The sequence below is a fragment of the Canis lupus genome, chromosome 29 (assembly GCF_048164855.1).
Source record: "Canis lupus baileyi chromosome 29, mCanLup2.hap1, whole genome shotgun sequence".
NCBI classification, from domain to species: domain Eukaryota; kingdom Metazoa; phylum Chordata; class Mammalia; order Carnivora; family Canidae; genus Canis; species Canis lupus.
Genome location: NC_132866.1, coordinates 14,330,306 through 14,591,733, shown reverse-complemented (window position 1 = coordinate 14,591,733; position 261,428 = coordinate 14,330,306). Strand labels below are relative to the sequence as shown.

At 43.6% G+C, this 261,428-nt stretch overlaps 1 protein-coding gene across 4 annotated transcripts; it reads right to left on the bottom strand.

Moving 5' to 3' along the window:
• Window positions 1–35,064: 35,064 nt before the first annotated feature.
• GFRA1 (GDNF family receptor alpha 1) lies at window positions 35,065–238,346 on the bottom strand. Of its 4 annotated transcripts, none has more exons than XM_072805183.1 (11): window positions 238,178–238,346; window positions 236,999–237,309; window positions 235,865–236,158; window positions 234,572–234,655; window positions 175,854–175,868; window positions 97,250–97,586; window positions 69,366–69,475; window positions 66,528–66,662; window positions 62,587–62,768; window positions 38,402–38,455; window positions 35,065–37,262 (listed from the first exon to the last, which is right to left on the bottom strand). In XM_072805183.1, the coding sequence occupies exons 2-11, from the start codon at window positions 237,036–237,038 to the stop codon at window positions 37,107–37,109; spliced, it is 1,407 nt and encodes a 468-aa protein (XP_072661284.1). In that variant the 5' UTR covers window positions 237,039–237,309; window positions 238,178–238,346; the 3' UTR covers window positions 35,065–37,106. The 4 variants fall into 4 exon arrangements, with proteins under 4 accessions (XP_072661284.1, XP_072661283.1, XP_072661285.1 ...); XM_072805182.1 differs by lacking the exon at window positions 238,178–238,346 and adding an exon at window positions 237,620–237,785; XM_072805184.1 differs by lacking the exons at window positions 175,854–175,868; window positions 238,178–238,346 and adding an exon at window positions 237,620–237,785.
• Between the last annotated feature and the right edge of the window lie 23,082 nt (window positions 238,347–261,428).

The window sequence follows — 261,428 nt, the reverse complement described above, 5'->3', positions numbered from 1 at the left end:
TCCTGCCGGCTGGGCAGCAGGATCCACGGCCCCATACCCTCCTTGGTCAGTACGTCTGGCCTGGGGGCCATTTGAGCAGTCCTGGAAAATGCCCTTGAGCTTCTTAATTTGTGCTCCTGCTTCAGAGACCAGAGTATTAGAAAGAATTATAAACATTCCTTTCTGTGGATTCTGGGTTATTTTGCCTATTTGGGGTAATCATTCTCATTATGCTTTGTGGTCCTTTTTAATAAAAATGACATTCCCCTTATCTTTAAAGGTTGGAATCTCAGCCTAATGTATGACCTGCACTATCCTTGGAGAGTTATAAAAATTAGATTATATAACCTCACATTTCCCACTAATGAACATGGTGATGCTTTGGCCCAATGAGAGGGAGACAAGAGATGGGGATTTATGTTTTAATAATCCTGCTTAGATTGGTGTGTATGGCTGTGGGCAGCAGGCCGCCAATGGGCGCAGCAGGCATTGCGGCTTTCCTGGCCAGCAGGGCAATATTTTTAAGGCAGTAAATCTCTCTTGGGTGAGGGCTTCTTACACTGTACCAGGAGATGGCTGTGGCTGTGGCTTAGTGTATGAAATTTCTGTGAAAATAAGACTATTCCTATCACCTAGAAAAATTCTACTTGATGCTACTATTCTTTGGGTACATGTGGCACTGAGCAACATGATGCTGGTTGTCATACGTGCCATTTTGTCACTTATTCCTCATGGTCTTCATATGAGGTATGCACTGTGAGTATCCCTGCTTTATACTGTGGCCTTCCTGTGAACAGAAACCATGTTTTCATTTCAGTATCCCCAGGGCCTGGGGCAGTTGGTAGTAGGTCAGTATTGCAGAATAAGAAAGGACATGGCCAATGGGATGTGTCAACTTGGCTAGGACATATTACTCGGATATTTGATCAAACATGATTCTAGATGTTTCCATGAAGGTGTTTTTTAATGAGATTAACATTTATATTGGTAGACTTTGAGTAGAGCAGATTACCCTCCATAATATTGGTGGGCCCCATCTAATCAGTTGAGGGTCTTAACAGAAAAAGACTGGTCTTCCTTAAAAGTGAATTCTGTCCAAAGACTGCCTTTGGACTAGATCTGCAACTCTTCCCTTCCTGACTTATCCTCTCCAATGGTGTGAACTGATTCTTTAAAATCATCTTTTTCTCTTTCTCTATGTCTATGTGTCTACCTATCATCTAACTATATATCCATCTATCCATTCAGAGAGAGAGAGCTAGCTAAGTATATTTATATCTCTACCTCAATAGGTCTTATTGGTATATTTCTCTGAAAAACCCTAACTAATCCAAGACCTAATATATTTTCAAATATGAGCCACCCGAGAACACCTAGGTAGCTGAATATATATTGATTCCCTGGGGCCCATACCATATATTTTGATGTAATTGGTCAGGGTACAGATAATAAATCAGTATTTTTTAAAAGCTCCCTAGGTAGCCATCAGGGAAATGTAAATAAAAAACACAATGAGATACCTCATACCCAATAGGGTGGCTATACTCAAAAAAACACATAATAATAAGTTTTGCTGAAGATGTAGAGAAATTGGAATCCTCAATTGTTGCTGGTGGGAATATAAAACATATGCAGTCACCTTGAAAAATAGCCTGAAAGTTCTTAAAATGTTAAACGCAGAATTATTATGACCTAGTAATTCTAGTCCTAGGTATAAATTTTTTTAAAAAAGAAAAAGAAAACATACATTCACATAAAAACTTGTACATGAGCGTTCACAACAGCATTATACACAATCACCAAAAAATAAAAACAAATGTCCATCAACTGCTGAATGGATCAGTAGAATGGGGTGTATCCATTCAACAGACTATTCTTTGGCAGAAAAAAGAATGAAGTTGATTCATGCTACAAGATAGATGACTTCTGAAAACATGTTAAGTGCAAGAAGGCAGACACAAAGGATTCACATCAAATGAATCCTTTTATGTAAAATGCCCAGAAGAGGAAAATCTATAGAGACAGGAGAGAGACTGCTAAAGGATATGGGATTTCTTTGTGGAGTTATGAAAATGGTATAAAATTAATTTTGGTGATGGTTATGCAACTCTGTGAATATACTGAAAACCATTGAATTGTACACTCTATATGGGTGAATTATACAGAATGTGAATTATATCTCAATAAAGCCATTAAAAAAAAAAAGAAAAGCTCCCTTGGCAATTCTTCTGTGGCCTAGATTTGAAAAGCCCTTACCCTCGTGTGGTCCACGGAGTGGCAGCACTGGCCTCCCCTGGAGCTTGTGAAAAATGCAGGTTCTCAGGCCCCACCCCAGGCTCTGATCAGAGTCCGCATTTGAACAAGAGTGCCAGGTGCTTCCCATGCAAGTTGGACTTTAGCAGCAGCTCCTCTAACAGACCTTCCCAGGCCTCCAGAGACACCCGTTGCTTCTGTCCACCCTGAGAGCCTCTCATCCTGGATTTTCCTGGATGTTTTGGGAAACTTCTCCAAAAGAAGTCACCAGACCAGCTCCCCCGGAGTGTAATTTGCTGGAAACGTCTATGTTGTATTGGGGCCATTTTCATCTTTATTTTTTTATTTTTAAATTTTTTAAAAATTTTTTTAAAGATTTTTTATTTATTCATTCATGAGAGACACAGAGAGGGAGAGAGAGGCAGAGACACAGGCAGAGGGAGAAGCAGGCTCCATGCAGGGAGCCGGATGTGGGACTCGATCCCGGGACTCCAGGATCATGCCCTGGGCCAAAGGCAGGCGCTAAACTGCTGAGCCACACAGGGATTCCTCATTTTCATTTTTAAAAGCTGATGACCCAGTGCCAAATTTCACATCTTGAGAGGATGAACAGAGAGGGCACATATGGGGAAGACAGAGGAGGCCCCTGAGAGCGCCCTAGGAGGTGGAGGGTGTGCCGCCTTCAGACCCTCGTGGCAGTGGAGGCAGCCAGAAGCTCAGAAGTAACTTGTCCAATATCACTCAGCTGGATGGGCAGGGCCAGGATCCAAATGCAGTCTGTGACTCCAGTGGATGAGTGGATTTCCGACTAATTTGGTGAATTTGGGTTTCTGGGTGTTCAAGGCTGGGGGTGGTGGTGGTGTGATGATGGGGTGAAGCCCCCTGGGGCTAGCTGTCCACAGGAGGATTCTGGAGGGCTGGAGGGATGCTGAGGCTCGTTTCCAGGAGTGGTTGGCCAACCCCACCTTCCTTACTCTGCTCCCCAGCAACTGTTTGCTGGGGACAAATGAAGAACCTGATTGATCTTTCCACCTGCTCATCAGGGCCATACGTGTTCGCTACCTCTTCCTATCACCCCTGACCAACCCGGCCCACTGCTTGCATTGGATCCAAAATATGTTGTCAGTTCTATTCTGTTCCAATTCTTTTTTGTAATCCTTTTTGTTGGAACACTGAGCCCCTGACATGAGAGACCAGCGGCAACAGATGGCACTTCAGAAGAGCACCTGCAAAGTGCAAACCTCCTTCTTGATCCTCTGATTGTGAGTAGCACTTTCTCATTCCACTAATTGCAGGAAAAGCACCCACAATGAGTGAGTGGTGGTGCCCCTGGCTCTCTGCAGCCTGCACTTAGCAAAGACGCTCCACAGGCCCTCTGCCCAGGGTTTTGATCTGATCTGAGTCTACGGCCAGGGGATTGAGTCTGAGCCAGCTGTACCGGCACATCTGGGAAGCCTGTCCACCTCCCCTCTGGGCATCCTGTCCACATCCTGCTCCATTTCCAGCCCTAAGTGCTCTATTTCATGAAGACTACTGGACCAGCACAAGAGCTGGTTTGCTGCACCTCAGAGAGGCTCTCAGGTCCCTGAAGTCCATCCAGTTGGAAGAAAAGTGGCCTTCAGATCCTGAGGTTTTCCTCCCATTGCTCCTCCTTGTGCCTCCGCAGCACCCACACCAGCGGGGCCTGGGTTCCCAGTCTCCTCTGAAGCCGCAGCCTATGCCCGGCCCCTGCCTGCTGCCACGCTGCTCCATGTATCTACTTTGCTGCTTTGCTTCTCACCAACCATATCAAAGAGCTGTTGATGCCTTAAAAACCACTCCACGCTTGGTGGCTGAAAGCAGCCACCATTTATATGGGCCCAATTCCATGGGTGGGTAATGTGTGCCGGTCTCAACTGGATGGTTCTTCTGGTCTTGGCTGTGCTCATGCATGCAGTGAGCTGCTAGGCCGGCTGAGGCCTTGCTGTCCGAATGTCCTCAGGAGACACAAGGGGGCCCGGCTCACATGACTTCTCCTCTGCCAGCAGGCCAGGTGAGCTTCTTCACACAGCCGTGGCAGGGTCCAGAGAGAGTGGGGAAGTCCTTGAGGCCTTTTAAAACCTGGACTCACAACCGGCTGCTCTGACAAATCACTCCCACTGTGCTCTGTTGGGCAAAGCCTGTCCCCAGGCCAGTCCTGCTTTGGGGGTGGAGAGATATGTGGCATTTCATGAGGGAGTTGCTTCCAAGTCTCCTTCCAAAGGGAATATGTATACGGAGGTGTGGAAAACTGGGGCCATTTCTGTGACCAACCTACCCCATCAAACCCCCTCCCTCTGCTGCGCCTGTCCTTAGCCTTCAAAGCTCAGAACTGATACAACTGTTAAAACCTCTGCCTGCCCGCCAGAGGCAGCATCTTACACTCACCCTCAGGCTAAGTCCACCTCGAGATGCCATGGGGCCCCTAGCTGGTACCCTCAGCCTGGGCCTCCTGGATTGACATGGCCCAGGATGGAGTGAGAAAAAGCAACACACCTGAATGGTACTGATTTAATATGTTAGTCTTTAAGAATATTTCTATGTTTAAAACAAAACAAATACAAAATATGCAAAGGAGAGGAATCTCAAAACACAAAATTGAATAGTAAAACATCAGGGTGTCTGGGTTAGAATGTCATATTCACCACTGCTTAGCTGTGGACAAGCTGTTTCACTCCTCCAAGCCTCAGTATGAGGATAGGAATAGTGTTTAGCTCTGGGGGTTGTTTTGAGGATTACATGAGTTTATACCATAAATGGCTTAGGACAGTTCTGGGTGCACAGCACATGCTCCAGTGGGAGCTGTGGTCAGGTGTCAGGAGGGCAGTTGCTAAGGAAGGGCCGAACAGAGGCAGTTTCCCCAGATATCCCCAAATCTGACCTTGTGGTCATTATACCACTGACCATGGTAACGGGTTCACCAACGAAGGCACAAACCTGCCCAACAGGACATCCTCCTCACGGAGGATCACAGACTTCCTGAAATGTACCCTGTGCGACCAGTCCCTCTGCTCCATCCCTCTAGCTGGCATGCTGAGATCAGGAGAGGGAGACCTCTGGGCTCTCTGGCTAGTCCTATGCTGCTGGCTCATCCCTGTGCGTTGTGGGGTTCTACTGTGGCTCTGCTACCATCTCCTTCAGTGCCCCAGGCAAGCACAAAGGCTCTCAGATGGAGGTTATGCAGGGTCTTTCCTTAAGTCTTTGAATGTGGTGTAGATTCTGAAGGTCAGGGATTGGGGGTTGAGACTTTGTTTATGCAGCCCAGCACCCGTCACTCTGCTCCAGCTGCCCTGGCCATCCTTCCTTTTCTTCAACACACCGCGGCCAAGCTTTGGACCTTGGCACAAGTTGTTCTACTTGCCGGGAGTGTTCTTCCTTCAGATCTTCTGGTCACTCTGGTATTGACTTAAACCTCACCTCCTCAGGGAAGTCATACAAGCTAAAGTAGCTCCCTAGTTTCTCTATCACCATATTCTATTTTAAGATTCCACATAGTACTTATCACAGTCTTATTTCTTTTTTTGGTTTATTCATGCATCTGATTGTGTTTCCTACCCATTCTTTCCCCTACTGGACTGTTAGTTCCAAGATGTTAAAAACCTTGTCTTGTTCAAGGGTTTTGTAATCCCAATGCTTAAAACTTAATTGGTACACTACGTGTGCTCAGTAGTGGTTGGGTAGATAGATGGATGGATGAGTGGATGGATTGGGAGATGGATGGATAGATGTGTGGGTGGATGGATAAATGGGTAATGCAGAATGATTTTTAGTAGGGCAGTGATAGGCTCTTGATTTTTGAAAGCAGGTACAGGATTGGGGGGGGAGGATTGTAGCTTTTCTTACTTAAAAGATCACGCTGACTGCAATGCTGTGATTGGTTTTATTCCCACGTAACATAACTTGTCTCTAGGAATTTGTTTGGTTTCAAAGTTTCCATGGCCTGTTCCACAAGAGTGATGTATAAATCCTCTTATTTCTAAAATGTGCAAAAAACCATAACCATAGCTTCATTTGCTAGCATCACTATTGCCACCTTCCTCACTGGGTTTTCATTTTCATAGGAATGCACATGGACAGGGAAAGACTTTTCTAGAGCTATTATCTAAATTCCTCCCCAACAACAGGGAGAGGATTAGAGGTTCAGCTCGTTTTGTCTTGGAGTATCTGAAATGCAAGGGGGAGGTAGGTTATTGTATTACCGATATTGCTGAGCTTCCTATGAAAGGAGTATCTTTTTTTAAAAAAAAAGGTGTTATGAGTTTTGTTGTGGATACCTATGGGTTCATTTTGTTTGGGTCCTATGACAGAAATTTCTTAGAACTATAGTAGGACAATTTCTAGGGGAAAGCTCTCCACATTACTGTTAACCAGTCCCTTTACCATCTACCATTTTAGAATTTAAAGGATGGATTGGAAATGCTTGTTTTCCTCTCATTTTAATCATTGATGTAGCTGGGCCGAGCTTAATAGGAGGTTAAGAGTCAGAGACAGAATTGACCAAGCACTTTCACCCTGTTCCTAGTACAGAACCATCGAGGACTATCTCTGACATTTGAAAGTTGCTTCTGTCATCACTTAGAAATGGCTGCAGATGACCTAAAACCAATTCCCAGAAACACTGCATCCCCTCATTTTGTATCTGCTTTCGCAAGGACTTTCCAGTGGCCCAGAAAACAAAAACAAGCAAACAAACAAAAGGCAACAAGTGTGCCAAGTTTCTATCATAACAAGTGAAATAAAAATCAGAAGCTGCTGTCAGGATCTCATTAAAATGTAAAGCTTATCAAATATTTCTCATTCTCTCAAAGAACTTAGGTAAAATTAACTCCCATGGGAAGGCTGAATTTGGCAGTCAGATCTGGTCATGAGAGAGCTTTCTGGGGCATAGTTAACTGATGTGAACCCGTTGCCAGAGTTCTTTTGACCCAGATCCTGAATGATACCTGGGAGGCTTGTTCGTAGCTTTATAAACCAAAGTCCAATTATTGCTTTACAATTGATGAGAACCAAGCAATAGTGCCTTCTATTGTGCAAAGTGGTTAAAAACCTTAAGTTCTATGAATGCCCAGGTAAGATTTCTAGAGCTCAGCAAGATCTGTAGCCTCCAGTTCTTTCTAGCTTACTTTTAGCAACCTCACAGGTATGGTCCACCTTACAGTTTCTCTCATTATTCCTTAACAGAAGGCAATTTTTGAGGGGCGCCTGGGTGGTTCAATGGGTCAAGCGTCTGCCTTCAGCTCAGGTCATGATCCCAGGGTTCTGGGATAGAGCTCCCCATCAGGCTCCTGCTCAGCCGCGAGTCTGCTTCTTCCCTTCCCTCTGCCCTTCCGTGTCCCCCTCTCCCTCCTCCTGCTTGTGCTCTCTCTCTCTCTCTCAAATAAATAAATAAAATCTTTTTTAAAAAAGAAGGGCATTTTTTTCATCTTTTACTATTTATTATGAAATATTTTATCCTTTCATGAGAGAATGTGAATATATATACATAGTTTAAAGGATAATAATGAATACCACCCGAGTGCTACCATCACTTAGGTTAGGAAAATCCCCTGTGCCTCAGTGTGTCTGTTTGTATCCCTCTTTATTTTTATCACCTATTTATTTTGAACATTTATGCCAATGAAATCATTATATATGATATGATATGATATGATATGATATGATATGATATGATATAAATTATTCTAGGACTTGCTTCTTTCAGTTAAAATGGATTTTGAGATTCACACATATAGTTGTAGCTCTTCTATTGCCACGCCTGTATAGTCTTCCACTGTTTAAATATACTACAACTTACTTATTCATTCCACTGTCAAAGGGCCTTTTGTAGTTTTGTTTTTATAGAAGGAATAATGCCACTCTGAATATTCTTTTACGTGTCTCTTGACAGACATGTACAAGAGTTTCTCTAAGGGTGGCACCTGAATCAGCCAGGTGCCCCCTTTAGAGTCACAAGAACATGTGACTCTTGATCTTGGGATCTTGAATTCAAGCCCACATTGGGAGTAGAGATTACTTAAAAAAAAATACTTTTTTTTTTTTAAAGAGTTTCTCTAAGGGCAGCCATATCCAACTGATATATAAGACCATGAATGAAAGCCCCATATGTAATTTGAAACTTTCTAGCAGCTATATTAAAAAAAGCAAAAAGATGACATTAATCTTAATTAACCTAATATATCCAAAATGTTATCATTTTGATATGTAGCTAATTTAAAATTCCTAATGAGATATTTCACATTATTTTTCCCCCATACTTTGTCTTTGAAATCTGGTGAGTTATTCGTAATTATAGCACATCTTAATTCAGACTAATCACTGTCACGGCTCAACTTTCACATGAGTGGCTAGTGGCTACTGGCTACTGACTTGGACAGCATTGCCTTACAACATACACATAAAAGTAAATCCAACTATTTCCTATCTACAGGAGACATATTTTAGATTTAAAGGTATAAAAAGATTGAAAGTAAATGGAAAAAGATCTCATGCAAATAACAGTGAAAATACTCGGGTTGCTATCAAACAAAGGTGACTTTAAAACATACAAAAAATGTTACTAGTCATAAAGAAGCACATTTCATATATAGAAAAGTCAATCCAACCAGATGATTGATTGATTTTATTAGACCACATCAAAATATTTTCTAAAATATTTATATCCTTTCTACCAATATGTGTTGCCCAGATGGACTCCATCCTTGGAAAGGCTTAATGTTGTCAAACTTTCACATATTTGGCTATCTGGTGGGATGTTGTGGTATTTCCCCGGAGTTTTAATGTGAAGTTCCCTGATTACTAATGAACTTAATCATCCTCTCATATGGTTATGAGCTATTGCTGTGAAAGTTTTTTCCCCATATTTTTCTATTGGATTTGTCTTTTTATTATCTATTTGTAGGAATCCTTTTTATATTCCGTGTACCATTTCTTTTGACAGTTATATTTGATGTAAATAACTTCCATTCTGTGACTTTTTTTAATTACTCTCTGAATGGGATCTCTCAGTGTTTTTTAAGAAAGGGGGAGAGGAAATGGGAGGGGCAGAGAAAGAAGGAGAGAGAGAGAGAATCTTAAGCAAGGCTCCACTCCCAGCATGGAGCCTGACATGGGACTTGATTTCTCAAGCCTGAGATCATGACCTAAACTGAAATCAAGAGTCAGACGCTTAACTGACTGAGCCACGCATGTGCTCCAAGGGATCTTTTAGCATTTTTTAAATTCACTTTTAATTGGAATAGTTTGTAACTGTTGTACAATTAAAATTGTACAACAGTTAATTGTAACAGATAGAACTCACATACCATACAATTCACCCATTTATAGTGTACAGTTCAATGATTTTTAGCACATTGACAAAGCTGGACAAATATCACAATCACTTATAAAACATTTTTATCACCCCAAAAAGAAATGCCATACCCATTGGTAATTATTCCCCATTTCTCCAAAGATCATTCTTAACCATTAAACTTAGGACATACATCATCTGGAAATGGCTTATCAATCTCTGGGTCTCAGGATGCGTCCTAGGATCACTCAAAGTGATGAGAGATGATGTTGGTGAGGTCAGCAAAAGTCAGATTATGAAGAGGGTTGAATGACCTGGCAATTCGATTTTGAATCTAGATCAAAAGATCTAGAAGATCTGAAGAGCCACTGAAATATTTAAAACAGAGAAATAATTCCATAACATTTCATCAATTTTCACTCTAATCTGAATTATTTTTTCCTTCTGTTCGCTATAGGCTTATTTGGCTCTTCTTTATCCAGTGCTTTACATAGATTATTGATTTGAGGCCTTTCTCCTTTTTAAAATATAGGCATTTATAGCTGTAAAATGTCCTCTAAGCACTGCTTTAACTGTATCCCATAGCTTTTGGTATGCTGTGTTTTCATTTTCATTTGTCTTAGAGTGTTTTCTAATTTCTCTTGTGATCTCTTCCATTTAAAAAATATTATGGAGAGAACATGCTTTGTATGGTAACTGTTATTTGAATTTTTTAACACCTGCCTTATAGCTAATTCTAGCCATATACATTGAATCATATGCTTCAATGTACAAACAGGGATGATTTTGCTTGGGATAAATGCAAAACTGGAGAGATGTTAGGCAGCATATATGGGTACTGTCCTAGAAACCAGAATGACTGGTTTGTGGTGATGTTTTCAAATGTTTGCTGTGTATTTGGAAAGAATAAGTATTATGCATTTGTCTGGTGCAGTATGGCCGTTAGACCAGATTTAATGATCATAGTCAACTATTCTTTATCCTTGCTGAATTCTTGCCTGTTTAATCTCTCTTTGCTGAAAGATACATCAAAATATTCAAAATAGTTAGAAATATGTCTATCTGCCCTTGTAATTTGTCAATATTTGTATCATATTGTGAGGATATGACACAAATTTAAAACCTGTATCACTTTTGTGTGTTTTACTTTTATCATTTTAAATATCTTAGTCACAAATAATGTTTTTGTCTCAGAATCTATTTTATTGGTTACTAATACAGCTGTATCAGATTTCCTCTAGTAGAAAGTTGGTTGGAATTTAACTCTCTAGGCATCATCATCACCATAATTATCATATCATAACATCATCACTATCATCATCATCGTCATTATCATCACCATCATCATATCCTCACATCATCACCATTGTCATCATCATCATCAGTATCATATCATCATCATCATCATCATCATCACATCATCATCAATGCCATTTTGGAGAATAAATGTTTCAGTTTAAACCAATTCTTTCCTTTATTCCTCCTTTAATCTCAAATGTTCCATGTGGAGCCCCTTTTGTTCTGCCTCAAGTACATCCTGAAGAATTTCCTTTATTGAGTATCTGTATTTAGAAAACTCAATTTTTATTCATCTGAAGGTGACTTTTCCTTGTTCTTGAAAACTGTAGTGACTAAGTATAGAATTCTAGGTTGACAGTAATTTTTCTCTCAGCATTATAGATGACATATTATTGCCTTCTTGTTTATATCTTTTGCAATTGAGAAAGTAATTATCAATTTTTTGAAGGTGATTTGTCTCTTTTCTGGCTTACCTTTAAAAAAAATAACTTTTTAATGTGCCATGATCTGAATGGTTGCATCCTCTCGAAATTCATCTATTGAAATCCCAATGCCCAGGGTAAGGGTATTAGGAAGTGGGCCTTTGGGAGGTACTTAGGTTATAAGTGGAGCCCTCATGAATGGGATTAGTACCTTTATAAAAGAGGTTCCAGACAGCTTGCTTGCCCCTTCTGCCATGTGAGGATACAAGGAAAAATCTGCAACCTAGAAGAAAACCCTTGCCCAACCATGTTGGCACCCTGATCTCAGATTTCCAGCCTTCAGAACTGTGAGAAATAAATTTCTGTTGTTGCAAGCCCCCTAGTTTGTGATATTTTGTTATAGCAAGCCAAATTAATTAAGACAATATGGAAAATTTCTAAGAATACAAAATAGTATAATGAACCCTAATGCACTCTGGCTTTTTAAATATTTACTCTTTCTCTTTGGTGTATTAAAGTACAAAATATACAATACAAAGTACAAAATATAAAATATATTCTTTTTATATATTTTTGGGGGAAGATTCATTGGAATTGGTTTCTTTTATCTTTTCAATTATTACTTTTGCCTCATTCCCTCTTTATTCTAATTCTAGAACTTCATGTTGATCCAGATTTCTCATACGCAGTACTCTTGCCACAATTCTCCATTGTGCAAGGCTGTCCAAAACATTGTAGGGTGTTCAGCAGCATCCCTGGCCTCTATCTACTAGATGACAGTAGCACATACACCCTATCCTTTGCCAGCTGTGACAACAGAAAAAATCTCTAGACATAGCCAGATGTCCCCTGGAAGGCAAAATTGCCTCTGGCTGAGACTGCTGGTTTAAACATATATTGAACCTTTTTATCTATCTTGTTTCTTAATGTCTTGTTCATATTGGTTATTTCTGGACTGTAATTTGAATAATTTCTTCACTACCCCTCTCTTCAGCTGTATCATCTTAGTCACTTTTATAGTTTCCATGTCTCTGCTTACATTCAAACTTATTTTTAATTTCTATAAACATAATAATTTTATGTTCTGTCTCTGATAATTTCAGTATCTGAAGTCATTCTTACCGATGTTTTGTCCTTGCCAATTCTTACTTTTGTTTTCTCATTTCCTTGTGTGCTCAGCAAATGAGTTGCTCATTTTCCTTGGAACTTACTATGTGGAAATTCTATGTGGAAATAAAGAATTATCTGTGGGATGAAAGTGAGTTTCTCCAGGGAGGATTCATTTAGCTTCTGCTACATGCCTGTGATGGCTGCTAATCTAGGACCACTTAAATTGTTGGTTTGAAGGTTTTCAGACTCTAGGCCGTAATGATTCTGGCTGAAATCCTGAGTGAGGGCCAGCTTGTCAGTATAGATTCTCAGGGGCTCTTTCCCTCCTTCCCTCTGTTCCAAGGTTCCAAAGAGGTAACATTTCTAGTAGTCCCGTTGGTGGTAAGGAGTTAGTGTAGTTATTTTAATACACCTTTACACTTAAAGTTAACTCATGGGATCTGGTTTGATTAATTAGGGTCTTCTAGTCAATGCCCTCCCAGGTGGACCCTGCCCTTTGTCTTTGGTATCTGTGAAGTGGTAAAAATCTAAGCTCAATATATCTGGTTTTGCAAATGTCCCCAGGGTGATAGCTATTTAATTTGCTCCTTAACTCCTAGGTATATACTTTGTTTTTGTTTTTTACTTTCATGCTTCTTTTCTTGCCAGTTCATCAATGCACTTTAGAAGATGTTTACTTTTTTTTTCTTTTTGCCAGCATTTTTAGCTATTTTCAGTGGAAAAATTGGTAAAGGTACCTAGGTTGTTATTTTGCTGGCAGTAATTATTGAGTTACCCTTTTTTTTTCTTTCCCTAGTTACAGATCAATTAGTTTATTGGGCATGCCATCTAAAATTATGCCTGTTCTATCCACAATATGCAACTAGCCTAAAATTTTTAGGTCAGTGTTTTACAGGAGTTGCAGATGGAGAAATAAACTAGGAGCACTGTTAGATTGCTGTTTACAGACCTTTGCTTTGCCTTTGACTCTCTGGCTGGAACCAATTATAGAGCGACATGTGTGAACTTAATGTAGTGCCGGGTTATTGAGGCTTGCCCAGAACATGCACCGGGATACCACTGAGCAAATCACTGTCTCAGCACAAATGGTTACTGGGATGATCAGTTAATAATTTCCAGCATCAAGGAAACCATTTTTGGCATCCACATCTTTTTTTACTTGTTCCTCAGTGATTGGATGCCACTTTTGAATAACTTGAAGTATGCCCACCTGCAATGAAAAATAGAAAATTATTCCAGGGAGAGAGTTTGCTCTTACAGTCTGGGAATGGCCAGTAGCAACAATAATAATGATCAAGCATGAGGATGACGACAAGTAGTGCTTACTCTGTGCCATTCACCATATCTGGGACCTACCTAGAATAACCAATCCAGATAATCTCACCTAATTAATTTCATGATCAATTGGCCCTGCTATTTAATTATTGCTAGAATCAAAACTGATTAAGGACTCTTGTATAGTTAATAAACCAGCTCAGCAGCTCCCCTTGTTCACTCATCTTGGCATTAATTTTGGTAACTAGCTTATATAGGTGGAAACATCCACACTGCATTCCTTGGATCTTTCAATGGGGCATTTTTATGGATGAGGCAGGTGTTTTGTTTTCCTACTGCAAAAACATTCAAAGATAAAACTATTACAGAAATGCCCTATGTTGTAAAATTTGGAGGCATCAATCCCTATTTGTCTGTACTAGATGTTTCAGCATATGCTCCACAGAAAATCTTGGTTCTGTCTGCAGGTACAACTTTGATCACCTCTGAGTGGGAGTGGAGTGTGGTCTCTTCTTCTGTGTCCAGAACCTTGATGTCTAGTACCTCTATTCTATCAGTGATTCTCAAAACTTTTTGTGAAACACTCTCAAACCAACCAAAACATTTGACAAGTACATTACAAATAACATTCTGTCCTCAAGGACTTGAGAGTGAGCTGCAGATGGATACCTCATTGCCCCCAGATATTTTTTGGTGTATTTCCTACATATAAGGACATTATTCCACATGATTATGTTGACATAGAATAAAACACAACCAAAAAACCCCCAAGAACTTAGCATTGCTGTATCACTACCATCTAATCCTCATACTTGATTCAAATTTCATGAGTCATCTTTTATAGAAAAAGATACAGTTCAGGATCACATGTTACATTTCTATTGTTCTATCTTTTGATGTCTTTTTCCTTAGTCTTTCCTAAAATCTTATGACTATGACATTTTTAAAGTTATAAGTCAGATATTTTGTAGAATGTGTCTTCATTGGGGTTTATCTGATGTTTCCTAATGATTTGTAGTTATGCATCTTTGGCAGGAATGTCACAGAAGTGCCATAGGTTCTTCCTATCCCTCCTATCAGATGACAACCCAATGTGGACTCATCCCATTTCTTTTTTTTTTTAATCTTTTTTTATTTTATTTTATTTATTTATGATAGTCACATAGAGAGAGAGAGAGAGAGAGAGAGAGAGAGGCAGAGACATAGGCAGAGGGAGAAGCAGGCTCCATGCACCAGGAGCCTGACGTGGGATTTGATCCCGGGTCTCCAGGATCGCGCCCTGGGCCAAAGGCAGGCGCCAAACCGCTGCGCCACCCAGGGATCCCTCATCCCATTTCTGATGATGTTAACTTTAATTGTTAGATTAAAGAAGTATCTATGAAACTTCTTCACTATAATGTTACTTTCTCAACCACTTAAATTAATAAGTATTTTATGGGAGGTTCTTGAGACCATGTAAATAACCCATTCCTCATCAAACTTTCAATTCATTCATTTAGCTATATCAATATTGACCATGGCTTCCTATTTTATTCCAATTTATGTATTTTGATATCCAAAATTTCTGAGGGGTGACCAATAATTTCCCCTTCATCTGATATATCTCCATCATTCTTTGAGTATTTCCTTGCTTTCTGACACAAGATAGTCCAGGCTTATCTCATCCATAGTCCTAGAATCAGCTCTTCATCTAAGAAGCCCTGCTTTGTTTTAGTGGGGAATGGTGCTTAAAATCAAGATCTGGCTAGGGTGTATGTTCACTGCTATTGGGACATCCCTGTTCCCAGGCCTGCTAATGGACAGAGAAAGGGATTGTATGTATGCACAGATACACACCTCTTACATCTGTTTATTTCAGTATCTATATGTTGAAAACCATGAGCTTACACAATGCTTCCAGTTCTAATTCAATACCACAAAACTCATTCTAATGTTCTTCCTTTCCCCGTTTGTAATTCTAACAGTAAGAAACATGACTCTTATTATTCTTAATATAGCGATTAATTTGACCAGTAACTTATAGGTAAACAGTCTCCTGTCCCTACCACCCACTGCACCTCCCAGCATGGCCTCCTTCTTTTTCTGCCAATACATCAGTACCCTTGCTGTGGTGCCCTGGCATATGAAAGTCCTCCAGTGAGGTTGCCCTACTCATCCTGCTTAGGCTCTGAACCCCCAGTGCAGACTGATCTTCTGTGCAGAAGCCCTCCACATGGGTTCTGCTTCCCCATGTCAGACTGCACCCCCCAACCACCTATATTAGGGTTTATTCCTGTACCTTCCTCACTTCTCTTGAGCACTGGCTTCCATCTTGGGCCACGTTTGCACATGATTCAGGTGCTAAAGCCTGTGCTGGGTGTCCTTTCTTCTTCCTTGGGCATCCAATACCATGCACAAAGCCACATTCCAGTATGGATGGCCTCCTTACTCCTATTCCTATTGGTCTCTGGCACCTGGCCCATGTCCTGCATCACTGTGGCTCTCCCCACCTCACTGGTGTGGTCACCTACCTAGCTCTGTCCCATCTAATATCTTTTACACCAAACTGTTGGGGAAGAGGATTGAGAATTTAAAAACTTTTATAGCCACAGATTCCTTTCTTCAAATGCAATCTTCCATGGACCATCACCATCAATCCATAAAACAGACTCACATGAAATTTTTTATATCTATATAATTATTTTAACTTAAATGTTCAGCATGCTTTTTATAAAGTTTATACATAAAAACAATGAGATTATTTTAAAAAGTTAAACTCTTCATTTTGAAATCATTTTAGATTTGTAGAAGAATCACAAAGATAGTATGTAGAGAAGTACACCTATCACCCAGTTCTTCTGTTAACATCTTATATAATGATGGTAAATTCTTCAAAGCTATGAAGTTAATATTCTTACAATACAATTAATTAAACTGCAAACTTGATTTAGATTTCTCCAGATTTTCTACTCCAGGATTCAGAGTACCACATTGTATTTGGTCATCATATCTTCCTAGTCTGTAAGGTTGTTTTCATGAATCCAAAACTAAAATTACCAGTTCTGGGGGAGAATTGAAGAAATACCTATCTCCCTACCTAATCTGTACCTATATTAATTTGTGTTCATGTGGGTTTAAAAATGTCTTGAATCGCATGGATAAGTGGATACAATTGGCCTTCTCAGGACATTTCTCAATCAAACCAGTATAGCAAGATTTCATTTTCAGGACTACAGTAGAACACATCAACTCAGCAGCACAACTCATCAATTCAGTACTTTCCAAAATGTTAAAATTTGTTACACAATACATTTGTTTATAGGTGGTTTGATTACATATTTATGATATTTAAAATACATTAAGAGTAAAATTTTAAATAAACATTCACAGAACCCTGGAGGCAACCTTCAGGACCTTAGGGTCTGGCCACCACAGTTTATGATACCCAAAAATTTGGATTGACTCAGACATCAGTGCGGAAGGGTCCTGCACCTAACTGTGGCCTCCTGGAATTGCCTTTTCTAAGCCGTGTGTTAGGGTGGTGCCTTTGGGCTATGTCTCTCTGTGTCAGTCATGATTGACCGATTATGGTCAAATTGATGAGGACATTGATCCTTGTTGCATCACAGAGAATCATCTTTTTGAGGCACTCCAGGGCAAATGCTTTTGTTGGTGGTTTCAGGGATGGTGGTGCTCCTATGTTTCTTTTGATCTCATGAGTGCTGTCAGCCGGTGCCACTGTAATTAGTGCTCCTTTCTCTACTATTGTCAACTTTAGGACCCAGTTGGGAGAGTGACACAGACTTGAATGGCATGCGTGCTGCATCCCCGCTTTGTTTCCTGTTGCCTCTTCTTTTCTCACTGACTTCACATTTTTATCCGACTAAATTGTGTGTAAGCTGCCAAGGTTCCTTGTAGAACCAAGCAAGCATGAAGTGAATGAATAAGGAAGGAAGGAAGACAGTAGGTTGTTAAGTAGGAGAGGAAAGTAGCCAAAAGAGAATTCAGCAACTTCTGAATGCATGTGCTGGGCTGGAGCAATCTATTTAGGGCCTTTCTTTCAAACGTTGTTCAGCGATTCTTTTTTTTTTTTTTTTAAGTTTTATTTATTTATAAGAGAAAGTGAGCACAAGAGTGAGTGAGGGCAGAGGGCAAAGCTGATTCCCTGCTGAGCAGGGAGCCGGACTTGGGGCTCGATCCCAGGACCCTGAGATCATGACCTAAATGGAATGCAGAGGTTTGACTGACTGAACTCCCTAGGGCGCCCCTAAGCGCCCCTTGTTCAGTGACTCATGTTGGTGGCAATAACCTCCTAGGGTGTCTTTATCATAGCTGGTAAGTTAATAGGTTAATGTACATTTTTAAGGTAGAGTTTGCTGTTCTTTTCATTGTATGAATGAACTGCTCCATGTTGAAGATTTAAAATTGATATTAAAGGAGAGAGAAATTGCCCAAAGTCCTGACCACCCTCCCCCCTCCAAAAAGAATTGTTAATATTGTGCCACTCATAGAGACTTCTGGAGTGATCAACCCCACAGAGGCTATGCAGTTGGGAGTCACACAGAGTCTCGTTGTGAGAAAGGAGGATCTCCCTGGGCCTCACTGGTACGTCCAAGCTCCAAACACTAAAGATACCGATCTGTGACCATGTGTCCTGGGTGTGCACAGGGCCCCTGTCTCCACCTCAGCCCCGCCTTCGCCTGCCTGCTGCTTCCCCCTGCTTCCCCACCTTCAGATGTTTCCAGGTCAGGATGCTGATTTCTGAAAAGGTTATTCCCTTCGAAGCAGCCCTGTGGTGATGGGGTAGGAGAGGGGATCCCAGCTCTGCCACCTGCTGTTTGTGTGACCACAGAATAACATGACCTTTCGAGGCCAGTCTGTAAAGTGAGGCTCCTTGCACCAATCTTGGTTTCCTCTTATTTAGAGGAAATTTCTCTAGAAGCACTTAGCTGCATTCTTGGTTCATAGTTAATGCTCAGCAAAAAATTAGCTTTTCACTCTCATTTTTATCATTTAAAGTGATGCCAGTGGCCATTCTAGCAGAGTCCACAGGTGGTGACTTCTTACGCACTCGAACTAAAGTTTTCTGTGACCTGAGCCAGAGAGGAGTAACCGTCACATCACTGTCTTCCCTGGAATCTAGGCAGTGGGCCATGTCGGCCCCCCTCTCCTTGCAAATATGTTTCCTTGGAGCTATTTGCAGATTACAACCTCATTATTTTTGTTTCCATGTTGGCACTGTTTTGTCTGCAAGTCACTTCTCAGTTTTGCCTCCTGTGTGGGTAAAGATTGAAGAAAACTTAATGAAGTAAAGACCAGATGACACAGTCTTGCCAAGAATAAAGGAAATGACCCCATTTGTAAGGGAACACAGGCGGCAGCATTTGCCAGCTGGGGTTTGGTTCTCACACTGTTCTTGGCAAACCCAGATGGGCTTTCAGATGGGCATCTGAGGGGCCGGGATCCTGTGGCCCTGGTTGTGAGGTCTGAGACTTGTCAGTGAAGAACTCCCCAGAAAATTCTTGGGACTCCCGGCTTCATGATGACATATGAAATGGTTAAGGGGAAAGAAGTGTTTCCTAGACAAGTGATCCAGCATGATAAGATATTTGGAAGAAATTAGAGAGAGAGAGAGACAAACCATGAGAGACTCCTAACTCTGGGAAACAAAAGGTTGCAGAAGGGGAGGTGGGTGAGGGGATGGAGTAACTGGGTAATGGGCACCAAGGAGGGCACTTGATGGGATGAGCACTGGGTGTTATACTCTATGTTGGCAAATTGAATTTAAATTTTAAAAATGTAAAAAAAAAAAAAGGTATTTGGTGTTCATAGGAAATGCCTTGTGCCTTTTCGATCAGATTTTGTATCCCTTCCCTGGACTTCGGTTTTCTGGGTACTCTTCATCATTCTTGCGTTTAGACAGCCTGCCTGTCCTTGCAGGAGGGGTGACTCCAAGCAGGGCAGGCTTTGAGGAGTGCCTGAGTGGTCCAGCTGTGCTGTAAATTAGCATAACTGGCAGGTCCCATCTGTCCAGTTTACACTGTGGAACTGATGCTGCCCTATCTTTTGTTGTTCAATTCTTAAGATGGTTTCAGTCTTAACCATGTCATCATAGGTAGACAGGAAAGAACATGAGCTTTGGAGTCCCACTTCCCAAAATGTTCACTTAGAAGATGCTTTAATGGGCTTCAATCCTGCCTTCCTCATGAGCTGTCCTGAGGCGTGGATACCTGAAGCGCTGGGCTGGTGTCTGGTGGATGCTGCATGAGGGTAGCTGAGATCCTTAGGGAGGTACTTGAACTCAGTGAGCTTTTCTATCCAGTGTGCCGTGCAGCAGTAAGCACGTTCCAGAGCTGGAGACAAGTGTTCACCATCCTGCAAACTCAACTGGTTGGCTGAGTTGCCTTTTAGAGGAACCACTGGCCACTTCCACCTCCAGATGTACTTTTCTACCATGGCTCTTTGGCAGCAGGTTAAATACCTGGTCCCATTGCTGGAAGCGTCTCTGAGCCTACACTTCTATTCCCTGCCCCTCTCTCTACTTGGTTTCCCCAAGCCAGGGATTTTCTTTTTTCTTTCTTTTTCTTTTTAAAGATTTTTATTTTTATTTATTTATTTATTTATTTATTTATTTATTTATTTATTTATTTATTTATGAGAGACCCAGAGAGAGAGGCAGAGACATAGGCAGAGGGAGAAGCAGGCTCCCTGCGGGGAGCCCGATGCAGGACTCCATCCCTGGACCCTGGGATCATGACCTGAGGCAAACGCAGCCACTCAACCACTGAGCCACCCAAGTGCCCAAGCTGGAGATTTTCTAACATTTTGTTGTATGACAGCATTCCCCAGTAGCCAATATGGAAAAGAGACTAGGGAGTGTAGAGTGAGAAGGTCACAGGATGAGGAACCCAGCCTACCCCCTCACCTCAGCATTGACCCTGGGACTCACACCAAAATCTCCAGCACTCCAGGGAGCAGTTTGAAAGCCACTGCCCCAGATACCTGAAACAACCTTCTGTGGGGCTCTGCTGGCCTTGCCCTGAACCCCCACTGCGCGCTGCTGTCACTGGGAGAGATCTTGCTCTTCCCCGGCCACAGTGTGTTCAGTCACTGCCCGCTGCCTGCCTTGGAGCCCACATCTCAGCCCCGCATTGCTGGCCCTGTGACTGTGGGCGAGTCACTTGCTCTCTGCGTCCTAGTCTCTGTATTGTTGGTTCACAGCCTGGCCACATACAGAGAGGGCAAGAAGTTCCCAAAGAAGATGCAGGCTATTCCAGACAGGTAGGTGGTGCACATACAAGCCTTGCCTTGGGCAGCCACAAGGCAAGTGTTTCTCCACACCTGCCTGCCAGGTCTTTGAAGTTTATGTAGAGGTTTTAACTGGCTTCAGACCATGCTCTGTCCAGCTGGTCTCAATACTACATCACTATCTCAAGGCTGTCTCCTCGGGGCAGCTTCTGGGAATGAGGAAGGCAGCTGGAGTGCACATTCCAACGACAGGGCAGGAAGTGCGACCCTCCTCTTGCCCGGGTCCAGCTCATGAGTCAACCAGCGGTCATGCCTTCTCCATGACTTGTCCCAACACACATCTGTAAAATGGGGTTGTGGCGAGGTCAGGTCCCATTGTGCCTGTAAAATCTTCAGCTCAGTGCCTGGCACATTATAAGTCAATGTTCAGGGAATCCTATTTCAGAACTACTGAACCAACATCTCTGGGGGAAGGACCCAGGAATCTGCATTTTGATAGAATCTTCAGTGCATGCCCTGCAGAGAACCCCAGATGTGGTTGTTAAATCCTTGCCTCTGGTTCTATCCTAGGCTCACAGGACTTCTCTCAGCCTTGAGACAGTAATCCTCTTGTTTCATTTCTATCAATCTATCTGCATCAATATTTAATTTCGAAAGCCTCCTCTGCCCCATGCTGTCATACAATCAGCCCCATGCCAGAGATATTGACTTCAACCCAAAAAATTCTTGCAAAGTTATTTGTCCTCTGATTTCAGTTGAGTTGTTATTTTGGGGACATCGGGTCTTTTTGAGCGGCCCGGTCCCACTGTGCAACAGTTCACTAATAACAACAAAGGCTCTGCATTTTTCATCCATTTATCTTCATGGTGAAGGCTTATTTTGGTTCCATGGAGGCAACTAATTAATTACTTAATGTTCTTTTGTATTTTTACCAACATTAGGCCAAATTTACGTCGTAGAACAAGCCATCCATACAGTATGTGTCATAATTACTGTTTTGCAATTTCACACCAGCAAAAATTTATTAAAACTTCACGACTCATTAATAGTAAGTGATCATAATCGCTTAATAGAAAAGGAAACTGTGCTAATGATGGCAGCCTTGATTAACGTATTTGACCTTAAGTCATGAAGTCAAGTGAAATTAATATCACTGAATGTTGAACATAAGGTTTTTTACAGTGCACATCATTTCAATCATCATAAAAGGCAAATAAACTAGTTTTGAGTTTGACTAGATTTGAAAGCCTTTTAACGCTTCACAACAAATTAAGGGAACGTTAATGAACTCCTATACAATGACAATTAAGTGACAAAATGTGAGTAGATGCAGAAACGGCTCTTCTGTAGCAAGTGCTGGAGGAATGCCGTCCAACCGGCTGGGTAAATGTGCAGACACCTCACTGGGGGAGCAGCCTGTCTCCGAACAATTTAGTGTGTGGTAGGAAGGGACTCAGCTGTCCGTTGAAGGCCTTACTCTTCCCTAACCAGACAAATGGGTGGGGGGGTCTATGAGACATTATAACCCTGAAGAATTTTAAGCTTATTTGTAAGGACTAGCTGTCCCTTTGGATGCCATTGACTCTTCTATGGGTCCCACTTGCAGATCTGATGAAACAGCCTCCCTAGAGGGAATGAGGTCTCTCCTGCCCCCTCCCTGTGAAGTCTGCATTCTTCAGGGCTTGGGTAGAGGGAGGAAAGAAAAGTATAAATTTCCATGGGGGCAGGTTTCTTTGTTTCCCAAAGATTGTGTCCCTCACATGGCAGGCCTGCGGGGAATTTGCAGAGGGAGGAGGGACAGAGCCTGGGGGAATCTCAGTTCACCCAATCTTTCAGAAGCAAGTGGTGTGTGCTCACATCCCCACCATGCGCCAGGTCTGGGTCCCACTTTTGATGGCCATTCTTTACATGGCAGCGGCTGTTGCCAACACAGGAACCGAGAGCAGCCTCCTGAGCTGGGTTCTATTACTTACACCCTTTGACAGTTGGGGAATTGGAGGTCTGGAGAGGTCACGAGACTTCATCCCCTTCATCCCTAGAGTATCTACTCTGCCATCCACTGGGGATACCAAGGGAGTCTGTCCTCCCTTTTTGGGGGGTGGAGGTGTAAAGCCTTGCTGGGTGGGGGAGGCTCATGCACAGGGAGCTAAGGGACAGGGCAAGGTCACACATGAGCAGAGGAGCGAGTGAGGTGAGCTGGAGAGCCATGGGCGCCCCGAAGAGGAGGACCGGCCGTAAGCTGGGCTGACTTGGAAAGGCTTCCAGCGGGTGCGCGGTGGCAGGTGCGCGGAGGGGGTGGAGAAGGCAGCGTAGGTCTGCTTGCTTGTGCAGGGAGGAAGTAGGACCGAAGGTCGGGGAGCAGCCTGGAGTCAGAGCCTGGTGACAGCGGAGTGCAGGGGACTCTTTTGGAGGGGGGAGGCCTGAGGCAGGTGACAGCTGGCGGCGGGCGGGCAGCGGGACCAGAGGGGAAGGGAGGTTGCCGGGAAGGTGGCCCCCCTGGCTCAGGGGACGCAGGCAGGGGAAGTGGGGGCTGCTGGCGGGCTCGCAGGCTCCCACGCGGGACGAGAGAACGCTGGGTCCTTCCTACTCCACCCTCTTGGAACCTCGGCTCCCTCCTGGGCGCCCCGCCGCACAGCACAGGGGCCCGGCTCACCTGCCTGCCTGCGCCCGGCCTGGGCCCTCTGCTTGGTCACCTTCCACTTCCAGGCACCGACCTGCCCGGTCAGTTGTGCCCCCCAAGGCTTCCGCTGGTGTCCGCACAGTCTAAGCACCCGGAGCCTGTCCCCCACCCCCCTTGCATGGGCCGTGTCCTCGCCCTAAGCCTTCCTTGGGCCTCTTTGCCCTCCATGTGCTAGAGGGTTCCCCCTGCCTACGACATCTACAGGGTCCCCACCGCCCTCCAGCCTCCCGGCTCTCTCCCCGGTGGCCCCTCCACCCTCACCCGCTGGACCGATTTTTCTCTTTCCAATGCACCATCCCCTCCTTCCCCACCTCGGGCCTCCACACCCCGGTTCCCACCTCTCTCCCCACTGCTGGTGCTTTCTCAAGGCTTAGGCTTTTTTTTTTTTTTTTAAGATTTTATTTATTTATTCATGAGAGACACACACACATAGAGAGAGAGAGAGAGAGGCAGAGACACAGACAAGGGGAGAAGCAGGCTCCATGCAGGAAGCCCGATATGGGACTGGATCCCTCCCCAGGACCAGGCCCTGAGCCAAAGACAGGCGCTCAACCACTGAGCCACCCAGGTTTCCCAAGGCTTAGGCTTTATACCCGAGGATGCCTCCTGGGAGACACTTCCTCTGCTCTCCCTGATTAAAGCTGCTCCCTGCTCCCTTTCTTCGCAGCACCCCATTTATTCCACAATAATAGCACCCTGCCTTTCTTTAGTCCTTAGCTGTATGCCCACACGGCAAGCCCCTCACCTGAACCAGCTCACCTAATCCTCAGAATCACCCGGTGAGGTTGGTGTCCTTATCATCTTTATTTTACAGACAAGGAAACTGAGAGCACTTGTCGCCCGAGAGCACTTGTCACTGTCGCATCGTATTTGTTTACCTTCACAAATGCTCCCGGCTTACTGTGGGAGCTCAGCGAGCCTCCCCGGGCAGGGGATCTGTGTGCCACATTCGCAGGCAAAGTCGGCCGTCAGAACTCATTAAAATGTCGCCAACGATGATCGCCTAAGGGACAATTCTGTTTCACTGTCACTAAATCCCGAATTAAGAAAAAAAATCCATCACATACTTTAGTTCTTCACACTACAAGAGGATTACCTATTTAAAATCTCAGGTTTCCTTAAAGATCTAATCCCTCTGTGCCTTTGAAAAGGGTGCGATTGGCAGGAAGCCTCTTCGGGAGGCATGGGGTTGCAGGCCAGCACTCAAGTGACATGACACAGACCTTCCAGTCAGGCTGCCCAGGTTCGGGGTTTGGATCCTGAGGTTCCCCTCTGATCTGTGGGGCTTTGCCAAGCCAAGTCTCTTTCCTCATCGGCAAAACTGGAAGAACAGCACCTGCCTGGAGGCTGCGGTGAAGATTCAGTGATGCTCAGTGTTACACAGAGGAAGGAATGAGGGGCCCTGGGGAGGCACGCATTTGCTCCTGGAAATGAGAAAAGGCAAGAAGCAAGCAAAGACCACATGAGAAATGGACTTGATGACAGGGGCTGTGGGAAGATCTGGAGGCCCCAGGTGTCACCTGGGTGAGTTGCGTTTTGGGGGCTCTGTGCAAATTCCACGGGTGAGGCAAAGCTGAATGCGGTGGCTCCCCGCAGGGCAGGCAAGGTCAGCTTACCCAGCACCCAGAGGTCACTGGGTCTGCCAGAGGGCGGCCGGCACCTCCCTCGGTGCCCCTGTCCCCATACCTTGGTTTGCTACCTGGAAGCATTTTCCTGTCCAGGGAGAAAGCCAGCATCCCATGCCTGCGCTCCATTTGTTTGCCCTCCACGGCTGAGGCTTATGGGCAAGGGAACAGCACGTAGCCAGGTCACTTGGCAGCCTGGTGCTGAGTCCCTGAGGTTGGCTATCCCCTAAACACAGAAGGGGTTATCCAAAGAACACTTAATACCCTGTAAAAAAAAATGCCTTGAAAAACTTGGTGGAATAGAAAAGAGTCTCAGTATTCAACATTCAACTCCACATCTCACATTAGATGTGCTCAGCAAAAGCTGATGGTCACTTAAAATAGTTTGCAATTCCTGGGTGAGTGGAAAGGAAGCTGAAGGAGAAAATCGCATCATGGGGGGGGGGGCGGCAAGGGGGTTGGGGGTGAGGACTACAGGGGCTCCCCTACTGCTTACCGGATGAAAGCCTTTCCGGGTCTGCCCTTCTGCATCCATAAAATGGGGAGAATCAACTCCTCCACTGGAGGGTCTGTGAAGGTGCTCTGCAAACTGAGAAGGCTTCTAAGTTAAGGAGATGGTATCTGAGTACCTAGTGGAACCTTTAGGGATGGAAACATTCCAGAAAAACAAAAACAAACAAGCTTTGTGTCAGAGTGTGGTCGCTTTCCTGTGCTGACATTGGGTCCTCGTGGACGGCAGGTGGTGTCCGGGATTCATTTTCCAATGCACTGAGAAGGGAAGCAAACATGAATGAGAGACGTGTCTGGTAGGAATGACCCTTTTCTTATTGTCCGTTGCACATTTTCTGTTCCATCGATTTTCTGAAGACCCCTTCCTGAAGCTGGAATGCAATCCTTGCAAATTAAGGGACAGAGCCCACGTTCCATCATCAGTAGATGCCCCAGTCTGCAGTTAAGACCACAACACCTGCTTTCAGGCATTTATAGAAGCCCCGAGACAGGGCCTGCCTCCGCCATACATTCTCCCTCCCCGTGTTCATGTTTTCTCGGTGTGGGAAGAGTGGGAGAGGGCAAGGCAGGGCCCAGGGCCTAAGTGATTTTGCCGAGCCAGCCACCCTGCCAGGGAGATCCAGCTCCTTCTCCAGCACCTCCCCACCCAGTGGCAATGGGTGGGGAGCTCCAGCTCCAGCCTTCTCCAGCTCCCATCGTCTGCTGTCATGGTTCTAAAGACAGTAGCAGCCCAGGGAGTGATGGTGGGGGATCTGAATAGGGTGACTTGGCACCCCCGAAGCTGGAGCTGGGCCAAGCACTTCCAAAGTTGTACAAGAACAGGCCAGCTATGTTTTTCTGGGCACAGTCTGTGGGTAAATTAGATCTTTAAAACACTTAGGCAGGCTTTTGTCACTTGGTGTTAACTGTGTACCTTGCAACTACTTTAATTGGTTTCGTGTCTAGAATGAGGGACTGAAATGGAAGTGTGACTCTCTGGGGAGCAGTCCTGGCACTCAGATGGCTTGTCATATTTCTTTTTAAATCTGCTGTTCTTTTCCTTAAGGTGAGGGAGGTACTCTAATTATCTTTTGAAGACAAGCTCATGCCGCAGTCTGTCAGTTTGGGCTGCTCTCATAACATGCCCCAAGTGTGGGTGGCAGGAAATGAAATCGGGATGTGGGGTGCACCTGTGAGTTTTTCTGCTCAAAAGCCAGGAGACATTCCCACCCACAAGGCGTGAGGGCAGACAATAGTTTAAATGGGCACTGGCATTGGAAAACTAAATCCCAGTCCCACTCTACCTCCAACGGCTGTGTGACTTTGCACTAGTCACTTGCTATCTCTGAGCCTCCATCTCTTCAGTTGCAAAATTAGATTTATTCCATCTTGGAGCAGTTGTGAGGCCTGAATGAGATCACATGCCCAGAGCCCATCCATCCTGGTGCTGGGGGGAGGGATGCATGATGAGTGCTCAATAACCAACAGCATTTATTACTGGGCCATGATTATCCTGAGCCTTCTGTGGGCACAAGCCAATCCTGGACAGTCCTGTCACCACAAGAGCTGACCCAGCCTCCCTTTGCCCTGGATGAGCCCTGTCTACATAGGTAACTCACCCTGTGTCACTGACCACAAAGTGAGGAATTAGTAAAAACCCTCCAGGACACACCATAGGCACAGTGCCAGGAAGGTGCTTCTTCCCCAAATTGCAGCAATTTATCCTGAAAGAGGTTCTGTGGGGCAGACACTCACTGCCTCTCTGACTGTGTCAGGCTTTGCTGGATGAAAGAGGAAATCTGGTCCTGGGAGTGCTCTGAGCCAGAGCTGCACCTGCCTCCTTCCTCCAAAGAGCAAGGGCCAAACCTTGGCTGGATTCCAGCAGCTACAGAGTTCAACCTTCCCTTCCCTTTTATTCTTTAAAAAACAATGGGGAAAAAATGACACAAAAACATGGTAAAAACTATAGGTAGAATCCAACCATCCATCCATCCATCCATCCATCCATCCATCCATCCATCCATCCCTTATCATCTATCATCTATCTATCTATCTATCTATCTATCTATCTATCTATCTATCATCTATCTATATCAACTATCATCTACTTAATCTGTTTCTAATATGGATACAAGTAGGACCATATTTTTCTTTGTTCTTACTTTGCCTTTTCACTTAATATACCATAGGCCACTTCCAGTCTCAGCGGATATGCATCTACTTTGTATAAACGGTGGCACAGCATTCCCTTGTCTAGATGCACTAGGAGTTCTTCAGCCAGCTCGTTGCTGATGGACATTCAGATTGTTGCAAGGCCTTGGCTATTATGAATTATTCTGCAGTGGAAATTCTTTTGCATAGACCTTGGCACATTGTGTTAAGAATGCAGGGTGAATTCCTTGCAGTGGAGTTGTTGGCTCAAAGGGGATACGGATTTTAAATTATGATACACATTGTCAAATGGCTTTCTAAAAAAGATCATCCCTATTTAAATAGCCACCCAAGGTATTCTTCCCTTTATCTTTTAAACATGGTGAATTCTTTGCCTAGCAGCCTGGATGGGACTCTTCACGAGGATAAAAGCAGTCGGTGTGGCCAGCAATGCCAGTTTATGTGACTTTTATGGATACTCTGCTCATATCTTTCACATCACTGTGTTTCTGTTTATGCTTTATTTATATCACCAAACACAAGCAGCCTTGTATCTTGTTTCTGTCACAGTTTTTATTCACTTTCTTGGCATTTCTCTCAGGGTTTTATTAGTCATCTCTTGTTCCAGCTCCTAAAATTTCTATCACCTGCATCCTGGGGATGTGGTTGTATTCAGAAGGTGATTAGAATCCTTAGGGACTGGGATTGGAAAAGGGAAAGGAAACTGATGTCCCCAGGGGACTGTTCCCTCCCCATTTCTGCTATGATCCAGGGAACTCAGAGTCCTGCCCTTCTCAGGGGCCTGCCCCATGTGCTGACATGACGAGGTTCATTTCTCTGTGAATGAACTCGTGGATTTCTGCTCAGGCAGCCTGAGGATCCCAAAGCCAGGGGAGATGTTGGGATCTGGGTTTTTGTCACATCTCTAAAACACCAGACTCAAATCCAAATGCTCATAAACTTTTAATCCAAACTGTGAAGCCTGCTAGAAACCATTCTAAACTTGGTCATTGGAAAGCAGGCCCAGGAGACAAAGGAATAGGAAAACCCAATTGAATGAAAAGATCACAAAATTGGGTCCTGCAGGACCTCCACTGAAACACAGGCTTCTGTCCTGTAAGAGGCAAGGTCTTCTTGCTACGTAGTGGACTGCAAGTTGTAGATGGAAGCAGATGACATTGATGAGGTTAATTACTGTGTTTTGTGCTTTAGTATTTTGTCTTAAAAAGTCCTGGTGGCAATAAAGGTGCCAGAGATTAGAACCTCCCCAGGGAAGCTGAGGAGTCATATTTTGAGCAACTACAATCATGATGTTAATGCCCAGGGATAAAATCCAGGTTCATGCAGTGTAAAGTAACTTTTCCTTGCCAGGCACTGAGCTAGGTCCTGGAAATACAAAAAATGACCTACTCTGTCTCTACTTTTTATCAAAATACTTACTATTTATAAGCTTACACAAATAACTCAACACATGAGTGTTGAACACTGTGTCAACAGCTCACATACGCATCCCAAAAGGAACCAGGGTCTGTATAGGGCCACGGTGTCTTGGGGGTGGTTTCTACTGGCATCTAGTAGCTCAGGGCCAGGGATGCTGCTAAATATTCCACAATGGACAGGACCAGACACCATCCCCCACAACAAAGAATTATCCTAGAAGGATCTGTGTCAATGACATCCAGTCCTCAGGAGTCTTATCTCCTCCACTGTCAGAAACCCTCCCATATCTTGATACTGGGGATCTCCATGCCTTTGCAGATTTCAAGATCATTTTCCAAAGACTTAAGATAAAAGGAAAAGACACCACAATTGTAGTTTTGTTTTTTTTTTTTTTTTTAAAGAAAACAATGTTTATTAGGGTATTCCGGGGTGGAGGATGGCCGAACAGACTACGTACGTACATTCTGTAGTGCTTGAGCAGTATGTTAACAGAAAATTCGAACATCACAAAACCACTTCCAAAGTCCAAAGAGCAAAACTTGTACTTCTATATGTAGGTGTTCTTCCGTGGGTGGTGGTGGTAAAGCAGGCTGCACACAGCGGAGTGAGGGACGGTGTGGGGATGGCCCAGGAGAATGCACAGGTTCTCCCGCCCATCTGCAGGAAAGCAGATTCACAAGGTGATGAGATACGTGTATTTCTTACGAGGGGAGACTCAGGAAACACACAGTATAATATGGAGACCAGGAGGGAAGTCGCTCACCTGTATCCTCTCCTGACTGGAGGCTTCAATGAAGCTCGCTACACCCCTCACCTCAGCTCTGACGAGGTTGGGTGTCTGACCCCCTCACCTGGGACAGAAGTCTAAAACCCTCCTAAAAACCAGAATTCTTATTCTATTCAACCTGGATTGTTAATCTACATGAAACAGAAGGAACAGAAATTGAGACATACCCTCAGGTTAAGAGTAAAAATGCAATACCATCTAAAAGAATACAACCCAAAAGCCCACATCCTGAATCTCACACTGCTTCTCAGCAGGAGGCGGATTAAACAAGAGAAAATAATTTCAATATCTAAGGGATAATAATGCACAAGAGAGGAGAAAACTCTTTAAAGGAAACTCTGTGGTGGAAAGCCTTCCCTCTCCTCCCTTGGGGGACAAAAAGAGAGAGAGGAAAAAAATAGATAATTAGAAGAAATAGAAGGCCCTGGATTTTGGGTTTCTGAAACCATTTCTTCAACCCTCTGAGGACAATCAGCTATTTCTGAATCCAGAAGTCTCATTACTAGAAGACTGCAGCCAAATAAGGCAGGGCAGTGTGTAAGCTGGTTCTCCAGTTCCCATTCTCTCTTTTTCCCACATTTCAGAAATGCTTTCGGCTGAAGCTAAAAACTAAAAAGCCAGATTCCAGATCAAGCACGCTTCACACACCAGGAAGATAAAGCCAGATCACACAACCCTGGAGAAGCTGTGACACGGAGAGAGGAGGGGAGCTTTTGTGATGGAGCCACGGGGGCCAGTGTGCTGAGAAGGCCTACAACACCTTCCCCTGCACCTGTGACAGATGTCCTGCCTGGCCCCAATGACAGGTGACAGACCTCTGCCCACTCCTAAGAGCGTTGTGCTTCTCCCACCCAGGGCATCACCTGAGTTTTCCAATTCTTCATCCTACTTTTCTTTAGTCTTATTATCTGGGTTGTATTCGCTGGCAGAAGGGGTCACTGTGTACTTTGAAAGTTTTGCTGTTTTGAATGAACACTTCCGGTGATCTGCTTTCTCCTGCTAAAGCAGTCTGATGTCTCCTTTCCCACCTGCGCTGTGGCTGGTACCCAACAGCTGGGACAGTTGCACTGGCATGGCCACCTGGCCACGCTCACAGCCCTCTGAGGCCTCAAAGGGTGGACCCACTTGGTTCTCCGGGGCAGCCTGTCAGGCTTCAGCTGAGGGTGGCTATGTCTGCCTTCCCCATAGTGCTTGAGCTGGGCGTCCTGCTGTATGTCTGCCTATTGACTGGGACTTAACTGCCTCGTAGAGACTGAGTCGGGAAAGTGGCTTCTTGGACTACTTGTAAAGAGAACTTAGATTCTCTGAAGGATGTTAAAGTGAAGGATTTTGTCATCCCGAAAAGATGGGGTCGGAAGGCCTCGTATTCTCAAGTTACCCGTGGAGGAGCTTCAGTCCTAAATGATGGTTCACTCAACTAGAGTAGATGTTCAATAAATGTGCTGATTTGAAGACGACCTAGGTTGCTTCTCAGGGTGCTGGCAAAGGCCTGGGCTTGGTCCAGGAGTGGTGGAGTGGTCCACCTTTCTGGCCAGCATCCTGCACTTAAGCAGTTTAAAATATCAACTCACTCCATGGCTAATTTCCCCTGAAATCAGTTTACCCCATTTGGAGTCCTGTCCTGTCTGGGACTGGCTGGTTGTGCTCAGCCTGTCCTGGGGCCCAATGCTAAATTTCCATCTCTCAGAGGAAATACAGTTGGCAGATTTAAAGCTGCTTTAATTCTAATGCTTTGTTTGACAATCCCTTCTGGGTCACTCTCCATAACCTCAGGACACCTCTACTGTTGTGTACAAGAGCTCAGTGCCGGCAAGACAATGCAGGTAGACCAGTTCTTGCTACCGTATTACAAAATAGAGTCTTTCAGTGCCCCAGAGTTTTTCATTCACCCAACATTGTCTAAATATCTACCATGGAGCATGCTTTCCCTTAGGGGAGGCTGGGGGAGCGGGAAGAGATGTCCAAATGAAAGAAGGGACTGATGGTCTCTGGTCATTTTATTTTCTATAAAGTGCCAAGTGGGGAGTGGTAAGAAAACCCGACGTGGGACAAAGAAAAGAAAATCAGAGAAAACCTTTTACTGATGCTGGTGCTGGGCTTGGCAGCTGCCCTGGAGCAAAAATAAACTCCTCATGGCAGTGGGACAAGACGCTGATATTGGCACCTGCCAGAGGCAGACAGCCCAAGTCGCAGCTGTGCTGGTCAAATGAGCCTGGAGACCTTAGGGGGCGAGGACCTCAATGACTGGTAGCAGGCTGCGGTTCTCTGCAGGCAGTTTATTGAAACGGGGTTTGTATGCCTCCCCACCCCTTTGGGCTGGATCTCAGAACAATCAGAAGTGCAGGTGGCGCATCCCGCTGAACAACCCCAGGCTATCTCCAGGAGGGGGGTGAGGAGAAGCTCATCAGAGAGCCCCGGAGCAACAAAAGGATGCCTGGTGAGGATGAGCAGACAAGATGATCCCAAGGCTAAGAAGAGGGAGCTCAGAGGAGGGAGGATTGGATGGGGAACTTCCTACTTGGGGGATTAACATCACCTTCAGATTGCCTGACTCTGGAGAGAGGCTTCTCTGTCTTCAAAAAGCCAGGGTTCCTGGCAGAACAAGAATTAATCTGAGTAGAACTAAATTTAGAATGATTAGAATGAAAAATCGGCGGGAAGGGACCCTGTTAAACACTTGAGTGATAAAGAACACGAATGGGGACTCGGGCACCGATAATCTAATGAAAGAGAACGGAGTGAACCCATGTCTTAAGACAACTCTCCCTGTGAAATGAAATGTCCCACTAAACTCACCCCAGGATGCAGGCAGTGCCCAAACCCCCAGATTTAAAGCCTCTGCCATGAGCATGTGTTCAGATGTATAGTCCTCTAGAATCCTAGACAACAGACTTAGAACAAATGGCCACTTGAGAAGAAAAGCTGTTGTCAAAGTCAAGAAGTGTCAGATATATACATGAGATGCTTATCTTAGGGATAAGAGCAAAACATAGCTTCTAAGGGTTTCCAACTGAATTCTCAGCTGTTTTACAATTTTAGAATTTCTAAAAAAAAAAAAAAATTATTCCTCTGTTGTCCAGATATTAGCTCTGGCTTACTTTCCATAAAGGCACTGCTGTCTCATTCAAGGGACTCTGGCTATTTTGTGAGGTCAAGGCTCCTACGTGGATCAGGAAGGAATGCCAGCAGACCATGTGACCCATTTACCCATGGCACCTGGCCTCGTATTGCTCCTGGGTTTTGCTTTATCTCTCCAGACTCCTAGAGTCCAGTGCAGACCAGTCTTTCGGTCATGCCAAGACCCAGGCCCTTGGTCATTCATGCCCATCTGCTGCCACTGCTTTGTAGTCTTTCTTGAAAAGATAGGTCTCACGTGGTCTCCTCTGCTTTATCGAAGAGCAGAAGCAACAGAGATCACAGGGAGTATGCATCCAGGAGAACAAGACCAGCGTCCAAAGGGTATTAGAAAATGGAAGCTCATTTAAGCAGCCCCTCTCTGGTCTACCGTTTATTGACTCAAGTAAGTCATGAGTTGTCTGACTACATGAATAAAAACTTATTTTCCAAACGATGGCTCCTCCAAGGCCACTATTCTGTCAATAGTAAGAACAGAAATACACTTTTGCCAGATTTGAAGGAAAGAATTTGCTAATTATACAAACTCCCACTGCTCTTACATCTCTTTTCCCAACAAGCACTTTACAGGGACTGAAAAATGCTTCTGCTCGCCTCCCTTCCTAGTTCGGCAGATGGAGTCTCAGGAGTGTCTAGTTTAGAGTTCAAAGGGACAGGTGGGCGAGAGGATGCAGTTGGAGAGGACCCATCCCTGGAACATATGCATGTCAGAACAGTCTTCATATAGACCCAATCAAAGGCCACAGCAGCTCTGGAGAAAACTTGTCCCAGGTTTGGTTAACTCAAAGGTGGCTTCTAAGACATTTTTTACGACAGAATAAGGAATTGTTCAATAATTTATTTTTTTTTAAATGAAAACCACACTCTTATTGTACTCTGGATACAGATCGCTATACCTAATAAAAAATAATCTGTGTAATTCTCAACTTATACTCTAGGGTCTTGAAGAAATCAGATACAGAAAAATAAACATGGAAATGGCATTATGAATCCTTTTCTTTATTGTGCGCTTCTTCCTCCATGTGCTCTATTAAAAAGATACTCCAACATATTATTGGTCAAAGATATTTAACATCAAAGTGGAATCAATGTGCTTCCAATCAGTTTGGCAATACTGTCCCTTTTCTTCATTCTCTCAAATAAGCAGGGCACAGCTAGACTTGATGTGGGAGTCATGGTCTACCTGGATACAAGTTACTGTTTTTGTTTGGTCAAAATCAGCTACAATGAGATAACTTCTGCAAGAGGCCCAAACACCAGCAGAAGGCCCTTGCATCTGGTACCCCAAATGCAGGAACTGAGAGATAGGAAGCAATCATTTTTGCTATCAGCCCTACTGCACAAGTAAGTTAAAGGTTTAAGTCACTTGCCTGCTTTAGTGTCCTGGGGCAAATGATGGTGTTTTGGGTTCACTGTGTTAAACTGAGAATCACACTGAATGGCAGAAACACTTGGCTTGGCATGAATCTGTAAGAGTCTCTCTAACGTGTTGTCATTGAACATCCTTCCCCCTGTTTATTTAATCAGTAATTTATTTTCAAATTTAGAATTTGGTAACTCTAATATGCTTCTATCTGTAAAGAAAAATGAGATCTTTGTTGCTGATAGATGAGGCTTTCCAAAATTTAATTTATGTGTTGCACATCCCCGAGTTCTTCACCAAAGGCTACCTTGTTAGCTCTGATAACTCCTATTTCCTCTTTGGTCATCTGAAGCTAATTACAGCCGCTGTTTACTGCAGAAGGAATCAATAGCTTTCTACAGTAGATCACGTAGAATCAGACCCATATGCAATTAGTTCAGTGTAGATACACAGAGATACCTTAATCAAAACAAAATATGCTCTGTAAGAGATATGCTTTCATAGATGACTGGAATTCCAAATATTTCGACACATTTAATGTGTTTATTCAAAGTAAGAGTCTTTAGGAAACCTTTCACTAATCAAATTTGTTTGATGAATTTTCCTTGAAAACATTTTGAACTGAAAAAACTCGGTACGTAGTATTATACATTTATGTTTATTAACATTTGGATATAAATGTACTTCAAACACCAATAGAGCTAAAAGACTATGCCTTTATCTTGGGTTGAATAGATTTCCCACCCCAGTGGTTTGATTAATTCTTACAAGGCAAACATCAGCGGGCAAAGGGGGTCAGTATGAACTGTGCACCTTGGATTTCTCCTCCAGCCCCTCTACTGATGTGGGGAGATTAATGCTCCCAGCACTCTATTCAGGTGGATTCTCCTCTTCTCTACTCAGTGTTGGAGAAGCATGGCTCCTAGCACTCGATCATTGTAGATTCTGAATGTCACCATCAACCAGACTTCAAAAGTGCACTTCAGGACGAGAATGATGGGAGATGATGAGCAGTGAACAAGCCAGATGCCTTGTTTCCAAAGTCCTGTTCTGTTCTGTGTATCTCTGCCAGCCAACTCATCTCTATAGACCTATGGTTGGTCCTCTTGATCCAGTAGCCTTTCTTTCCACAGTCAGTCACAGTCTGTCATGGAGGACACATAACAAGATGCAAGTAGATTCCTGATGACCTTCAAACCAAATCACTCTCAACAGTGACCAGGTCATCATCGTTGAGAGTCAAGACAACCCTTAGGAAAAGAACTGTACCCTGGCACAGATCTGCTTCAGAATAGAGGGCAGCATGTTCCTGTCCTCCAGCCCAGTCAAACCTGCCTTTATCAAGCAACATGAAAACCAAGGTACTAGATTGTGTCAATTGGCACAGGTGCCATCAGATGTTGCAGGGCATTTACAAGTGGCCATCAGTTTCCTCACGGGTATGCACTCTTGCATTTCAAGAAATGATAAAAGACAACACTTGGCTGCTCTGTTTCCTCTTGCCTGTCCACAGTAACGTGATGCAGAGCTTTCTGCTAAAGCATGAGGCTCCTCGGAGTCTGCTTTTGAAAAGCTGTCTTCGTGAAGTTAATATTGGAGCTAACACTACTTACGAGAGGAAAACGAGCTCCATGTATTTTGTATTAAATCATCAGTAAAAAAATGAAGACAATATCATTACTTTCAAAATATAGAAAGCCAATAGTTGAAATCATTTAGTAGTAAAATTTTTTTTTCTACATATAACCTCATACGTGTAAAGAGTATTAGAATGACATGTCAGCTATATTTGACTCTTGTTAGTTAAAGGGCTTCTCACTCAGGTAAGGCTTAGGAGAGTGTCATTCAGTAATCAAGGTACTGCGAAGTTTCATGCACACTCGTCCCCTCTATTCTGATTCAAAGACAGACACTAACATTTTGATGTGACAGGTGTCTTTTGTTTGGTACGAGAGTGTAGAACTGTTTACAGTACACAAACAGTGTGGAAAATGCTAGTGCATATAGAAAGGTGAGCACTGGTGCAAGCTTGTCTGCACAAAGTCCACCAAGATCCTCTTGATGAGAATCTTTGCTTTGTGACAAAATAAGCTTGCACCCATGTTAGGCTAAAGTGATGTCATCAGAAACCAAGGCCATTACATGAGATACGGGAGATTCTTTAGAAATACAAAGTCCTTCTTTAGCTAATAAAGGCCAGAGTTAAAGTGTTAAAATCATCAACATCATCATCATGTCAAACATAGGCCCAGTTTGTTTTACAGCCGAATTTACAAACTTCCCCTTTGCAATACAGCATGCCCCAAAGCCTTTTCAATATGGAATGTAGCACTGCATAAGGTATCCCATAGAAGCCCTAAGGATCACAAGAAGATCTCTTAAAAAAAAAAAAAAAGAAAAAAAAAGAAAAAAGAAAAAGAAGAAACAAAAAGTTCCAGTTGGATCAAACTTTTTGCAGTGTCTCAAATGAGCTCCTAAAACTGGAATTTCAGATATACAAGAGGACAGGAAACAGATAGCTTGGTTTTTGTCTTTTTACATGTCCATATTGTTTTTTCAATGCAGCTACAATGTTTCTGCCAAAGATAAAGATAATAAGGTGGACAGGGCGGTTACCACCAGAACCAGCAGTGGGCTCAGACCGCAGCTTGGAGGAGCAGCCATTGATTTTGTGGTTATGTGGCTGGAAGGACCAGAGAGACCGTTCTTTTCATAATCACGCTGTAAGAGAGAATATTTTCATTGTCACCCACATGTATTCCTCCTATCCCAGTGTATTTTAACCTTACTCTTTCTCTCTCCCACCCTTACCTCCAACTAGCTGTACCACTCACCAAAGCTGACCCTTCAAGATATTACCATGGAGATTTTCATTCACTGACTTGTAGTTTTATGGAAAGGAATCATGAATCTGGGTGAGAACCGGATATAATACACTTATATACTTTATGATAAACTGGCCAACACCTGCTTCGCACTCCTCCACTATGGATTATTGAAATCCACTTTGCGTCTTCCTTCATGCCTACCTTCCAGATCTCCCCACAGCTAGGGCAACATGGAATGCCTCTCCTTCTGATACTGACTTAGGAGGAAGCCCACTGTCCCTCACCATCACTGAAGAAGGGCAGGAAGATTCATCTCAGGAAATTGGTCCAGGCAAGTATCAGTTCATGCAGAGATGAGCCACAAATCGCATTGAGACCAGCAGGGCAGTCAGCAACTTTTATCTCCATTTGCCCCTTCAACTCTAGATTTTCTAGACAAAGAAGCCTGCCCCACTTATCAGCTGGAGATTCCACACCAGAACTCTGACTTTCAGACTTCCAGTTGGCACAGCTATCCTTCCCTAGATGGGTGACTCTATCCCCACCACAGCACTCCCTCAGCCTCATAATGCCAAACCCACCACAATGATTGGCACAGGACAGAATCATTCATCTCACCCATAAAATGGGGAGAGTAATGTGTCCCGCTCTAGCTACCAGTACCTCTTGGTGCTGCAGAGGTCAAAGGATCTGTAGACAGAGGACATCTGGTAAGCAGTGAGAACTATTGTATGTCCTCTGTGCTGGTTGATTTTACATGACTATGGTCACATAGTCTCCTGGCACTGGAACAATAGTATCTGTGCTGGATCTAGCTCTGAGATGAGGATCTTGGGTCCCACATTAGGTCTAACTTTGTGCCCTGGGACCTGAAGAATTCACTTGGCTCAAAGGACAGAAACATGGAGGGTGCCTTAGATTGTCTTCCTAGACCTGAAACCTCATTGTCTTTGAGCCTTTATGTCATCACCAGGGGTGCAAAGGATTCTGTCTCTAGAAATGCAGGGAGACCCAAGGAGAAACACAACTTACATCAGAAAGACAGAGGTGTGTACTGCCCGACATATTGGATTTCAGCTTCTGTGCCTGCAGAAAGACAAACACATGCACACACACATAAAATCACTCATAAACAGTACAGAATAATAATTACTGATGATTCACTCATCACTTAGTTGTATAGGGCAGGGCCATTGATAGAAATATGTGAGTCACAACTATAAGCCCATACATAATCTTACACTTTCTAGCAACCACATAAGAGATAAAGGTGAAGATAATTGTAATAACATATTTTATTTAACACAATATATTATCATTTCAACATGCAGTCAATATAAAAAGTCATTAATGAGATACTTTACACTTTCTTTTTCATACTAATTCTTCAAAACCTGGCGTTTTGACATTGTACATCTCATATCAGACCCGCCCCTTTTCAAAGGCTCAGTAGCTACCTGTGGCTGATGGCTAGCGAGGGCAGCCCAAGACTAGGTTAGGTTACTAAAGACAAAGTTTTATTTTTGTTTTTGTTTTTTGAGAGATAGGAGGGGAGGGGGAAGAAAGTAGGAGAGGGAGGGCCAGAGTGGGGAGAGAACATAGGAGGGGAGAGCAGAGGTAGACGGAGAGAGAGAGGATCTTGCGCAGGCTCCATGCCTAGTGTAGAGCCCAATATGGAACTCGAGCTCATGATCCTGAGATCATGACTTAAGCCCAAATCAAGAGTCAGATGCTTAACCTACTGAGACACCCAGGCACCCCAAGTTTTGAGGTCATCCATATTTGGAACTCATGTATATCTCTGAATGTTCATTTTGGGGATGTGCCTTTGAGGTAAAAACGTGGCAATAAAAATCCCCCTTCATTAGTAATATAGAGATAGGTCTTCCTGAAGCTTGTTTGTTCATTTGTTTTATTCATTGCTTCAGTCGACAAGCTATTTTCCAAAGCTGGGTATCAGGTGATAGGAACCAAAGGATATAGTCTCTGGGCTCACGGGACTGTCCTCTAGTTGAGTAACCCATTCATGGCTTAGGAGTTCTGGCACAGGGCAGGGACTCTTACAGATGGATCCCCTGGAGGAACTGTGCAGGGTGCTATGGATCCAGATCCAGTAATCACACAATTGCTTCCAGGGCAGTGGCAGTGAAAGCATTGAGCTCCCCATCTCCTCACGTGGGAACTAGTCCCCATTGAGCTTCTACCGGACAGTTGAGTTGAAGGGAAGTTTCCATCGCTTAAACAGTGACAATGGGAACTGCTGACCCAGTACAGCCCTTTTGTTTTGTAAAGGAAGACAGAGTGCAGTGAAGTTAAGTGACTTCTCCAAGGTCACATAGCCATTTACTGGTAGTCAGGATACAGACCAGGTCTCTAAAACTCTTGAAAGAAAATGTGCTCTTTCCTCCATTACAGTGCTTTTTCCCAGAAATCCTGGCATGCTTGACTCTTCATGCTCTACCTGCCCCCAAATCCACATGAAGAACTCCCCTCCAATGACCTCCTTCCCCCAAAACAAGAATCTGTTGACACCAAAGACAGAGAGAGAGCTCATGTCCCAACAGGATGACCCTGGTTAAGCATCACACTTGAATCAAGGAGTGTCTGGGCACCCAGCTCCTAGTGAATGGCAACTGGCAGGCTGCCTGTTGCAGGAAGACTTCTGTAACTCATTGAAGACATGCTAGGCTGATGATGATGGCCTGTTCACCCAAGGAGTAATTTACTGACCATAATGCTACTTGGGAGGCATCATAATCTTTACCTATATTTGCATATGCCAGCTGCGAATATGAAATAGAAACCTTTAAATAGCCATGAAGAAATAAGACACTGTGAGGCATCCCCAGGCTGTTCAAAGGTCACTAAATGTTATGTATAAGAGGATCAGAGGAGAAATTAGAAGAGGAATTGAACCTTACCCAAAAGCCTACTTTTAATCTATAGTAATAGCAAATCTGGTCCATTGCATTGTTACCTGCAGAGAATAATGTACAGAACTTTACATGTTTTATTTCTGTTCAAGATTGGAATTGTGCCCAGATACCAAAATGGCCTTAAAATATCTCATTCTCTTTTTTCTTTGCTAGGCCATAATCTACAAAAGACATAAACCCTTGCTAATGGCCTTTGCATAACTAAGAAGTTCACTAAAATGTGCAGAGAAAGCAGTCTGACTTCTAGTCTGGGACACATTGTGCCTTCAAGTTATTTCTGTGCTTGTGGTCATAGCTAAACTATGCCTCTGTGTCCTAAACCATAGGCCTAGAAGTTCGAAGGGTTGAGGGGCCCTCCTTCCTATTCTGGTCTGTATGATTAGCACTGATATGTAGGGTTTTACTCACTGTATACACAATCTGACATACTCATTAGCCATACGGAGTCACTTCAGGAATCTGCTGAAATACTAGTAACAATGCCCGTCATTATTAAATCATTATAAAGGGGCTCCTATCAATGGATAAGAAAAGTTTTCTGTCTTAACAGACTGTTTTAGGGGACTCTAGATCTGCAGAGGTAGATTGTCTGACCCGCATTGGTCACTGAGGGTTTCACACTGCATGTAGGTTTACAGGCATGCAGGCTCTTGCCTTCTATCTGGAAACAGTGGGGATTATTGCTCCATCACACATGAGAAAACATTTAGACCAGCTTCAGGTCTTTGAAATCTCTGAGCTTTTTCCCCCAAAGCAGGCATCCCGTTGGCATCTACCTAAAGGAAATGGTCAATGTGAGGCCTGTCTCCCTGTAGCCCCATTGGCTTCACAATAACTGGAGGAAGCATCTCCAAGTTCTTCTTGCCTTGAGGACCATTCTCATTGGCATAAGTAGATAACCTGCAGAGTAAAGATAATAGTGTGTATCCAGGCCCCTGCAAATGCTCTTGAGAAAATGCCTTCTCCCGTTAAATGCCTTCCCAACCCAAAGAAGCACTTAGCACTCCAGAAGCTTAGCAGTGCATACACACCGGCCTTTAAATACTCTGCTTACATGGCATATTAACACAGCTTCCCAATTAGAGTGGAAACTCCCAACTGCAGAGGCAGAGCGGATCCTGGAGTTCTACCTGAACCTCACATGGATCACAGGAAGGTCTGGGAATCTGATTAGAAAGAGAAGGGCATGGGCACTGAGGTGGGCACTTGACGGGATGAGCACTGGGTGTTATTCTGTATGTTGGCAAATTGAACACCAATAAAAAATAAATTTATAATAAAAAAAAGAAAGCGAAGGGCAGATGTTACCAGTTATTGGAGTATTTTATATTGTTTTATATTGTCATTTTAACAATACCAGTTATTGTTATTCTGGGTAACAGAATCAAAAGATCATGCATACTCATGAGGTTTTTTTTTTTTTCCCTAATCCTACATCAAACCTGAAGTGCCCATTACGAGAGCCAGTGGGTCTGCTGCCTAGACTGACTAGCATCAAGTACAGGTGGTGCCCCCCATCACCCTGGGGGGCTGGTGCCTGTGAGGGTTCATAAGCTGCAGATGGAGGGACAGAGCCTGGGAATTAAGACCAGTGTATTGTCTAGCTGGCTGCAAGCTTAGGAGTCCTGTGTGCAGTCTGAATCCCTCCAGTGACACTGAGGGTCAGAAATCTGCTATGCAAATCCAGAGACCACTTATGAAAATCTGGCTTTTAGAGCCCATTTTAGAATCCTAAGCAACCTGTTATTTTTACATTTTAAGGGCTTTTATCCTGAGCATTTTTGGAAACATCATCAAGCTATCACTTGTCTTGCTAGTCAGGAGTGATAAACGTAAACACAGAATTACAGGGTAGCCTACATCTTCAACTACTGCAAAGAGTACTTACACACTTTCAGTATTGTCTCTCAGGTGATAAAAACTGGGATGGTCCCAGGAAAATTAAAACAAACAAAATTTCTGAGATCTTGTAAGGTAGAAGGTAAGTTAGAAACCAGAAGAGGACTTCTTACTGCTGAGTAAAGGGTAAAACTAAGGGTGGAATAATGAAAGTGCCGGCTCAAGGTCCTGTCTGCGGACCCAGCACCCTGCTCATTAATGGCATACTCAGGGACCCAGCACAGAGCATGGCCAGCCCGGACCTATCTAGACCCCAAACCTGACAGTATGGCTTTAAAATATGACATCTCCTGAAAAAAAAAAAGAAAAGAAAAGAAAAGAAAGAAAAAAGAAAGAAAAGAAAAGAAAAGAAAAAAGAAAAGAAAAGAAAAGAAAAGAAAAGAAAAGAAAAGAGAAAGAAGGATAAAGAAGGGAAGAAGAGAGTGGATTTCATTTTTCTAAAAGTCCATTTTAACCACCAGTACAGCATGTTGAAAAATGAATTCTTTAATCTCTTTTATGAAAGAATGTTTCCTAGCAGCTAATTCAGACTTCTGTGGTTAGGGGGGAAGCCACCTGACTCTGAGTGGAGGGGAAACAGCACCAGCAAACCACAGTACCACGGGGTTTTCATTTTGAGGATGGAGGGATGAAAGGGACAGGGGAGGACCATCTCCAGCCCAGCAGCCTTGTTGTCATTCTGGAAAACCGGAGAACTTGTATTCAGGCACTTCCTAAACATTGTCCTTCCAGCGGGGTTAAAAAATTGTCACCGGTAGTAATCTGCTAGTCCAGGCACGTTGGGTAATAGGATTTCCACGGCACTGTAATTGTAGGGCCAGACCTCCCCAGTCTCTGGCACCAGAGGGTTAATAAATGCATTAGATGCTGTTAACCTCTGTTACCTGGAGTCAGAATGAGGACGCTCCTGCTTTTGATCCCAGTGATTAGCAATTGGAAAGCCTGCCCCGATGCCAATAGGCTTCCTGTTCAGAAGGCACAGACACACACGTCTCTGGGAGCCCTCGGTCCAGCACCCACCCCCATCCCTCGAGCCGCAGCCCCCACATGGGAGCTCTGCCCACAGTAGGCTCCCCTGGAGCCTCGGGGATGAAGCAGGCTTTGGAGCAGCACACTTCCTCTGTTTAGGGAATCGGAGACTTAGAAGCACATTGACGCAGAGCCTGGCCTTGGCTGCTCCAGGACTCCGTTTCAGTAGAGAAGTCAGTGCCTCATCTCGGGGTTTTAGGCAGCTGTCAGCCAGCAGGGCAGGGAACGTAAGGAGAGCCAGTTTCTGCTCTACCTCCAGAAAATAAAACCAGAGGAAGTCGCCCAATCCAATAGCAACAGACTGTCCAGGCTGCAGCCAAATGGTCATAATTAATGATGCTTCTGGTTCTTCTCTCCCTTGCTTTGCTGATTAGAGAGATTTGCTATATTAGGGACCTGTTTGCTTAATGACAAAATACAGGCAATAAACAGAGAAATACACAGACTGTAAAACGCAATCAACTTTGCTCCCCAGCACTAAGTACCTGGCTGCATCCATCACACTTGTCAATACCAGTTTATTAGCATATGGGTCTCTTCTGCAGCAGAAATCGGGCCTTGGGAGGGGAAACCGTGGCTTGGGTTCTTCCTGCAACAGCCACTCCCCCACTTAAATCTACATGTCTTACATTTTTGGGTAGGACCAGACATAGGAAGAAGGATGTGCACCTAATTTTGAAGGGTAACTGAGCAGAAGCTGCTTCAGAGTCTGCATTTTCACATTGTGTTAAAAAAAAATAGACTCCCCCGACCAGAGACATTTATGGGCAGTACTCACCATACAGCAATCCTATCGTGTAGTTGATACGTACCCCTCCAAATTAATTTCAACACAAAACAGACTGAAAAACAAGAAGCTGCCTATGAGTGAATCCAAGCTAAGTAATGGTGGTCTGGCCAGAGCTCTCCTAGTATTATGCTCATTTCAGCTCTTTGGATCTTGCTTGTTGGATTTGGGAGAGCCTGGGGAGGTGTGAGTGCTGTTGGGGAGGTCACAAGCTGTGGGCTAGCCTTTCCAAAATCCCTGCCACTGTCTGTTTCGAAACTCACCTTCCTACTGATTTGTTTGTCCTACAAACTTGGTAACAACCACTTGGAACCACTGGTCTGAATAATGTGCAGTAAAGTCAGCTGCGTAAAACAAGTGGACACATAAATAAGACCTGCTCTAAGCCCCTGGGCTGGGATGTTTGTCTTCTGGTTCCTGTGCTCCACAAGGAAGGGATCCATGTCCTCCAAGCTGATTTCTGCCAGCCCCGTGGACCCTGGTCAAGGTTGGGGAGGGGCTAAGGGTCTACATGGAGGGCAAGGATGAGATGGGGCAAGTGTCCTTTTGAGAAGGGGGCAGCGGCTTTTCTACACACTCCTGGCAAGACACTGTCTGAACTGAACCTCAGCCAGAAGACATTCATTATGTTAAGCTCTAAGAAAGCCTTATAAAGATATTTCACTCAGCACAGGTTTAGGAAGGCCCACAGGGTGCCAAGTTTCATTAGTCTGGTATGCTCTGGGCAGGTTGAACCTGGTCAGAAGATGGGAGTGGGGAAAAGGGCTTGGGAGGCTTGAAGTCATGCTTCCTTACCCAGAAGAAGTCCAGGCTCAGATCCTAGTTGGACTGTTTAGACAGGCCTCCAAAGTCAGTGCAGTGAACTGAAATGAGGCCAGAGTGAGGGGTGGGGAGAGGGGAGGGGCTGCACTGTAGCCTTGAAAGAAATGTGGCTTCAAGTTCCAGAGTCTAACAGGTCTTGGATTCCTGGCACCCATGGGGTATTCCAAATTGAACTGCAATTTATGTTGAGCTTAGGGTTAAGCCTAGAGTAGTAATCCTCTTACCTGACAGGTTTGGAGCCCATAGATTATTTGTCAATTGAGAAATTAAGTTAAAAGGCAAGATCACCGAATCACTCAAAAATTACACATTTGTATCAAACTTTTTATTGCAAAGCTGCTTTAAAAAAGTGTGATAAGGGTACTGAACATGAGATCCGCTCTCTTATCACAATTTGAAGTGCACACAAGAGTATCCCTAAACTATAGGCACAATGTTGCACAGCGGACCTCTAGTACCTACTCCTCTTGCATAAGAGAAACTGTGCACCCACTGAGTAACAAGTTTCTGCTCTCCTCCAGCCTCTGGCAACCACAATGCCGTTGTGGTTGCCAGAGAATGCCAACCTGCCATTCTTCGCTTCCAGGAGTCTGAGTATTTTAGATGTTTTAGGCAAGTGGAATCATGCAGTATTTGTCCTTCTGTGACTGGCTTATTTTACTTAGTGTGATGTCCTTCATATTCATCCACGTTGTTGCATATCGTAGGATGTCCTTGTTTTTTTTAAGGCTGAATAATAAGATTTCATTGTAGGTGTTGTATCAAATGTTCTACCTTCAAATCTGAATGTCAGTCACTTATTGATTTGGGGGTACATTACCAAGGCCATCTTCCATTAAAAAAATTGGGGGGGGGCACCTGGGTGGCACAGTTGGTTAAGGGTCCAGCTCTTGGCTTCAGCTCAGGTCATGATCTCAGGGTCCTGAGACTGAGTCCTGTTTCAGGCTCCGAGCTCAGCAGTGAATCTGCTTTAGATTCTCTCTCCCTCTCTCTCCGCCCCTCCTGCTCATGTGCGATATCTCTCTCTCTCAAATAAATAATTAATCTTAAAAAAAAAGTTTCTTAAAGAAAGAGTTTGCTGATTGGAGTTCCCTGGCTTATGGTCTGCAGAAGCTACACCTATAATTAATTCATGATCAACAATTTCCAGTTTTAGTTTCTTTAAACCAGGAGTGATGTTTGTTTGATATCCTCAGAGGAATCTCAGTGCAGAATTTTTTTTTACATTTTTATAATTTTTCTCACTCTTTTATAATTTTGTCGCACCCACACCTAATGCGAAGGTATCTTTTAAAGGAATTTGGCGTTTTCACTGTATTTGGCTTAGTTTTTATCAAAACAACTATGCTTTCTTTTGTGCGCCTATTTCAATCCTTCATGTATACTGATTTAAATCTGTAAGGAAAACACCAGCTCTAAGAGCATAAAAAAGGCTTGAGAACAAATGGGCCTGACTCTTCGAAGCCTGCCTCTCAAATGGAGAGAGCAAGGACAGAGGTGAGCAGGAGGTGACCAGCTTGGGGCACATGGTCAGCCCTGGGCACTAGCTATTTACAAGAGAATGGAGAGGTTGGCTTCCGGGATGAGTTGGTTACATGAGGGTCAGTTAAGAGAGCTTCTACTATAGTTTAGAACTTACTCCTGCTATCAGCTTGATTGATAAAGTATGATAAAATGAATACAGGCTAGGAAGGTCCTATTCTTGGCTTTTCAGCCTCCAGCTTTAATTATAATAAACCCAGCCCTCCTGCTTACCTCACAGAGTGGTTCTGAGAATCAAATGTGAAAGGTGGATGTTCTTTAAAAACCTCAGGGTGCTGTTGATGATTGCTCAGGATCCCTGTGGTCTCTAGGCTAGTATTCTTGGATTGGGGCAGGGGCTGGAGAAATGCAAAAGCTCAAGCTAATTTGGCTTGTGAACATGATATTGAATAGAACTGGCTCTTGATCTCCTGTGAGCCGTTGGATTTAAAAATGAATGCAATGAAAGAGATACAGTCCAGTACGATATATCAACAGCCCTCCATTAGCTAAGCGGTCCCCGGGCTTGCCCGTCAGTCTCCAGCACGCCATAAAAAGGATGCCTGCAGCCCTGCACTTGTAATTTAACACTAATGGCAAGATAGCCAGTAGCGCTGGGTGCAGACACTGTCTACAGCAGGAAGCCCAACATGGCACTTGGGCTGGCCTATCTCCCTTCCGTACCTCCCCGGATCATCTTGCATCTATTTTGCTTTTCCTTAAGTTGGGGCAAATACAGGTTGCAAAATACATCAAAGAACAGTGTTTTCCTTCATGGTTAACTTGTTTGATTTGTAAAATATTCAGACAAGAAGCAATTACGACCTGTATTTTAGACAATTATGCCCAATTAACAGTAAGATTATGCCAAACAATGTGTGAAAGACATTTTGGTTTGGGGTAAGGGAGGCGTTTTCTAGAGCAAACATTCAGTGAGAATGGTATAAAGGCAACTCGGGGGACGGCCCTAAAATGAAACATTTGTTTTCTCAAATGTGCGGTCAGAAATGCAAATGTGCAAGAGCAACAGAAAAGATTCATTGTGGTCTCTGATGAGAAGTGCATGAAGCCTGTCTCATCAGACACGCATTCTCATCGCCATCAGATCATATTTATTAAGCCTCTCATTCTCCTGTGCATTTATGTGCAGCTGAGTGCGGCCCCATAATGGCTCTGTGACTTATGGTGCTAACTAAAGGTTCATATAAAACGCCGTGGTCTGCAGATATAACTGACCCTGGGCTTTTGTTCACCCTCTGTTCAAAAGATGGAGCACCCTTGGTACTCTGAAAAACCAGGTGAAAGCAAACATTTAAAAACTTAAAAGAAAAGCATACTTTGAGTAGACAAAGACAGATAATTGAGGAAAACCAAGTAGATTCACAGTGAGAACTGTGACCAGTTGCCATTCATGACTGCTCCCGCCTATAACTGAGCCCACCTAAGACTCATGGAACACTCCCAACTGCTCACACGACTTTCTGAGTGGGGCTCTCTCCTTTGCACAGATCAGGAAACAAGGGCTCAGAGAGGCTGGGACTTGCCAAGTTTCTGCAGCTGGAGTGCCTGCACTGAGAGAGCATCTATCCAATCTCCATCCCCTTGACTCCAAAATCCATGCACATGAACTCCATGCTAGACATGGCACACATTATCTCCCATAACCCTCAGATCAACCGGTGGAAGTAGTTCTGGTTATCCTGCTGACAGCTACAGAGGTGTCCGTGGAGGCAGTAGTAAGCCAGGGGTCATGCAGGCTGCCTGTGAGTAGACAGCAATAGCCACTCTGGGGAAACTCCTACAATGTCTACTCAGTAGACACCATCCTCAGCTTCCTGTCCCGACAGCCCTGTCCATGGTATGACTCCTCTTGGGCTTCAAAAAGGAAGGGTCCAGTGAAGGAGAACCTTCTGTTGAACCTCACAAGAGAACCGGAGCCATTTTCTTCCCACACATGAGCTCCAAGGCTCAAACACAAGGCAGAGACTGTTATTCAGGGAGACATGGTTGGCTGGAAGTCCTAAGGATAAAAGGCCAGTAGGGGATACAAGAAATTGGATTTATTTATAGTAGGTGATCTAAGTGTGCTCAGAGGTATTCTTGTAGATTACCCAGAACAAGAGAGCATATTTATGGCCAAGATGGTGCAGATGTCCTATTCCTTTTTATTAAGCATGTTTATTACCCGGCAATCGGGTTAAGCAATTGTCCAACTGCTGAATTACTGTCCCTCTGATGGACCAGCCTCACTGCCCTCTTAAACCACAGGTGCATTTATTTGGCCTAATGGCTCTTCCTAGAATGCACTGAGGGGGTCTAGTCTTCCCATCCCCATCCTTAAGTCATTATTCCCATTTTTTGACAAAAGCGGTAAAGAAATGATGTTTGGGAGAACACATCACAAGCAGGTGATCATAAAAAATAGGTTTTTGCAGGGCACATGCCCCGTATGATGCCCAAGTTCATGACCCCAATGAATTTTGGGGTAAAGGTCACCAAATCCCCCTTTAGCAGAGGCTCCTTCTGTCTCCTGCGCAAGCACAGACCAACTGGGAAGATAAAATAACAATAAAAACAGTTGCTGTGCTGAACTGGAGGCTCAGTAACTATGCTGGAGAATTTTAATTTGTTTAATTATGACAACCCTCCTGGGCAGCAGTGCTCATTATTCCCATATTACAGATGATGAAACCCAGGGTTAAGGAGATGAAGTTACTCTCCACTAAAGTGCACAGGAAAGTTTGATTCTCTTGTAGCAAGAAACCTGATCCTTCAGTGTTTTCTATTCTTAAGCACAATCTCTTTTTCTTAAAAACTAAAGCTTCTGAGAACTAATCACACTTCTGTTGGCCTACTGTCTGCACAATCCCTTGTCAAGCATCAGCACACTCAGTGTTTGGAATCTATTATCTCAAAGTGAGCTTGGTTTGGGCATAAATTGAATGATGGTGTTGCCTATGCTCTTCATAGGACTTCACAGTCACTAAGTGCCACCCTTTACCTTGTTATAACGTAGGGGGTGCCATGTGCTGGGGCATGTGTGGAATAGGTACAGATGTCAGGAGACACCTGCGCCCAATACCTGTCCCACGACAGCAAGAATGCCTGCCAACTGTGGGCATCATTGCTGATGTGACTGTGACCTGGCAAAGGCTACCCAGATGTGCTGAGACAGACAGCCCTCAATTTCTGCCCAAGAAGCACCAAATATCAGCTAGAAGTTTTCTGGAGCTGACAAAGAAGGGGGAATTGAGTGGGAAGAAGAGAAAAGGAGGCCCCTATCATTTCAGGGTGATGTGAGAGAGTTTACCACTGCAGGTGCCCTGTCTCCTATTCACTGCTCAGGTGGGCAGGTCAGAGTCAGCCTCCCCACACCCTGCCATTACATCACAGTCACTGTTTATAACATAGTGGAAAAGTGCTGGGAGCCCCACTTGGACTATACCCCTGCTAGAAGGAGCCCAGCCACATGGGTTCTTCCTCTGATTGCTGCCATTTCTCTGCAACAGGGCTCTGATCCAGAGCTGGTCCACCCAAGGATCACTGCACCCAACGGTCCTGGGACCATATTCCTGACATGTGCTCCATGGTAGCTGTGTTTTTGTAAATGGTCCAGAGCCTCCTCTTTTCTTGATTTCAGTTGTGTGACAAAATAATGCTGGAAAACCCCAGGAATATAACAACACAAACTATAATTTCAACAATGGGAGATAGTGCCTTTTCCCTAATGCTATATGGTAATACCTTTACTACACATAACAATAATATACAATTCTAGTATAATGTAGGGCTCCCCATGTTGCCACTCACTCTCAGAATGGTGAAGTATGAGCTATCTGGAGGCAAGAATAAGGGACTTTATTAGAGTTAGGAGCTGGGGTTGAAGCGGTGTGATCAAACGGTCATCTGTCAAACAAAGAACCTTCTCAAGAGAACGAATTTACTCCCTGTTTCCACTGAAGCTCTTCTGGCTTCGTTGATGTCCACCTTGCACTTGGCAATAGGCTTATTCTGGCTGTAGGAGATTAGGGATAAAAGATTTTTAAAGAAGGAGAAAAAATGTAACTCAGAGATACCGCACTCTATGTGCTTAATTGGGAGGGCTTTGTGGTTGAGAAAAATAGATGCCACGATCTGCCTTTGTTGAAAAGGTGACATCTGGGTTCATTAAAGGTATATGTTAGATTTTGATAAAGGCTATTTTTCTAAGTCATGAAATTGGTTTTTAGGAACTTTATACTCTCCTTCATTTGAACAATTATTAAACTATAAAATAGAATTGCACAATTGCTAAAACCGTAATCTGAAATTTTACAGCCAGCTATAAAATGCTATATTATTAAACTATACTGAAGATGCTCGAGCCCATTACAACTTTTTAAATGAATTATAAAACTCTCTACTGCTGATAAAATAATCTTAAATTACAGTATTGTGTATTCTAACAATATGTTCAACCAAAGTTTGCTACCATGCAGACATGCCAATCACAAAAAAAATCGTTACTTGAATTAAGTTTGTGGAAAGCGCGCATGTGACAGCATGTGCTTCAAGCAAGGCAGACAGCAGACGTTTGCAGGCTGGGCAAGATGGCCCTTCTGCCCCACGGAGGAGTCTTTCCTCATGTACCTTCCATCACAGGACTAGCCAAGGGTGAGACTCTCGTGTTCAAAAGCTCACAAGAGGGACTTAGCGGAACCCTGTGCACAGAGGGAAGGCCCATGGCAATAGTAATTTTTTCCCACTTAAATTCATGCCATAAATGAGATTTTTTGAACGTCAAATATTTATTTAGTACCTGCCCCTTACACATATGTATGGACTGAATGGTGTCCCCCCCCCCCAAATTCATATCGTAAAACCTGATATTCCTCAGGTCCTCTGGATGTGACTATACTTGAAGATAGGCCTTCAAAGAGGTGACCCTTTGTTAAAATGAAGCTATTAGGATGGGCCCCAGTCCAGTCTGACTTTCTTTTTACAAGAAAAGGAGGCGTGGACACACACAGGGACACCAGGGATGCAGAGGCACAGGGAAAGGCCATGTGAGGATGTACTGAGGAAGCAGCCCTGTGCAAGCCATGGAGAGAAGGCTGGGAAGCCAGTCACCCTGTCTACACCTTGGTCTTGGATTTCTGGCCTCCAGAACCATGAAAAATAAATGTCTACTGCTGAAGCCCCCCCCTCCCCACCCTGGTCTGTGGTGCCTCGCTGCAGCAGCCTGAGCACACCGTGGCAATGTATGACGCTGCCCTCTGGGATGGGTGACACGCTTACCTACCTACAATGACGCCTGACTCCCAAGATGAAATGTCTGTGTTTTGGTGCCAGTGACGTGCCGCAAGCTTCCATGTCTAATAGGGTTTGAATACACAATTGAAGGCGCATTTCAGCATGCTGTAAGGCAGCCTTGACGGGGTAATACCCAATTTTTGAGCTCTGAATTCAAGCACTCTCCTGGATGAAGGGCTTTGAAAATGCTCTATAAGCAGTTATTTCGAAAACTGTTTTTACAACAGCCTCTTTCCTCCCAGGGCTAACGTGGGTGGATTCTGGGAGGCAGCTTCCCTCTGAGCTCATCTGCTGGCACCTGGAGCCGGGAAGATTAAGTCCCAGGAGGCCGCTGGCAGCCTTTCCACGCTGGGAGCACTCGGGCCCATCACACCGGGCCCCTAGGCCACTTGGCAGCCCAGTCCAGAGCTCTGCAGTGAGGCTTCCAGGGGAGCCCAGAAGCAGCCTGGGTGGGGGCCCCTGAGGCTTACAGCCTCTGCTAAGGGAAGACACCCCCCACAGCTCATTTCTCCGAGAGTGGGGGAAATAAACACACTCAATCTGAGCAGGAGAGTATTATGCAAAGGAAATGTTAGGTGTAGCCAACATTTGGATTTCTTTTTTTATGAGACCAAAACAACAGTGGTGCTAGAAAACACTCTGTAATACATAGAAATGATAGAGACCTCACAAAGACCATAAACCAAACACCACAAATAACAGGCAGCACCAAGGTCATTTTCTTAAAAGGCTCAGGAAATGGCATCTGTGTTGCCAGAGTCACTGAGATTCAGCACATGTGCTGAGGGTTCAGCAGTAATGTGTCTGGCACTGGCCATGTGATCCTGCTCAACTCCCAGCTCTCCTGAGACTCCTCTGCTCCAAGTCCATGCGTGAGACCTGAGGGTGGTGGGGTACAAAGACTTCCACCCACTCTGGTCATCTGGCAAGTGTCTCCTTTGAAATGTCACCTGTGGGTTACCCATTCAGGGTGCCAGGTGGGTGAACAAACATTCCTCAGAAGCAGGCGAGGGTGTGTGGGGCTCTGAATGTTGTGGAGTCCAGCAGGGCCTTGGATGGTGAGAACTGGATCAAGAGCCTCAGTCAGAACCACCTGTGACACCATCCACAGGTCCCACTCCAAGGGGAGTGTTGCCCTGGGAAAACGTAATGTCCAAACTTAACTTAAATGTCTAAACTTGGGCATTCGGTGGCAACTGCAGTCTCTTTTCCTTATTCTTACTTGCACCACCTGGGAAAGATCTGGTCCCTTGTGGTCGGTCACTCTTCCATCTCCATATGCCCCTTACCATGTAGGGAAACCCAAAAAGACTCTCAAAAACTTCCACTTCCCTTGTTGTAAAACAGAAAAGTTTATGAGCAAATGAGGTCTATGAGGCAGCCCTCATTTGCTGGACCAGTGATCCTCAGTCAGGGATGATTTTGCCCTCCAGGGGACACTGGGCTATGTCTGGTGATGTTTCTGATTGTCACAAGTGGGTAATGGTGCTCCTGGCATCCAGAAGGTAGAGGCCAGGGGTGCTGTCCAACACCCTAGAAGGCCCAGGACAGCCCCCACAAGAGAGACTTTCCAGGCCAAAAAGCTAAGAGGGCCAAGCCTGAGTTAAGTCTGACCTAGAGGAACTCTTGCATTCATGGCCAAGAAATCACTCTCTCAGACCTCAGCCTAAGGAACTGAAGTTCCCAAGATTGGCATAGAGGCGCCCAGCCCATCTTCTGCTAAGAATTCCAAGGAAGCAAGGGACTTCCCACAAAGAAGCATCTCACTAAATTACATTTTAAAACCACCACCCTGAGAAGGCCTCACCTTTTCTTATCCTTAACAAGCCTGTTCTACAAACTTGCAAAGTCCCCACAGGGCTCCACCAAGACCAGAAAAGCCCCTGGAAAATAGGACCCATAAAGCAATGTGTAACCCAGCCTGTCCCCTCTCAGGGCACTTCTCTATTGCCAAAGATGGGGCAAACAGGACTAGTGATATCCAAGTGCCAGAAGCATCACAAAACTTGCAGATAATAAAGACTTATTTATTTGAGTCTGAGCCAGGCTCTACAACAAAACATACTTTACAGGCAGGCTCAGAGCTAATCCTCATAACATTCCAGGAGGCTCTATGACTGTCATCCCCATTTCAGGAGTGAGGAAGATGAGGCTAAGTGGTTTGCTCAAGGATTCATGGCTGGTAAGTGGCGAAATGAGCCTGTGCTCAAAATTTCAACTCCAGCTTTCTTATGAGAAGTTTCACTGTTTGCCCTTAAAATTAAAATCAGAATTTTACTACGCTTTGTGCCTGGTTTGAGAGATAACCTCTACATCATTGGAAGTTCTTGAGTGATAGGAGTATCTTTGATATTTCATGAGCCCTTTAGATCATACCTGAGTTCATGGTAATGAGATGACTCAGAATGGGCCCTGGTCATCAGGAGACCACCTACGGGCCAAGGGCTTGTGGCTCTGAATCGTGTGAGGTCAGCCCAAGCGCCTGACCTCTAAGGAGCAGAGAGGGGTAGAAGATTACATTCAATCACAGGCCTAATGGCTCAATCAATCATGCCTATGCAATGAAACCCCAATTAAAACTCTGGTCACAGAAGCTCAGTGGAGCTTCCTGGATGGTGAATGTGTCAATGTGCCAGGAGGGTGATATGTCCTGCTTCCACAGGGAGAGGGAATGAAAGCTTTCTTTTGGAGACTCTCTCATACCTCAGCCTAAGGATCTCTCCATTTGGCTCATCCTGATTTGTATCCCTTAAAATAAAATCATAATCATAAGTATAGTGCTTTCCTCAGTTCTGAGTCATTCTAGTGAGTTGAATCTGAGGGGTCATGGGAAGCCTGGAATTTGTAGCTGGTTGGTCAGAAGTGCAGGTGGCCTGGGGATCCCTGAAGTGTGGTCATCATCTGAAGTAAGGGCAGGCTTGTTGGGGACCGTGGCCTTAACCTTTGGTGTCTATGCTGCCTCCGAGAGCTGATGTCAGAACTGAGTTCTAGGGACACCAGTTGGTGTCAGAATAGGCACCATTTCCTTTCTTTATGCCAGTTTATGAACCAGTCTGGCACCTCCATCTGCCAGATGTTCCACAAGAATGTAAGGACTGATTTTAATCTATATTGAGTGAATAATGTTACCCAGAAACAAAAAGGTAAAGTGCTCTGATTTAGGTAATACAATGTAGTCATTTAAAACACATACAAGGGAAAGATGTTCCTTTTCCTATTTCTCCTCTCCTGATCAAGCTTTTCTGTGTCTCAGGCCTATTGTCTGAGAAAATAGGAATAATAATAGTATTGACCTCATAAGGTTACTGTGGGGATTAAATGAGTCAATGTATATATATAAAGTGCTTAGAACAGTACCTGACTCATGGGAAAAGCTTATGCATATTTGCTTTATTAATACCCAACCATAAAAACCAGAGGTGATGCACGTTATCAAAACAAATAGTTCTGGATTCTATCATATTGGATGGTTTAATGTTTCTCAAAGTAGTGTTTGGAGACTACTGGTACATATGACACTATGTAGGTGGCATTACTAACATTTTTAATTTTAATATTTATATATTGATTTTAATGTATAGAGAACTAGTACATTGATTCACATATGTTTCACATATGTTTTTAACAGCTTTGGATGAGTCTAAAAATGATAGTGTTTATATAAATAAGTATACCTAGTAATTGAGTTTAAAGATAAATATGAAGCAGACAACAGTACCAGCAGAATGCAGATATGGGAAAGAATCAAAGTCCTGGTGTCAGAGGCTGAGAGGTGGGGCTGGTTCTCAGACACGACCTTTTCTGCAACTAAGACTGTGTCTTGTTCACAGCTATGCCACCTCTTCCCAATGTCAGCACTGGTTAAAGAGATGTGGCAATGGCACCTGGTAGACAGTCTTGCTCCAGTACCCAGGCTGGACCAAGATCTGACTACTGTCATGGCTCTAGTCATAACACCAAGAAGCTGGTTGTTAGGATGACACTCCCAACAGACTCCTGGGCATGGGGAGATGGTGTTTGGAAAAGTCAGAACCCCTCAAGACCTGGTCCTTTCTTTATTGACATTTGGTTTCCCTTTCTCCTTGTCCTGGTGTTCAAAGTACACCTGTACTTCCTTCCCTCCTTCCTTCGGACTTTCTATAATGACCAATTCTTCGAATCAGCAGGATACCACTCAGTTCCAATGGTTCTTACAAATTAAGGAAGCACAATCTAAAGAGTTCTGTCTTTCTTCTTTCATGGACTCCCAGATGCTGAGCACAGTTCTTCCTTTATTGTCCCAGGGTCCAGAATTAAAGCTTTCACACTTCTCAATCACACTAAGAGTGGTGACTACTTACCAAGTGGAGAGGGTTGGACAGTAATGCTGGGCCCTCTGCATACGGGCACCAGGTTTTTAATCCTCACAACAGACCTGAGAGGCAGGTGATTATTTTACAGCAGAAATTTAGAGAAGGAAGGAAACATGCCCAGGTCACAGAGCAATAGGAACTGAGGCAAGGTTCTCACTCAGGTCCGTCTGACCCCAGAGCTCATGTTCTTCCCAGCAGAGCAACTCCTAGGCTTAAGGAAAGTGCCACAGGAGGTGGCCGCAGGGTGGCTCTGCCCATTGGAATGGGTGTACTGAATCCTGGGACAACCATCCTCATGCCAGGGGCCTGGTGTGGAAGTAAGCACCTCACCCTCTCCCCTTCCAGCTTCCCACCCTCCCACCAATCATCCTGTGCAAAATCCCACCACCCTGGCCTAGCTCTCAAGCGCCTCTTCTCCAGTGGAAGATTAACAGGACGCCAAAGCACCCCATTGCTCTGCTAGCATAAATTGCAAGAAAAACATTTAGAATATTGATTAAGTGCTTCATGCTTGAAGATTTAAATTTACCTCCTGTATTTCCAGGATTAGCTGACATAATGGGGTCAGTCTGCTGGCACAAATGATTTACAGAACACCCATTGGCAGCTTTCCTTTTAAAACTCAACACTTCAAATTTTCACTTGGTCACAGCTAGAGGAGTCCTGGGTATTTAGCAGGTTTGGATAATTGCCTTCCTGCCGCCACATCTAGAATTTTGGGGTCTGGCCCTGGGAAGAGTTTTAAAATCATTTCTGGTCTGGTCTGGCCCTGTCAGGTACAAAGGGACTTTGTTTAGGTGACGGGGTACTGAAACAGCAGAGGCATATGCTGTTCTTCTGGGATGGAAGGTCTTGCTTCAGATCTAGATTATTTTTAATTTTCTAATATTCAATATTCTAATTAAATATTTGAATACTCTAATATGCAGGAGTTAAATGGATAGGCAAATCTTGCCTGCCCTCTGTCCCTCTTACCTACATCCTACAAGCCTACAACCTACAAGCACCCAGCCCATTTCTGTGAGCTTCAAACCATACTCTGAAGAGAGGGAACTATAGCAAATAAGGGAGGCCAGGGAGATGTAGACCTGGATTCAAATCCAGTGGATACTGCAGGTTCGCTCCTCAAGGAGAGATGCCCACCTCAGGGCCTTTGCTTCCACAGCCCACTAAGGGCCAGCAGTGTCCCTGTGGTGGACCCTCAGGGCTAGCTAGCATGGCCTGACCACCAAAGCAGATGATGGGTGGTTGGGAAAGAAGGGAACAGCTGCCCTCTACACTGGTGATTTTTAGCAGCAAACATTCTCACAAAGACTATCCATGGGACTGTGCTCACATCGCTTCCTTGACTGAGAACACCACATTGCTGGTTCCTTTCCAGAATGCAGCCTTAAAACCTAAGGAGAGGGGAGGAGCCCTACCTGAGATCTATCTACAACCTCTGGCCCTTCATATCTCCCCAGAGATAGATATGTTTTCTTTGGCTCATAAGAAACACTGACCCTGGTTGTGGCTCTCACTGTTCACTAGAGCTCTCCGACTGCTCACAGCTCTTCCACAGCCAGCCCGCTAGCCCTGGATCTGAGGGTGTACTCCCCAAGCTACCAGACTTCCTCCTGTCAATCACAGCTCTTTTGGGGTGGGAGGAGAGGGACACGAGTACAAAGAGGCAGAAGTAGCAGAACTTTCTCCATGAAGTCCAAGACCTACAAACGCCACTATAAGGGGTCCATATTTTAAGCTTCCAGAATTAAGTGGTGTACAATGATGCAAAGTCGGGATTTTTTCCAACACCTACTTACATCTCCCAAAGATATTTACTTTAAATAGGCGACAAGTACAGTCCATTTGGTTTAAATATCCTGAGCTTTTTCCAGCTAGCAGACCACTCAAGTGCACAGAAGATGAAATAATCGGTAGAACTTTTAATCTTCCTTTGTTTTTCATGTGACCACTTTGTACAAGTCAAAGGGATATGCCAACAATAGCACAGCCTGCGTCATGCTTGTTACTAATATGACTGCCAATTAATCCTGACATGGGAGCTTGGCGGGTTACCCAAAACCTGGTATTTTATCACCTCAGGGGGTTAGCACTTGGACATTTCTATGACATTTTATACTAATCAATCAACTTTCCTTTTTTAAAGGCAAGCCTTGCATAGGAACTGCAGATGAGTCTCTACGTCCCACACCCAAGGCCACCCATTTCCCCAAAAGAATTGGGTTTGGTTTGTTGATAATTATACTTTGGAGCCGACTTTTGAAAATGTTTATTCTTATTTCTTCCCTTCCAAAGGGGAAATCTATCTCAAATGTTAAGACAGAAACTCAAGTCCCCAAGAGTTTTCTCATATTATTGTATATTTTAAAATATTACAAGAGGGTGCCTCTCAAGGGAAGTGAACTTTAGAGCTGCCAAAGATAGCTGACTTTCTCCAAATCTGTTACCAATGGATCCCAAGCTGGTTTAAGTCAGTTCTATTCTGAGTAATGACACACATGGCTGGGACAAACGCCACTCTAAGATATTTCTAGGACCCCCTGGCAAATGGTAATTTATCTGGAGACAGCTAGGCAGGCAAAAGAAGGACAGATGGGGAGAATGAGTCTCCTGGGAGCCCTACTCCAAAGCGTGAGTCCTAAATCAGTGCCAGGTACCATGTTCTCGGGGCGAAGGCCCATCTCTTATCACTCACTCATCTCCCCCCATCCTCTGGCCTCCAATGATTCTTTCAACTGTTGTTAGTATAGGTCATTCTAAAGACATCACCAAGCTGCAAAAAAAAGTTTTGCTGGCAAACTTTTAATCTTTCCCTTATTCCTTATATCCTGGAATTGCATGAAGAATCCCAACCTAAAGCATGAACTTTGTGTTTTCCCAATTATTTGAATAGCTGCCTTCAGGAAGCAGTAGGTCATATGGCTCTCTTGAAACTAGCTTCTCACTGCTGCCTTTTCTATTCACCCCTCGCCCCCAACAAGCTCTCCTGAGGTGTAAATTAAAAATAAAAATTCTGTATTTGGAAATAAGTTGTATTTAAGGAATACAAATGATGTTTTGATACATGCATACATGATGAAAAGTTTACCATAATCAAGCTAATTAGCCTACCACCTCTGGTAGTTACCATGTTTGGGGAGGATGGGAGCAGTTAAGATGGGCTAGTATACAATACAGCACTGCTAGCCGTAGTCATCATATTGTATCCTAGAGCTCTAGATCCCATCCATCCAGGTAACTGACACCTGTGCCCTCTGACCAGTTCCTTTCCATCTCCCCCACTGCCCCGATTCTGGTACCCACCATTCTCCTTGCCTTAAAATTTCGACATTTTTAGATTCTACATATACGTGAGATCAGGAACCTAGAGGACGTGACACTAAGTGAAATGAGACAGATGCAGAAAGACAAAGCCTGGATAACCTGCTTTTCTATTTTTCATTTGTCCTTTCTGTCCATTTCTAATTCAAAGAAAGAGCCCAGATGGGTTCCTCGAAGTCATGGATTATGGCAGAAGTACACTGGCCTTGGAGCAGAAAGCCCAGCCTCTCCAAAGAATTACTGCGTGATTCTGGTTAAGTCACTCACCTTTCCCTGCCTCGGCTGCCTTATTTGTAAAAGGGAAGGATGTCTGCAAGCAAGGCACAACACCACCATCCATCTGCTGTAAAGGGACCCAGCAGCCAACTAACTCGGGATCAAGCATCACATGTGCCATTTTTAAAGTACCGTTCTGGAGGGTTCACTCTGCCCCAGCACTGAAGCATGACCCCCATCTAGTCCCCTCAACTCTGGCAGCTTGGCCATCCTCGAGTTTTGTGGAAGCGGAGGCTTGTGGAAGCCATGGTGCTGGTGAGCAGAAGGGCCGGGTGGGAACACAGGCTTGGCTGCAGAGCTCACTCCCTCACTCCCTGCCTCGTGTGCAAAACAAGGCTCAAGCAGGTCTTCTCCATAGGGGGAGAGGTGAGGGCTGATAGGACTGTGAAGGGCTCTCCGGAAGTGAAATGCTGTTTGGCTCCAAGTATATGGATTCTGTGTGTGTGTGTCACAGGGAAGAGAATTATGGCTGGGCCCTCCTTCCTCGGTCCCACACTTCCGTTTCCCCCTCCGCTGAGAAGTTAAATAGCAGTCTTGACACAAACATCATGCTTTAATTTTACTTTGCCCCTCTATTTATGAGGCAGACTTCCTATCACTAACACAGGGGAAGGAAAGGCGCCGTTTCTTGGGAACAGAGCTCATGTGTCCCCTGACGTTGCCAGGGCAACCTTGCAGCAGCACAGAGCCCTCCTCACAGGAAGGGGTGGCTGGGCAGAGCTGGGTTGGAGGCACGATGCTGTGTGGCCAAGACATGCCTGCGCCACAGGAAGCAGAAGTCCCACTCTGTGATCTGGGGGTGGGGGGGTGGGGAAGCAGGGCCTGGAGAGGTGGGGGGAATGCCTTCTTAGGGCTGACACAGTCCTCTCTCATGGAGGAAATTGTATGGAATTTCCAATGATGGCTCTTCTCCTGAAATGTCATCTCTTAATTTGGTCTGACCTTCCAAAAATGTTGACAAGCTGTGTCTTGCCCATTATTTGTAAGTTCACTGAGGAGAGAATTTTTTTTTTTTTGAGTGCCCATCTGATGAAGTTTCTGAAACACAGAAGAAGCTCAATAAACAGGCTAAAGCACCGCTTCTGCAGTCATGCTCTGTGCCCTCAGACACGTGCAGAAACGAACCTCATTTTGCTGCAGCCAGAGCTTTGCCTCTCCTATAGGTCAGGAACCCTATCTAGCTCACTCTTATCAGTGAATGACAACAGGGTCCTATCCTTCCTCTGGCCACTTGTCTTTACTGATGCTAGAATCTGAGTGGACCCAGTAAGAAGAGAAGGCTGACTGTAGGAGGAACCAGGATGCCGAGCATCAGCCAGAGATGAAGAACAGATCCCGTTTCTGTGGTGCGATGTCTGGCTCCAGATTGCCTCTTGCTGACTGGGGGCCTTTGTGAAAGTCACCCTTCCTCCCAGAGCCTGAGGGCTCTGCTGCAAGATGGAGCAGTTAGATGCTGTAATAGTCCCCAAGCCTCCTCCTACTTCTGGCAGTTTTTGCACCGTGCTTTGGATATTGGACATGCTCAGGAAATGCTTCAGAAGCATGAAGAACATCTGGTTGACCTTAGGCTGTGTGGCTTCCCCGCCTTCTCCTCAGTGCTGTGTTGTCTGTGTGTGTGTGTGTGTGTGTGTGTGTGTGTGTGTGTATGAGTGTGTCTGAAGGTTTGTATTTGGGAAGAAGACATAGGGAGATGGGACAGAGACCAGTAGCCAGCTGAATGGCACGTAGGATATCCAAAAAGAAGGGAGACCTTGGGGGAGAAAAGACAGCAATGAAATCAGAAGCAGAAGAACTACCCTATGGTTTGTAAGGAACAAAGAGGATTGTGAGTTAAAGAAGGTATTGGCAAAAGAGGTTTCTGGTGAACCTTGGTGGCAGCAGGGTGGGGAGAGAGAAAGGAGAATATACTCCAGTGACAAGTGTGAAGTGACAGCACAGTGTGTGGCACATGTCCCCTTCCCCAGCATGGCATGAAGAAGAAACCATCATGTGGTCACCACTACCCCCCAAACACAGGAAGAACTATGAAAGCAACAGGAGTCTCCTGGATTCCCAGTTCTGTGACTCATAAGCTCCGTAGGCTCCGGCAAAAGTGTTACTTCACCAAGCCCCAGTGTCCTCAAACGCAAGGAGGAGGCTAACAATAAAACTATCGCTCTCTCATAGCCGTCAGGAGGATAGCAGCCAAAGAGGTACAAACATATAAATATGTAATGTCTTGCTAAGTAGTTGAACACTCGTTACTATGAAAAAAAAATCAATAAAAAGGCCGAATAAACACTGCTTTGACTAAAGGCAGGAAACCACTGTTAGCCTGCCATTGTGGTTCTGCCCTTGCAGATCTGGATTAGCCCCAAGGAAGTCTCTTGGCCATTCACACTTGCCTCTATACACACAAGAGGCTTTGGGAGGTAGCTCCGCATGGCTCCTCCTTCTCCAGAAAAGCATTTTCTTCTGCTTCAGGAAGAATGAAGCCATATGGGACTCTACATTGGAGTTAACATCTCAATAGCAACACTGTCTCTGGTTTATCTTCAGACAGAGTTAAATACCCCACGTTAAGTGTAAATGACAGTGATGGTGACCAACCCAAGAGTGCTTTCTAGTTCAATAGGCTGCTGCTTTGTAGAGAATGCAGAATAAGGATGATAGACAAATTAAAAACCAACTCAACTTGGCCACTCCACAAACAGAAGGCTTAAAGATTCATCTGCCCTGCCCCCTCATTTTACAGGTGAAGACGCCAAGGCCAGCCCCAGGTACCCTGACCAATGTCCTACTCCCAGCAAATGGGAGTCAGTTCCAGAGTTCATCCTTCTCTGTGGCACTTCACAATCTCCATTCATCATGGTTAAAATGCACTTTTAAGATTCAAACCCAACTCATCATTAGCCATTTATCTTTAAGTGCACTGAAGGAAACTGGTCTGTGTTGCCCTCATAAGTGAGCTCCAACAGGGAGTTCAGCTGCCGCTCTTACCTGCAAATTTGCACAAGGTGGTAAAACATGAGTGGGGATTTCGTTCTCAGACCCTGCTGGCCCCAGGGGCTTGTTCTTAGCCCGGAAGGCTGTGGTGGTGGTAGCAGTGGTGGTCTGAACTGGAAGGGCTGGCTGCCACACTGTCACATCAGAGCCATTGCCAAAGGCTTGAATTGCATTTTCTGCAGTAAAACAGGAGGAAATCCAATTTCAAAGTCAAGCAGCAAATGTAACAGACAGGATACATGAAGCCAGAGAGGCACACTAGAAATTCTGATTACAGTATTGGACTTCCCTGAACAAAACCCATCCATCCATCCACCCTACACATGCTAAGAGCCAGCCATTGGGTCAGGTGCTCAAAAATCAATTCATTCATTAAGCACCGAGATGGACACTTAGGTATGCTCAGAGCGCAACAAATATTGTTCCTATTTATGTACTAGGTGCTGAGCAAGATCCTTGCCCTGAGATATTCATCAGTCAAGCACCTCGAAACCCAGCCTCAAACCTATTTTGGGGGGATAGCAATCACTGTTCCATCTTCCAAGAATACCCTTGTTAAAATTCTATACTAAAAGTAAACTAGTTAGTGCTTTTTTTTTTTTAAAGTAACATATCCTTAGTTATGATGCAACTTGGTGGCATACAAACTAGTTTGGCAGGCAGTAAAATCAAACAGCAAAAAAATCTGACTCACCACCACAGAGCACCTTGCAACATGCTTTGAGCAGCCAGTATGAGCCAGGCACTGCTCAAAGTACAGATGCAACTGGTTTCTTTAAAAGAAAAAAAATTACCCAAATCTCATCAATATATAGTGAAAATTTAAGTAAGATTATTTTTTCCCTTTCTGCTCCCAGTCTTCCAAACAAAATCTGCATAATTAGGTAGGAACAGCCCTGCTTAAATGAAAAGTTTAAAATGTAAAACTTTAAAAGCTTATTACAATTTCATGGGATTAGATTGTTTTTATGGCAAGAGTAAATTGGTTGTGTGTTGTTCCCCTCCCCAAAATGAATTAAAAACAGTTTTTAATCAGGTCCTCAGGGAGTTGGCCTGGCTTTAGGAATTTTTTATTTCATATTCATTGTGTAAGAAATCAAACTCCTCCATTTGAGACCTGAATGTGCAAATTGTTAATATATGATTCTTAGCTGGCATTTTTCGATATACAAGACAGAATAATTTAAGCCTAATCTTCCTCTTAGAAGTGACATTTTGTTCTAAAATTATTATCCTTTAGGTTCAGCAAATTGGAAGCTTGTTTTCTAAAACTTTACATTTTTTAGGCTGTAAGAAACAGCTTCGAATTAATATAAATGCTTTTTATGCTCCTAGCCATGTTACATGGCTTAGCAGGTTGGGGGGATGCAGAGAAAGAGGTACACGGGGGCCTGGTTTCCTTGAATGACCCAGAACGACCACCACCACTAACCAAAGAACACTCCTTTCTCTTTCTTGTGAAGATAGGTAGATTCAGGAGATTCCTGCCATTTATGGGTCCTACCTTTGTTTTCAGGCGTGTTTGCCTTGCTACTTGGTCATTCGTTCACTCAGTGAGTACTCACTCATTTACTCAAATATCAATGGAACAGGTACTAGATGCCAGACACTGCTCTGTGCTGGACATGCAGCAGTGAACACTGATGACAGAAATGACAGTCAAAAGCCCCTGCCCTCATGGAGACCCCATGCCAACTGGGGAGGCAAGTAAAGTGAAATACAGAATACATTCGGTGATGAGAAATGCTTGAAGAAAATGAAGCAAGGGTGAGAGTAGAATGGGCAACTGGAGTTCAAATACAGTGGTCCAGGGAGGCGAAGGTGGCAGTAACTGGGACCTTACCTCTGTCTCCAGTTCATTCTTCTCTTTCTTCCCCTCCCCTTGGCTTAAAAAGAACTGTGTTTCCTCCAATAACCAGAAATAAGCAATCAGTTAAAGCTGTGTTTGTGATAGAGGAATCCGAGAGAGATCTGGCAGGAGAATTGACGGGCTACTGCATTTGGGTTGCAATCTACAAGTTTCAATTCCTTCTACTCTATAGAGCCTTCTACAAGAGAGTGAATCTACAGCACTGTGTCTTTGGTGTGCTGTGCCCCTTCTCATCAAAGTGTAAATGGAATGACTATGAATAATTCCGGCTGGCTTTGGTCCCTGCTGAAGACCAAATGTATTTATTTTTTACTGAAAAGTCATTAGCAAAAAAAGATGCCAGACTAGTCTCCCCTTCACCAAAATATTATTAAGCAGGGACACCTTGAATTTCTCCACAAGGGAGCAGTTTTCCAGCCAGTGTGACTATAATTTTTTCTCACACTGACCTATACTCTCACTGCTTTATCTTCATTAAAACTTTCATTCTGTCAGAAGACTATGCAGGATGATGTAGAAAAGAAGGATATATACACACTTTCCAGGTTTTTTTTTGTTTTTTTTTTTTTTTTTTTTTTAAGGAAAGACCAAACGAGATCTGAGGTATAGTTCGGTGGGATGCCCAATGTCTTAACAAATGTCTCCATACTTCTGACTAGTTTTGTGGTGGTTCTCAATATCACTTAGGTGTTCAGAAGCTTGTGTTACTTTTAAGATGATTACAACATTTGGTTACAGCCATACTACTGAAGGACCGAGTAAGCAAATCATTTAGATTTGTCTTTTCAACAAAGGCAGCAATAAAGAGGTTTCAGAATACGTAACACCGAAAAGCTTTTCCATGTACACACAGTAAGTTATTAGCTAATTCTCTGGTAATCAGTCATTGTGTAGAGCAGAGCACCATGGAGAGTTGTCATGGCTCTTAGGGGGGTGGCTGAACCTTCATTCCTAGAAGCTTGCTCCAACATCTCTCACCAGGAAGTCCCACCTGGCCCCAGCGTTTGGCCATATGTTCTCCTCCAATGGGCCCTTTAATATCAGGCATGACACAAAGGCCCCTGCCTGCAAAAGAAGGCACTGGGGCTTCAGATCCATCTCTGGCATGGAGGGTCCAGGAGAATAACAACTGTTTACTCAACTGTGAAATGGAGATGCTCATACCTATATCTCCTAGGACCCTTGTGCCAATTACAGTAAATGAGATAATGTATATATTGCACTCCCTATAGAGTGAGTTGAAGGCACCCAATAAATTCATGATGCCTGCCACAAAATGAGAGTGAGGTACTCAAGCATCTCGGCTGGATCATCACCTCAAGCGTGCACATCTCAGTGGATAGAAGGGAGACCTGGCACAGGTCTGACGAATGCCCATTGTTCACACCTGTACATTCCTCTCTATCCCTCTCCCTTTGGGAAACATGTTTCCAAATTGCCTGAAGGCAACTGTAATAAAAACCAATACTATTTTCAAGCAGGAGCTCCCCCGCCGCCCTCCCGCCCCACCGGGTGCTCATCTCTCTCTCCCGAGATAACTGACATCCTGAGGCTCCTGGCTGCATCACCAGCTTATCCTACTCAAGAATTGTGGCTTCTCCTCTGAGCCAGCCCTGAACATCCAGGGGGCTATTGATGTTAATGTTCTAATTTTTCTCAGAGAGCCCTTGGAGGCTTACCCCTGTCTAATTTGTCTGAGCTTCTCACGCTGTATATTGCGCCCAGGTTTTAAGAACCTTTGGAACAGACTTTGCACTGGTTGCCAAGATCAAAATTTGATCTGTGGGTAGTAGTGTTCTATCCGACATAATGTACCCTCCGTTGTTTGAATCTCTTGCTCTCTTAGGCCTTTGGATTCCCGGACTTGGCAGCACCCACTTGCTCTGTTCCCTGCTGCATTGCATAGTATGGCCAAGAGATGCTGGATTCACCACCAGCGAGCAGGAAAAAAGCAACAGAGAGAGAAAGAGAGAAGAGGCAGACACAAGAAACATGGAGGTACAGCTTGAACACAGAGAGGAGAGCATGTCTGTGTGTTTGCTTCCTTTTTCTTTTTAAAACTCACTAAGACAAGTATTGTCCTTGAAGAAATTCAAAAATTTCAAGCACTCTTCTAGATCGTTCCCACTGTTGCTGCAGTCACACCACGGGGCCACGCTGAGGCTACTGGAGTCTATGTAGTTGGGGGTCATGACTGTACCTAAAAAAGTAAAAACAAGGCATCTTGTTCTTATGTGACAGTACAGACTTTTCTATAGCCTAAAAAGAAACAAACGCTCCTCTGATGGTGGATGCGCCACAGATAATTACAAACACTGTGTTTGCTGAGTGGGAAATTATGTTAAACAGTTCATTTTCTTGGCAATTTATCTTGAGCACAAAAAATAATTTACACATTTACTTTAAAAATTATAACAGAACTCCTTGAGCTGCACTTAGGGTATTTTTTTTTCCTGCACAAATGGTATGGATGTTACGGAGTAGGAGAGAATTAACTTAGAATGCATGAGTTGCCAAATCCCTTGCATTTTCTTGAAAATGTCATTAATCTTCATAAATAGATAGAACTGGTTTTACATATCTTAAAAATCCTTTTAGGACTTTGTATGCACTTCCCTCAGAAGCAAATGGCTCCTTCAAAGTAACACAGGGAAGCTTAGAAGCTATCCTTTGGGTTACCCCACATCCGGAACATATATAACGAGGCCTCTGCTCACCAGGCTCTCAACTGATTTAAATAAAGTCTTCCAAGTTGCGAAGGAATTGGAAATAAACAGTGGAAATTCTCTATGCTGATGGCTTTTAGAGTATTGTCTCAATAGTCCTCAAAAGTCCTCAAAGAATTACTGGGTGGTCTTTCTTGCCTACATCTTCCTATATTCATGGTTTTTCTGATGAGCTCTGTGCTGGTGTAAATAAACAATGCATTTATACTTAATACAACTCAAATGTCTTCTCCTGGGTGGCTCACACCAGGCGATGCCTATTCATGCCAAGAAGCCTTCTGTTTTTCTGTATTTTATGGACCTAAGAAGTAATAGGCGGTCAGTGAGCCATAGGATATATTTGGTTCATAAACAGAAAGAAAAATTCTTTGTAAGCTCTTCTGGGTCAAGGACATATCTTTTTTGCCCTACATTCCTTACCAGTTTGAGTACATTATCTCCCATTATACCTCGGGATGGGAACTTTGACCCACAGCAGACAGTGAGCACCTAACTTTGGAGGAGAAAGGAAAAGACATCCAAAACCGTAAGCCAAGAGGTTAAAATGTGTATCTACTAGGCAGCTACTGAATGCTGGGCACCATGATGGATCCCTGACATATGGAAGAAGGAGGCACAAGCTTTGTCCTGAATGACATTAGAACCCAATGACCAGTGTGAAGGGGAAGATCCAGACCCAAGAGGAAAATAAATTTTGGTCTGTAAAATGCATTGCTTCAACGATTTCATTCCATTATGTGATGAGTGTTTCATCATCCTAGGCATGTGATGGTTTGCCAAGCCAGAAATCCCTGGCAGCACTCTGCCTTGGCCACTCATGGAGGATTTAATGAGCACATATGCCTGGAAGGATATGGACTAAGGTGTTAATAGTATTTACATCTGGGTGTAGAGTTGTAGAGCCTTCCTACTGTCTCCTTTGGGTTTTTCTGTATTTTTTTTAACTTTTTATAATGAGCATGGCTTAATTATTTCCATTGTTCCTGTAATTCCACAGTTGATAAGTAACCCCTACTAGAGACCAACTTAAGAAAGCAAAGAGTGAATGCAAACTTGGAATACTGACTCAAGGAAGATACACCCATTGGGATATATCCACAAAAATGGTAAACGATACTGGTAAAAGATTTTGCCCAAGAGACCTTTCAACCACGGGGATGAGTGTACAGGGCCCTGTAATATCCCTGCATTATGTGCCATAGTTGACTTTCCTGAAAGCTCTTGCTGAAGACACTCTAGTGACAAAATGATTTAGTCTGTGCTGTCATTCTTGGTGGGAAGTTCTTTCTGCCTGGTGACTTGTGCGACTGTGGCAGGAACACACACCCTGGCTGAGCCATCCACTTCTGACAAGGGTGATTTCCCTCAGCCCTCCACAGCCTTCACTACATGTTTGTCTTCACACGTCAACCGTGACAGAGCCCCGCCACCGAGGCTTCTTCAGGCCCTGGGACCTGGAACACCTGCCTTTCTTCCCGCCTGCCCCTTTTATCCATGGACACAGATCTGCCTCTTTTGACTCTCCTAACTCATTGGCACCCTGGCAACTGCACTGTTGCCTCAGACGTAGAGAACCTGGTTCTTCTAAAGCCTCAGCTCTTGAGAGGCAATAACATTGTTTCTGCTATGTCTGTTCTCAGGGAAAAATTTTAGGCTAAATCACCCCCTGCACACCAGGATCTGAATTACCAAGAATATTAATGGTGAGAAGGACTCCGGTGGTTAGAGGTTTTATTTCCATTTCTGGGGAACAGCCTTTTTTTATTTCCCCAGACGGAATGACTTCCAAGTTCCTTAATTCAATGAGCTCGGGTTGACTTGCTACCCTCTCTCACAATCATGCTTCTTTCCTACTGTTGTTCTGTGTGGTCAGATCTCCACCCGGGATGCTTCCCAGGTGCTCATGCTTGTGGTCTGCCTGCGATACTGTGATACTACTACTGTGATCCTCCTCTTCCTGCCTCTGCCTCCACACATCCATGATCCTCGTGTCCCCCCACCCCCCCCCCCGCTTTTTTAACAGGGGAGTCCTACAGGGCTTAACATCAAAACTCCAGCACAGAGGGTTCCTGGGGGATTTTTTTCCTTTCACAGATAGTGGCAGGCTACAATGGAAAAAGGTCTGTGAGTATTTGTAAACCAGATTTCTCTCCCGTCCCGCTTCTCTCCAATCTTACCAATAAGCCCTGAGTAGGCGAGGAGGCAGTCAGCATAGTTTTCCTTTAGACAGCTGCTGGCAGACCTTGACTCAGGTTGGCAGTTGGTAAAAAAATCCGCAAGGCGAGATCTGCAACGGGAAGAAAGGGCAGGTGGTGTGCGTTCAAATACCCTAAACTTCTGGACAAATGGCAACTTTTCTTTGTTCCTTTGTTGATAGGCCTTTTTCCACACCAGAAAATATAGGAAGTATGAACTCTTAGGATGTTAGCATCGTCTCTTCTACAACCCACCCCCCACTACTGTCCTCTCTCTCCTGCAGCCCTGGCCCACCTGTGTGTCTGCTTATTTGCAGAGAAGTCTTCAGAGCCTATAACTGTAGAAATCGAGATGCTTTGAAGTTTCCATTCAATATTTATTTCTGACAGACTTATTTGCATCCTTAGGAAATATGCTTCTCTCCACACTCACCAGAGATCCACACTGGGAAAATATTTACTTTATACAGAAACATGTCCCTGGCATCAAAATAGGATCCTACAGCCCATCTGCTCCCGTAATTCCTGCTGGCTTTAAAAATACGTGAATTTGTCTTGTAAGTTATCTCTCATTCACCAGCCCAGGGGACAGAGATTGATTCCAGCTAAGTGACACTGAGAAGGAGCTCCCTCTCCAGACCGAGGGGAAAGGCAGGAGGGACAGGTGATGCTCACGCTCACTCTGGGCACTATTTCACCTTATGACTAGGCCTTCCATTGGAGGTGGTGCTTGGAGGCGCTGATCAGCTGCTGACTCTGTCTGCACTTTGGGGACCAGCCCTGGGGGCGGGGCAGTCCACCAGGAAGCCCTGAGTGGTGGTGGTGAAACTGCAGACACCCAGAGGTGGAGAGGGGCCACAGCCACGCCGGGCTGGGGAGGAAGAGGGCTCTTTGTGGCCAACTGGCTGTTTTTCAATCTGAAGAGGACATTGTTGGAGAAATCCTGAATGAGAGCGGGGCCACCTCTGAGGTCATCTCAGCAGACAACAGCTCTGCTTCTGAGTGAAGAACACAATGGACTTCAAGAGAATTTAAATTATCCAGCAATTATGGCAGACAATGGACAGTTGTCTCAGCCTTTTTCTCTTCAGCTTACCCAAATTGGCAGCCTGTTTTTACTTCCTTCCACCCAAGAAAATGTGTTTACTTAGCATGCTTTAGGTTACGAGCTTGCTTGTGTGGTGGGGCAGAGCAAGGTAGCGTGTGTGGAGATCACAGAGGTTTGTAAAAGGCCTGCAGGAAGCCCATTATGTGTCCCTTTACCACAATTGTAACTCGAAGGGAGTTAAAAGGCTTGATGAAATCGTCCGAGTTCAAGCACACTGCAAAGGCTGCAGGGTGTTTGTGAGGGACTGGTCTCTCCTTGAACCCTTTTAACCAGGGGTATCTGAGCCTCCCTCTCTGTGCCGATCTGGACACCCTTATGTGTGTGCATCACTGTCCGTCCCCAGGGCAGATGCTGGAGCTCGGCTTTATTTTCTTTGCACGGCACCTGACAGCCTCAGAGAGGTCCCTTCCTACCGCTTCCCAAGCAGGGCCATGTGGCTTGGCAAAATCCTCCAAATGAGACTCGTGCGTGTGCCTCTGTGCGCCTGGATCTCCCACAGCCTAAGCCTAGTCGGTGTTTTCTGACTCTAATTGAACATACTGAAGGGCATAAAACCTGGCCATTTTCTGTAGCCTGGTTGGAGGATTTATGTTTCCAAAGGAAATCCCTAAAGGTGGCTCAGGCTTACTCAACTGGCTCCAATGGCAGCGGAGCTTGGAACAAGTGTTAATTTCAGAAGAATTTTCCCGGTCGTGAAAGTTAATGATCTAGTGCTGTTGGGCTTCTAACTTTGCAAAGGCCAACCGTGGTCCAGGCAGCTGGGTTCCAGTTCTGCACACAACCTGAGCAGCTCCCCGACCTGGCAGCCCTGCACTCCCAGCCTGTCCCCCGGAGATGGACAAAAGGTCGCTTTGTCTCCAAGTCCCTGTTTCTTGTAGTCTCTCAAGCAGGCTATTAACTGAATGGCGCTGTGGTGCGGATTACTATCCTTCAGTGCGAGGCTAATGCCACCAGACTCATTTTGCTTAACAACCTCAGAATTGACTCACAATTGGACTTTGGAATGAAAGGCTAATTGAGTCAGTCTGCTGCAGAGAGTATAATCCTGATTGGGAGGATAAAACCAGATACACTGCTCTGAGCAGAACTCCAGACAGGCTGGTTTGCAAGAGAAGATTGTCAGCTCAGATCCCGGTCCTAAGATGCACACAGCCAGTGGACACAAAGAGTTTCGAAATAATGCTGAGCACATGGGGCATTGCCAAAACACTAACATTTGCATGTTTGTTTTTCCACATTTGACTCACCTCCCACTGACATTTCTACTTGGAGACAGGACAGTAACTTCAGAGCACTCACATTTTACAGATCGAAAAAGTGAAGTAGGACGAAGTTTACAGAGTGTGTGCTGGAACCAGCTCATTACCAGCTGCCTCGTCCATTTTCAGGGACTTTGCAAGTTGGTTAACATCATCGTGGTGACTTGAAAGTAACCTTGGTGAGAGTATTCATAGCAAGATGATCAGGTAACAGGACAAATCAGGGCTTGGTGTTGTTCTTGGATAACCAGCTGTGTTACTAGGTCTGGGTATAACCCCATTTAGGGGCCAGGATGATGTATTCAATCCTACTGATAAAACACAAGTCATGGCTTGGGAGTGAAGTCCCAGCCTTTCCAGTCTGGCTTCCTCTCCATACCCAGGCACCTTTGGACCAAATTAAATGGTGAAGGACCGTTTAATCTTCAGGCTTTAGGACCTCCCAAAGAAAAGAATAATCAGTTCTCAAACACCCCTTCCTTCCTAACATCTTCTCTTAAGGGACATGGTCCTCTGAAATCTCTATTTAAAGCAACATATTCAAATGATCACATGTATCCAGAATAAAGCTGCTGAATCCTTGTGGGTTCCATAGTTCCATGGTCTGAATGATGTGTCAAGTGCCTGAGATGCAATGATAAATTCCCTGTCTCTGAACTCAAATAACGCATGGAGAGAAACAAGGAAAAAGTTCATCATAATACTGTGGCTAGTTCTTGATAAAAGGCAAAAAGGCTGCTAATAAAAATGATCGCTAACCTGAATGAAGTATCTTGACTTTATTTTTTTTTCCTGACAACTCTTAATAAGGTAGAGATGATTATTTTCTTACCTGAATTTCATAAAGGAAGAAATCACAGCTTAGCAAGTTAAGACTAGAGTAAAATAGTGAATAGTAGGAGCAGGATGTGACACCACACATTCTGATGCCGTAACTTAAGCTTTTAACCCTCCATGGCTACAGATGTTCATTTCAAAGAGGCCACGATTTGGGGACTGAGAATCACAGGATGGCTCGGGTCTGTCAGGCAAACCCTGTGGAGGGGGTATCCCAGGGAAGCATGAGGACTTTACATGCTCGGAGAACTCCCAGGGTAACGATAATGGAATGTCTGTATATGCCAGAGACTGATTTAAGGGCTTGACAAGTATGCACACTTAAGTTGTTTCTAGCTAATTCATTATGCAAAACACATTTAATTCTCACATCAATCCTTAGTAGGTGTTACTGTCAGCCCCATTTTGCAGATGAGGAAGCTGAGGCAAAGACAGTTTATTTAAGTGAATTCCCTCCAGTTTGCAGAGCTCCCTGGTGGAGCTGGAGCACTACCACACTCAATCTGACTCCAGAGCTGGAAATCATTTGCAACCGCTACACTTAACGCATGCATCACCCAGAAAATTGTTGGTTGCTCACTGGGGATGGCTGAGCCACAGGATGCAAATGGTGAGTGACGGGTGATGATGCTGGCAAGGATGTGAAGAGCCTTGAATGACCTAAGAGTTTGGATCTTATCCTACAAAGCACTGGGAACCACTGAAAGTTTTTAAACAGAGAAGTAACATGATCAGATTTGCATATTAGGAAGAATTTTGAGTCTCTCAGTTGTCCGGCAAAGATTTGCTGGAAACCTACCCTGTGCCCTCACTGGTCTAGCAGCAGTGGGGAGGCAGGACACTGGCCAGTGGCGGGAGAGACAGTCACTTAGGAGACTGCAGCCAGTGGGGAGCAACTGGGGAGATCTCTGAAGGCCTAAAGGAATGGAAGAAAGGAGGACGCACCGAGGGGCAGGTTTCATTAGGAATAGAAGTCAAGACTATAGAAAGGAGCAAAATCAAGGCGCAGACAGCTCAGCACATGGTGGTGCTGGGGGTAGGGGAGAACACAGGGGAGGACAGGCCTACAAGGAAGACGTGCTGTGCTCAATTCACCCACACCGTGGGATGCAAATGTCTTGCTGGTGGTTCCAGCCTAAGATCTTCACCTGTCCCGTTGCCAACCACGGCCCGAGAACCTGCTACCCAACCCCGCTGCCGCCCCCAGCATCCCAGGACAGCCTTGCTGCACATACTTCCCCTGCCCACCCTGGATTAAGAGTCGTGTTGTAACCTGTTTCACTGGCTCCCCTGCCTGGGCTGCACTGATCCAAACACAAAAGCTTAAATGTCCAGTGTGGGATTAACAAAGGAATTCCACAATTGGATTTCTTCTGGAGACATGAAATCTCCATGACTACAAGCAGTGATGAACCTGATTGTTTTTCTCTGAGTAAATGAAAAGGAAATGAATAGGCGCTAATGTAGAAATGTATCTCCCTCTGAAAGAAAATCCTCACCCTGAGAAAGGAGGAAGACACCGGTAAATGCCAAGTTAGCCTCAGGAAATCTGCTAAAGAGAAAACAGTGGTTTCTGCAGAAAGTATCATATAAAAGGGAGCATGCTGCTAACTGGAAATAGAAAAATGATTATAACGATAAAATCCAGGAGAGAGTCTTCTCAAACAGCAGATGGTCTTTTGACAGTGGGGGAAAATCATTTACCTACATTTTCTGAAGCATTTTTAGGAAAACAGTGTTATGGCAAATGGTTAAAAAAAAAAACATATGAGTAATGCCCAGTTTAACTCATCCTGGATCATCTTATTCTTTTAAATGTTTTTTTTTTTTTCCCCCAGGCTGAATCCCATCCTTGGACACAAGCCGTGTGGTTGGTGCAACTGAGGTCTGGACTAGGAATTGTGAGGTCTTGAATGAGGTCCAAGCTCTGGCACAGGCTACCCAGAACTCCCACAGATGTTGCCGAACCACTTAGCTCTCGGATTTCCCTTCCACTTCAGTAACACAATCTATGGGACACTTGAAGATACTTGGGAAAAAAAAGAACACTTGTTTTCAAAACGTTATTGTTGCTCTCACCCGTTTTGCCATTACTTAGTGTCTAGGCGTTGGGTTTCCTCTGAGCACAGGGACTCAGGCTTTTCTAGGGAAGCCTCTCATCTCACACACAAGAGAGCTAAAGGCCAAAAAAGTTAAGCTCCTGCTCTGAGTCACACAGTGGGTGGTGGCAGGCGGCAGGTGGAAGCCCTGCAAGGGGAAAAGGCAGGGGGTGCTGGACTTTAAGCTTCCAGGGATATCATTTAAGTCATCGAGTGTAGAACTGTTCCCCTCGCCTCCCCCCATTGGCCCAGAACTGCTCGTCAGAGCCTCCTCCCTAATGATGTTTCCCTGATTATATGGCCTCCATGGGCTCTAGGAATGGCATGTGGGGGAACAGCAGGGATCAAGGATGCAGACAAAATGCTTCATCTGAGGGCAGTGAGTCTACCCATGAATTACGCTTCCCTTTATTACGGGGCTTTTGGGGATGGCATCAGTGTCCAAGCAGAACCGCAGAACTTGACTGACCGGTAAAAACCCAGAACCTTGGGACAGGATCCCTTTATTCATCTGTTCATGTAAAAAATGACTAGCATTTTTTTCTGACCCCAGTGTGAACATCAGGGCTTTAAAGTCTCGGTTTTCAATGCAAGCCATTTCGTGTCTGAAGGTTTTCTTTGTTAGAGGAAACAAAGCATGTCAGGCCTCAGAGGGACCTGCACCTGTTTCCACTCCCAGCTCCACTTTTTTTTATGCTCTCACACCTTAGCAAACTAGTTCACTTCTCCAGCTCCCCATTTCTTCACCTGGAAAATGGGGCGAATGCCATCCACAGTGGCTTTACGTGGCTGCAGTGAGAACTCACTCACAGTTAAATAAAGCACCTCACCCAGAACCCAGAATACATGTTGCCCAATACATTTTTTTTTTCCCAATACATTTTTCACTTCCCATCCGTTCTCTTTTTTTGGCTCCCCAATTCCTGGTCCATTCCAACATTAAGCCCTTGCAGTAGAGAACCACAGCAAGCTAGACACAGGGAGATGCACATCCTAGCCTGTCTTCTGCTGGCCCTTGTATCACATACTTAGTCTACATCTGTGTAGCGACTCTGACCAAAACAAATTTGAGAAGTCTGAAGCCAGGAATCCTGTGGTGTTACTTAATACTTCTCTGTCATATGAGCTCATAGAATAAAGGCATTTTAAGAAAAGCTACTTTTCCCCCTGGGGTTGAGGGGGAAATACATATTTTTTAAATGACTAAATATCAGAGAGTTTGTTAAGACTGCTAATCTCTTATGCAGAATAAAAATAATTTGAAAAACATGCTGCTAATATTAGAGCCGGGATGACAAAGCAAGAGTTCTGGAATGGTGATTTTCTGGTATGATGACACAAAACAGATTTTTCTCATTCTGTATTTAGAAAGTTACCTTAGCCCTTCTTCCCCAGCAGCCCATAGGAGAGCACATCTGGAAAGCATCCTCTCACTAATCAGAGCCTATATTAACGACATTTTGCAGAGGGGTTTTCTTGCCTTGCTCTTCCCCACTTTGTGCTGTACACATGGGTCTGCTAGAGCAAAAGCCCAGCATGTTGTCTGGGGGACAAGCTGCAGAGCTGGAGGGCTCAGGCCACCCTTCAGAGAGCCAGGGTCTTCCCCGGGCCAGAGAGTGACTGTGGCTATTCTGGAGCAAAAGACTTGGAGCAAGTTCACACACCGGGACACAAATACCCAAAGCTCTGCACATCTAGAGCTTCTCAGCCCCTTCTCAAACCCCTCAGGAGTGGGTTTGCACTCCTGGTGGGATGATTAAAGCCTCAGCCAATTAATGCACTTCTCACTGACTTAGCCAAACTGCAGCCCCACGTTTTTGGAAGAGAGTACTAGGAGAGTCCAAGAAGCCTTCCCAAATGCCTCTGTTTCCTGGGACAGTACGGTCCCTGTGGCCAAGCAGAGATTTGGCCTATTCCTCCCAAATCCCTGCTCACCTTCATCCCGATACTTGGGAGGCCACAACCCATTTAACCCATGCCCCTCTTATCACTCACCCTGGAGAACCCTGGTCACAGTGGCTTATCCAGCTCCCCAATAACTCCTGGCCCAGCATGAGGGTCCCAGGAGGCTACAGTCACTGCCTTCTGGGCTTGAGCCACAGTGCTGTGACCAAGTCCCACTGAAGAAGGGCTTTAGGAAATGCAGATGGAGTCACACATGGTTTTAATCCATGTGTCCTGCTTGGGGTGTCTCTCCAGGGTGAGGGTTCAGTGTAACATGCCACAGGGCAGAGGTGCAATGTTTCCTTAGCCTTTTCTATTACATCAAGCAGCAGCAGCAGCCCCCTGAAGGGCGTCCAGGTCGGCATCTGATCCATTTGGGCATCCCTCATGAAGCCACCTTGCATAAGCACTGACAGCTGTCAATCAACAGCTGCAGAGTGGCTGACAGTGGCTGACAGCTAATCTCTACGTGGCAAATTTGAAAAGCAAGCTATGGCAGTTGGCAAGGGAATCCATTCCAATGGTGAAGGGGCTCTTGGCAGCCTGGGATCAGATGCCCCAGAGCTGCCCTCCAGCCAGGACTCCTCCCTTCACGGCCCTCACCAATCTCTCTACTGCACACACCGATGGTCACAGGATAAGCAGCCTCTAAGTCATAATAGGGCACAGAAACCCTGCAAACTGTCCTAAGCTACACTGCCAAGTCAAATAAAGTTGTTCTGTATTATCCATGCTACGAAACGTCCTTCAGTGCAGAAAACTTAGCTTTGACACTACTTGTTTTTTTATGGGAAGAAATTGAGGGAAAAAATAAATTTGAGGTTTTCTGGGTGATTAAATTATCATAAAGCTTTCAGATATCCAATAGCTGTCTGTGACAAATAAGCTTTTTAAGAGTCAAGCTTATCCAATAGGTCTTTTGTATTTCTGCAGGGAAACTTTAGTAATCATTTTTTTGACTTTTGGCCACGAGGAAAAACAGAAATCTAGACGCTCAACCAATCTTTCACCAGTAGAACCATACCTTGAAACTCTAGACCAACACAGTGTGAATTCACTTTGTAAAATTCTGCAGGCACTTCCATCTTCAGGAGTGAATTACAGCAGTCACCTTACATTCTTCCAGGGATCTAAGAAGCTCCAAGTCAACTGCTTAGGAACCCTGGGGCAGCAAAGTTCAGCTACCCTGGTTTCACTGAATTATTTATGTCCACTCTCACTTCAGAAAGATTTTTGAGATGCATTCAGATGTAGCTTTGATGCAACAGCATAAATGTAAAAATGAGTGAAGGTATTTGGGGCCGTTGAAAGATCAGATAGAGGCAGCGGTACAGCTACTACAAAATGCACATATACCCTTGGCTAGATGAAAGCTACGTATTTGGCTCTGTACTTTCTAGCAAGGAGCAGGACTAAACTAGTTCTACGATTCATGATCTAGCAAAAATTACAAACGTAGCTCAGCAGAAACACTACAGTTGGCAGAATAAGATGTCTACACTCTACCCTCATCAGCTCTGGAGCTGTGGACTATGTTACCTGACATGGTGAAAAGGACTTTGAATGTGAGATTATAGTCTTAGATCTTGAGGCGAGCAGAGCGTCCTGGATCATGCAGGTGGGCTCAATGTAATCACAGGATCTTTAAAACAGGAAGAAGGCAGATGAGAGGATCAGATGCCACGTGCAAAAGACTGAATCAGGTTTTGCTGATTATGTGGGGGCAGGGACCAGGAACCAAGAAATGTGTGTGGGCCAAAAGTCAAGGACATGGATTCACCCCTAGAGCCTCCAAAAGGAACTCAGTCCTGCGGGTGCTTAGATTTCAGCCCCATGAGATCTGTGTATGACTTCTGGTCATTCTGGAAATATAAGAGTATAAATTTGTGTCAAAGCCACCATGTTTGCAGTCATCTACCACAACAGCAAAAGAAAACTCAAACACTACTAAAAATCAGCATACAGTAGAGGTTTTGAACGTAGAATTTAAAAATGGACCAGGACTTCGATTGCAATTCAGCCACTTGCTAAAACATGGGATTTGGGGCAAGCACCTTAGCATCTCTGAAGCTTGATTTACTCTAGTTGGATGCTAGTAAGTCCTTCAAAGTGCTCCTGGAGGACCAGTGTGCCAGGCACCTAGCACCTGTGTATGACCTCCAGATTCCTAGATGACAGGACTCGTCAGCCCTGTGTCTTCTGTTTTGCTCTGGACCAGCCCTGGAGGTCCTCTCTGATCCTGAGACCTCTATGAAGCCTTAGGGTAGAGACAGTCAAACTGATACCTTTCTTAGAACTCTTCTGCTAATAATTTGGTGTATGAAATGCTTTGTCCTGAGATCACTAATCCATCTGTCCAAGGTCTATATGTGCTCAATACCCTCATGATTAACATCAGGCTTAATCCTACCATTATGACCAAAGAGCAATGTCTTGGAGTCCTTCACATCTTCTAGCAGATAAATGTGTTTTATAGGCCAATGGAATCACACTCCCAGAAACAAGTCAAGGCAATTCCACAGGTCACTACATGTGGTCCCCATATGTGGCCCTCTGCTGAGCCGGCTAGCATCAAGCCTGTAGCAATTTAAGGAGGGGCCGCTGTCTGTCCCTTCAGAAAGAAGTGTTGCATCATGATGTTTGTAGCTAGAGAAACTAAACTCTAATTACTTCAGAGAAACACAGGTAAATTCTAGAAATTATCCCAAATGCTGCCTGGCCTCCTTCAGTCAATTCAGTCAAACCTTGCTTCTTTGGGGATTCCCAGAAGATGAGAAATTGAAATTACACAGGTTCTCTTGACTTTAATAATTTGCAAAATTCCTCCCTTTGCCCTTACCCCCAAAGGACAAGCGCTAAATACCTCTGTGGTACCTGAGCCCCAAGCTTCAAGCTCTGCTCAGCAGAATGTTAATTTACCTTCCACACATTAAAGGAGCCTAGCTTCTGCTTGCCCGGAGAGGGGGTGGGGAAAGAACGTAAACAGATGTCTGAATGGCTAACAGCCTACACTTGCACAAACAGACTTTAAGCAGAAACATATGAAAATAAGATTTCCTATTAATCTTTAATAGGGTTGCAGACTTCCTAAGGAAAATTATGTTCAATAGTAAATATACACTAGGTCGTTTCTCTTCTAGGCAAGTTGTTTTAAGGTCAACAGAGACTTTGAGCTCAGCAAACAACTAGTCCCTAATATCTTCTTCCCTGGATGGGCCAATGCTCAGGAGACAGGGAATTGTGGTGTTATACGTCAAAAGAATAAATCACTTATTCCACTGCTATCAGATAATTCCCCTTTTTTCAGAATATCCACAACTCTCCTTGGTTATCCATTCTCACATTGAATATCCTCTTGTCAGCAGTGTGCTCTGCCCCCACAGTCCCGGCCCCATTTTCTATATTTTTCTCTAAAGCTCTCAGCCCAGTTTAAAACAACACTTCTAAAAAAATAAATAAATAAAAAATAAAAAAAAATACAACAACACTTCTGGGATCCCCAGGTGGCTCAGTGGTTTAGCGCCTGCCTTTGGCCCAGAGCACAATCCTGGAGACCTGGGATCGAGTCCCATGTCAGGCTCCCGGCATGGAGCCTGCTTCTCCCTCCTCCTGTGTCTCTGCCTCTCTCTCTCTCTCTCTCTCTCTCTAACACAAATAAATACATTTAAAATAAAATAAAACAACACTTCTGCCCAACCAGGGGAGCTTAAGGCTTTTTGTGCTCTACTCTCAATGCTCCCAAGGTCTCCTGGGGGGCCTCCAGCCAAGCTCTGCCTACTGGCTCTGAGCCCCAAGGAGGGCGCTCACTTAGGCCTTCCTGCCCACATCTCTCCTACACTTCCTCACTTTGTTAATAGTCTCACCACCTCCACCATGAGAAGCTGAGCCCTTAGGCCTGTGTCTCACATAGAGTAGATATTTGGTAAATACGTCCTGAATGAATACGGGAATGAATGAATAAATGAATGAACCCAAGTGCCGCACACTATGGCTCTGATCACCTAGAGACTGATATTCATCATGGACATCTTGGTGTTCTGGTTTCAGCGCAGAACAGGAGAGGAGAAGCCTCAGCCCACATCTAACTTCTCCAGCACGGTACTAACAACAACTGCATTTACTCAGAGCCAGTCACTGTGTGAGATGCTTCGCCAGCCTGTGTCACTGAACACATAACAGCCCAACCGCCCGGGTCGGCCTTACTTTACAGTGGAGGACACCGAGGTCCAGAAAGGTCAATATCCAGCCAAAGTCATGGAGCTGGTAAGAGAGCCAAACTTTCAAAAGAAAACCACAGGTTCTCCAGTTCATCCTCACCCTCACAACACTGATAGGAGAATGAATATTCAACTTTTAAATTTTAGTTCTTGGACTTTTGCTGCCATTATGATGTGAATTGTGTGCTTGAGAGGCTGAAATCTGATTTAAGTGGATGTAAGTAATATTTACTAGGTCCAATAAAGTGTAATGACAGGAGGAGTGGGCATTCTTTTTGTTTAATAGTGCTTGCAGTCTAAAAACATTAAAACATAGTATCTGTTGTTACTGTTCAGTAAGGCTGAATGCAATCCCATGACACAGCTATGTGAAGAAGTCCCTTGGCCCCAGATTTCCCTCGCTGAGCACCGCTCCCCACCCCTGACTGTGTATACAGTCTCCCCAGAGGATGCGGCCGAAGTCAAGAAATGAGGGGAACAAAAAGTGGGGCTTCCCAGGCCTGCAGGGAGAAGTCAGCAGCCTCCCCAACCAGCCCTCTCCTGACTGCAGGTAACACTCCTGAGGCTGGAGACAGGGAGGCACCTGGCAGGAGCTGGCCTGGCTGGGACCATCTCTTTGGATGCCTTGATGGAAGAGCAGACATGTGTGTGGACCCTTCTCGGAGCTTGTGGGTGTGGGGGCACCGTGGGAAAAGGACAGGAGCCCTGAAGTCAGACTGCTACCTCTGCTGCTGTGTTTCATTTTTGCATCTCCCTCTGTATAAAAGGCAGATACGCTGACAGGACCTCTTCCATGGGGCTGTGGGGAGGATGGAGGCCCGGAACCCGGGGCCTGGGCACAGAATAGGGCTGGATGTGAATGTTACTGTTATACACTAAAGGTGCTTGCAGTGCTGGCTCCTTCTCTCCCACCACAGGCCTGTGATGCAGGTAATGGGGCAGGTGTCTCTCCTCCTTCTCACGACAGGGCAGGTATAGAGGAATTAAGTGGATTATCAGGATCCTCAGCCAGGGAGGGCCAGACCATGCATGGAAACAGGACTTTTCCTGGGTTCTGAAGCCACCTGAGGCCAGCACACCTGCCCCCTGTGGACAAGGAACACTTAGCCTAGCTCCCTCAAGAGGACACTCTCCCATGTGGGTTGGAACAGAATCTGGTGGACAGGCAGTACTTGGTGGCACCTGTACACCCAAAAAACACCCAGGAAACACCCTTTCTGCTTTCTCTCAGCCTGGTGATGCTCGCAAGGCCTGAGTTTTTCAGGGTGACTCCTAAGGGTGCATCAGCATCTGGGTGCATCAGCATCCAGGTGCCTGGTGCCCAGAGTGCTCATCTTCAACTTTGTGGTCCAGCCCCAGCCAGCACAATGCCTGGCACAGACCGCGCCTGCCTTCCACAAGGCACCAACCTTCCAATGACCACAGTCACTACACGCCTTCAATGCAAGACATCGTGTGTGAGGTGATGGCTGTGGTGAGATAGGGTCAAAGACAGATACGGTTCCTCTGGGATATGGTATCTGGCCTCCCATCACCTATATCCACCACTTTCCCTCTCTTATGATCAGCAGTGAGTTAGGGGTGAGACAGCACTAGGGGTGAGACCACAGTACTGCACTTGGTGGCTCAAAGAGACCTTGGCCCATGCAATCATAGCACTTCTGAATCTCAAACATGTGTTGTGTTTGAGTAACCCGCATTACGAGTCATCACTATAGGTGCTGCCCATTCACATTCCCTCCTGACAACCACAGAGGCGTCCATGTATGTCAGCTTTCCTCATTTGAATAGTTCAGGTCAAAGATTGATCCAAAGGTCATTTTGGAAGGATTTCTTTTCAAAGGTTTGCCTTGAAACCTTCTCTGTTTTACTTTGTATTTTTCAAGCAAAACTCAGCCAAGGAATTCTAATCTCTGGCCAAGCTCGGGCCTACGGACAACACACCATCTATGACTCCTCCAATGGAGGCAAGTCTCCCTTTGCAGGGGGGCTGCTCAGGTAGTAATTTACTAGATACATGGTAGGCATTTCTCAGTATCCTTGGTTTCTGAGGCACTAGCACCCAGGTGGGTATCAGAACCTTTCACAGCCCATCCCCACAGCCTTCCAGTTAGAGCCAGACATGAGTGCAGCACAGAAACTTTGAAGTGTTCTCCCTGTCCTGCTACTACCACCATGGCACTGGCAGCCCTCGCCCCAGCCACAACATGCCATCCTCTCCCACGTCCCCTTCTCAGTGCCCCACAGGTCCAGTCTGGCTGTCTGCTCCTTGTCATTCCCAGCTTTGCAGACCCCTCTGAGAGCAGGGTAAGCCCATCAGCCAATGTCATTTGGTCAACAATCTCGCAGCTCTCTGGTCAAGTGTAGACTCCAGCAGCACCAAGAGGAATGCTCTAGAAATGCAAATGACCAAGCCCCACCCCCAGGCCTCATGAATCAGAAACTGATCCCAGTGCCGACTGACATTAGAGAAATGCTGCTATAGAGCAATGGTACCTGGGAGAAGTCCCTGAGTCCAACTCTCTTCCCTCTGCTGGTCACATTCACTCTGTTCTCTGGCCTTCTGGGTCCCTCCAAGCACCTGGCACTCCGGTCCTGCTGAGCCAGTGAATGAACCAACGACCAACCAGGAAGCAAGGCAAAAAGCACATTTTCTCAAGCCATATACCTTATTTTTAGCTAAATGCTTTAACTTGAATTTTTGAACCTGGAGCGTGGAAGAGGTATTTCCCATCTGCTTTTGTCTATTTCCAGAAAAAGCTTTTCTAGCAGGACAGCGTCAAGATCCTTTGCTGGAGTGAATATTCTTGGAGAGAGGGCTTTCTCTCTCCCCAGACCTCCGTTCTAAGAAGTTCAAAGCTGTCAGATGGAGCCAGCCAAGCTCTCCAGTAGGAATTTCAACTGCTGAGTGCTCATTAAAAAAACCCTCAAACTTCCGGATTCCTGCCATTTGTAACTCTAAGAGGTTTCCTGTCATTAAAATCCTTTAGCTCTCATCATGGTAAATGATCACCTGAGATGGCTCACATCGAGGTGTGTCACCCCACCCAGCATTCCAAGGAGCAGAGGCTTACCTGTGACAAGAGCTCCGACCTAAGAGAAAAGTGCCACTGAGTCTTCTAGACACAGGCGGATTTAGCACATCAGCCTAGAGTCCTCCCTGACTGAGCAGAACGTGACACTGAACTCTTCGGCATGCCAGAACAGAGAAGGAAGGGCTGTCTGCGAAGGTGCTGCCCGTCAGGAGGGCATCTCTTGGAGCAAGAGACCAAGCTGGGCCGGGCATGCCAGCCTGCCACACGGCCCCAGAGTGATGGCTGATGGGAATCAGCAGTTCTGTAGGTACCAGTATCATTTCCCCTGGAAGGGCTCTGGCACTGGGCTCACCCTCAGCCCCACCCCCCCACCCAACCCTCCAGCCCCAACCTCACCATTCTGACCTGCTGATGCTGAACAGGTTGGGTACAGGGCGGTCACACACTCAGAATGTCTTAGTTTAAGGATGCTGTGGGAACGTTTGTGCACACACACGTGTTCCAGCCCAACACTCTTCTGCTCCTCCTATTGCAGCAGCTGTCAAAGAGAGGCCCAGGGACCCTGGCAATCTCAGAGAGCCTTTTAGGGTCCCTGGGGTCAAAGCTGTTTTCCTATCCATACTATTTTTATTTACCTTTCTGTCTCCTATGTTCTCACAAGAGGACCCTGCTTTTCCAGAAGCCACACGATGGGGGATGGAGATATAAGACTCCAGGTGTCTTGCAGGCAGACACTACTAGATTAGCGAAGTATACAACAGTGCCATACTTCTCCCTACATTTTTTTTGTTTTATAAATGCAGTAACTTTTAATAAAAATGTTATTTACAGTAATGTAATGGGCTTCTTGGTGTCATTTTTAAATGAAGTACTAAATATGTAAACCTTTCTTCAGCTTTGATTCTCTCTCTCTCTCTCTCTGTCTCTCTCTCTCTCTCTATATATATATATATATAGCGTCGATAGATTTATCCCACACACACACAAACCCCCTTGGGATTCTCAGTAAGTTTAAGAGTGTAAAGGAGTCTTGAAACCAAAAAGTCTGAAAACCACCATTTTCACGAGAAGTGAAATATGTTTGGTGAGAGGCACTTAAGCCCTCTCTTGACGAGATCCAAAGGTCTCTTGTTTAAAATTTTTGTTTTCAAAGGGATAAATCACGGAAACAGAGTCACCTCAGGTGTCCAACTCCACACACGCTGAGCATCTTAGGAAATTTATGGGGGTGGTTTGCAAGAGGTGCACACTTAGCACCAGAAGCAGGTGCACAGAACCTGGGCTCTGTTGCCGACCGGGCCCTCTGGGCTCTCGTTCCAGCAGCTCCCCCGGGCGACCTCCTCATCCCGGAAACAGGGCAGGGGATAGTGACAGCCCCGCTTCAGGGGTTGCGGTGACAGCACTCGGCATGGTGCCTGGTGCACAGTAAATGTCACACAAATGCTGCTCTCCTCGTCATCATCCTCATCATTGTCACCATCATCCACACAGGCCTGTCATGATGTCTCTGGCTCTGCAGATTCTGGGTTCCTGAGTCCTGCACTACGAGCCACGCTGCCCCCGGTTGTGGCTGGCTTCCTAATGGGCTGGCAGGATGATTCACAGCACAGAACCACCCAGAGGCCAGGAGGGATCAGTCTCAATGATACTGAGTCAATCCCTGCCCTTTGCTGGATCCCTCACATCACTGACTCAGACCCATGCACCTCTAAGAACCCTTTATTCATGGGAACTCGGGGTCACTGAAGCCGCACGTGCCCCCCTAGAGGCTGCCAGCGGTCCCCCCACTGCCTATTCAGTTTCAACAATAGTGAATCCAGCGCTTCGGGCCCAACAATCTCGTGGCCACCTCCGTTCGTGTCTCACTGTATTATCTTTGTATGTCAATAATTGTCTATTCTGGACAGGAATGTTCTTGAGATGACACATGCTCCAAACACCTCTGGACTTTGCCTACCCCCGCCTCTGCCCCTCACTTTCCCCTAGCGGGGTAACACTGGAAAGATGGTGATGTGTAAAGCTTAGCAACATCATCTCACATCACGGCGTTGACATTTCCACACGCTGCTTAATGCTGTGGGTGCACAGAAGTGTAAAGCAGTACGAATCTACCCCCTCCACCCACCAAGCCTACTTTAAAGGTCTCTGCCTGCTATTGGGGGAGGGGTATGCTACATTTGGGACTTTAGCTTTTTTTGTCCTCTATGATTACAACTTCCGGAAAGAGCATGGGACATAGTTACTGAGTGTTTGCAGAGTTAGGTGGCAGGCACCGAGCTGATGCATTTGCGTAGATATCTCCTTTAGTCCTTAGAGCTGCCCTGTGACGATGGAATCACCCCCGTCCTTTACAGACGCCAGACTGAGGCCTCCACTCACCCACTTCCAAGAACCAACAAAACCAGGATGCCCTCCCCAGTCCACCTCACTCTGACCACCACCAACACTGACAACCACTAGAGAAGGAGGAAAAAAGTCCCAACGCCAGCCTGGTGTGTTTTCCACACTGATGGTTCTTTTAAACTCTTGTTTTTCTTGGATGCAAAATCTTCTGCATAATTAATTGCTTTTAGAAATTACAGAGCAATTGCCCATTCACTGAATTGGAAATACTGCACAGAAATGTAAATGTGGGATATCTAACTTAGGATAGTGCCCAAGCGGGGGGTCTGGGGTCTTCTGCGTGGAGGACTCCAAACCTGGCTGTGAGACCACAGCATGAATCCTACAACAGCCACCCCGTAATTGAGGGAGCAGATTTCCTCACACAAAAACGAGACTGCTGTGGGTCATGGGCTATAGGTACTTCTGTCAACTGCAAACTGTGACTGACTAAAAAAAATCTTGTCTCCTGTGGAGGGCAAGGACAGAGAGGTAACAGCCTCAGCTTATGGGGACAGCATGCTGGTCAGCATGGGATGCCACTGGTCCCCAAAAGCTATTGGTCTGGATGAGAGGGCATTCCCCCAGGTATACTGAGGTCCCCCCTTTCCCATTCTTTGCCCAATGCATAAAACTCATATGTAAAAGGAGCTGTATGATTGGAAACAACTCCTTCCTTTGGAGTTAAAAAGAAATCATAAGATCTACATGGTTGGGTTTAGGTAGGCTTGAGGCGGAAACCAGTTTGCTTCCCCGTGAACTTCAGGGGTCTTAGCATGTGACAGAGCTGGTGGGCAGAGTGGAAGGGTCCCCTCTGAAGAGGAATATGCTGCACAGAGGAGCAGAGGGGATCAGCTGGGGTTTCTCTCAGCTGCCAACAGTCTCAGACAAGGTGGTCCGCCATCCTAGGGCCCCCCATGGTCCTCAATTCAGCACTTCTGGGGATGACTCTCTCATCTATCACACCTTTTACCCGTGCTGCAGTCAAGATGCAATTCACAAAATGGAGGTTTTCCTATGATTAATGTCATGGCCATAGGGCAAGGAGAAGGTAGGAAGACAAGCACCTGGATGACCCCAACTTGGTGACATAACTGGATTATTTAGAGCTCGTTGTCACTCTGTGACAGGAAAGAATTCATCTCCCATGAGATACACAGCCAGGTCCCTGAATTCTGCTGCCTTGGGGTAGGTGAAGGTTGAGGACTCTGAACTCCCCTGACAGTTCAGCAGGGAGTTATGGAGTCCAACCAGGTAAGCGGGAGCTGCTGGGTGATGGGTACGTGACTTAAATGTCTAGAATCGTTATGGTCAAATAGACTGTGCTCAGTAAACGTGCCCCAAGTGAATGACTGAGTTAATAATAATAATAAACAGAATAAACTGGTGTGGTGCAAGAGGATTTTTTCTTATTTGTAGAAATGACTCTTGTAATCAGTAAGCTGTCACAGAGAAACCACTCTGTAATAAGCAATGAGTGCTCTAAAGGAAATTAGATAAAGTAAGAACTTAATGAGTATGTATTACCTGGGTAGATTTTTTTTTTAAATGATGCTAAGAGGCCCTGATGGACATTATGTCCTGTCTGTGAAAACAGTCTTTAAAACTGGTGCTATTCAAAAAAAAAAAAAACTGGTGCTGTCTTAGTTACTGAGCCATAAAGTACGTCTGGATTCAGAGGCTGGCCGGGATTATCATTCTGCCTGTCTGGAACTAAAGACAGTAAGGCTGAACAGTGTGAGAACATTGTATTCTTGTCATGAAAGACAATCATTTGGGGAAAAAAATGACAGAAACCAGGTTTCAGAGTTATAAAGACATGGTTGACCCCCACCCCCTCCATGTAGGAGCTGGGCAGTGCCTGGGCTCATCGCTCCTTTGGCTATCCCCTTGCAGGGCAGCGGGGGGTAATTAGAGACCATGCTTGTGTGGTGTGCCCAATAATGCTTAGCATCAAAGCCTAGTGAACAGGTTGTTGTTTACATCCCAGGGCTTCCTCACACCCACAGGCCCCTACCTCTGTCCCATGACTACAAAGCTTCTCTCTCTCTCTGCTCATCCTTCCAGCCTAGCTCAGATGGCAGCTTCTCCAGGAAGCCAGGCTGACCCATCATGCTGAGCTAGCTGTTCTCCTCTCTGTTCTCCCATAGCACTGTGTACCTTCCCGACCACAGACTACCATACCAGGCTGTAATGACTATATATGTGCCTGCCTTCCTCTCTGCACTATAGATAAGAAGCTGGGTCTTTACTCCTGGCACAATAACTACAGGCCAGCCGGATGGATGGATGGATGGATGGATGGATGGATGGATAGATGCACAGATGAGTGGGTGGGTAGATGGATGGATGGATGGACACACAGATGGGTAGACACATGCAGAGACATCTACAGGTAGATGGTAGAGGGATGGATGGATGGGTAGATGCATAAATGGATGGATGGATGGATGGATGGATGGATGGATGGATAAGTAGGTGAGTGAATGGATGGATGGATGGACAGATGGAGTAGATGGATGGGTAGATAGATGGGATAGATGGACAGACAGATGGACAGATGGATGGATGGAAAGACAGGTGATGAATAAACAGGTGAGTAGATACATACATGGATCAACGGATTGGTGGATGATTATGTGGCTGGACAGATTTCCTATATGCTAAAACCATGTCACTCTGAGTCCTACTCCTTTTCCCTCTGAGTGACTAATACCTATGCTCACCACACCTTCCTCCCTAAAATTCTATTCTCCCTTAGCTTTGTGGAGGTCTTTGGTTTTCCTACTCTCTAACTTCCTACCTCTATAAGGCCTCTTTAGACATGTTTACCATAAATCTGGTGTTCTCAAGATTCAGTCTTTAGCCTATTTCTCTTCTCACCCACTTTCCCCGGGTAATAAATCCTGTATCTTCAACAACCTCTAAGTTGATGATTCTAAAATCTACCCGTAGCTCATTCTCCAAGATCCATTCATATTTTAAATGTCTTCATTCATTTACTCATCCAGCAAATATTTAGTAAGCACAGGATATTGTCCTGGGCACAGTTGGCCCAGGGACAGTTTAGGATGTATCATGGATATATCTTAACTGTGGAACTTATATTTCACTGAAGAAATGAGGCACACAATAATCAAACCAAGTATGTAAATTACACAGTGTGACAGAAGATGATCAGTACTTTGAAAAAGAATGAGAGGAAGCTAAGGGGATTGGGAATGTGCAGGGACATACGACATTAAACAGGGGGCCAGTATGAGCCTTATTCAAATAAGATTTAAGGAGACTTGGAAATGTGGGAGTTTGTCTAGGAGCATCTGGGGAAAGAGTGGGTCTAGTGGAAGGAAGAGCTAGAGCCAAAAAAAAGCCAGAGTCAGGGTGGTGAGTACATGCCTGGTGCATTCAAGGAACAGCAAGGGGGGGACCAGTGTGGCTGAAGCAGCCAAGGCAGGATGGCTGGAGAAGAGGCCAGATAGGTAAGGGCAGAAAGACGGTTTGTGTAGGGTACTGGGGCCACTGAAAGGACTGTGCCTTTACCTCTGAGTGCCTCTCTGTCCAAGCCTTCCATCACCATGCAGAACACGGACATCCTCATGCACTGCTAACCCCATCTTGTTTTTCTGAGCCTGGCCCTCATTCCCTGACTCTGGTAGTAGACTGACAACCCTGGCTTTGACTGGGCCAAAGTACACATTCCCTTTGGCCTCAGTGGTTCATCTAGGGATGGGCACATGCCACAACCAAGGCCAATCAAGTTTCTTACCCAGGATTTTTCTAATGGGTTATAGTGGAGAAGAGTTTTTCTATCTTTGATTATGAGGTGACAGGATATGTGCATGCAGCTGTGGTGGCAGCATTCACTGAGAAATAGGAGACAGAAGCAAGCAGAGGGAGCAGTGAGGTGACAGTGTAGCTCCAGTGACACTGTGCCCTCCGTCTTGGTCATGTTCAATTACCCTGCCTCCCCAGTCCTATGAGTTAACACAAAACCCCTCTTCTGCCCTAGGTTCTTAAACTATGTGCCTCTCATGGAGCAAAAGAGTCCCAAAGAACATAACCCTCAAATACATCATGACCCAAACAATTCATGGTCCTCTTCCCCCACCTCCAGCCCAAGAGACAGGTCCTTCCCTCTTTCTCCTGTTCTCCATTCTGGCTACTAACACCATCATTGGCCTGCTCACCAGGCTGGAGAGACCCAAATTAGCCTCTGTCTACGCCAGGCACCCGGTAAACCCTCAAGTCCTTCCTTCCATGGTGCCTCAAGTCTCCCAACCATCATCCTCTTCTCCTGGTCACCTCTCATCCTGGTCCATCGTAAGAACCTCCCAACTGTCTCCTGGACTCTTCCCAAGCTGATCCCTCCACACTGCCAGGTGGGATCCTCTAAGGCCCAGCTGGTCGTGTCTTTCTTCCTTCATAAAGCCTTAAGGGATAAAGTCAATACTTCATGGCACTAGAGACTCCCAACCTCTTGTCTTTATATCACACTGATCTTTCTCCCTCCAGCAGAGTCTCCAGGTCCTGACCTTCCACCCTCACCACTGCATCCTCCCCAAATCCAGTGCCTTCCTTCTGCTTGACTCTCCCTGCTTTTCACCCACCAAGGCCCTTGGTTCCTGAGACCTCCACTCTGACGCCTCACCCCCCAAGGAAATATGGGGCTCTCTCTTTAGACTTCCTGGGCAGAGTCAATTCCATCCATCTTCCACCCACCTTCATACTCGAAGACGGTAAATCACAGTTCCGGTGCCAAGACTCCATCTGTCCATGTGGATCTAGTAACTGACAGAATGTGCAAATATAAAGAGAGGAGCCTCTGATTCTTTCTGACCCAGGACCAAGAATGGCAAAAGTGACACTGGCGAGGAGGTGGGCAGGTGAAGGAAAGGGCGAAGAAGGTGAGGCAGAGACTCGGAGCTTTGGGCAGGTGCAGGGAAAGGGCGGGCTGGAGAGAGACAGAATGTGGTGTAAATCTAGACAGGCATTTTTTAGCGACAGGCTCCAGCAGCAGCAGCAGACAAATAGCTCCACACCCGCCTCTGCCAAAGGACAGATAAGGAAAGAGATACGAGGTGACAAGACAGAGCAAGTTGTAGCGGGCTCCTGCCTGATTCACGGCTTGGGTTACCCCGCGAGGCAGGACAACGGTGAGCTCTGACACCGCCTCGCTGGTGCTGCCCATGTCCTCAGTGCACAGGCTGGGGGTGGGAGCCCAGAAGACCCAGCAAGAAGCATGCTCCTCCCGTCTGCTGGAGTCAAAGGCAGCAGCAGATGTCGGAGGACGGCCCTGCTCTTCCCTCAGGACCCTGATGAATCTGTTGCGTGCACCCAGGAGCTCCCCCCTCCAGTCCAGGGGGCTTCCAGGGTACAGGCCGTTCTTGCAGGTGGGACACGTGAACAACCTAGCTCTTCGGCACTCTAGATACATTGCTAAAGACACCCATGTAATCATTTGAAATAAAAACTGCTCAAGTGAACTGGAAAATGTTTTACTTGTATTTTCTCATATTCCCGAACCTTTCTTTCCATGGTTCAAAAGTTTGCATTGTCTAATTGCTGATTTCCATTTGTGAATGAATCAGCGTAAAATAAAATTAAGTGCCAAATTAATCTACCCATCTAGTTTTAGGCATTAATTATCCTCTGAGCCACTTTCTCCTGTGTTTGCCGCATGTCAAGACAAGCCCAGATATAGTAATATAGAACCCAGTTTTCAACTCAGGAGTGCAGCCCAAGCCGTGGAGGATGTCCTTGAACTCCTAAGAGCCACAGTGTACTGTGCAAAGGGGATCTGATTCCAGGCAAAGGAGATGCTCCTCACCTTTTAGAGGTGTGCTAACACTGTCAAACCATGTAAGTTACTGGAGCAGAAATCTGCCGCCTGGTGTTGTGATGTGTTTCCCAACTGCCCAGTTAATAAATTAACAACAACAGATTTCGTCAAAGTATAACAGAGTCAGCCCTAGGGTGGAGAGTGGTGCTGGCAAGGGCAGTATTTTGAAAATTACTTATGCTGTTCTTCTGGAGCAGTATCAGAGAGACCTTCCTCATTCTGCTAAAAGCAAATAAAACTAAACAAAACAAAAACCAGGTCTCCAGGACACAACTGTAGCATCTCCAGTCCCTGGGGGAAAGGGAGGGCCATCCGTTTAGGGTGACCTAAACAAAATCATCATCCCTGGAAACCATGGGGACACAGAGCCAAGGCAGCAGGACGAGCAAGTGTATTTCCAGCAGGGCCCCAAGAAAGTCTCAGGGACAGAGGGAACAGAGGCCCTGATACCTTTCTCTTTTAAGGTTCAGCATTATCAGAATCTTTCTAGAAGGAATGAGCTATCCCTGATCAAGCACTGTTTCACCTTAAAAAGAAAAGAACTTCCACAATATAAGACAACATGGATGAACCCAGGAATTTATGCTGGGAAGTAAGCTAGTCACAGAAGGACAAATACTGCATGATCTCACTTACACGAGGTATCTAAAATCATTGAAATCATGGAAGCAAAGAACAGAATTATGGTTGCTGAGAAATGGGGGAGGGGAAGCAGGGAGCTGCTAATCAGTGTATATAAATTTCAGTTATAGAAGTTAAATGAGTTCTAGAGATCTGCGGTACAACACTGTGCCTACAGACGACAATACTGGATCATTCCGTCAAAGGTTTGTTCAGAGGGTAGATGTCATGACAAGTGCTCCTTACCACAATAAAAATTCTTTAAAAGAAAGAAAGAAGGCAGGAAGGAAATGCAACATTGCAACATTCACTTCCGAATGTACTGCCAATAAAGGAAAAGTCTTAGTTGGTGGGTTGGCTCTGGCTGGAACCTCTCAGGGCCCCACCCCCAGGGCAGCATGTCCTGCTTTGGGAAACAGCACCTACATACTGAGTATGAACGAAGTTACTCCGGCACCCAAGGATGCAGCACCTCCGTGGCTTGTGCAGAATGGCCAAGGACACAGCCACCAAACCAAGTATCCTCTGGGTTGTTCTCAACGGCGATACCATGACTCAGTACCTAAAGCTACAGGTCGGGGAGCTGGTCAGTAGCCTCATGTTCCCCTTTGCCTGGCATTGGAAGCAGAAAGGGTTTTGGAGTAGAGCTCTGTCATTCTTAGAAGAGAACAGAAGGGGGCATGCTCCAGAAGAAGATGCTAGATCTCTTGGTAATAGAGTTGAGGTATCCTTGTAAATTAGAAACATAAAGGAGATATGAACATATTTGAGCACCCTGAGCCAGGGCTCAAGTGCTGAGTTTATTTTGAACTACCAGAGTTTGGGGGAAAGGAGGTAAGGCGGAGATTTAAATTATGCATCTCTAACAACTTACAGGAATAAATGAATATGCCTCCTTTATGGCCAAACCCAGCCCCGACATCCTTCCAGGCACTAAGGAAAGCAACCAGAGGGACAATTGGCAAGGGAGATACCATGCTTCAGGGGAAGAATGTGTGTCTTTTAAATTTCATCACATCCTCCTCATAATACCTCTGCGTTTGCTTTTCTGTAGACAAGCTTGGAGGCCCCAACCACCCCAAGAGGAAAGGAACCAGTTGGCTTCTTTAAAAGGGAAAGGAAAAAAGAAAAGAAAGTCAAAAAGGAAGGCTAAAGTTGCATCTCCTCTGTTTGAAGACACAAGACAGACTTTGTGCAGAAGCAGCTCTGGCCCCTGGCAGGAGGAACCCGTGTGCTGCCAGTGGGAAACTATCAAGTACAGGGGAGTTTTAATGAGATGGGGCAGCTCTTTGATGGTTGTTGATGCGCAGATGCAAGCGGAGCATTTGAAAGTGTGAGCTTTCGAAGAAAACTGTTTTTAGGAAGCACCGTTTCCTCCTGCAGTCCCTTCCCTTTCGGGACACTCAAATTAGGCCTTAAGTCATCCTATCTGGGATGCCTCTGGTCTCTAGGTGGGTAAGCGTCGGGAGCGCCTGGAACATCAAAACCTGCAGAAGCCCCAGCTCTGGCAAGTACCAGCTGCTGCTCTGGGCAGTCGGCGCCACAAGGGCCTCCCCGGGAGGGATGGAGGAGGGATGGAATAAAAGGCATAAAATTAAAGACGATATGAATAAAGTCTGATGAAAGAAAACACCTCTAGCCTACCCAGCAGCTTAAATTACATTTACCACATCTGACAGGGAGGAGGTGATCATGAGTAATAAGTCCAGGCCCTGGAAAGAAATCACAGGCTAAATCACTTACTGATGGGTACCAGTGGGGAAGGTGCCGATTCCCTTTTCCAGGGAAGACTCAAGGCAGGGTATAAAACCCATCAATCTTGCTGAGACAAATTTCACTCGGTAGGGCCCCAGGGTGGTCTCGGATCTGGATTTCCGGATGGCCTTGCAGTCACGTGTGCCTCCACTCTGCTGCATGGCAGCTGTGGTCACTACCTCCCCACCTTGGTGTGACCGGGTATAGTCATCATCAGGCAGGACTGTCCTGCTGCTCCCCGAGTACATTTCTGCCCCATCCGCTGAGGCCATTCTCTGCTGCTGAGACTGTCTCAACATAAATAACTCCCAGATCCTTCCTAGCAGGTCAGTCTGAGCCCCAAAGAGCACCCAAGTCACCCTGTCATTTGCACATTCCTTCTGCTATCTCTTCCAGAATGCACCAAGTTCCCAAATTCCCAGCTATTTCTCGCTACAGCTCAGCAAAAAAGCAATCTGACATAGAGCTAATTCACACCAATCCTCCAAGGATTCTCTATAGATTTTATTTATTTATTTATTTATTTATTTATTTATTTATTTATTTATTTATTTAGCATGGGGAGGGACAGAGGGAGAGAGAGAATCCCCAATGGACTCTGGGGTGAGCACAGAGCCCAACATGGGGCTTGATCCCACAACCCTGGGATCATGACCTGAGCTGAAGTCAAGAGTTGGATAATGAACCAACTGAGCCACCCAGGTGCACCAAGAGTTCTCTATTTTGAGAAGAGTAGGCCAAGTAATGCAGATGAACTGCTCACAGCAGGCTTTCAGCCTGGATAGGAGCTGTTGCAGACCCTCCTCTGGAGCTCATGTGCAAGAGGTGCATCATGAGGAGAGAAGGAAAAGGCTCCGTCACCTCTCCCACCTCCCCCATCCCCGTCACTGCTCCATTCCCTCCCCATACAGCTTACTGTCTTGAGACTGCCTGGCTTGGACCCATCAGTGAACAGGATAACATCTACCGAAAAGATAAGGAGGAGCTGTATCTGTCTGGCTTTAAGCCAACAAAGATCCTAAAAACTCAGTCCTGCTCCTAGAAGAGGGATATCTTCTGCTCAAAGATGAGGGGGCACCAGGAAGTTGAGTTTCAGATCCAGGGGTCTTCACAGGAGGGCTGTTCAGAATCTCTGCTCCCTCCCAACCCACTCCTATGCTTCTTCCCTGTGTCCTGCTCCTCAGCCACATTCTCTCCAGCAGGGGGTTCTTTTATTCCCTGGCTGATTGGTTTCCCCAGGTTATGGCAGGGTGGAGGAACTGCCTCCCTTCTAGCAAGCTGGCCCTGCTTCTAGCCCATAGCTAAGATGGTCTCAACGGAATAGAGGTCTAGGAAAGAGAGAATCCTTGGAGGAGAGGCATCACAGGAACACCTGACTCCTCCCAGGGCACAAATGGTTACCTACATTCTTTCTCATATAGCAAGTCACCTGCCAAAAACTTAAAAAAAAAGTGGTGGCATATTACTTCCAGAAAAATCTTCAGCATGAGAGGGTTCTACAGATAATGAAGACTTTTCATTTTCTTTGGTCACTATTAGGACTAGTTTAAGGAAAGAATGGGATGCTATTCTATCCAAGTAAAACTTCAACTAACCAGAAACTCAGGTCTCCAGAATCTCCAATGGATGACACTTCCCTCCCTTGCTCTCTGCTCTTTAGACATGGGAAGCCTATAAGCAAACAAGTATACAGTCACACCCTCATCTACTGGTCCACCTGTGAACATTTGTTGAGCACATAGGACTTTTTCAGACACAGCATTTGAAGGCTCCTGACTCTATCCTGGGGACAAAGTACACATGTTGTCAAAATAATGCCCCATCTGAACCTCTAGCCAGTGATCCAACCTGCGAGTCTGAACGCAGCACTCTCACTGCCCGAGGCTGCGAAGACTTGGGTGTCTGCTTATCAGAATCTGCTTGCTCCCATCAGCAACTGAATTCAACCCCATGTTTTAGAAGGATACACATCAAATTACTGATAGTGACAGTTGGGGGCAAGTGGAAGCAGAGTGAAGGGGACAGCTATCTAGTTCTCTGCCTTTTTTTTTTTTTTTTAATACAGAGAATGTGTTCATGGATTCCTTCAAAATTAAAATAAATTCCAAAAAAAAATTCCAAAAAAATTCCATTGCCAAAAGGGCAACGGACTCCACTGTTTTCAACAAAAGGGCCAGGCTTAGCAGGGTTTCTGCTGGGGCCTGAGATCCAGAAGCATGGCTGAACAGGAGGTTGCCCACTTTTCCTTAGCCACATGGATGACTGAATGGCCCCGAACAGATCCAGGCATTCTGGAAGTTCACTTCAGGGCTGGACACAGCTCAGTCTCTCTCACTGGTCTCTCCCAGAATTTAGATCTTGACAGTCAAGAACCTCCCATCTGCAGCACCACCACCACGCCCCGCCTGACTGAATTAACCCCCTGAGATTCCCAGCAGCAATTCAGAGCTTGCTGAGTGGGCACCAGTCTTCAAGCTCACCTAGCCTCAGGTGACCTTCTGTGCTTGCTTACCAAGCACCTCTCAAAGTATTCCCCAGGTTAAAGACGGGAACCTTCCCCAGCACAAAAGCCTCAGCAGCTTGGGAAGAACCCTGTGCCAAATGCAGAGGTCAGTTTCTGGCCCATCCACTCCACCTCCCGCCCTCCCCTCAGCCTCCTCACTCCCACCCACCCCATAGAAACTCAGAAAACAGGAGCTCGGCCACTGAAGCAGCCGCAAAGGTTCTCCTTGCCAGCTCATTAATCACCCAGCTGCCGGTGCCCGCTTACCTGCAGATGTAATTCGTCTTGCAGGAGTCCTGCAAATTCAGGCAGTTGGGCTTCTCCCTCTCCTCGTAGGAGCACACGGGCACAATGGTCTGCCGCCTCCTCTCAGTGCATGCGATGTCCCGGCAGGAGCAGAAGAGCATCCCATAGCTGTGCTTGGCCGGAACCTTGTCGAAAAACTGCCGCAGGGCCTTGTGGCACTTGCGCCGGTTGCAGACCTCGTTGGACATGCTGGTGGTGCACGGGGTGATGTAGGCGGACCTGTACTTCTTGCAGGTGTCATCGAGGTTACAGGCCTTGGCGGCGTCCAGGCAGTTGTTCCCTTTGGGAATGTGCTCCACTGCAAAGGAGAGAAAGGCAGGCGTGAGCACGGTGTGGGGGGCTCGGCCGCTCACATCCTTCTGTTCTAACTGAGGTCCAGCAGTTTCCCGGGCGATGCTGGGAGCTCTGATCAACTCTGGGTTTTGAAGCTAATAGGTAATGAGCTCACGACAAGGAAGAAAGTATAAGGAGTGCAAAGGCTAGGAGCCCGGGGCAGCCCACAAGCCCCTAGCGCTCCTTTAGATGAATAATTAGGCGGTACCGAGTGAAGCCAAAGGAGCAGAAGGAGCTCAGGCACCTGCCCGATTATATATAAACAAGGCAACAGGAGAGTAAGTTTCCAGCTCCTGGTTGGTACACTGAAATTAGGATAAAAGAAAAAAAGCAACAAATTATATACTTGTTCATTATATAGTATATAAAATGATATGCTGAATGTAAGTATAATTGCCATGCAATCCTCCAGGAATATAATTATGTAATAAATGCATATAGTACATGCTAATTACTATATGATTACAGAGTAATTACATGGTTATTTGAGCCCAGAAGACAAAATATTATGCCAGCTCTCTAAACAGGAAGAAGCAACTACAACGAAGCTGTATTTAAGTTCTAGCTCACAGGCCATTGGAAGAAAACCAGAATAAATTACATGAAAATTTGCAAACCTCAATTACCACTTAACTTGCCACATACAAAATGTGGAATCTATGCGTATTGAGGCTGCAAACTAGAAAGATTCAGCTAGGATTCTGGATAGAATTTCAATGGGCTTACAAACCATAGGCCTCAGGAATCTCACAAAACATATGTTGCCTTCTACCCAAGCTCTCTGTGCTCATGCTCAGAGAAAACAGGGCTGTCCACTGCCAAGCTGCTCACTGTGTGGCTCACTGTGTGTGCACTGAGAGCATAGGGGAGGCAGGGCCCACTGCAGCAGCCAAGTGGATTGGCAGGGCCAGGCCCAATGCACAAAGTTAAAAGATGAAAAGAAAAGGTAAATGTGGCTTGACCTCACAATACAGGTGTTTTCACAAGGAGGGAAGTGATGGAAAAAGCTTCTAGGGCCAGGTTATAAGGTGATCCTTGGAAAACTATCATTAAGTGTAGCAGTGACTCTCTAGACACAGCAAAGAGGCAGCAGATAACACCACTCAATTGTAGCATTTGTCCTCCCCCTACCCTGCCACTAAGTTCCTGCTCAGCCCTCAGCCCGTGCTTGGGTTCTGGAACCCCCTTGCATTCTCTTTGTGCCCCAGTTGGTGGGGGCCATGAAGGCAGTTGGGAAATTACAAGATGCTAGAGAACCAATAATAGAGGAGAACGTCCAAGTGGGCTGGGTGGGTCCAAAAGTCAGGGTAGTCATTTAGTGTACATCCAAAGGGCACATGGAATATTATTCAACCTTAAACAAAGAAGGAAATCCTGCCCTAGGTGTGACAATAGGGATAAACCTTGAGGACATTATACTAAGTGAAATAAACCAGTCACAGGAGGACAACCACTATATGATTCCAATTACATGAGGTTTCTAAAAAATTCAAGGTCAGAGAAACAGACAGTAGAATGCTAATGGCTGGAGGAGGGGGACGTGGGGAGTTGCTGTTCAAGGTGCATCAAGCTTTAGTTATGCAAGATGAGTAAGTCCTAGAAATCTGCTGTACAATATCATGCCTAGAGTTAGCAGTACTGTATTGTACACTTAAAAATCCATTAAGAGGGTAAATCTCATGTTAAATGTTCTCACTAAAATTTTTTCCAAAAAAATGTAAATAAGTAAAGAGCACCTAAAGCAAGTCTTACATTTCAGGGAAAGAAAAAAGACTTTCTGTTTTACTGATGATGTGTCTTGCTTTAAGAAAGCCCGGTATGCAAAAGTCTGAAATCACAAAATTATACCCTGGCACCACGAGCAATACCATTATGCCTCAGGTTCATGTTTCTGCGATGACATCTGAATCTAACAATTTAATGTGAAAGGCAATAAACAAGACATTCGGCCCTTCCTCAGTGAGCAGTACAAGAAGCCAGCGGCTGCACATATATCCCTGCTGGTTTAACAAGCACACCTGGTGCATTTTCTCCATTGTGACCTTCCCAGACCAGCTTCTCACTGGCTCCTCTGTGTCACACTCATGCTCCTCAGGACTCAAGAAATGAAATATTCACTGTGTGCTCTGACAGGATCGCCAGGGCCTAGAGGCCTTGGTAACACATCTGGTCTTTCCTTCTTTTGAGACTTTTAATGTGTTGTTGGGCCCATCAGCAAATAGTGATTTATATTCTTGAAGGTCTAGAGGTCCATATAAAATTTACAAACTATGCATTTCTAATGACAATCTACAATAATTTAATGACCAAATTCTGGATCATCTGGATTAGGCCCTGCAGGCTACATATTGGGACATAGTTTTACTGCCTACATTTACACTTGTTCTGGTATTGAATGGTGCTTTACAATCTCTATCTAAGAAGAAAAGAATAGAGGTGCAGAGGTGCACTTAATAGTTAAATGAGGTAACCAATGATATATGAAAGGAAGTTTGAATGCAAATGGCATTCAAATGGCAGAAGAATCAAGTTATCACAGGATACCCAGTAACATAGGCCTGCTCAACTCAAAACAACTTCTACTGAAACAGGAGTATATTCCAACTGTAAGCACCAATTTAGCTTCAGAAAAATAGTATTAGTCCTTACATTAAATTAATGTGCACTTCATTGTTTTCAAACTTCTGTTCATGTTTAATTTGTGCGTGTTTTTTTATAGTTGTGTAAAATTACAAAATAAAAGTTTATAGTTCCATGTTCATAAGTGTCAAAATTATAACAAAAATAAAAACACATAAGGTCCAGAAAATTTATTTCTCTCCTTTTTTTTAAAAAAAGATTTCATTTATTTATTCATGAGAGACACAGAGAGAGAGAAAGGCAGAGACACAGGCAGAGGGAGAAGCAGGCTCCATACAGGGAGCCTGACATGGGACTCGATCCCGGGGCTCCAGGATCAGGCCCTGGGCTGAAGGCGGCGCTAAACCACTGAGCCACCCAGGCTGCCCTATTTCTCTCTTAAAGCAGTCTGTGTAACACATAAGTTTTTTTTTTGTTTTTTTTGTTTTTTTTTTTGTAACACATAAGTTTTTAAAAAAATAGGCCTAGAGAGAAGCTCCTTGACGTGGGTCTTGGCAATGAATTTCTGGATATGACACAAGCAACATCATCAAAAATAAACAAATGGGATGACATCAAACTAAAAAGCTTCTGCAAAGCAAAGGAAACCGATAATACCATGAAAGGCAGCCTATGAAATGAGTGAAAATATTTGCAAATCATATATTTTATAAGTGGTTAATATCCAAAATATATAAATAACTCTTACACTTCAGTAGCATCATCATCATCATCATAATTCCATTTAAAAATGAGCAAAGAACCTAAATAGACATTTTCCCAAAGAAGATATTCCAATGGCCAACAGGTACTTGAAGAGTTGCTCAATGTCACTAATCATTAAGGAAATGGGTATCAAAAACACAATGAGGTATCACTGCACAACTGTTAGAATGGCTAATATCAAGACAAGAAATAACAAATTCTGGTGAAGATGTAAATAAAAAGGAACCCTGGGCACTGTAGGCAGGACTGTAAATTGGCACAACCTTGAAAGACAGTGTGGTATTTCCTTGAAAAATTAAAAATAAAACTATCATTTTATACAGCAACTCTACTTCTAGGCATCTGAAGGAAACAAAATCATTATGGCGATGAGGTATCTGAACCCCTATTTTCACTGCAACGTTATTTATAATACCTAAGACATGGAAACAACATAAGTATTTGTCAATAGATGAATGGGTAAAGAAAACGTGGTGTAGATACACACAATGGAATACTATTCAGCTATAAAAAAGGAAATCCTGCCCTGTGAAGTAAAGTAAGTCAGACCGAGAAAGACAAATACAGTATGATCTCACTGTTATGTGGCAACTAACAAACAAAAACACAACACCAACAAAACAAAACAAAAAAAAACCAGCTTTGTAGTTACCAAAGGCAGGAGAAGATGAACTGAATGAAGATAGTCAAATGGTACAAACTTCCATTTATAAGATAAACAAGTAATGGGAAATGTCAGCATGATAACTATAGTTAACCAATGTTCTACGTTATATTTGAAAATCGCTAAGAAAGTAAATCCTAAAAGTTCTCATCACACACAGAGACATTTCTCTTCTTTTTTTGTGTGTATTCCTATACAAGGTAACAGATGTTAACTAAACTTGGGATCATCAATTCGCAATATACATAAGTCAGTACACCATACACTTCAAATTTATACAGCTCTGTATGTTAATTTATCTTAAGAAAACAAAAAGGGAAAAATGGTCCAGTGTATGCCTGCTTTATTATAATAATGTCAGCTTCCTTTTTAAAGTTGTTAAAATTATATAAACTACTATTTTTTCTTACTATTATCAAAAAAGCAGTATTTCAAAGGAAAAGCTCTCTACAAAGTGGGAATAGACTGAATCATTTTATGTCCAAACCAACGCTTAAAGTTTACTTCATTTAGTAACTGCTGTGACTCAAACTCACTTTCGGCTGATTCTGTTTTCCTTGATATATAACCCTGCCAGTGTACCATCTCTACCATTATTTCAGAGGCTGTGACAAATTCCAGAATGCACACCTGGAACATTCAGAGAGGAAAAAAAAAAAACCAAAAAACTATGAATTGATGTCTAGGTCACAGGTCAGTGTGCTTTTTGTTTTTGATTCTCATTTACATAACATATTCTCATGACCCTTTCTCCAACTTGATATGTGAGGCCAGTATTACCCAAATAGCAGAACCTGATAAAGACAAAAAAAAAGAAAATTACAGAACAATATTTCTTAAGAGTCAAAATGTTCAGTAGATAGTATTTAGCAATATGTTAAAAGGACAATGTACCAAAACCAGCTTCGGTTTATCCCCAAATGCAAGGCTGGTTTAACATTTAAAAATTAATGCAATTTACCATATAAACAGACAGGAAGAAAAACATATGATTATTTTTAAATGGACAAAGAAAAAGCATTCAACCAATTTCAGCACACCTTCCATAATAAAAAAAATGTTGAGCGATCTAAGAATAGTAAAGAACCTTCTTAATCTGATAAAGGGCATCTATAAAAAAAAAACCTGCATGTAAAAATTATATTTAATAGTGAAATATTGACTTTTCCCCCATCAAGTCAGGAACAAATGAAGGATATTCATTCTTAACACTGGTAGTCAATATTGTACTAGAGGTCCTAGCCATTGCAATAAAGCAATGAAAAGAAATAAAAGGTATAAAGATTGGAAAGGAAGACATTTCTATTTGCAGATGACTTGGAAAATCCTAAAGAATTTACAAAACAACTACTAGAATCAATAAGTGTATTTATCAAAGTCAAAGGATATAAAATTTCATATAAAATAATCAATTGCACTTTTGTAAACTATCAGCAAAATTTTAGGAAACAAAATTTAAGAATATAATTCCATTTATAAGAGAACCAAAAAGGGGGTGTTTAATGAATTTAACAAAAGATATGCAAGATCTCCATACTGAAAACTAAAAAGCATTGCTGAGAAAATTAAGGAAGACCTAAATAAATGGAAGTACATACCATATTCATGGATCAGAGAACTCAATATCATTAAGATATCAATGATCTTCAAATCATAATATGTTTTGACATTGGCAAGTGGATTCTAAAATTTATATGGAAATGCAAAGGACATAGTATAACCAAAACGATTGGAAAAAGAACAACAAAGTTGAAGGAGTTTATACTGATTTTAAGATTTACCACAAAATTATACTTATCAAGACAGTGTGGTACAGCATAGGCATGGACAAATCAAACAATGGAACATGAAACAGAACTTGGATTAAATACACCTGCACATCTATAGTTATTTTTCACAAAACCACCGAAAAAATATCTGAGAAGGTCTCTTCAACATATATTAAAATAATTGAAAATCAATGTAAAAAACAATAACAACCCCCCCACTTCATACTATAAATAAAAATTAATACAAGATGGATCATAGACATAAACCTAAAAGCCAAAATTACAATTTTTTAATAAGAAATCAAGATAATCTTAGAACTAGGCAAAGGCTTCTTAGAAAGCCATAACATAAAAGAAAAAAATCAAGTTAGATTTCAGCAAAATTAAAAACGTCAGCTCATTAAACACACTGATAAAAAATGAAGAAAAGTTATAGATAAATCATAGACTAGAAGAAAATGTTTGTAAAACACACATCTGACAAAGGATCAGTATCCAAAAAATATACGTAGAATACCCAAAACTCAGTAATATAGAACCCAATTGAAAAATGGACCAAATATTTGAGCAGACACTCACAAAAGAAGATATATGAATGGCCAGTAAGCACATGAAAAGTGTTCAACATGAGTAGTTATCAGGGAAATAAATGTAAATGAAAGCCACAATGAGATACACCTACCCACTGCAGTGGTTAAAAGTAGTCTGACAATCCCAAATATTGTCAAAGATGTCGAGCCCCTGGAATCTCATACATTGTTGGTGGGAGTATAAAATGGTCCAATCACTTTGGGAAAATATTAGGCAACTTTTTAATAAAAGTAAACACATCACTTACTCTATTGACCTGGCATTTCTACTTCTAGGTATTTTTCCAAAATACATGAGAATATACATCCATAAAAATACATGGATAAAAGTATGATTACACTATATTGATAACCAAAAACTGGACAAACAGTGGTTACACAAGATGTGGTTTATTTTCGCAGTGGAATACCACTCATAGATAAGAACAGATGAAAGATGAACTAGTGATACACACAATAGCATGGATACATCTCAAAAATATGATGCTGAAGGGGAAGAAAAAAGCTTCTTCCAAAAAATACACATTGAATTATTCTATGTATGTCAAGTTCTAGAGAAGACAAAACTAATTTGTGATGAAAAACATCGATTCCTCAATTGTTGTTTCTAGGGTTTGGAGGTGGGGACTGGCTAGGAAGGGGCCAGAGGGAACTTTCTGGAGTGATGGTAACTTGTATCCTGATAGAACTTTGAGTAAAAACCTACAGAAGGGTACACTTAAGGTTTGTACATATATAAATTTTACATCAAAAGGAGAAAAACTAAACAAATATTAAAAACTGGTTACTGATAGGTATGCTAAAGCATGTAGGGGAAGTATATGGACATCTGCATTTTAGAAATGTAGATTACCTGATAGGTGGAAAGAAGAATGGATAGATGGATGCTTACAAACCAACTGTAATCTAATTTAATGATAGAATCTACATGGGTTAACTGTAAAATCTTCTCTACATGTTTGAAAATGTTCAAATAGATGATTGGGGGGAAAAAAACCCAACCCAGATTCATGTATACCCTATTAAAATAAAAAGAAAGTTTAATATGCACAGAATGCGGAAAGCAACTCTTAGCACCACTTAGCCTCCTTTCTTGGTTAAACACTCCTGACACATAAGTGAGAGTTGAGTTTTCACTCGGTAAGAAGACTGATCCCCTGTATCTATTTGATTGATACCCCCCGAACCCCGAGTGCACACACAGAAATGCTACATTGATGACTTGAGGGTAGAGGGAAGAACATTCAGAATGATTCAATTTAGGCCACTTGAGTCACACTCAATTCCCTATCAGTTCACACACCGCATGGAGGAGCAGGCGCACGCCTGTGTTTTATGGTCTGGGCACACGCGCCTCCTCGCCTGCGTGGGAAGGCTTCCGGACAGCTTTGCCATAACTCTGAGTGCCATCCTCTCCACAGCTCATTTTAGAGCTCGGCACTAAAATGCGGCTTTCCCCTCCTCCCCTCCATCTCTAATCTCTCCCTCCATCTGCTGTTATTCATTCTTTAACTTGGTAGAATGTCTGGGATGCTGCCTGAATGGGAAGTATTCTCAGAATGAAGGCTGTTTACTAGAAATCCTTTTTTCTTGTGGGAGGACGCATGTGTGTGGGCTGTGCAGGCTAAGGAGCTCCTTTCCAGCATCAGCCTAGCACTGTATTCTAGAGAATGCAATTGAACAAGCTTTTCTCTTCAAAGTTAGATAGAACCATGTTGTTGCTTTGCAGGTTACTTATTGCTTTTCTCTATCATCATTCTAAGCCTCTTTGGCTGTGATCACATCTGATGTGACTTATTTCCTGTTTTCTTGGGCACAGGAGGTATAACCTGCATAGCAATGGGAGGGCCAGCTCCCAGACACCACGTATTCAAATAAAAAGGGTCAGGTGTTGCTGAGAAAACAATCAATTAGGACTCAGGGATTTTAAATGTGGTTCAGTCATCTGAGTGTCTTCATATAAGTCAGCTTTACCCCTAGTGGACCTCAGTTTCCCCACTTGGGAGATGATATATCGAAGGTCCCCTCAAGCCTCAAGGTTCTTTGATTTGAGGGTTATAATTTTTTAAATGTATTTTCTAATTATTACAGGAGGTATATGGGATAAAACTTGATGATCAGGGACAGAACATTAAAAAAAAAAAAATCCCAGCACTCTCTCAGCTATTTGCTGTTCCAAAGAGTACATGGACCGACATTTTCAACCCTGACCTACAGGCAGAGCAAATGTAAAAGATCCCTCCAACACTGGGAGATGTGGAGGTGTCAGGCATGAATTATGCACTGGAAGAAGCTCTCACATTTTAAATTCCTCTGGAGCAAGGAACTGCCTTTATCCCAAGTACAATCCTCACACTGTCCCAAATCAAAGAGGCTATCACTATGGCCACAGCCCCTCATTATTTACACTTAGAAAATGCCACCATTATTGGCAGATGCTGGAGCCAGCTAACCAGTCAAAATGATTCAGGATGAAACACAGATGGAAACAACTAGAAATCCATTTCTATAGATTATGAGGTGGAATAAAACAGTAAATATATTAAAATTTGCATGGCCTGCATGAAGATGTGGTTTATTAAGCAGAAAGTTCACAAGACATAGGGAGAGAACATTGTTTATGAATGCCTGCCGATTTCTGGGTATCTTTCTGCCTTTCTTTTTTAGGGCTGCAGAAGTGAATTCACAACCGGTTTCCTCTTTCTTTCTGGCTTGATTAATTACCATGTTAGCATAACTAGTGTTCTTCTTCTAACAGGATTCCTCTAACGTGTTATTCCAGCAAGTAAAAAAATGGGCAAAAGCTCCAAGATCTTTAGAGGGGAAGAACAGGTTTTTCTGGAAGCTTACATTTACAGTTTGGTCTTCTGATATCCATGTGCATCAGATGGCAAATCTGATCATACAGGTTGTGACCCTTGCAATCGATCCTTCAAGAGCTTGGCCTTTTCCAGCCCGGGTGCTAAAAATTACATTTAAAACACACATGTTGGCTCTTTGGAGCTCATTTTGTCATTCATACACCGTTCCAGGCATATTGTATTACACAATGATGGATTTCCTCCTTGCTTGGTTTTTTCCTACCTTACACGACTACATTAAACCTGAGCCATGCCGAAGTTTTCTCTGGGGTTCACAGTGACTGAATTACTCTGAAGACCTGTGAATTTGGAAATAACCCTTCTGTCTGGTGAAGACTGTGCCCAATGTTAACCACAGGTCATGGGCTCACCCGATGCTCGCTCCTCACCAGATGCTCCCTCACCCCAGGCTCACCCTGTAGAGCTTCCATGTCCATAATGTGCACCCTGGGGCCCACCACCCCCATCCATACCTTAAAAAATCAGATGCCTCCTTTAAGTGGTGTGCGAGTCACATGCTTGCTGCTGCAAGATGATTAATAGTGCTGTCTCAGCAAATGGGATCATTACATTTTTAATTAACCTTTCCAACCTCCTCCACCTTTTCCTTTTGTTATACATTGGATCTCCGAAGTTTTCTCTTGTTTATGTTCAACTAGGTTTGAAATAAAGGCACGAAAAATGATAGCAGGTGATGCAGGAGTGGTTGCCCAGGTGAGATGGCTGGTGAGGTGCCGTGCCTCATTGTACATGGAATATGGGGACAGGCGCTCAGAACTCGGTGGCTGGGTTCCCACCTAATTTTTGTTTTGGCAGCATCACGTTATTTAATGGCCTTGGCTACCAGGAAACTGGCTTTTTAAAATCTCTTTCAACCTAATTATAATTACGGTGTATAAATCACACAATGATCGATTATAAAAATCTCGGGTTCATAAATATTTAACTTAGCATTTAAATCCACACTGCAGGAGTGCATGAAATTTCTGAGCCCATCTCTCTGCAAACAACTGCTTTATTACAGTTCCAATGCCAATTACTGAAAGCCGAACCAAGTTTGTCTTGCAGCACACTCAGGCACATACAACAGCTTTCCATGTATTAAGATGGCGCAATTTTGTTATTTCTAAAATATGCATGCCTCTCATTAAAAAGATATTCGGCAAAATTTTCTCTCGTCATCTTTTAATTCCTCAAGTATGGAGAGACACAATTATGATATTACACATAAAAACACTCATTAAAATATATGTTATCTAATGTAAGATTGATTCTGAGATAATTAAGGTCAGATTTGTTTGGAAAATGTATTGTGACATGCGCAAACTCTGATGCAAAGAGGAAATGATCTTCTCCGAGGACTCGAGCAAAACAGCTAAATATTTTTCAGCAAAATCATAAAGCCATAATTGGATTTCAATTTAGTAATAGTCGGCCTAAGACAGGCCATTTTTAATAATCTAATTATGTGTTCAGGGCCTACCCCAGAATTCAACGACGGCTTCAGAACTATTAATTGTACTCAATCCTGTTGCATCTTCAACCATGAAATTTGCTATTACATGTAGGACTGGCTCCCGGTTAGGAGTATTTTTTTTCCCAATCTCAGATAATCTTTATAACATCCCCCCAAATGCCTAATCCTTTCATTTTCTAAAAGTGAACTATTTTAATGACTTTCTCTGGACCAGAACATTTGATCCCAAAGAACTCAGACTCATGGTCCTTCTACAGAAAGAAATTCATGATGAGATCTACAAAAATTTTCCCTATTTTTATGAAGACACAGACAGCAGCCCTTTGCTTTTGTCTGATTTTCACTAATTAAAGGTATTTAATTGCTAACATCTCATTAGCAGTAAAATTAATGAGTATTTCAACTACAGGAAAAGATCTGCATGATAATGCAGATTCATTTTATGGGGTACAAACTGTAGCTTCACTAATATTTAGCCATGTCAACGGTAAAAGGCTAAACACATCTTCAAAACTAGTGCTACTTCTCCCCAGAGGAAACACTGACTGGGCCAACCAAGTAACGAAGAATCTTAGGTCCCTCTGTACTCTTCTGCTAACGTATCACCTCAGAGAGGACTAATTACAGGGGAAATATGCAAAGGTTTATTTTCGTTACTTTTCTAAGTTACCATTAAATAAAAAGGTAGCCTCAAAATAATATGTCCAAACTTTTAAACTGGCATACTCAAATTTAGAAATTTCTAAGTGTGCTCCAGGCAAAGTAATCTCTCTGGGAAGCTGGACTCTTATCCCAAGGAGGCTGCCAGCACTCCAGATATTTCTCAAAACTCTTCCCTAGGAGCCTGAGGCATATTCTTTGGGATACTCTGAGCAACAGCAAATCTCTGCATGGATGGATTTTAAAAATCAAGTGTCACTTAGCACTAAATGTGGTAATATAGCAGGCATAATGCTGTACAATGCTCAGGGGTAGAAAATCAGTGATATATATATACACAAGGATTTTTTCATATGGGTGACTTACAAATCAACTCTGACAACAATCAGTGCAGTGGCTTTTCTTGAAAAGCTTTTAGCCAATGATAGCATTGGAGTAAGTGTTTTGCTTCTCAAGGTGACTACTTTGAAGGACATTGTTCATTTGGATGTACGCATTCTTGGCAGGCTCATTAGCCATAGTCATGCTGTACGTTTGCTGTGTTTCTCCGATTAGCTAGAGCAAAAAGCATGCCACCAGAAGGCAGGCTAGTGGCTCAAATGTTACTTCCACTACACCAGCTAACAAAATTATTCTGGCCTCTGCTGTACATAAAAAGAAGGAAAAGTATGCATTCTGAAGCCAAAGAATCAGCTAAAACAATGAAAAATGAAGAGGCTGAGGATCCTATTAAGTAGCCTGAATGATGCTGAGATAATAATGAATCATTGATGATGTTGGCAGTTGTCAGGGCCCTCACAGTGCGGGATTTCAGCAAAGATAAGCTAAATATCAGGTCTTTATTTTTAGTTAAAGAGCATAAAATTCAATGCTTTTCCTCCCACGAGCCTATTTACATACCTGCTGTGCTACCTATTTGCCTTCACCTGCTTCCCAATTAATACCCCATTAAGCTGCTCCACCTGCAGTGGCTTTTACCTTCACCACAGCCCAGCAAACATCACTCATCTGCTACAGCTCAATTGTTTCTTTGGGGAAGAGAAACAAAAGCTGCATGAATAATAATGGCAGGACTTTGAGTTTACAGAGTGTTCCTTTTCAAAAAGACAGGAGCCAGAAGCTGAGGCCATTTCTGGAGAAAAAGCCAGTAGCCAGGACAGAATGTCCAGAATTAAGTGTAGCCATATTCCAGAAGATGATGGAGAGAAGGACTGACCATCTTAATTAGTCAGATATGTGAATCCAGATGATATATATATATATAAATTTTTAATGTTTTGCTTCATTCAAAAAGGTGTTTCATGTCAAGTCGGGTTAATAATTTGTTTGGTTAAGGGTTCTTAGGCAACTTATTTTAATTAAGATTAGCACATTGTTACTCTTCTATGCAAATATGTTTTAAATGTTTGAAGAGTTCATTCCTTCAAGTAGTGACCAAACCTAGGGGGCATCAGAAGCCCCTAGAGAACACACTTTACAAAGCAAAAACAAAAGTTTGGATTCCTGGGTCCTGTCCCAGCCCCTTAGAATCTGTGTTTTTACAAAGCACCCAAGCACTTCTGATGATCAGGCTTGGAATTCAGTGAGTGAAACCCTTCACATTGACAACCCATCTGCACCCCAACTTATTTTCCTAGCAAATCCTGGCTTTCTGGTTGGTTCTGGTCAGTCTCAGGAGCACAGTCCCGAAGAGGTGCCTTCTGGTGGGTAACCCTCTGGGGCCTCCTACCTGATTACACAAGGATCTTGTTGACAAGAGGGCTTTTCTTGCCCTCGTTCGTTCCCCAGCGTAACTTCAAAATCAACCTAGGCAAGATTTACCGGGTGGGCCTAGCACAGATACTTCCAAGGTAGGCTAAAACAAAGGCCCACCCCCTCATCCCCGTGGCCTCCCAAGAGCTGCAGAGGAAGCAAACAGCAGAACAGGCATCTGTGAGCCTATCTACATGCCTCAGTGAACCTCTATGTTTTATCTTAATGGTATGTTGGCAAGTGTTCCCACTCATTTCATTTCTAGCTTTAAATTGGTTCCAAATGCATTCACACATTTACCCTTCAGAGCCTTGGTGTAACTCCTGTTAGATCCCCATTTGAAGGACTACACCAGTTAGCTCAAGGATTAAGTTTAAACCCTGGCATTTTCACATTAAAATTCCTTACTCAGGACCTCCACTGTGTCTCTGCAACTTAATCTGCAGCTATGTCTCCTGTAGCAATTGCAAAATAAATACAGCTATATCTATGTGGTGTTCTGTGGCACCAAGCCACCTCTCCCTGGGAGGTGTTCTCCCACCTGGCTCCTATCCATGGGATGCTGTGAGTCTGTGGAGGCAGGTGGAGGCAGGTGGGAAACCCAGCACACTCAGGCTGCTTCTGGAACATCTTTCCTCAGTTTCTCAACAAGCGTATCAGCTATAGAGTTGTGTCCTTCATGTACACATAAATTTAGAAGCCTGGGCTAGGACAGCCCTGGTGGTGCAGTGGTTTAGTGCCGCCTGCAGCCTGGGGTGTGATCCTGGAGGCCCAGGATGGACAGGATGGAGTCCCACGTTGGGCTCCCTGCATGGAGTCTGCTTCTCCCTCTGCCTGTGTCTCTGCCTCTCTCTCTCTCTCTCTGAATAAATAAATAAATATATCTTGAAAAAGAAAAAGAAAGAAAGAAAGAAGAAGAAGCCTGGGCTAATTGAGAGCGATCCCAGCTCCTAGAGCCCAATATTTCCACTTAGCTATTTGCTTAGCCAAATCAGATATAGGGTAGGCAAAATGCATGTGTTCCAATCCCAAAACTCCTGTAAGCTTCAAAATGTGCCTTCCCTGATAGAGATCTGGACTTGTACACAAGCTAGTTTTTGTGAGAAATGGCACTTGAACAGTTACATTTAAACCCTGGGCAAGGCTGAAGCTGGATACAAGTGTCGGGGCCGAGAAGACTTTATCAGCTTTACACCTAGAGAGATCAGAATGACATTAAGCACAAGTGCTGGTGTACAGGCCAGCTGCTGCTGCTGCTCTCAGCACCCCTGGATATACCAGAGGTACAGGGTCACTCTTTCACTAGGGCATTTAGGGATAGGAGACATGAGGAAGGCCAGCCTCAGACTGGCCAGCCATGCTGTCAGGGATAGAGGGATGAAAAGCAGCAGTGAATTTCTGCCCTATAGGAGGATGTCTTGGGTCCCCGACACCCCTGCACTGATAGAAGAGGCTCTGTATTGCAGAAAATGCTGTTTTGTTTTTATTTTTGTATTTGTTTTAAGTAGGCCGTATGCCCAGCATGGAGCCCAATGTAGGGGCCAGACTCAACAACCTGAGGGCAAGACCTGAGCCAAAATCATGAGTCAGGCACTTAACCGACTGAGCTACTCAGGCACCTGAGGAAGTCCTATTTTATGATATAGGAAGAACACACAAAACCAGACCTTGTATCTTTGAGATTTAGCCTTCCTAACACAAGATTGCCAAACACAGGTATCAACCTTTGCACCTTTGGCCTTAAAAAAGAGAATAATGATTGGTTCCTGAGAACTTCCCCTGATGTTTCTAGAGCTGCCCCTCATTACCAGGAATGACAAGATTCCTCCACAGAAACCACAGATTCCTCCCTGTGGCATTAGCTAATGAACCGAGCCAAGAGAGCTGAGAAAGTTCCCAAAGTAGAAAATATGGTAGGACCATGGTTCCCAAGGTAGAAGCATGAAGGCTGAAATGGAGACTGGTCTGACTCAGTAAGGAAGCCAGCATTCCCAGGACTATTGAGTGTCCTCCAAGAAGTTCTTGGGAAAAACAAAACAAAACAAAATGGAAGTCCAGTTGGCCGTTTGGTGGGAAACAAGGCTTTCTCAGTTTCTATTTTATGTATTATGTGTGACAGCTGATCTTCAGTATTAGCTTTAAGGGCTATTAGTTTTAACTGAAAGGTGATCCATCCCCTAGAGTCTTCAATGAGCCCTTCAAGGATTTCACATCCGAAGTTCTGTTCAATACTTTAAGTGGGACCATATTTTGTGATGTTTGGGGCTGGTAGGAGTGATTTATGCAGTTCAGAGGTTTGGCTTAGGAATACATTTGTATAAAGACGCAAAAAATAAATGTGTCTTTCAGAAAGATAGGGCAAATAGCATAACAGAGAACCAAAGTTTTAGAAATCTAACCTATACCCTGAAATTGTGAACTCATTTTTAGGAGTTCATATGGTGTTTGCATGTTAAAAAGAAAAGAAAAAGAAATTGTCTAAACCTATTTCTTGACACCAGTGAGGGTCCTCTTAGTGTGGTGAAGACACCTCCAAAGTACCAATAACTCTGGAGTGCTCTGCATTTGAGAGAGCATAGGAAGGAAGTTATAAATGTGATTACAGACCTCATCCGATCTTCTAAGGAAAGGGACCACAATCATTTGCTAAGACCAAACACTGTGAAGGGGGAAAAGGTATCCACAGGAGATTAGTGTGTCAGTAAATACATAAAGTACAGAAGTCCCACATATTTGACATTTGAAGAACAAAGCTATCCATCAATGTCCTGGCACAGATCGATCAAATAGAATGCTACTGTTGAAAACCTAATAGTATGATGGCAATAATGTAGCCATAAAACCTCTGGTCTGTAATTGACTGCTTCCACTTGAAGCTAACGTGTCTAAAACAGTGACTAATGCTCACCTAAAGATTTCACTTGTGTTGAATGACAATCAGTTACACCTGACACTAGTCTCAGTGGATGGTTTGTGCTGGATAATGGCTCAGGGACAGATGCCAAGAGGATGGAGGGAGAATATATCCCAAACAAGCAGTGCAGGTATGGGATGTTTAAATGTGGATCTCAGGTATGTTCCCTTCTGGCTGCCTCTTTTGCAAGGGCTGAAGCTGACCCTCTCTGACAAAGCAATTAGAAATGTATGAGACCGTAGAGTCCAGTGCTGTTACAGAAAGTTCCTCAGAGCATCCAAGTCTTAGTTGTCAAGCTTTGTTTAGCGAGCATATCACTATAAATCACATTCCTGGATCCTAAGAGCTGATGCTCTCTCTTATTACAGTAAGAAACTAGAGGGCAGCCCGGGTGGCTCAGCGGTTTAGTGCTGCCTTCAGCCCAGGGCATGATCCTGGAGACCCAAGATCGAGTCCCATGTCAGGCTCCCTGTATGGAGCTTGCTTTGCCCTCTGCCTGTGTCTCTGCCTCTCTCTCTCTCTGTGTCTCTCATGAGTAAATAAATAAAATCTTAAAAAAAAAAGAAACTAGATGTGCGGAGCCCAAGGGCAAGGGGTCAAGAGGTGGGGACAGCATTCACAAGTCTTGACCTTTTCATCTTCTTCTTTCTTTCTCCTTCCTTCCTTCCTTCCTTCCTTCCTTCCTTCCTTCCTTCCTTCCTTCCTTCCTTCCCTTCTTCTCCTCCTCCTCCTCCTCCTCCTCCTTCTTCTTCTTCTTCTTCTTCTTTCTTCTTCTCTTAAAGCTCCTACACTATCTGTGAGGTCTGGATGCCAGTCTGGTGAACAACTTGGTTAAGCAGGTCTTCTTGGACAAGAGACGAAGTTGGGCTGTCGACAGTGAGAATGGAAAGTCTGAAAGGACAGCTATTGCTGTTGCTAGATGACAAACAAAAGATTATTTAGTCTCAGCACAAATTCAGAGTCTTCCATCAGTACAAATGACTGCCAAAGGATTATTCATGGTGGGCATTTGCCACAACCAGACTGCTCAAGCTCAGTGATGCCCAGCCACACAACAAGACCGTGAAAGGGCTGTGTCACACATCTTAGCGTTCTCTTTTGTTTTTCATCTCCAGTGAGGTTTTACCTGCCCTACCTGAAAACTACCACCACTTCGGTAGCACTTACTTTCAAAGTAGGATAGTCCTGCCCTTCCTTTTGGCACACACCAGAGAGAAGCCCTTGCATCTTTAAGTTCATGGTACTGAGTAAAAGCCCTTAACGTGCTGAATTCGAGTACAATGGAGTCGTCCCTGGCATTATGGCAAAAATCCCCAAGACCTTTTCATGCCCTGAAATGGATTTGCAAATCTCAGCTTTTCAGTTCACCAGTAACCGTTGGTTACCAACACAGAAATTTTTGTCCACATTGTGAAGTTCATTGTAACTAGAAAATTTAATTAATATGTCTGGTGGCTTCTAATGGACTTTGAGTATACATCAGATTGCTTTGTGCCCTTTGATATATACTTAAAGGTAATTGGGTAGTCTTACTGATGTATTTTTAAAGAGCAAAGTATTGATTAATAATGTTTCAGTATTAATATAACCACTTTGTGCAGATCAAGAAACATCAATAGTAGAAACCCCATATTTATCTACAAATTAACAACTCTATATAGATCTGTTACTTTAAACTAAATGGGGTGCATCCACTCATTACTTTCCAACAGGGATGAGACTCCTCATAATAAAGATTAAAGCTGAAGTTGGCCTTATTTTTCCACCGCATGAAATAAATGCTTTTCACCACTTCATGCCCTGGTGCTGCTTAAGAATAGCTACTGTAAAGCACAGGACCACTTCCCCCTCTAACCAGCTGATATTTTTAATGTCTTACTTGATGAAAACATTTCATACTTTGGGAGATTTAATTGCTGCCACTGCCGAGTGGAATGAAATAAAAAATGATTGTACCACTCAGGATGGAGGTGGGGATGATCCTGGCTTTATCCCTGCTTAAAACTGGTTGCACGGTTCATATACTTGGAGTGTAGGTCCATTCAAATTGAATTACTGCAAAGAGGAAGCACTGGCACATTTTGGCTACTCGTGATGAGTCGGTTCCTGAGGCTGGGTTTTAGGACCCTGGGCACAGTGCTTCTCCAACAAATGGGACCAGTCAGTTCTCTGGTATTTATTTATTTTTCTGAAATCTAAGAGTCCTAATGATTCTACTCAGGAGGTTGATTCCAATAAAATTCTTCAGTTGTCTTTAGCAGAGCATGAAAGGTCCACTGACTTCCAGGCAGTTATTCTGCGTGGCCAAGACAACCTACTAATGGCAGCCATGGAAATTTCCCTGCAGAGTCTCCAAATTTCTGGAAGGCTCACTTTGCTCTGAGCAGATGACAAAATATCCATACGTTGCCACTACTACCTAAGGTTACGTAGATTTAGAGAGATAGGAGGAGACAGCAGCTGGCAGGGCTCTCTGTCCTAGTTGAATTCCTCCTTCTCTCCCCTAAAAGGAACATGGCTGGAAAAGCCACAGCCAGGCAAAATCACAGACACAGGACTGAGGAGCCCACATGAGGAGTCACGTAATAAGACATCAGCACCCTCAGAAGATGGGAATAGGAGACTCCAGAAACCCAGTCCCAGGCCCCCGGGTCTCGCTGATGTGTTCTGACCTGCAAGTTCACTGGCTTTGTTCAAACAGGTGTATTGGCCAAAGTGTCATGGCTCTGTTTGGGAGTACATCTGAATGCTCTGAAGGACATTACATTAAACCAGTGACTCTTACGGCTTTTGTGCAAATGAATCTCTCAAAGGGCTTGAATCCTATTCCCATTAGAGTCTGATTCAGTGGTTCTGGGGTGGGACCCAAGAATCTGCATTTTAACACACTTTCTGCTAGAGCATATTTTGAGAAATCCTGCACTGTTAAGAGAAATGGCTTCCTAGAAGACTAAATCTATTAATGAGATCAATTTTCCACATCCAGAAGTATAAAAAGCCAATAATAATCTAAGCCATAACAGGTATTCTTTAATAATCTGATCAGAATTCTATCACATAATTCACTGATTTGCTCATTCATTCATTCATGGTGTTTATGCTAACATTTATGGTGTTCACTATAGGCTAAGCCATATGAAATTTTGCCCCTATTATTCCAAGACCAATCTACCTTTTGCATTCAGTTCAAGTGAGTGAATTCTAACTAAACAAATGGTATGGTATACATGTGTTGTTTACCTGTGAGGAATAAAAAAAAAAAAAAAAAAAATGTCAGCCAAGTAAAAAAATAGCCCCTTCTTGAAAACTCAAGGAGCAAATACATCTAAGGAATAAAATACAGTTAGAGATACATATGAGAATTTGGCAGAAACTATCAGCTGGCAAATGATGAACTACTTAAAAATAGTCTTATGACAACTGGGTATCCCCTTGGAAAAAGATAAAATTAAATTTCTAAGACAACCATACAAAAAAATAATAAATTCCAAAGTGGATGAAAGAATTAAATGGGAAAAAACAAATTTTAAAACTTTTGTTAGAAAGCATGAAGATTATCTTTATGACTTTGAGATAGGAAAGAAATTTATAAATAAGACACACATACCCTAAACATAAAGGAAAGACTAATAAATTGACTACATTAAAATAAAAAATTTAGTACAACCAAAGCATTCCAAAAACAAAGTATGAAGATAAGCCTTAGACTAAGATAAGATATTAAGATAAGTCCACAAAATGACAAAAGAATGATATCCAGAAATCACATAGAACTCGTATGAATCAATATGAAAGAAGAATATGATGAGATGATCAATAAGAGACTGTCAAGCATAGAAATATATTGCACTAAGATACATTCTGAGGATGGAGAAGAATAGAATTTCAAGGTCTAAGGGCAAAGAGAGTGATAAACTTTCTAACTATTAAGAAAAATCTTAGTAGTATATTATTTAAATGGTGCTAGTGAGAATCAAATCAAACTACACTATTTTCATTTCATCGAACTCTTTGAAAAGAGTGTTCTTAATTTGAACATTAAATACCTATTTTATAATATTACACAAATTAAATCCTTTCCAACTACATGAACTTAAGCTGAAATATTTTATAGGTGTCTAACAATGAGGAGGTTCACAGTTTTCTAAGATTCTTTTGGGGAATATCTGAGTAAAAGCACTTGAGGACCACAGCTATAGAGAACCTACTAGACATACAAATAAACACAAGATCTTTCATTATTCACTGTTTACTTTCAATTAGCCATTATTATCACCCAAATGTCCACTGATAGAAGACAGGACAAATAAATTCTGACATAGTCACATACTATAAATGGTAATGAAAACGAATAAACAAGAACCATATGCATCCAAATGGATAAATCCCAAAAGAATGTTTGAAAACAAGGTAAGTAATAACATTTATATCAAGAATAAATACCTAAAAAAAGAATAAATACCTAGTAAACAATCATGTGCACATACACAATACTCACATGTATATATATATATATATATATATATATATATACACACATGCAGTGAAGATAAAGAATGCAAGAGAATAATAAACACCAAATCAAGATGGGTACAAATCCAATATCTGAGCAGATCTCAGGTTTTGTGGAGTTAGAGCATACATAATTTACAAGGCTCTCTTTAAAAAGAATACAGAGTTTTAAACAAAAATTGATGTGTATATAATTGTATACACTACATTGTCAAGTATATTCTGGATAGGAGAGCACTTGAGTAGGTACTGATAAGAATAAAATCATGCATTTATTTGACATGTTTAATCATTTGACATTTTCTCACCAGACTAACTTCGGACTCTCATACTTTGTTTCTCCTCTGCTGCCCACAAACATCAGGTGGAGGGACCACAGGGCATATTCACATTGCTCTATGACCTCTGGTCCTGTGTGTTCATGTCATGCCACATTGCTCGTGAGTGGGAACAGTGGGCAATGGGAGGATGCCTGGAAGCCGTGCCACCAGTCCTGCTCTGGGATGTCTTGCAATAACTCAACCATACATGGAAGTAACTGGGACCCAGTAGGACTGTCCCACCCAACCCAAACTATATTTATATCACTGTTTACAGTTGTTTGTTTATACTTGAGATGTTCCATGGAGAGACAGAGGCAGAGAACACGCTGAGCGTGCCTGAATCCTGAAGTCTCCTGGGGAATGGCAGTGGGGAGTTCTGCAGAGGTGGCTGTGAGAGCTGTCTGGCTCAAGGGGAGGGCAGCCTGACAGATCTTGTGACAGCTGTCAGTCATCAGAGGTCAAGCTCGTGTGCACCAGCGGCTGGAGCTGGCGTTCACACTACACCATCACACCTAAAAACGTGCATGGTGACACATCCTTTTTTTTCAGAAGAGACTGGTTTATGCCTCCACTCCTGACTCCCCACAGAAAGGGCTACCTGTTTTATCAAGACAAAAGAAATCGCTAGAGCCAAGCGAGACTCTGTCACCACATGTCACTTCACATCAGCCAGCACATGTCAAAGAATGACACAAAAAGCTGCCACCTGCCATCCGCTCACAGAGCACATCAAACTTCTTTTTGTAAAACACTTCAACAGTAACCAAGAGGAAATTTCCTTTATGAACCACGATGCCATCTCGGTGAGTGAAAATCTCTTTTCCTAGAACTGGAGACAAACACAGGAGGAAGCAACTCTGCAAAAGATCTTAAGTTAAAAATAAACCCTCCTCTCTTCCCACCTACAATCGCTCCTCCCTCACATATCCGTTTCCTGGGGACCACAGTGGAGGTGTCAAAAAGCAGCATGGAGCCTTTTTCGGAATATGAGTTGTAATAATTTCTACCTAAAATGATGGATATTATAGGATATGACAGTTAGGATTCTTTCCACTGTGCTTTTATCAACAGTGATAACAACCAAAGTTATTTGCAGGGGGGTGGGGGAGGAGGCTGCTTTGAGAATTATGCCTTTTGTCTCTTGGCTTCACCTTGGAACACTTTAAAACAATTACCAAGAATTATAGAACTTTAGCGCCAAATGTGATTTCAGAGATAATCTAGTCCAATATTCTAATTTAAAGGTGAAGGAAAGCAGCAATGTGCCTGAAGCCACACAGCTAGGTAGCGGCAGAGGCAGAAGAAATGCTCACTTCTTCCTGCAGCAGAGAAACAGGAGTGGTGGGCAGCGCTTAGGGGCACAGACCCTAAAACCAGACCCTACAAGCATGTGCTTTGGGTGACTTAACCTCTATGCCTCCATTGCTTCATCTGCCTCATGGGAATGTGGCAGTAACAGTATGAGCCTCTGAAGGTTGTTGGGAGTATTAAATGAGATGCTATGTGCGCAGCACCTAGCAAGTACTATTAGCACTGGTTGTTTTAGTGTTACCATTAACCCCTTCACTTATTTCTTTCACACTGCTGTGACTCCACTATCACAACCACTGTTCCAGAAAGAGCTTTACTGGGGGTATGTACAGACAGCCTAATGACTGTAAAATGATCATTTCCATATGATGCTTTACGTAAAGTCATTGGCTTTGATCTTAAGGAAAAAAGTCATTAAACACAGGATGCAGCTTTTACCAGGGCAGGGAAAAATAAGGGGAAGGATGAGAGAAAGAGGAGACACAGAAGTGAGACAGGGAGAAAAATGCATCTGGATTCTAACGGGATCAATTTTTAACTTGGTTCAAATTAAATTTCAAACACATTATTTTTTAAAGGAAAGGAATTGTTCTAATAACCAGAGCAGACTGGGTCTAAGGACCACTGCACACATCCAGACAAGGGACTGGCTGGGCACTGGCACCAGCTAAGCACCCCACAAGCCTAGGGGGATCGCTAGCACATCATATGGTTCAACTACCTCCAACGCTATGCACATCTTTAAAATATGCTTCCAGGACGTTCCTGGAAGACGGAGCCAATGTTATGCTGGAGAAGTTACGGCAAATTAATAAGGATCTCAACATGCTTGAGAATACTTGGGGTATAACAATGAAGTCATTACTCTCTATCTCCTTGAATTCCAAGAAAGCAAGAAATAGCGGCACAATAAAAAATCTTTCATAACTGTTGATTAGAAAATATGGCCTGCGGAAAAGCAGGCTCTCGTCGTACTTTACACATTAAAAATCCAAATATGTTAGAGAAACTGGGATTTTTAACCCCCCACAGCTTTAACACAAAGGATCACATTAATAAGATACAATTTAGATTTGCATTTTTTAATAAGCTCGGGATCAAAGGGAATGCATAGCTGAAGGGGTATTAAACTGTGAGCACACAAATTGCTCACTACACACTGGAAGAAGAAAACACGTTTCCCCCCTGCAGAAAGACACCTATAATTTGAGAAGTAGAAAATGTATTCTTTCTTTGGTACATTATTACTGCGTATAATTTCCAAGCATTTCAAGTCAGTCCATGTAGATGTACCTGCTGACTCGGTCCATCCTAACGTTACACATTCCAACATGTCATTTGAGGACATCAGTGAAGGAGCTGATTTAGAACTTTTCATCTCATGCACATTCCCAGTTATATAAAGACAAGAATCAGTCTGTGAATTCCTCAGGTTGGGTAGGATATGATTGTAGTTTGCTATTTGTCAAACCATTCTTCATCATCATTAAAACTGCTGGGGCACCTGGGTGGCTCAGTGGTTGAGCATCTGCCTTTGGCTCAGGTCGTGATCCCGGGGTCCTGGGATCAAATCCTGAATTGGATTGCCCACAGGGAGCCTGCTTCTCCCTCTGCCTGTGTCTCTGCCTCTCTGTGTGTGTGTGTCTCTCATGAATAAATAAATAAAATATAAAAAAACAAATAAACCTGCCACTATTTTAAAGCTTGAACTCAGGGCCCAAGGGGCTGAGAGAGACTCCCTCTTAACATGTTTCAAGCACACCAAGAATAACCTTCTGGAGATTAATGGTTATATTAGTCAATGTTTACTGGGGGTTCACTATGTGTCTAGCATGGTATCAACTAAGCACTCTACATACATTATTTTACTCTGTTCTCCCTGTTTTAAAGATGAGGAATTGGAGGCCCAGAAAGACCAAATGTTGTGGCTGGGATCTGAATTCAGGGAGATGCCTTCCTTCTGGATCCACTTCATCCCTGAAGATCTAGTTACTCTTCCTCTGGCTCCCCTAGCTCAGCCCACCAGACTCTAGATCCTCTCAATAGTGTATTCAGAGTGTGCATGGCTCCTCCTTCCATTTGGTGAATGAATTTCTTATAACCTCTGCTGCCCCATTGCTCCTTGTAGGAAAAACCCTGGCCATACTGTATTTCCTTCAGGAACCTTCCCAGATCAGGGCAAGCTAGCCTTTCCTGCTGGTGTTTCTGCCTGATGCGTGGAAATACTTCTAAGGGGTTCCACAGTAGGAGTCTCCCAGATATCTGCACAGACCACACCTCCCAAAGAACAGTTTCAGTATTTAAGGAGCATCTCGCTAGTGTACCCCATCCCAGCCACATCTGATTAAACCAAGGGGTCACCGTCTGGATCAAATACTGTCTCACAGAAATCTGGTGTTGGTATTCTCCACTGACTGCATAAAACAGGACCAGATATCAGGGGCACCTGGGTGGCTCAGTGGTTGAGCACTTGCCTTTGGCTCAGGTCGTGATCCTGGGGTCCTGGGATTGAGTACCACATTGGGTTTCCCATGGGAAGCCTGTTTCTCCTTCTGCCTATGTCTCTACCTCTCTCTGTGTGTCTCTCATGAATAAATAAAATATTAAAAACAAAATAAAACAGGACTGAGTATCAAGGCAAGGCCCCTTATAAGCCCTGGATGTTTCTTGCTCCTGGGTTTCCATGAGATACACCTGAGTTCTTTTTTTTTTTTTTTTTTTGATACACCTGAGTTCTTATTCCCCTCTGTGAGTTAAGCTTTAATCAAGTTGAGTTGGTCTGTTATCCCCAACCAAGGGGCCACTGACTAAGAACCACTCCAAGGGAGGAGTCTTTGTAGTTTATGTTACTGAACAGATGATACGAGGCAGCCCCACCCCTGGCAGGGATACTAGGAACACACATGCACCTGTCACAAGGCCAAAGATGGAGGGAGCACCCAGTATGCCACAACCACTAATTCTCATGGGAAAGATAGCTGACGATCATTCATATGGTATTAGAGCAGTAACTTGTCACTGGATAAAATGATTTTTAAGGAGGGACTTGATTGTAATGTATTTATTTATTTGGGGGATGTTACAAAGACACATGTTTGCTACCCTGACTGTAAGCAAAACTGTGCTGTGGAATTTTAAACATAATTTAGACTTACTTTAATATCTGCTACACTAGATTTGCTAGTTTACTAAATGATTTTTTTTTATTATTCAGCAAGTAAGTATTGTTTTTTAGGAAGGGAGAAGAAGATAAGTCCTTTTACTGAGCCCTGAACTGCACATCAACACTGGACTGAGCACTTTATAAACCTAGTCTTATTTAATGGTCAGTACCATCAATCAATCATCCATCCATCTATCCATCCAACAAATACGTACTCTATGATCCTCTTTATTGTCCCAATTTTACAGATCAAGAAACAGACTCCGGGCAGTAAAGTGATCTGTTTAACACTACAAAGCCATCTATGGAGCTCCTGAGTCAGGAGAGTACATTTAGAAGTTGGACACAAAGGTTTTCAAAAGATGCAGAGACTGGGAGAGCAAGGGGGATGCTAACCAAAGAACGAAGCCTTCCCAGAGCCCCCAGGGCTAGTGTTTTACTCTGTCCCCTCCCTTACTGCATCTTCCTGCAATCCCTGGAGCGGGAGTAGGCTTGGACAGATGAGGACTAGGGCACCTGGAAAAGTAAGAAATCTACAGCTACCTGGTCAGGGTCAGGCCCTTTGCAGAGCAACAGGGTTTATCAAAGACTTCCCCCCTGAACAATGCCAGAGTTCCTGCCAGGCTGGGTGTTATCCACAGCTTTGGAGATTAAATATCCATCACTTTAAGACATCACTTTGGATAGTTTTCCATTTAATTATGAGCTCTTTCAAAAGTAGTGATGCCACGAACTATGCAAGTCAATAGTATAGCTTCTAGAAAATAGGAAAAAAACAGTAAAGACCCGAGATAGGCAAAGATTTCTTAAACAAAGCACAATGACCACTTAGCATGAGGGGAACCTGATAAGTTGGACTACATAAAATAAACTTGCGTTCATCCAATGAAACCACAGCAAAAGTGAAAGGCAATCTATGGTGTGGGAAGAGGTATTTACAATACATTTCCGACCAAGGACTTGCATCCAGATTTTATAAGCACTCAACAAATCAATCATAAAAAGACAGACAACTGAGTTGAAAAACAGGTGAAGTACTCAAACATGTAATTCATAAAAGAGAACATTCAGGTGGCCAAATTAAAAATAAAATACAGAAAAGTGCTTAATATCATTAGTCCTCAGGGGAGTGCAAAAACAAAACCACTACACACTCACCAAGCTGACTACAATGAAGGGACAAAATTAAAAAACAAAACCAAAAAATGCATGACTGAGAATATGGAACACCCAGTACTCTTACAAGTGTGCCGGTAGAGTGTCAATTGGTACAACCACTTTGGAAAAATAAACTGATCGTACTAAAGCTGAACACAAGCATTCTCTGCTGACCTAGCAATTCTACTCAACAGAAACGTGCACACATATTTACCAAAAGAAACATACAAGAATTTTCACTGTGGTATTATTCATAGAACCAAATGGGATGTGAGCAAATGTCTAATGATTGTAGGACAGATAAACTGTGATGTATGTCGTCACAAGATGGAATACCAGACAGCAATGAAAATGAGCAGTTGCTCCAAGCAACAACATGGATGGATCTCATGACTGTAATGATGTTGAACAAAAAAAGCCAATCTCAAAAATCACCTATGGTATCATTCCATTTATGTAACATTCATATGGGCAAACCTAATCCATGCTGACAGCAGCTAGACAGGGGGCTCCTCTAAGGGGGGCAGTGACTAGGGAAGGTGAGGAGGGGGCTTCTGGATCCTGGCAATGCCCCAATTCTCCATTGGGTGGTGCTTATGTGGCTGTGTTCACTCAGTAAAATTGCATCTAGCTGTACAGTTATAGTTTGTTCACTATTCTATTAACTTCAATAAAAAAAGTCAACTTTAAAGGTTAACTTTTCAAAAGGACTCCTAACACCTTCATCCCAAGCACTGATTGAGCATCAACAATGTTACCAGGCCCCAGGCTGGTACAGAGAGGAGAGAAGATGTGCCCATGAACAAGACCAGGTCCCTGCTCCAGTGGCCCACCAGCTTTGACATCCCTCACCTCTCTCCCTGGGCTACCCAGGCTAATCAGTAGAGACTATTCAATAGAGACTAATCAGGAAAGACCCGACACAAAGTAACTGCCAGTTCTTCTTGACTGGCAGATCAAAATGGATTAAATCCAGGTTCTTGTGCTCCCATGCCCTTTTAAGAATTGGTGGTGCTGTCCTAAACACAGTATCATTCTAAGTACACACTGTCCCTCTAAATCTTCCACCCTCTAGCAGAGGAAGGGAAGAGGCTAGCAACAGATGCCACCTGTCACCTGCCTTTCTTTCACTCATGGGGTGCTGAGAGGCAGCCTCAGAATGAGAGTGATTTGTGCCAAGTCACCTGCAAACTTCTAGAGAGGGCCCCAATGAAAACAAAGGCTTTTCTTCCAGAGCCCAGACACTGATCAAACATCAATGGAATACAAAATTATAACATACGATTTTATATTTCAACCCCAAATTCACTGATTTCCTGAGCAACTTTTATCCTTCAAGCACGGTCAGGTTCAGAGAAAGATGGTTAACAAAGGCAAAGCTCTGAAAGCAATGTGCTGAGGAAAATGCCGGAAAGCACAATTATTCCTCTAGCACCTCATGAAAAATTGAAGGTTTGGCTGTCAGGGTGTAAAAACAGCCCTGCTTTTGTGCCACCAAATCATCACGCTAGATGCATGCTGGAACTACAGGCAGTGCCAGAGCCATAGAGGTTTATGACTTGGTAAAAAATAGATGGTTGTAAAGACCAACTCTGGTTTATGAATCTGGCCAGTTGGAAAAGCAGAAGTCCTCTGTCAGAATAGGCTCTCCAGCACACTCGCTTAGAAAATGCTAGAAAACAAAGAAGCCTACCACCCCACGCAGGCTTGAGTGGCCCCAGCAAATCAGTTTTGCCATCAGCAGGTACCAAATGAGACTATTTCCATTTAGCCACGGAAGGAAAAAAATGCGGGGCTCTGCATCAACCAAACCAGATAAAGTGGGTCCCGCAGAACAGGGGATGGAGACATAGCTTTCCAAACTCCTCCTAGTCCAAGATTCTAGATGGTAGATCAGTAAGGACAACAAAAGAATTTTCCTTTTAATGAGAATAATCAAAAAAAAAAAAAAAAAAAAAAAAAAAATGAGAATAATCTATCACCACTATATCAATCTGATTAATGTAATGGGACTATTTCAAAAGGAGGAAATTACAGGTCATTAGGCGTAATTCAAATTAAGTTATGGGTTTAAATTATTTTCTTCAGTTTTCTGAAGAGTTTGCCCAGAATTTTATTTTGCATGTTTCATTCAAAGGATAAATGATATTTACATGACTTTACAAACCTTTCCTGTGCAAAGAACTGTGTGTGGGCCCGAATGCTGAAATACAGCTAAAACTGTTTCAAAAACCTGTCTTGTGCCCCCCACGCCTCCCATGCAGTGTTTTTTTCTGGTTCAGTCGAACATGTATCCCCTCCCGACCTATTTCTTTATTTATTTTATTCAGTGATAAAACAAACACCTCAATTCCAGGTTGTTTACAAAACAGTTTGATAATCTGATTCCAATTAAACAGCTAAGAACTACAATAAGAACAAAAATATAAATTATGTTAACCATCTGTTTTTGGCTGACAAAGGCGGCAAATGGAAAGGTTAAGTTGATACTCTGCATTTAATCTGTGCTATTGTGGAAGAAAACCCAATTAGAGATGGTATTTCGTTGCTGTTTCCCTTTTGTTCTTTAATTTGAATTGTACCCATTCTGTTACCAAGCTAAGGGAGGGTTCATTACCTCCTCCTCCAGCGTGCTGCACAAGGGCCCTCATTTATAAATGAAACATGGCCAATGTCGGCAAATTATAACCAGTTCCTCAATGGCCCGGTCACTCCTTTCCAGGGTTCAGCAGCAGAACCGTCTTCACACCATCACAGAACAATGGGATCCCCTGCAGCCTGCGGTGCTCGCCCAGGTACAACGAACAAGGTGGGAACTCAGTGAAGAAGAGCTTTCAAACATGAAAAAAGTAAAGATTAACCCAACCATTTCCTCTGGCATTAGCTCTCCGGGCACCACTGGTGTGTGGACAGTGAAGTCTGGAGGGAGGACACTTGGATGTAGTTTACTGAAGAGATGCTGCTGGTTGGCCTGGATGCAAACTGCACCTCGTGTAGATAAAAGTAGGGTTTTAGCGACTTCTCCTGAAGTGACTTCTTCTGAAGGTCCAATACTCCAAAAGCTTCTAGATCTGTGTATCAAATGTCCAGGAGGGGCAGACATGCCAGTTCATGCACGTTTCTGAACTAGCCACCTGGGGAAATCCCAGCACAGCAGCAGTCCTGGCAGAAGTAGGCACCTTCCTACTTGCCACTCGCCCCAGAGTCTAGGGCTCTGCTCACCTAAGGCTTCATTCTCCTGAACGTGTTGCTTCTGTGCCTTGACTACCTCCTTGTCCTCCTGGTTAAGTCCTACATGTCCTTAAAAAAAAAGCCTTCCCTGCTGATTCTCACCATCCTGCCTTCTCCTCCAATGAGGCTTCTCGTCCTCCTGGCCCTGCATCACCCTCACAGGGCCAATGACATTTGTCATAGTATCTGTTCATACCTCTGTCCTGCTAAATTGAGAGTTCTTTACTACAGAACTACCTTAATAAGTTTTCGATCCCCAGCACCGGATACAATGGGTGATGGCCTAATGGAGGAATGAATGAATGGATGGATTTCCACAGTCTAGATTCAGGGGTGGTGATGGAGGGCGACTCATAGGCTCTGATGTCCCCCTGACCTTGCACAAACACATAATCTAAACAGACAAGAGCCTTCCTTTCCTCACTTAGTGACCTTGTCCGATATGAAAACCGTGATAATAGTAAGGGCTCCTCCCACTAACAAGTCCTACTGCTGTATGACTTGTCATTCCCACTTCATCAGGGATTGTCCCTGTAGAACTACTATCAGATCTACCATCACTACTACCTACTCCTCCCGACCTCACAAAAAAACCCCAGCGCAGGCAGTCAGATTTACTCCACAAAGAGTAAATGGCTGGAAGGTGGTATCACTATTCCTGATCAGTGTGGTGCCAAGAAAGTAAGTGACAGTTACCCCCATGATTGAAAATTTCCTCTGTGACAATGATCACCAAGTACATTTAGAAATTATGTGACTGGATTGCTGGATCTTAAAACTCCATGAGGGTTGAGAACCAAGGATGGGTATGGTGCCAGGCTGGAAATTTGTTTGTTGAATGAATAAATGAATGACTCAGGCAAAAACCTTGAGATGGTGGGCAAAAATAAAGGTGGTTTTCTCTCCATTTTAGTCATGAGAAAACTCTACAGGCCCAAAGAAGTGCTCTAAGCAAGTTGGAGTTGAACTTTGGGCTTCCAATGCAAGGCAGGAGCAGGATTAAGGCCCTGGAGTGAGGCCTGTCCACAGGAAGGAAGAGCATTATTCCAGAAGAGAAGCCAGCACTCAGGGAGGGGTAGAATCAGCATGAGGACAATGGTGTCTAGGCAATGCTCACATGACCCTGGGGACCACCAAAACAAGGAAGGGTAGAGAGATCTACTCCCCCTTTCCCCAGGGAGCATTCAGAGAAGGCAAACCAATGAGATCTTCTTCAGTAAGGCGAAGCCCAGAGTCTAGGGGGCTACACTTGGTGCAAGGGCATTGGGTTCCCAGGGGCAAGCTCAAAGGGAGGGCGTAGGGAACCCTAAGCTCTGCAAGAGTGCTGAAGGTTGATGCATAGTCTTAGCCCCCCCAAGCAGTGCAGGTGGTTCTTAAACAAGTACACACTGGACCCCAATATGCCACCAAACCCAAGGGTTGCCCAGTGTCTGCAGCAAAGCTTTGTACTTGAAGAAAACAGTACCTTATTATACCTGGGATATGGAGGTGTGATATAGCTACATTAAAATCATGTTAACAGATCCTGACTGCATTCAAATATGGATGATGCAGCTAGGAACCCAAATCAGTAAATACAGGTCAAAATGTAGAGGGAAAAAAAAAAACCAAACCAGTCTCTATCATGACCTCAAAGTCACTAAAATTAGGGTCCCTAGTTACCTTCTGATGTTGCTACTCTGCAGAGGCAGAGAGGAACCCCACTCTGTCCCATTGTGTTCAGCCCCATGGAACTTCTGACTCAAGCTTTCCCAAGTGTGTGCCTCAGAACTGAGAGAAATGGTCATGCTTACATGAAGCTTTGCTATCAGATAAACTTGGGCCATTTGGGTTTGAAAGAAGATGAGCATGTTTCTTCCCACCCCACCCCCCTTTCCTCCACTTGTCCTTGTCCTCTGTGTCCCAAACCCAGTCCTTCTCCTCTGAGCACACCTCATCTTTGAACTTTCCATGCTCCCATGTGGCGGACCATCAAGCAGGTGACACCAAGTCTATTCTATGTTTCCCACCTTACTTCATAGAATGAGACACAGAACAGGGGACGTGCCAAGCTCTGGGTCTGGGGAAGCTTCCCCATGGGAAGGTGCTCCTTTTAGGGTATAACACTTCATGTTGCCCCAGCCCTAGTTCTGCCTGGGGATATGGAGGGCTGGTTAGCAGCAAGCACTCTGTACTTGCACTACACACTGCACCACTTTCATTTGCTTCACACTCCTCCACTGACAAGTGAAGTGAGGACCTGTGGCTACAGGGGCAGCTGGGGTGGGAGGCTCACTCTGTTGAGCACCCGGTGCTCCCTTCCCCCACCACGGCACGAGAGAGACCACATGCAGAGGGCCAAGGGGACAGCACATCCTCCCCCCTCCTCCCACCCACCAGAGTGGCTCTTAGGTCAAGTTCAGAAAAGAAAAAGTAAAGGTCGCCAGCAATTCTGCAACCTACTAATCACCTAAATTAGTAATTAATCCCATCTCCCATCAATAGCTAAACCATAAAGACTCCAACATAAAGAATTTGTTTTCTTTACAAAAACAGAAATCATGTGAAATTTGCTTCTTTTTTTTCACTAGCCAGTCTGCCAGGGGCATGTTCCCTGGACAACATACAGAACTGTCTCATCCACACGACCGACCTCATTGTACCCCCTTGTAAGAACTGTCACTTATTCCTCGCTTCTCCCCCTCCCCCGACCCCATTGCTGGACATAAAAGATTTTTGGTTTTTGGCTTTTATTTTTTTTTAATTTTTATTTATTTATGATAGTAACAGAGGGAGAGAGAGAGAGGCAGAGACACAGGCAGAGGGAGAAGCAGGCTCCATGCACCGGGAGCCCGACGTGGGATTTGATCCGGGGTCTCCAGGATCGCGCCCTGGGCCAAAGGCAGGCGCCAAACCGCGGCGCCACCCAGGGATCCCGGCTTTGGGCTTTTATTACTTATTGTTACAAGTCATGTTGCAGTAAACATGCCAGAATTCATGTCGTGGAGAACCACATGTTCATATACCAAATTCCTCGAAAGAGGATGGCAGGATCGAAGGAAAGGATATTTTTTAACTTTAAAAGATATTATCAAATGACTCGCCCAAACTGCTGTTAACCATTTTACATTCTGACCAATACTATAGAAGGAGGATGCTTATTAGCACTTTTCCCACCATAGTTTATCTGGGTGTAGGTCTCATGCCTGGCAGGCAGCAAATGCCTGGCAGGCAGCAAACGTAATTTATCCATCTCTGTGTATCACATGCGTGGCGTTTCATCTCACTCACAGTAGATGTTCAAGGAATATTTGCTAGATGAATGTCAGTAAGAAATCATTAGGCATCATTCAAGTGCCTGGGATGAAACCATAATCCACAAGCAATAAACTAAGATCCAGTGTTATACAACATGACAAAGGCATACAATTATCTGTAAGAATAACCGTCCTAAATGGGCTGGAGATCAATGACCAATTAATGGGCAATGTAGATTTCACAAAAGGATATATTGCCTTTAACAAATCATGCATTTAGACAACCCCCAAGTGGCGGGGACCACCAGGCACACAGCCATGAATAGATCTGAAGAGCCACTCACGTGCCACATTAAATTCTACACAAACCAGGGTGGGTTCCTTAATGCTCAGAAAGGAGAACACCTGTCAATAACCACAATGCATTATTAATTCTTTGGTTATAGGATCTTAATTTACTGCTCACCTCCTCAAAGGAAATCCATGCAAGAGTAGAAACCAGGGCACACCTGGGACTCATGTCTCCTTCTCAGGAGGATTCTGGGCAAGATGGCACAGGTAACCAGAGAGACAGGATGGCTCAAGGTTTCTGAGCAGGATTATCTTTCCTGATTTTGTTTTTGGGGATTATCCCAAATGCTGACCACATCGTGTTTTACCAGCTCTCCCAGAATCCAAAGGTGCCAAGACTGGTTAACCAGCGGTCGTTGGAACTGGAGTCTATGCAGCCAGGCGTAGTCTGGCCCAATTCATGGATCTGAATAGGAGGAGGGCAAGGCAGAGAAGAGCAGGGACCTGAGGTCTAGGTAGAAAGAGGCCAGAGATCAGAGATCCTACGAGATTTGCATTAACTCTAGTCTCAGAGCTCAGAGCATGTATTTCCCCACCAGCTGGAGCACTGTGTTAATGGTGGTCAGGAGGTGGCTGGGAAGCTGGGGCAGCCCAGATGGCCTCCCAGCGATGCTGGCTTCCCAAGCAGGACTTCCCAAGTTCAGCTGGCTCTGGGCTCTCTTGCCGAGCTCATGTGGTAGGCCTCAGAGTCCATTCAAAAGAAATTCATCTGCAGAGGCTCTGGAGAATGTGCACACACACACACACACACACACACGCACACACAACCATGGGCACTTCATTTAATGGAAGAAGCACACAAGAAAGCAAAAATCCCATGGTGAAAACGGTCAATTATCAAAATAGATTTTTAAAAAGACAATTATCCCATTGTCCAGAGGATGGCTGCATGAACTTGTGAATATACTAGAAAGCACTTTAATGGGTGACTCTATGGTATGTAAATTATATCTGAGTTGTTTACAAAACTTTATAAACATTGACTTAGAGGAGATTTCCTTTTGAGGGCTGTGCATGCCTTTGTTGGATAGACAGTGACTAGACCTGTAAAGACAGATTTGGGGTCTGGATCTCCCATTTTACCAAAAAAAGCAAATATACTGTGTGTAGAACAGGAGGATGGGAAGACAGCCACTCCTCACTGTGATGGTCACAAGGCTGCAGACCATTGTAGTGTCATCTGCTGCTGCTGGCAGGCAACCCCTGATCCACAGTGTGGGAAAGGCCAAGTGCCCTGCTCTTAATCTCCCCAGGCCTAGATGAGGAAAATCAATGTAATGACCCATAAGAGGAATCCACTCATAAAGAAGGTCACTAAACACCTCTAGTTATCCACTGGTTCTTTAGGAAAGAAAATACCATAAAAATCTACGAGTAGGGCATAACCCCATGCTCCATTAACACATATGATTTGAGGAGAAGAAAAACCTCATGGGCCACTCAGCCTAACATTTTCTTCCTCATTTCTATCCATATCAACTGCTCTTGTTTGGATCCAGTGTTCCCTAAGCATTCACATGCCAAGAACTTGAACAAGAAACACCAGAGGCCAGAGCACACCACAGACAACCTATTTGTTCTCCACACGTTGAAGACATTGTTGGAAAACAATTTATCCACAGACTCAGATTTCCAGTGTCACTATGGTGCCTTCAAGGCCCATTTCATCTTGGGTTGTCAGTTGCTAAGTGCACACTCTAAGCAGCATCTTGAAATTCATGCGAATTCATGAATAAATACAATTTGCTCCTTGGAAACATGCCTTTGCCTCTCCCATGAGACCTCCCTCCCCACAGGCACTGCTGCCTGGCTGCCCCAGTATCAGATGGCCTAAGGCAGGTCTACAGAACCCAAAGCCCATGGCCCCCACCATGATCTTGGTTCTTCCACGTTCCCTTTTCAGATGGGAATGCACCTGGTAAATTTGCAAGTCATGGGGGGAGGGGGATCTAGATGAGCCACAATCTCACACTCTTCACAAACATTGGCCACAGATTTCCTTCCTGTGGCCCTATTCATTTAGGGATTCTAAGTCATGTGAATCCCCAAGGGTCTGTGTCCTCAAGTTTAATCAGTCTCTCAAGTACCAGGGAGACACCAGACATCCAATGCCACCAGACCTTGTGCAATGCCAACAAGCCCTTGCTATGCACACTCCATAAATGCTCTCACTGAGCCCCCGCCCCCCCGCCCCCAGTGTTTCTTTTCAGCTGACACCATTCCCACTCTCCAAGAGGTCTGTCACAGCACTAAGTCAGGAGAACCTGGCCTCTCGCTTCCCCAAGGGGGACCAACAAAGGACACCACTCTTCTCAGCCTTCCTTGTCACAGTGGTCCTGTATGCCACAGACAGAATGCTGGCTAATTCAGGCTGACTAGCCCAAAGATTAGACTCTACCAGAAAGCCTGTCATACCCCAACTCCTCATTACTGCATGTCTGAATGCACGGTATCAATTAACAGCAAGACATGACCTGGGGCTTAGTACCATCCACTGGCTTAAAAATTAGCAGCATCTCTGCTCTGCCTTTTCCTTTAAATAAAAATCCACTGCTGACCCCCCCAAAAAAATCTCAAATTGTTTTGTTTTTCAGTAGTTTTTGTGTAACCAATTAGTCTCTTTTATGCTCTCGGTTCTGCTTTGGTTTGGGTAAGAGTGAACAGCATTTAAAATGAAGGCATTGTTTATTCACAAATCAAATAAGCTCCCGACAGCTGCCCCAGTGGCTTCCTCATCCAGTTCAATTAATGGCCAAGGCCTCAGGGTGAATGGTCTTCTGGGGAGAATGTGGGCATTCATTTTCGGATTCCCATTTGGTGTTGGGTCTTTTAATGCCAAATCCTATTTAATGTACTCGTGTTATGTTAAACTGTGTGCAAATTTATTCTATGGACTACTCGACAGAATTCATACTATTAAAGTCAAATACGATTTGCACTTGAAAAATAAGATCTTTACTCCACTTTCAAATAGCAGCAACCCAGTGTTACCTTCAGCAGAGATTAAGCCCGACCAGACCCTGCCCTCCCTCTGAAACCAGCCCTCATTTTCTTCCCAATGACCATGGTCGGAAAGGTGCATTTTGTTCTGAACTCATGAAATCATTTGTACACAATTTTTGTAAGTTTCTTGTAAAAACTGTTGTTTTTTTCTTTTTTAAAGTATATTACCAGCACTACTTTCCAATAGTGTACTTTCTCATTCTACCTTGCAAGGGACAGACAGTTCTTAATAACATGCTATTGAATTTTATAGCCGTCCTTCAGACTTTGTATTCTCTGGAAATGCCAAGCTTTTAAGAACTTTTCATCCTGAAATCTCTGAGTCTGAAGTGCTCTGAATAAATGAGAGTCTAAGTTTCTTTGGTGGTACTATCCTGAGTATCTTGACCTGCTTTCGACACATCCTCATCCTCAAAACTATCCAGGAACGCTCAAAATAGCATAAGGTGATTCTGTGTTGCACAGTACTGGTTTTTATCACTCATCTATCCTTCTGTTGTGCATAAGGAATTACTTGACATACTCCTAAAATATGTGGCCCATTTTTTCCCCTTAGAACACTGAGGATATCCCAAGAGGGACAGTCTGGCTCAATCACAATGCCAGACCATAACCCACATGAATTATACTATCTGCTCTCTCACATGGTAAGGCGGATCAGCTATCCAACCATGGTCCTTAATTGTACTTCCCTTGGTTTCAGAAATCACTTCTAACCAGGAGAAGTCTGCGGGATTACTGTTACTCTCCCAGCCCAGGAAACAATTCTGGAACTCACTGTATATGTGTCGAGGTCTCCAACACTGCCTTGGTCTTGGTCTTGGTCTTGGTCTCTCTCTCTCTCTCTCTCTCTCTCTCACACACACACACACACGAGAGACAAAGAGAGACAAACAGAGGATCTTGTGGCCATTTACACTCACTACACTCCCACAACCATACTTGTTCTGGGGGGCCACGTCACTTATTTCTGACATCTTTACTACATCTCTCTCTCTGCACATAAACACATCCAGGCCTCCTTCTCCAAAAACACCTCCCCATCAATCCCCAAATTGCCACCTACTCCTAACTTCCCACCATCACACCCTGGAGTCAGGAAGAGAAGAGCCTCCACTTGGCTCCTCCTCTCCTCATCAGCCTTAAACTCTGCTCTCACCAAAATTCACCAAGGAACTCTCTCTCTTAGGGGATCTCAACAATCTCCTTAACCTCAAGTCCAACAGCACTTTCTCAGACCTTATTTTCCTTAACCTTCAATTAGCAGAAAATAGTCAAATGTCTACTTCTTCATGGACTTTCCCTCCCTGACATCAGACTTTCAAGCCTTTTCTGTATCAATACTTTGGCCAAGAAATCCCTCGAACTTGAGCTTGCTCTCCCCAACATCACCAACTGGGATGCCTATGAATCGTCACACGTCCAGCTCCAGCTCTGTGAGGGCTTCCCTTTGCTCCTTTCTCTCTGTCCTTCTCTCCCCTGAACAACTGTAGTGCTTTATCTGATGTACCCTCTTACTCTCTATGTCATATTATCTCTCCTCCTGTCATCTCTCCCTGGCCAGATCCTAAATTTGTTGTGGATAGAAACTATCTCAATCCTCTTAAAATCCCTGCACGTTTGGCCCAATGCCTGGTACATGACGCCTGCTGAATGCTGAATGAGTTCATTTTTAAAATCAGTTGTGACCAAAGTCATTTTTTTTTTCTTCCCAGTTTCTTTGTTAGATTCTCAGTTGGCACCACCCAAAGACCAAGCTCTGACTTTACTGAGCAGAACAATCCAGACAGCCTGAGTTTAAAATGAAGATTCCCAGCTTCAGATAGTCTGAAGTACTGAGTCTAGAGTGGATCCCAAGAATCAGCATTTTTATCCAGCATTCTAAGTGACCAGGCCACGCTTAGAGAAAACCTGGGTTATAACCCAAATCCTAGGGTTTGAAAGGCTCCATCCGCCCTTCAAACTCCTGTCTTTGTAGGCCTGCTACAAAACACCCATGAGAGTTAACCTTCAGGTCAGGAGCAAAATTCAGTCCTCTCATGAAATTCTTAATTCTATTAAGAGTAAATCATCAAAAACCTCATAGATTTTTTTTTAGGTGAGACAGGCAAGTTCAACTGTCAATAAACAATTATTGATTTAGTAAAGCATGAGGAACTCTCCTAGGCACTTGGAATAGGACAAAAAGTTTGACAGATGAAGTGAAAAATCCCTGCCTCCTGAGCTTGCCTTCTGGAGGAGGCTGGGTGCCAGTGCACCCTAGCCAGGTTACCATTAACACGGGTCTCAGGAGAAGACTGAGGACAAAGCAGAGGAAAACCTGAAGTTTATAACAGGGCCAAAGCACACATGTTTCCACAGCATGTGTAACCAGTTCCCACACTGGGTGGCCCTGGCCCAGTATCCTTCTGGGTCTGCTATTTCCTTCCCCAAATGTCTACCTGCTGTTGTGTCACCCTTGGTTCTGGTCTCTGAAGGAAATGTGTGGGTGCTAGGCTGTGGAAGTAAACATTCAAGCCCTCAGGGGGCCTCTGACCAATGGTGTGGCAGGGCAAGCTTGTGGGGGCTGGGCAAGGAATTCTCTTAAGGTCCCCCGAGAGCCTCCCTTCCATTGTCTGTTGGGCAGAAGCTGTGGGGCTGGTGTTGAATCTTTCATGTGTATTGGCTGCTGCTAGAGTTGTTTTATTCATCATTACTTTTATTTGATCCAACTGTTTCTTGAAGCCATCCACATGCAGCATGCAGATTATATGTGTACCAGATTTTCTTTCAAAAATAAAACCCACAATGACTCTGCTATGTAAACAATCGCTCGGTACTTCAGAGTACTTCAATAGCTTCCCTTTGAAAACAAAACCCTAAGTGGTATTTAGACACAGGCTCCAGATGGGGCAGTTAAGTGTACCTTGCCCCTGGGAAATGAGTGGTAGCTTCATGGCTGCTGGCAAGGGGGCTGGTCCCCATTCCTTGACCGTGCCTCCTTCCCCTAGTCACTTCACACATAGCTCCCTTCACTGGTTGCCCTTGCCACCATGGAGCCCTGCCTCCAACTTCAGGACAAGGGACTACCTCTAGGATCACTAACAACTCACCCAGCATCCCCGAGATCACCCAAGTCCTCCCTGGTCTGACCAGTATATTTCACTCTTTGCCTTCCAAAGACTCTCTGGGAATCTAAACTTTAAAAAGTGAAATAAAAAGCTCCTTCTCACAGAGCTGATCTTAATCACCTGCTAATCAAAGGTCTCTAATAAGCTCCCTTTACAGTCAGGATGGGGAGAAAGTCACCAGGGCCATTTACAAGATGACACTGAGCCTGTCTTGATAAATAGAGGAGGAGAATCTTTAACTTTTTTTTAGCATCTAACTTGGTAGGTGGCACTGAATAGGAAGGGGAAGGGTCAGCCTCATCCTCTCTCTGGGTTATATGGCTCAAAAGTGTCTCACTCTTTACTTTTAAGTTCTCTATTGAGATAATTCACATTAAATGCCTGGAATGTGACCTGGACATGGTAACCACTCAACAGATGGTGGCTCCATCCGCCCTTCTAACTCCTGTCTTTGGAGCCAAATCAAAAGAATTCTATACCCTGTTATTGACTGTAGTAGCAGGAATGTTTTTTACCCTCTCCTTTCCTGAAATCCTGCCCTTAGACACTTAAAATGCAGGCTCCCTACCTGTGACTTTGGGGCGCTCAGTACATATTCGATAGCAACTTATCTTTGTTCATCAGGCTTTAGGAATTTTGAGTATGGACTCAGGGAGGCTCAGAATTCTACTCTCCAAAAGGCCCCTGATTTTTCCATCCTGATCTTAATAAGTCAAATGAAACAAACTATACTGTTTCTGTAAAATGCAAACCTCTCAGCTGATAAAACTGAGCTCAGATAAGCAAGAAACCCCAATGAGTTTAGACGAGAAGGCACCAGACAAAGAGCTTCTCCTGAAAGCTTATCTGTTCTCCAGGGACCTCGATTTCCACGGCTGTTCTAACTTGATGTCTGAGAGTCCTGGGAGAATTCATTTTTAATTTTAAATATTCACAGGACACTTCTTTTTGATAACATACCCTGGCTAGGGCTCCAAAGTCATCCTCACAGTTCTTGTAGGCTAATCTTTCTATGTTTCACCATAAAAGCTGTCAATTAGGAAACCCTCTGTCCCTGCCAGTCAGGAACTGCATCCTATTCTCCTGTACACAGATACACAATGAATCACAGGCTTCACTAATCCTTTAAGAATGTTAGAGGTCCCCCGGGACTGTTCCAAAGAAGGCAAACCCTGCCCTGTATTATGCTATTTCCTACTAATCCTAGGAAAATGAATGTTAATTTATCATGAAAAAGGGTTAATTATGCATTTATTTCCGACGTAGGTATATGAGATCAGGCTCAGAAATAATACTGAGTATAATTCCCTTTTAAATGAGGATTCCATTTTAAGCATTTTTATCAAACAGACGCTCAACTCGGAGCAACCGTGCAGAAGAAAAAGAGTGGCAGGGTAATGACAAGACCCAACCATAATTTTAATTAACCTTCTGATCCTGCTTAAATATATTTTGCCTTGTAAAAATCTGTAATAACATCTATTTCAATCTCCTCTGCTATTAGTTATTAAATTGAAAATGGATGCCTAGACTGATGTGGCAAAGATATTTCAAGAAATTTTTCTTTATTCTCTCTGGTTTATTAAAGTAATAATTTGTAGCATAAAAAGTTCTCTGATTAAGTAATTTAGTGTAATTAAATCACCAGATTTATGAGGCTTCCTAAAGCAGCACACACGCAGCTGGAATGATGGTGACTGCTGGCAGATGCTGAGCCACAGTGCATCTTGGCAGTGGCTTTCCTTGAACTTCCCTGCTGCTCAGACCAGGGGTTTCTTGGTTTTCTGTGCCCTCTCCCACAGTCACTGAGATTCTAAAGGCCCTTGCCTACTGTCTCTGTCTTGCTCACAGTTAAAGAGGAGCCCTGAGGAAGGGTCACTCTGTGGGTGCTGGTATGGGAAGCAGCAGAGAGAGGTGTGGCAAGGAAATCACATTTACATCAGCCCACACACAATCACCACATGCCTGGTGTGGTACTCTCTCCTCCTCCCTTCTCCTGTAGCCACTGAGATACCCCACAGCTCCACTCAGGGTGCCTTCCTTTACCTGATGATATACTCCAAGACTTAGCCTTATCTACCCTCAGCTCTGAGAGCCCCTGGGAAGATGGGACCAGGTTAAATGTTCTTGAGCCAGACTCTCTTGTCTTTATAAAACCTCTGGAGTTTTGCTAGAAGAAGAGTAGAAAGAACCCAGGATTACTCACAATTTTAATAGAATATGCATGCAGACCCTAATCTTTACACTGCCCTTCACTCCTGACAATGGATATGCTAGAAGTTACAAAGCGGGACTGGGAGCTCATGGGTCTCCACTCATCAGTCTACCCACCTGCCCAACAAATGTCTACCGAGAGTCTATGGTGTGCTTCCTGGTGAGGTGGGATGGGGAGAAATGAAAGCCCAGTAATCCTACTCTCAATAATCTCAGATTCCAGCAAGGAAGCAGACACAGAGACCAAAAGTTACAGTACAACATGGTAAGGCTGTCCGTGAGAGATAGGGAACCCCAGACTTAGTTGGAAGAGGGGATGCAAGGGTTTTCAGGAGGAAGAAGTGGCACTTGAGTCCCTTCCTGAAGGAAGAACAAGTTCAGAGAGAGCATCCTGGGCAAAAAGGAAAGCAGGTGTGAAAGCAGGAGACCAGCACTTTTGGGAAATTCAAGTAGCTCCAGCTGGCCTGGAGAGAAGAACATATAGGAGGAGAAAACTAGAAAGCTAGCACAATCTGAAAATACATGGCCCTGTGTCCCAGGCTGAGGAGCGGGGGTGGGGGGGGGTGGGGGGGGGGCGAACCTCATTTTAATAGGGCTGGGGCAGCCTCCCCGCCCCGGGGAGGTTTCAACACCCCACTCCCCTGCTGGCTGGAGCAAACCCACTTGCTCGGGCTTGCACTTGAGGAAGCTCTGTCTGGCAGCTGTGAAGACACAGGCTGAAGAAACGGCATGCAGCAAAGCCAAGAGCCCTTCACAAGCTGTTGCAGACCCCTGGAGGTGTGAGCACAAAACCCTGATGTGAAAACGGAACTCTGAGCAGCACCTTATAGGGGCCTACTTGAAGAAGACAATACTAATTTGGATATATAAACTCACTCACACAACAAATATTTGCGAAATATTTTCTGTATGTCTGGTATTGAATACAAATATATACTTTTTAAAACTGGAAATTGTTACATGCTTAGGTTCTTTTTTTTTTTTTTACACGCTTAGGTTCTTATATCAATGTACTTTTAAAAGCACTTTCATATAGACGATGCAATCTCATCCTCACGTCTACTGCCCTGAGAACCAAGCAAACCTCAGCTCCTGGGGACAGGTGCTGTGGGGCTGGTACCTTCCTGGTTGCTGTGCACACACCATATGTGATCCCTGGATGGGGGAGGCTGGATTACAGTCTGAGGATGAGTTTGATGAAGGCATCATGCCTGTCATGGTTCCCATTTCACAGATGAAGAAATGAGGCTCAGAGGGTCCAGAGTCACATTAGCTCTGTGATGGAACTGAGACAAGATGCCCTTTCTAATCTTCCTAGTGAAGTGCTTTGTCCTATACAGCACTATCTCCGGTAGAAGACACATTTTATATTTTTAACCCACGTGGGATGAAGAATATACCCATTGCTTTCACAGAACTGCCTTTCCAATAATCTACACATTACCCCTGAAGGCCACAAGACAGAATAAAACCCCCAAAGGATTCACAAAGGTTCTGTTCTAAACCGAGGCACAAAATCTGATTATTGTAAAACAAAACACTGTATTAAATACGCACCTAAACTATAAAGAGCTTTCTGTAATCTATCTATTTAGTTTGGGCTGAACAGATTTTTTTTTTCCAAGTGGAAAAAGTCAGCCAGTGGCCAGATCTGCCAACCCTGATCTTTTCGATGAATTAGGTTTCTAAAAAAAAAAAAAAAAAAAAAAAAAAATTGCTTTGCTTTTTCTTTGCAAACCTCCAAAAAGTGATTGTGTCCTTGTGGGTTAAAATATAATTCCAGTATATTTTTGATCTATATAAATTTACCATGTAACCAAAGAGCCCTTTTCAGACTCAGATATATCTATATTTCAGGAAAAAGTGCTAAGTGAATTCTAACGAACAAAATGAGCTAATTTTGTGAATCTTCCAACTAGTCTTTTTCCTGCATTCTTCTCCTTAATAACCTATAAATTTTAGTCATGAGAATCATTCTTCAGTGTCTGGGGCAGTAAAACTCTTGCTAAAAATCAATAGTCTGCCTACTTTTAAGACTTCAACGTGTTGTGAGGCGGCACAGGCCTTTCTATATAAAACTCCATAATGACCTAAAACAGATTTGATTCCAGAAATCAGAATTCTCACACTAATAGGCTTTCTATTTAAGAAGGCTCTAGGAACTGAGAACAGACTACCAAATGGGTTAGATTTTTCAATTTTATACCTTAGTCCCTAAGTGCTAATTTCTCAGTGGAACAGTCAGATAATATACTACCAGGGATTACTGAACTCTTGTCACAGTCCTGAAATATTAATTTAAAAGGTTACGCACCAGTGCTAATATAAATTATCTTTTAAAACTATCTATATGGGTAACATTTTAATAAGCCTTAAAACATGATTTTTCTCTCTCGATGTTGAAAGCAAAATATAATATATAAATGGCTCTGAGAGAGTTGTGGATTTATTGTATTTTTTTCCAAATGATTTGCCCGACCATTTCCCATAACTGATGAGAAAGCCCCAACTGTGGGTCCTGCCTGCAAATGCACTGTCCTAATCAATTTAAGGTGGCAGATGCTCTTCGCTCCCTCCATCCTAGGACTCTAAATGAAATCTCTTTCTTCCGTAACCTGTTAGAAAACCTGTACACGGCATTCAAGCTTCACCTGAGCACATCACGAGGAAGAGGCAGGATATGGTCAGGCCCCAGGGGAAGCAAATAAAATACCAACACTGCGGCAGGCTGCAGAAATGTCAGCTTTCCTCTAGGTTAATAGCGTTTGTTCTGTGCAGAATGTACACCAGGCTTTATCCTCAACATGGAGCCATATCCTTGGGAAAGAGGATGACTTGGAGGAAATATGTGACTTCTTAGCTGTCTAACTATGTGCCAGCTCCAAAAAGATGCCTTGACATTTATCAGAAAGCCTGAGCAAGCGGGAGCCCAGCAGGCTGCCTTCAGCCAAGGACAGAAGAAGAGAAATAAAATGCAATGTTAGATTACTATACATAGATCATTAAAGGGTGAGATTAATGCGGGTTGATTTTATGCTCGTTACAATCCTCGCCTGGGAACCTCATCCAGAATTTCCTTGCCAGCTTTGCTTTGTGAGCTAAATTAGAAGCTTCAGAAAAATCAGTAAAGGTAGCTGGCCCAGACCTCCACCATCCTCAGGGTCTCTTTGATTTGCTATGGTCCTACCATGGGGAAACGTTTTACTGCTCCTCTCTCACTGTGGGACTGCTCCATCACCATAGCTACAAAATGTAAACATCAATATGGTAATAAAAAGTAAACAAATAATTCAGTTGCACTGCCTTTTAAATTCAGGAAGAAATGGAATGCTTTTTCTCTTTTTTATGTTCATTGCCTTATTTTCCAAAGGGACCTGCCCATTTCAACTTTGCAGGGCCTCAACATTAAGTCAAAAAGCAGGTCCATGTGTGAGGTAGAGTTTCCAGCTGTTTACTAAATGATTTCCTTTAGTTTTTCCTAAGTGGATTTTTTGAAAAATAGGAGCTACTAATGTCTGATGCAGGCAGACTGTTTCCACCACAAGTAACCCAGCAAATGCACTATTTTTTAAAAAGACGACAAACAAAATCTTTAATTTATAAACAGTCAGAATATCAACCAGTTGCCTATTTTTTTTACAGCCTGAGAATTCCAGAATCATTTTCCACAAACATATGTCAACCTGCAAATACTTACTAAGAGCCTACTATGTGCCAGCGCCCCTGGTTAGCTTTGAAGCAAGAAATTAAAAAAGGATATGGCACCTTAGGCATCAGAAGACAGAACGGAATGCCTCCATAGGGAATACACTAGGATTCTAGATGCCATTCATTGATTCCTTCTTCCATTTTTTCCCTTTTCCCTCTCCCTCCCTCCCTTCCTTCTCTCCTTCCTTCCAGTCATCCCTCCTTCCATCCTTCTAACCATCCCTACAGCAATAACCTGAGGCCTACCATGAACCAGGCATTAGGAATACAAAGATTCAGTATCAGCCTTTGGGAAGTTCACTTCTGCCAACAGGCCAACAGACGAGCAGGAGATCGCCATGTAGCATGGCAGGTGCTGTGGTGGGCTGTGGTCTGGGTTCCTAGCTTCACAGAGAAGGGATGTCAGAGCTGGGTAGACCAATAACACGATCTAAAGCAATAAAGGCTATAGCACACCTGGCTTGTCTAGGGAAAGGTAAAAAAGTCAAGTGTGGCTAGAACACAGAGGATGCTAGAGACAAGGTTCGACAGAAAACCAGAGGTCTGACTCTGGAGCATATCAAAGGCTCTGATAAGAAATACAGGGGCTTCCTCCTCTGGCCATGAGGAGTCATCCAGGGTTCTCAAACCATGACAATTATTGGAGCCTATCTATGTGTCGTGATGGGGACCCAGGTGACATGTGGAGGACAGAAAGAGAGTGATCCATCAGGACACCTGTATAATTGGTTCGGGCAAAATCATGAGGACCTGGGCTGAGAGAGAAGAGTCAGGCCTGGAAAAAAGGAGAAGGATTTGAAATGAACCCGGAAATGCCAGGACCCAGGGACCCACATGGATGTGATAAGTGGAGGAGGGGAGGGGCCAGAGGAAAACAGGCTGACTCTAGGCTCAGAGCCAAGGCTGTGCTACCATCTGCAGTAGGAAATGCAAGGAGAGGGCAGCCTGGAGCTGGGGCAATGATGAGCATGAGGAAGGTGAGGAAGAAACACTCAAAATAAGGATCTAGAGCCTGGGAGAAGGACCTGGGCTAGAGGTGGCAGTTGCTAGAGTACAGATGGGTACCCAAAACCACCGGAATAGATGGGAATGTACAGAAGAGAGAAAGGAGGCACCAGGTATCTGCTCCCATTCTTCATAGGGACATGACATACCATCAAGGAAATGGTAATTTAGCTAGGAAAATGAATCACATAAACAAGAAACAGTAAAATTGCTTTCTGAAGATCTGAGTGGTATCACTATCAATTAAACACCTCTACCCACCTCCCACTATTTCTTCCTACTGACAAATAAGTACACATATCTGCATGTCTGGGCCAGATATCCCAATTCCTGAGATAGAAAGGAAACATGCCATGAAACAATGTCCACCCAACAGCCTAAGCTCATGGCAGCCAGAGGCAGGAGGCCCTAGAAGCCCAGGCCTGAGCCCATTCTGCTGTATCTATGACAACGGGGTCCACTGGCTGATGCTATGGTTGCATTTTTAAAATCTTTTAAAATTGCATTCGGTATTTCTTCATTGGCACCAAACTCACCAGACTTATAAAATGCACATTTTGAAAAGCAAAGGCACTTCGGCCTGCAGTATACCTGAGTTTGAATTGCATACAGATTTTGTTTGGGCTTGGCTTCCTCCCAACTGGTAAATTGTGAAGTTTTCAAATAAAGCCAAATTATAAACATAGGAATCTTTGCCGTGCCAGGAACCCTTCCCTGGAACACTCCAGCCCACAAGGGGCTTGGGGGGTGGTTCTCTCCCCACAAACTTATACAGTATGTATTGTCTTTACTATCTTGTACTGTTAATTAACTACTTCCTGATTTATTATTATTTAATTGTCATTTGGCCAGATGTCAGGCTTCTTGAGAACAGGTTGAGTTACACTATTCTGAATGTTACAAAGCAGGGACTCCATGACTACATCACTTCAGGCATCTAATTCAGGAGTTGAGGGAAGCAATCCAAGTTTTCAAAATTGGGTGTAGGAGAAAGATTCATATCTGATGAGTAACTGCCCTAGGTTCTACAAGAGGCAGAAAGAGTGTGCAGTGGATGCCCAGAAGAAGGCGGTGACAAACTGGCACCTCTGTTCTGACTGGGGGCTCCATACTATGTGACTGTGCTGGACTCTGTAAATACACTCAAACAAAGGAACCTTCAAACCAAGTGGAGACACTCTTCCAAAGGAAGAGAGATAAGCAAACAGAAAATCATCATACTAAATCTTCTGCAGACTCAGGGCTTTCTCTTCTATTCTCTCTTAGGGTTCTTCCCTAATGAGGTTATCCTTTTGGGTCCATCCTTTGAATACGTTGTATGCACTGGAGCACACTAAATGCAGGTGGCACATGTCTGTTTGCAGGAGCCAGAGCTCTCCCTAGTCAGGGCCCTGCTCCCCATCTACTCTCTCCCTTAACAATGGCTGGTGTGCACAGTAGTGTTAAGTATGGAGGGAGTTACACAGAAGCACGAGGTTGGCTGGCCCTCAAGCAGCTTACAAGCAGATGAAAAAAACAAATATAAGCCCAAATCAACCAACTAGACCCTTAGTACCAGATGGTCATATTATCAGGATTTTATTTGATTTAGCATAGTAATCCTCCTGTACATCAGGCACTGATCTAAGCACTTTACAAAATGGTAACTAATGGACTCTTCATAAAACCCTATGAGGTAACTAGTTTCATCACCATTTTGCCAGTGGGGAACCTGAAGCATGAAGACTAAGGGACTAGCTAGTGGTCATGTGACTGTTTAGTGGCAGGATTTGAACCTATGCCCTTCACTATCAGTGTACACTGCCTTTTGCTGAGACCCAAGAACTAGACACTGGAGGCAGAAGGTATGGTGGGCTCTTCAGGTCAAGGGGTCTGAGGTAATGGTCTGAGACAGACAGGTGTACCCTGGACCTGGAATAATGAATGGGATTCAGACAGGAACAAAAGACAGGAGCAGGCCACTCCACGAAGAAGAGATGTCAGAAAGGGAGCCAGGAAAGGACACAGAGGTGACTGAGTACACTGGCTTGGCTGGAGTATTGGGAACACAGAGCGAGTCCACGGGAAAGAAGGCTGGATCCACCTGCTGGGCACAGAGCAAAAGGCTGCCTCTAAATGGCAGCTGAGGACAACTTGCCCCACTCCTGAAGGTTCCCAAGAGCCATGGGGTTTGGAAGCAAGCAGACACTGTATATAAAGGCACCTGTTTTGTGGTCACAGAAAGGCAGGGTCAGATTTTTTAGTTCTAGGGGTGGTCAGCCCAGAGAGTCTGGCCCGATGCACAGTCCCCTGGAGACGAAACACAGATTCTAGGTGTCACCCACCAAGCCGACCTTGCAAAGGAGACGATTTATTTTCTATAGTGCGAGTCTTGTAACTCTGGCAATCTGCAATTTGTCAAACGAATTAAATTCCTTAATAATCATTATTCCAATCCATGCCAGTCAGCAAATATTTCTTTCAGAACAAATACATAATTAATTCAGACAACACCTTTTTGACTCAAAGGTTTTAAAGTGTCTGGCTGAGGTGAACATGCAGGAAAAATAATGGTATTTCCAGAGGAAAATTCATACATGGTTCAATTTACAATATTGTAATAAGACTCCGCAGCATAAATTCCAACACACTGGACAGAAAACCTATTTGTGTAGCGTGTGAGAACATAAATAAAAGCCAAATACTTACACTGTCCTCACAAATATGAAATTTTCTTTTGTGAATCTACGTTTCCTGACACCTATTCCAAGAAAGTTGGGTCCCGTGATAAATATTTCGGCTGGAAGGTCTTCATCAATATCAACTCTCTCTCTCATTATTCAGTTACTAAATAAAAAAGGATGGTAATAATGGAGTAACAAATAACAGAGCGATATAATTAAAGTTATGTGTCAACTTGCATTCAATACTCAGTCACTACAAATTTTGCCACCAGCTTCCTAACTTTTTCTCCCAACCAAACTAATTATCTTATCCTTACTTTCTTGCTTCAACATCTAACAACAGCCAATGATTTGGCTTCTTTTCCTGTTTTTCGGCCCCTTCTTTTAGGTCCTTCTCTTAAGGTTTCTAAGTGCTCTGCTTTGGTTTTGAATTCAGGGATTAGAGTTCCTTTGTGTGCTCCAACTAGAAGCTCCATCCCCTCTGAGCATCCACAACCCTGTAATCACCCCCTCCAAATACCATTCTTTCTAGGCCTTTCTATAAACCACATTGGCAGTCTCTTTCCAGAAAGCATCCCCTTTCAGAGATCTTTGTTCTATTTCTGAGTAATCTGTATAAACCTTTTTATGGACCCACAGTTTTAGGCAGGAAGGGCCCTGGGTTCAGGAGCCTGATCTTTTCCCTCCTTCTAAATCATCACCAGCAACTACTGTGATCCCTAAACAATGTGTTTCTGGTAGAGAGCCAATTTTGATGAAGCTCTCAAGGTGGATGATAATCATGAACTTAAGTAAGTCTACAGGACTCCATCTGTGAGAACCAAGGAACAAAGATACTATTATTCTCATGCCTATAAGAAAAATAATGTGCTGTGCTACTACCTTTGCATTTGTGCAGGGAAGGCACTGTGTCTCTTCTCAAGGAGCAGGAAACAAGGGCGTATGTGCCATGTGTACAGAATAGAAGAATGAGGTGAGGACTGGCCAAAGGCCTGGGTGCTCAGCCTCTGGTCGTAGGACTTTATAAGAACGCAACTAGATAGAAGCTGAGGCATGGAGATTCAGACAACCAAGGCCAGGGTCATCGGGCTGGTTCAGTCAGTAATTTCAGTCAACACCCCATTTTTTGAGCTCAGGGTCATGATTTCATGCCCCACATTGAGTGTGGGGCCCACTTTAAGTAAATAAATAAAACACAGGAAAAAAAAAAAAACTGAAGCCAGACTTTTACAGGTTCAAGTCACCTACTTAAGGAAACCAAAGTCACTGGCCTGGTAGTGGAAAGAGCACTGGGCCAGGACTCCGGAGTAAACAGGGCGTAGCCATGCACCTTAACTTACATCCCCATGCTTTAAGCCTTACTTTAGTTATCTATAAAATGGCCACAACAACACTCCACTTTTTTTCTTTTCTCAAGGATTTATTAAAAAGCTCCCACAGCAGAAGCTATGAATTGGCTGTACAGTAGAAAAATAGGAATTAATCTTTCAAAGTTTTGAGTGGAAGTGGTAAGAAATTGAGCAAGATCTGTAATACAGTATCATTTGTGTGGAAGAACAAACAAACAAATGTGGGTGCCCTAAAAAATACCTTATTCAAGGAGACACATATATTCGATAACACAGACTAAACACATGTGAGTAGGGACTATGGTGGGGAGGAGGCAGAGATGTGGGAATGGCGCAGAAAAAAATAGATAAACTGAAGAGAGGGGCTGTCCCTTGACCATGCAACATTGACAGCACTCCATAAATCGAGGAGGATGACTAACTGGTCTAATGATAATATTATTACAATTAATAATAATAGCAATAGCTTTATAGCTGGCTCTGTATTTTATTTAGGAACTACAAAAAAGAAAATATGTCTTAAATGTTCAGTGAAAGAGCAAACCTGTTTTAAGTGGCAGAGTTTAGACGAACATGGCTCTGTCTGTAATCACTCCTCTACTCCCAACCCCCAGAAGTCAAAAGCCTAATTAAACAAGCACTTCGGAAAGTTGCTAAGTAAGCAGATCTGGAGAGCTCTTGATTCCGTGGCCAGTACTACAAATGAACTACATTTGGGAGCCCTCCTGATGCTAAAGCCAGTTCCCAAACAGATCAAGCTGCCCCCCCATCTTCTGAACCAGAGATGACCCAGAAGCAGCCCAGAAGTTGCCTCAGCAAGCCAACAAAACAACATTTGCCTCATGCTCAACTGCTGGGAGCATTAGCAGCCCCCATTCATACCTTTTCCAAATATCACAAAAGGAAAGAAAGGTGAAGGACCTGTCACTATCACTCTGCCAGTTCCAAGAGATGCCCAGGCCCATGCTCAGAGGGGCCACACAAAGCAAGCCAGCCTTCATTCTGAGTGTTGCAGTCACGTCACTAAGCAACCGGGTAAATATCCACATCCAAATCTCACCAGAACCTGAGCTGAGTGCTCCTGGAAGACATGTCACAAGTCTTGAGACCTCAGTTTCCCCATGCTTCCAGCCAAAAGCAAGCCAGTAAGTAGTTTGTGATGACCCAAAGCCATGCTATTTATCTTTTGGAAACAAGGTCATCCTAAGGCCTTCCCAAATGTCTGACTGGATACATTTTGCCCTCTTCATCTTTCTTTAACTTCCTAACTTTTCCCAAGTTTTGAGTATTAAAGGGGAAAATGCATTCTTTTCCTCTGAGTGAACATGCACTTATGCATTTATTAATCTATCTCCTTTTATTTAACCATTTCAAAACCACCTCATTAGTGCACTCCAGAAAGAGGAGAAAAGAAGTTTCATTCACTGGCCTGAGTTCAAGATTGATCACCTCAGGTCAGATAAGGCCTGGAGATAAGGATACCCCTATACCCTGGAAGGTTACCCACCACACGAGGAACCCCGCAATGGGTTAAATGCAATTCTAAGGGCTTCTACTCACTGACTGCAGTGAGTGACACATGCAAATGTCTGCCAACAACTTTAAATGCATTTTGTCATGGAACTGTCTCAATAGCTCTATGAGCTGCCCTTTATTATTATAAAGGTTCAGAAAGGTTGAGTTGCTCAAGATCAAGAGGGTAGATAGGAACACTGGTTACTCTGAAATCATGATTTTTCATCCTATTCCTATCCCTCACTTGTTTTCAGCATCAAGAGGGCAGAACCCAATGGATGGAGGGCTAGATGCTCATAAGTCAACTCAAAAGGGCAAGATAGGTGAGTCAAGAGTAGAGTAGTACCATCTGGGCTCTCCCTTCTCCCAGGCTGCTCCTCTTGGGGAAAGGCCCAGGACTCTTATAGGCCAGGTGAGACGTACAGCTCTTGGTCCTCTCTATTCTTTACTTCCTCCTCTTCCCTTACTTTTGCTCACGCATTCACTCTTTTTTCATATCCACTGGGTCTCTTAGGGCAATAGAAGCTGATGCTGCTCATTACAACATTTTGATGCCAGGCACCTCTGTGTTTGGTAGCACACTGGGGCCACTGATCTGGGCATCACTGCCCACCTCTCAATCCCAGTTTCTTCTCAAACTCCCTGAAGACTGGGAGAATGTTTACTCCATCTCAGCATCCCCAGGGGCATGCTCTAATTTTACTATCAGGACCTGGGGCAGAATGCCAGCCAGATCAATGCTCTTCCCTTCACTCTAGCACCTCCCCTAAGAAATTCACCAGAGTTAAGGTCACTGCCTTGGCCAGTGCTCGGGAATATTCCAAGGTGCTAGCTGCTAGAAGTGCTTCCTGAAGTTGTATGGAGCATTTTCACAAGACATGGCACCCACCTAGAAGCCTTCTAAGAAAGTCACTTGCTTCTGCATAAGCCAAATTGCTCATGAAATACACACTGGTTAGATAGAGACTCTTTGATTCTCCCTATACTGAAAAGATAGCCCCAGAAAGGCAGCTTTCCTGACCCCTGAGTGACCAGTTCATGGACTTGCCAGGTGTATAGAGGAATTGTCTGCCAAAGCCCCCAGATGGCTTGGGGGAGCCCCTGCAAATTCTAAGCTGCCAGAACCAGTCACCTCTTGGCTGGCTGTTAGAGGGAGAGGTCCACACAGCTTGGAGGAGGCTGGATAAGCAATCTTCTCTCCAGGCCTACACGCCAGCATCTGGCTCTCCTGGTTCTCAGAAATGCCCTCATTTACCAAGCTAATGATGAATGACAGCATTTCCCCCAAAGGAGTGAAGTATGTTCTTTATTGGGCCTGGCAGGGACCTGCAGCTCCCAAATACAGCCTCAAACCAACTCCCCAGCAGAGTGGAGACAGCATCTGGCCACCAAAGAAGGGCCCTTCTCTGGCCAGGCCCTGATCTCCAAGAGGAGCTGGCACCACAGCTGGGCTCCCTGGCTGACTGTTCCAGCTCTAATTTAAATGTCTCCTCAGAGGTCACAGCAGAGGCATGAGGAGCTCAGTGCATCTTCCCTGCCCTGACATGAGGCTGGATCAAGTTTCCAAAGTAGGAGGCTCAGGGAAAATTAGCATCATCAGTCATCCCGGGTTCTTGGCTGTTTAACCAGAGCCCTGGGCATTGGGAACTGGGACCTTCTCACCCTTGGATCTGGGACCAAGGCAGAGAGTCTCCTTGTGGGGACACCTCATTTGCCAAGGGACTACCGGTATCCAAAAGGCCTGCATCTGAATTTGCATTGGCTTCTCCCAATTCTCTGTCCTCACTCCTCCCTTACTAGTTTCTTCAGGGAGCAAGCACTTCCTTAGGAGATCATTCGCACACACATTCTCATCTCAAGAGTTTACTGAACATGAGGCAGGATGATACAGGCTGGGCACCACTGATTATTTTATCTGTTACTATGTAATTCACAAGGTTCCACAATGTCTCCAGAACGTCACAACTGGATGACCCCTAGCTGATCCCTAGACGTGGACTCTGCGTACCTCTGGGAAAGCTGCCTTCCTGATCCTTTTTATTTTATTTCACTTCATTCTTTGTTTGGGGGTGTGGGGGTTATAAGGGAGGAGGAACCATGGGGAACTTGTTCCTAGGGCCTTAGAACACAGGGTCAGCCAGCAGCAGCTAGACTGTGGCTTGACCAGGCTCTCAGCACAAGACCCCAAAATGGCACCAGAGGTATGAAAGCCTCCCAAGCTAACCCAAGATGGCAGCAGGCACCACTGTCCCAGTGACAGTCCTTGAGAAAGAGAGATGCTTGTGAGGGAGTTAAAACAGTCCTGGCCCACCTTGCCAGGTTCCATATAGGTTTGTATTTTACCAGTGATGCAATGTGACTCCCTCACAACCCTCAAAGGAACTAAGTGACATGATAAAAAAGCCACATTACTTCATGCAGAGGTGATGGCAGTTCCTAATTACTGATGCACCAGTAAGCAAGCTCGCCAACAGCCAAATGAGTGGGTGCCCTTACAAAATGAGGGCACGTGGCACGACGGATTGGTTTACACAGATGTCTGTGACACTGCACAATGCTGAAAGGCCAACTATATAAGTCAAAGGGGAAGGGCTCTTTTAAAGAAATCCACATTTAAATATCATATTGTTTCCCATCCAATTATCTCTGTAGTCTGTATACAGACAGGGGAAAATGCTGAATGTTCATTTTAAGTGCCATCTATCATCTGCTTAATTAATCGCAAGCAAACTCCTACTAGCGTTTCAGGTGAACAGAACATAAAAGAAATGAGATTCTTCCTGGCAAATGAAAGTACTTACAGTATTTATAAGAAATAGGACTCTTCCCCTGAAGAAACAGAATAGTTTTAACTGAAATTCATGTCTCAAGACCCTGTGGGCTTTTTAAGCAAATTTCAAGTGCTTCTTCCCCTTCCTGAGCTCAAACTAGCAGCCCTACAACTTGTCGCCTCAAAACTCAGAAGGTGACCTGTTCACATAGGGTCACATCTCAGTCCTTTCCCCAGGAACCAGTTATATTCCAGGGAACTTTAATGTTAAAACTCAATGACAGAGTAATTGGAAGTTTTTCCACAGGTATGTTCAAAGAACTATGGTATTTAAATGAAGAAAGCATTGCATTTAAATGGAGATAGGGTTTTAAAGGAAACACAATATAAACAAAATGAATACTTGTATGAATTAATAAAAGCACTGAGTATTTCTGAAAAAGACTTAACTCTTCCTGAATGCAAACGTTCTGTGAACATTTAGTATATTTGCATGTTATTTTTTTATTCAAACATGTCCATTTGGGGTCATGAGCCCTGGATTCCAGGGTCTGCTTGGCCAGCATCTCTGGATGACACTGGGTGCCCCTGTTGTCACCTGCCTGAAATTTTCTCTTTCACACTGAGAAAATTGTCCTAGGTGCTCAGTCCTCCAAGACTTCAGCCTTATTCAAGGAGCATGTTCTAAAATCTCAGGCCTGAAAACTGCTATCTTATTTTTAATATTAATAAAGTCTAATTAACATAATAATCTAGGAGTTAGTGGTTTGGATAATCCAGTGAAGGATCTTATCCATAAGGCATTTTATCTAGCACAAGAACGCAGGGATTGCCTTTTCTGTAGCAGGTTTTAGCTTTTAATTGTGCTTTATGTAGGTTGGTATTAAACTCGTTTGCCCTCTCTGAGCATACATACAGGAAGGAACTAGACCAAAACAGTCCAGAACCTTACCAGGCTATGAGAGGGAGAGGTTTGAAATCTATAAACATTTGTCCCGGAAAAAAAATCTACATGACAGCAGTGCAGACCAACAGAAATGGTGGCAGCAAGTTCGCATTTACCTCTGAGGCACTCAAAACACAGTCACATGTATGATCTTATAATGGTTCTTGGCCAAGGCTAGACTCTCAGAGATGCAGTCTTTCATTCCTCCCTCCAACCTGTGTTTACTGAGCACTTACTAGGTGATAAGCACTGGGTTATACTCTAGATATACAGCCTTCTCAGATCTTAAAATCTGGGGACTAGTTAGCCAATGAGGATGGAAATCATAAACTTATATATACTCACATAATGAGACAGGAGAAATAGGGCAAGAGCAGAATACCAGGACCAAGAAGAAGGGGGAAGAGGATCTCTTAAGATAGGATGGGCAGGGAGGGGGCCTCTTAGAGGCAACATAATTTAAGCTGAAGCCTTCAACGTGAGGGGTCCAGCCATATGCAGAGGTCCCCACAGGAGCTGAGGTTCAGAAGAAGGAATACTGTTGCCCTCACTACACAGGCTCCTGGTGATGAAAACCCAATCTTCAAAAAAGGTGGCGAAGAGTAAAAGATGCCAGACACAAAAGGACAAACAGTGTATGATTGCACTGATAGGTGCTACCTGGAATAGTCAAACTCTTGGACTCAGAAAGAAGATTGGTGTCACCAAGGTCAGGGGAGGAGAGGAATGAGGAGATAGTGTTGAATGGGGACAGAGTTTTAGTTTGGGATGATGACAATCCATCTAGAGATGGATGGCGGGGATGGCTGCACAACAATGTGAATGTACTTAAGGCCACTAAAATGTACACTCAAAAATGATTAAAATGGTAAGTTTTATGTTACTGCAATTTTAAAAGGGGGGGGCTGGGTAAGCAACTGGGCATTTTTATGCACCTGAGCCTGTTCTCTGGGCCAGTGAATGAACCTACCCTTCAACCAGAACATTGATTCTAACTCTGCACTGACTTAAAGGTGGAATAAATGTCTTTCTTCAACAAAGTCTGGGTCTTATCCTGCAATGCTTCTGTTCTTCCAAATCATAGTTCAACAGATATTTCTTCCAAGGAGTTTCCTTGATGAGCACATCTTGTTTACCAAGGGAATAACATCCCTTCGTTCCCAGCATGCTCTTTAGAGTACTCATTTATATTTGTCTTGCTATCCTTTTGTCTTCCTACCCATCATCTCTCTCCCTGTCTTCACTCCTTCTCCCAACCCCAACCCCAGTTATACTCTAAGCACATTTTACCCTTTGGGGCAACATTTACATTTGCAATCAGATACATTAACTTTCTTAAATTTAATTCTCGTGAAGTATCCATCAAAGCAGACTTATTACATAAACAGGTTCGTTCATTCATTAATTCATACTTAATGAATGAAACATCTCTTAGGCAATAGAAATAAAGGAAAGTAAGTTGAAAACCACCGTCTTCCACAATTTTATTCAACGCTTCAGTTTGATTTTCTATTACAGTTTATATTTCCAATTTTATCCAGTACAATGCTTTTTTCTAAGCCAAAGACAGACTTTTCTATGAACCACAGATATATAATAGTTATCTATTTCTCCATTTATAGCACTCATCATTTTAGAAGGTCAAGGCAAATGCATTAGGCCAGAGGTTTTTTTAAGGTCTCCTTTCCTGATGAAAGTAAAGATGGGCATAGCTCTCTATGAGAAGACAAATGCCCCCCAGGGAGGCATTTCAACCATGATGAGAGCCCCAGACAAGGCAGAGAGGGGGACCAGAGAGTGGGGAGGACACCGTGGCACAGCAACGTGGACGCAGCTGATGGAAGCACTCCTGAGTCAGATCAGAGCTGATGTGGCACATGAATGCAACAGCAAGTTCCCACGGAGAGAAAAAAGAATTCAACCAGACAACTGAGTTGCTTTTCTATGAAGTGTTCAACATCCATCAAGACACAGGTGAACTCAAAGCTTGATTGGTGTTTGAAATCAAACTTCTAGAATGAAATACAGTCACCAGACTGGTCCTTCCTTGACCTAGATAGGAGAGGTCAGCAGCGTGCCCTCCTGCTGAAGCTCAAGAAAAGTAGCAGGCTCTGAGGGAATTAGGTGCATCTCAAGCCTGTGCTTTGCAGACAGGAGATGGAAGAAAGCCAGATCCACCGGCTTCTCTGGAGCTCCATAAAGATGCAGGTGCAGGAGCTGAGGTTCCTGAAGGGACTCCAAGGATGGTGCCTGTAGCCCACCCTCTGTCCACCTCCTCTGCAGGGCATGGACATGGGTTTCATTCCATCTTTCCCCAAAAGTCTCAACAAATCCTTCCCCCAAATGAACCATGATCTACCAATCCCCAAAAGCCATTTATAAGAGGCTCTGAAAGTGGAAGAAAGGAAAGGAAGGGAGGAGGGGTGGGGGGGGGTGGGGGAAAGAAGGAAGGAAGCTGGAGGGGACTTTGCCTGAGGGGAAAAAAAAAAAAAAGCCAGAAAGCCTTTCCTTTCCTTCCCCTTTGTGCCATCGAAGTGCGTCATTTATTTGGTGACAAAGCTCTGAATGTTAATTGAATGCATTAAAGGCATAATAACACAATCCAGAAAATTGTTTTGCTATATTTTTAAACTTCCCGTGTGCCTGGCTACCTACAGCTGAACAAGAACAGGTAAAAGATCTCCTTGAAATAAAAACAAGGGAGCTCGAGGGGGGAAGCCGGCACCTACTCGAGAGTTCACTGGGTTCCCATGGAGAAAAGGGCAACTGCCTAGTGCCAGGCAGTTTGGTATCAATGCAATAGTTTCTGGAGAGCTGCCAGCACTAAGGTTAAAAAGCAATATTACAAGGCTTCTATGATGACAGCCTACTGGGAGACATTTGTTGAAAATTGCTTTGCCTATCATTTAGTCAGCAAAAAAACCCCACAGTACTAGTTATGCTAGAACTCTGTTGAGTGTGCATCTATAAATGATTCAAATTGTAAGCACATAAAGCCCCCATACAGGTAGATGTAATCACCATAAAAGCCTGGAGCCTCAGCTCTGTTCTTTTACATTGATAGGCCGTATAAATTTTCACCATATGTTGCCAAATAAGAAGCATAATTATAAAGAAAGTATATTCTGAGTTTTAAATTCAACTTTCAAAAATGAAATCAGAATGACTTTATTTGGCACAAGGCAATAAACTTTTCAGCAGCCACATCGTGAAAACCTGACGTTCTAAACCGTCCAGCATCCTACAGCTTGACTTAATTTTAACTATACCTTTCCACCCTACCAGAAGGGGTGACTTACACGTGGCCAGGGGGAAATTACAAGGTTTTACCAGACTGTCTCCTTGAGTCTCCACATACCTGAAAACATTTTAACGTGAGCTAAAGCACTTAAAAGAAAAATAAAGGCCTGGTATTTCAGTTATCAGAGCAGTGTGAACAAATCAGTTAGTTTACAGTTAGCAGAAGGTTAGGAGTTGTCCGACTAACACTGCAGAGTCCACATGAATTCTCTCTTTCGCTCCTCACCATGATTTAAGGAGTAATTTCATTTTTTAGTGGTTCAGTGGGGCTTTTTGCCTGCAGTCATGTCAAATGCCCTTGTTTTGAATGGGCACCCTCATTCCTTGTCCCCCTGGACCAGGAATATCCTATATTAATGGAAACAAATCCTCATTCCTACCACAGACCAGAAGTTTGGAATTGTAGGTTGGGTGTCTTGAGGCCTCCTGATTATGAAAGGGGCTGGGGTCAGTCATTGCTTGTACCCCTGCCCTGGGACACCAAATGTTAGAAGCAGGCATGCAGGGGAGCTTCCATTCTATGACCTTCCCTGGCACTATCACTAGCCTTTGCTTTTGAAAGTGAGGTGGGGGATCCCTGGGTGGTGCAGCGGTTTGGCGCCTGCCTTTGGCCCAGGGCGCGATCCTGGAGACCCGGGATCGAATCCCACGTCGGGGTCCAGGTGCATGGAGCCTGCCTCTCTCTCTGCCTGTGTCTCTGCCTCTCTCTCTCTCTCACTGCGTGCCTATCATAAATAAATAAAAAAAATTTAAAAAAAAAAAAAAAAGAAAGTGAGGTGGTTCAGCTCCTGAGAAGCCCATACTTCCAGGGTCATCCCAGATGACATCAGCATCAGGGTCTGGTGAAAGGTGAATGAATCATCCAAGGCAAACACAGAGCTTGCTTTGTTTGCAGGCTGAATCCACAAAGAGTCAAACTGCAGAATGTGAGTGTCACAAGAGGCTGCCTCCTGCACATTCACCCAGCAGGAATCCACTCTCTCAAAGCTGACAGGCTCTGTCCCTCCAGCCTCAGCCAGAGCACATCCCCTTAGGAACGTGGTTCAGGGTAACACAAAAAAACCACTTGAGTATGGCTGGGCCTTCTGCAGTACTGAAGATCCAAACTGGCCAGCCCAGCAGGGAATTACACCCAAAACCAATAAGGAATAAAAGATGATTCCCTCTCATTCGCAACCAAGCCTGGGGAAACAGAGGCAGTCCCAGGGGAGTGGTGAAAAGTGGATTTTCTATCTATGCTTCCTTTGAAGGGGTCGAGGGAAGGCAGGAATAGCTGCCATCTTGGAATCAAATCCATCTACCCTTTTTATAGCTCACCCAGTCTCTCTCTCTCTCTCCCCAGCTCCTGTCCACACACACAGCCACATGCCTCCCCCACCCCATGACAAAGAGCTATTCCCTGATCAAGCTGGGAAACCATATTTGTCAGGCTAATTTTCAGAAGTTACTAAAGTGGCCTAGAAAAAATGGGAGCCAAGGAGCGTCAAGATTACAAAATAAAAATAGATTTTTTTTTATTATCCAGGCATTTTAAGAGCAATTATGTTGCTGCAGTCATAACAGCCACTTGTGCAAACAGCAGGCTCAGAAAGTACAAAAGACTCCTGCCACCTCCACACCCACTCCAGGGGCTATTAAAGTTTGGGGAGGGGAAGGAAACAGGATTTTTAAGACTTTGGGGGTTTTTTGAGTTGATTCTTAAAAATCTATTAACATATTCTTTACCATTCAAAGGAAAATAAAACCAAACACACTTGGGAAGATGAAGTGACAAAAACTACACGTGGAAGATCAAAGATAAAGGGTTTCATCGAGCCCCAAGTTCACAGAAATGTCACCGATCCCTCCCCATCAATCGTATCTGTTTTGTATTTTCTGATGTGGCCAGCAGAGAAGGACTGGTCTCCTAAGAGACACAAATCCTGCTTTTGTTGGAAAAACCATGTGCTCTATTACCTGAGCAGACAGGCAAAGGGATACAGACAACCTCTAACCCAACTCAGCTTGGGTACGCTTGCATTTGGACCTGCTTCCAGATGGTCCTTTCCCTCCTCCCACTCCATTTATCTGTGCCAGTCCTGTCCCAAAGCCAACCAGAGTCAACAATCTATAAAAAGCAAGCTCGTTATAAAGCCTCAAATGAAGAGCCTTAGATCAGCCAGTGAGTTACTAATAATTTGCTCTCCCTCGACCTGCTGTATATGCAGAAAGTGCTTTCTAAATATTCCCATGAATTTGTTTTACTATTTACAAGTTGGGTCCGTTAGGTAAATCGACGTTGCCAAAGTCGACTGATAAATGAGAATGGAATATCTAAAAATAACCACATGAATTCTTTCCCACCAGAAAGTCAAGAAAACAAAACTATTCCCAATGAATCATCCGTGACCCAGCTCACCTTCCCTGGTCAACTTTAAACTACCCCTCTCTGTGGATGAACCCGGTAGACACTGTATTCTCTAATTTATCTTGAGGAAATCGAAAGGGAGTTTGAAAGGTTAATTAAAATTTCTGGTATAGCTCCTGTGGATCCTCTAACTAAGTACACAATATTTAGCTGGATCAAGGACTGGCGTTCTGAATAATGAAGTATTCTGGTTGAAACAGAATTACCTTATACCCATGGATTACGGATGCTCAATAGTTAGAATAGAAACAAAACAACAAAGCAACTTTCTTTTTTCTTTCTTTCTTTCTTTCTTTTTTCTTTTTCTTTCTTTCTTCTTTCCTTCTTTCTTCCTCTCTTTTTTTTCTTTCTTTCTTTCTTTCTTTCTTTCTTTCTTTCTTTCTTTCTTCTTTCTTCTTTCTTCTCTTTCTCTCTTTCTTTAATGATCAGTAGTAGCCTACTGCTTGACACAAAGGAGGGCATCAATAATTGACACAAAGGTGGCTCAGTCAGTGAAGCATCTGCCTTCAGCTTAGGTCATGATCCCAGGGTCTTGGGATCAAGCTCCATGTCAGGCTCCCTACTCAGTGGGGAGACTGCTTCTCCCTCTTTCTCTGCCCCCCACAACCAACTCATGTGTGTGTGTGCGCACACGCGCACACACACACAAGCACGCATGTGTGCACATGCACATTTGGGCATGCACTAAGTAAATAAATAAAATCTTTAAAAAAAATAATTGTTTTCTACATAGCTGAGCTAAGAAGATATTTAAGCATTTAGGAACACCTCTGAGCCAGGGTAGTCTTATTTCCTCACTCTATCAGTATCTTCATCTTAATTCCCTAACCAGCCTGAGAACCATTTCTGAAACTTCTAATTCATTAGAATGGCTTCTGACCAAATGCTATGGAGATGCAGAAAAGCAGGGGTCAGCAAAAATTTTCTATAAAGGGCCAGATAATGAAGGCTTCCAGTTTGCAGCCCATACAATCTTTGTGGAAACCATTCAATGCTGCTCCTGTGGTACAAAGCAGCCATCAACATTTAAATGAATGGGTGTGGCTGTGCTGCAATATAACTTTATTTAAAAAAACTAGGTGGCCAGTCAGCAGGCCATAGTTTCTCAACTCCTTAAGAATGAAATAATATTTTCTTTACTTTTGTGGCCAAGTTTAGAAAACACCTCCCCCATGGACCCTTTAGTGTATTCTGGAAGAACTCTTTCTTACTTTAAATTGCCCTATTGATTCTGCTCTATCTTTTGTTGTTGTTCTACTTTCACAGACAGACTGAGATATATGGCATGCGAAGCAGACTGCTAATTTTGTGCTCTCCAAATGACAGTATGCTTGTCATGCTTGTCAAATAACAGTTGCTTAGCATTCCTAAAGAGAGAGGACTGACCGCCATGTCAGGGGCACATCAGTGAGGCACTCAGATTCTTCTACCTGGTTCCCAGCAATTCAGCTCAGACCCCAACTTGCAAAACCTAATCAGGGAAACCTAAGTCTCACCAAAAAAGAGGGTTCCCTGGGGTTCCAGTTCTTATCCCTAACTACTTATCAAACAGTTTTTCCCATACATATCCCATATCCTTTTCCAAAGACTGACAGTCTTTCCTCAGCCATATTTGATATTTAGCAGCCTCCACTCCATAGACAGGTGCCCTAAGCAGCTATTGGTTGACCTACCCATCATTCACAGAATGTCTTATCTTCCTCTCAGAACTGGAAGCTCCTAGATTGGTGTTCAAATTTTTTTTTTATTATTAAATACAGCACACCCATGTTGTGCCTCACACACTGCCTGGCACATAATAGATCCTCCATAATGTTACATGGATGAATGAATATATAACCATCTTGCCCAAGTAAGCTTCCTTCCCTTGGTATTTTTAATCTAAGAGTAGATGCCTCCCTATCTATATGAGTTTCTTATTGTTACTGTAACAAATTACCACACTTACTCATTTAAAACAACAGAGATTTATTATCTTATATATAGTCTTAGAGCTCAGCAGTCCTAAAATCAAAGTGTTAGCAGGGCCACGTTCCTTCTAGATTTTCTTAGGAGAGGATCCTTTTCCAGGTTCTAGAGGCTGCCTACATTCCTTGGCTTGAGGACCCTTGCTGGATCTTCAAGGCTGGCAGCACAGATAGCATCTTCCAAGCTTGCTTTCTTGCTCCTTGCAACTTCTTCTATCATTGTATCTACTTTTCTCTCTTTTGGCCCTTTTGCCTTCCCCTTAAAAGGGCCTTTGTGATTGCACAGAGTCTGCACAGATGATTCAGGATAATCTTCCCAAATCAAGATCCTTTATTAACTCACATTTGCAAAATCCTTCTTCCCATGCAACATAACATATTTGCAAGTTTCAGGGATTAGGATGCCTTTGGCAGGCCCTTATTCTGCCTATTATACTTATCTTTTTTTTTAATTTTTTATTTATTTATGATAGTCACAGAGAGAGAGAGAGAGAGAGAAGCAGAGACATAGGCAGAGGGAGAAGCAGGCTCCATGTACCGGGAGCCCGATGTGGGATTCGATCCTGGGTCTCCAGGATCGCGCCCTGGGCCAAAGGCAGGCGCCAAACCGCTGCGCCACCCAGGGATCCCTCTGATACTTATCTTTAAACACTAATGAAAGCAGGGGTTGGAGACCAAGGGATAGGCATTATAGTTTCTGAAAAAGAGGTGCACTCCAGCTGAGCCAATCCCCACTGGAGATGCCCACCAGACACAAAGAAGGACAGGAACAGCACACTTAGGAAACTTTCCAAGTAAGGTTTCAACATCTCCAAAATTCAGATTGCCTTTTCAGAAATCCATATATTGCTACTTCAAACAAGAAGCAAGTGACAGAAATTACAGTCCTGAGCTGCTCCAAAAACCAAGTTAGTCTCTGAGTGACTAACACTTCGTCCAGACTGTGTGTCAACATATGTGCCATTCTCGGCTATGTCACGGGGGAGGTAGTGATCAAGGAGAGGCTTAAACTTTAATTTCAAGAGGGAAAGATAAAAGTTGGGGGAAAGACAAAGGTAAAGCAGTTTTGACTACCAAAGTAGAAGTGATTGGAATTCACCATTTCACAGAATAATAGACTGGACAGGATGAGTCCTCAAGATGATGTCAAACCCCCTCACCGTACAGATGAGAAAATTCAAGCAATAAAACTGACTTTCCCAATATCACATTGGGATAGGTATGGTGCCCAAAAAGTTCCCCTGCCCTCTGAATGCTAGTCCACTATGACAATTTTCTACTTTATATCTACACTTTTTTTTCAGATATTAGAGCAACCACAAGTTAGAGGCTATGGAAAAAAACTAAGAAAAGACTATTTAATATATTATTGACCCACTCAAACAGATAAACTGTGACTTTATAGCCAGGGGCCTCCTTTAACATAACAGAAAGCTGACATATACCTTCATAGTGGCCACATATGTAATGATTTTTCTAAATTCTATATCAATTCCTTTTTCAGAATTGCCTTTTTCAGAATTGCCTTCACAAGGCTGTAAGTCATCCATCCATCCACAAATTCAAACATCTATTAAATACCTACTATGTTCCAGGTGCTAGTGATTAAAGATAACTAACATGTGTCCTGCCTACAAGAAGCTTGTAGTCTGGTAGGGGGAGAAGGAAAGCCATCCTGCTAACCCTAACACCACATCCTATTTCCAACCCAGACTAGCAGTGCCACACCTGATGATTTGCTTGCTTTATTTAGCCAAAGGGACTCTGAATGACCTTTAGCTTTTTCTGAAAGCCAGATTCACCCTCATGTAATGAACACATGTACTAAGAGAGGATATTAGAAGAGTTATACTCTATACCACCTTCTTTTTTCCTTAAGTAAGAAGTCAGCTTTATTTATTTGCAAAAAAGAAAAGAAAAGAAAAAGTTGGAGCAAGGACAACAATAACTCCCTTTGGTAAAAAATGTAATAAATGTCTTGTACATCTGTTCATAGGTACTAAATCTGAACCACACAGAACTATGGTACGGGAAGCTAGAGCAGTTATGCTAGCACATCAAAGCACATTTCTTTTAATAAAAAATTGACAGTATGTACATTATTTACACACACAAAAAAAGAAAAACCAAGTTACAATCGAATGTGTGTGCATATGTGTGTGTGTCAGAGAGTAAAGCTGGTGGATGGCACCAGTGAAGACTAATAAGGAAGCGGGTACAAAACAGGTCCACACGACCTAAAGGGAAAACTTGTCGAAGCTGAGAACCAGGGGACAGAGTAAAGGGTGTGCAGCAAGGGATGTGTCAGGACCCAAACCCACAAGACGATCCAGCCCAAAGCCAAATTGCAGGTCCCAGATAAAATTTAATGGGTGATCGAGATGTGCTAGAGTGACCAGGGGGGAAAAATAACAAAAACAACAAATCTAGGTTTGGGAAAGCAGAGAAGAAAGATGCAGCACCTGTCAGAGTCACAATTCATTTGAGCGCCATCCCTTCCCTGGTCAGGGTACATCCACCCTGTACATCCATCCACTATACATCCATCAGCTCCCTCACTGTCAGGCCCCAGGAGATTCTAATCTTCGCTCTGTGGCTATCCAAGCAAGCTGCACATTTCTGTACCCCCATGGGTTTCCTTCCACTCCAGGGCAGGCTAATACCCAAAGCCTTTTGGGAAAAGTTCCAGCTCCACTTTTGTAAGGTTTAAACTATATTTTTTTAATGCATTTCAAAATAAATTGCAAAGATACCAAGGATAATCTTTTTAGAATAACAAAGCTTCTGTGATATGTTAAAGTAAACCCAGCCTAGAGGACAGAGAGCCTGCATTTGAATCCTGACTCTTCCAAATGTGTGATTTGGGGCAAGTTAATAAATCTCTCTGGATATCAATTTCATCAACCAGAGATGGATACAACAAATTTGATCTCACAGGGTTCATCAATTTAATACTAACTGAGGACTTAACGATGTGCCTGGCACTATGCTTGACATAGGGATGTAGGGTTGAATAACACAGCAAAGCCCTTGCTCTCCCATACTTTATATTCTAGCTAGAGAAACAGGCAAGAGATCAGTAAGAAGGAAGAGGAAAAAAAAAAAAAAAGAACAAAGTAATTTCAAACAGTATTGAGTGCTGTATTCATTTGCTAGGGCCACTGCATCAAATTACCACAAATTTAGTGACTTAGAATAACAAAAATGTATTTTCTCACCATTCTGGAGGCCAGAAGGCCAAAATTAAGGTGTCAGTAGGCCCGTGTTCCCTCTGAGGGTTCTAGGGAAGGATCCTTCCTTGGCTCTTCCAGTGAATCTGAATGGTGGCTCCAGGCATTCCTTGGCTTGTGCCAGGAATGTTCCAACTGCTGCTTCTGGCTTTATGTGCCCTTCTCTCTATGTCCTGTCTTCTTCTTATAAGGACAAGTAGAACCCACCCAAAATCCAGAACAATTTCATCTCAAGGTCCTTAACTAACCCTGTTTCCAAATGAGGTCACATTCTGCAGTTCCAAGCAGACACGAATTTCAAGGGCACATTATTCAACCCACTAACCATTTCGTACAAATGCTATAAAGAAATGAAGAAATGGGGGTGGGGTGGTCTGGGGGTAAATAATATTCTGCAAGGGTGGCCAGGAAGTCATCTCTGAGAGGTGACTGGCTAGCAGAGTATCACCTATAGGAGGAATGTTCTGGGGCACCAAGGCAGGACTGAAATCAGATAATGGGCCCAAGCACCTGGACAGAGACCTGAGGAGGTGACTGAGCAAGGCGGGGGGGGGGGGGGGGTTGAGGGGGAGGAATATTAGAAAGAGTGGAGCCGAGAGGGGTGCTGGAACCACATCACAAGAGTTGACATGAGAACTGAAAGTTGTAAAGGATCTCAAGAACTAATATGCATCACCTCCTTCTCCAGAAATCTCAAGGGCTGAGTTTGTAATCCTCCCACCAAAGAGAGTGGGTGGTCCAAGCTCAGGTGGCCCCAAACCACAGCAGGCCTCTATTCCAAGAGGACATTAATTTATAGGCCTCTCTCTTACTCCCCCCTCACAATGCAGGTGATTTCCTGATGCAGGATATTAACTTTCAGCTGCTGGAGGTCCCTAACCTCCACACGGGCCTAAAAGGTTTCGTCAGGTTTGGATAAGCCTTAGATAAGGAGCTGAACTTTTGCAGGCTTATGAGAACAGTACCTCCAATCCCTTGGAGATTCGCTCATCATGAACCGTAATCCATCTCAAATAAAACCTGTGCATACAGTCGTGGTCTCCCACCATGGCTGTTTAACAAGGAAAAAGAACAGCTTTGTCTGTTCTGCAAAAGCGTCCTCTGTTTACACTGTGCCCACGGATTTAATTTCTGAGATTTACATTTTAATTCTTTATGATATTCAGGAGATAAATAGATAGAGAGGCCTATGGTGAGGCCTGGCTTTTTCCTGGAAAGCCTACTTGCCTGACTTTCCTCCCTCTCTCCTGAGATCTGTTTCTTTATCTTGCCAAAGTTAATCTGGTTTCCTTCTCCATTCCCTTTGGGATTTCCTCGCCTCTTCCCACCTCTGACTCCCTTCCCTGCCCCATTAAAGTTGTCACCCCAAGTGGTTGTTTGGTCATCCATCATGACTGAATCGTGTCCTGCCACATGCATGTCTACCCTGAATTTTATCATGTGAACTTCTTTGGAATTAGGGTCTTTGCTGACGTCATCAAAATAAGGTGAGATCATATTGGATTAGGGTAGGCCCTAAATCCAATGGCTGGTGTCCTCATAAGATGAGGAGAGGACACAGAGAGAAGAAGCCATGTGACCTGGAAGGGAGAAATTACAGCAAAAGAGCTAAGAGGGAGAAAGCCCAGGATTGCTGGGGCCTCCAGAAGTTGGAAGAAGTAAGGAAGGATCCTTCTTTGCAACCTTCAGAGAGACAATAGCCCTGCAGATATCTTGACTTCAGACTCCTAGCCTCTAAAACCATGACAGAACAAATTTCTATTGTTTTAAGCCACCAAGTTTGTAGCGATTTGCCAGAGCAGCCCTAGGAAACCAGGAGAGTATTTGGAGGCTGTTCTCCACCCATCTCTCACTTGAGGCTGGACCCCAGGCCCTGTCTTCCCTTCTGGGGTGGTCCAACCCCTGACTGGCTGCTGCATTTGTGACTGATGAAGCCACATGTTCTCTATTTATAGGAAGGATCCCAAATGGGGTCCCTCTTTTTTCTCTCTCAATGTTTTATTATGAAATTTTCAAACACACAACAGAGTTGAAAGAATTTACAGTGAAAACCCATATACCTGCCACTGACATGAATGATTAACATTGTTCCCTACTGGCTTTATCACAGATTTACCCATCTATCTGTCCCTCTATCCATCCATCAATACATCTTTTTGGTTTTTTAGAAGCATTTCAGAATAAATTGGAGACATAGTGCACTTGCCTCTGAATACTTCCTTGTGCACATCATTAACTGGTGTTTAATATTTGTTTTCAAGTTTTTCTTTTTAGGGTAAAATTGACAAACACATAATGCACAAGCCTTATGCGAACATGCTATGAGTTTTGGCAAATGCACACCTCTGCGAAGGCCCAACTCCCATCAAGAGAGAGTCTTTCCATAGCTCAGGGAGCCCCCTCCTGCCTCTTCACTCCCATTGCCCCAGAGGCAACCAATGTTCTGAATTTTGTCCATTACAGATTAGTTTTAAGAATTTCATGTAAATGGACTCATACATACAGCATTCTCTTTTGTGAAAGGCTTCTTTGACTCAGCCCAACATTTCTGAGATTCATCCACATTGTGTGCATCAACATTCTGCATTCCTATTTTTTCTATTTTTGAGTGGCATTCTATTCTGTGGGTACACTAACTGTCCTTTCTCTTATTCATAGGCACCTGGGCTCTCTGCACTATTTGGCTAAATTAATAAAGCTGCTATGAAGACTGGAGTACATGAGTCTTCTAGTGGGACACACTCTTTCACTTCTCTGGGGTTTGGTTGGGACCTCTCATATGATAATGGCACCGTCTATCCTGATCTACTGGCAAGCCCAACATAGTCTCCTGGTCCCTCCAGGATGTATGATGTGGTCATTGAGAATTCAGACCAAGTCTAACTGCCTGTGTCTAAACTCAGATTCAATCCTTCTCTAGCTGGGAGACCTTCTACAAGGTAAAATTACTGAAGCTTTTTGAATCTATTTTAGCATCTGAAAAATGGGGTTAAAATGGTCATAAAGGAGTGTGTGAACTTTTAGGGTTAATTCTGGGGAAGAAATGAGTTCATGTATGTGCCTGGCATAAGCTAAAGTAAGGAGAGGCCAACTTTATCCCCTGCTGCCCCACACACAGCATCAATAGTTATATCATGTGCCCAGTACATGGTAGAGAACTGTTCAAAAAGCTACAATGGTTTCCTTCAGCTTCCTAAAACAAGTTTTGCCTTTGCTGCCTAGATTTTAAAATCATTGCTCAAGCTATCTAAAATATCATATTTCAGCATATTTCTATCAGCTCACAAACTGATTCCCAAAAGATTGCTTCGTCTGTGAACAAAATATATGAATAAGTCAACAATTGTTTGTATGTTCCATGGCTTTTGGCAAGCCATATTCCAAAAATAACTGGAATGAAGCTCCCTGACATCATGGGGTTCAAAAGACTCCACTCCCTGACCGCTGGGCTAGAGGGGACCAGATGCACCAGAGGTACAGAAGGCATTCGCAAATGGTCACCAGCTGTCTCCACAGGGGCCCCTATCAGCGGCTGCTAAAGGTAGCTGTCATGGGCAAGCCTCTGAGTTAGAACATTTCCTCTGCCTGGGGCGGGGGCCGGGGGGTGGATAGTGCACTAGCCCAGGCATCTTGCAGATTGGGTAGGCACCAGAGAGAGGCAGCTGGGGGACACTGACAGATGGGTGCAGCCCAAACATATAAACAGACTCAACCTCTCAAGCACCCTCCTGCCTAAGCAGAAAACACAGCCTCAAATCTGTCCCCAAGATACACTCAGCAATTTAAAGGACTCCAATAAGCAGCCATCAATCTAAGGAAGGTGCAGGAGAGTTTAAGTACTCAACGGCTGGAATATTATAAACAGACAAGTTGTTTCATCCCTGGCCTGCCCAGACTATGGGAGAAAGTGCAAATGTCTTACCTCAGAAACAAGGCACTATTCAATCAGCCTCCGCTCTAGAAAAGACGAACCCACTTAGAAGCTTGCAGAGCTAGAACTAGCTGAGAAGTCATGACAGCAAGCCTGGGTCTGGTGTGGAAGCAGAGAGGCACTGTGATGGACTGAATGCTTGCGTCGCCTTCCCAAATTCGTATGTTGAAATCCTGATCCCAGTGTGATGGTATTAGGAGGTGGGACCTTTGGGAGATGGTTAGATCATGACAATAGGGCCCTCATGAATGATATTAGTACCCTTATTAAAGGGACCCCTGAGATCTCTTTCCCTGCTTCTACCATGTGATGACACAACAAGATGAAGGCCATCTATGAACCAGTTAGTGGGTTCTCAGCAGACACAGAATCTGCCAGCATCTTGATCTAGGACTTGTTGCCTCCAGAACCATGAAAAATAATGTTTGTTGCTGAGCCCCCACAGTTTATAGTATTTTGTTATAGCAGCCCAGCCTAAGATATGTACTCAATAATCTCACCTCTCTGCAACTGGGACATGATGTTGGGCCTTGAGAAAGGTCAAGGATTTGTGATTGTGTCCCTCCAAGAGGTATTTAAAAGCCTGTGGACAGCATGTTACTGTGAAAAATCAGGACAGCATATTGCAGGGCCAGAAGTCAAACTACCTGAGTTCAAAATCTTGGCTCAGGTGTCTCACCTTGGGAGCAGGAATGTACAGATAAAGGGAGGAAGCCAGGATGATTCATGTGGTAATAGGCTAGAGTTAGAAATCTTAGCAAGAATTCAGGCTTAACACAGATATATCTAGTTACACATAGAAATAAATATACATATATATGTGGGTGAGTATGCACACTTCTATTTCTTTGCTCTGTCAGCTGAGAGGTCTTAAAAGAAAGGACACCCCGGTAGCAATGAGCACACCTAGCTCCCAGATCTTGGTTTCTAATAGCATTCTCCATCTCCTTAAAGAAATGGCTGAATCTAGGACAAGAATGAGACAAGATGAGCCTGGTGCATCTTATAGTATCAGAAAATATGGTACAAATGCTCAACCAAAAACTGACAGGGATACGTCAAAGGGGCACAACAAGCTAAAGGAAAAAGCTCCCAGTGGCCAAATCAAGAAATTAAATAAAGTTGTACTGCATTATAACTCCAGGTAGAAAATATATATGCATGACTCCATATCGATCTAAATAAGTGATTGAATAAATTAATAAATAAGGGCTAAGAGCCAAATCTCCCATGCAAAAGAATAATTTATGTAGCTACTCTCCCCTCAATGATATGGAGCCTAATTCCTCACTCCTTAATAGTGGGTTATGCATAGATTTCCTTCCAGAGTACACTATGGAAAGGAGGAGGGAAAGTAACCTCACAGTGGAGAAACTTGACAAACACTACTTCAGCCAAGTGATAAAGATTAACATCAATAGTCATAGATCATGTTGATAGTAGGGGCCTTTTATATGACATGATGCAAAACAGCACTTTACCTCTGCAATCTTCCCAAAATCCATAACCTCACTATAATCATGAAAAAACATCAGACACATTCCAAGAGAGGGGCATCCTACAACATATTCCTCAAAATACCAGTACTCCTCAAAGCTGTCAAGGTCATCAGAAACAAGAGAAGTCTTAGAAACTGTCACAGCCAAGATGAGACTAAGGAGACATGACAACCAAATATAATGTGGTCTCCTGGATGGGATCCCAGAATAGAAAAAGGACATCAGGCAAAAACTAAGGGAATTTGTGGAGTTCAGTGAATAATAATGGATCAATATTGGGTCATTAATTGTAACAAATGTACCATACTAATGTAAGAAATTAAAAATAGAAGAAACAGGGTATGGGGTATATGGGAGTTCTCTGTACCATGTTTCTGAAAACCCAAAACTGTTGTGAGAATAAAACTTCTCCATAAAAAAAAAAAAAAGGCTCTACCACTCACTAGTTATATAACTGCCACAAGGTCGATTCCCCTCTATGCCTCAGTTTTCCCCTCTGTAAAGCGGGATTTTTATACCTATTTTATAAAATTGGGAGGGAGATTCTATGAGAAAATGTATGCGAAGTACCTGTTCCAATGCCTGGAATACAGGAGGTATACAAACGTGGCATAATTATTACCACTATGACCCTCATCATTATTACTATTACCCTCATTATTACTATTACCCTCATCAATAAAACAAAAATTTAAACTTATCAGTAACCATTTCAACAGAAGAACCTAAAAGTTTCCCTTTACTGATCTGGCAATTTTGAAACACAAGTTACTGGGAGGAGAGGCTTCGAAAACCTCACCCCAAACTTATACCCTGGGATTGAAATGGGCACAAGATGAATCAGCTACAAAGACAAACCTCTTTCAAGGTCACCTGGCAGTGAACAGGCCTCTCAACACAGCCCACACAGAATGTGATAAAGCATCTCAGAAAATGCAATTATTTAAATATGGTTATCCTTTTCCTCATACACCACACACACACACTCACACAAAGTGAATCTATGTAAAATTAAATGGTAACTTTGCTCAGTTTGTGCTGGTAAGATGGATGCATTTCCTACATAGCTCAGAATATCCTACTGATTCTGGACAGGATGGGGAATAATATACATACATAATCAATATTAGCATATGGGAAGTGTGATCAGGGAACCAATCACTTTCCATCATAAAAATGTTAACGCATTTTTCTCATTTACTCGTTAACAACTCACGACAACTTGGAATTTTTAGCTGGAAATGGTAACAATAGATTTAATTTATTCACCCAAATCCCATACTCATAAAGAAAACAATATTTCATATTGTATAACATTACCAAGGGAACCATAATTCATGGCTAAAGGGTCAGAGCTTTATAATAGATGGGATTTTCTGAAGTGGTTGGGAAAAACCTGAGATCCAGCCTCAGCAGTTTGACCAAGAGTTTGAAATATGCTAAAGAGCTCAAGTCAAACACATTATAAATGGCAGTGGTCCCTGTTTCCACAAGTCCACCCCAACGATTACTAGGCTTGGCCAGGCTGCCAGAAACCAAACTATGATTTATTGTTCTCTTCAAATTAGTAAAAGCAATGCCATCCATTGTGAATTCCAGAGTTGATGCTTCAAAATGGGCTTATGAGTAGGTTAGACTTCCAAAACCATAATCTTTTAACCATAATTCCCAGCCACTAGGGAAGCCTCTGCTTTCACCCAAGTTCTTTAGAGAACAGTCATAACCTGTAGTATGGGATATTTCTGGACTCAAATACAATTACAACTTATCAAGATAAAGCATTAGCAGGAAGCCAAGTTGGGTCACAAATCTCCCCAATTCTCTCATTTTACAGATAGGAAAACTGAAGCTACAGGGCAAAGCAACTAGCCCATTAGCCCCCCAAAAGGCAACCTTGCTGGGGGCCAAACTGAGGTCTCCTGAGCATGTAATGTATATATTAATATATAATAATGTATGATACACATATATATGTATATTGGAGAAAAGTAGCTCTTTAAAATCTAAAGATATGGGATCCCTGGGTGGTGCAGCGGTTTGGCGCCTGCCTTTGGCCCAGGGTGTCATCCTGGAGACCCAGGATCGAATCCCACGTCGGGCTCCTGGTGCATGGAGCCTGCTTCTCCCTCTGCCTGTGTCTCTGCCTCTCTCTCTCTCTTTCTCTCTCTCTCTCTCTGTGTGACTATCATAAAAAAAAAAGAATTAAAAAAAATCTAAAGATAAGTATAGGGGTATTTTAATGATGCCCTTGATGTGCACAACTTGCCAGCCTTAAGGAGAGGAGGTGTAAGTTCTGGGCACAATCCTCCCCACAGGTAAAGTGAGCAGAAAGTGGGACACTTAGTGGAGGCAAGCTGGCCAGGAATGGGGCTGCAGAGACCCTCGGAGGGGAGTGCTTAGGGTCTGTGGGCAGATCCCCATATCAGCTCGGCCTGAGCCAACTCAGCACTCAGCCCTGGTCCTGATTTTAACTTCTCACACACTTTTTATGCATTTTTGTAGCAGCCAGTGTGGCAATATTTCATATAAATATTTCATATAAATCAACCACAGCACTCTTTTGCTTAAAACCCACTGCTGACTTCTTTCCTCCAATCTCCAGTGTACACTCCTACCCTCTTCTCATTTCCTCATTTCACACAATGCTCTCCCTCCCTTGCGAGCTCCTGCCACACCAGCCTCCTTCTGATTCTGGAATATTGGGGTGTTCCTGCCTAGTGGGGTTCCTCTACATCCTCCAATAGCTGGTCCTTCTTGGCATTCTCTCACCATCCCATTAAAATGGCCCTCCTAGCCATGAACACATCATCCTGTGACATTGTCTTCACTGCTTGTATCCCTCAGAATTCACCTTGTTTGTTTTGTGGCATGCTTGGCACCAGGGTCCCCCAAGCTAGACAGTAATTTCCATGAGCAGCACAGAGCCCCTGCTGTCCTGTCCATCCCCTCATCCTCAAGGTCTAGGAAGTGCCTGGCACATATTTACCGGTTGCAAAATAAACCAGTGCACTGTGTCTGAGAGGTATTACTTGAGCTGAAAGAAAAATCTCTTTAATAGCAAGACCCCAGCTCCAGGCGAGAGCTGTGCAGAAGGAAAGGCTATGCCTCTTCGGGCTCGGAGTCTATCAGGGACTTCAGTTCACAGCACGGAGCACAGAATTAACTCAATGGTGAAGTCTTTATACTTTGCCCACTTACACTTTCAAACACCCTGCTGAGTGGCATCGCTCTGATTTCCAAGCCACTCACTCGGTTTCTGTTCGATTTCAGAATCAAGGTTGAGCCCATGGATGAGTATTCAAAAGGTGCTTCAGTAACTTCAAATGAGGCGTGTGTGTGTATGTGTGTGTGTGTGTGTGTGTGTGTGTGTGTGTGTGGTCCTGACTTCATTATTAAACGATTGATATAAAAGTGCTCTAAAACTCGAGATTCAAAACACGTGTGCAGATACAGCGTTTTCAACTGCATTTGATGTTGTGAAGAGCAGCTCTATGGCTCGTCGGCATTTCTGAGAGCCATCCAATGGTGCATGAGCTCTGTGGACAACAGAGAACGTGTGTCAATTAAGGCTCCTTGAAAACGTGGCCCCACGGCCCTGGAACTCATATACACAGAAGGCCCAGCTGCGGGCCCACTGGTCCTTGACGGTCCTCATGTCCTGTGGTCTAACCACAGCAAGTGGCCTTTACAGATGAAAGAAATGAAACAAGCTATAAAATGGCAGAGGAGCAGGGCAGAAACACGTCCCCACATGCACACACCACGGACACAGGGAAGAAAGGCTCCACAGTAGCTGCCGCGCTGTCACCTCCTCTAACAAGATTGATCTGTAGTGAAATAAAAGATAATGCAATCCAGGGGAAATAACTTCGGTTTCCTCTGAGAACGTCTGATGTTGTCAGCTTGCCAGGCTACCTCTCTCTTCTGCCTGCCAGGGTGCACAGCAGCCCAAACACGCAGGCACTCCTCGGGCACATGGGCCTCACTCTCCCTGCCAGAAGCACACACCCTCCAAGCAGCTTCTCCTGCAACTGCTCCTGGCTCCTCCTAGGGCAAGCCAAAGGCGCCTGGGCCTGGATGCCCATGGCAGGGTCAGGAGGTCAAAGCCGCTCAGAGTTCCCAAGGTGTGTGTAGATGGGCCTCGGTTTCCACCCAGTGGAATGCCACGGCGTTTTCTGGTTGTTTCTTTCTAGCACCCTGTGGCTCCCGTGTTTTGAATTAATGGCACAATTCTGGAACAGAGTTTTTTCAACCACAGAAGACATTGTGAAGTCACGTTTTAGACTATCTGTAAGACGCAGAACCTTTTGTCTTCGTCTGATGTGACCATCACCAACACATTTAAACTGTCGCGTGTTACCGAGCATTAATTTCCTTGGCAGAATGACCAGAAGCAAAGGGAAGGAGGGGGCACGAGCTGATGGGTTCCCTGCTACTGTTTCAGAGAATGTGCCTCCGTATGAAATGGTCCTAGAAGGCCAGAGCCACGTAAATAATTCACAAAAACAAGTTCAGTTCTCTTCATTTGAAATCCCACTAATATCTTACACGGGGCAACGGGCAGCTAGCAGCTTCCGTCTCTGGAAGATGCTATCAAGTCCTGATAGCCAGTGATTTGCAGATGATTATAACTTCTGCTCTGCATATCATTGCATCTGACAGGCAAACCCTATCAATCAAGTGGCATGACTGATAATAAAAGGAGGCAAACTTGACATAGGTAGCCTAATAAGCCATTTTTTTTTTATACCAACCATGACAACGGTGAATGCTCCCGGTTGTTGGGAGAAAAGCCAGTTCTGCTACAAGCCTTTTCTCTCCCCATTCTCCCAGTGCTTCAGCACTCATGCTCCAGGAAGACTTCCCAAACTCAAGCGTGTTTTGTGTCACAAAAAGAGAATGTAATTCAGAGCTGGGTGGCACTCGTATTCTAGCTCATGCAAAAAAAAAAAAAAAAAAAAAAAAGCCTCTTTTCCTCCCAGAGCATCTCCATGAACCCCCAATTTGTCAAGGAAGAAAACACACTGCAGCAAGGGGCCCTGGCAGCAGGGCTTTCACTACATCAACAGTCACGGCACCTTTTCAATTTTGCTCATCTCTTAGTCTCTAGCCAAATGGAACTTATTACTTATAGCTTGTTGGGATTTATGAATTATTTATAAAAGTAGGTCTATGACTCCAGACTCTTAAAAGACAAACACAACAGTCCCCTCATTGTTACCCACAACTGCGCTTCTATCAGAGCAAGCAGACATTCTCCATAACACACACTGCATGTTTGGGCTGAAATAATCGTTGTGAAAATATCAAGCCTGTAAGATTATTCAGAAGCTATTTATGGGATGCCTAGATATATTTTTAAACCGGTGTCTTTTATTCTAAGCCAGCCTTGGATTCATGAAAGACACAGCAAACGTGTGCCACAAACGTATTTCCCAGCTCGCGAATACAGTTATGCCCTGCCGATCGTACCCAGTGGTTCCAGACTGTGATTTAAAAAAAGAGAGAGAGAGAGAGAGAGGCGGCATCCCTTTAATGTGTGTCTGGGAGGTTCGACAAGGCCAAGCCTAAGAGTCTCCCTCTGGATCCCAGAGCACGAGAGCTAGTTGTGCATCCTTGGTGAGAACTATAATGCATGCCAGGAGACGTAGTTAGACTTTCCATCTCCAGTTCCCCAGAATGCATGACTTTGGCTGGCAAGACAGGTTAGACACTACACATGATCGCCGGGCTCCATCTCTGTCACAGGCCCAGCTGGAGGGGTTGCCAGGGACACCTGGGTTGAAGGGGTTATGCCATGGTCGTGTCTACAACCCCTCTCAGGACAGTGATACATTTGGCAAAGAAAAGAAATCCCCACATGGAGCCAGCATACAGAGCCCTGCTCAAGTAGCAGCTGGCCTTGATACAGAAGCCCAGAGGGACAGGGACCTTCTACCCGAACCCTCATCCCAGAGACACCTGCTCCCCACCAGTCCCACGAGTCCCAAGGACACCTGTTCCCTGATGGGGACCCAGCAATGACTCTCCCCAGTGTGCCTGCCCAAACTGCCCAGCCCCCACCCTACCTCCAAGCATGGTCCACAGGCAGAGTCTGGGCACCAGAGGCCCAGAGAGGCCCAGAGAGCCCGATGGCACTTTAGGCCACCTTAGGCCACTGTCCCCGTGGTGTCTCCTAAAGCCCACATGATAAGACCACAGAGAATGCAAAGCTCCATAACCCTCTGCACACAGACCACACCCTTGTTTCCAAAAGAGCCCAGCCAATGAAGAAGCAGGCAGGAGACGGTGAACTTACCTTGCTGTAACACATCTGCCAGGCGGGTGGAGAAACAAGGGAGGAGAGCGGGAGAGAGAGGAAAAAAAAAATATTAATAATGATGTCGCTGAAAATGACAATGATGATAATCACAGCTAACATATGCTGACTTTGCTGAGCGCTCTTTGTATAATATTTCCTTTAACTAGGAGGAAGTGGTTAAGAGCTCAGGCTCTGGAATGAAACTCCTGGATTTAAATCCTGGCTCAACACTTAGTAACACTGTGGCTTGCATTTCCTAAACCACAAATAGATAGGAGTATTGGAAAGATCAAACAAATTAGGTCCTATGTTTTAAGAGCTTAGATCAGTGTCCGGCACGTAGCAAACATAATTTGGTAGTTATTATTAATATTAATATTATTATTTTTCACAATGACCCTAGAGAGTAGATTGTATTTCTCATCCTTACTAAACAAACTAAGGGAAGTGAGATTGGGGAAAGTTAGGTAACTCATCCAAGGCCTCAGAGAAGCAAGCAGTGGGCTTGGCATTGAACCCAAATGTCTGATTCTAAAACCTGTCTCTTCATCCACCACGAAGTGTCTGACTGGTTTATAAATAACACAGAAGCAACAATACCACACAAGAGAATAAGCAGAGGAGGGGGGTCTATGAATACACTAAGGTTTCATATTTAAATCACAGAAGAAAATCATTTGTATGAATTCTCCATATCATAACTCACAACTACTAACACTGTGCCGTCACATCAATCCTAGGTCAAAGTTTGTCAAAAGGTGAAAAAAAAATTGATTTTTATTTCAACAAATATTTGAAAGGCCAGATGCCAAGCACTCTGTCTGGCACTGGGAAACATGCCTCTAGCAAAAGGCACAAATGAACAAGGAGTCACTAATATCCCTCAAAGGGTAATCTCGACTTGTAACACCTTCCATTCACTTTTTCCTGTTTTAAAACTTTATATAAATGGACTCACTTGGTATATATCTTTTCTGTTTACCATTTTTTGCTCCATAGTGACTGTGGGAGTCACCCATGCTCCACGTAGCATGCAGCAGTAGATCATTCATTCTCTTTGCTATATAGTACTCCACTGTGTGATTATATCCTAATTTATTTTCCCCTTGTAATGTTGATGGACATTTGGACTGTTTTCAGTGTTTGACAATTAGGAATTGTGATGAGTATCTTTGTAACGTATCTTCTCGTAAACAGATGTGCATACAACAGGTCCTTTTTGACATCTCTCATGAGCATTCTGACTTGTTCTGCTTCTGCTGCCTCCCAACCACCCCAAAAGTACTCGTCTGCTCATATTTCTCACTTGGTAACTTAAAGATGTAAGACAGTGCTGGTAGGAACACTAACAGCACGACCCAGACGTGAGCCGGCTCCTACCCTACTAATGGGGCTGTAGTTAGCTACAAAACTTCTGGAAGATAGCTTGACAATATGTAAGGAAATGTGAAATATACACTCCCTGATCTATGGGTACCACTTCCAGAAATTTAGTCTAATGAAATAAGCAAAAGCACAAAATAAGTCTACAAGAATGTTCATCACAGCATTGTGTATAACGACGAAACAATGGATATTGCCTATTGGGCTATAGGGAATCCACCACAAACAACGTATCCCACGCAATGGATTATGGTACAGCCATTTCAGATGTTGTTGAAAGACTGATTACTTCTGAATGAAAAAAAAAATCAGACGGCAACATGTCACATGTACCCTGAACCCACTTACATGTGAGTATGCATGTGTATAGCTCTGCCCCGGAAATCCTTGTCTTCAGGTGATGGAATCTGGGGTCACTTTTTTTACATCTTTATGCAAGCATTTTTGTATTACTTGAATTTTTTAACAATGGTCATGCTTTTCATCTATAATCTGAATTTCAAGACTCTACTTTCATATTAAAAACTAAGGGCTATATCATCAACCTCAAATTTGCTGCCAGTTGTCAGCTACAACATCAGCTCCTAGAAGGTCACAGAGAGTGGACAGCCCCACTTTCCCCGGACAGCCCCGGGAAAGTGGACAGCCTTACACCTTTCAGAGATGGAACATGCACCTGGTGGATTAAACAGACCACAAGGACAGAATCCCCATGGGAGCAGCTTCATGCCACTCACAGATGTGACCCTCACGAGGGGTGTCATTCATATACCATACACATGCTCCCAAGGGCACATCCAGGCTATGGCACAGGTATGACAGGTGGCAGGCTCACAATGCCCAGGGAGTAGGCTAAAACACCACCCTCTCCCTAACATTCACGAAAGTTAACTGGGATGTTAATGGACATAGTGGTCCCATTAAAGGACAACTCCAACTCTGCCCTAACCTATACATGCTGTGGATTACTTTCTAGCTTCAGTCATTCATCATCGGTACAGATTCTGTGTGGATGGCACCCTCCCCCATGCCTCGACACTGTCCGGAGACTCTGAAAAGGACCACATGCAGCTTCCTAACTATACCTGTCACATGCACTTGCTGCCCCAAACATGCCTTGAGAACCACCCACCCTCTGACCAGCCTGCACACCTGGAGGAGCCCTCCTCCTCCTCAGCCTTGAAATGTCACAGGCACCGTTGAGTTTCTCAGAGCCTATCCCCACAGAGAAGGAAGTCACTGTTTCCACCTGTGTGCCCCTAGAATAATTTGTACACATTGCAATTATAGCTCATATTATAGCTAGTTATTTATATAGACCAGGAGCTCCTGAGGACAAGAGTTACGTGTTTTAATCATCTCTGTGGGTCCTAACTGCCTGGCAGGTACACTCCCACACGGGAAGGAAGGAAAAAGGACTGGTTTGTCCTCATCTGGTCCAACCCCCTCATTTTACAGATGAGGAAACTGAGTCCCACAGAAGTAGGATATTTTTCCCAAGGTCACTGACACATGGCATTAAAGACTTAGTGAGGACCACATGAGATTCATTTAACCTTAATGAAGCACAAAAGCTCATCTCTATTATTAGCAAAGCACAAATTAGAGATTTATTATTCTCCTCTAATGAATACAGACAAAAATTTCCAACCTTGAAAACATCAGTGAAATAAGATTAGTCTTTCAAATACGGATCCAGTCTCGACGGATGTCGAGGATCCTCGTCCAGGATCCTCAACCTCCTCTCCATGGCTTTTGACAGGGACACTTCCTTCGAAATTCAGAACTGATGTGAATCACTGGAAAGTATCAGTGGGCAGTGAGGGAGGAACCTCAGGCAGGGATTTAGTGACCCAATTCCTTCCAATTTCACTGTATATTTCATGCTTTAGAAGATAAATCTGCATAGAGTACTATTCATGTCTTCTACTCCAAGAAAGTCTCTTGATTTTCATATAAGCTATTTTAGATAAAAAAAAAGTTTTTCAGCTTCATTTACATTTTGCACCTTTTATTCAAATGTAAATTTTAATAAACACTAGTATAAATATTGCAACAATTTTGCACATGAGTTATCTTGTAATTTACACTCTAAATTTATGTCTTTTGTAGTCTGTGGCATAAATCATTCCATTCTTAGCATTAGTTAGCTTTTTGGTCTGTATAATAATGGCTTGGGTACCTTCTTCAAAATTTCACCTTTCCAGACTGAAGCAGCCATCCAGGCTCAAGCTCAAATGATTTATGGACAGAAGAAGAAAAAATAAGTGAGAAGAAGGTAAATCCTGTACTGTTTGGCTACAGTTTACCTCCTCCCAGAATTCTGGACTTCAGAAGATATTAGCCACAGAACTACTCTTATCCTCATGTACTCCGGTGTTCATCCATCACCCCCAACTCCCAAACCATAGGAACCAGTCACTCATAAAATTCAAAGGTCCTCAAATTTGAGTGTGATATTCACCTTCAGGCTAACCAATCACTAGGAGTCATCTGGTAGTGGATCACTTAAGCGCTTTGAACTTGAAGTTCCTTACTGATGACCTGGGGATATTCCAACACCCACACCTCAGTAGTGGGCAGGTTAAATTAAACAATTTACACCAACATTCTCCCACTGGCTGCTGTGAAGACCCACTCTAAGAGTAAGACTCAGTGCCATCCTTTCTGCTTTCCCAGGAAAGTGGGAAATCACAGAAACACAGAGCTGGGAGGTGCCAGCGCCTACCCAGCCACAGTTAGGTGGAGGCCAAGGGACACCAGGGACACTTGTGCAGAAGAAATCAACTCCTTGAGACAAAGCTCTGCTCACACTCACTTCCCTCAACCCCAGTGATTCACGTGAACAAAGAAAGCCTGTTCTCCAGCCCTACCCCCACTGCCTGCAGCCATTCTGGTCCTATAGATAGATGAAAGGCCATGTATAAGTTGGTGACTCAGATGAGGGAAGAAGAAAATAAAAAGGAACTCATATTTGTCTTTCCTAGCCTCAATGTCCAGTTTCTTCCATTAGGAATGAGTGTCAAGGGTACTTGCCTTCCTCCGCCACAGCTACTGATTCACACCCCAGAGATCTTTAATGCACTGAGTCCTCCAGAGACAGGAGCCATAAAAAGACTAGATTACTTATTATTATTAATAAGTTATAGCAATTAGGCTGGGTGATTCCTAAACGTTGCTGATTAAAAACTTTCTTGAGTGCTACTCATCCACATGACCAGTGTTTACCTCTATTAAAAATGATTTAACTACACTCTGGGTGAACCCCTCTCCTGTGCCTGGGTTAATAATTAGCAGTGCACAGAGCCACGCGGGTTAAGTGAGTTAGCTCTCCTTTATTTATCTATTGCTTTATTTTATGAGGAGAACTGGATGGCAGTCTTATTGCCCATTCAGTCTGCTAGGAATAATTTACTATTTCAATCCTCAGTCCATGGCTATGGTTAGAGAAACCTTCACTATTATTACAACATCACACTTAGCCCACACCCCACAGCATTAAAGATATGCCAAACAGTGAAAGTGTGCCTGACTTCCATAAGACTGGGGGAGGTAAAGTTACCAGTTCTCAAACAATGTAATCATACTACTCTCTCAATTTTGCCTTCTTTTCTAGGTTAAATTATATATGAGGGGAGTTTAGTTTCTTGAAAATGCATGCACTTAACTCCCATTTAAGAAGTCTCACCTGGGGAGATAGCTGTCTTGTGAGTCCTCCTGTGGTTTGAGCTACAGAAAGAAAATTCTCTTTCAAGTACAAGTGCTTTTACAGTAAAGCACTGTAAATTTTACTGGGACCCAACTAAGCAGGGGCAAAGGAAGGGATATGGGGAACAGCTGAAATGAATGCTGCTTCCTTGAATGGGCTATGGTTCACCATTAACCATAATCAATTTCAAGATCAGCAGAGCTACCCTCTCACCAAATTTAAAAATCCAGCAAGCTTTATCCATGGACATGAAGAGTAACTAGAATTCAGTCTGCATACTTCTATCAATCTCTGTGAATGAAATGAATTCTTTCTTTTCTCTGTTGAAAAGTGGGCTGACCAATGCCTACTCTCTTGTCGAATAAGAGCACTCCAGAGTAGTTGTGCTTGACACTGACAAAGCCAAGATCCAAAAATGGCAGGTGGGCTTCCCAAGGAGGGCTGGATTAACTCCTTCTCTCCCAAATACGATTCAGGGCCATGTTACCACATAACCATGGCCACTGGATCCCATGACCTAGGGATGAGGCCTAGCCCCTGCCCAGGGGGAAACCTCCTATAGCCTGTGTTCTCATCTATGCAATGAGGGTGGGAGAGACAAGCTTCTTCCCTACCCTGGGGCTAGGATGAGGATCCAGTTGGGTAATTTAATCAGAATAGAGACATGGACTTTAGCACCAAATCATAAAAGTTCAAATCCTTGCTAGTCTACCATCCTAGCCATGTTGGGCTATTTAACCCCTCTGGGTCTCAGTTTCTTCATTTATAAAATGGAGATAATATAACTTTCCTTTCAAATTCAAAGGAACAACCAAGATGCATGTAAAGCAAATTAGCACATAGTAGCTGGTGTATGGTACATGTTAAGTAAGCGAAAGTTAATGTTGTTATAATAATAAGCAGTAGGATGGTGTAATGAAAAGCTCAGGTCTTAAAGTCAGAGCCAGTTCTATGTCTGGCTGTGTGACCTTGGGCAAATGACTTTAACCTCCCCAAGCCTTGCAGTACTCATCAGCAACATGCAAATTAACAATAGCTCATTTCTGTGCTACCTCATAAATTGCTGTGGAGATTAAATGAGGTAATGCATATAAAAATGCACAGTAACTAGTACTCAGACCTCTACGAATTGTAGGATTATTAGTCAACACACATATATTGATTGCTTACTATCTGAAAAGCCTTCATGACTTGTGCAGGACTGTAAACCCATCATGGAAAAAAAATCCATTAAAATAAAATCATTTTAATTCCTTCTTGTCATGTAGCTGTGTGCAACTAAGAAACTCTACAGCCAATCTCAAATATTACCTGATGAATGAATTATTCTTAATGTTTGAGATCAGAGACCCAATGACATCATATCTCCAAACACTTGTGATCTAAAGGGCTGTGATGAAAACCCAGAAGTTCCAGAAAGCCAGAGCCCTCTGATATTGCCTATGTCTTCTGGACCTGTCCTTATTTCTCAAGGCCACCACATAAAGGGCTCACCCAGCCTTGCCCTGGGCTTTGATCCATGTTTGAAGCCATGCACCCTTGAGACCTAGGGTTCAAAGAAGGTAGGGGGCAGCAGGAGTAAGACCCACTCTGCTGAGCAGTGGAGTTCTATGAAGCATTTCCCTTAAAAAAAAATAAAGGGTTTTGCTGCTTTATTAAATAAAATGTTGAAGTTTGAACACAACAAACCACTTAAGCAGAGCCCTTTCCTACCCAGGTGCAAGTCTGTGCTCTCCTGGAGCACAGCCAGAGCGAAGGCTCCTCCAGAGCTCCCAGCCTGGCCTCCATGGCACCACCCAGGAGCTGTGATTAGTTCCTGTCTCCAAAGCCAGACAGCTCAGGCAGCCGTGTGGCCACACAGCCCACTTCTACGCTCCTCCTGTTTCCCCTAGGCACACTCAGGCAGCTCGAATTGAACACAGCCCGGTGAGTCTTAGTTACAGAGCACTAGCCGGAAGGGCTTGCTCCTGTCTCCAGCCCTGGATGCCAAAAACTCACCCATTCTTTCATGCAGGAAGGCCCTGTATCCCTCTTCTTTTTCTTCTCTGCCTCCCTTTGGATGCAGACCGGGGAAAGTTCTATGGTTTTCCTTGCCCCTGGCCTCTCCTCACCTTCTATCATGTTAGAAATGAAGACCAATACTTTGCCCGTCATTGGCGCACCTCTGAAGGCACATGGCACTCAGTAAATGTCTTTTAGTATTTGTGAGTAAGAAAAAAAAAATTCTTAAAGCCCTGAAGTACCTTTCTGCTACATTTTCTAGGGAATGCACTACCAACATCAATCTTAGGCCATGTGCTTGTAACACATCAGCCAGCACTGACTCTGGGAGACAGTGCAGGAGATGCAAGCTAGTAAGTCCCTAAGATTTTTATGACACACTATCCCTAGTATATCTCATTCCTAGCACAGAGGGATAAAGCTCTTAACTACTGAAAGAACATAAAAAAATAGATTTAGGAATAATACTTTTTATGATTGCATTCTGTATACTGTGAAAGTTATGTTCAAATCTGCTAGTACTTTATGGAGCTGATAAAGTAGAGCAGTATGGCTTCCCAGCTAACAGTGTATTTTATATCCATTTAAAATGTTTTCTCTTAAATTGAATTACTTTTTGAGTAATTATAATAAGACTAATCTGGGCTTAATGAATTCATGTACAAATACTTTAGACTGCATTATTAAAACCTCTATGATATGAAACTATATTAAACTCAATCCCTCTAGCAACCAGTGTTTTTCTTTGAAAAGAAAAGCATACATGGCTTTCTCTGAATTCTTTTAAATCAGCTGAGAAATCATAAGAAGCCACATTAATAGCTCAAACAAAAGTTTGATAAATAATATTGTCCTAATTTCCCTAAACTTATATAATTGAGTTTTAATTAGGGGGTCACAGAAATTATCTGTATCAAGCATCCACACATGCAGAGGGCTGAAGAATTGTTCCACCTTCCAGAAAAAATCAGTTTGGCTCTGATTAGCAATGCCATAAGACCACAATTGGTTAAAAAAAAAAATACATTACTAAAAATGAGCCTGTGGCAATCAAGCCTTATGTTTTAAGTCTCCAAACACAATGGTCTAAATATCTGGATTCTAGTTGTACTAGAGGCAAAGCCACTCATTTTCTCTGGGATGCGGCTCCTCTAGCTACAAACCAGTTTGATCTCTGAGGTCCCTTCCAGTTCTAGAGCATGATGGTTTTAAGTTTAAAATTACGCACATTATATCAAATGGGCTCTTCTTGCATATAGCTTATTCGTCATCTTATCCACATTAAATCACATTCACAGAAAAAAAAAATTCATTCCCTGCAATTCACATACATCCACAAACACATCCATAATACGGCTGGTGGTTTCAAATTTATCCCAAGATATTATCTCAGTAGTAAAGTCTTTTTCCCATTACAGATAAATTATACACCATCTGAAATCTTTAAGGTTCTCATGCCTTCTTCAATCAATTTCTATGCCCCTCACCCAACTTACACTTCCCAAAAGATGGTCTAGCAGTTCTGTTGCCAAGTCGACTAATTCCAGCACCTATGTGTTCCTCAGGCAGATCTGTGAGAGCCAGGCTTTAATCGAATTGGTTGCCCAGATTTCTAAGTTCAAACTAGATATTTACAACGTCCAACAGGATAAGACTCTCTCTTTGCCAGGTGATCATTATCAGGATAGACAACTTTAAAGTAAACATAAGACAATGGCCATCATCATTATTCTGATGGCTTGGCACAGATTGCTATCAGGAGAGCTCCCAGGAGCCAGAGACAATTAAAATCTTGAGTTCAGAGAAGCTGCCCCCAGCATCAAGCATTGCTGATTAGAATGATTTGGGGGGTGAATATGTTTTGGCAAATTGGTGCACATCTTCAGGGAGGGAGGTCTGGCCACATGATACACTCTGGCCGGACTTCAGTTTCAGCAGGTACAGGTTCTGGCCTGGCCCTACCATAAATCCTCTGAATAAATGGGGACAAATCATTTAAGCACTCTAGGTTCCAAAGGGAATTTGACTGTAACACCTCTGCCATCCTTTCCAGGTCTACAGTTTTATCCTGAACATCCTGGGAATCTTTCCTCAGGACTCTGCTATACCCCCACAACCACCTGTATGTCGCCTTGGTGCACTAATGCACACTTGCCATCTTCTCCACCTTTCTCTCCACCTAAGCTGAAAGTACCATAATGCCAGTGATGCTTTACCCATTATAGTCCCAAAGCCCAAGGCAGAACTTTAGAGTGTAGTAAACACTTCTTAATATTAACCAATATGTTTTCAGAGTTTTCAATATATCACCTACTATTTTAAATACACAGATTGCCTTAATCCTCTCAATCACCCTAAAAGTTAGCTATCATTATTATTCTCATTTTACATATAAAGAAACAGAGGACCAGAGAGGTTAAAGTTACCAAAGGTCTCAGGAAAGCAGGTGATCTGGCGTTCAACCCAAGCAGTCTGGCTTCATGACACAACTCTTAACCAGTATGCTACACTGTCTCTTAATGAATGCCCAATGGATAGATGTGCAAAAGCTTAACAGCCAAAGGACCTCATTCCTTCAAACACTCTAGGAGTTAACTTGAGCCATACCTACGATATTTTTTCATATATGAATCCCCATATTTCTAGAACTCCAACCACGATTTTTTCGCTACCTTTATTATCTGCGGATTTGGAGTCCAATTGCAGAAACCACCTGGGTGAGCCTTTACTTTGTTAAAACTTCACAAATTCTCTTTTTTTAAACAAATGCAACCATCTCAGTAGGTTTATGGCAACAGCTCAAGTAATGTAAGGACATGGGGACAAGACACAGGGCCAGATGTAAAGATAAGAATTGTAAGAAGAGGCTAAGGAAAGGGAGAACAATTCAGCATAGGGCCACATGCCGAAGCTACAAAGATCTGTGCAGCTTTTACAGCTGTCATCCTTCAAGGACTCAGGAAAAGGAGAAAGTAAGAGATGGGGGGATGGAAAGAGGCAGGATAGGAGGAAATGTGGTATAGTCAGTACTCATGCAGGCTCTGGAGTCACAGGGCTTGAGCTGGGATCCTGGTTCTGCCACTGGCCAAGTTAGCTGCCCTCTCCAAGGCTTCACATCCCCATCCGATACACTGGGAGCTCTTGTGGGGATTAAAGCACATCCCATTCCTAAAGACAACAGTGCCCACCACACAGAAGGCACTTAGAAGCAGATGATTTGGACAGAGACTTGAGAGGAATGAAGTTTCACGATATCACTAAGATCAACATAATTTTTTGCACCCTAGAAACCATGCTTATTGTGATGAGTAAAATGTACTCACATGGATCTAAAAGCAAAAAGTCTACTCCCCACCAGCCCCCAACATCTAATGATGCAGTCCAGGGGAAAGAAAGGAGAAAGCATGTCAAGCGATGGGGGCATTCATTCTCCCCTGGTCATACTGTTCCTGAGGAAGCAAGATCAATGTTTATTATGTGAGCAAACATTAAACCCTAAAGTATTACCCCACACTCTATACGACATAAGTGCTAGTATTTTGCAGAGGGAGGCGGGAGCAAGCAATTAAATGTGAACTACAGGTACTTTGTGAAGCTTTCAGAGCATGGGTCTTTCTTCTGGAAAGCAGTACATTTTTTAAAGCCACCAGCTCACAGGCTTGGAAGATAATGTGGCTCCTCTCTCCGTGTCACGGCTGTTCGTGGCAGGACCTCACACTGGGCTGGGCTCTTCTACAATGGAGCCAAGCATTTCAGGGGGGCAGGGGACAAAGAGCTGGGGATCTCACAATCAGCCCCTGCAGCTGTAAACTTTTATCCTTGTGAAGAAGAGCCAGCAAGCAATAAATGTTGCCACCACACATCATACCCCACTGAGTCGCTTTTCAAAAAGAGAAGGGAAAGTTCACTCAGCAGCTTAAGATTCTTTTAAACCTGTATGATATTATTCACTGGCTTAGCCCAGTCATGAAATGTAAATGTCATTTTCATGAAGGATTTGTGCCATTGGCTGGTCCTGAAGAAAAAGATTCCAGCATCTTGCAGAGCTTAAGAAATTTTAACCATGTTTTCTATATATATGTATACATACACACACACACACACACACACACACACGTACGCATGGGGTGTGTGTGTGTGTTTCCAACATCATGGCTGTTATTCTTCAATTAATCTATTCTTCTATTCAAGTCCAGAGCTGGACTCTAATTCGAGCTCTGTCCCTAACTGGTTATGGCTGGCTCTTAGTCCCTCTGGAATCCCTCAGTTTTTTCACCTGGAATTGAGGATAAAGCCAAACTTTACTACTTCTTCAAGGAAAACAAAAGATAATGGATGTAATCACACTCAGTGGAGCTGATGCACTATAATGAGCAATCAATGCACCTGAAGGAAACAAAAACCCAGATCGTACAGACAGCTTACAATAAAAAGGAGTGTAGACACACTCAAGGCCAAAGTGTTGAATTCTACAGGAAGAGTAAAACAGCACAGTGAGGAAGAGAGAGATTTCAGGAATGGGGCTTCCTGCATCAGGTACAAGCTGAGCTGGATCATGCAGGGCAGTCCTAAACAAAGCCAACATTTTATTGAACACTTATTTCTAAGGGCCTTATTTAAATATTTTATATAATGCTCCCAAAATCCTGTGACTTAAATATCATTCTCATTCTCTTTTTTCCAGTAAGTTAATTTGCCAAAGATCCCACCAGCAATCTCACTGTAGGACACTCCCTTGTCACCACCGTTGAACCAAAAAGTGGAAATGAGAGAAAACAGAGCAACAGGACAAGTGACTTAGAAAAAATAAAATGGGCTCATGGGAAGCCAGCAAAGACCTAAAGAAGTGGAGATTCATGCTGTATTCGCAGACTCAAGGCTCAATAATGTTAAGATATTTGTTCTCCCCAAATTGATCCATAGATCCAACACAATCCCAATAGTAATCCCACCAGACTTTTTGTAGGAAATGATAAGCCAGTTCTAAAATTTATAAGAAATACAAGAATCTAGAATAGCCAGTCATCTTTCAAAAAAAGAGCAGAGCGAAGTCAGAGGACTAACACCACTCGACTTCAAGACATATAATAAAGTCACAGTAATCAACACAGAGTGTTACTGGCATTAAGACAGACAGGTCGATCGATAGAGCAGAATAGGGAGCACAGGAACAAACCTGCATTTTTACAATCATTTGATGTTTGACAAAAGAGTCAATTCAATTCAATGGGGAAAGGTAAGTCTCTTCAACAAATGATACTGGAGCATCCATGAGAGAAAAATAAACTTAGACTCCTACCTCTCACCATACACAAAAATTCATGAAAGGTCATAGACCTATAAATAAATGCTAAAACTATTATGTTTCTAAAAAAAAAACACAAGAAAATATTCTAGTGACTTGGGAGTAGGTAAAGATGTCTTAGTATTCTGAAAGCAACAGCAATAAAAGAAAAAAATAAGTTAACTTTTATCAAATTTTAAAACTCTGCTCATAAAGAACATCATTAAGAAAATGAATTATAAGCTATTTTGGGGAGAAAATATTAATAAATCCCATATCTAACAAAGGTCTGGAACTCCTTCAATTCACTAATAAAAAGACAAACAATGCAACGTTTTAAGTGAGTAAAATAACTGAACAGACACTTCACAAAGGAAGATATATACTAATGATCAATAAGCACATAAAAAGTGTCCAACACCATTAGTCATAAGGGAAATGCAAATTAAAACCACAATAATATATCACTATACACTCACCAGAATGACTAAAATTAAAAAGACTCACAACATCAAATGTCAGTGAGGATTAATAAATAGCACTTGAAACTGTCCATTGTTAGTAGTAGTGTAAAATGGCATTACTTTCGGGAAAGATCTGGTAATTCCTTAAAAAACTAAACATCTACCTACACCATGATCCAGCAATTCTGCTCCTAGGTATTCACTCAAGAGAAATGAAAACCTAAATCCACAAAAGCAATTTGTACACACATATTCATAACAGTCAGATGGGACGCCTGGATGGCTCAGCAGTTGGGCGTCTGCCTTCTGCTCAGGGAGTGATCTCGGGGTCTGGGATCGAGTCCCACATCAGGCTTCTTACAGGGAGCCTACTCCTCCCTCTGCCTATGTCTCTGCCTCTCTCTCTATGGCTTTCATGAATAAATAAAATCTTAAAAAAAAAAAACCCAGAAATAGTCCACATGTCCATCAACAGGAGAATGAATAATAAGCAAATCTAAGTTTATTCATACAATAGAATAATACTCTACAACATTAAAAATGGAAATAGTAATATATACAACATGAATGAATCTCATTAATATCATGCTGAGCAGAAGCAGCCTTACACAAAAGAGTACATACTGCGTGGTTTCATTAATATAAAATTCTAGAACAGGCAAATTAATCTATGGTTGAAAAAATGGCAATACTCCCCAAACTGATCTACAGATTCAACATGATCCTATCAAACCCAGCTTTCTTTGCAGAGATTGGCAAGCAGATCCTAAAATTCATATGGAATCTTAAGGGATCCTGAATAACCAAAACAATCTTGAAAAAAAGAGAACAAAGTTGGAGGACTCATACTCCTACTTCCCAATTTTAAAACTTCCTACAAAGCTACAGTTATTAAGACAGTGTCACAGGGGTATGAAGTTAGACACACAGATCAATGGAATACAATTGAGATCCTAGGAAAAAACCCTCACTCACATGTATTATCAGTTGAATTTTGGACAATTTAATGGGGGAAACATAATCTTTACAACTAATAGTGATGGGGCAGCTGGATATCCACACATAAACACTAGACCCTTACTTTATACCATATATAAAAATTAACTCAGAATGGATCAAACATTTAAAACCAGAAAACTCTTTGTATAATCACTATTCATATTTTGCCATGTTTCTTTCTATGAATATTCTGTTCATGATTATGTATTTCCTGCTTTTTTCCAATTAAGATTACAATATAACAATATGTCAACATTAATACAGAACTCTTCATATGTATAATTCTGAATAAATAAGTAATACAATTTAGGTAACTTCATTAATTTTTTTCCTTTTTAAAATCATTCTCCTACTTTTGGACATGTACTTCCAATTTCATTAAACTGAAATTGAGATTAGGAAAAAAATAATAAAAAATAAAACTAAAACTCTTAAAAGGTAACATACGGATAAATCTTTGTGGGTAAATCTTTGTTATCACTGAGCTGTACACTTTAAATGAATGAGTATAGTTTCTGAACTAGGACATCAAAAGCACAAGCAATGAAAGAAAACACAGATAGCCTAAACAGCTTCAAAATTAAAAACTTTGTGTCTCAGGGAGCATCTCTCTACTTGCTACTGGGACTCTGCCCAATTCATGAATCACTTAATAAAGCCAATTGCATCTTCAAAAACAATCACATCTCAAAAAGCACCATCAAGAAAGTGAAAAGACAACCCGCAGAATCATAGAAAGTAATTGCGAATTATATATCTGATAAGGCACTTATATCTAGACTACATTAAGAATCATGATGACTCAAAAATAAAGAGACCAATAACCCAATTAAAAAATGAGCAAAGAATCTGAATGAACATTTTTCAAAACAAGGTATATAAATGGCCAATAAGCACATGAGAAGATGCTCAACATCATTAGGCATCAGGACAATACAAATCAGAACCACGGTGATGTAACACTTCACACCCACTAGGATGGCTGTAATCAAAAAGATAGGCGATAACAAGTGTTACTGAAGATTTGGAGAAATTGAAACACTGCTGTTGGGAATGTGAAAATACAGACATTGGAGAGGATTCTGGCATCTCCTCAAATGGTTAAATAACAAATTACCATATGATCCAGTCATTCCTGTCTTAGTTATACACCCAAAAGAAAGGAAAACATATAAGGGGCACCTGGGAGGCTCAGGTCATGATGGTTGTGAGATCAAGCCTCATGTTGGGCTCCATGCTGGGCATGGAGTATATTTGGGATTCTCTCTTTCCCTCTCCCTGATGGAGCCTCCCCACACACATACAAAAAAAAAAAAAAAAAAAAAAAAAAGAAAAGAAAAGAAAAGAAAAGAAAGAAAGGAAAACATATGTCCACAGAAAACCTTATACTTGAGTGTTCACAACATCATTAATCATAATAGCCAAAAAATGGAAACCACTAAAATGGCTATCAATTGGTAAATGGATAAATAAAATGTGGGATATCCAAACAATGGGATATTATTCAGCAATAATAAAAAGACATGAAATAACGAGTACATGCAATGATATGAATGAATCTTGAAACCTTGTCCTTGGAAGAAGCCAGTCACAAGGGGCCACATACTATATGGTCCCATTTACCTGAAATGTCCAGAACAAGCAAATTTAAGGACAGAAAATAAATTAATAGTTGCCTAGGGCTAGAAGGGGGTTGGGAAGGGAAGGATGACAGTTAAGGGGTGCTGGGTTTCTTTTTAGGATCATGGAAATGTCCAAAAAATAATTGCCTAATAGATTACAACTCTATGAATGTACTAAAAATCCACAGAGCTATACACTTGAAATGAATGAACTGTATGTGAATTATATCTCAATAAAGCTGTTTGAAAAAAAAAAGTCCTGGGTTGTGACTCTATTTCCAGTGACTAGCTATGCCAACCACTGTCTCTCAGGGCCACAGCTGAGCAAGCCAATCTCATAACTGCATCCAGCTCTTCATCCCATGAATATATCTAAATAAGCTCACTCAGGTGGTAGCACCACACTGGATACCAAGAGAGCTAGGCACAGATGAAAGATAGCATCCCCTCTCAAGGAATCACAGCCTGGTGGCTCAGTCTACACCTAGCTGTATGTGGCTATGGAGTACTTGAGCACGGAAAATCTAAATTGAGATGTGCTCTAAGTATAAAATAGACACTGGGTTTCAAAGACTTGGTCAGAGAAAAAAGTAAAATAGTTAATAATTATATTAAATTACATGCTGAAACGATATTTTGGATAAACGAGGTAAAATTAAACGTAAAAATGAACTCACCTGTGTTTTTTTATATTTTGAATGTGGTACAGAAATTTTTAAATTACATACATAGCTCAGTACTATCCAGTACTACTGGTTTAGATTTTTAGATATAAATAAATCACTGAAACTTTCCTGATTCCCAGTGTTTCTCAGAGGATTATTTTATGCAGACTTCTAAATGGTGATTAACTTTGAAGTCCACTCAGCAGTTATAAAATGCCTGCTGCCCTGCAATTATGGAGACACAAAAGGTTCCTTGTTTGCTGCCCTCTGCCAATTGGTGCCTTGGACTAGAGTCGAAGATGCTCGGCACAGCCTTTAAACACTGGTGTGTCCGAGTCTTTACAAAGCACAAATGTTTCCCAAATAAGTCAGGCCCAGAAAACTTTGTCTGAACTCTTTAAGACTTATGATCAAAGGGGCTGCCTTTTAAAATGATTAAAGATCAGAATGAAATGACCCCCATTCACAGAAAGAGAACTTCTCCTCTGAGGGGTTTCATCTAACAGGGGCTTTGCATGTCATCTGGGAGGCTTTCCCTGGGCGCTCTTCACTTGTGAACTCTGGATTGTTCAGGGAGGTTTCTGTTTCTCCTTCTCCAAGTCCCTCTTTGATCTCTTTGTCCAGGGTAGTAAGAAGAGGGCCTGTGAGGCAGAGGCAAGTTCTAGATCTCTGGCCCTTCTGAAACTTTATTTTAAAAAATCCAGAGGTATGTCTTTGCCCCAAGAGAAGAAATAGAAATGGACCTCAGTGTGGCAGGCCCCGGTGATAAAGATGTTGTCACCAGGCAGCAGAGCCAAGACCCCTACCAACATGTCTGGTTGCCTCCTCTCCATCCTGCCAATGCCCAAAGAACCGTGTCATCGGACACTTTCCTTCCCACTCTCTGGAGTTAAGAGAGCAGGTTTGGAGGCAAAGTAACCTGGTCAGAGCTGGTTAAGTGGCACAGCCATGATTCCAACTTGATGCGACCTAATCCCAAAGCTACCGTCCTTAAAAGCATCAAGCTGTACTGTCAATCCTCTCATTCCACAAACACTACTCACTGCTGCATGCTGTGGGACTAGGTTAGGGTGATTTTCTTAAATGATAATGAATTAGAATCCTGCCTCCTTAAATGAGATACTCTCAAATTCCTGCACCTATTTTTGTTCAGAACCTCTAGCAAACTGAAATAGAAGATAGTCGCACTGACTTGATGGCCTCCATTCTGTGCATTATGGAAGCAGACAAATTTCCAGAGTTCTTCCATTTCTTCGGAGTGCTCCATGGCTGGAAGTGGAAAACGTGCTCAATTCTGTGTCCTGTCACATGAGACCCACTTCTTCCATGGGCTCATCCATGGAAGAGTATACCACGTACCATGCTTGTTCCAGCACTTAGGGCAGTCACGTATTGTGCTCAGTACTGGGCACATACAAAGACAAATGTACCATCATCTCTGCCCTCTAGGATATTCCGCAGTAAGTGCCTATCAAGTTATTTTAAAGGGCCTGTGTTTGGAGTAAAGCATGTTATAAAGAACAAAGCTCATTTCTGGAGCCAGTTTGTGGCTTGAGACATCTTCAAATTATAGAAGTTGTTACAAAATGTACCTGACTTAGAGTTTCAAAAGAACAGGCTGTAACAGGACTATTTCTAGATGGACTGTTTCAGGGCTTGGGTAATCAAAGCATCATTTTCCGCTCTCCTCCCACCCCTCCCATTATCACCCAGGCTTGGAAGTCAGTGAGCAATTGGATGCCTTTGAAAGCCCTGGGTGGTGTGATTTGGAATGTTAAAGGAATTATGATGGAAATGTCATTACAGGCTACCAAAAGTCAGGAGCCCTCTGAGGAAGAGATTTAAAGGGGCTTCAATCATCTCCCAGCTGGGCAACCCTAGGAAGCCAGGATGGCTCCAACGGATGGCCAAGGGCACTATGCTTCTGTCTCCGCTAAGGTGGCAAAATAATGGCCCCCCTAGAGATGTCCATCTTCAAATCCCTAGAACCTGTGGCTATGTCACCTTACATGACAAAAGGGACTTTGCAGATGTGATTAAATTACAGATCTTGAGATGGGGAAATTATCCGGATTATTGGGGTGGATCCAATCTAAACATTGCTTTGAATCCTTAAAAGCTGAGAAGTCTTCCCAAGAGAGATGTTCAGAGAGAAATAAAAGGGCCAGAGAGATGCTATGTTGCTGACTTGGAAGAGAGAGGAGGGGAACTAGCAGACAAGAAATGCAGATGGGCTCTAGAAGGTAGGAAAGACAAGGAAATGGATTCTCCCTTAGAGTCTCTAGGGGGAAAAAAAAAATCACAGCCCTGCTAACACCTTGATTTTAGCCCAGGAAGACCCATACTAGATTTCCAACCTAAAAAGCTACAATAATTCTGTACTGGTTAAGTTATTAAATTGGGAGTAATTTGTTAGAGCAGCAATGGAAAACTAATGCACTGGTTATCTACAACTAAACAGTGGGAAGGTCAGGCAGTGAGGCGAAGAGACCATACAGTGAGTGCACAGCCAAAACAGCTAGTCAATTCTGCAACTAGTCAATTCTGTCCAAAACAAAGCTCGAGTGTCTTTATGGAATAACCTAGTACAAATTGCATAAAAGCACTGGGACACAGAGAAGGAGCCAGTGCTCTGGGTTGATTTCCTATGTTCTTGTTGGCCCTACAGAATCCTCTGTCCTCCTTTATCTGGAAACTGCTAAGCACCAATAATAGAATCAGACAGATCTCTTCTCCTGTGGAAGGAGATTAGGGAAAGGAAGGGCAGTGGCAGTGTTCTCAGAGTCTTATTCCTAAAACCTAAACCCTCCCCCAAATCCGATAATTGCTAAGTGATGTATTCAATACAGAACAGATACTTGCTGTGACTAATGAAGATGGGGAGGTGGCTCCTCTCCTAGTTTAAAAGACAGACATAGACCCACATTGCTTCTATAGAATCAGCTGTAGGATTGCCTTTCCTCCTAATACATACCTGTTTTAAGAAAATCTGTTAGTGCCTAGACACTCTCAGGCCTCAGTTAATGATGGAAAGCAGCATAGCTGGAGGGAATGGTGGCATCCTTGCCCCTCTTATTTTCTCTGTACAGGTGAGATGATAGTTTATCTTAAGCAGCTCTCACTGACACAAATATCTGTGTGGGAGGGGAGGCTGTTCCACGGTATTGTGTATCCCCTCTGGCATCCCTTGGGAGGCTGCCTTTCCCCTAGACTTCCCTGGAAATCTCTAGCTGTGACTTTGACTTAAAATTCCCAAGGAGCTTCTTTTGGCCACTTTGCATTTTACCAAACCATTTATCCAAGGGAGTAGTCATCCACCCATTTGGCAACTTTCTGGAATGTCCTGTCAGTGTTTATTATTTTTTTTAAGATTTTATTTATTATGAGAGAGAGAGAGGCAGAGACAGAGGCAGAGGGAGAAGCAGGTTCCATGCAGAGAGCCTAACGCGGGACTCAATCCCGGGTCTCCAGGATCAGGCCCTGGGCTGAAGGCGGCGCTAAACCGCTGAGTCACCTGGGCTGCCCACCTGTCCGTGTTTAATTTCATCAACTCAAAGGGCATTGGTGAAGCAAATAAGGTAACTGAGGATTTACAACCTTGTCTAAAGTGTGGCTCCCTTCTTTTTGTTAAGATTTTTAATTTTTTTCACAGATTTTATTTAGTTATTTGAAAGAGAGAGACAGAGAGAGCAAGTTGGGGCAAGTTCTGAGCACAGAGACCAACACGGGGCTCAATCCCAGGACCCTGAAATCATGACCTGAGCCAAAATCAAGAGTTGGACACTTAACAGACTGAGCCACCCAAGTGTCCCTTGATTTTTTACTTAGAAGCAATCTCTACAGCCAACATGGGGCTTGAACTCATGACCCTGAGATCAAAAGCTGCACGCTCTACCACCTGAGCCAGCCAGGCACCCCTAAAGTGTGATCCCTAACCAAAGGAATTCTCGATCCATCACAATGATTCTTACCACCTTTCCCTGAGTACCTACTCTACTCCAAATACATCACATGTATTTTCTGATTTAACCCTTATAGCATCCCCAAAAGATAAATAGCATTATCACATCTTAGAGATGAAGAAACAGAGGCAGACAACTTGTGCAAGGTCACAATGATAGAAAATGAAGGAGCTGGATTCAAAATCAGGTCTCTTTTATAACAAAGTCCAAGTTTTTCTCACTTTGTGGTGTGGCCTCCCAAGATGGGAACTATTTGCTCCCTAAAAGTTTTGGGAAATATGCTACAATAAATATACATATACACAAAGGCTATGATATGTCAATTCTCAGTCGAAATCTAGCTTCTCTGCCTAGTTAAGGGAAGAGTTCTTGATGATGACATAAACAAGACTGGTTTTACTCCGAAATATTTACTGAGCAATTACTAGACAGAAGCCATGTACATAAACAGGCCAGAGCCCCTACCCTCTACTGAAGAAACTGGGTACGTGTGCACACACGTGTGTACATACAGTCGAAAGACAGAAAAAAACTTTATCAGACCTATCAGCAAGAAAAGCATTACGGAAATAAGCCACAACCACAGCGATTAATTCAGTAAGCTTCAGAGAGGATGTACACCCAAGGCAGAAGCAGAAGGAAAACACAGGGATGTGGAATAGTAGAACACCTCTGGAAGAAGGAAGCCTCTTTGTGTTCTTAGGGGAGAAGAGAATGAGAGGAAGTTAGAAAGGTAGAACAGGGCTAGATTACAGCTTGGGAAAGACTTTGAACGTGATGTTAAGGAAAACTTGGACTTTAATTTCTATTTTCAAATTATTTTTGTATATTTTAAATTCATCCCATGGGGAGCCAAGAAGACTTCTGAACAGGGAAGTAAAGTGTTCATGGTCCTGCTTCGAGGGACCATCAGTGGCAGATGGGTCCTGGAAAAGGCAACCAAGCAGGCCCAAAACCTGTCCTCAAGACTGTTCCAAGAGCCAGTGAGGTCTGAGATCTATCAGCCACCCTAGATTCCCAGTCCCAGCCTTTTCATTAACTTGCTCTGTGACATAAGTCACATGAGTCTCAGTCCCCGCCATGTCTTAAATAATGTCGAACTAAATAATTGTTAAAACCCCATCTACCTCTAAAATGTTATGATTCGGGACACCTGGGTGGCTCAGGCATTGAGCATCTGCCTTTGGCTCAGGTCATGATCCCGGGGTCCTGGACCGAGTCCCACACCACATCAGGCTCCCCACAGGGAGCCTGCTTCTCCCTCTGCCTATGTCTCTGTCTCTGTGTCTCTCATGAATAAATAAATAAAATTTAAAAAGTAAAATAAAATGTTATGCTAGAAAGTTACAGATTTGCACACACCACAGCAATTGCGCCTTTGTATTATATAAAGCATGCAGCTAACTCGTCCGAAGATTAGTTGAATCTTGTTGCAGATTCAAATGATGAAATTTATAGGAAGTGGGTTTTTTTTTTCAGTGTGTATATGTTAGGTAAATCCAAGTGAAAGCTTCTTGCTCTGCATGCTATCTTGATTAAATACCATTTTCCTTTCTTAAACAGTATTCCCCATTTCCCCTTTCCAGATTCTAGACCTTTGTCTTAACTAAAAACAGCTGTCAACTTTTTCCCAACTCACCTGCTTAGTGAAGAAAAATAATCTATTGGAATATACTCATAAATTTAAATTCTAACTATAATATAAAAGCTAATGCCCTGTGACAGGCATGACTTCACATTTCCACAACACCTAAATCAAGATCTGGGCACGCAAGCTTATTTAAAAATAATTCTACCTAGTTGTGAATCAAGGGCACTTCCTTCTGCAAACAGGACCATTTCAGAAGGATTTCCTTAAAATGTGGCCATGTCTAGGGCACCTGGGTGGCTCAGTGGTTGAGCGTCTGTCTTTGGCTCAGGTTGTGATGCCGGGGTCCTGAGATCAAGTCCCGCATCGGGCTCCCCTAAAGGGGCCTGCTTCTCCCTCTGCCTGTGTCTCTGCCTCTCTTTCTGTGCCTCTCATGAATAAAAAAGTATAATATCTTTTTTAAAAATGTGGCCATGTTTAGAGTGGACAAGTTGATGTTATTACCAGGATCCAACTGGGACCCCAGTAGAGAGAGGACAACCAAGGAGGAGAGAGAGAGGAGAAGGGAGACCCATCTCTTTCTTTTTCAATGGTCACTTGCTCTTCTCATCAACAAATGTCAAATAATTCAAACTGGTGAGAGTTTCAGGTAAGGGTTTTGGCCCTCTACGCCAAACAACCAACCCTGCTGCTGGACTCTGGAAGTTGTTAAAATAAACATGCTAAAAAATTAAACATACTCCATATTATTCAGAAATAATGTGAGCAAAAACACCAGCGATTTCATCCTCTTGGGGAATCTACATAACAGAGTATAATTTGGCAACCCTCCAGGATCCTGTCTTAAATAGCTGTTGGGTGATTTAAAGAGATGAGTATTTTAGTGCCTTGACTTCTCTTTAAATATACACCATTTGAATGAATCCATTTGTTGTAAATATCAAGGCATTGTGTTTAAAATTTCGTATCTCAAAAAAAGTTCTCTGCCATTTTTCTTCAAACCTTTTATGATATTTAAATGACCCCTAATTAAAAAAAAAAAAACTAATCCTGGTGTTTAATGATGATAAAGGACTGGTCTATTTTTTTAACAAATCAGAACAAAAGCTATTACAGAGTAATTAAACACCACATTCAGCATAGGTACGGGGAAAGGGAGAATCACAAATTACTTTTCATGGCTTGTTCTGAAGTTTTCTGAAGTGAAACACATTTTAATCATTAAAATCAAAGGTGTTAAAAAGGAATCAGGGGAGTTATGGGACAACCTCCAGTTCTGGGGTACCAAAGCCTCAGATCCTCCGAGGGCTCCCAACTAAGGGTTGTCACCAGTCTGAGGACCCATTAGTCAGAGGTAACTGCTAGAAAGCCCACTTTTCATGTGTTGTCCTGCTTTGTGGGGCTACAGAGATCTCTGGCCTTTAATTAAATATAGGTCAGGTCAAAGAACAAGTGACTTGAAGTTCAGGCGGAAACCAGAATTCTAACAAGTCATCTTGAATTCTTTCCTGTTATTATTTAAAAGGTATAATTAATTTTAATTGGGTGAGTCAGCTTTCTGAGTACACCTGGCAGTGTGTGAGCATATTAAAATATAAGGATTCCCTGCCTTACGGAGTTCCCAGGATCCCTTCCCAGCATCTCCAAACAATCCAGTTAATGATTTCTCTGGGCAGACAATGCTGCAGCCTGGCCTGGTCCAGTCCAGAAACTTCTTGGTATAAGCACCCATGGCTCACCATCCTCTCTGGTGATACTCTTCCCCACTCTGCCTGTTAGACCAGAAGCTTCGCGGAAGCATAGCCTTTCTGCTGCCACTGGTCACCTGGAGCCACAACCTATCAGCTGCCCCCAATCTATCAGCAACTTCCTCCTTTAAAGGCATCAGTCCTCCCCAACTGGCTCTTCTTTGAAAACTGAACCATCCAAATACAGTTGACCCTTGAATGACTTAGGGGGATTAGAGGCACCCACCTGGCACAGTTGAAAATCTGCATTTAACTTCTGACTCCCCCAAAATTCAACTACTAACAGTTTACTGGAAGGCTTACCAGGAACATAAACAGTTGGGTAATACCTATTTTGTATGCTATCTATATTACATACTGTATTCTTACAATAAAGTGAGCTAGAGAAAAGAAAATCACAAGAAAGAGAAAATGCATTTGTGGTACTGAACTGTACAGGAGAAAAAAAATCACATGTAACTAGACCCATGCAGTTTAAACTATGTTGTTCAAGGGTCAACTATATTTTGCCTGGTTTCTTCTAACAAATACACTTGATTTTTAATTTTTCCCCTGCAGCAAACTATGAATTAAGGCCCTTCTTACACAAAAGGAGAAAAAAAGAACTAGTTTCCTTAGACCTCACTGAACATGGCTTTGGGGAATAGTCTATCATTTACTATAATCAATGTTCCCTGACATGGATGATGGGAATGGGCAACTGCAGATCGATTCATTTTTTGGATATGACTCCTTTTGTCTCCCTCCTCAGCTCTTGGGTAGGATGAGCATTTTAAATCTCCCTACTCTCTGGGAGAAGGTAAAATTGTGCTTATATTTACAACTCTGATGAATGCGGTCTTTTTGTGCTAAACCAGAACACACCTCTGATTATCCCATAACCATTTTTCTTCTTGGTTACCTTTGACGAAAATGCCTTCAACCAGGTTACCTTAGTTTCCCTACCCAGGGAAGCTTTTATAGAGCTGGAAAGAACTTCTAGCTATGGGAACCTGATTAATGCTCATCTGGGTAGGGTCAAAACTACTTTTAACTGGACGGCATCTTGGGAATTGACGGAAATAAAGGGATAAGCATAAAGAAGAAACCAGCTCCAACAGGCTAGAATCCTAAAATTTAGCCATGCTTTTTTCACCTTAGGATGGGTGTTTCTGAATCCTCAGAGTATAGCTGAAACTTAAAATACATGGTAAAGGAGACTTCGCTCAAGGGAGATCCATCCATTTGGATCCAATTTAGCCAAACCCTCATAGACATGGATCTGCAAACCTAGCCATGCCCTCCACTAGATCGCTCAGTGGCCTTGGGCAATGCATTTGGCCTCTGAATGTTCTTCCTAGTTTATACAAACATTCTTTAATGTAAAACACTCCACACTTCCAAAAACTCTATTACTCAGGGCCCCAACATGCAGCCCTGACGTGGTACAAGGAACCACACCACTAACCCAAAGTAACACTAGGAAAATCTCAATATTCACTCTCCAGAGCCAGGAATTAGGGACATCTGTACCTCTCTCTGTAGACTAACAAACCAAACCATCCTCTCCCAGCTGGTTTACCAAGGCCAGCCAAAGGCAAGAGGCATGCATCAAAGGGTCGCTGTAGCTTATCTGAAAACGTATTATAAGCCAGAGTCTCCCCAGGCTGTTAAATTAAAATTTCTTTTTCTGAGCCACAGTTTCTTTTCATAAGAAATGAGTCTCAAAGCGCCTATATTCTCCCTAATGATGAGTAAAATGGCACTGACAACATCTGATTAGATATCCAAATATATTGTTGAGTCCTGTACAAGAGGTCACTGTGCCTCTGAGCAATGAGAAACTTCCTGCCCAACCGTCTCATGACCAACCCTCCATATGTAAAAACCCTAACCCAAACCGAGAAAGCAGATCTGGTCTGTGGCTGTGGCACAGGAGGGGAGGGTGGAGTCCACCACCATTCAGCTGCAGCAACTTTCCCTCCCCAAAACTAACAAATGTCCATCCCACCTGTTATGGACTGGTTATACCTCCCCAAATTCATGATACTGATGCCCTATCCCCCAATGTGATGAAATCTGGAGGTGAGGCCTTTGGGAGGTGAAGTCCCCCTCATGATGGGATCAGTGCTCTTATAAGAAACACCAGAGAGCTTGCTTTCTCTCTTTTTCCTCCCTGAGCAGTGCAAAGCAGTCATGTGAGCACTCAGCAAGATGACAACCACCTGCCAACCAAGAGGAGAAGATTCAGGATGAAATCTATCTTGTTTGGTACCACAATGGTGGATTTCCCAACCTCCAGAACTGGGAGAAATACATTTCTGTTGGTTTAGCCACCCAGTCTGTGGTTTTTGTTATGGCAGCCTGTGCTAAGACACTACTTCTGTGAGCTTTGTCATTGCCCTTCAGGACAGTGACAGAGGAGGAGTCTGATGAAGGGAGCAATGCAGATCACCTCAGCTCTCGGATGAGGATCTTCAAATTCTTTTGGCCTTTGTTGCAAGCACTTAACCAGCAGGCCACAAACGTGGGCGCCCCCTAGTGCCTTCCTGGGATAACCACCCCTGCCCAAGATCCCCAGAAGGGACCTGCCCCACAACAGTGGGGCAGGCACTCCCTCCCAGGCCTGGTCCAAACAACTTTGGGTGCTTTGCCAGGAACCACAGAACTGGGAACAACAAGTCCCTTTCAGCAGAGAAAGGGGCCTGGGGTGGAAAATTTCCTGTCCATTCCCACAAAGAAGGTTGCCAGTACCTTCTCAGATGGAGAAAAAGGGCATGCTGTTTCATATTTATAAAAATTACCAAGTATGAACAAATTACTATGAAGAAAACAAGCTAAATTAATATGGTTCCTGATTTCCAGGAGGCAGGTGATTTAGGAAAAAACAGACCCAGAGGAAAAAAAAAGATGATTAAAAGCAGGCACTGATGAAAACTATTGAATAAATCCCCAAATATATACAAATTAAACATACACTATGTGTATCCCATATGAAGGAAGCAGTAACAGTGGGAATTAAATAACACAGTTATTTAATCAAGAAAGGAGGTGAAGGAGGAAAATGATGGTGTAGTCTGGTCCCACCTCTGTGAGGCTCTAGTCTTCCCCCAAAAGCTGAGGTGCAACCTCATCCATGCTTCCAGAACATTCTCCCCTACCCCCTCACCAGCACATTGGTTATATCCTATGATTATCTCTGTTCTCCACTAAACAGGAAAAGTTCACTTCTTATACGCAACTTTGTTTCAACACTACTAGCCACAAATAGTATTACTGAAAACATAACCTGAATGCTTATTTTGACTCAGGCATCGAGATAAGTGCATTATTTATTTAATCCTCACAACAAACTTACAAAGTTGTACTATTATTATTTCATAAGTGGTAATATATTTATGTGGTCCAAAAATGCAAAATATATATATATACAATGAAGTCTCCCTCCCATTTATGTCCTCCATATGCCAAGTTCCCATGACCCCTTCACATATAACTTACTATTAGCGTCATATATAACCATCCAAAGTTTATGTTTATATAAGCCTCGTGTTTTACATAAAAGGTATCATACAAGTTGCTCTGCACTTTGAAATTTTTGCTGACCTTGGAGGTCTTTACACAGAAAGCCATCTCATATTTATCGCTATACAGTAGTGATATTCCACTCTGTGGCTGGACCATAAAATATTTAACCACACTTCTATGGATGGACACGTGAAAGCTTCCATTATTACATTTTACAGATGAGAAAAGCAGGCTCAGAGAGGTTAAGTGACTTGTCCAAAGTCACACAGCTGCCAAGTGGCAGAGCAAGCTTAAGCTGAAGTTTTTTAGATTCAAGCCTAAACTATTTTCCTTTCTTAGAGAGAGAGAGAGAGAATGCACACATGAGCGGGATAGGGCAGGGAGGCAGAGGGCAAGGGAGAGAGAATCTTAAGCAGGATCCACACCCAGGGTGGAACCTGACATGGGGCTCGATCTCCTGACCCTGAGATCATGACCTGAGCCAAAATCAACAGTTGGGCACTCAACCAACCGAGCCACCCAGGAGCCCCTGAAGCCTAAACTCTTAAGCAACTTGTGTTTACTGCCCAGAACAACACCCGGTATGCAGCAGACACGCCATAAATACTTGGCAAACAGATGAAGGAACCAAGAAAACAATAGCAAAAAAACAACCACCAGAGGAAACGCTGCTCCCTTTCCTGCACCCTTCACTTCTCTCACCGCGTTTCCTTTTCACTCTCGAGGTGGCTGCATCCACACGCCTCCCGTCCTGGGCATTATCAGAAAGGTAGGACAGAGGCATTCTGAGCCATTCCTGGGTCCCCCGGGGACCCACGTCCTGCCCGATTCCCACCCATCACTTGATGTCACTCCAGTCCTGGGTAAAGGACATGCTAGAACGGATGCGGGCATCACCTCTGCTGCCCAAAAGCCCCCACGATCTGCCCCCCAGGGGCGCAGGGGAGAGGGGGGAGCGTCCCTGTGCCCAAGTCCCCGGGCACCCCTGCGCCCCCCGGGAGCGTCACTGCCGCGGAGATGGGGGCCGCACAGCCACCCTGAAAACCTCCCCCTCCTTCCCAGTGTGCCAGAAAGCTGACACATGTAGCCTCCTTTTTACACTGTGTGTTACATTCGTCTCGGCCTTCCAATAAATTTAACACCGGAATTATATACAACATTAAGTGTGTTCAAACACAGCTGATTTCTTCGCAGGCTCTTTGGGGAGCAGCTGCCGGGAAGGTGCAGCATTTGACAACAGGAAAGCTGTGTCTTTCAACGTTCCGGGCCCCGGGGAATGCTGGCCTGAAAGGTAACCTCCATGTGACCTCACAAGGTATCCGAATGGTTTACTTCTTCTGACTTGTAAGTGTTGGAAGAACATTGCACACTTTGCCATCTGCACTCAGCCTCGCAGTCCCTCAAAAGATACGAACAGCTGCCTTCGGAGGGCCCAGACTTCAAATGACTCAGTATGTGACATGCACCATTCCCTGTCCACATTCTCTGAATATATTCCGTGTCCATGTGCAATTTCTGGACAGTGATTGACTGCATCAGAAAAACTCACACTCGTCTTTTTTCTGACACTTTGCTGTCGTGTTTGATGATAAGGGATATTTATTTAACAAGGGCTCAGAATTACAACTTAATTGGTCATAATCTGCTCAATGAAGGAATAATGTCCTCTGCAATTATTCCAATCTAATCCATTTAATCTAAAATCTATGGGACATTACAGATTTTTCTGAGACAGAATATTTAATCTCTTCCTCCACATTTAAGTTTAGACTATTGACATGCAAAACAAATGACCATTCCTTTTTAAAGCCTGCAATACCAGAAAAAAAAAATCTATAAATTTTGCCTGTGTTTAAGGTTAGCTTGCTAGCTATAGGATTAGCATTTGCAATTCCCCTAAAGTGAGAAACTTTGAAATCTTGTGTGTTTTGTTTTTCATTTTCCTCACTGGGTTCATACTGAAACCTGTGGAATAGAAATCTCAAAGCAGGAGTATCATGAGCCATGTCCAACGATATTAGAAGCAAATAGGAAAATTTATTTTATCAAGATGTCCAGAGAGAAAGAGAAGTCACCCAGCCAATCAATGAACAAACATGTTCATCTTTATTTGTGGGCTTCCACTAAAAATGTTGATATTTATGTTCCTCCTAACACATCCAGTTAATAAATTTTGTTCAAACAAAGCCTGAGTCTAAACAATGTTATGCTTTGCATGCCTTGCATTTCTCGGGTTTCATGTATAGTCAAAATGCAGATCACGATGGAACAATTTCTTGACATTTTTGTTTTATAATTATTATTATCACAGTGCAATTCTAGCGGGGCTTTGCTGGATATATATCAGAGGTGAAAATCTTTTTAAAGTAAATCATTATAAAATCCCTTTCCTTTATAACATGCTGCAAGTGCAGTGTCTAAAGGTCTTTTGGGAAAATAAATAATGGAAATTTTGTTATTGATCTCATGCAGAGGCAGTGAATCTAATGAGTTATTGTTATTTTACCCACAGCAAATATTATGAGGTCCAAAATAATAACATTCAATTAAAGAAAGAAAGCCAGATAGAATGTAAGATAAAAACGTAACTTAACAATGAATTCTTTTCAGTACTTCCTAAATACTAATTTAGTCTTGTCATACATTTAGAATGAAATTCTTTTTTACAAAGAAGTTTCCCGTGCCACCATAATAATTAAAATGATTATTTATCTTGTGATAGACAAGTATCATCTCCAACAAAAGAAGGTTACTGGTCTTCATTAAAAGATAATTTATACTTGGGATTTGTTTTTTAATCCAGCAACAAAAACAAGACCTTAAGCTGATAATCAAGTCTCCCAGAATTTAACAAAATTTTTGAAGAGTAAATTTCAGCAAAAAAAAAAAAAAAAAGAAAGAAAGAAAGAAAGAAAGAAAGAAAGAAAGAAAGAAAGAAAGAAAGCAATTTTGAAAATGTTGCACAATAGAACCCTGTTAGCATGGCTCCTCATTACATGAGTAGTGGGGTCGTCAGACTAAAAGGTCACAACGTGTCCCTCGGTGCTTCAGGAGATCCAGGAAATCCCAGCACTTCATACAAGGTAAAAAGGACATCTACAGCAGGTATTCATCTGATTTTGATGCAGTATGTGGTAAAAAATGGGAAGTCGTTGCATTTTAAAATTCCGTATCTGGTTCATCAAGCCCCCAAGAAAACCCAAGTGACTTTTGAGTTTTAGGAAGCAGCTGCCATAATCTTAAGTCTTCAGGACAAAGCCCCCACTGTTGTGCCACAGGCTGACCTAACGTGCCTTTTACTCCCATCGCTGTGACCGTGACACTCTGCTCTGCCACTCTGATGCTGGGTGGTGACACCTCCCGCCCAGACACCAGGCTCCTTAACTCCACTTCAACCTCGCCTCCTGCTTTCAGGCCTCGGACCGTGCCCCATTCAACCTCCCCACGCAGCACAAATTAAGAGTGACTCCTTGGCACCAAATGACTGTTTTCTTTCTCATAAACAGTAACTCTCTGACTCACAGAGAGACATTTTTCTAGAGATGGATTTCTCTTCAAGAGGTTGGATCTTAGCATCTCTCAAAAATGAAAGCACCTAAAGAGTGAACGACTCCCTTTAAACTTTGGGCCTTCACAGCCACCCAATCACATCCCTTGCACAGAGCGCAAAGAATGCCCTCAAATAAGGGGGGAAACAAGTAGAAAGGGTAATTCTAGGGGGATCCCTGGGTGGCTTAGCGATTTAGTGCCCGCCTTTGGCCCAGGGCGTGATCCTGGAGTCCCGGGATTGAGTCCCACGTCGGGCTCCCTGCATGGAGCCTGCTTCTCCCTCTGCCTGTGTCTCTGCCTCTCTCTCTCTCTCTCTCTCTCTCTCTCTCTCTCTTTCTCTGTGTGTCTCTCATTAATAAATAGATAAAATCTTTAAACAAACAAAAATAAAGGGTATGTCTATCTGCCCTCCACTCACCGCAGAAGAGCAGGTAACTTTTACCTGCCTTTCTAACCCATTATCCCTTGTACTGCTTGCTGAAGAAGACAGACAAAATCTTGCATCTCTGCAACCTGGCACTGCACACAAATGTCTGCAGAGTGAATGGAATAAATGAATGAATACCAGCTAAAAGACGCACAGTGCTCACTCTGCCAGGGATGACACCAAGCATTTAATCTTCAAGACAATCCAATAGGGCAGGCACAATTAAGATCATCCCCCTTTTACAGATGATAAAACTGAGGCTTAAGAGAGGTTATGATTATCACAGCTAAGACTCTTGGAGTGGGGCCCTGACATGTAACCATCTGCGCCAGACCTTATGCTCCCAGTCACCACACTAATGTGATTAATAAATAAAACGGCTCCCAGTCCTCAGAATCAAGTCCATCCTTAAGATGCACCTACTTTCACATAATGGATAATTTATAATTTCATAACACATTGGATTTTTAAAACATGTGTGGTTTTGCGAAAACAATACTCGTGGATCCTAAAGTTACAGAGTATCTTTTGCCAGAAGAACTTAAAGAACTCCTAAAACCAACAACCAGGGGAGAAAACCAATTCACATGTTTCCAAGAACCTGTCACCAAGAGGATCACGGTCCCCATGCTTTCGTCCAACTATCTTGTGAGCATTTCAAATTGCCTGGAAGAGACTGAGAAAACAGAGAGAGGCCTTGGAGAACCAAACCTGTCAAAACAAATCTCAACCACACAATTTCTCAGTTCTTACACTGCCTTCATTCAGATGCAAAAATGCAGAGTCTCAGAAGGTCTCAGAGGCCTCCCAGCTGAGTGTCTCTGCATTGCCTCCCTTTACCAGATTAGCATCCTCAGCTGATCCAAGCAGCAGCTCAATGGGTATTAATACATATTGCCACATGATGCAGATGACTTTGGGATGGAATTAAAATGCATTGGCTGAGATTCCACATTGGCAGTAAATAGAGACTCATCAGATGCAGGTACCATCTGGAACCGATAGGATGGTCAAATTGGATATTTTTCTGAACATGGAAGTATTGGCCATGCTATCTGTAATCATTGCATACAGGTGAGGACAAGCTTTTTTTTATATGCAGGATTTTGTAGTGTTGGCTAGATTATTGTCTACTTTTTTTTTTCTGTTGTTTTTTTTTTTTTTTTTTGAGGCTACCTAGAAATATCGCTAGATCCAGAAACAAGGTTCTTCAACACATGGATTAGAAAAATCAACTTGCTACCCCGCCATTTTCGCTGGAAGGCAGCAGATTATATCCAAGGATCTGAAAAGGGGGTTCAAGTACACAATCCCTGAGCGAATTTTGATCTTGAAAAACGGTGACTTCCAAAAGGGAAATTTAAAAAAAAAAAAAAGAATGTCAATCATACAACAGCTGTGTTTACACATACAAAGTGAAGTGGAAAAACTATGGCAATTACTCAGATGATTCCAATCAAAACATCCCCTCAACTGAAATATCCAGAAAATTGAAGATATAACATGGGGAATTCTTGTTTTTTTGGCTTGAATTATCCAGATAATTGCTTCATCTCCCCACTGTTCTTATTTAGACATAGCCTAAAACCCATCCTGTGCATTGGCAATTGAAAGTGCAATTATTTGCAGATGTACATACTTAGAAACACAAGTGTCTATGGTTACAATTATGTGCAGATGTAGCTCAGCATAGACCAGAGTCAAGTCTGCAGTTTTAAAAACCTGTTTTGAAAATCTGACTGTAAACAGAGATTATTCCTTTTAAACCCCACCCCCTATAAAAAGTCACTTAAGCAAATAATGACAATTTGTCCTCAAAATAACCAATCCATCTACAATAAAACATGTCCCTAAAACTGCCATACTTTGAATCTTTCATTATCTGGGGAGAGAAAGTACCCATGAAAACAATTTTTAATAACAAAGAACCCCTTCAAAAATTGCACTTTCCACTTTACAAATCACATTTATATCAAATGTATTTCCTTAGGTCAACTAGAAAAACTACCACCCTTCTAAATATCACTTCTTGCCTTGATTTCTTTAAACAATCTGACTTAACCATTGCCCCCCCAAAAAACAATTTCCATCATTTCTTATGTGACATTTAAAATATCCTACACATGTGCCCCCTAAATTTAACTTACTTTGTAATATATTCTCCTACTACAGAATATATTCAAATATTTGTATCACAAAGGAGAGGCAGAGAATGCCATTAACTCAAATTCAGCCCCAAACTATAAATTCATTTTAATTAAAGATATGTGATAAGCACACATGCTGAAAGAAATGAAGGAGGGCGGGTGCCAGAAAAAGTTATCTTTTGCAGAGAAATTAACAATTGCAGCAAGAATTCAATAAGCCAGGGAGGGAGGCCTCTTGAAACCTTGTTTGCATCCTTTTATACAAGCAAGTTGGTTAAAATTTGGTGCTTCTTGTCTATGGTCAGTATGGTAACCTGAACTAATGCAGGTAAACAACTCCCCTTCGCTGCCACACCCCCTGCCCCGTTCAACACCCCCCCCCCAGAAAGCAAAAGACAGAAAATACTAAATGTAATATAACAACAACAACAAAATGAAAGTATGAAAAAAACTGGGGAACCGGGCATACGCTCACAGGTAATGATTTTCAACTTGGGCTACACATTTTGAATTACTTGGGAGCTTTCAAAACTCTCTAAGGATGGGGGAGAGGCAAGCATCAGGACACTAGAGTCCCCTGGTGATTCCAGTGGACAGCCCATCTTGCGAACCACTGTGACAGGAACATGAGCGAGTAGCCACCACGGTCACCGGCCCTTGGCCAGGAAACTCTCAAAGACCTCCCTGCATGAAACCAGTGGCCCGGAAGGTTCAGATTTGAAAACAGGCGCAGAGTGTCTCTGCTCACTCCCTGGGGACAAGACACAGAAAGAAGCCTGAATTTTGTAAGACTGTGGATTCCTGAAGATGCTCTTCACATGATGTGTGAATCTCAAAACCAAGGAATTCACTTAAAACTGGCCCATAAGCCATGAAACCTGTAAGGCCCAGCCAAACAAATATAGATTACTTTATGACTTTGTGGTATTAAATGTGGTCTCTGAAACAAAAAGGGGGCAATTTTTGAAGGGCTTCTTTATCATTAAAAACTCTATTTTCATGGATACCTCCTCTTCTCCAATAATGAAAGAAGCCAAGTAGGACAATTTTAAGGATATGTTTTATTGTATATGGATTAACTTTTGGGGGGCAGATTATCATTACCTGCCTAAGTGACTTTTTATAGAAGGTAGAATTTAAAAGGAATGATCTCTGATTTTAGTCAGATTTTCAAAACAAGCTTCCAAAACTTCAGACTTGACTGGTGGATGCTGAGCTATACTGCTTTCAAAAACCTAGGTAGGACTTCTAGGAAAAGCCACTGTCACTGAAGATGAACTTATAGTTGAAATATCAAAGATACAACAAGGAGCACCTTAGTGGCTCAGATGCTTAAGCATCTGCCTTTGGCTCAGGTCATGATACCAGGGTCCTGAGATCAAGCCCCATATCAGGCTCCCTGCTCAGCAGGGAGTCTGCTTCTCCATCTCCCTTTGTCCTCCCACCCCCCACTCATGGTCACTCTCTCACTCTCTCTCAAATAAATAAATAAAACCTTAAAAAATTAAAAACCGTACAACAAAATAAACAGTCATGACATAGTCTGAAGGGAAAAAATTCAGAGGAAAAGATAAATCAATCAGAAAGGTGATTTAAGAAAATATGTTAATATGTTCAGTGAGATAAAAAAAAAATGGAAACCACAAAACACATCTCATAAAAAAGTACAAGATTAGAAACATGTATGTATTCATATATATATGATTCTAAAACAAAAATATATATCTGTTGAAATAAATAACTCAACAGATAGGTTCAACAAAACCCCAAAGAGAGAATTAATGACTAGGAAGGCAGGGCTGAAGACCTGACTCAGAGTAGACATCAGAGAAACAAAGAAATGGAAACTGAGAATCCAAAGTTTTTCGATATGGAGGGAAGAATAAGAGCTCTGTCTCACAGAAGTGCAAGAGGAAGAGAATTTGAGAGAATAGAGAAGTATTACAAGAATCACGGAATTTTCCAAAACTAAACAAAGACACAAGTATCCAGATTGGGGAAAAAGGGAAAAAAAAATCATACCTAATACCAAACAGTAGAAATTTAAAAACACAAAATCATATTAAAATGAAATCAGTGAACAAAAAATAGGCAAATCTATTAGAAAAGAAACTATTAGAAAGAAAGAAAAATGAGAGCTAGCTCAGAGGAATAATAGTTAGATGACAAGAGACTTCTCATCAGCAACAACAGATGCAACTGGCAGTAGAATGATGTTGTAAAAGTGCTGATAGGAAATAATCACCAAACTAGAATATATTAATATCCAGGGGAAATTATTCAAGAATGAAGACTAAATAAAGATATTTTCAAACATAAAGAAACACAGTGAAACACATATCTGATAAAGGATATATATCCAAAATACACTGAAAACTCTTAATGCTCAGTAAGGAAGCAAACTACCCAAGTTTTAAAATGAGTCAAAGATCTGAACAGACATCTCCCCAAAGAAGATACACAGATGGCAAATGAGCACATGAAAAAATGTTCAGCATCACATGGCATTAGGGAATTGCAATTAAAAAATAAAACAACCATGAAATACCACTATATACCTATTAGAATGGCTAAAATCCAAAAACCTGATAATACCAACTGCTGACAAGGATACGGAGCAACAGGAACTCCCACATGCTACTGGTGGGATCACAAATGATACAGCCACTTTGAAAGACAGCTTGGCAGTTTTTGCAAGGCTGAATGTAGACCTAGAATACAGTCTACCAATCCCAAATTAGTTGAAAACTTATAAATGCACACAAAAAATTAAACATAAATATTTACAGCAGCTTTATTCACAATCTCCAAAAATTGAAAGCAATCGAAGCTGGAAGAAAGATATCTTTCTTGCAAGAGGAGAGTAGACAAACAAGCTGTGGTATATCCAGACAAGGGAGTATTATTCAGTGATAGAAAAAAATGAGCTACCAAGCCATGAAAAGACTTGGAGAAACCTTAAGTGCAATTGCTAAGTGAACGAAGGCAGTCTGAAAGGCTATATGACTCTGACCACATGACATTCAGGAAAAGGCAAAACTATGGAAGCAAATCAGTAAAAAGACCAGTAGTTGCCAAAGGCTCAGGAGATGACCAGAGACAAATGAAGCACAGGTTGATTTTTAGAGCAATGAGACTATTCTGTATGATACTGTAGTGATGGATACGGGACATTATACATTTATCAGAACTCCATACAACTATATAACATAAAGAGGAATTGCAATGTAAAATATGGACTTTAGTTAATTACAATGCATCAATATTGGCTCATTAATGTAACAATGCACCACACTAATTCAAGATGTTAATAATAGGAGATAGAGTAGGGGAGGAGGATATATGGGAACTCTCTGTACTCTCTGCTCAATTTTTTTGTAAATCTAAAATGGTTCTAAAATATATAGTCTAGGGGGCACCTGGGAGGCTCAGTTGGTTGAGCGTCTGACTCTGGTTTCAGCTTAGGCCATGATCTCAGGGTGATGGGACTGAGCCCCATGCTGGTCTCTACGCTCAGCAGGGAGTCTACTAGAGATCTTGGCCCTGCCTTGGCCCTTGGCCCTGCCTCCAGCTCATGCTCTCTCTTTCTCTCTAAAAATAATCAATTTAAAAAAAATGTACTTGATTACTTAAAAATAAAATCTAGTTTGGGAGGATTAAAAAAAACAAAAACAAAAAAAATTTAAATAAATAAAAATAAATACTTAGTAAATGAAAAGAAATAGATATGTGGAAAAGGGGAAAAATTTAAAATAAATAAAATAAAAATTTGTGTCTCCTTTAATGATATGTGAATTATATTTTAATAAAACTGTTAACAAAAAAAATGTGCAACAGCCCAAAAACCTAGTAGTTCTATTTATAAGTATAAATTCCCCCATATATGCAGAGAGGCCAGAATAGAAATATTATTACATATTTATTTGTAATCTCAAAAGCAAGGAGCTAAATCTACTTGCCCATCCAGAGTGGAATATTATTCATTGAAATACATATGTAGTAAAGCATAAAATATGGACAGGATGAACAATAGCTCCATGACGGCTGAGTTCCAGAGAAGCAGAAAGGAAGACATCTGCTCAGAAGAGCAAAGAAGTGCTCAAAGTCTTTTCATGGCTTGGTAGCTCATTTTTTTCTATCACTGAATAATACTCCCTTGTCTGGATATACCACAAAGCAAAAATAACACTCACTCCTGGTGTTCCCCACCTCAGAATATGGCACCATCATTCACCCAGGTAAATGACAACACCAAAACTGCCCAGAAGTCATCCCTGACTTCTCTTTATCTGTCATCCACCCACCCAATCCCATCAGCACATCCTGTGCATCGCCTGGACTGAACTGCTTCTTATCATTAACTCAGTGGGAGCCTCAACGGCTCTGGAGTTGATGCTACAATAGCCTTCTAACCAGATTTTCAGCTTCTCCTCTTGCCCTACAAGAGTCAAGACCTACAATCAAGAGAGCTTTCTCAAACATAGATAAGATCATACCATTATCCTGGCCAAATCCATCCAGTCTCTCTAAGACCTTCTCATCACACTTAAAATAAATCCCAAAGTCTTTATAATGGCCCATAAAGTCCCCCACCTAGTGAGTGACAGCCCCTCACTCACTCACTTCACTGCTTTCTCATCTGTCATCTTGTTTCCTGGACCTACCAGGTCTCCCACCACCACTGAGCCTGGGCACTGGTTGCTTCTCAACCTCAAAGGCTCTTTACCGGATTTTACTGCAACTTCTGGCCAAATGTCTCACCAGAGGAGTCTTCTATTTAAAATAGAAGAATACCTTCTTCTCTTTGTCTTCATTACACATCTCCTTTACTATCTATCTTCCCTCCCCTCCCCCAGACAAAATGTAGGCTTCTTGAGGGCAGGATCTCTATCTGGCATGTTCCCACTGTATCCTCAACATAGAGAACAGTGTCTGCCTCAAAGAAGGCACTCATAAAATACTTGGGGAATTAATCAGTTAGTCAATGACTCTTTTGTAGACTTCAACTTTACCTACAGAAGTTTCCTTCTTAAAACATTCGAGGTAAACAGGGCAGCCATTGGTGGGCTCCACAGGCTCCTCAGACTGAATCCAACAGATCTACAGTCTTAGGCTCCTTCTGGAATGTGGTCCAGGTGGGGCAAGGGAGAAAGGGGAGAGCAGGAGAGCAGCCACAGAGCTGGAGACCAGAAGACCATGGGGCTCTGTCTTTCTCTCACTGTGGGGCTGGGCCAAATCACTCACAGTCTCTAGACCCAAGCTTCACCTACAACATGCCAGGCTTGTTCCAATCAGGTGGAAAGATGAACAGCTGCTCCTTCCCCTGGAGCCTTTAAAGGGCATGGAGGGAACGTGCTGCCCACAGCGGAGGAGAGGTAGCCCACCTTGACATGACCTCAAAAAATCCCCAGCTGAAAGACAGCCTCACCTTCCACTTTAACCAAAAGCTCCCTCAGGTTCCTTCTGGCCCCAAAGTCCTAGGACTCATTGTTTCAAGCTGTCTTGAATCTGTATCTCTTCCCACAGTTGAAAGAAAATCCAAACACCCGAAAGCAACCTGGTTTTGAACTGTGGAGTTCACAACGCATTCCACCATGTGTCATTTCAAGCAGGCCTGCCAGCAAGTCTACAGAGTACCTGGGGCAGGTATGAATGTGAGCCATTCACAGCTGAGGCTGGGGGTTTGGGGATGAGGGGCCAGCCCAGAAGAATGAGGCTGTCTTTAAAAAGCAAATGAATTAAATCCCTGGTCGCCCAGCACTGATGCTCCAGGCATATCTTTTCCTCACATGGGTGCAGTTGGTCCTCCTCAAATGTGACAATGATCACAATGGCTGAGCAAACCATGCAGGCCTCACAGTTCCTGCACAGTGCTCTCGGATGTTGAGGCGCACAGGCTGAGTCCACAGGCCTGCACCTCCCAAGAGCCCCAACCAGCCCGAGATGACTTCACCAGTCTCACCTCACACTGGCCTCCCTACCCACCTGCTCCTTCACACCATCGCCTCACCCCTTCCCTGCCTGGAGCACTTTTCCCAGGCAGGCCACATCTGATCCTTACTACAGGCTCTTATATTACACCATCTGCCTCTCCTTGAGAGCACTGTTTACACTTCGAGTTTCTAGGTCTTTGTGACTCTCTCCTCCACTAGACGATAAGCTTCTTGAAGGCAGGACCAATCTGACTTTGATCACTGCTATATCACCAAGTACCTGGCCAAGGACAGCACATGTGAAGCTGAGATGTCTGGAAATGCTGAGGCCCCTTTGGGACCATGAAGGAGGAGTGTGGAGCTTCTGGAACATGTCACTCTGTTGACCCTGAGGATGATACCTTCATATAAAGGGCAGATCCAAGTCTGGAGTTCAAGAAGTCGTGTTCTTGCTAACAGTGCCAGAAAGCTGCCTTACCTCTGGAGGTAAATTCCAAGAGCTAACAAATTCCCTTTATCATGCCCGCCTCTTAGCGGTCAGTTTTCCATCATTCAGAAGAGAAAGCATCCTATAGAGGCACCTGTCTACCAAGACTGCAAGCTCCCTAAAAGCATGATTGTGTCCCCTTCTGTCCTATTTCACAAGTGCCGGGCACCAAATACTACCTGGCTCACCCTCACTGCATATTCACCCATTTGCTCATTCAACAAAAGTTTGTCAGGTGTGTACTAGGCCACTTCCTAGGAATGAAGTGAACAAGCCAGATGAGGCGAAGTCTTTGCCTTCCTACAACTTAACATTCTAGTGAGAGAAACAGACAAACAAGTACATCAACAAAATAATGCTGGACAGTGGTTAAGTCCTATGAAGAAATGAAATAGGGAGATATAATAAAGAATGGAGCAGAAGGGGGGGTGGTATTTAGCTAGGTGGTTATGGAAGCCTGTGGGTTAAAAATGACAAGGAGGGGTCAGCCAAGTGAAGACGAAAGGAAAGAACATTCCTGACAATGAGAGCAGCAAGCGCAAAGGCTCTGAGACAGAACAGACTCGATGTGTTTGGGGGCAGAGAAACAGCAGAGTGGCTGAAGAGCCCCTGAGCCTTCTGGAGAAGAATGAGACAAGACGAGGCCAGAGAAGTGGGCAGAGAGCCAGCTATTTCAGAATTCCTCTTCTGAGGACAGTCCAGATGCCTGCAGGAACAAAGTCGTCACGCCTTCAAGTCTCCCCATCCTTCAAGCCTGTTTTACTTGGACACTCTGCATGTGTCTACTGAGGGCAGAGAAAGGAGTTTGGGACTCAGCTCCTGGACCAGTTCAGCCCTAACCATTCCAGTCTCCAGTTCTGCCAGCGGTGCATCAACCAAGACCTGGACTTGGGGCCCATAAAAGACTCTTTCAACTCCAATATTCTATAATTATTTCTCTCTAAATTTTTTTTTAAAGAGACAAATCAGTAGAGAACAGTCCCCAACAGAGAACTATCACTGAAGAATTACATTTTCAAGGCAACAGGACAAAGCTGGTCACTTTGGTCACACTCAAGACGCAAAGTCTCCGACTCAGCTGCTTTATTCACATCTCAGAATTCTAGAGTGGGGTTGTGCAGCCATGGATCCTTTTCTGTATAAGTTACGTGAGACCCGAAAGCAGATGCCATAGCCCAGAAGCCTCCTACTACTCCCACCATCAACCCCACCCCCCACCATAGCTCCCTCCCCATCCCTGGTGGCGGCCTTTCACCCCATCGCTGGTCTCATGCCCAGGGCAGCAAGAGATGATCATCACTGACAAAAAGACACAGGGCCCCACCACCCTGGCATCCCTGTTTATGAAGAGTGCAACAGCCGTTCGCCCTCCTGGAGGCCTCTGTGCTGTAATGATGCACTTCAGCCAGTGCTGAGAAGGATCACTTCTTCCTTATCGTTTAGCCTCTCAGGGCAAAGTCAACTCCTCAAAGAATCCCTCCTGATTTCCCTGTGTAATGGGATTTTTCCTTTCCCCTCTATTTGCTGTCACAATGCTCTGTCTTCTTCAGAGTACTCACTGCCAATCGAAAATGCTTGTTTTAACTCATGACATCTCCTCCACTAGACCATAAGCTTCATGAGTTCAGGGACCTCATCCGTCTTGTCTGTGTCCGTGCCCTCAGGACCTAGCACAACGCCTAGCCCACAAAAGGTTGGCTTGGTAGATATTTATTGCTATTTTAAAATTTGTTAATATTTAAAAATTCTGTTGATGATCTGTTGAAGCCATCCAAAGATCCTCGACAAAGCAAGGAAGGGCACGTGGCAAGTCAGAATAGAAAGTTCCTGGTGCGGGGAGGAGGGCAGCCCTGGTGGCTCAGTGGTTTAGCACCTGCCTTTGGCCCAGGGCGTGATCCTGGAGACCCGGATCAAGTTCCATATCAGGCTCCCTGCATGGAGCCTGCTTCTCCCTCTGCCTGTGTCTCTGCCTCTCTGTGTGTGTGTGTGTGTGTGTGTGTGTGTCTGTCTGTCATGAATAAATAAATAAAATCCTTAAAAAAAAAAAAGTTCCTGGGGAAATCACCTGGTCGTAGTGAAACAGTTTTCAACCAACACAGCTGGGATGGGTCCAGCTTTCAGAGTACCACACCTCTGCCCACAGGACAATGACAACACAAAACACGTGAAGTAGCTAGGTTTGAACCACTGGGAAGACCCATATACTCTGCTTTTCCAGAGAGGAACAGAGAGGTCGAGCCAAGGAAAGTAATTTATTTAATGGGATGTTCAGAGATTCAAACCCAGACACCTGACACGTGTCAAGAATTTCTCAAGTCCCAGTGCCATTCCTCTGGGAGTTGAAACACCACAGTCTGTAGAATCTCTTCACTCCCGGAAGCTATTGGGGAGGAAAATCTGCCACTGGGGGCATCCACGCTCAGCACCTGGAGATTCATAAGGTCTCCCAGCTGAGATGGTGCCATGTCCACAGGCAGGACTTACAGAGCAAAAAACACTGGAGTCACTTGGGTCACAGGAGAGGTATGTGCCTGAGAGGGAAACACAGATGAAGGCTGAGTGAGCGAGGGGGAGTGGGCGGGCCAGGGAGGACACCGCTTTGTCATCCTGTATCTTAAAAGGCAGCTCAGATGAAATGGAAAACAATGAAGGCCTTTTTTTTTTTTTTTTTACAATTACCAAAAATAAAACCCTGAGTATAATTTTTTTCTATTTTAAGGCTTTCTAAACAACCTTTAACTTAGCGTTTTACGTCTAGGGTAAATATTTGCCAGGAATTTCTGGCCCACATCAGAGTGCTTGTCTAAAACGTTGTTTGGTTCTGCTCTTCACAGGAGAATTCTGCATTCAAGGCAGGAGACTCATCCCACGTGTGAACTTGCCTCGGTCTCCGGAGTACTCGGCAACAGGAGCTGAGCCAGATCTGCTAAGAGCCCTTTCTGGAAGGTCTATCTGAGTACACTGCACTTTGTCTTAATTAAGGGCAAGGGTGTGGAGGCACAAGTCAATGACTGACCCTCCATAGGTGCTACTGCAGCAGCTCTGCCAGGTTGTGGGAATGTTGGGAAAAATTAAGTAACCGGAAGGCAGGGCCACAGATTATACCAAGGGAGGTACCCAGGGTACCACATGGTGTGGCTGCTCTCTGCTATTGACGATAGGAGCTCCAGGCGATTGCTCCTCGAGCTTTCATCTCAAGGTGGCAACTACAAATGCACGAAGGGGTCTGCGGAAGCAGCCACAAAGTCTGCGAGAAAGCTGGAGGGATGGCACAAGGGCCAGGCTCGCACATCCCCTCCCTCTGTGCAGTGAAATGTCTGGAGGCCAATGAGTATGTTCCCATTTGTTCAATAAGAATTTCTATCAGGGGGCGCCTGGGTGGCTTAGTCAGTTAAGTGTCTGACTCTTGATTTCGGCTCAGGTCATGATCTCAGGGTCCTGGGATGGAGCCCTGCCTCGGGCTCTGGGCTCAGCATGGAGTCTGCCTGAGTTTCTTTCTTCCCCTCCCTCTGCTCCTCCCCCCTACACTTGCTCTCTTTCTCTCTCTCTCTTTAAAATAAATAGATAAATCCTTTAAAAAAAGAACTTCTATCATTTTGGGGCCCCCACACAGTGTATTAGACACTCGCACCACTGAGATCCCAAGCTTATGGTGATTCTGTGGAGTAGCTATTATCTCCACCTGACAAATCGGGCAGGTAGGCTGAGAGGAATTAAAGAACTTGCCTAAGTCATGATCTGATAAAGTCTGATGCAAATCCGGCCTGACCCCAAATCCACATTCTATGCACCACAACACTGCTCCCCTCAAAAGAGAAAGACATCTCCTTAAGATTCTAACATGCCTCTGCCTCACTCCCAGGTTGAAGAGAGAAGCAAAGTTCAATAGGGAACTTGCTAGACTTCTGGTCAGAATATCTTGATGGAACTATCCAGCAGACAGCTGGATGGATATATTCTATAAGGGAGCTCCTCAAATTCAGAGTCAAACTCCAGGGTCCTCTGAACCTCACACAGGAAATATTGGTCAGAGCAAGGGACTCAGTAGATACTCCAAGCTGTGGTACCAGCCCACAAGTGGAAGCCAAGACCACAAGAATGCCCGTATCATTAGGGGCCTGTGGTCAGTCCAACCAGCCAGGGAAGGTGCTCGACAAACTAAACCAGAGTCAAAACAGGGAAGCATCTGGGGAAACTCCTGGCCAAGTCCAGAGACTACTTTCCAAATCTCCCCCCACATTAGAAAGATGTCATTTTTTTTTTCCATTCAGATATAAACTAGTGCTTAGACCAGAGGTAGCTGAGAATCCATCTCGCAACTGACTGCTTCTGTTCTTCACCTAACAATCAAAAAGGCAACAAGCAGAACAGCATGTAAGGAGCTAGGTCTTTAGAGCTGGATAAGCTTGGCTCATGTTCAGCATCCTCCACCAACTAGCTGTGTGGCCTAAGGCACATCACTTGACTTCTCTGAGTTTTGGGTTCCTCTTATGTAAAAATGTGAATAATCCTCCCCACCTCCACTCTGGGCCAATCCACAGGGCTTTTGTGAGAATTAAACGCAATGACCTATGAAGACATCTCGAATCCTCCCGCTGGGCAGCCAGCAGGCATTTCACAATTAATGTCTTCACAACCACTCTGCCAGCTCTGACTCTGACCTCAGGGCTAGGACTTGAGTTGGAGGCTTCTCAAAAACATGCCTGGGGACCGTCACAGTTAAACTTTCAAGCCTGAAGAGGCTTCCTATGGAGATCTCACCCCTAGCTGGCAATGTCTATTTTCATTAAGGAGATCCTGGCACAAGAAGGGTACTCCAAGACCCAGATCCTTGGTAAAGGTACACATGATAAACCAGCCAGCATTCAAAAAGCAGTTGCCACCAAACCCAAAAGGAAGTCATCGCCAGCAAATCTCAGCCAGCACATCCCTAACAAATGCCCTTCTACGAGACAATTCTAGAAAGATCTCAAACCCAGACAAAGGGAACTGGGATGAATGGGTAGTGCTCAAGAATTCTGACCCTCACCTGACCCCATGCACAATATAGAAGCAGCAAGTTCCCTTTCTCTGCAGAGCGAGGTAGCCACCAACAGCTGTGGAATGTCAAAAACAAGGCTGCTTGGGTCTAAATTTACCCCTCCTCCACCGGGAGAGGAAAGAAAATGCATTTCTGAGTTTCTACTTCTTTATGTTTTGCTTATGAGGAACAACTGTCGACAAGATATAGGATACACTGCTCTGTTTGCCACCAAAATGCACAGAACATAATTTCATATGAAACTATACTCGCTTAATTGTGATACATTAAGTATTATGTTCATTGTTTCTGAAACTGGGTAGAAATGAATAATTTATTTCAGACAAAGGAAACTCTTGAATATGAAATGCCTCATCTTTTAAAATTACAATTTGGAAGACAAGAATGAAAAAGTACCCATAGCCAGTGAACCCTATACTGTTAATAGAAAACAATGCTTCCACTGTTTCTACTTTGTTTGCAAACATTACATTTTTTAAACATTCTTGAGAATAATAATAATAATAAACCCACTAGGTTTTCACCACACTCACATCCACTCAACCTAGGGCTAGAATATCCACTATAAATTTTCCATGCTGGGTGAACATCTTTTCTTTCCCCACCAATGTGCCTTGGCTCCCCTGGAATCCACTCCCCATATCCCTACACCCCGATAGTCCCTGCCACCTCCTTCTAGAATTTTCTGTCCTTCACACATTTCCCTTTATCTTTCCTCCCCACACCCCCCATCTCCTTCCATGGCTTCCTTTCAGGTTCTCCACCACCTCCCTAACAGCCAGCACAGTGCCAGTCACAGAGTAAGGTCTCCAAAAACATGACTGCTTCTCAATTTTAGAGTAGATAATCCGAGTTTTGGGCTGAATTGAATCAGCGATCTCAACTTCAGGTATGGTGACAGATGTCTCCCTCTCTTTTTCATTTTATGTTTTCAGAGCAGAAGAGATCTGCATCCACTCAAATAAACTCCTATTCCTGTTTCATTCTAATAAATTGGGAGAGGAGGGAGTTAGTGCACACATTAGAAGCCAAGACTAGCAGTCACTCAGCCACCACTTACTGAGCACTTCCGAGCACTCTTTCTAAGTGTTACCTCCAATAACCTTATGAATTGGATACTCTTATTATCCCCATTTTCAGATACAGAATCTAGAACAGAGTAGCTATTTACCCATGGTTCCACTGCTAGCAATTGCTGGAATGTGGAACTCAAATCTGGGTGTGCTTAACCCCCAGACTTTTGCTCTTTACCACCGCTCTTTCACATTTCCTAATTTCCCAGGATCATCAGGACCTCATCTTCTGGCCCTCCCCAGCCCCACCCCAATCTCTGGAATGAATGCAGATGGTCTGCCTGGTGATTCTTGATGTGGGAAAGTGCTGCCCAGCTCTGGGTGCGTTCCCACCCAGAGATCAGCTACAGCCAAAAAGGGCAGCACCATCTCCCCACTGCCCCTGCTACAACAATAGCATTAATACAATGTCACGAACACATCCTGGGCTCAAGAAAGGACATGAGAGAGGGTTCAGTCAATTCTTCCGAACCAGCTCTGTGAGCTCCAGTAATTACTGGCAGCAGTCCCAGCAGCCCTCCTTCCTCATCCTTCCCTCACCAGGCGTGCCCCAGGGTGAGCGGGCATCTCTTTCAATTAAGACAACTCCCTGCATTTAGAATCTTTGAGTTTTTATTCAGACGCTCTCTTGCAAAAGGTTCTGAAGCAAGTTGAGAATTTGGTGCAGAAAACAGCCAAGTGAGACACAGGACTAGAGAACCAGAAGAATAAAATAATATACAGAAAACAAATGAAAATGCAAGCCCATACACTGAGTCCCCCAAACAAGTTCTATCCATCAGGGTAACAAAGGTCCATGGAGAGGCCGGGCAGAGCCATCCCTCCCAGCCAAGAGGACAGCCTGAGCCACTGTCCACAAGTGAAAAAGTGGAAGCTGGTCCTGAGTCCAGGACAGAGGGCAGCACTGGGATTGGGCATGGGAAGCTATAGGGGGGCTGGTGGAGACTCATTCCTCTCAGGAGTCCCAGACTGTCCACATTCCCACTGCCCCATGGGACAGACCTCCTTTCACTGGCCAGATAACTCAACATCTAAAGAACAATTTTCAGTGACATGCTCTCTTACCATGATCATTAAGACCCTTCATGACCTGGCTCCTGACTACTGTGCTTCCCACACTCATTCCTGCGGGCACCTGTCTGCTATGTTGTCATCTACTCTACACACATCCCCACCCACCTTCCCAGGACCATCCTGTGAGGCCCAAGCAGCCCCATGTACTCCTGCTCCTCTGCCCACCTTTGGCATCTAAATGGGGAGCTGTGTGCACTTGGGTCTTTGCATTCTGGAGCCTTGTGCATCTTTCCCCCACTGCAAAAAGAAGATAAGACTGGGAGAGTGGAACCTGCACCCGACATACACTTGCCCTGAGTCTACCAGGAACTGAGGCTGACAGCGCAGTGCTCCTGGCCCCATTTTTTTTACTTCCCCAGAAGCTATCTTGAGTGATAAGAACTTACTCATTCTCATCAGGCCTAGTCTAGAACCATCCAGAGCCCTGTGTATGCTTTTACAACCCAAAACTATACTAAGTCGAACCATGCGCAGTTTCTGCTTTTCTGCCGTGCTGACCTACAAAAATGGCAATTCCATAGGATTCAGCCTAAAAATGCAGCAATGCCAAGGTAGATTAGCCATCATCCTTCTCTGGGTCTGCTGAGACCAAAGGCCAGCCCCCAAGTGTGGCAAACCTGCCTCTCTGCCTGGCTCTGCTTCCACCACTGCTTGTACCTAGCGCTCCAGCCATAGCAAGTGGCTTAATTCCAGCACCCCAGACACCTGTTGCGCTTGCCCTTGTGGTTGTCTCTGCCTAGAATACCCTCTCCAGCCATCCCTCCTTACCAAACTCCTATCCACTCCTCAAAACCTAGCCCCAAGTCACCTTCAGCAAGTCTTCTCTGACCCACAACCTTATCAAGTCAGTTATTTCCTCCTTGGGGCTATATATGAGCCCAGTGAAGTTCTACTCATTCACCTACCACTTTGCATCATAAGTTTTTGTTGTTTATACCTATCCCTAAACAAAAAGAGAGAGAGAGAGAGAGAGAGAGAGAGAGAGAGTCCTATTTACCGCTGAATCACCTAGACTTCACATCAGGCTCACAGTAAGTTCTCAATGAATATCAGATGAGTGAATGTCAGAAATGTCATTCCATCATACTGAAATACTGAAAATTGACAGAGATCACAGCAACCGATCAATTCTTCTCTTTATTCTAAAATAAATATATGCATTAGATAGATAGATAGATAGATGATAGATGATAGATAGATAGATAGATAGATAGATGATAGATCAATTGAGCTCAGTACAAAATGCGTGATAATCCTTCATGCAGTTTATGCACTTAACTTTCCCAAGACTGTCTCTCCTATTATATATGTGAAGTGGGTGCTACGGCATAGATTCTGGAGCCAGACTTCCCGGATGAGAGCCAGCAACCAACTCTTAGGTGTGTGCCCTTAGACAAATTTCTTATCTGGACCTCAGTTTCCTTATGCATCAAGTAGGGCTAAGAATACCTACTATTAAATAAGGTTGACACCAAGGTATTTCATGCAAAACCCTTAGCTCATTACATCTCACAGCTGTTGAAATTATTTTTTTTTATTTCCCCTGAGGTCTCATTGGTAATATATTTAGAGTTTCAGACTGTTCACCCTTTTTCTCATTTGAATGCCACTTGCTACATTCAAGAGCACAAGAGAACAGTGGTCCCAATGGGGTCTCTCCAGAATTCACGGATTTCCTGGTATCTTCCTCATCAAGAGTTTGTTTGAAACTCATAGTAACAGGGATCAATGAAACATTTCATAAACATGGGCTTTAAGAAACCTGCTGGCCTGTTCCTACAAAGAATGCAATCAATACTTATTTTCATACATTATTAACTGTATACCAAACGATAATGTGCAAAGGGTAATAGAAATAACAGTCGGCATGGTGCTGCCTAGACCATTCAGAGAAACGTAAAGGAAAGTGGTACCAGCATGGTGGAAGACAAATGAATAGCATATTAGGTCACCTTAGAGTGGGACTAAACTATGTATTCCTTTCTTTACCACTGTGTAATGCTATTTATATGACAACATGACAAAAAATGGCCCTAGGCATTCTGCTCTACTTTAGAAGCCTTCCATCTCACACTGAAATGGAAAAAAGATACAATCCAGAAATTGCTTCTTTGGTTAATATTTCTGCAGTTCCGCAGGAATGGTTTTAATAGCGTGCATGTTCTGGATTTCGGCTGTCAATTAAGAACCCAACAGAATGCAGAGATAAATACTAAAATAATAGATATTGGCTTGAATTTCGACATTAGAGGCCCTTTGTGGAATGGTGTTTTAAGGTGGAAGACAGAGGAAGAAAAACTAGGAACTAAGGATGGAGACAAGGGACTAGATATCTTCACCTCAAGATCCACCTAAAGGATCCAAAGGTCCAGTTCACCACGTAACAGCAGAAAGAGAGGCAGGAGCGAGATGAGAATTGGAGCTCTTCCACTCATCAGCTATGTGGTCCTGAGAGAGCTACTCAACCTCTCTGACCCCAGGTCTCCTCCTCTGGAATTGGAGATAATATGGAGCCTTTAGTGTAGTCGGGGACCAAAAGGGAATGGTGCCCATGAATGGGCTGGACAGTGCAAGGCACTCCACAGGACTCTTCAGGGGCACTCCTCTCCCCACACCTACCTCCCCTTTAAAAAAGAGCACAGGTCTAAAGATCACAAAGCTCTGGGACTGATGGGTGGAATCCCCAGGGAGCTGTGGTTTGGCCAAAAATAGGCCATTTGACCAAATGATTAAAAGTCTGTCATATGCTAATGCTTGAACGGGGCGGACCTTGGGCCAATTTAGTAGGAGTAAATTGCAATTGATTTTCGAAGAAATTGCTTGTTCTCTTGCCTTTCCTCAGCTGTGTCACACTCTCTCACACACAGCTGCCTTTGTCACAGCCAGAACCAACTGAAACACATGTCAAGGAAGATCTTTTTGAGGCAAAACGTTTAATAATATAGATAGCCACATTCATGTACACACAATCAATACACACAGACACGAACTGGCAGATATACAAATACATCTAGAGCTTTCTGTGTGTATACACGTGTTTCTATATGTGTTTCTGGGACTCGAATTTGGAAACAATTTCTGCACCATGGTTGTCCGCTTCTGTACATTTTGCAACTCCCTCTGTGGTTGGAGAACTATCCCACTATCCCGAGTCATTTTTATTTTTTACAATAATCTTCTATTCGAATAAAGATCATAAAATAGCACAGCCTTGAAACCTCCTCTCCACACACTCCCCAGCCCTATCTATGTAAATTCTTGGATATGAAAAGAAGATGGTTAAAAGATCACAGAAGATAAAAAATCATAAGAATAAAGGTTAACAATGGCTGCTTTCACCCCTAATTTCTGATATGGTGATAGACCCTCTTAGAACATTAATTAGAATGGAAAGAGATGAAAGAAATGCCCGGGGGACATAATAAATTAGTCCCTTATGCAAATCACCCATTCGTTTTCATCACTGACCCAGCTAGCTGAGTCTCTAAATTACAGGAAGTGGTTAGCTTCTTTAACAAAAAATTCCAGATGAAAGATTAATTTTTTTTTTAATCTGAAGGCTGGGAGGGCTTACAGCAAAAAAATAATTTCTCACTTTCCCTTGCAGATGACTCTGAAGGGGGCCAAAAAATATGAAAATTAACATTCCGGCTTCTGGTTCCTGTTGCCAAACAGAGACTTATTAATTAACCCTTGTTCTGAAACAATTCCAAAACAACAGACAATGATTCCCTTAACTAAAGCCAATGGCTGTGGTTCTTGCCCTCACGGTGTAAAACTCAAGTGTGCCATCTCAATGGATGCATAGCAGGTAAAGGACAATTTAAAGGAGGTGGGGGAAATGCCAGGATGTGGAGAGTTTCAAATATCAATTTAAAAACAAACACACACCTAATTTTACTTGTCATCACTGTCTTGCGCAATTTATGTTCTACTGCCCTAGAAATTTATGGAACTCTCAGTTTTCTTATCAGTAGAATAAAGGGATTGGACTAGAATGACCTCCAAAAGTCCTACTGCATCTACAACCCAGTGATTTTATTTATCCCTTTGTAAAACAAGCACGGCACTTCTAATAATTTAATTTGTTTAAATATAATCTTCTGACATGCATTGTGTCTACTGAACTCACTCCTTCCTGGCTTCATTTTCTCTTTCCTATCTCATTTTCCCCTTGTCCCTATTTTTCCCACTTACTTCTTATTTTGTTTCATCTTCTTCCATGTATCCAAATGAGATGCTTTAAACACATTCTGGTTCAAGTAAAGTGTATATTGAATAAATCATGCTTTATAAGGGTTATTAATGTGATATATATATATATATATGATCACAAGTTTCTTTGGTATGAAGATAATGCTCGAAAGAAAAACAGTAAGTCCCAGTATAACTCAAGATTCAATATGCAGTCCCTTAGTAAAAGAAAGAAAATACGTTAGAGATCATTCTAGTCCACTGCTGTCATTTTAAAAAAAGGAGTAGCTACCTCTCCGGGAGGGTAGACACTAGCCCAAGGTCAGTGGCCAGTGAGAGGTACAGCTGGAAGCAGAACTTTGGTCCCCTGACTCCTAGACCAGTGCTCCTTGCACCAAACAATTTGACACCTTCTTTTGTGAATTGGTACTATATCCCGGAGAACCAAGAAAGGACATCCTTAGGAAAGAATAAGATTGGACAGCAGAATAATTAAGAGATGAGATGGCAGAAAGAAACACTTCTGAGGACTAAGGAAAAGGAATGAGGACCTACTGGCTATAAATAATTTTGCACCTTGTAACAATCTTCAGTTCATGCAATTACCTGTCACTCATTGATGTTTTATCTCCCCTCTTCTTGGTAACCGGACCTACAGTCACGCTATGCAAAAAATATTTGACTGTCTCTACTTTCACAGCCTTCACTGGAATAGTCAGGCCTTGGCCATAAGTATCTAGCCACTAGAGTGACCTGCTTGTTTTATCCATGAAACGTCTCGAGGTCGACAGTAAATCTAAGTAACAAAATTTGCCTCTGGGAAGTGCTCAGTGATACAAGAAGACACACATTCCTCAGGTCATCATGCAGGTAATCAGAAAGTATGTGTAGCCTATGACTTTGTAAAAAAATAAATAAATAAAAGAGAGAGAGAGAGAGACATATGTGTGTGTATATATGTATGTGTGTACACGCATAATACATATGCAGATTCATATACAAAGGAAAAAATTCTGGAAACTCTCATATCAACACGTTTACAGTGGTTATCTTTGGGAGCTGTGACTAGGTGATTTAAATTCCTTTTCCTTTTCTCAACCTGTTTGTAATTTCTTATTTTTCTAACCCTCCACCAAAAAAAAAATAAATAAATAAATAAAATGAGGTGCTGAGGGGCTGGAGAGGGAAAGAATTCGAACCAAAAGTAGTGGTCTGTGAAAGTGAGATGTAAGTGTACTCAGCACAGCCTGTGGAGACGGACGCCTCTCCCAGGTTTAAGGCATGCCCTTCTCAGGGAGCAGTAATTCTTCTTGCTCTGAGGGGCACTGGAGAGCAGATTTATGAGGAGAGGTTAGAAGAATGGGAATCAGTCAAGCTGAGAAGGGAAAGCTGATCACAAGAATCCTTAAGCACAGGAAAAGCCCCCACCCGGGGTGATCACCAGCTGCAGCATACTCACTTCCGACCAAAGAGCGGAAAAACAGGGCCCCAGAGGACCACAGGGATTCAGAGCAGGAATAAGGGAGGCCTTCCCCAAAGGGATGTTAAATCTCAAAAGAGGTTATTAAGAGACAGGACTTTCCTCCAGAGCCCTTTGGATAAAGGCTAGATTTTTCATTTTGGTGCAGGGTAGTTTATGAGCAGCCTTCCTGAAGGTTCGGGATTGTCCTCCTTTTGTTGCTCCATGACCAGGAAACCAGATCTGCTGCAAAGAGTCCTGGTCTTGGAGTGAGGAGGGAGCCAACAGCTAAGTGTGGCAGTGGCATAGCATTAAGAATGACTGAGACTCACTGGGGGCCAAGGATGCTTTGGGGACTAGGTGAGTATTTTACATGTGGCATCTTCAAATCCATAAGAACCTGTAAGGTAATAAGCTCCACCTCATTCTATATCCAAGGAAGCTGAGGCACAGTGAGCTCAAGTGGGGTGCCCAAGCTGAAGGGATGCACCTGGGTCTAGGATGCACCCAGGTCAGAGGACCCGAGAGCGTATGTTCTCTCTCAAGCACTGGCGTGCACAATGGGGTGGAGGCGTGAAGCTGCCCAGGGCACTAGTGGGACAGCAGGTGGTCAACTGGCTTGTTTGGACATGGGGCGGCTGCGCTGAGATAGAAGGTCAGTTAGTAGAGGAATCTATGGAAGCAGACTGAAGCTGGAGAGTTCCTCTAAATCACTGGGGTGCTAAGATAAGGCCTGCCAATGCGGAGGCCAGGTTGGGTTGGGAGGAACTCGACACAGGGATGTCAGGAAGGTCAATGCAAACTTCAAGTGAGAGATAAGACGAGTACATTTAGGGAATGAAGAGAGAGAAGAGCGACTCAAAACACAGGAGGTAGACTGCAAAAGACTTGGTGACGGATCTGGCTGAAGGAATGAGGATGGCAGAGGGGGTGGCGGGAACCTCAAAGCTTCTAAGTCAGGCAGACAATGCCATACATAAGACAGGTGACCCGGGAAGGGAAAGGTGTAAGGAGAACATGGGGAGAGGCGATGAGATACATTTTGTATGTGCTGGGTTTGAAGACTGAGATACATCCAGGCTGACCTGTCCAGGACTCAGCTGGAAATGCTGGCTGAGAGCTCAGGAGAGGCTGGAATAGGAGGGAAGGCTCTGCGTCATCAGTGGGAGATGGTAGCTGCAGTCCCAGGGCTGGACGAAGTTTGTCCAGAAAGCACGTGGAACAGAAAGAGGCCAACACTGACCTCCCCTAAGGCACTGCCATGTCCTCGCAAAGATCCTAGAGCATCCCTCAAGTAGTGTGGTCTTGGCCACGTCATTTGCCCTCTCTGAGCTCCAATCTATAAAGACAGAACGACAGACTAGATCTCTACGGCCTATCTCTGACATTCAAGCACCCACATTTAACGAGATGACTACTCAGAACCAGGAGGAAGGCTCAAGGCTGAGTACACACCCAGCATAACAAGCGGGTCCCCCAACTTTCCAGTGGGAAGACAGACACATACATAAGTCCAATACTCTGTGGTTCACAGCTACTACAAAGGCAAGAGCAAAATGCAGCATGAAAGCATCTCAAGTAGAAGTGCCTGTCTGGGGGAATTCCAGCATGGCCTCCAGAGATGAAACTGGATCTAGGTCTCGGGGAACTAACAGAGACTTCCCCATCAGAGGTAAGAGCATGAACAAAGGCACAGAGAAGTGAAGGCACATGAAATGCTCAGGGAGTGGATTGCTTGAGTGGACAGAGAGTGATGGGGCTTGGAGAAGGAAGGCGGGTGCAAGCTGGCCCGCGAAGGAGTTCACCACATGTCAGAACAGAGAATAAGGAACCAGTGGGGATTCTCAACTATGGGGACAACATAATTAGAGCTATTCTGGAGAGCTCAGTGGAAAGCAAAGGGCCATCACACACCTCGGTAGCTGGTATTTACAAACACTTCTCTCCTGTCCTGATTTGCCAAGACAGCACAGGACCTTAAAAGACTCTACTTCAGCATGTAAAATTTTTAAGAAAGCTTTTTTTTTTTCACAGTGACATAAATATGACGGCACATTAAAACAGAAATGCAAAACATGGCTTATTATTCACAGCCTCATTCAGGAAAAGGGGCCAGACTCAAAAGAGCGTTTAGGGGCATCTCCTCCTGAAGCAACTATTTCCAATTGCATGGGAACTGATGTCAAGATCCTAAAGGCTTTCTGGGAAGGTCTAGACCACTCCTAGGACTTGGCAGGAAATGATGACAGAGCCGGAGAGCTAGACCTTTGACTTTCACCAAAACAGAGTCAGCATGTTCAAATCCTAATATATCTCTTTCCCCATATCTTTCTTGCTTCCTATTTGCAATACCACTGGCTTTGGTGATTTTTGAGAAAGGGCTGGCATCTCTTGACTCTTCTCTACAAAATCCGACCTCCCAGTCAATACTTTGATACCCCGGAGCCCCCTTTTTCTCTTGTTGCCATAGAGGTGCTTTTATCCTCCTTGATCCTCCATCCTCAGGCTTTTCTTGTCACCCACTGTACTTTCAAAATTTCTTGCTACTTTGCTCTCCCCCTCCAAAGAGTCTAAATACATGGCCAAAAGGTTCATGTCCCTTTCAAATCACTATTTACTTCTTGCTGCTTCTAGAATTTGCACAAGGAAGAAAAGGCAAAGCTAAGGTGCAGAGACATGGCAGATGTGAAACATACGTGGTGGTTTCGTCTTCTGGGGCTCCGTGTGCCCACATGACTCTGCCCTCTTGGCTCCCAAGATACTTTTCCGTGGCCTCTCCTCCAACATCTTCTTGCACTGGTTCCCTCTTTCCTTTGTACACACTCCCACTCACTGCCTGGTTCTTCCTTTTTTGAGACCCCAAAAAACCACACTGACATCAACCCACAACAAAGGCCCCTCTTGTAGCTCTTAAAAGTACTTTCAAGGCCAAATGCTTCTACCAACACATTTCCACAAGGGCTGTCCCACTGCAATTTCCCAGTTCTCGCCTGACGAGGCTGTTTGATATCCTTCCTGCAGCTCAGGCTTCAGAACAGAGATGACAGGTTTTAGACTCGATCTCATTTTTGTTCCCTTCCTTGTTCCTGCCAGGCCACTGACAGCACCTCAATATGGCTTTTTAACTGGTGATCAAATAAACAATGGCAAAGATGGCTGTGGGTTTGAGGAGTCCGAAGAAAATGGAAACACGAAAATGTCAAACATGTCTTGTTCAGTGAGACGATTCAGCTCACACTTAATGTATGTGGATAAACATTCTGTTCACATTGGGCAAAGAAACCCAAATATGGAAACTCTGATTGTTACCATATCTGTAAAAGGCAGAGGCCCTGCTGTCCTGGTTTCCTCAGAGAGATTTTCAAGACTGAAGATATGTTCTAGAAACTCAGATTCAAACCACGAAGAGCAACATTTATCATCCTGCTCCTCTGTCCTTTCCTATCCTACAAATGCCAAACTGGATAATATGCATTATTCAATGACTTAAAACCTCTCAAGGTTCCATTTGGCTTCCTTATACCCACTTAGGGAACACCATCACTGTCAGAGGTCAAAGCTCATTAGTGCTGGAACCTAAATTCAATGCCCTTGGGAGATAAAATGTAGCTCCAGACAAGGCCTTCCTGGCTCTGATTAATTCATTATGACTCCTGGGTTCTCAGCAGGACAGGTCTCACAAAGTCAGGGTCATATTTGCTATGAAAAGAAACCTGTTTGAGAAAGGGACCCAAGAAAATGAATGAGTGAAGCTTGGTCCAAATGCAGAAGAATTTCCAATACCAATAAAAGAAATTCAGACAAATCAGCGGTATCTGGGAATGACCAAGCCCTTCTAACTGTAGAATGGATGCAAGGATTGAAAACATAATTGAAGAGTCCAGTGAATGGGTGGGTTCTGGAGGTGACCGCAATCTTCCCTCAGAATAATGAGCTATTAGGACTAGAGAGAAAAGAGAGAGCCAAGGAGAGAAAATGAGTCTGTTGCAGTCCTACAGTCCATAGCAGTTCTGAAATTGAAACCCAAGTGAACCTTCCTCTTTGCCTGCTTCCTCACTCTCACTGTCCACAGAAAGGCTCCTATCCCTCCAAGCATCAGCACAAAGACTAAGGAGTAAGACTTCTAGGGGGAAGGCAGCAGGCAGGGGGCACTGCTCCTCAAAGCACCAGGAAGTTCAGGTTCACTCCTGGTATACCATGGGCCACATCCCACCCCAGTTCTTACAGACGTGCTCTCATGAGAGCTCAGAGGTGTCTGTGCATCTTTCCTCTGGTACCTGAAACACCGCCCTCGCTGGGCCAAGGGGACAGGAGCATTATTAGTAGGGATGTGGAGTGGAAATTATTAGCATTATTTGGACAATGTATGAATGCCTCTGATACTAAACTTAAACCCTCATATCTTATCCCAAAACACACACACACACACACACACACACACACTTCTCCTCTGAACCAAAACCAAAATAATAATATAGAGGAATCCTTCCCAAGTCTCATGCCTATATGAAGCACCCAGCCCAGGGATCTTCTTAAAATACAAATTCTAATTCAGTAGGTCTAGATGGAGCCTGAAATTCCACATTTCTAACCAACTCCCAGGTGATGTCCATGCCACTGGTCAAAAGACCATACTCTGGGTAGCAAGGGACAGATATTACAAAGGCTTAGAACCAAACGAGTCTGGTTTTAAATTCTGGTTTTGCTAATCATGAGCTTTATGATCTTGGGCTGGTTTCCTAACCTCACACTGCCTCAATTGCCTCATTCCTAAAATGGAAATAATAATACCTAAGATTCACATGAAAATGGTTACCTAAGTTAATGATAAAAAGATCTTTTTTAAAAAAAGATTATTTATTTATTTATTTATTTATTCATGAGAAAGAGAGAGAGAGAGGCAAAGACATAGGCACAGGGAGAGGCAGGCTCCCTGCGGGGAGCCCAATGTGGGACTCAGTCCCAGGACCCCGGGATCACGACCTGAGCCAAAGGCAGACGCTCAACCACTGAGCTACCCATGTGCCCCAATGATAAAAAGCCTCACTCAGGGGCACCTGGGTGGCTCAGTCGGTTAAGCATCTGACTTTTGACTTCCATTCAGGTCATGATAGTGGTGAGACGGAGCCCCTCGTGAGACTCCGTGCTCAGCACAGAGTCTGCTTGTCCCTCTCCCTCTGCTCCTCCCCCTGCTCTCTCTCTCTGTCTCTCTCTCTCTCAAAGAAATAAATAAAATCTTTAAAAAAAATTCTAACACAGTGCCTGGAATATAATAGGGGCTTAATAAATGCCACTTGCTGGCTGTCCCTAAGATTCATGAGGGCAGAGGCGACATGTCTCTGGCCCACTGCCAAAATCCCAATGGCTAGAACATAGTAGGTACTCAATGGATATGTGTTTGTAAGTGAATGAATGTATACATGATACACTGACACATAATATCGGTATTTACATACTCCCTTGGTTCTATGGCTTTCTGCAGGAAAAGAGAAAATGTTTAGAACACCAGAACACTCTCCCCAATAACAAACCATCATTTCACAGAATTCAACATTCACCACTATGTATAACCACGGAGAAAACATATCATTTGTGATGGCTGTATATACTTGAGAAAATGTCTTAAGAGTAAACAAATAAAGACAACATCAGTCTGGAATCTGTACGTCATTAAGAGAAATTACTATCCTGCTCATTATTTACGGGGCTGTCTGAATGCCAGTGTTATGAAAAACTTAATCCTTAAAACTAAGTTCACTTCCAAAACAAACGCAGAATTGCAAAGAGAGACAAAACAAACCATGGGAAACGAGACCACTTTTTAAAGGGCCATGGGGGCAGTAATACATCCTCTGATACGTGGGCACACTTGCTGGGGAAAAATTAAAAATAGAATTATTAACAAATGGTAGAGCTTAATCTTTTAAAGCAAAGGCAGACAAGCGAGTCCATCCAAAATTGTTCAACAATCTAAGATTATCTTCAGAAGTCTCATAAAATAAGTGGCATCATTTAAACGGATCCCATTTCCAGGGAGGCGCTGCGAATGGTATGTAGCAAGAAGGGAATATGATTGCCACCTACAGACAGAAGTGGCACTCCCTATGCAAGAGCTAGCCAATCATATTTCAATGTGAAAAAAAATTCAAACAAGTCACCTCCCTCCAACCTCTTTCAAATCACCACACCACATTACTTCATTTAGAATTACTTTCAAGTCATACAATCATCTCTAGGCATTCTGCTTCTTCATTATCATCATCCTATTTCTAATTTCCCAGAAACGCTGTGCCATTCAACTATCTACTTATACACTATCCGAGAGCCAAAGAGAATGCAAGCAAGCCAACGGATTGCAAGCAGGCAAAGGCATCAGAGTGAAAACACGAACCTGCTTACCTGGTAGGAATGGGACCACCCGGAATATATCAGACAATCTGCTGTTTACTGGTTCATAAGGGGAATCTTCGAGCAGATCATTTCCTAAAAACAACAGAAAGCTTGGGCTTAGGTCTGGAAAACAGACATATTTCAGGGAATTTTTGTTGCTGGATCTAAATTCTAATTATGTTATGATTGTGTAACAAAAAGATGCTGAAACTTTCAGAGATCTCAAATGCATCTATTTGGCTATGGTTATTCTCCATTCCCTCTGCCTCTGTTGTCCTTTTTCTCCCCAGAGTGCCATGAAAACACTGGAGAGCAACCCAGCCTGATCTTGCCAGAAAACTCTCCCACTCTTTGCAAAGGAATGAAATAAGAGAGGAAGGAACCAGTGATGTCACCAGCCCAGCTTACCTCCAGGAGCCAATGGAAGAAAAGTGACCCAAAAGAGGCCCCCATTTCTTTGCTCCTCAACATGGCATGTGGTCAGAAAGCCAGTACGCTGGCTATTAAACAGTCTCTAAAACAGGTTTTCATTGTAATAGACTCTAGAGGAAGAGGCTGAGAGGTCAAACCTGTATGTTACAAATTTTGGGTGTCTCAGCAGAGACACTCAGTGCGCTGGATGTTTGTGTTAGATTTACAAACACCAGCCACCTCTGGCCCACAAGGACGAAGAAACTCCCACTGGAATGGATGCTTGTGACAAGCGGTCCTTTTGCTCCCCAAGCCTGTGTTAACCAAGGTTGAACCACACCAGCTGGTTCAAGACTCAGCTAATCTAAGATGACAAATGGTTTTTCACACATCTGCCTTTGATCAGGTTTTGGGGAGGAGGTAAAGACAGAATAGATTCTGCTGGACCTTTTATTCTTAATTCTCTATCTTATGTCAGAATACACAGAAGGGAGGAAGAAAGGCAAGGAACTCCGGACACGATTCAGGGCAAGTCTTTGTATTATTACCCTCTGAAGCCAGCTCTCTCCTTGGAGAGAAGTTGTGAGTTCCTGGCCTGTCCTTTCAGATCTCTGACCAGGTTTCAGAGAGGTCAGCAGGCCCAAGGGGGGGTGGGGGGAAGGGTGGTATCCCCCATCCCCCTCGTGGGTTTTCCAACAACCAGGCCCCAACAATGCTGCTCGGGAGGCAGCAAACACCAGCTGCTGCTGTCCCTGGGGGCCAATGAAAGGTCCTCATTCTGCAGCTGGGGAGAAGCGAGGGAGGATGAGGTCAGCGGGACCCGGCCGAGGGGCCCGCCTGCCTTGGAGGGGAGAGGGATGGGGGTGGGGGGCCAGGACGCTCGGCGCGTACCCTGCAGGCTCTGGTACATGCTCCAGTAGATGCGCAGGCAGTTCTTCTCCTTCTTCATGCCCCGCTTGCAGCGGCAGTTGTACAGAGACTTCTGCTTGAGGGCCTCCATGGCACTGCGGCACTCGTCCTTGGCCTCCAGACCCGATGTCAGGCTGAAGTTGGTCTCCTTGCCCGCCACGCACTGCCTCAGCGTGCGGTACTTGGTGCTGCAGCTCTGCTCCTTCAGGCACTGGTCGCTGGCTTTCACGCAGTCCAGCCGGTCCCCGCCGCTCACCTCGGCCGCCAGGAGCACGTCTGCGGGCGGAGGGGGGGCGCGTGAGGGCGGCCGGGCAGGGACGCGGAGCCCCGGGCTCCGGGGAGGGCGCGCGCCCGCCCGGGCTCCGGGGGTGCCCGGCGCTCGCCCGCGGGCCCGCCCCTCTCCGCGGGGGAGTCCTCTTGGCGCCCCGGGATCTCCCGCCGCCTGCTCCCCCCCCCCCACGCCGCCGCCGCCCCGCCTGGTTTTGCGGGCTTTTTGCGGTTTGCCCGGGAGCCCGCGCTGCGCACCGCGCGTGCCGGCCCCGCCGCTCCGGGGCAGGCGGGCGGGAGCAGCCGGTTCGGCCCCGCCCGACGGGAGCCCGGGGCTTTCCAGGGAGGAGGGCGGCCGCGGGCTGGGCGCGGGGCGAGGCGCGGACGAGCCCGGGTCTGCGAGCGCTCAGGCACGATTCGGGGAAAAGTTTTCCCTTCGAAGTTTGCTCTCCCAGGCCGATGCTCGCCCACACCCCACCCGCCCGCCGCGCCTCCGCGAGCTCCCGGGACTCTCGAGGAGCGCTGGTGCCCGGGCTGGGGACGGGGCGGGGTGGAGTGCAGTGGAGTGGGGGGGGGGGGGGGCTCGCACCCCTTAAGTCTCCGCCAGGATAGGCCATTAAAAAGCACAGGAGATAAAAAACCAAGCACAAAACCTGCGGGCAAGTACCGCGCCATCCCCGCCTCCCAAGCCCGGGGTGCGGAGGATTCAAGACCCCCTTCCCCAAAACGGAACTTCGCCCTCCCACGCTGAGCGCAACAGCGCAGCAATTTGGGGGGTGGGGGGCCTGCCGCGAGTACCCCTCGGAAAGACTCCGCGGGTTGGGAAGAAGAGCGGCGGCCTCGACTTACCCAGGAGCGGCAGCGCGAAGTACAAGGTCGCCAGGAACATGGTGCCGGCGCGCAGCTGGTCCCCGCCCCCCCCCCCAAAAAAAAAAAAAAAAAATCCCGAGCCGCCGCTGGGTCTCGTCGGGGGAGCTCAGCACACAGCGATCCCCGGCCCGCCGCGCTGCTCCGGCCGCCCAAAGTTCAGCTCCATCCAGGGCGAGAGGAAACTCCCGGGTCCGTCCGCCGCCACCGCCGCCGGCGACTCAGCTCCCGGCGGGCGGCTGGCGCGCGGGTGGGAGGCGGTTCCGCTTTTAGGGGTTCAGGTCTGACCCAACCTGGAAGGAAGAGCGCGCTTTGAAATGAGAGCCGAGAGCGCTAGAACCTCCCCCGCCCCTCTGCCCTCCCCTGCTCCCGCCTTGGGGGACTTTCTAGCGCCCGGGTGAGGGCCCACCCCTAACCGGGTCGGGGCGCAGGAAGGGGGCGCGCGGGGGGGAGGGGGCGCATGTACGTGTATTCCGGGGAGCCGCCCGCACGGGCGGGGGTGGGGGAGCTGGAGAGGTCGGACGCGAGCTCCCAAAGTCCAAGGGGTGTCTACCGGGGCCAACCCAAGAGGCTGAGCGCAAGCAAATAAATAAATCACGTTACTTTCCGAGCGGCGCGAGCGGAGCCAGCAGCTGCCTGGGGTCGAAGCACACGGCGCGGCGGCGGCTCTCTCCAGCCCTGGCGCAGGAAGAGCCCCTTCTCGCTGAAGTTCGCCGCCCCCTCCTCCAGCCAGCTCGCTCGCTCCGCCGCCGGCCCTCTGCACCCAAACCGCCAATCGCTGCCCCCGGTCGCCGTCCCCCGCTCCTCCCCGGGCTCGCCGCCTTTCAGAGGCAGCCGGGCGAGGGGGAACCGACGTCCCGGCTGGAGCCGAAACCCGGCTCGCGCGCCCCTACCCGCGGTGCGTCCTCCGCTCCCTCCCCGGTGTCCGCGCCGCGCTCGCGCTCGCCCAGAGCCCTGGACTCGGGCTCGTCAACGCCACCGCCCGGGGCGAGCGCACCGGCCGGCGGCCCCGGAGCGCCAGGGCAGGTGCAGCCCCGAGCCGAGCGCGTCCCCGGGACCCCAAACTTGAAGGGCGCCTGCAAGAGGGGCGAAGGGGACGGAGGAGCGGCGATGGGTTCCCAGATCCACAGAATGAGAAAACTCTCTCCGGATGCCACCGACCTGGACTCAACCGACCGTGTCCAGCTGTGTACGGGAGCCAGTTTGTTTATTTATTTATTTATTTTGAGGGGTGTCCCCGCCCCTTCCTTCCCTTTCCGGGCTCACTTCTCTGCGCTAGGAAGAAGATGCGGTAATCTTGGAGGCTCAGAGGGGCAGAGTTGGGCCAGGACGATTTCCGAGCAGAGCCCCCCGCTGCTCTCGGATGCCGGTGAGGGATCCTGGAAGCCGCGCGGAGGCTTAGCGGGTTCCGAGGCCAGATTTCCCAGCCTGAGGCCCCTGGGCCTGCTCCTGCTCCCGCCGCCCCAGTGCACACCCGCCAGCCCCCTCTGAGGCTCGCGCACAGGGCGCCGCAGATGGAGACCGCGGTCCGCGGCGGGACCCGGCGCCCGCCCCAGCACGCGCGCACAGGACACGCAGCGCTATGCAGCGGGCCGCGAGTGGTGCCTCTCTCTCTCTCTCTCTCTCTCTCTCTCTCCACCCCCCCTCGCTGTCACAGACACACACACACACTCAGACACAAAAGGGCACAATGCACAAGGGCTCTTTCTTCCGTCCTAGTGCAATCGAACCAGACCCTCCTTCCGAACACAAAGTTTTTCCCCACGTCACTCGCGGCTATGACTCAAGACTTGGCGCGTTAGAGACGCACTCGGACTCGGACCCTCGGCGCCGAGATCGCAGGATGTGCCCACGCACCGATCCACGCCAGCGCGCGCGCACTCACATATGCACACGCAGCCTCTCTCGCTCTCGCTCTCATTCCCGGAGCTCGGGCAAGGAGACAAAAGCGGAACCCCCCGGGCCACTGCATTTAAACCAGACCTGGCTTCGGGATTTTATAAGCTAACCTCCATCTTGACGGTTCCAAGAGTAAATTTAAAAATAATAATAAATTTAAACGCCCAACACGTACACAGCCTTTCGCCCCAATTTCTGGGACTACTCACTCGTTCGCAGCCCTGCTGCGGACACCACCACCGCCCCCCCTTCTCCGTCCCGAACACACACTCCTCTCCCCGTACACCGGGGGGCGCCCGGGACAACCAAGTCTACACTGGGTCCAGAGAGGGGGCTGCGGAACAGCCCACCGTGGCGGGCTTGGGTTCGGGATCTTTGCAGACATCCAAGTTCCCCATTCCTGGAAACCGAGTTTGAATCCGGTCTGGGTGAGCTCAGCTGTCAAATCTGCAAACCCATTGCACCAGACAATGGGCCGCGGAGGAGAGAAAAGGAACGTTCCCCTTGATCGAGGGGGGTTAATTGAAAAGGGCACGCGCTTTGCGTAAAGTTTGAGGCGGGGGAGCAAGGGCTGGAGACAGGGAGGAGGGAGGAGGAGGGGGTGGGTAGCTCTCCATGCAGCTCCCCACCAGCCAGGCGCGCCCCTCCGCTGCGGTAGCGGCTCAAACGCTCGCTGCGCATGGTTTGGAGTGTGTCTGCGCCTCCTCCCGCGCGCAAAACCCCGGGGGATACCTCTCGGATCTGCACGCTTGTGCACGTGTTCCTCTGGGACAGGTATGAGAGGATTGATGCCCTCGTGGAGCACCCTTCTCAACACATGCGCGCGTGCACACACACACACACACACACACACACACGAGTCACACCATACACAGATTTCTTGTTCAGTGTATCAGTTTACACTTGGTTGTTGAGTAAACAAAGCAAACATATGTCACATTTTCGCGACAGATGGTTCAGACCAAGGGACACTTAGTTCTCCTTCTCTAACAGTGGTAGCAGTGTAAGTTGCTGGGCGGAGTAAGCGGAAATGTAATTGAGTCTTCTAATCAATTTCTTCACCTTAAGTTTATTCTCATATTTTCACACGCAAACCAGAGAAATCCCGGGGTTTTTATAAGAGGCTGGCCCGAAGTGAATTAAGAGTTTATCTGAAGAATGTGTTTCTCCATGGACATCCAAAACATAAAACACTCTTTCGTCATTCCACTTTATAAGTGGAGGTCAATGTCTCCCTTTGGGAAATCAGCAATTAGAATTCCAGTTCTCAATGGATAGACTAGGATCCATCATTGCTGACCACATGGGATGATTGGATGACAATGAGGTTTCATTTGAGGATATCACTCACATCTTTTGTAAGTGTTCTTTGTTTAAAAATGATTCATGTTACCCTAATGTTCCACAGACACGTTTTAAAGAAAAATTTAATGGGGTGGGGGAAAGGGTAGAAAAAAAAATTCCCCAAATGTAAAATATGGGACTTCTTTTAAAATATTTGTAGCTTCAAAAATATTTTTGAACCATTCACTCTCACTAGTCCCCATTAAGTTCTTATTGATGGTGAAAACAGAGCTTTATTTTCTTAAAAAAAAATAAATAAACCACAAGCCACTGTGTGTTATCCAATACAATAGTCCTAGCCATATGGCTATTTCAATAAAAATTAATTAAGAATGAAATGAAAGAAAAATGCAGTTTCTCCGTAGCACAGGCCACATTTCAAGGGCTCAGTAGCTGCAGGGCTAGTGGCCACCATGTGGGACAGCACAGATACTAGACGTCTCCATCATCACCGAAAGTTCTATTGGACAGTCAGTGTGAAATTAGTTAATGTGATGTATATATAAGTTCTTAGCATAGTAGAATAATGCAGGCCTGAAATGAGTGCTTTATAAGAAGCAGCAGTAGTAGTTGTTATTGATGATCATAATGACTTGCTACTATTTTGAAGAAGGTGAAGGATCCATGAAAAACGTCTCAAAGCTGGTCTGTCTTCCACTCAGAATAGAGATCATCAGGCAAAGAAACCAAAGTAAGGGGAATGGATGTGTCAAAAGCTGATCTTCCAAGAGATCTGTATGTGGAAGGATGTGGCCTTTACTCTACCTTAAGACTTCTTATAGAAGAAGTTAACAAAAAATTACTGCTTTATTACTATATCCACTAACTTCTAAAGGTGAGACAAACACACAGCTGGAAAGCCCTTGGAATGGAAGATAGGAATGCATGCGACCTACTCTACTAATATTATCTCTGTTTCCTTGGAGCTTATCTGTTCTCATGTGTACAGGACTGATTTCAGGATGAAAGGTGACATCAAAATATCAAATATTATTAATAATGATAAAGGTTCATGCCATCCTCTGTGACATGTTTTCTCAGTGGGAAATTGGTTTTAATGCTACAAAATTAGGTTCAATCTACCCACAAGCATGCGAAATGAGCAATTTTCTTGCATTTCTTCATGTAAGTGTATTTTCATAAGTTAACAGATGAGTCATGGTGAGAATGACAGTTTTATTCCATGCAGTATTTTGTCTCCTACTCTCATTGCATTGGCCCTACAGAGTATAACGTAAAACACATTCATTTTGTAAAATCATACTGCTCAAAAATCACTCAAGTTTATCTAACTCAAACTAGTCCATCAAAGTATTTGACATTAGACAGTTTGGCAGACTTAAATCCAGCTACACAAAACCACTCACTATTCCCTAAACGTGCTATGCTTTTATTTATTAGTAGTAGTAGTATTCTTATTTGCTAATGCTACGCATTTGCCCATGCTGCTTCATCTGCCCAATACGTGCTTCATCCTGAAACTTTAAGATGCAGCTCGGCTCCAACAGGCCACTAAGGATAATAGCAAGGACTCCTTTAGCCCGAATGAAGAGTTCTCTGTAGTGTATTCCCATGGCACTGTTGGGATTTTTATTATACCTGTTGTAACATTGACATTAATCACTCTGTCTCTTCAACTGGAATGTGAGTTCCTTGAAGGCAGGAAGATCCTCTCTTCTTCTTCTCCTCCTCCTCCTCCCCTTCCTCCTCCTACTTCTCCTTCTTTTTTCTGCATCCCCAGCATTTAGACTGATGACTGACACATAGTCACCTCCAATAAATGTATATTGATTGCATGAATAATGAGTGATGTTGTTTCTCATTTTCCTCTGACACAATAATTCTACTGAAAGGTTTACATAAAATCCCTTTACTATACGAATAATACTAAATATAAGTACTTCATGCAATTACTGATATTGCTGTTCCAATAATAGTATCAAATAGGTATTATTCCTTTGGGGATTTGACATTTACATTTTTTTTTAAAACAAAACCCATTATTGTAATAGAATGCTCTTTTTCTGGTTCACTTTAATAGTAACATATGACATATTTCATTTCTGGGAAATGATAGCTTGCCTTAGGTCATATTTTAAGGCATAAAGCCAGAGGCAGAGTAGCGTTCCCACCTGAAGTTCTCTAATCTTCTAGAAATGTGTCTCTCTCTGGAAGGATTTAGAAGGGCCAGATTACAATTACCCTGGAGGCTTCATCCTCGAAGGCAAATTTTTAAAAGCCAAATTGCCCCCACAAAGTGTAAAAAATGCTTTTATAGACACACAAGACCTCGTGGGATCCTTTAGGAAAATGAGAAAATGGTGGTCGTCCAAACACTGAAGCTGCTGTAAGGGTCTACATGCTGACACAGATCTCACTTTCTAATGTTATACTTCAACATTTGCCCTTTGGTGGTACAGGAAGAGCCAGTTGCTCTCAGATTTCAGAGCCCTTTCCCAGGCTGACTATATTAAGATGTGTCTTTTGAACATTATTTGCAAATGGTAGCTTCTTATTGGCTATCAAGGTGCCTGACCCCTAGGAACCTATCTTAGGAAATCTCTCTTCCTCCTTAGTTTTTAAGCAATTTTCACTTCTTAATACTAATAAGCCAGTGCAAGGATTTTAATGCATTTGTTAAAGAATATTGCATTTCATGAGAGTTGAAGCCATTTGTACTTTGGCCTTATGCCACAGAATGCATTCAAGGTGTGCAGCCCCAGTGAAATAATGTGCCTGTCACATCTTATTGCCTGACTATATGGCAAAAGATCGCCCATCTTCTGGGGACTTGCATGCTTTTCTTAGTGATTGCCAAAGGTGTCAGATTAAAGGCCCTGTACATGTTGGTCCTCCTTATACAGAATGGATGGGGAAGAAACACCTTTTCTTTCCAACACTCTCCTAATAAGCCCTAAACCCTATTCCAGAGGGATTGTTCCTTCATAAGGGCAAGAGGGAAGCTTAATCCCCAGCTTTGTCCAGTAATTAGCCTCTCTCTCTCCGGAGACAGCAAACACAGATGCCAATCCAGATGAGCTTTGGGACAGGGAATGAAAACATTGACTCATTTCTTCAGAAGCCTTTTAGCAGCCTATAAGACAGCAGGAACTTCTGATTTCTACTGAGGCTCATTAGGTCTGAAGTGGTGGGATGAGGCCTCTCCCAGCATTGATGAAGCAGGGAGGTAGCAAAGGTGATCAAAAACTAGGGGTGAGCGGGTCAGAGGTCCTGGCTATTAGCAGTGAAAGGCTCCGTAATGCAGCTTGTCCTTGGCAGGCCACTTGCCCAGGCATCTTTCCATAAACACCATGGAAATGCACTGTTTACCAAAACCCAAACCTCTGAAAGCACTGTAGTATGAGCCCACTAATGCAATTAGCTTGCAGTTACCGAAGATGCCTCCACCAGAACTAATTAAGCCAACGGTGTTTGTAGCACAAAGGATTTGGGGCTTGTTTTAAAGCATCTATTGTGACATCATTTAAAAGTCATTTCAAACTCATCCAAAACTGTTGCTCTGAAAACAAATGCAGTGTAATGTTCTTTGAGTTGTTGGTTTTATTTTCCCCTGTCAAAAATCTGACAAAAGTCAGTTGAAACTGTCAAGAAAAAAACATCACAGGAGATGAGGTTTTCCTCAAATTTGAAGTATATAGAAGGAATGACAAATCTGATATAGAGGTTACTCTAGCACAAAAGTGAATGAGGATAGTCTAGGAGATACTATCATAATGAAACCATGAGGTTGCCCCTGACACAGTTCATATATTTGAGGCCATGTCAAAGAATTAAAATGAAATCAGTTTGGTTTTGGTATGAATTATCTGTTCAGCTTAAAATACAGAAGGCTCAATGGGATAGATATCCGTGTTTGTGTTTTATCTACTTAAAACCTGCGTTAAGAGACAAAAGAATGTCTTCTTCTCCCACCCTTAGAGGTTCTGTTGGTGAAAAGGACCCTCCAGCCTTCAATATTTTGTCTCCAGTGTCAGTAGAGATTCTATCTGTACTCTCTCTAAGCTTTCATTGACTACTTGATGGATTCGTGGACAGATTGCTTTGATTTATTTATTTTATTTTGCCTATCCAGCACCTGGTACTGTGATGTTCACCATGAAGAATGCAAGTAAATGATTTTGCCTAAGATCAGACCTGAGTGCTTCCATCCAAATGGTAGAGACTCCTAATTGCCTCCTGGGATTCTTCTCTCTTCCTTCTATAGCTGCGCCTTTCAAATTGCGGGCCATGCTCCATTCATTAATTACAAACACCTTTATTTTATAAAATCTAAACTATAAAAATATGAAAATGCACTAGACAAAAATATGAGTAACTATTGTTCCAAAGCGCTTTTAATCTCTCTGTATGTAAGATGCCTGTATTGGATTGTCATGTAGAATGTCTTTCTTATTGTGAGTCACAGTTAAAAACTTGGAAAACCATTGCTTTGTATTAGTAATACTCTGATTTTTCTTCAAACGGATGGCCAGCCAGTATAAAAACTACACTCCCCAGCCTCTGCTACAACCATTGTGGTCGCGTGGCCAGGATACGATGACTAACATGTGACAAAAATGATGCGAAGAATCTCTGAGGGGCACTCTTACTCTATACATTTCCATGGTCCACCATCGGCCGCCTGGTGTGCTATGTTGGCGGACAGATGAGAATGACGAGAGATGACAGAGTAATAAGAAAGAGGCAGTGTGAGTCCCAAGATGACTGGAGCACAGCTATCTGTCCACCTTCGATTTCTACCCCCCTACTATTACGTGAGAGACAAATAAACTTGTCTTAAAGCCACTGTTACACTGGGTTTCTGATGCGTGCAGCTGATCTAGGAGAACTAGTACATTCAGTTTCCAATGAGAGAAGAGAAAGAAAGGAAAATAAATTTAATTCAACAATTATTTACTGAGATTACTATGGAGCAACCTCCTGCTAGATTGCTGTAGAAAATATAGGAAGATGTTGGCTCTAAAGGAAAATGCAATCACTTTAATGAGCTGCATATCTACAATAATCCAATAATAATGTAAAAGAGTGTAAATGCATTGTCAACATGGATGAACATAAAAATAAGGCTCTATAGACTCAGAAGAGATAGGAAGAAAGGGAAAAGGATCCATGGAATTGGGAAAAGAGGAAAAGAGAGAGTAAAAGAGCGAGCAGAACATTCTTGAGTGGTTTTCAACTACTCCGAAGAACTGGAATGAAGTTTAAAAACCTCCAAAATAGGATAGGTATGTCCCTTTTTCTGCAATGTCCCTATTCTCGCCCTCTATAGCACTCAACCACGGCTATCAGAAGGGCAGAGCAGCCCATCTACAGACTTCCTTCTCATGTAGACACAGACTCATTCTCACTTCCCAAAAATCCCCGTTACCCTCATGGCAGATTAAAGGCTCCTTTGTTAGAACCTTGGGGAGAACAGGATGCTATCTTGTGGGAAGTCATTCCAGATTTGATGAGAAGGACTTCCTTATGGGATCATAGCCAACCCACCCAATCAGGCCTCCACTTTGAGATGCATTGGTCTTTGCCCTAGTCTACAAGATTTTGATGAAGCTTCTCTTATTTCTTCTAGGTAATTTGAGCTGCTAACAATGTGGATATTCTGGAATTCTGTTTTTTGTGCACCCACTCAAAGCCATTTAACACTCTGGCCTCTGTACTTGGAAGATGCATAACTTGGAGATGCCTTGCTGGCAAGGCAGGGGCCTGTGAAAAGGAAAAGTGTTATTTCAGCAAACTCACCACAGAGGTATGTGTTAATTAAGTTAATTGCGCCATCAGTGATGCAGACGATGGCAGTAACTGCTCCCCATAATGGGGCTGGGTTATTGCCATCATTTATTAAACGTGCTGGTTTTCTTAAATGTAGTCACTTTCCTTTGCTCTTTAAGCACCCCTCCCTCCCCACAAGATTTGATTTATAGTTTACCAACCACTTCCACATGAATCCAATTACACTATTTGGTTTTTATACCTGTTCTGTAATGAAGATGTGGTTTTTTCCCACTGAACAGATAAGGAAACTGAAGCTCGAAACTGTCTAGTGACTTGCCCGGATCCACCTAGTTTCTTAGTCCAGGAACCAAGCTCTAAGCCCAGTATCCTTTCCTGTAGGCCAAACTAGCTAAGATTCATGATATTCTGAAGGGCAAAAACCAAATTTTTATAGGCTACATCCCTGGCACATTGAATTGACAGGTGTTAAATACTAATTTATCATTGAAAATGAATCATTATCTGATTGCTCTATTTATGAAAAACTAAAATAGCAGTTTGCGGGTTAAGACTAAACACAACCTGGATAAATAGAAATTTGAACAATTTAGATTTGGTAAAAATTTGAACAATTTTTACCAAATCCCTTCTCCCACAAGTTTCTCAGAAATATTAGGGAACTGTTGGCTTCACCTGAGTTATTTTCACTGTGATTGCTGTGAAGGCTAAGAAATGGTTAAGAAAGTCACGTCAGTGCTGCCCTTCAGTGGACAAACTGAGATCTCTGTTGAATGCTCTCATTTCCCGAATCCTCATTCGGGGACTTAAGGACAGATTCTTGTCCTACCAACATGGTTTTCTAATTTTTCTGGCTCGTATCTGAGAGTTAAACGTTTAACATAACTAGTGTCCTGCTATCCTTAGAAAGGTCAGCTTACAAGGTTGGCCTTGGACTGATGTCTGGGAACTGGAATTTCGGGATTGTTCCCATTATTTCCTGATAAGAATAGCTCATTCTGCCTGAACAAGTTATGAAAGCAATATGGTTTATGCTAAACACTCATTTTTCCTTCTGGGAGTCTAAAATTTTGGTTCATGCTAGGAAGAGGATTATTGTATGACCAGCTCCCAATAGAAACCTTGGGTATTAAGTCTGTAATGAGCTCCTCTGGTGGAACAACAGTTCACATGCTGTTACAATTCCTTGCTGAGGGAATTAAGTGCATCCTGTGAGACTCCTCTGAGAGAGGACTATTGGAAGCTCGTGCTTGGTTTCCTCTGGATTTTGCCCATGCGTCTTTTCCCTTTCTGATCCTGCTTTGTCTTCTTTCGCTGTAGTAAATCATAGCCATGAGTACCACCAGATGCTGAGTCCTTTGAATCTTTCCAGGCAATCGCTGAACCTGGGGATTGTCTTAGGGACCCCCAATGAAGAAATGTTCTAAATGTAACTCATCCAATGAGGAGACAGCAGTCTAAAATTGCTAAGGATTATGTTGGGCCAGTCAAGGCAGGAGTGGCTTCACAAGCATGCGACTTGTGTGGTCAAACGGGGTCCCATGCTTCGAAAAGCCAAGATCTTGGCTTAATACCCTGCTATCATCTTTTGAAGTTAATAATTTCTGAGCAAGAGATCCTGCATTTTCACTTTGCATTGAGTCCCACAACTTATAAAACCACTCCTGGGTCAAGGTAATACCTAGAGATCAAAGAGTGGAACATCTAGTCACCCCAAATGCTTGCTCTCTCACCATTGGCAACTTTTTAGTCAACTTCCCTCAGGACCTAAACATCTACTAATTATAGAGTCACCTAGTGGGGGAGAAAGTTCTCAGAACGTTAAGTGGCTGTTAGTTACTCACAGTTTATGGCAAACTTGTTTACTCATTCACTCACTGCATATTCTCCTCTTTAACCTTTAACTGAGTTCACAGCCCTAGGTCAGCATCTCCCAAAGTGTGTTGCTCAGAACACTAATTCCCAGGAGATGCGCTGGGGGAAAAGTGTTGTTGTCAAATAAGTTAGGGATGCTCTCTAGCCTTTTGGAGATTTAGGGTGTACATTAGGATATTAAAAACTAGGAAAGTCTGGCACTGTAAAAAGCTCTTTGACTTTGTAGTAGTTTCCCAGAGCTGCCATAACAAAGTTGCACAAACTAGGTAGATTAAACAACAGAAAATTATTGTCTCAAGGTTCTGGAGGCTGGAAGCCTGAGATCAAGGTGTCGGCAGGCTTAGCTCCTTCTGAGAACTGTGAGGGAGAATCTATTCCATGCCTCTCCCCTCTTCCAATGGTTTGCAGGCAATCTTTGGCATTCCTTGACTTGTAGATACATCACTCCAATCTCTGCCTTCTTGTTCACATGTCATTTCCCTGTGTGTGTGTGTCTCCTGTGTCCAAATTTCCCCTTTTCATAATGACACTGGTCATATTGGATTAAGCTCACCCTAATGACCTAATCTTATTTTGATTAGCTTTATAAAGACCTTATTTCCAAATTAGATCACATTTTGAGGTACTGGGGGTCAAGGCTTCAACACACGAATTTTGGGGGGCACAATTCAACCCATAACAAACTTTATCATTTCCCAACATATTTAAGTATTTCAAGGCCTAACTCCTACTAACTTCCCACAGAACCAGTGTTTCATGGCACAAGCTGAGAGATGCTCTATTTGATCAGGAAACGAAAGTCTGTGTGGTTGCATGGCTACAGTGTGGGGTGCTGGGGAAGATAGGGGGGTGGGATGAAAAATGGCAGGAGGCCAGGGTGCCGAAATGGATTGGGGCCAGAAACCGCTCTGGATTCTGAACTCTAGCAATGTGGATTTATCAGTGGTTCATCTATGACTTCTCAGAGATTTCCAGCTAGGGAAGTGACATTATTAAACCTGGCAGCTGTTTGGAGATTGGAAAGGGGAGAGACTGGAGATAGGGGGAGGAAAGAGGCTAGAGGCAAGGAGACTGAAGAGGTTATTTCAAAGTCTAGGGGAGTAAGGGAAAAGAAGCCTGTGCTAAGGCCGAATCAGGGAAAGACAAGAGAAAAGAGAAAGGGCTTCACTTAAAAGGAAGTAAAATGTAAAAGATGCGCTTAAACACACACACACACATACACGCACAAAGATACATATAAGATATATGTATTGTTCACATTTAAAAAAATATATAATCATGTATATAAATATACAGATATGTATATGTATGTATATGAAAGATTGCATAGGAGGAGGCACCTTTGCCTTCTGAGTCTTTGCTTTGCCTGGCTAGTGTCCCTCAAGTAAAAAAACCATAGAGGAATGCCTGGGAGATGCGTCAGGCTGGGAGGATCCTGTTTTGTCCCTACTGGGGGCCATGACTGTGCCATGAGCTCAAAGAAGTAGATAGGGAAACAGGGTCCTGTGTGATCCTTCCTAGCCTCATCTTGTGTTTCTCCTCCTTGCTTTCCTAAACCCTAGCCACATTGGCCTTCTTTCCCTTTCACCTCCAAGCTTTGCACTTGCTATTCCCTTAGCCTGGCAGTTGACTGGCTTTTCTTTTTTTCCACTGAAAGTCTTGATTTAGAGGACACTTTCTCTAGGAAGTCTTCCCTGCATTCCTCTGACATGCCATCCTCAGCCTTGCAATCCCTTGTTCAGTATCTCTCTTTCCTGCTAGACTCTAAGCTCCACGAGGGCAAAGAGCGTGTCTGGCATGTTCTTGTTGTACCCCCAGTACCTGGCACAGGGCCTGGCACAAGCGGGCACTCTATATATAAGCTGAGTGAATGAATGCTTTACTAAAGAATTTGAAGCAATGTAATAGAGGATAAAAATAGATGAGGGATCCCTGGGTGGCGCAGCGGTTTGGCGCCTGCCTTTGGCCCAGGGCGCGATCCTGGAGACCCGGGATCGAGTCCCACATCGGGCTCCCGGTGCTTGGAGCCTGCTTCTCCCTCTGCCTGTGTCTCTGCCTCTGTCTCTCTCTCTGTGATTATCATGAATAAATAAATTTAAAAAGAAAAAAATTAAAAAAAAAATAGATGAGCAACTAAGTGATGTGATAATTTAGAAGTGAGTATGGAGCCCCTACCCTTACCAAAAATGACTTAAATTTGAAGCCAAAGTCAAGTCCTAAAGGGCTTGTATTCATTTAATCCTATCCCAAGAAACTTTCCCTTTCTTAGGGAAAACAAAAACAAAAACAGGGTAGGCAGAGCATACCAAGATTTATTTTAAAAGCTTCATAGATTTCAAATCACTTTCATAAAGGGGGAAAAAAAAAAGAATCCTTTAGATGAATGTATTTGAGTAGAAATGGCCAGAAACATGTGGATTGCATTTCCCTTAAACTCTCTTGGGTTTGCAAATTGGAAAGAAGGGTCTGAGAGAAAATGCATTTTCTATTTTCCTGAAGTCAGTATATTTGGGAAACAGTGATGTTTGAGATGTTCAGGAAACTGAAGATATGTGTGGGTACTTGTTTAAGTACTGTTATTTTCAGTAGTGGGCTAAAGTGGCTGATAAGAAAGAGGAAGTGGGCATTTAGCATCTGAAAAGAACCAATTCAAAAAAAATTTTTTTTTTTTCTGTGTAGCTTTCACAGAAGAGAAATCTCCCTCTGCTTCCCCCCTTGACCACAATCAATATTTTTAGGGGATGAAGGCAGAAGGAGGAAAGAGTTTATTCGGGCTTTTGTATGCAACGGAGCTGTGGAAACAGGATGAAGATTTTGCTAAATCTGCCCATTAAGTGCTTCTAAGTGCTTTTAAAACATGTCCTAGAGCAGAATGGAGGGCACAATAAAGAGAAACTGGGAATTAAGGCTAACTTATTACATTTAAGTGTCTTGATAGTGGAAATGTCAGAAAAAATAGCAGGAGTGATGAGCAGATAAAACTTAGATGCTCCATTTAAATCTTCTTTTGTTGAGCATCCCTAAGAGCTGAAAAGTTGTTTGGGTTCTCAAATGGCCAAATTATGTAATTTCTGTGGAGTGAGAATTTATTTTTCTTATCTATTGGTATCAATATATAATTTTTCCCTACATGTGCTAGATAAGAATGGAGTTAAAATGCACCAACCTAAATGCTTAGTATGATTACCAGCCACTTAAGTTATTTACTACAATAATAGGAATTTATTTTCTAATTTAGATAATTTGGAAAACACTTTCAACATAAAATCAAGACATTTAATTACATAAAGAAAAAAATAATGGAAAGGAGAAAAAGTAAAGAAAGAAAATAATATTTGACAAAGGATGTCAGTAATTTTACAAATGACTGGATGATGTTTAGATAATATTAATCTATTGATATTCAGAGATGCCAATGACAAGTCATCCATTTTTAGATTTGAAACTTGTAGCAAAGCCATTTGTGCCTGAAAGGTGGACTGCTAGAGCCCCCTAGCTGTTGGAAATAATTCTGTCTTTCTAGGTGTGGGTAAATAACTGCAAAGGCAGTAAGTAGTTCACCAAGAAACCTACTAGAAAATAATGAAATAAAAGGATACAGCATGATTTTCTACTCTTGTCTTACCATTTGGGTTGGTAGTAATGCTAACACTGCTTGGAGAATCCATGGACATCTATCCTGGCCTTTTACACCCCTGAACATCTTGACAGGTCAATTATAAGGACACTGTCACCACCCTTGTTTTGATTGGTTTGATTGATTTGAACTAGATGCTCTCTTAAACCCAGAAGTACAGTGAGTATATCATCATGATGGGTGATTCCAGTTCTATTGTCAGTAGAAGGAGGGTTTATCCTAGGCACCTGATAAAACTTGGGGTGAATCAGAGGATACACATTCATGGCCCATGGACAAATGTGGGGAGTGGGGGTTGGTTTGCACAGAGCTTTAAAAATTTTTAAATGACTATATGACTTTTATATATTGGGAAATTTCAGATTAAAATTTATATTTTTTTAGCTTCTCTCAAAGAATCAAAAGGTTTGGTAGCTCTGGCCTGAGTACCTATAGAGTACCAAGGGCAAGAGTAAGCAGTGGTAACCTCCTTTATATATGGCATGAACAGGTCCAGTTCACTGCAGTCCCCACCGCTTCCTATTGGATAGTATAAAAGCAGCATGCTGAAGGCCATTATATTACCTGCGTGGAGCCTGCAGGTCTCTGAGTCTGTAACTGTTGGTGTAAATCCTGAATAATTATATTCTTCCTCCTTTCAGTAATAATTACAATAATAAAGCAGCTTCTGGTGATTGAACACTTACTATGAATCTGGCATGGTGGGAGGTCCTTCATTTGTATTATCTCAAATCTTTATACCAACCACTCAAGATAATTATTATATTTTACAAACAAGGAATATGAAACTCATGTTCAAATAAAGTAATTCCGTCAATATATAATGAAGGCCACTCTGAGCCAGATATTGTATTAAATGCTGGGGCTTTGGTGCTGAATAAGACAGCAGTAGTTTCTGCCCTCAGGGAGCTTAGAGCGAATTACAAGCATGATGATAAAGTGAAAAGAGTAGATGGCTGCAGAGGTATACAGCAGAGGGAATTTGATGTGGTCTGGACCAGTGTTCTCAAACTTTTGTATCAGAGTCACCTGGAGAGATTGCAAGTCCCTGCTGCATCCCTATCCCTACCTCTCAATTTTCTGATTTATACAGGCCAGAAAGGAAACCAGGAATCTGCCTCTACCTTTTATTATTATTATTGCTGTTATTATTATTATTATTACTGTGGTAAAGGGTAGAAAACAAAATATTTTTCATCTCCATATTTAACATTTTAAATGCACAGGTCAATAGAATTAACACATTTCCATCGTTGTGCAAGCAACAACACCATCCATGTCCAGGACTGTTTTTATCTTCCCAGTTTGAAACTCCATACGGTAACTCCTCCTTCCCTTTCCCATAGCAACGCAATGTCTTCCAGTTTCATCCATGCTGTACTATGTATCAGAATTCCCTTCCTTTTGAGGCCAAGTAATATTCCATTGTATATATGGAATATAGCATATTTATAGTTTATCCGTTCGTCTGTGGATACATACTTGGATTGTTGCCTCCATCTTTTGGCTAATGTGAACAATGCTGCTATGAACATGGGTGTGCCAGTATCTGTTTGAGTAGCAATCTGGACTTTGACCAATAACCCTGGTAAACCCAATACAGGTGAGTCACGGGCCAGACCTTTTGATCTATGCTGATCTAGGAGTCAGGGAAAGCCTCTTTTAGGAATTGATATTAACATTGCGAGTCAAATCATGAGTAAGACTTATTGGGTAAAGGGGAGGTAACAGCAGTAACCCTGTGAACTGTACACTCTCCCCTTTACCTGATACACTGAGATGTTGGAGTTGTCAGAGGAATGGTGATCATAATTTAGGAGAGTACCTAAAACAATAGTTGTTAATTAATCATTCTTTTAACAAATATGCAAGCACTTCTGTATGCCAGGCACCTTGCTAGGTGTAAGAAATATCGTGTATTCATTCATCTGTTCACTTACAAGGAACGAGACACTCTGCCAAGTACCAGAAAATGATAGGAATTGTTACCATACATAATTTTGTCAATTGTTTCACAAAATCCACATATATCACTTACTAATATTAATAATTTCCTTCCACATTGTTCTCTGGGAATGTCAAAGAATTAATACTTAAACACCTATCCAAGGCACCTGAGCTGATGACAATAAAAATGCTTTTCTTTGGTCATGAGAGGATTATTACTGGTGATGATTTCTGAGTTTTTGAGACATCTTTATTTTAATCATTCATCTATCTTTTTGTTGTTGATGAAATATTGCCATTGATTGCTTGGTATTCACATTTAAGAGTAATTCATGTTTACCAGAATTCACCAATGCTCCTTAAGGGTTATCTTTGACACATTGTCTAGAAGGCTGTGGTTCTTGGAGAAGGAAAATATAGGAAGTCTTTCAGATTAAATTACTTTTAAAAGATCTGATATTTTTAAAAAGCCTGGTGGGACATGATATTTTAAATGCTTGATCCAGCGATTAAAGTTTTAGGCTGCAAGAGTCTCGAGGAAATTCAGAAGAATGCTTTTGCAAACACTTAAGTCATTTAATTTGGATGATGTTTATCATAGTCTACCTTTTATTGCAGGTTATTGTATATATGGATGGTCTTTGCCGTACCGGATTGCAAGTTTCTTGAAGGTAGGAACTATTTCTTAATCTTATTTGATCAGTTCTCAGAATCAGCACTTAGTAACTCACAGCACTGAATAACTCACACTATATTATGCTTCCTTAATAAAAGAGATTAAAAAAAATTCAGTGAACGAACAAGTAGATGAACATGATTCACAGAACAGCAATTTGGGAAGAAGCAAAAGTGGCTTACCAGTTGCTTAAAATCAACACAATTTATGTGTTCGAGAAGGTGGACAGCAAAATGATTATGAAAACAAAAGGTCACAAATAAAACCTTCGTTTTTTTTTTAAGATTTTATTTATTTATTCATGAGAGAGACAGACAGAGAGAGAGAGAGAGGCAGAGACACAGGCTGAAGGCGGCGCTAAACCGCTGAGCCACCCGGGCTGCCCCTTCATGTTTTTTGTTTGTTTGTTTGTTTGTTTGTTTTTAAGGAAAGCAGTACCTCAAGAAGTTTGTAGCTTATCCTTCAAAAATTGCCTTTCTCGGAAGTAGGAATACTCCTGTCCATAGGACAAACCAAACCAAGCAGAGCAAGAGAAACTGAGGACCCTATGCTGCCCAGAATAAAGGAACCATTTCAATGTAAGTTATAGAATATGAGAAAGCAAATAGATATATTCTGTAGTCTCTGCATTGAGGAACACCAGCAGAAATTCTAACTTGAAATTTTAAAGGTCTTTCCCTTCTATTCCAAAAAGAAAGAGAATTAAATAAAATAGTCATATGCAATAGAATATTACTCAGCCTTTAAAAGGAGAAGATCCTGTCATTTGCAACCAAATGGGTTGACCTGAAAGAATTATACTAAGTGAAACAAGCCAGAGAGACGAATACTGCATGATCTCACTTCTATGTGGAATCTGAAAAAGGCAAATTCATAGAAGCAGAGAATAGAATGGCAGGGCTGGAGGGTGGAGAAAACGGTAGATGTTGGTCAAAAGTATAAAGGTTCTGTTATGCAGGATGAATAAATTCTGGGGATCTAAGGTACAGCATGTGACTATAGTTATTAATATGGTACTGTGTCCTTGAAATTTGCTGAGAGGGCAGATCTTAAATGTTCTTAGCACACACACACACACACACACACACACACACGGAAAGAAAAATTGTAGCTAATAAATAAATACATCAGTAAAGCAAAGATGGAGCCTCCAATATTGTTTTAAGTGACTCCTGAAACATCTTTGGAAAATCTTTTCTAGAAACTGTTTCATTGTTGGTCATTTTCAAGGGAAAATGTTCTAGCAGTCAAGGTTGTTTATGTTGAGGCTCACAGACACCTGCTTATCTGCCGTCGCTCTTACTGAGAGTTAATCATGTCCCAGTTACTGCTTCACTGGTTTTAAGGGGAGTTCAAAAAAAAAATCTTGAATCTGTTTATTTCTACAGATTCTTGGCAACTGACTTTCTGAGTATTTTCCTCTATGGCTGATGAGTCCCAGTTTTTTGACCCACATTTAACCAGAACACTTACTTTTGGGTGAACTTCAGTTGAGGCCACATTCTTTGTAAATGAGGGGAGGCTGAATTAGCACATGGAGTGGGGGGAGATTCTAGAAGTCAGTAGTGAAGAGTTGGAAAGACAGAGGGAAGAATTTGCAAATCCCTCCAGCTCTCTCCAAAAGCAAACATAAAAAGGTCATGCTGGCTGACATAGTGTAACTTCAACCATATTGTTTCTGGGGAGTATGATCCTTCCAATTTTTAAATTTTTAAATGCTGTCTTCTCTTGGGGATGACTTAGGGAGTCTGGGCAGAAGAGGTTCACAGTGTGTGTCAGCAAATCAAAATCAAGGTTTCCTTTCAACTTACTCTGGGCTGCATCTTACGGAACTGGGAATAAAGCTGGAAATGCAACAACTCCCTCTACCTTCTGACACCGTCTCACATATCATTTCTGATAACTTCACTGGCTTTGCTAAAAAGATAGATTAAAAAAAAAAACTTGGGAACTATTCACATAGGGAAATCACTATGTGCAGTAATAACTTACAGAAATTTCTCCCTTCCCAAAGGACACAATCTGAGGTAGAAGTCACAGTCTCCACAACGCCAGGCTCTGGACCCACATGACAGGCATCTAGTCCCCGTTAACATTCTCTCAATATCTGGTGCATTGGGGAAGCTCCAGAGATGTTTGTGGAATGAATGCATGGCTAGTGTGCAGATAATTGTATAGTATATGATGAGGAAGCGCTTCCTAATTCATAAAGTGAGTAGTGGCCCATGTGAAGTAGTGGCCCGATATAACAATTGTTAATTACTGAGCCCTTTGGATTAATTCAATGTTACCGACAATGTATTGCTTTTAGTAGGTGGAATCATATGAAATTGCCAACATTTGAGCATTTTTGATCACCCATGTGGCAGTTTCATATGGTTCAATCTAAAATTCTAATTATTATAATTGTAGTAGTGGGTTGAACTACATGAGATTGTTATTTTTGTAGGTCAAAACTGTTGACTACCAGCAGTTTCATACAATTCAACAATAGTACTAATAACTATCTATTTAGGTATATATATTTGTCATTAATAATGGTAGCAGCTACTACCTACCACCTAATGAGTATCTATCATTCCCACACATTTTGTTAAGTAGTTTATAGACTTTATTTTATTTAATCTTATGAGATAGTAGGTTCTTTTTTCACAGAAGTATTTTTCTTTTCTTTTAAAAAATTTTTACTTGTTTATTTGAGAGAGAGACAGAGACAAAGAGAGAGAAAGCACAGGGAGAGGAAGGGACAGAGGGAGAAGTAGGCTCCCCACTGAGCAGGGAACCCAACATGGGACTTGATCCCAGAACCCTGAAATCATGACCTGAACCAAAGGCAGACGCTTAAATGACAGAACCACTCAGGTGCCCTGAGATAGAAGGTTCTAATATTATCCCTCAAATTAAGTAATTACTCCAGGAAATAATAAGATGTTAGCTGTTAGTCACCTTCATCTCATGAGATCAGCTTCTCACTGGCCCTGGTGACACGATTTCAAGGATGTAAGGATTGAAGTTTCAGAGAAACAGCTTTTAGGGAAACAGCTTCAATGAATCAGTGGTTTGGGGTCTAGGTTCCAATTCCAAGTGACCTTCTGTAGAACATACCTGAATTTCATACATGGCTCCCAATTGTCCGGAAGCACAGCTATGCCTTTGGAAAGGTAATGTGTACACCGGTGGGAAACAAGTCACACACGTGCATATGTGCGTGCACACATGCACACACATGTGTACACACACACAGAGGAGCTCTATAGATGGTTCACAGAGAGAAAGGGGGATCACAGGCCTCATTGTGGCAGGAAAGTACTGTTTTATCCTTACTGTCCCTGCATAATTATTAAAAGTCTTCCATTTCACCCCAACAACAGAGCCAGAACTTGAGGAATGAAGTGAGTGAGGTACCTGCCCAGGGTGCAAAATTGAAGGGATGCCAAAAACTCAGTGACCAAGATAAACCACATTTTAAGGCAGTATTTTTAAAAACCTCAATTAATACCAAAAAATCCATGGTTAAGAAAACACCAAAATTTTAAATAAAAGAAAGATCAGTATTACTGATTTTTCCTTTTGCTGCAGGCTCCCATATGGTTCCACATGGCACTTCTCAAAAGCATCCTAGTTTGAACAATAAATTATACAGTTCCTTAATTTAGAGTACTTCATAAAATAATGGCTAATGCTTACGTAGCTATTTGTAGAGGCCAAGTACTACTCATGTACTAACGAAGAGACAAGTACTGTGATTACCCCATTCGCAGTCGAGGACACTGAGGCTTGGAAGGGTCAGGGAGTTTGTGTAAAGTCACACACCTAGGAAGCAGAGGGGCCACATTTGGAGTCCAGGAAGTCTGGCTCAAAGTCCAAACCATTACACTATGTCAGGTCCTGAGAGAGAGCCCAACAGTTGCCACTATTTTGAATGTTACTATAAATAATGAAGAGGGAGAGGACAGTCTGGGAACTGGAGGAGGGAGGGAAACGAGCTTTACCTACTTCGCAATTTGGCCTAAGAACAGCCCAGAATACAGCTGTTTACTGGCTGTAATTTAGCCTTGTTGAGTCTCTGCTTTCTGTCAAATGGAAAGATTAGATCCACGGATCTCCGAGGTCTCTTTCATTCCAAATAATAGCCTTTCATTCCATGAATCCTCATTACTACCTAGCATTTCTCTGGTGCTTGCCAGTCTTCCAAGGTACTTTATTTTTTCCTCCTTTTGGGTCTATTTTCCTCTGGACTCCTCCTGGCCCTCCCTCCATATGTTTTTCCTGGTGGTTCTCATCCATTCTCAGGGCTTCCACCCTCACCTCTCTGGGGCTGCCTCCCAGATGTTTATCTCAGCTCCATCCTCTCCCCCAACCACATTTCCAGATGTCTGCTGGACTCTTCTCCTCCATCTCATGCCGGAAACTTCAAATCAATGCGTCCAGAATAGAATTCATCACCTCCTACCACCCTGTCATTTCCAGGGCTCGAGTCTTGTCCTCAGCTCTTGCCTCTCCAACTCCAGCACCTGCTGAGACCTGACAGTTTGACCTCTGCTACGTCTCCTCTGTTGCTCCAACTGACACCCCATTAGGCCCCTCACTGCCTCTCTCCTGGACAGCTCCTCCAGAAGAATGGTGCTGGATAGACCTTCCCAGGCCCTAAGTAGGACCCTAGCCCTGCTATCCAACAACAGGGGCCTCTGTAGAGGAAGTCTAAATTCTGATTTCGTCATTCACACCTGTCCTGCTTTGGGTGCCTGGGTGGCTCAGTTGGTTAAGCGTCTGCTTTCTGCTTAGATCATGATCTCCTGGTCCTGGGATCAAGCCCACACCAGGTTCCCCTCTCAGTGGGAGGGATTTTGCTTGTCCCTCCCTATCTTCCCCCTGTTTGTGCTCTCTCTCATAAATAAATAAACAAACAAACAAACAAATAAACAAAATCTTTAAAGAAAAAACAAAAAAAGACCTGTCCCACCACATTTGGCTCCAATCTGCTTTTCCAGTCCTGTCTCCCCCTTCTCTGTTCTAGATATTTTATATGCCATATATACTGAACAATGTTTCCTAAACACGCTATATATTTTCCTGCCTTTTGCTTATGTGATTCCCTTTGGATAACATTCTTTCTTCCATCTCTCTTTACTTGCCCTTCAAGATTCAACTCCAATGCCCTCTCCTTTATAGGTCTTCTCAAATTCCCCAGGGCAGAGAGAGTCCTCCCTCTCCTAAGTATTTATAGCACTGTATCTATATATCTCTGCAGGCACTTGTCTCCTTCTCATGCTCTTATAGTTCTATACATTTGCTTTATTAGAGGCCTTTTAGCTGCAAGGGTCATGTCTTTCATCTTCCCTAGCACATACACCCCCACCATGCTACCCATCACATCATTCCACAGGAGGTTCTTGATAAAAATGCAAGCACTAAGGTACTTAATGTAATTTTTGTTAATTATCATGTCTGCAAAATAAAGAAAGTGGCCTACACTTTTGAGTGAGTGAAAGGACAGAACCCAGATTCTCTCTTTCCCAGAGGGTAGTTAACCTCTTTAACAAGTGTTCCTCTCTGGCTGGCAGCAATCCTTTGCGGACAAGCCTGCTTTCGCGCCCAAAATCCCATACCCCTTCTAACAGTTTGACAGTATCTCATCCCTTGTGAGGAATCTGAAATCTTTCTTCTTCTTTCCGAAGACACATCCAGGATTCTTGGGTGGCAGCTCTTTGACTTCTTTTCTTCCTGTGAGGAACTCAAGTGTTCCTTGAAAGGATCATTACTCAGCTATTTCAAAACCCAAACCTACCCCTGTGTGTGGGTGGAGGTGGGGGGAAGTATACTTGTGGAGGGCAGAGACGGGCCTTGAGAGAGGCTGCTCTTTGATAACTAACTAAAAACACTTGGTGACACTTAGAAACAGCTCGAGACTTTCCACACCAAATTTATATTTGCCAAAGATCAAACACAATAAATGAGTAAAGAAGAGCTGATAGCAAAGGTCACTCGTTCTTAATCTAACAGTTCAGAGACAACATTTTTAAAAAAAAAATGCATTTCCTGCTCGGGTATGTCCTTGAACTAACAACTGATTATGGAACTTTAATTTAATATTACAGCATATGTTGTCTTTCTGAATTTAAAAATCCATGACTTGACTCCAAAATGTTTTCAAGTTCTGCAGAAGAATATTCTCACCAAAATAAGGTCATCAGTGGTAGTATTTATAATAAATTTACAATTTCTGAAAAAATGGAATCAATATATACAATTAATATTGCAAATAAACGTCAAAATGATATACTCCTCACCATATAAATGAACCTTGTTTCACACATAAATGTGCTCTGTGGCAATGGTTCAAAATCCTTTTTCTTCAACAGTAAGCAGATTGAATGAAATAAAAAAATGATGTGCCAGGACTTAAAGGTACAAATGGTACAAATTTCAAATTATTGATTGCTGACTGTGCTTACAGACATCAAACAATACTTTTTCAGGCAGCTCTAATAGTCCACTTCAATGGAGACATGATCTATTACAGGAAAATTGAAAATGTGAGAACTATTTGACTGCTCAATGGTCATTTTAAATTATTAGGTTTTGGGGTTTTGTTTTGTTTTTAGATTATAGAAAAAACAATGCAAACTAAGACAAATCTCATTAACTTTAAACCTTTCTTACCAAGCACCTTTATTATAGTTTGAAAACTACTAAGATATTCAGAATATAAACTAAGTGTATGTTAGAGGAGGTGCACATTTGGGTGGAATCCAGAGGCACTGACATCCCTTAGTAGAAACCCTAGAAGGCCATAGTGGTCACTCTTGAGGAACCCCGATGTATTTATGGAGGCTAGAATTTTATTGGGAACTAACTTCGATGTATAGGTGACACATGTACTCTAATAGAGTCTGATTCGGAACCCTCTTGACCTGCCCACTCCTTTAAAATTGTCCTTAGGTAACAGCTTCCCCAAAGTAAGTCAAATATACCATCAAAATGAACTCAGTGGTCCTGCATCATTGCTCTTGAGGTGCTCTTCACATAACCTGAAAATGAGAAGCAGACTTGTATACTACAAAAATCTATTGGTCAGAACTCTTCTGGTTTCAAGTGAGAAAAACCAAACGCAAGCTAGCTTGGTCCAAAAAGATCATTCATTGTTGTGGGTTATTGGAGAGTTCAAGTAAGGCTGGATCCAGGTGTTTAGATGATGTCATCAGGAATGTGTCTGTCTCCATCTCTCAGCTGTGCTTCCTCTGTAATGGATCTATTCCCACACTTGCTGCGACCACGTGGAG

What these genes read in the sequence shown, in the direction of transcription:
- GFRA1 (XM_072805183.1), bottom strand. Translation starts at nt 237,038, where the DNA reads ATGTTCCTGGCGACCTTGTACTTCGCGCTGCCGCTCCTGG. An exon ending in CTTCGCGCTGCCGCTCCTGG is followed by an intron (nt 236,159 to 236,998) that starts GTAAGTCGAGGC and finishes CTCCGCCCGCAG; the next exon opens with ACGTGCTCCTGGCGGCCGAG. An exon ending in AAGACGAATTACATCTGCAG is followed by an intron (nt 69,476 to 97,249) that starts GTAAGCGGGCAC and finishes TTCCCGTTGCAG; the next exon opens with ATCTCGCCTTGCGGATTTTT.